This window comes from Sebastes umbrosus, chromosome 22 (genome assembly GCF_015220745.1).
Source record: "Sebastes umbrosus isolate fSebUmb1 chromosome 22, fSebUmb1.pri, whole genome shotgun sequence".
NCBI lineage: Eukaryota > Metazoa > Chordata > Actinopteri > Perciformes > Sebastidae > Sebastes > Sebastes umbrosus.
Genome location: NC_051290.1, coordinates 13,221,911 through 13,430,125, shown reverse-complemented (window position 1 = coordinate 13,430,125; position 208,215 = coordinate 13,221,911). Strand labels below are relative to the sequence as shown.

Below are 208,215 nucleotides of genomic sequence, written 5' to 3'. Positions count from 1 at the left end.
ACTAATTTACTTAAAAGTACAAAAGAATCAAAATATACTTAAAGGCCAGTATTCACTGTTCTTGTTGTCCTCTTTTTCTGTTAGTGTCTTTTATCTTACAATAGAATAATAAATAAATATACTTGAAGTACCAAAAGTAAAAGTACTCATTATACAGAACTGCCAGATTCAGAATACTTTAATAAGTAACATAAAAAGGAAAATACTCAAGTAAAGTACCTTAAAGTACCTTAAAATTGCACTTGAGTTAATGTAGGCTACTTAGTTACCTAGTAAGTTAATAACTTACTAATATCAAAATATACCACTAAAAGGCCAGTATTCACTGTTCTTGTCGTCCGCTTGTTCTGTTAGTGTCTTTTGTATAATAAATAAATAAAAAATACTTAAAGTACCAAAAGTAAAAGTACTCATTTGCCTCTGACCAAGTATAAAGCAACATAAAATGAAAATACTCAAGTAAGTACCTTAAAATTGTACTAAAGTCAGTACTTGGGTAAATGTACTTCATCGCATTTTCTAATTTATTTATTAGACAAAAGACAACACACTAACAGAACAAGAGGATGACAAGAACAGTGAATACTGGCCTTTTAGTAGTATATTTTGATGCTTAGTAAGTTAGTAATTTAAATAGACAACATTTACTCAAGTACTGTACGTAAGTACAATTTTGAGGTACTTAAGTATTTTCATTTTATGTTGCTTTATACTTTGTCAGAGGCAAATGAGTACTTTTACTTTTGGTACTTAAAGTATATTTTATTTATTTATTATTCTATTGCAAGACAAAAGACAATAACAGAACAAGAGGACAACAAGAACAGTGTATACTGGCCTTTTAATAGTATATTTTGATATTAGTAAGTTAGTAACTTACTAGGTAACTAAATAGCCTACATTTACTCAAGTACTTTTGGTACTTTAAGTGTATTTTATTTATTTATTATTCTATTGCAAGACAAAAGCATTCTATTGCAAGACAAAAGACAATAATAATAATAATAATAATAATAATAATAAATCTCTAAACACATTTCCTTGCTGTTAATTTCATTGTACCACTTATCAAAGGACTACCAGTATGATTATAACAGCTGTTTGATGTGCTTGATAATCTAATTAAACCCTATGTAACTCTATAATAAGTCACTCAGGAGACACAATGTGACTCTATTAAGCCCTGCCCTCCCCTCCTGTGACTCGTTTCCTTGGTAGTAAAGCAATAGAAACCAGAAGAACATAAAAGCCACAAGTCCATCAGCTGAGGAGCAGCAGAGGAACAGAGCAGAGCGACGTCAACACCAGAGGAAAACAGCTGCGTAAAGACGCACGAAGAGGAGCATTGTTGACTGTAATATCAAAGAGGAAGAACAATGAGAGGTGAATGCAATTAGACATTATTTGGGATCAAGTTGGGACACCAACCAGGAGGAGACACACACGTCTGGAGAAGGTGAGTCTCTGCAAAAACAGCTGAGGGCTTTTTCCTGATAATCCATGCTATTTTTTTAAGTTTAAAATGTGTTGTACAATGTTGATAATAGTGTTCTACTGTATGTCTTTATTTTATTTTTTTGTAATTTTATTCATTTATTTATTTAATCTATAAATTAATTGTAATTAATGTAAATGTTGTCATTCACTCAAACCTATTTCTCCCAAAGTCTAATGCATTAATACAATATTTACCTTTTATTTTGAAAATCTGTTGAAAATTAATTTATGCAATTGTGGAAATAAGTATATTTTTGTTCAAGCTACATTGTTATGATTCAAAACATATGACCCACTTATTAAAAAAAAAGAAAGAAAAAAGATGCATCACAAGGGACATTTTTTTCTTCTGTTTTGAGTACTTTTATTTTGATACTTTAAGTGCTAGTACTTTTGTGTTTACACTGTTAAGAATTCCCCAGTAAAATAACAGCAAAGAACTGGCAGCAGGGTTGCCTTTATATTACTGTAAAATTAACATTATTATACTGTCGCTGAAATTTACAGCTTTGTACTGTTAATGAAAAATACAGTTTGAACTGTTTTTTTAAATTAATTTCACAGTATTTTACAATTAATTTACTGTTTAAAGATACATTATATAGCTGTTTTTCACCTTTCTTTTACATCATCTTACTGATTTGTTTTAATGAACTATTTAGGTTGTATTTTTTACATACATTTTAATAAACATTATTTTTGCCTAGATGAATAGACTTAGGAATAGTCACACTAAATACAATTAAAGGCACTTGTTAGGAAAAAGGCTATAATAGACTTGTTGACACTTTTCCCAAAATGTCTGTCTATAGCTGGCTACAAGCACAGAATGCAAACCAGAACAACATGTGAGTGAAGAACCGAGCTAATTCACTGATTTTACAATCATGTACAATGTACAAGCCTCACATGTGCAGATCAGGTCCCAGAATTCAAGAAATACTGCATGAAACTGTTACTGATGATACTTTAGACAGTTGATCAGCAGTAAAGTGATGTTTTTTAAGAATGCATTATAGTTCAGTTAAAGTAATTTAACAGGTTTTCTTTTGTATTAACACTAAAGCACTGTTTTTAGCAATAACAGGTTAATACTGTTGAAATCCTGCTGTAAATTAACAGCTATTGTTTACAGTGTATACTTAAGTTTACAGCAGCCTATTTATCATATCTGTCATGTCAGCCCACTTGTTGTCTTTTAGCACTGTATGTAAAAGTGCCTTGAAATCAAATCAGGTGAAACTAGATTTAGCCTTTAATTAATATTTAAAAAGGAAGATGTAACAAGTCAAATTAGGCTTTTTTTCCCCCAACTACTGTTACAAAATACAGACATCCTGCAACCAGGTGATATCTAAACGCATCATTCAGGTATAATTCAAGCTCCTCATTATAATAAAAGGTTAGTTTCAGTGATAAATGACGAGCTGGATCATTTCACTTGAGAGGATTTTCCTGATCCAGGATGTAACCTTGAGTAACTCATGAAGGACTGTATTTATCAGCAGCTTTTTGGACCTTGCACTCTCTTTTGTGTAAGAGCCTCGCCTCTCAGTGTCTGTGGCACGCGTTTGATCACATGCAGGAAGACTCAATCTCCTATCCCTTCTTCTCCTTCACAGTCACTCCTTGGTGGACCCACGTGCTGCTGATCTGCTGTTGCTGCCTCAAGGTATCTGAACTTTTCAGTCTCCACATAAGATTTCACATTTGGTCTTTAATCCTCATTCTTCTCCCGCTGACTTACTTATTTAGCATCTTCTGTTTACTATCTACACACCTCATAGTCCTGTGTTTCTAAGCTCTATTTTATCTGAAGTCACTGTTCTTGGTTGTTTGATCAATCTATGTTGGCCTCTGCTCATCAAGAAATGCCCTGAAGTCATTTTGGTGATTTGAATGTGGAAAGTCACCCGGGTCTAAACATGATATGTATGGTTGAGGGAAAGAAAACTTACAGATAGTCTTGGAAATTACCGTGAAACAACAGTTACATCTGCACTTTCACAACCAAATATATGCTTTGGATGTCCTTTCACCCTTAAATCATCCAAAAAGGGTGTGTTGGCCTTAACGCAGCACGCAGCAACTCATTCAAAACTCCATTAAATTTAAGGCAGTTGATTTGTAAGTTTGTGTGTGCTGATCTGAATCTGTTAAATCACTTGAAACTAAGTTTATCAAATAAATGTAGTGAGTAAAAAGTATACTTGCCTCTGACATGTAGTTGAGTAGAAGTATAAAGTAGCATAAAATGAAAATACCACTAGTAAAATACCTCAAAATTGTACTTAAATACAGTACCTAGGTAAATGTACTTAGTTATTTTCCTCAATCAATTCAGCAGATCTCCAATTTGTCTTGAAAATCTTAATGTAATATCACTGCGGTCTTGGCCTTAACGCAGCACGCCCTCTCTCATTCAAAGCTCCATTAATAGTTCATCCAGTTTAGGGCAGTTAATTAGTAATTGTGTGTGCTTGTACATCAGATTGTGGCAAGAGTGACATTAACTTATTGAAGCCAGTCATGCAGAAAGGTGAATGAGCATCAAGCTCCATACATGCTGAGGATGATAAACTTTGGAAAACATGTGACCAGCCGCTGCGCTGACGCTCTCAAACTCCGCATGTGTGTGTCGGTGGATTGTTGGTCTTCTATGACGAGTCAAAATGTCTCGGTCGGTAATTCTTCCTCTAGCTAGTCTGGTTACTAGTGAAGAGCCGGTGTTTTCAGGCATGTGGCGTGTTTGCTCCTCTCCCTCCTCTCTCTGTCAATACACTCAACCTTAAAAGGCCATTTGCTGTGCGGCCCTAATGGCTCTCCAATCCACTAAACTGCCCTCAAATCCAACAACATGGTATTATGTGATTTTTGTTTGCATGTTTGTTCCCACATTAGCGCCCTTGGCATGTAAATAATGTTTTTGTTTGACTACATTTGGACAGGATTGGGACAACACAAGTATCTGCTGTATGTATGCCATGACAAATCCGTCTCCATGGTAACAGCATCACTGATGTGACCTGTGTTTCCTCCACAGATGGCAGGAGATGATCATAGATAACTGGGGGAGGGAAAAGTTGAAGTCTTCAGTCTCACCATCAAGGTCGAAAAACTCTCCAATTGTGACTGTTCAGAAAACAGTTTCACTGATTAATCAATAAACCACAAAAAAACACGAACAATGGCGTCCTACAGCCCCGCCCCGACACAAGAGGCGAACAATGGCGGCCCCCCGTCTTCGAAGCCTGAAAGCTCAGAGGAGTCCATGAAGCTGAAGAAGGAGATCTCCCTCCTGAACGGGGTCTGCCTGATCGTGGGGAACATGATCGGCTCGGGGATTTTCGTCTCGCCCAAGGGTGTCCTCATCCACAGCGCCTCCTACGGCCTCTCCCTGTTGGTGTGGACCATCGGAGGGATCTTCTCCGTGTTCGGGGCCCTGTGCTACGCCGAGCTGGGGACCACCATCACCAAGTCGGGGGCCTCCTACGCCTACATCCTGGAGGCCTTCGGGGGCTTCATGGCGTTCATCCGCCTGTGGACGTCGCTGCTGATCATAGAGCCGACCAGCCAGGCCGTCATAGCCATCACCTTCTCCAACTACATGGTGCAACCCATCTTCCCCACCTGTATCGCTCCGTACTTGGCCAACAGGATGCTGGCTGCCGCTTGTATATGTAAGTACACATCTGGAGTGGGTGCGACATTGAGAGAGTGAGTCAGTGTTTGAGGGACATGATGAGACAATGATAATGCTTGCCACAGTTTCCCGTCTAAAAGAGATCATGTGAGCTTTATAGACTAGAGAAGTGAAAAATGGTGACACCATTGCTGCAGTCAGCAGGTCTGCAGCATAAAGACGAGCTGAAAGAGGAACTGAGCAAAACCCTAAAACGTGTGCACTAATTAGGAAGAGCAAGGGAAAAAAGACATTTTACTCAATCTCAGATTTAGAAATCTTAGCATGATGTCTCGCACGTGACTTTTCTTTTGTTGTGGGAACAGCCAGACACTTTTCATAAGCGTAGAGGTAAACTTCGTATATGGATGAGGCCCAGATTGCCTAGGTAACTAGAACACAATGGCACTGAGAAAGAGCAAAGCTGACAAACTGAATCAATCTAACTAACAAGAAATTCACAAAAGTGCTCACCGAGGCAACCGAGCACAAAGAAATACCAACGCTCAGGCAACCGAGACAAGAAGCCAAACACACAGATAGCTTGTTAAGGTGATATCTCACAGACAAGCCCTGATAGTCAAGATAAAAAATATACATATTGTGCTAGTTTGCAATTAATATTACTCATTCGTCCACCCACCTATGGATGCATGAACATACACTTAAGTGCACGCACACACACACTTGTGCCATGCACCGATAAGCAGTGCTCAGAGGAGGAGAGGCTGATAGCTGTGAGGTAAAGTCCTGCAGTGAGACTCTGACCTGAGAGGCGAACGGGCTGCTGACAGCTCAGCACAGGAGCTTAAAACCAAACTGAACACATTTCCTGTCAGTGAGGGACTTTAACTCTCTGGGAAACTGTGGCCCTGTACCCCTGTTTTATGCTATTTTAGTTGAGACTAGGATAAGCTTCATACTGTTATTGTTAAAAGTTAATTTTTACATCCTATTTTTTCTTAGCTCTAGGCAGAACTTCTCATAAAAAATGTATGTTAGCTTTAACAAAAGTTGCCAAGACAATTTTAAAAAGATGATGAAAAGTTATGCATGATAAAAAATAAAATACAAAATTACAACTGCTACTAGATACTAAGTCAAAATTATAAGATAGTAAGTCAAAGTTTTAACGTAATTAATCAAACTTATTAAATCAAAATGTTGATTTACCATCTCATAATTTAAAATCTCATAATATTAACTCAAATTGTGACTCAAATTATTTTACTTATTGTGTCATAATTCTGATTTACCATCTCAAAATGTGGACTTTTTTAAATTTATTTTTGGCTTCAGCGTTGTTTAGTATCTCATAATTAGGGCTGAAACTTCCTACTTTCAAACTTATTTTCATTGTTGATTAATCTGTCGATTATTTTCTCTTTTAATCGATCAGTTGTTTGATCTATAAAATATTCAGTTTACTGTCATAGAGGAGTAAAGAAACCAGAAAATATTCACATTTAAGAAGCTGGAATCAGAGATTTTTGACTTTTTTTTCTTTCAAAATAGTTGGCGATTAATTTAATAGTTGACAACTAATCGATTATGTGTTGCGTTGCAGCTCTAGTCATAATCATGACTTAGTAAGTACAAATCTTGACTCACATACTGTTAAATGGTTAAATCCAGATGTTTACTCAATATCTCAAACTTTTGAATAGTAAGTAAAAGCTTGACTTTGTATCTAATGATTATCGACTTTTAACTTTTTATCTTTTTTTTTCTTGGTGGAAATGGGCTTCAACAAATCTCAGACATGTAACGTAGACACTGCATAGGACAGGAATACATTCAGTGATCTCAAATGTATCAGAAAAGCAGATTTGCTTCCTGGGTTTCTGAGACATCTGACACAGACATAAAACCTTTAACTTTTACAAAAAGTATTCATAAATAGAATCAAAATTTGTATCTGCAAGCAGTAAGAAAACACCTCCTCATTCACTCACTCAATAACATCATCAGCCATCATCCGGAGTCCTGGATGTCAGAGCTTCCCACCCGCACGTGAGTTCACAGTTAGTGAGCAGCTGAATTGAGTTTTTAAAGATCTCCATTTCACTTCACATCTGGACCATATTTGACCTCCACTACCAGTCAGCCGGCCTCCTACACCTGATCTCACACCTCCCACCCTTCTAACCTTTCACTGTCAACACACCACGCCTCTACTTCTGTGTGGCAAAGCCTCCCTCTCCATCGCTCATCGGACCTCCTGTTGGGAACAAGACCTGTTATGATCCTCTACCTGTCAAAGTGATGGAAGATGATAGTGTTATGATTCATCCCCTCACTGCGGAGGATGAAGGTGGTCAACGTGGAGGAGAGGGCGGTGATGTAACCCTGTTTTGGTCTCTGACGGAGGTCAGTGTGGAGCGATAAGTGTGAGTGGGAGCGCTTTGGCGTAGTGAAATATGTCCACTCAGCTGGTTTGCAGGCGAGTTTGTTTAATCAGCGCTTGTAGAGGATTTACACAAGAAGAAATCTTTTTAACTCGAGGTGGTTTTTCTTTTAAAGTGAGCTCCTGTACCTGTTTTGCCACGTTTATGAACTTGAAGGGATCAAATGCTGATAAGAAGCCAGAGAAAGATAAGTCACAGAAAGAAGCACGAAAACATGTTTCCCAAGAACGCCAATGCTGCTCAATGTGAAGGAGGGCAATAAGGAAAAAGTAGCACTTTTCCTATCAGTCACTCTTTGGGTCAAACGGTCACAAATCACCAACCTCAAGCAGAAATATACAAGGTCGTCAGATCAGCGGCGGTTTCGCAAACAATCTATTTAAGCTTTTAAAATTGGCCTGACTTCCACAACTGTACCTGTGTGCACTTGTGTGTGTGTGTGTGTGTGTGTGTGTGTGTGTGTGTGTGAGAGGTTGTATGTGCTGCACTCAGCTGTTTCCTCGTCTGGAAAACAACAGGCCAGTAAGCCTGAGTCAGCAGCAGCGTTTCCTTAAATCAGCCGCACTCTCACACGGAAACATGCTGGCACACACTCAAGTTTACAGAGCAAATGTCACCCACTGAGACTGTTAAAGGGTTTCTGTGTGTGTGTGTGTAATAAATCCTTATTTATGCATGTGTGTGTTTGGTTATTTCCACTTACCTTAGGTTTGCTGACCTTTGTGAACTGTGCCTATGTGAAGTATGGCACCCGGGTCCAGGACTTCTTCACCTACGCCAAAGTCATCGCTCTCATCGCCGTCATCATCACCGGCCTGGTGAAGATCGGACAAGGTCATTAACTCTTCTCTTTCATCTTAAATAAATAAGACTTTTATACATGACATCTGCGGTTTAAATGATGAGGTTAAGGTGATGCTTAATATTAAATGATTGTGTTGGTGTTTTCCAGGTCAAACACAGAACTTCGAGGGCATGTTTGAAGGCTCGTCTCAGGATCCGGGACACATTGCTCTGGCTCTGTACTCAGCTCTGTTCTCCTACTCGGGATGGGACACCCTTAACTTTGTCACAGAGGAGATCAAAGACCCAGAGAGGTGAGGATAATTCACTTTGATAGTACATTTCGTTCGTACCCCGTGTGAAACCAGAAGTCAATGTTGAATTAACTTAACTTCCGTACCTAAATTATGCTACTTCCGGAGCTATTTTAACCCAAACCACAGTCTTTTCCTAAACCTAACCACGTAGTTTTGTTGTCTAAACCTAACTAAGTTGTTTCCTGTGAAGACAAGTTTATTTTTATTTTTGTTTTAAACACTTGTTACAGTTAATCTCGTGGGATTATTCCTATAAAACCAAAGGAAACGCTTTCTTTCCAGTGCATTATGAAGCAACATAATGGATACAGGTTGCCAGTTCTGGTGTGATTTGATCAACACTTCTCCACGTCAATAAGAAACCACCACAGTCACATTGAAGGCATGTGTGTGTTTGAGCCTTTTGGTGTGATTCATACAGTTGATCAAATGAAGCAAGACTACACACGTGATTGGATCACAAGCCTCTCCCAAGAGTTCCCAGGCAGATTAAGTGACAAACACCCCCAACTAATCACAATCCCAATCCTCCCCTCGCCCACGGGGTCGATCTGCTCTTGACCCATGTACTGAAGCTCACACACTTCACGTTTAAGGCCTCTATATCTCATCTCTTTTGCTTCCCTCTGCTGTTTGTTCGTGTGAACTACAGGAATCTGCCCCTGGCCATCGCTATCTCCATGCCCATCGTCACCGTGATCTACATTCTCACCAACGTGGCTTACTACACCGTCCTCCCCATGAATGCAATCTTAGACAGTGACGCTGTGGCTGTGGTGAGTGCATATAATGCTCAATAAATCACTTTACTTTGGGTCTACATTCATCAAGTGCAGCCTTACATCATTTAATCTCTTTCCAGACGTTTGCAGACCAGGTGTTTGGTGTCATGAACTGGACTATTCCCTTAGCTGTGGCTCTTTCCTGCTTCGGAGGACTCAACGCCTCCATCCTGGCTTCCTCCAGGTGAGTTTGGACATTTGGATATTTTTTATTTTTTAAATGATTCGTCTACATAAAATTGTTATCAATAAACCCGTTAATCCCTTTGTTATCAGCACCCACTCATCACCGCTCTGTTGCATATTTCTGTGTCTCTAAAGGTTGTTCTTCGTGGGCTCCAGAGAGGGCCACCTGCCCGACTCCCTGTGCATGATCCACGTCCACCGCTACACTCCCGTCCCCGCCCTGCTCTTCAACGTCAGTCATCTTTTAGTTCCTGTTGTCACGTGGTTTCATTTAGCTGCCATGGACTCACTAACACATGTCTTGTTCGTCTCTGCAGGGCATCATGGCTCTGATATACCTGTGCGTAGAAGACGTCTTCAGGCTCATCAACTACTACAGCTTCAGCTACTGGTTCTTTGTCGGTCTGTCCATTTTGGGGCAACTGTATCTGCGCTGGAAGCAGCCGGACAGAAAGAGGCCACTAAAGGTAAGAAGCAGAACAAGAGATTATCTTTAGACATGTGCTATAGAAATACAGTTTAAATTTGACCATCGTCTCATGTCTTCCTCCCTCAGCTCAGTCTCTTCTTCCCCATCGTTTTCTGTCTGCTCACGGTCTTCCTGGTGGTGGTGCCGCTCTACAGTGACACCGTAAACTCCCTGATCGGCATCGGCATCGCCCTGTCAGGAGTGCCCGTTTACTTCCTCTGCTGCTACATGCCAGCCAGCAAGAGGCCAATGCGGCTACGGAGTCTCATTGGTAAGAGATCTGCAGGACTGTCTCATTGTTTTCATACATTAAAACCATCTCTGTTGGATTTTACAGCAGGGGTCTTTAAGTCAAATTACCTGACTGAGGTTTCACTCCTCTTGGACATTTTAAAAAACAATAAATTGGTGTTGTAGTGTAGATTTATCTCAAATATTTAAGGTAAGAGTCAGGCACCAGACAGGAGAATAAAAGGCGTGCTCCAATCTCCAAGGAAGCAATGAGCAATTCAAGGGGCAGTACAAAAATAGATAGTAAATTGGCTGAAGGTAGAAGATGCACTTTTACCTGAGGCAGGAGAAGCTGGAGGGTTGCAGATTTATCTTAGCTTGTGTAGGTCCAACAAAGACGAGGACGTTCCCAGTCACATCCAAGCAGGTCACAGCGATAGTTGAACAAGATCAGCACACTTACAGCAGCACTTCGTCGCCCAGGGAAGACCAGGAAACCCAGCCGGCTCTTGAGAAAAACTGCCACTCTGTTCACTTTTACATACATCACTATTTTTCCTTTTTGGAGCAGAAACTGGATTAAGCTTTCAGTTATCTCCTCCTTTAGCTACTCTCACTCCTCTATCTGTTCTCCTCCACACTGTCTCTGTTCCCCAGCTCACAGGTGTGTCTCATTTATTTCCTCACATTCATCTGTCAAGGTTGAAAAGGGCTATTCTGTACTTTTCTCCCCCTATTCCTGCTACAGTGAAATGCTGCTTAAGATTGTATTGTATTGAATGGCAGCTAACAGATGAGTTAGGAAGCAGCAACTCCACTAAAAGAAATACTAATAAATAATTACAGTAAAAATTAAAAAAGAAACTAAATTATATTAATTTGCAGGCCACATATAACAATAAAATTGCAGTTTTAAAGGGATGCATTAATATTGTTTAGCATTTACTGCATTAAATTAAACACAGTAAATCAAAAATTGGAAGTCAAGTATTTAATCCTTTAATGTTCCCACATGGGACAAAAACAATGGAAAACTTCTTTATTTATCTATTTATTTATTATTTATATTTATTTTAATTTCTTAGTCCCTTTTGGCACGAACAACAGAAATCTAAATATTTTTAACTGAGCTCACAATTATTTTAAATTAGGAGCATCTAACAAAACAGTCGAGATTTACAGTAAAAGTACCGTTAATCTGGATTTATTATACTGACAACAGGTTATAATCAGAAGACTTTGTTTCTTTGTTAATATTCCGATATTTTTTTTGTCTGTTTTCATATTATTTATTTTTCCTGGCCATGTTTTCCTAACTTAGTTTTGTTTTTTTGCAAGTAGTTAATTTTTAAAATATTATAATTGTTTTATTTTAATTCTTTTAAACATTTTTTGTCCATTGTTGTCTTTGGGCTTCATGACTCTGCTATGACTTGCTGATATTCCTATATTTTGTGAGGATGCATATGTATAGATATTATACCAGATTGTTCAGTCAGCCCTCTAAAAGTAAATAAAATAATTATTTATGAAAATGTCACCACAAACCGCAGTGCACCATGGGAATTGTTTCCCTGGCCAAACTAAAGTGCTAGAGATGGCTCAGCCAGGTTGCTATTTCTTCAACCAGATATCACAGCCACAGAATAATATGCTCGGACTCAACACTCAAGTCAACTTAAATTAAATGTGGTGCAGATGTTTACAGCTGGATTCAGTCTAATAACAGATGAACTTAACCTTTCTCCATCTCTTTCAGCTAAATGCGGCGTGCTGATTCAGAAGGTGTGCTACTCTGTCGTGACTGAAATGGACAAGGAAGAGTAGATGTTTGGTTTTATCAACACGCTGCCGGAGACTGACGAAGCACAAATGTAGAACCTGAACTCATCGTGGCCAGCCGCTGCCGCCACAAGGCCTCGCTGGACGGAACATTTGGGCTTGAGCTGGACCCAGCTCTCTGACCTGTCAATCATCACCCGGTGATCTCGTTAATGAATATGAAGGATGGCGCCCGGGTGCTTGTTGGCAAGATTTCACTCTAGAGACTTCAGAGAGAACATTTTAATGCACTCCTGAAGAAATCAACACCTCTTTCTATTACAGAACTGCATTAGTAGAGAATTATTTAATTCATATTTTTAATTTTACTGGAAGGTGGCAAATTATTATAGTTAAAAAGTGGACAGGAGAACTGACAGTAGAAACAGCCTTGGTATTATTATTATTATTAGTAGTAGTATTTTTATTATTATTATTAATAGTATTCGCACAAAGAAAATCAAAGAGGTTAGAATATAATAAACTTTATTATATAATATGCTCCCGTGTTCTCTAATGGAGGGAAAAAGTTCATAAAACGTTTTATACTGTCAGACGCGAGGTCTAGTAAAGGGCTATTTTTACACAAATTAACTCTTTTTTACTGCAGCGTCTGACTCAAACGGGCTGTGAAATGTAAAAAGTTTGGGACAGCTGAGCTGCAAAACACGTATTTATAATAAAATTACTTGTTGACAACATAAATCGACTTGTTTCTTTTTCTTTCTGCTTCAAAGATGTTTCTGAGGAAGTGGATTCAATCACAACAATATACACACCAAAGTGGTTGTTTTGAGGCAGATTTTAATTAGAATAATACATAATGACAATCCTTTCCCACACTGTCCTCTCTTCCATCCATAAATATGTACATAAATCATTATAATGTCTCATCTATCCAATAGTGTCCTTCCATGGCCTCGCCTTGTCACTACCTTGCTTGTCTTTAGCTGATGCTGCAGTCATGGGTGGGGGCTGCTGGAGGGGATTGTGAGTAAAAGTCTGCCTCAGTGGACCTGCAGAGAGAAATGAAGAGAAGACGTATAAACACGTCAGTACACAGAGGGTCTTTCTCATTTCCCGATTTTGTGCTTCCTCGTCTCCTCCGGTTTGTGACCCGGAAATCGGTCGCAGCGCTCCATCTTGAAGGGCATCCCAATTCCTACAATGTATCTCGAGGAGCGAGGGGGCTTGCCGGAGGAGCTGAGAGCGAGGAAACACTGGTGTATCCTTTACGGAAGTATTTTCAGCACTGCAACATATGAAAGAGGCTTGACACACAGCTGGAATAATCTCAAATCATGGCAGGATTCTACAACTGTAACTGTTCCTTTTGTATTCATAAGTTGATACAGCTGATGCAGCTGTGCCACGCGTCATATTTAACTGACGTTGCTTTAAAATGACGGCTCCAAGGGCAAAGATGTCTCGTTAAAGGCTTGTTGCCTCGACTCCTCTCTCCTCGTGTCTCTTCCTCGCCTCCTCCGCTCGCATCTCCCGTGGGCGGGGCTAAGACGCGAGGAGAGGAGGCGAGGCGAGGAAAGGAATCGAGGATGTACAAACTGGGAAATGAGAAGGAATAAACACAGTGTTCCCAGCAACTAATTGTTTTCTTTTCTTATCAATTCATCCACCAATTATTTTCTTAAATAATTTGTTCAAATGTCTTATTTAGTCTGGCCAACAGTCCAAAGCGTTTACTATCAGGAAGATAAAGAAAAACAGAAAACACTCATTTGAGAAGCAGGAACCAGTGAACTTTTACTAATTTGGCATAAGAAAAATGCTTTAACAATTAATCTGTCAAAATGACTAATTGAGTAATTATCATCAGTTCTAGTCTGAAGATTAAAAACAAAATGAAGTGCAACAAAACACCAGTAAGGTACTTACTGACTGCAGAGGCTGTGACAAATTCATTTTTGTAAAGTCTTCCAGGTTTCAGCCTGGACAAGTTTACATGCAAAGCTCCAAACACTCATATCAGAGTCCTTTATCACAGTTTTAAGGCCTTGTGGACTCAACAGCAGCACATCTGTAAATCTTCAAAATGTGCATCTGTCTCCAGAGCTGCAACCAGTGTTCACACAAGTACAAACTGAATATCCAGCTAGAAAGTATTTCTTAAGTTACCGTCAAATGTATGTATGTTTCAGGTAATGAATTATTAGTTTTATCACACTATTTGCTGGCTATCAGTCTCATAATCCCCATTAATACGCGTACAATTATTTTTCAGGTCTTATTAATGCAATACCTGGCTGTGGCCACAAGGGGGAGCACCGCTTCCATTTATACATCGAGACACCACAAAGTACACTGTACTACATTAGTCAATAATGGCCTTTTGATTAAGCAGTACATTCATTTGTTAGAGCTACTAATCCAACAGGTCCTTTTGAAATCCCAGTAGCTCAGTATTAAAGTGGTAGTTCAGGTGTTTTGTAGTGGGGTTGTATGAGGTACTTATGCACAGTCAGTGTATTACCTACAGTAGATGATGGTCGGCACGCCCCCAGTTTGGAGAAGCAGACAGGAGTTACCGCACGGAACCAAAGCAATGTACTGCTGTGGACGGAACCGGCAGCAAAATGTGTTTTAGACACCTAAAAGAAAGGCTCACCTAAAAAAAACAATATCCGTCTAAGTGTACGCTATATTTAGAATATTTTCACGGCTTTACCTTGCCGTCAGACAGCTAAACAGTCTGTTTCTGACGGGGGAACTGAAGCCGTTATCTATTCTCTTGCCAATGCAACCAGACTCCACTGAAAAAAACACGGGGAACACAGGGGTTGCTGGTCTATCGCTGCCTGGATCGGTTAGTTTGTATGTGTTATTGTGTGACTCCGGGCTTTGGCGAGAGCACAGATGGATACGACGGCTTTAGTTCCCCGTCAGAAAGGGCTGTCTGACGGCAAGGTAAACTTTAGAAAATACTCTAAATATAGCGTACACTTAAATGGATATTGATTTTTTTCTAGGTGGGCCTTTCTTTTAGGTGGCTAAAATAAATTTTGCTGCCGGCCCCGTCCACAGCAGTACTTTGTTTTGCTTCTGTGTGGTAACTCCTGTCTGCTTCTCCAAACTGGGGGCGTGCCGACCGTCATCTACTGTAGGTAATACACTGACTATGGATAAGTACCTCATACAACCCCACTACAAAACACCCGAACTATCCCTTTAATAAGAAACCTTTCTTTTTAGTAAGTCACGGAGTTATTATGCATACATACATACAGATAATATCAAATATGTTAGCCAACTATAACAGTTGTGATGCCACATGCCAATATGTTTTTCCACCTGTTCAATTTCCACTTCTTTTCATCCTTTATTCTCATTTAGAAACATCCCCAGCCGGCTGTTTTTCAGTGGCTGAAATAAAGTCAAACAAGGAATAAAAAGTCTGTCTATGTGGAGGTGAGACTGACCTTTAGCAGCGAGGTCCAGGTGATTTTTGATTCTTCGTTCTCTCTCTTCCAGCTGCTGGCCCAGCTGAGCGTTTTTCCAGCCTGGTGACCAAAACCACAGTTACAACACGGAATAATCAGCGTTGTAGTAAATCAAATCATAAATATCTCGGTAGTTTAACGTTACTACTAAAAAAACAATCCTTAAGACTTAATCTATTGGAAGCAAGTTTAGACACCTACCCTTCTTCACGGTTTCGATTAAGCCCTCATTTTGGGCGAGGTCGGAGGTCGGGTGTTTGATCCTCTCCGGGATCCTAAACCTCTCTCTGACTAAGGGGTGTCTTAGGAGGGCCACTTGACCCAAGGAGAAGCAGTTGGAGGTCAGCCAGTAGGTAAACACCGCCTGAGGTTTGAGGAAAAAAAGGATTTCAGACACCGAGGGGCAAATTCACAAAAGGACTGCGCAGTTTGTGCAGCCGCTAAACCTGTAGAAATAAGACAAAAAACATGTAATTCTCAAAGCACCCCTCACTGCACCGCCAAGCAAAAAGCATCTCTGTGCTTCTGTGCTCCTATTTAAATTAGATAATACAGTATATGCAGACATTTGGCGCCAAAATTGGCCCCTTTCTATGCGAATGAGCTCATTGAAAAAGCAGTCCAATTCACAAAGATCAGTGATAATAGACACATGCAGTTACAGTGGAATTATTAGCATCTTCAGAGAGTTAGTGGTAACAGAAGTGCATCATGGCAGCAGTGATTGTAGCCAGGTGAAGGCATCGTCATGCTCATTCAAACTCATTTATTTTGGGATGCAGTGACAGTTGTGTCATGAAAGATAAATGAATAAAGCTCCCCAAGATGTCATTTTTGAAAATACATGAGGAAAAAAAAGTGAGAAGATAGTGAATGAAAAATAAGGTTATTATATAAATGTATAAACAAATTATCTCTTCCCTCTCCCGACGCAAAAAAAGGGCAAATTCACTCCTGAAAAGTCTGCAGCAGCAGGTTTGAGATGCATTTCCTACCCTTTCAGTGTGATGTGATGTGAGGTTAAACCACTAGGAACAAAACCGGATGTGGGTGAATGGCAGACTGACCGTGGGGAAGTTGATAGTGAGGGGGAGGATGACAAGGGGCATGATCCTGAACACAGTCTTCATGGCTCGCAGGTTGGGGTTGTCGATACCGGACTCTGCGCCCAACTAAAAGAGACAAAGCGCCAGTGTGGGGGATTATTAAAGAAAAGCACGATTACATTCAACAGTTCAAAAACAAGATCATAACACCATCTAACACAAATCTGTCAACCCCAATGATAGTCCTGTTAGTCTCAAAGCGGGCTGTTTGTTTATTCTGGCTGGCATTGAAAGAGCATTGAAAAAAAATACAGATTCAGGGTTGATATCATTTTTACAGTTACTATCTTTCGTTGTGACAAGTTGTGTAGAAGCTGGCTGACCTCTAGGATGAAGAACATGGTTCCAGTGACAGCCAGAGGCAGGATATAAAAAGGGTCTGCTGCCGTCAGGTCTGTAAACCAGAGCAGGCCTCCCGTCTGCATGCTGGGCACCGGCAGATAGGACATCTTCCTCAGCGCGATGAAGAAAGAGACGAAGACTGGTGCCTGGAGGAACACACGGAGAAGTGATTAGTCCTGATCAGACATTAACTGTGAAAACAGCTGACAAACCTCTGGTCTTAATATGTATTTTAAATAGGGTATTATAGGGGGACCATGCAAAGGTTATGTTTATATTTGTTATTATTCTGTCTTTAAATGCTAGAATATAGGTTTATATACGACAGGTGATAGTACCACAAGGCAGTTTTTAGTGCGCATGCTCGTAAGATGCAGAACTTTTAGATTGAAATAAACTTTTAAAAGGTGAAACAACATGTTCACCGTGTGATTAGTGTCATGCAAGTCGCAATAGAACATGAAGTTGGTATTGTTTAATGTTTAAATGGACTTTCTCCTCAGCCTTTCTGCAAATATGTCACGCGATTACAGAGCTGCAGCAGATCCACCAGAGCAGCGTCAAGTGGTAATTTTAAGGTTCCACCTCATCACTTTCAAAAGAGCTACCAGATCCTGGTTAATTCAGCAACAAACCTGTACTCATGTCTAGCTTTTAAATGTTTTTTAATGTGTGCTTATTGTATCTCGCCGTATCCTGTCAAAACCTTTTTTTTTTTTTTTTTACCTCACTGTTTTAATCTCCTGCAGTAGTTTCAAAAAAAGCCCTTCTAGGGACGAGTGTTGCAAAATATCTTTCACTATAAACACTATGATACATTGCACAGGATATCTGTTTTCAGTTCGGCTATGTATTTTGTATCTGTACTTACCAAATAAACCATAAATATATAATAATAATAAATAATGGAGATGTAACTTTGGATAAGAATTACCTGCCGTGATCTATATCTTCAAATAAACAATCATTCAACGATTTTCCTTCGCCTGGACTTGTGAGTAAATTGAGTTTTCACAAGAAAGGAGGATTTAATTCAATGGAGAGTAATGCCTAATTTATACTTCAACAACGCACACCTCCTCAAAAATGTGACTACGTACACGCCACGCACCGCGGAAGTTTGATTGGACATCAGAGCCGGGTTGTTTTAAGAGGCTGCAATACCACCTTTTCATTTGGGTCTCTCTTTTTGTCCTTATTAATTCTCAGCATAGAAGCTCCTCTTCATCATCAAACTCTTCCACATTTTGTTTCCAGCCATGGAGTTGTGTTGGGCCGAACTTATATGGAACTGCTGAATCACGCCTATCAAATAAATCGAAGACTGCCCGACGAAGGATTTGAAAACCGTGGGTTCTTATCAAAAAAGAAATGACATGCTCCGTGTAATCTGCCGCAGTACTATACATGCCTGAGGTGCCCGCACAGAACACATAGGTGCACAGCCGCAGGAGTAGAAATCATGCATAAGTGGCTGTGGATGTGTTTATAGATCTGGTCGATGCTGGGTTGGATGCAAAGAACTTTTATGCATACAGAAGATCTACAATATACCAGTCACAAATGGATGTGGAAGTGTAACGTAAATTAGATTTTCAGAAAAGAATGGAAATGGAGGAAATGTTTTAGGTGCACAGAAGAACTACAAATGGAATGTTTCTTTCATCAGTGCATAAGAAATGTATTCATTGTTAAGTTGATCGTATTTTATTATCTTTTGTCTCCACGAAAGGCCAATGTATAGAAACACGGACATGAAAATGAATCCTGCTTTGATACATAAGATAGATACATATTTTGTTTTTTTTATCTTATTGGAAAGTGAATGTAACGGTGTCATAGCCAAGTGCGATATAAACAGAGAAACCAGTATGAAGAGAGAAACTGACCTGCACCATAGGGATTAGGAAGCCGCGGAGAGGATTTACATCGTGCTTCTTCTGGAACAAGTTCAGCTCAGAGTAGGCTCTGGCAACTGTAACATGCGAAACAACAGCTCACGACAAGTTCGATGAGGCACATAAACATCTAAATTGTGACTTTAAAGACAAATGCAATGAAGAAAGAAGAGCGAAACTTTACATTCAAATTTGTTTCCACTCTGTTTGGCCTCATTCATCCTGTTGGTGAGTTTGGTCATCTCGGGCATGACATTGTTCAGCTTGGCTGCCTCCCTCTGGCCCTTCACTATGACTGGAAACACAGCCAGACGAGCCAACACCGTTCCTACAAGAGAAGGAGGGATTAATAGAAACAGGAAGAAGAAAGAACGCAGGAAATACAGCAGCCAGAATGCCTGACTGTTGACGTATTGATTTATAGTTAGCGTTGCTTACCTACAACAATGGCCCCCCACCAGGGCAAACCAAGATCCACGTGCATGAACTCTAACAAGTTCTGGATCAGCCCCACTGGTGTATTGGCGGCCAATCCCAGCTCCGCTAAACTGGTTTCTGTAGCCGCGGCCTGTAGGACCTCCACTGCAGTCGGTGCAGCGTCAGCCATCTGCGAGAAAACAGCGGCGGGGTCAGCGGACAAAAGCTCAGGGGAGGAATCCAAGACTGGTGGAGGAGGAGGAGGAGGAGAGATGTCCAGTAGTGGTGCTGACATGGAAACGGTTTCAACTTGGATCTGAAAATATCGATGAAAATGGAATCACATCATTCGAGTTAGAAGGTAACCGAAGATAGATGGATGATTTAACTTCAGATGTAGTCTCCACCTGTTCAGTGATCGGGTGTGCGATGACGGGGTCAGCGTGCAGAGAGACGGGGGAGGACTGCAGGACTGGATCTGCCATGGTTCCATCCTCAGGTGGGATCTGGCAATATCATCGGAAACAAAAAGGTACAGGTGTAACGATTTATTCAAACAGCTGCTTAACTTTGATATTTCAGCACAGATTCGGCGCGTCATAAAATCTCACACAACAGCAGCTTTCACATTAGACTGATCACCTGTTTTCCCAACTCACCTGTGAGCTGTTGTGCCTGACTGCCACGGCGTTCACCCAGAGGAACTTCCCATGTTGTCTGCGGCCCAGCAGAGTCCTGGCGGCAGGGCTGCGACACTCAAACACTGTGTGCAGATGGGACTTCTGGAGTAACCGCTGTTTGTGAACCAGAGGGACAGAGTGTCAGCCAAGTACATGCTTTACACAATAAACTACAACCTGATGTCACATGTGAGGGATGTTTCTGTATCACACAGCATCGCATAGCTGTGAAACAGATTGGGTTCAGCTAAACTGGAACTTTCGGTGACCCTTCCTTTTACAGTCCCCTAATCACCAAGTATTTACCCAGTAAATACATGGTGCATAGTAGTGTATTATTGAGTAATCACCACTGATTAATAAGTAGGTAAATACAAAAAAAACACAGCTGAAATACTAAGAAAAGCCTTCACTATTACCAATTGAACTAAGTTCTTTGTTGGTAATAACTCAGATATAATTGCGTACTTTATAGGAAACTCGGCAACCAATTCTTCAAAACACCTCCTCTGTTACACCTTGTGTTTCCAAGAATTAGTTGACTAGTTTCCTAGAAAGTACGCAATTATATCTGAGTTATTACCAACGTAAACTGGTCACACATGCATAGAAGTTGAGTTGTTACTCCTACTCATACAATATTTAGTAATTAAGGGACTGTAAAAGGAAGGGTTATCGAACTTTCATGGGTATAAATCGCATCTGCTTTCTAAGTTGGACCTGTTCAGAGCAGAAACAAAGCAGAAACAAAAGATCCAGTCGATTAAGCGATTATGTGACAGAAATTATAAGCAAATATTTTGATAGCTAGCTAATCATTGAGGTCATTTGTTAACTAAAAATGATACATTATTTGGCTACAGTTTCTTAAATATGAGGACTTTCTTCTTTTCGCTGTTTAATATGATTGTACAAAATCTTTATGAGAATAAAAAAATAACACATACAATTACTACTTTATAATATTATAACTTAATTCTCGTAATATTATAACTTTATTCTCATAATATTACAACTTTATTCTCTTAATATTATGACTTTATTCTCATAATATTACGACTTTATTCTGGAAATATTACGACTTTATTCTGGAAATATTATGACTTTATTCTCGTAATATTACGACTTTATTCTCGAAATATTATTAATTTATTCTCGTAATATTACGACTTTATTCTCATAATATTAGGACTTTATTCTCGTAATATTATCAAATCAAATCAATTTATTTTTGTATAGCGTCAAATCACAACAGAAGTTATCTCAATTATGACTTTATTCTCATAATATTACGACTTTATTCTCGAAATATTATTAATTTATTCTCGCAATATTACGACTTTATTCTCGTAATAATATGACTTTATTCTCGTAATATTACGACTTTATTCTCGAAATATTACGACTTTATTCTCATAATATTACGACTTTATTCTGGAAATATTATGACTTTATTCTCGAAATATTATTACTTTATTCTCGTAATATTACGACTTTATTCTCGAAATATTACGACTTTATTCTCATAATATTACGACTTTATTCTGGAAATATTATGACTTTATTCTCATAATATTACGACTTTATTCTGGAAATATTATGAATTTATTCTCGCAATATTACGACTTTATTCTCATAATATTACGACTTTATTCTTGTAATATTACGACTTTATTCTCGTAATATTACGAATTTATTCTCGTAATATTGCGACTTTATTCTGGAAATATTACGACTTTATTCTGGAAATATTATGACTTTATTCTCGTAGTATTACGACTTTATTCTCATAATATTAGGACTTTAATCTCGTAATATTATGACTTTATTCTCGTAATATTACGACTTTATTCTCGAAATATTACGACTTTATTCTCATAATATTACGACTTTATTCTGGAAATATTATGACTTTATTCTTGAAATATTATGACTTTATTCTCGTAATATTACGACTTTATTCTCGAAATATTACGACTTTATTCTCATAATATTACGACTTTATTCTGGAAATATTATGACTTTATTCTCATAATATTGCGACTTTATTCTCGAAATATTACGACTTTATTCTCATAATATTACGACTTTATTCTGGAAATATTATGACTTTATTCTCGCAATATTACGACTTTATTCTCATAATATTACGACTTTATTCTCGTAATATTACGACTTTATTCTCGTAATATTACGACTTTATTCTCGTAATATTACGACTTTATTCTCGTAATATTACGAATTTATTCTTGTAATATTGCGACTTTATTCTGGAAATATTACGACTTTATTCTGGAAATATTATGACTTTATTCTCGTAGTATTACGACTTTATTCTCGTAATATTAGGACTTTAATCTCGTAATATTATGACTTTATTCTCGTAATATTACGACTTTATTCTCGTAATATTACGACTTTATTCTCGTAATATTGCGACTTTATTCTGGAAATATTATGACTTTATTCTCGTAATATTAGGACTTTATTCTCGTAATATTACGACTTTATTCTCGAAATATTACGACTTTATTCTCATAATATTACGACTTTATTCTGGAAATATTTTGACTTTATTCTCATAATATTGCGACTTTATTCTCGAAATATTACGACTTTATTCTCATAATATTACGACTTTATTCTGGAAATATTATGACTTTATTCTCGCAATATTACGACTTTATTCTCGTAATATTACGACTTTATTCTTGTAATATTACGACTTTATTCTCGTAATATTACGACTTTATTCTCGTAATATTACGAATTTATTCTCGTAATATTGCGACTTTATTCTGGAAATATTACGACTTTATTCTGGAAATATTATGACTTTATTCTCGTAGTATTACGACTTTATTCTCGTAATATTAGGACTTTAATCTCGTAATATTATGACTTTATTCTCGTAATATTACGACTTTATTCTCATAATATTACGACTTTATTCTCGTAATATTGCGACTTTATTCTGGAAATATTACGACTTTATTCTGGAAATATTATGACTTTATTCTCGTAATATTAGGACTTTAATCTCGTAATATTACGACTTTATTCTCGAAATATTACGACTTTATTCTCGAAATATTACGACTTTATTCTCGTAATATTATTACTTTATTCTTCAAATCTCAGATTTTTTTTTTTTCCTCAATACCCTAATACCCTACACACAATGATAAATAAAATGAAAATGTAAACAAAAAAACAGTTATTCATTCCATGTTTATAAATCCACAGGGAGCCACTGGAGAGGAGCTAAAGACACACATGGTTGCTGACCCCTGATCTAGACTAAACAACATGGTAGCTAGCTTAGATTTAAACCCTTAAGCCACAGCTGAACTAATAGTAGAACAATAGTAGAGCAACAGCCTCAGTACCTTTACTCCTGGATAAATGCTGTGGTAGCTAGGCTGTCACTGTCAAAGTCACACAGAAGGCATTGCACTCATAGCATAACATAGCATAGCATAGCATTAGCAGCAAGAAGTCAGAGTTTGTGTCTTTGTTTCAGCAGCAGGGATAAAGAACCAGATGTGAAACTGTAGAGGAGACCTACGTGCTTCCATATGTGTGAGATGGTGATGCTGCCTCGGCTCTGTTGTCCAGTCTGTATCAGGAAACATCTTGTTAGGCAACCAGGAGTCACCCAGCTCCTCATGGCAGCCATGTTGGAGCAAACCAACCTGCTACGGGAAGCGTGAGGAGTCAATCCTCCTGGCTGCACACTTCGCCTAAAGTTCTTCTTCTTTGGTGTTTATTGGCGGTTGGCAAACCAGCTTAGAGGTGCATTTACCGCCAACATCTGGACTACTGGATGATGGAGCAGGAGATTGTGCAGAAACAAAATTAAAAAAAATAAAACAAAAATACTACTACTTTACTGTAGGAATATACCTCTATTTTACTATATATTTCACAATGTAATTGTCTAAAACTACCAAATTCTCAGATTTAAAATATTTTGTGTCATTTCTAACTATGAAATAGTCTTTGGGCAGTGATGGTTTGCATATTGTAATTTATTGATATCAAGTCAACATAACATGGTAAGCTATATATCAGTGAAATGAAAACACATGGAATATCAATGCAAGGATTTCTTACTTTCACGCAACTTATCTGCAATCAATTATACATTACATGTAATACAATAAAGAAAGATCTGTTGTTGTTTCTTTCCTTTTCTGTGATTCAACTGACTCATGAGATCTTCACCTGCATATTACATATTATACAGCGAACCTGCCTGCATTTTAAGGGATCCCTTAAAATGTAAAATCATAGATCTTTCACCTTAATTAAAAATGGATTAAAGTGTTTTGAATGTGTAAATCCCCTTAAAATGTACAAAATACAGTAATACATACAGTTAACCACACCTTAATTTGTGTCTTAAAGAACCAGCTTTTTGCAATTAAGATGCAAATTTGAGGTTAATTCATGTCTACATTAATGGTGTATGTAAGATGGTTTTAATTGTTTATCTCCACAAGTTTAACCCTAAAAAAATATTTTAGTTTCTTCTGTCTTTTATTTTGAGACGATCCTACCTGTCCTCATAAGGGTTTATTTAAGGATTATCTGAACAATATGAGAGGTTTTTAAGAGAAACAATCCTATAAAATGTATTCCGTTTTTAGGAGGTAGGAACCTCCAAAAATGTACAAAATAACAATACGATCGCCTCCCTCTAATAATGGAAAAATAATAAAAATTCATCATTATTAAATGATGAATGATATTAAGATCCTGATTTAGATTTGCATTCACTTTAGCACCATTAAATTAGATGCAGCTTAGAGGGAGACCAAACCTGCTGTCCAGATATCACATGGATTCCTGTAAATGTGCCACAGACTTAAAGTGAAAATCAAATGTCAGTGCTATGAACAGTCACATAACACAGTCTATTATTAATTAATTAATTAATTAATTTCCTGGTACAAAGTGTCCTTTAAAAGTGTACATGATATGATCACAGGTGTGGTTAAACCAGAAGAACGAGGGGAAAATGTTGATAGGGCGGAGGCTTGCTGCTCGATCAGATATGGTCAGCCTCTCTCTGACTCACAGGTGTCTGAAGAGTATTTACATACGTAGGCAAAATTGTTGGTACCCTTCCGTTAAAGAAAGAAAAACCCACAATGGTCACTGAAATAACTTGAAACTGACAAAAGTAATAATAAATAAAAATTCACTGAAAATTAACTAATGAAAATCAGATATTGTTTTTGAATTATGGTTCAGCAGAATCATTTAAAAAAACAAACTAATGAAACTGGGCAGCACATTTCGCTCCAGAATGCCTTGATAGTCTTGAGATTTCATTGCACCCTGCACAGATTCAAGACACCCTGTGCCAGATGCAACAAAGCAGCCCCAGAACATAACCGAGCCTCCTCCATGTTTCACATTAGGTACAGTGTTCTTTTCTTTGGATGCTTCATTTTTGCGTCTGTGAACATAGAGCTGATGTGACTTGCCAAAAAGCTCCAGTTTTGTCTCATCTGTCCAAAGGACATTCTCCCAGAAGCTTTGTGGCTTGTCAATATGCATTTTGGAAAATTCCAGTCTCGCTTTTTTATGATTTGCGTCCTCCTCGGTCGTCTTCCATTAAGTCCACTTTGGCTCAAACAGTGACGGATGGTGCGATCTGACACTGATGTACCTTGACCTTGGAGTTCACCTCTAATCTCTTTGGAAGTTGTTCTGGGCTCTTTGGTTACCATTCGTATTATCCGTCTCTTCAATATGTCATCAATTTTCCTCTTGCGGCCACGTCCAGGGAGGTTGGCTACAGTCCCATGGACCTTAAACTTCTGAATAATATGTGCAACTGAAGTCACAGGAACATCAGGCTGCTTGGAGATGGTCTTATAGCCTTTACCTTTAACATGAAGGTCTATAATTGTCCTTCTAACCTCCCGAGACAACTCTCTCCTTAGCTTTCTGTGGTCCATGTTCAGTGTGGTACACACCATGATACCAAACAGCACAGTGACTACTTTTCACCCTTTAAATAGGCAGACTGACTGATTACAAGTTTGAAGACACCTGTGATGCTAATTACAGGACACACCTTAGTTTAACATGTCCCTATGGTCACATTATTTTACATCTTTTCTAGGGGTACCATAATTTTTGTCCAGGCCAGTTTCATCAGTTTGTTTTTTAAAATGATTCTGTTGAACCACAATTCAAAAGCAATATCTGATTTTCATTAGTTAATTTTCAGTGAATTTTTATTTATTATTACTTTTGTCAGTTTCAAGTTATTTCAGTGACCATTGTGGGTTTTTCTCTCTTTAACGGAAGGGTACCAACAATTTTGCCTACGTGTGTATATCTCAAAGATATATTTCCTGGTACAAAGTGTCCTTTAAAAGTGCACATGATATGATCACAGGTGTGGTTAAACCAGAAGAACAAGGGGAAAATGTTGATAGCCAGGTGAGGTGACTAATAATCGACTAATAATAGAAATGAATAAATAATAGGAACTTCTAAAAATGTACAAAATAACATTACGATCGCCTCCCTTTAATAATGGAAAAATAATAAAAAGTCATCATTGATGACTGATATTAAGATCCTGATTTAGATTTCATGAATCTGTAAGGTTTGTTTTGAAATCAGTTTATAGCTTTGAGTTTATAGCTTTAGCACCATTAAATCAGATGCAATTTAAAAGGAAACCAAACCTGCTGTCCAGATATCACGTGGATTCCTGTAAATGTGCCACAGACTGAAAGTGAAAATCAAATCTCAGTGCTCAGTCACATAACAGTCTTATCATCATGACTGACTCATTCAGAGCAGGGCGGAGGCTTGCTGCTCGATCAGATATGATCTTGTCATTTTACTGTTGTTATTTTTGTCTACGTTGCACACACAGCATCTATTGCATGTCTGTCCATAAGAGAGATCCGTCTTCTGTTGTCCTTCCTGAAATCTATTCCCTTTTCCCCAATAAAGGAGAAAAAATTGTCTTTTGTGACTTTGGAAACTTGACTTATACAGGAAAATGTATGGTAATCTCTCCTGCAATCAGAACTTATGACTTTCCACAAATACAGTGCTTTTTAATCAGCATCAGAGTCCTACGAATGACACTAATTACTACACTAGTTTGGTTCAAAGTGATAAACATAAAATCTAAAGCATCTATGACATTACTCAGTGAACACAGCAGCAATAGTTTACAAGTGTAGTGTGCAAAAGACCTAATTAATTTAAACGTAATTAATACTTAACAGTAGAATAAAAGTAAATATCTACACAAAGACTTCCTTTTGAATTTTTATTTCCTCACACAATCTGTTTTAAATCACATTAGATGTTACATTCAGTGTCATCTATTTATATATGTCTGAACAATTTAACAAGAACATTTTCAAAATAAAATGTAATAGGTCGATACATTTCTTCCACTGTTAAAAAAAAAAGACAAAACATGTTAGATAATTCGGGCTGTGAATATGATGATTTCAAAACGACTGAACATATATGTGCCTTGACATTTTTCATTACAAGTCAGTTTCCATTGCTATATTTTCTATTACAGACTGATGCAATTAATCTAAAACAACCCTCTCTCTCATTAAACCTCTAACATGTGCTGCTCTTCACACAGAAACAATCCTGTAGCAAACAGGAAGTGATGCATTTTACATTAAAAACCAGCAAAGGTATTGATGTCAAATAGACTAAACCAGACTCAACAAACAAAATAGTGCTACCAACAGACACAAACTCAAACAATATACATCACACTACTGTCTATAGAGCTCTCTGGCGAGTGCAATATTGCTAAGTATTAATAAGCATTCATAAAGAACTAAAAATATAAACTTGTGGATCACCACAATGACATGCAGTCTTGTCTCTCCTGGACAAAGTATGCATTTTGTTTTAATCCGACTCTGAAGTCTGGTCTGCATTTTTTCGGCTTTTCCGAAAACCAGAAAAACACCCAATAGTTTTGTTGCGTTTCTTTTTTTCCTTTCCGTTTTGTTTCAGAGGGGAAGAGCGACGCCACAAATGTCTTTTCTTCTCACCTCTTTTTTTCTCTGCATGTTTTTTCCCAACAGCTTGTTTTTGTGCATCAGACATTTCTTTGGTTCTGTGTTCCTGTGGCTTTGGTGAAGGTGAGTCATTCAGTTTTAAATTGCCAACACCCTCTGACAATTTGACCTTTGGGTCTGTTTTTGGATCTGATTTTCTTTTAACACTTCCTTCATTATATACCAAACTCGTAATGCCACCTTGTGAAGTTCCTGCTACAGTTTCTATTGTTATGTTCTTCGTGTCGCTGCTTGTTTGAACACCCTGACAGGTTTCCTCCTCAATTATCTTCACATGCAATGTTTTGGACTGCTTTGAACCATGTCTTCCTTCCATTGTCCACTTTTCAACACTGCCCCTGTTCTCTGTCACTCTGCTGCTTCCTGCTTGTCTAAAAGAAGAGTCCACTCTTCTTTGATGATGTTCATCATCTCCTTTCTTTTCCTGCTCTTTGGCTTGTTTCGCTGCATCTTTACGTGTTGAAACATGCTCTGATCTGTTCTGTCTAACATCATCTAATCTCTCTGATGTTCCTTTCCTTTGTGCATGTTTATCATCCTCTCTCTTTTGTTGCTCGTCTCCCTTCACATCCCTCGGTTGCTCATGTCTTTGATAAAACCTGCTACTAATTTCTCCTTTACACCTCTGATTATCTTTAGGCATGTTGTATTTACTACCACCACCATTGCGTTGAATGTTATCATAGTAGAGGTCAGTTATTTTGAAGAGCTTTCCTTTCCCTGATTTTCTGTCCTTGTCGACCTGATCATCTATTTCCATCCTCTCCCCATCTCCATGTTTGTCCACACTAACAGGTTTTAGGTCATTATCCTGTCCAACTTCCTGTTTACCCCCCAGATCTTCACACATGTTCGGTCTAACATCATGTAATCTTTCGTTTTCCTGATGCTCTGCATCCCTGTCGAGGTATTTTTCTGTTCCTCTCCTTTCCGGCTGTTCATTTCCATCCTCGTCTCTATTTCCATCCATTCTTTCCTCATCTTTCTGCATGCCAACATGAACCTGCTGAGGTAGCATGTTGCTGACTTCCTGTTTATACATCTGAGCGTGATATGACGTGTTTAGCATGTCTTCACCCTCCAGACCCTCCTGTGGTCTCCTCTGTCTAACATCATCTAGTCTTCCACTGTCACGGTCATCCCTCTCTTCAAAAAGAGTTTCTCTATATAAGGTTTCTCTCTTTTCTCCCTGGTCGTCAGCCTGTGCATTTCCTCCCATGTCTTCCTCATCATCCGACATTATATCCCCCTCATGTCTTTGTTTTTCTGCACGAGCATCTTGAGGATTATGCAAGTCATTTCTTATGCTGTGCCTGGCATAAACTCCACTGCCCTGATCCTCTACTTCATTATAGAGGTCAGATGATAGCCCACCTCCTCTAGACCCAACACTGACTATGTCTTTAATTCCTGTTTCTTCGTGTCGGTCGATGGAAACAGTCACTGTAGGTTCATCAACCACCTCTGCTGCCTCCTCAACCTCCTCTCTCTCTTTCCCCTTTATGACATCTGGACCCTGGTCATGGATATCATTGGTAGCTGGCGGGAATTCTTCAGGAGTAGACACCTCTCTGTCTTGAGTACAAGCACCTGCAGCACGCACTGGAAAGTAGGTATAAAATATATTCAGGCATCCAATTTGAAGCGTTCACACTAAACATCAGGAAGCATAATGAACATGTTTGCCATCTTACCTGTCTTTTTCCGGTAAAAAAGAAGATAAGCGCTGCTGGATCTAGTGAGAGAAATATGCAAAAGAGAGTAAGGTCATTTTCAAATACAGCTAAATGTATGGCCTGTGTTAGGGGCTTTCTGTTGTGCATGCTCACATGCATGCATCCCACAACTGACCCTGACCCACTAGAGCCCTGTCTCTGTCTCTGTCTCTATTCAGTCTCTATCCATTCATCCATTCGTACCCACCTCCTCACCCTTGGTTACACTGCACTTATTGCACCACAAACTTACGGGTGTGCGGGTGGGTGTAAATTCTCTGTGTATATTCTCTGTTATTTATTTTATAATTGTGTATGTATTCCCTATCTCATATTTATCGACCAATTGCTATTGTTGCTGTTATATTTATATGTTTATAAGGATGATTGTATTTAATTCATTATTGTTATTCAATTGATTGAGAGATCGATTGTTTATTATACAAGGATGAGAGAGTAACAAACAGGAACAAAGACTCTCACTGCCATCTCAATGTGTATGTGATCAATAAACTAAACTTGATATGTAGGAATTCATGCATGTGCACATGCAACAAGGGGTACTTCTAGCATATAGAACTCGGTGTGGATACATTCCATGGATATTGGGAGATACACGTATCTGTATATTATACTTGTTTTTATTATTTTTTTTCAGTGGTGGTGTAGGGTAAGTAGGAGTGTTATGGGGATTGGGTTGGGAAATACATAAGAGAAACAAATTGCAATTGTGGTTACAGCATGGTGTAATATAGTACTTTAAACATTCTTATGTGGTATATTCAACAAACTGAAAATAATAAATAAATAATCAATTGAGAAATAGTCGCAAACTCTGCCAACCAGTCAAGTTGCAGTTTACATCCATGTCTGTCTAAAATCATTGTATCATGTTAGACATTTTTTCATAATTAGAATATGACTTCTTGAGTTATGGCCAAAAATGTGTTTTGTGAGGTCAGAGTGACCTTTGACCTCAGACAGTTGGACGGATAACCCGAAAACATTATCCCTCCGGCCACGGCTGTCACCAGTGCGGAGGCATAAAAATGTGTGGTGGGGATGAAAAGAAGAACTAAAACTTACTTCTCAATGGTATCCACCTGGAATGGCTGGTATTCAAGCTGTTGATGAAAAGAATAACCAAACATAACACGATGAATCTGTTTGTGTTTTTTGCGCTGTAATATGTAACTGTCAACAACACGAGTTAAAGTGATCAGTCTTACCAATGTGACGCTGTCATCATTGAACTTATACCATCTCTCCTCCTCTTGAGGTTTGATTGTTGCATTGTAATGTCCACTTCTAAGATCTCCAAAATGTTCCACAACTGCGTACAGTTCATACGTCTGATTCTGATCCCCAGCAGAAAAGATGACAGACATTATTATCAGGAATGAAAAAGAAATGTGTCACGAATAAATAGTCAAATATACTGTATACATATGTACCGTTGGTATCTGTAGGGTGTAGGGAACATCCACAGTGCGGTTGATTTTGACATATCTCATGTAACTGTAGTCAAACTCAAACCTCTTCAGCAGCAGCATCAAAACCTCTGGATGACGCTTTATTACACATTTCTGAATGAAAAACACAGGTTGCCAACATGTATTATCATATTGTTATAATGCCCTTATAACATCATGAACTATTAATACTGTCATTGCAAAATCAGAGTTAAAGAGGACCTATTATGCTTTTTCTCTTTCTTTTAGTGTGTTATATAGTTTTCTGTGCATGTAAAAGGTCTGCAAAATTACAAAGCCCAAAGTCCACGCCAAAGGGAGTTACTCTCTCCCACAGAAACACTGCTCCTAAAACGCTTTGCTTGAAGTCCCGCCTTTTCTTCTGTAACGTGGTGATGTCACCAAGTAACATATTTGCATAATACCTGCCTAGCAGCTAGTTTGGCACACCCTCAAACAAAGCTAGTTAGAGCGGAGCTGGAGCAGAGTCTGAAGAGTTAGGTTTGGTTGACCAATCACAACAGAGTGGGCCAGCTGACCAATCAGAGCAGACTGGTCTTTTTGGGGGAGGGGGCAGGCAGGAGCTCAAACAGAGCATTTCAGACAGAGGGTGAAAAGAGGTCCTTCAGCACAGCCGGTTTAGCAAAGTAAAGTGTTTTTTGAACATCAAAGCATCTAAACTAGGGCTGTCAAAATTAATGACGTAATAACGCGTTAACACAAATTCGTTATAACGCCACTAATTTCTTTAATGCATTAACACAATCGATCTTTCAGAGTTGGGCGCAGTTTTAAATTTCGAGTGAAGATACTGGTATCATATACAACCAAAAAACCTAAGGAACCCATTGGTATCAACCATGTCATACTAGCTTGTCGTGAAGCAGGCTAAACAACATTCCAAACATGTGCCACATTTTGGCGAGGAAACTGTCATGGCATGGCAATCGAAAACTGTCATGGCCATTTTCAAAGGGGTCCCTTGACCTCTGACCTCAAGATATGTGAATGAAAATGGGTTCAATGGGTACCCACGAGTCTCACCTTTACAGACATGCCCACTTTATGATAATCACATGCAGTTTGGGTCAAGTCATAGTCAAGTCAGCACACTGACACACTGACAGCTGTTGTTGCCTGTTGGGCTGCAGTTTGCCATGTTATGATTTGAGCATATTGTTTTATGCTAAATGCAGTACTTGTGAGGGTTTCTGGACAATATTTGTCATTGTTTTGTGTTGTTAATTGATTTCCAATAATAAATATATACATGCATTTGAATAAAGCAATCATATTTGTCCACTTCCACGTTGATAAGAATATTAAAGCTACAGTAGGCAGTATATTTTTGGCATCATTGGGCAACAATTCCATAATAACCTTTCAGCATATTGTATTTCAACTGTTCTGAGAGATAACTAGACTTCTGCTCCTCCTCATGGCTCTGTTTTCAGGCTTTAGAAAATCTAGCCCATGACGGGAGACTTTGACCAATCACAGGTCCTTCATTGAGAGAGCGTTCCTATTGGCTGTGCTCCGGTCATGTGACTGGAACTTGGCGTTCCTTCACCAGATCTCAACATGGCAGCGGCGTCACAAACTTTGTCATTTTACAGCTAAACCGTGCACTACAAGATGATTCTGAAAACATATGAGGCGAGAAATAGGCATTAACGTAACATAATATTGATTCATATTTGATCAGCGCTGCGTAGTTTAACCGTTTGGTCGGAGTTCGCGAGTGATTGACAGCCGGCTCTCATAGACAGCAGATGGACAGCAGACCTCAGATCAGCTCTTACTGCTTGTTTTCCTCCAGTCTCTGAAATCTTGCAGATGCCTTTAGGAGCACCGGAGGACACAGAGGCACATGATTTTTTTCAGGTTACCTGTCTCATGCACTACTGTCACAATATAGCGTTTTATAAAAATAACTTTTTTTAATCATATTTGCTCCAATGTCGCCTACTTCAGCTTTAAATACTTGACAAATCTCCCTTTAAGGTACATTTTGAACAGAAAAAAAAGTGTAATTAATTTGCGATTAATCGTGATTAATCATGGACAATCATGTGATTAATTGCGAAAAAATATTTTAATCGATTGACAGCCTTAATGTAAACACGTTCTCGTAGAAACCTAAAATACAAGTATGCACCTGAAAATATCATAATTAATATTAATATGAATTAGTATATAATTACTTACAATAGTAGCATCAGACTTGTCATCACACGTTTCACAGTACATCTGGTTTTCTCCGCTGAAATCTGAAGCTCTGAAATACTCCTTAATACCATCCACCTGTTAAAAAGCAGTCATGTCATTTGCATCTCTGAAATAAGCCATCTTAACCAGCTTAATCAGTGTTCATATCTGTCTTCTCAAGGAGTTTTTGATGTATCACAAACATTCATGTTAATGGAACTTATGCTCGTCTGCAAATGGCATTTTTAGTTTACTAGATATTTCCTGGCAACAGAAAAATATGCGTCACAGTTTGCAGTTTCTTACCACGCTATAGTCTTCACTGTTAGAATCAACCAATGCAAGAGGAAGATGCCAAAATGCCCCGTCGGCTTCGGTCTCCACACGACATGTAGAACATTTGGTCTTGTGTGTCAACAGTCCGTGGAAAATCTGAAAGCACAAAAACAGAGACTGGTAAACAAGTATTTTACATTCAGAATCTCTTTGATATTGACGATGAATCTTTACCTGTGATGCCTCAGAACTGGTCAGACCTAAAATCTTCTCAAAGTACTCAGCAGCATCACGCTGTTCATACACTGAGGAGGGGAAGAGCAGAAATCAATGTGTATTTCTTCTACAAAATAAGGTGTAAAATGACCCTATATTATTTTCAGATACTACAATACTCCATGTAACCTTAACCCTTACCAAAAAGAAGTTTATTCAAGTGTGCTATTAGTATACTTCTTTTAAACTTAAAATAAGAGAGAATACTTTCAGTATACTTTGTATGTACTTATCAAAGATATACTTAACAAAAGTATACATAAGTATACTTGGCTCATACTGTCAAGTATGCAGAAAAGTCTAAGTATACTTGGCTTATACTGACAAGTATACAGAAAAGTCTAAGTATACTTGGCTTATACTGACAAGTATGCAGAAAAATCTAAGTATACTTGGCTTATACTAACAAGTATACAGAAAAATCTAAGTGTACTTGGCTTATACAAAGAACTATACAGAAAAGTCTAAGTATACTTGGCTTATACTGATAAGTAAACAGAAAAGTCTAAGTATACTTGACAAGTATGCAGAAAAGTCTAAGTATACTTGGCTTATAGGCCTACTTACTCTTAATACTTAATCTTTTGATCGAGACATACTTAAGAAAAGTCTAATTAAGCATTCTTGCCTTACAGGCCTAAAAGAAGGTATACTTGGCTTGTAATTGTGCTTACTTTTGGATAGAGTAGCCCATTAAACGTGTAATTTGTTGTTTTGTGTGCTATCATACTGTACCATTGTCGATGCCCAGCGTTTTGGTGATATTATAGGTGTATGCCGTACATCCTTTTAAGTCATCAAACAAGGACGCAAGATGTCGATCAATACACTTAGGGCCACAGGTTTCACAGGTGTGTCTACACAAAATTATGACATAGTGGACATGAGACATTCAAAGGTGCAGTGTAGCCACAATACATTTTAACTGCATTATATGGCATGAAGTTGGACTTTGTCACAAACCTTTCCACAGCCTCTCTGAAGTCTTCGGTCATGAACAGCACCTGCAGCACACTGTTCAGGTAGCATGTTGCCCCTTGGTTTAACAAGCCATAGTACTTACTGGCTGCTGGGAGGAGATGCATGTGAATTACAGAACTGTCTTCATACCATCACTGTATACAGCATGTGCAGTATATCTTACCTGGAGAAGACAACATGTTGTACAAATACTGTTGATCATTTTCAAAGAAATCCATTTTGATTCCTTTTAGACAAATCTATCAGTCCACTGCAACACTGTCAGCTGCAAAGGAGTTGACAATCAGTTTGTTGACAATAAATTGCACCTGTTTTGGAAACGAACACAAATGCAGAAACAACATGAGCCTACCTTCAGTTGTAAGATTCACACTTTCAAGACATTCCCGCAGCTTGTTGGACAACTTCTCTGTGTTTATTGTCGACGCACAGCATCTTCATCTCCTGTAAAGTACAACCCTCAGTGTACTTTCTCTTTCACTTCTCACACAAACCTGCAGGAATGCTGCATTCAGGGGGTGTCGGAAATGTTTTTTTATTAACAGACGACTCACATGACTGACAAGGAAATTCAATATTAGGCTATAGCACAAATGGCTCTTTTCTGATGTAGCTGTAAAATAAATCTCAAGCTACGAAAAAGCTTCTTCACTGTGTTCTCTCTCTCTGCTTTACAGGAGGACATGAACGCAGCATATGCAGCTGCTTGAGGCAACAAAATTATCATAAAGGGTGGAAAATGGCACATTTCCTATTTGTGGATCACATAGTAGATCTTTCAGCTTAATTAAGTGTAAAACACATTAAAATTTACAAAACAATACAGTTAACCACACCTTCATTTTTGTCTTAAAGGACCAAACTTTTCAATTAAGAGACAAATTTGAGGTTAATTCATGTCTACATTAATGGTGTATATAAGAGGGTTTTAATTGTTTATCTCCACAAGTTTAACCCTCAAATATTTTATTTTCTTCTGTCTTTTATTTTGATCCTACCTGTCCTCATAAGGTTTTATTTAAGGATTATCTGAACAATATGAGAGGTTTTTAATTATCATATAGGGTGGAAAAATGTCACATTTCCTATTTGTGGATCATATATACACCATTTCCATAGAGTTTTTTGCATATTACAAAATTCCTAATGGCACACCACATGTGTGTAGGGCTGCAACTAATAATTATTTTCATTGGAGATTAATTTGTCGATTATTTTCTCGATTAATCGATAAGTTGGTTGGTCTAAAATGTCATGTCTTCAAAATACATATATAAATGCCATATCCATAGAGCATTTTGCATATTACAAAATCCCTAAAGGCACACGACTAGGGCTGAAACTAACGGTTATTTTCATTGTCGATTATTTTCTTGATAAATCGATTAGTTGTTTGGTCTAAAATGTCAGAAAATGTTGATCAATGTTTCCCAAAGCCCGAGATGACGTGCTCAAATGTCTTGTTTTGTCCACAACTCAAAGATGTTCAGTTTACTGTCATAGAGGAGTAAAGAAACCAGAAAATATTCACATTTAAGAAGCTGGAATCAGAGAATTTTGACTTTATTTTCTTAAAAAATTACTCAAACCAATTTATCTATTATCAAAATAGTTGCCGATTAATTTAATAGTTGACAACTAAATGATTAATCATTGCAGCTCTGTAGTGATTTTTGATATTTGTAAAAATGTGTTTTACAGCCTATTGGTGATTCAGCCAGTATTTAATTATTCAACTTAATGTGATTTAAAATTAAACTCATAAGACAGTTTAAAGAACTGGTTTTACATATGAGATCATTTATGTTTCTTATTTTGTTGCAGGGACCCATGGTGGACTTTCTGTTCCTGTATTTGATGCCCTGTTGATGTGGCTTCAGTGTAGGCTTCCTAATATCTGCACACTTAATCAAAGATAAGGCATTAGACAGAACTTTTCTTTATTTTGAAACAGCTTTTTAAAACATGGGAATATTAAAAGGGTTACTGCAATAAAACAGCCCAGACAGTAAAAGCTTTAAAATGTGTAAACAGCAGCAGGAGGAGAGGAGGTCTCCGTCAAGCGGTGAGTCCTCCAGGAACCTTCACCACCATGTGGATGACGGACATGTGCTGGATCCCGTATTCAGACAGCAGCACGTCGTCAGCATCCAGATTCTTGTCTGTGAAGATCAGCCGCAGAACCTCCTGTCCTGTACACAAACAGAGAAAGACAGGAATTAGGCTGAATGGTAGTCACTCAAACCCAAACCAGATGTATCAGCTGTAGACTTTTCTATCAGATGTATTTTTTGGATATTGTCCTGAGATGAAATGTCTAGGAATCCAAAAATATATTATTTACAGTTTAGCCCTATGCAAACCTGAATGGGGATAAAATAATTAAATTGTGCAGCTCTTCTAGACTTTCTTAATGTTATCGGATCGAATTGATCAATTCTGTCGTAATAGTAGCGACCAAGTAGGCTACGGTGGAGCCAATGATGCACAAGCTAACTTGGCTGTGATTGGCCAGTGAGCTGGAGCACACACCTAGCACGCTCTCATGCACACCCGGATGACCTTTTTGGATGACGAATACACACTACCGCCACCTGCTGGTGTGGAGAGTTATTTCCTAACTGGCCGTCGGCTGTAGTCTTTGCGTTGTGTTCGAGTGCAACTTGTCGGCTAAAACAAAGGCAACGTGAGGCGACGCAACTGGGGGTCTTCATCGCCGCTAGTTCTTTGATGTCAGCTTGGTGTGTCTGGGCCTTTACGCTTTCCGCAACTGTTACAAAATGTGTTACAACCATCCTTGAACGCTGGGACGGTTGTAACAGTAGAGTTTGCAACCTGTACATATTTCATGAAACCACTTAAAGGGACTGTTTGTAACTTCTTACATGTATAAATCACCCGGGTCGGTGTCCCATGCGCTCGCGTGTGGCTACGCTGTTCAGACTCAGACTCCAACACAAACTACACGGAAGCACCAAAACCGCAAAGTTATATCTAGTGAAGCCCGTCTGTTAAACAGTGTTGGCCTCGGTCGGAGGACATGGGGGAGACTGTAGCTTTGGTCTCCAGGACCGGAGTCTCTGCTGTTCTCTGCTCCTCTGCTCCGCTGCCTGTTTGCCTTCACTCAGCTCGCTCCACCTCACGTGCATGCGCACTCACTACACACTGCAGAAGAGTTAGTTTAGCTCTGAGAATATCTAGTGAATGTACAGTTGACGTTTGTGCAGAAATAACTGCTGCAGCTCCTCCAGACCAACAGAGGTTTTCCGTGTCTTGTGAAGTGACGGGGCTCCGCAGCGAGAAACGTTATCGTCTCCGACCGGGTGCCGATGTCTCCCTCCGACCGCGGTCGGGAGGCTGAAGCAGGAAAAGCCAACACTAGGATCAGCAGTGATTCATGGAGAGACCTTCGTCTGGTCAGCTAACATTACTGCCAAGCAGGTGAAATATAGAGGGATATTGTGGTTTTAGCTGACGTGTGTCGCCTCACTGTTTTGAGCGATGCTCGTTCATGTCTATGTAGAGCGAGCACAAACGCGAGCCCATCGCTGACTTTCGTTGACTTAACAGCCACAGGTGTCGCTGTTAACAAGCATTTCTGATTCTTACAAACAGTCCCTTTAAATACATTGTTTCACGAGTTGACACATTGACGTTTATAATATAGCAAAATGGCTATTGCAAATGGTTCTTGATTTATTGGGAAAATTGCAAAAAGTGTTACAACTGTCCCTGGTCTCCCCTACTTTTCCTCTAGTAAACAATCTGAGTACTTCTTCCACCACTGCAAACCAGCTTTCAAGGATAAAGTTTAAAAAGTAGGTCACCCTAGGTTCATGGAAATAATCTGTGAATGTTCTGCTGACAGAAGAATAAACAACACCTAAACTAAAGGCTCTCTTACCTGCGTTCTCGGGAAGCTTCTCTGCTATCTTCTCCCTCAGCTGCAGCACCTTCATGCTCTTAAACTGCTCGTCTGTGTTGCACAGGTCGATCATCATCTTCTCCCCCCTCAGTCCGTGCACCACCACCTGGTAGATCTTTCCCATGTTTCTGCTGGTTTTGTGCGCTGCTTTCGGCTCAGCTGCTCAGAGGTAATAATGCAACTACAGGGTGTTGTTCAGGCTGACGTAAGAGAGGGACTGAGGATACTTTCACTTTCACTGACTATAAAAAAAACAACCAGAAAATTCAGTGGACTGTCAATTTATTAATTTTAGTGGAGGAATTTTACATCCATACAGCTGTTGTTGTTATTATGTTTTCAGACATTCCTATAATTACCATATGTCCTGATACATTGGTTAATGAAACCTTTCACTGTCTTAAAGTTTGCCAAGTCATCCCCCTGTTTATTTTTTATTTATTTTTATCATTTTAATGCAGTCTCTGAAACATGTAAATAATAAGAAAAAAGTGTCTACCATCCATACATCATTATATACAATTATTTTGTCTATCTCTGACTCTTTTCTTTTTCTTCATTTCTATAATGTTTATCTAAGTCTGTCTTTTGTCTTGACAATACATGAAGTCTAGGATGTCTGACTTTATACCATATATTTTCTCAATAAAGTTGTTGTCTTAATGACAACATATTAATAGTCAAAACAATATTTATTAACATTATCACAATAGTTAATAGTAGGGGTTTATTTTCAAATGACAAAAGAATGACCATGAATAAAGTCTGTCCACAGCATTAATTAGCTTAAATAAAAATATGTATATATATATTATGTGATTAAAATGGAAAGGGAATATTACAGGGGGAATTCATAGTCAGCCTGCATTCACGTGACTTCTTGTAACTGCCGAGGCTGAAACTGAAAGTTAAAAACTAAACAAAAACAAATCTTTGGTGGAGTCCGTGAAGGTGACACAGCAGCGGCTCATTACACTTTGTGCAGACGGAGAAGAGGTGAAACAAGATGACTACACAGGGTCAGCAGGAGAAAAGATACGACCCCGAAGACACGGGCCTGAAGTTTGTCAGCAGGCCGGATGATCTGGATCCACTACGTAAGCACTAAAAACGTATAGTGTCGCACTGTGCAACATGTTTCTGTGCTGTGTACATTGGTGATTAAGTCAATTAAAGAGCTTGCAATGCATTAAATTCTACTTTGTTACGTAATGACAGATGTGAGACATTATCTTGTTATTTTTTCTCTAAAGAAAAACATGTGGGATTATCCATGTTGGATGTGCATTATATGTGTCTGTGACGCTGAGTTCAATGTCCGCTCTTGTTGTTGTGCATCTCAGCCCCAGAGGAGGGAGATGAGTGTCTCCGAACAGAGATGTCCTGCGGTCATGCTGTCACCCCAGAGTCTCTCACTGGCTGGTGTCGCAGCCTGCTGGATCAGGTACTTTCCACCTTCTCATTTGCAGAACATAAAGGTGTGTCTCCTAAGAATGACTTCTCCCTCTGCATTTCACTACCAATAAGAATAAAGCCCATTTTATTTTAGCAGGCATCTAGTGGTGTGGTTGCAGGTTGCAACCAACTGGGTACCCCTCCGCTCACTCCTCCCTTTCCAAGACTGCAGTAACGTAAAGTGCAAAACCGTGGTAATGCCGTTAACCTCACTCAGAGGCCATCAGGGCCGGCTCTAGCCCTTTTGGTGTCCTAGGCAAAATTCAGATTTGGAGCCTGCCCCGCCGCCGCTGGAGGCCAACATCATACCTATATATTGGGCTTTCTTTTCCTCCTCCTCTTTTCTCTGTTTTCTTCCTAGCCCACCTGAAGGCATGGACCTTTTCATTATGAAGAAATAAAATGTGAAAATACTAGATAGCTGCACCTCTAGACATCTGTCCGCCTAGCGACCTTATGTCCTGACCCATACTCGGGCTGTTGTGATGCGCACGGCACGGTGTGCCCCCACAACCCTGCACAGCCACAGTGTGACGCTCAAGTGCGGCCCGACATGAAAAAGCGTGAGAAAGAGTTACAGGGGTGCAGAAAATAAGGAAGGGTGCCCACCAACATTTTTCTTTTTAATTAATTCATATTTTAGAGGGCGACCAGCGCCCCCCAGAAGATGGTGCCCTAGGCAACCGCCTATATGGCCAATGCCTTAAGGTATGGTAAGGCCATCCTTACCATAATAACACTACTTTGGGAACATAACCACAGTTTCACACTGATTATACACTAATGAAAACAGTTATGAATATTATATTCCATTTCTGCTAATAGATCCCCCAAAATGTTACACACTGTTCCTTTAAGAGATGGGAACAGGACATTTCTACAGTGTCCTCAGTGTGTAAGTGGGACTTTTTGTCCAGGCTGGATGAAGTCGATTTATTATTCTGTATTACGCATTGCAGTTTTCACCACATGTTGGACTGGCAATTTAGCATAATGTGTCTTTTTAATTTCAGGGCCAGTACAAATTTAAGTGCCCTGCTTTAAAGAACGGCACCTTGGAGAAGTGTGATGCAAAGTGGTCTTATAAAGAGGTGCGAAGGCACGCACTGCTGACAGACGAAGAGATGGAGTACTTTGAAGAGAACATCGCCCGTCTGGCTGCCACAGAATACTGTGAATACAAAACAGTGAGTGTCATGGTGTTGTCTCTTCCTTCAACTGATTTAATTATTAGTTCAGCAGATTGTTTCTTCAACATCCAGCAATCATGCAGATAATAGAAAAAAAAATATAAAGGAATATTTTGGGGAAAACACTTATTCACTGTCTTTTGGAGAGTTAGATGAGAAGTTTGATACCACAGTCATATTTGTAGCCTTTAGCTATAGCCAGCAGCTATGGAGGATGGAACCTGCCTAAAAAAATCAATCAATAAATAAATGACTCAATAGATCAATAAATAATAAATGCAGAACATTTTTTAAAAATAAATATAGCCATTAATTAATTGATATGTGACAAATTGATATTTCTGCATTAATTTCCTTCATTTATCTTTGTATTAATTACCTTATTTACTCCTGTTTAATTTTCCCTTTATGAATCTATTTTTATAATTTTTTTAATTAATTTGTTTATTTTTGCATTTATTTGTTTTATTTATTCATGCATTTATTTTTTATTTCTGCATTTATGTTTAATTTATTTTTATATGTATATATTTATTTCTGCACGATTTTCCCTATTCTTTTCACCCCTTATTTAGTTCCTCAAACTTATTTATTTCTGTATTATTTTCTTTTTACATTTCTTTATGCATTTCTGCCTCAAATCTGCCTACCAGCACCTTCTAAACCAGTTACTTGGTGAAGAAATAGTCTGGTACATAGAACAGCAGGAAAAAAACTAATTTTTACTCTTCAGGAGTAAACAAACAAGATATAACATGTTAATTGCTGAGCTTTAAAGGTGCAGGTAGGTAGATTTTCTTACCACTTTTACAGAACCAGGCTAGCTGTTTCCCCCTACTTTCAGTCTTTATGCTAAGCTAAGCTAGATGGGTGCTGGCTCCAGTTATGTACTTACCAGACAGATGTGAGAGTGATATACATTTCCTCATCTGTCAACAAGAAAGCCAATAAGATTTCCCGATTTCCCAAAATGTAGACCTTTTTCTTTAATGTCTCTCCCATCCTGTCCAACAGTGTCCTGGGTGTAAGACCTATCTGGAGAGAGCGGACCTGACTAACCTCAGCGTGCAGTGCATAGTCTGCACAGCAGACAAGAAGAAAGTCTACGAGTTCTGCTGGCAGTGTCTGAAGCAGTGGAAGGGTGCAGCTCGACGCTCTGACCGCTGCGACAACGACGGCTGTATCAACCACGACCTTGAGCTCCTCAAGAACTGCAAGACCACCGCCCTACCTGAGGTGAATGGAGTTGACGCCTGTCCCTCCATCCGGGTCTGTCCCACCTGTGGTCAGAGGGCGGCGCACGACAAAACTGGCTGCAAGAACATCATCTGTCCTCGCTGTCAGGTCGAGTTCTGCTTTGTGTGTCTGAAGCTCACTCCTGAGTGCCTGACGACGAGCTCTTACTACGACGCCTGCAGTGATGGTGTGGCTCCCAGACAGACCTCCATACCTGTGTGGCGCAGAAACTAAGAGCGAATCTGAACACATTCACTCATGATGTGGCTTACTGCCTTCTTCTGCCACACTATATTGTACTTTTCCTCTTGGATTTCATTCTACGCTTGTTTTTGCAACTGATGCCAAAAGTGTAGACATGTAGGCGTATCTGTTCATCTACATTGTGAGCCTTAAAATATCTGTTGTATTTTCTCATAATGTTGTATAATGCATGTTTGTAACGTTGCCACTGAAGGTTGCTTCTTTAAAATTAATCTCTGTTCATAATGAATCATTGATAACTGCATCACTTAATAAAGTTTCCCTTTACATGAGTGCAGAATGTCTATTTGATGTCTAACACAAACAAGTGCATGTATGTGAATACATTTCCTATAGAGGAGCTGTAGCACCCCCTATAGGTCAATCCCAAAATAACAGAACAATGATAACAAGTCTTAAGACTGAAAAAGTGGTTTAATATCCAACAAAGTCTCACACATTTACCAAAAAATTCATATTTTATAATATTTCTTAACATTTTAAAAGTCAAACAATTGACCCTTTGATCTAAATACATAATGACACATTTTAAAAGTTTCTTTAGGTCTTTCTAAGTCTGCTATTCGATGAGCTCACAGAAAATACTTCACATCATCAACACTCCTTTTTAAGACACTATGGCCCAATTCCAAACCACCCCTCCACCCTCTCCGTATGATAATGGTGTCTTTTGAACACTAGAAATGATTTATTAGGCTAAATGCATTTCAGACAGAGGGTGAAAAGAGGTCCTTCAGCACAGCCGGTTTAGCAAAGTAAAGCGTTTTTTGAACATCAAAGCATCTAAACTAGGGCTGTCAAAGTTAATGATATAATAACGCGTTAGCACAAATTCGTTATAACGCCACTAATTTCTTTAATGCATTTACACAATCGATCTTTCAGAGTTTGTAGTGGGCGCAGTTTTAAAGCCCGGGTGAAGATACTGGTATCATATGAAACTAAAAAACCTAAGGATCCCATTGGTATCAACCATGTCATACTAGCTTGTCGTGAAGCAGGCTAAACAACGCTCCAAACACGTGCCACATTTTGGCAAGGAAAAACTGTCATGGCCATTTTCAAAGGGGTCCCTTGACCTCTGAGCTCAAGATAAGTGAATGAAATGGGTTCTATGGGTACCCACGAGTCTCACCTTTACAGACATGCCCACTGTATGATAATCACATGCAGTTTGGGGCAAGTCATAGTCAAGTCAGCACACTGACACACTGACAGCTGTTGTTGCCTGTTGGGCTGCAGTTTGCCATGTTATGATTTGAGCATATTGTTTTATGCTAGATGCAGTACTTGTGAGGGTTTCTGGACAATATCTGTCATTGTTTTGTGTTGATAACTGATTTCCAATAATAAATATATACATGCATTTGAATAAAGCAATCATATTTGTCCACTTCCACGTTGATAAGAATATTAAAGCTACAGTAGGCAGTATATTTTTGGCATTATTGGGCAAGAATTCCATAATAACCTTTCAGCATATTGTAATTCAAGTGTTCTGAAGATAACTAGACTTCTGCTCCTCCTCATGGCTCTGTTTTCAGGCTTTAGAAAATCTAGCCCGTGACGGGAGACTTTGACCAATCACAGGTCATTTCATTGAGAGAGCCTTCCTATTGGCTGTGCTCCGGTCATGTGACTGGAACTTGGCGTTCCTTCACCAGATTTCACAATGGCGGCGGCGTCACAAACTTTCTCATGCACTACTTCTACTATTTCCCGTGCACTACAAGATGATTCTGAAAACATTTGAGGCGAGATATAGGCAATAATGTGACATAATATTGATTCATATTTGATCAGCGCTGCGTAGTTTAACCGTTTGGTCGGAGTTCGCGAGTGATTGACAGCCGGCTCTCATAGACGGCAGATGGACTCACAAGGAAATTCAATATCAGGCTATAGCACAAATGGCTCTTTAAATAAATCACAAGCTACGAAAAAGCTTCTTCTCTGTCTTCTCTCTTTGCTTTACAGGAGAACATGAACGCAGCATATGCAGCTGCTTGAGGCAACAAAATTATCATAAAGGGTGAAAAAATGGCACATTTCCTATTTGTGGATCATATATACACCATATCCATAGAGCTTTTTGCATATTACAAAACCCCTAATGGCACACCACATGTAGGGCTGCAACTAATAATTATTTTCATTGGAGATTCATTTGTCGATTATTTTATCGATTAATCGATAAGTTGGTTGGTCTAAAATGTCATGTCTTCAAAATACATATATAAATGCCATATCCATAGAGCATTTTGCATATTACAAAATCCCTAAAGGCACACGACTAGGGCTGAAACTAACGGTTATTTTCATTGTCGATTATTTTCTTGATAAATCGATTAGTTGTTTGGTCTAAAATGTCAGAAAATGTTGATCAATGTTTCCCAAAGCCCAAGATGACGTGCTCAAATGTCTTGTTTTGTCCACAACTAGAAGATATTCATTTAACTGCTATAGAGGTGTAAAGAAACCAGAAAATATTCACATTTAAGAAGCTGGAATCAGAGAATTTTGACTTTATTTTCTTAAAAAATTACTCAAACCGATTTATCTATTATCAAAATAGTTGGCGATTAATTTAATAGTTGACAACTAAATGATTAATCATTGCAGCTCTGTAGTGATTTTTGATATTTGTAAAAATGTGTTTTACAGCCTATTGCTGATTCAGCTAGTATTTAATTATTCAACTTAATGTGATTTAAAATTAAACTCATAAGACAGTTTAAAGAACTGGTTTTACATATGAGATCATTTATGTTTCTTATTTTGTTGCAGGGACCCATGGTGGACTTTCTGTTCCTGTATTTGATGCCCTGTTGATGTGGCTTCAGTGTAGGCTTCCTAATATCTGCACACTTAAACAAAGATGAAGTATTAGACAGAACTTTTCTTTATTTTGAAACAGCTTTTTAAAACATGGGAATATTAAAAGGGTTACTGCAATAAAACAGCCCAGACAGTAAAAGCTTTAAAATGTGTAAACAGCAGCAGGAGGAGAGGAGGTCTCCGTCAAGCGGTGAGTCCTCCAGGAACCTTCATCACCATGTGGAGGACGGACATGTGCTGGATCCCGTATTCAGACAGCAGCACGTCGTCAGCATCCAGATGCTTGTCTGTGAAGATCAGCCGCAGAGCATCCTGTCCTGTACACAAACAGAGAAAGACAGGAATTAGGCTGAATGGTAGTCACTCAAACCCAAACCAGATGTATCAGCTGTAGACTTTTCTATCAGATGTATTTTTGGGATATTGTCCTGAGATATTGTCCTGAGATGAAATGTCTAGGAAATGTCTAGGAGTCTAATAATGCAACTACAGGGTGTTGTTCAGGCTGATGTAAGAGAGGGACTGAGGATACTTTCACTTTCACTGTCTTGATACTATAAAAAAAACAAACAGAAAATTCAGTGGACTGTCAATTTATTAATTTTAGTGGAGGAATTTTACATCCATACAGCTGTTGTTATTATGTTTTCAGACATTCCTATAATTACCATATGTCCTGATACATTGGTTAATGAAACCTTTCACTGTCTTAAAGTTTGCCAAGTCATCCCCCTGTTTATTTTTTATTTATTTTTATCATTTTAATGCAGTCTCTGAAACATGTAAATAATAAGAAAAAAGTGTCTACCATCCATACATCATTATATACAATTGTTTTGTCTATCTCTGACTCTTTTCTTTTTCTTCATCTCTATAATGTTTATCTAAGTCTGTCTTTTGTCTTGACAATACATGAAGTCTAGGATGTCTGACTTTATACCATATATTTTCTCAATAAAGTTGTTGTCTTAATGACAACATATTAATAGTCAAAACAATATTTATTAACATTATCACAGTAGTTACAGTTTTTCTCAATTGTTTACACACAAATACTGGTACTTGACACACAATGACCACAACATGTAACTCATGCATCAACCCCCTGAACCAATTCTGCTAAACTACAAGCACAATTCCTGCTTTACACTCAAATTGCAGTTCTAAAACACACTTTTTTCAAAACACTACACACAATTCTCTGCATTTGGCACAATTTTCATGAAGAAAATCTCGTTTTCACAAGGAACACACTGTCTTTCAAAATTATAAAGTCAATTGCCCTACTATGCATACTGACTCATCACATGGGCAAACACCTGTCACACAGTGTTACAATTAGCAATCAGTTGATGCTTTTCATGGCTGGATTTGACATGCTAAGCGATATTTCCCCTGCTGCTTGGCCAGGGAAAACATTGCTTGTGATGTGGATGAGGTGCTGTGGCCAGACCGAAACAGAAGAGAGGATGCAGCATAGTTTTTTTTACTGTAACTGTATACAGTAAATTCCTCTGTTGTTTTGTATGTAGACCACTGTATGTGCAACTTTGTGTTGGTTGGGATGTACACTGTGTACATTGTTTTTGTGGGGAAAATAAAATATATTTGTTACCGTGTATTTGTGTGTTCTGAGTATAAAAACAATATTCTAAATTATTTTACAACACACTTATGTATGTACTGTCTGTAGTAAGTGTAACACTGAACAAAAAAAAGGCCTAAGTCATTATGATGAATGGAGAAGAAGTGTTTTCCATTCATCATAGTGTTTTACATTGAGCACATCAGTGTTCAACTGGTTCTTATAAATGTCTATTCATATGATGGTGTGTGTGTGTCATTTGAAAACAAAATACCATTTTGAGAAGAAATAACATTGTTTTGAATGTAAAGTTTCATTTTGCAGGAGAATTGAGGGGTTTTGCCCATTGTGTGTGTGTTTTTTGATTTGTGTGTAGAGTTCTGAGAGTATGAGGCATGCTTTCAGAAAATGTGTGTAAACAATCGAGAAAAACTGTAATAGTAATAAAACAATAATTTCGAGATTTTTGGGGTTTATTTTCAAATGACAAAAGAATGACCATGAATAAAGTCTGTCCACAGCATTAATTAGCTTAAATAACAATATATATATATTATGTGATTAAAATGGAAAGTGAATATTACAGGGGGAATTCATAGTCAGCCTGCATTCACGTGACTTCTTGTAACTGCCGAGGCTGAAACTGAAAGTTAAAAACTAAACACAAACAAATCTTTGGTGGAGTCCGTGAAGGTGACACAGCAGCGGCTCATTACACTTTGTGCAGACGGAGAAGAGGTGAAACAAGATGACTACACAGGGTCAGCAGGAGAAAAGATACGACCCCAAAGACACGACCCTGAAGTTTGTCAACAGGCCGGATGATCTGGATCCACTACGTAAGCACTAAAAACGTATAGTGTCGCACTGTGCAAGATGTTTCTGTGCTGTGTACATTGGTGATTAAGTCAATTAAAGAGCTTGCAATGCATTAAATTCTACTTTGTTATGTAATGACAGATGTGAGACATTATTTTGTTATTTTTTCTCTAAAAGAAAAACATGTGGGATTATCCATGTTGGATGTGCATTAGGGGTGTAAAGATATGTTTTTACAACGATACGATTTCCATGGTTCCGATACGATTCAGGACGATATTTGGCTCATCTAGAGCGATACGATACGATACGATACGATACGATTCAATGATTTGAAATCAATACAGTAACTTTTTTTTGCCAAAAATTCAGTCAGTGTGACTGTGAAATAAATAGCTGATACTGGACAGTGCAGGTCAGGATTCCTCAAAGTTTTTCTTGTAAGTGAATCAGGGATAAATTAATTATGGATATAAACAAGTAAACGATTAATGGCAAATACATACACCTTTTATTTGAAAATAATAAAAAGTACAACTGCAGGACCTGCTGATTCAGTTCTCAAGATACAAGGCAGTGCAATATTTAACAAAAAATATAATAAACCAACTTCTATTCAGGTTAAATGAACAGTGGTTCAACCCGCTGCTTCTGTCCTCATTTTCAGTATAAACATTAGAGCAATAATACAGAGATCAACCGCTGATAGTGATCAAACAGCTGATAGTGATCAAACAGCTGATAGTGACATTATTTTGTTATTTTTTCTCTAAAAGAAAAACATGTGGGATTATCCATGTTGGATGTGCATTATATGTGTCTGTGACGCTGAGTTCAATGTCCGCTCTTGTTGTTGTGCATCTCAGCCCCAGAGGAGGGAGATGAGTGTCTCCGAGCAGAGATGTCCTGCGGTCATGCCGTCACCCCAGAGTCTCTCACTGGCTGGTGTCGCAGCCTGCTGGATCAGGTACTTTCCACCTTCTCATTTGCAGAACATAAAGGTGTGTCTCCTAAGAATGACTTCTCCCTCTGCATTTCACTACCAATAAGAATAAAGCCCATTTTATTTTAGCAGGCATCTAGTGGTGTGGTTGCAAATTGCAACCAACGGGGTACCCCTCCGCTCACTCCTCCCTTTCCAAGACTGCGGTAACGTAAAGTGCAAAACCGTGGTAATGCCCTTAACCTCACTCAGAGGCCATCAGGGCCGGCTCTAGCCCTTTTGGTGTCCTAGGCGAAATTCAGATTTGGAGCCTGCCCCGCCGCCGCTGGAGGCCAACATCATACCTATATATTGGGCTTTCTTTTCCTCCTCCTCTTTTCTCTGTTTTCTTCCTAGCCCACCTGAAGGCATGGACCTTTTCATTATGAAGAAATAAAATGTGAAAATACTAGATAGCTGCACCTCTAGATATCTGTCCGCCTAGCGACCTTATGTCCTGACCCATACTCGGGCTGTTGTGATGCGCACGGCACGGTGTGCCCCCACAACCCTGCACAGCCACAGTGTGACGCTCAAGTGCGGCCCGATATGAAAAAGCGTGAGAAAGAGTTACAGGGGTGCAGAAAATAAGGAAGGGTGCCCACCAACATTTTTCTTTTTAATTAATTCATATTTTAGAGGGCGACCAGCGCCCCCCAGAAGATGGTGCCCTAGGCAACCGCCTATATGGCCTATGCCTTAAGGTATGGTAAGGCCATCCTTACCATAATAACACTACTTTGGGAACGTAACCACAGTTTCACACTGATTATACACTAATGAAAACAGTTATGAATATTATATTCCATTTCTGCTAATAGATCCCCCAAAATGTTACACACTGTTCCTTTAAGAGATGGGAACAGGACATTTCTACAGTGTCCTCAGTGTGTAAGTGGGACTTTTTGTCCAGGCTGGATGAAGTCGATTTATTATTCTGTATTACGCATTTCCCCCAACTCCCAGTTTTCACCACATGTTGGACTGGCAATTTAGCATAATGTGTCTTTTTAATTTCAGGGCCACCACAAATTTAAGTGCCCTGCTTTAAAGAACGGCACCTTGGAGAAGTGTGATGCAAAGTGGTCTTATCAAGAGGTGCGCAGGCTGGCAGTGCTGACAGCCAAAGAGATGGAGTACTTTGAAGAGAACATCGCCCGTCTGGCTGCCACAGAATACTGTGAATACAAAACAGTGAGTGTCATGGTGTTGTCTCTTCCTTCAACTGATTTAATTATTAGTTCAGCAGATTGTTTCTTCAACATCCAGCAATCATGCAGATAATAGAAAAAAAAAATGTAAAGGAATATTTTGGGGAAAACACTTATTCACTGTCTTTTGGAGAGTTAGATGAGAAGTTTGATACCACAGTCATATTTGTACCCTTTAGCTATAGCCAGCAGCTATGGAGGATGGAACCTGCCAAAATAAAAAATCCATCGATAAATAAAAGAATCAATAGATAAATAAATAATAAATGTAGGAAAAATAATATTAAAAATAAATGTAGCCATTAATTAATTGATAAAATGTGACAAATTGATATTTCTGTTTTAATTTCCTTCATTTTTTATCTTTGTATTAATTCCCTTATTTACCCCCGTTTCATTTTCCCTTTATGTATTTATTTTTTATAATTTTTAAAATGTATTTATTTATTCATGCATTTATTTATTTATTTTTGCATTTATGTTTTATATGTATATATTTATTTCTGCACGATTTTCCCTTTGCTTTTCACCCCTTATTTAGTTCCTCAAACTTATTTATTTCTGTATTATTTTCTTTTTACATTTCTTTATGCATTTCTGCCTCAAATCTGCCTACCAGCACCTTCTAAACCAGTTACGTGGTGAAGAAATAGTCTGGTACATAGAACAGCAGGAAAAAAACAGTATATTTTCATTTTTACTCTTCAGGAGTAAACAAACAAGATATAACATGTTAATTGCTGAGCTTTAAAGGTGCAGGTAGGTAGATTTTCTTACCATTTTTACAGAACCAGGCTAGCTGTTTCCCCCTACTTTCAGTCTTTATGCTAAGCTAAGCTAGATGGGTGCTGGCTCCAGTTATGTATTTACTGGACAGATGTGAGAGTGATGTACATTTCCTCACCTGCCAATAAGATTTCCAGATTTCCCAAAATGTAGACCTTTTTCTTTAATGTCTCTCCCATCCTGTCCAACAGTGTCCTGGGTGTAAAACCTATCTGGAGAGAGAGGACCTGAGTAACCTCAGCGTGCAGTGCATAGTCTGCACAGCAGACAACAAGAAAGTCTACGAGTTCTGTTGGCAGTGTCTGAAGCAGTGGAAGGGTGCAGCTCCACGCTCTGACCGCTGCGACAACGACGGCTGTATCAACCACGACCTCGAGCTCCTCAAGAACTGCAAGACCACCGCCCTACCTCAGGTGGAGGGAGTTGACGCCTGTCCCTCCATCCGGGCCTGTCCCACCTGTGGTCAGAGGGTGGAGCACGACAAAACTGGCTGCAAGAACATCATCTGTCCTCGCTGTCAGGTCGAGTTCTGCTTTGTGTGTCTGAAGCTCACTCCTGAGTGCCTGAAGACGAGCTCTTACTTCATCGCCTGCAGTGATGGTGTGGCTCCCAGACAAACCTCCATACCTGTGTGGCGCAGAAACTAAGAGCGAATCTGAACACATTCACTCATGATGTGGCTTACTGCCTTCTTCTGCCACACTATATTGTACTTTTCCTCTTGGATTTCATTCTACGCTTGTTTTTGCAACTGATGCCAAAAGTGTAGACATGTAGGCGTATATGTTCATCTACATTGTGAGCCTTAAAATATCTGTTGTATTTTCTCATAATGTTGTATAATGCATGTTTGTAACGTTGCCACTGAAGGTTGCTTCCTTAGAATTAATCTCTGTTCATAATGAATTATTGATAACTGCATCACTTAATAAAGTTTCCCTTTACATGAGTGCAGAATGTCTATTTGATGTCTAACCCAAACAAGTGCATGTATGTGAATACATTTCCTATAGAGGAGCTGTAGCACCCCCTATAGGTCAATCCCAAAATAACAACTGATAACAAGTCTTAAGACTGAAAAAGTGGTTTAATATCCAACAAAGTCTCACACATTTACCAAAAAATTAATATTTTATAATATTTCTTTACATTTTAAAAGTCAAACAATTGACCCTTTGATCTGCATACATAATGACACATTTTAAAAGTTTCTTTAGGTCTTTCTAAGTCTGCTATTCGATGAGCTCACATGATGTAACTCATATCAAACCCGATGCTCAGGAATTTCCAGCCTCACATGTGATGATAAATGATGTAGAAAGTGTTGCTGACAGACAGACTCTCTGACTTTAACTGTATCCTTAATAACAGTTAATGAGGGAAATAACATCATGAAAAGAAAAATCTTTCTTATAAATGCAGAAAGTTGTTTTAGGTCTGTTTGTCATGTTAAATAGCTCTTTCAGTGACTGGCTGCTTCAGCCGCGGTATGTGAAGCAGAGATACTGCAGGTCCTTCTGCTGCTGGAACACTTTACCATCAACATGGTCCGTTTGTTGTTCACACCTACAGTTAACACAGATTTGAACTAGATGGTGAATCAGAAGACAACTAAACTATACAACTTTTAATCTGTTATCTGTCTTCCCTCCGGTATGAAACTCCAGTGATGTTGACGTGTATCAGATCAGTCCGATCATCTGCAGCGTCCAATCAATAACTGATATCCAATAAGGGGGCGTGTCGGTCGGTGAGAGACTTCCGTGAAGGATGCTCTCATGTATCCTCGCTCACGGCTCCTCAGAGATCCCTTCTCGCTCCTCCGTGCAGAAATAAGAGCTTTGGGACGCTCTTCAAGATGGCGCACTAGAAAAACGTCCGGTTCAAGCGAGGATCGAGGAAATGACAAATAAGAGACTTGGGATGCACCCACAGTCTCTGCCCATCAAGCCATTTACCACCACCAGAAGCCGACTGCACTACACAAATCTAAACCAGGTCAAACAAGTTACAACGAGCCCCCAATTTGTTACAACCTGAAATGCTGGAGGTGACACAAGTTTCAGTCCACCTGACCCTTTCAAAGTACGCTGGATATACTACTGCTATATTTGATGGAATCAACCCTAATTCAACCATGTTTCTGTGAGAGTGAAAACAAACTTACATCAGCCAGAACATCTTTCACCCCTGAATGACTTCTTAGCAGAACTTCAGGATTGTGCTGCATTTGTTGTCCAGGGCCTCTCGTTACTTCAGGAGGAGACATCTGTCAAAAGATTAAAAAGGGAAAAAATACCTTAGTGAGAAGAAGAGAAAAGGCCATTCCTCCTCAACCACTGCAATGGCTGGAGAAAACACAGTTAAGGCCAACATTAAGGTAAACATCTGATCCCCCACTGCCCTCACCATCTCTCTCCTATGTCCTGCTGATGGTCTTGATAATTTCCAACTGCCCTTCGGATTGCTACTGGCATCATATCCCAGTTGAGCTGAAGTCTGCATGCCACAGTCTGCCGAGCTGCGAGGATGAACACAAAGAGAGGAGTCCTGAGTGCATTTGGGAGCTTCATGGTGCAAGAAGTGCTAGAGGACACAGGAACCAGTTCCAACAGGCCTTTTTCCGCAGAGGACATTTTGACATGTCACAGTAGGAAAATAACAGGTGTAAATAGTGAAATTAATGATGGCTGAATTCCATTTAGCTGCTTTGATTTCAGGTTCCTGTATTGTGCATGCTGGCTCCCTGTCACTCTCACTGGGACACTTGAATGGAACAGAGCCGTCGTTAGTGTTATTAGTAACACCTGTGCTTTTCCTACTACCACAAGTCAAAATGTCTGCAGTGAGAAAGGCATGTTGAACCGTTGCAAGTTCAACAAAACAGAGAACAACATTCTTCTTCCTCTTCTTCTTCTTCTTCTTCTAAACAATCCTGTGTTTATTAAGAAATGTATTACTCCTCTCTGGGTTTCCAACGCTTTTTCTCCATTTTTCCTATGACTAAAAAATGAATGCAAAAATAAATAAATTAATAAATAACACATGCAAAATAAATAAATATAATTGAAAAGTAATAAAAATGAATACATAAATAAATAAATAAATAAAAGGGAAAATTAAACAGAAGAGTAAATAAATGAGGTAATTAATACAAAGATATATAAATAATCTTCTTCTTCTTCTTCTTCTTCACCTTCTCCTTCTTTTTCTTCTCCTCTTCATCGTCCTCCTGCTTCTTCTTCTTAAAATGAACAAAATAAAAAAAATAAACAGGAGTACATATACATAGATATAAACAAATTCAATTAGAGGTCACAGGGAAAAAGATTCTATAATTTTCCAATAGTCCAATAATACTTTTTTTGTTTTGTGAATTGAAGAAATTGGCAAACAGAATAATGAAATGAATCCCATGTTCAAGAGCGCCATCATCTGGATTATCATGGTGACAGATAATATCCTTAAAGTTAAAGGAGAAGATGAAATTAGTGGCTTCAAAAAAGTGACACTCGACACACTCAAAATCTGTCCAATCTTTTGGAAAATAAGTGAGAAATAGTTTTTATGTCATGTTTACAGAAGGTACAATAATTATCAACGTGAGTAAACATAGCAATAAGATAATTAGCAGGGTATATTTTATGTAAAATTTTGAAATGTTCTTCCTAAACCTTGTTTGAAATACTGCCTTAGAATGAATCTCTGTTCATAGTTTATTAACTGCATCATTTAATAAAGGTCCCTTTACATAATGATGTCCAACCCAAACAGGTGTATTTCCTGTAGAGGAGCTGTAGCACCCCCCTATATACATAAATAACACCAAACAACAATAACAGTCTGGAAAGGTGGTTTAATAATCAACACAGTCACACAAATTACATATTTGTTTAATATTTCTTGACAACATGATGGTTTTCCGAGTCTGATATTCCATGAGCTCATACAAAATGCTTGTTAACACACTTTTAAAGTTTGTAATCTGATCTTCCCTAGGGTTGCTATAAATGGTGTTATCATAATAATAAACTGGCTCAAGGATCAAGGTTCAAGGCACACCCATCTTCTGTCTCTGTTCATACACACTCCAAAGAGCAGACGCATACAGCACATAACAATACAATTTAAATTAAATTATCCAGCACTAAACTCCCTTTTTGCGGCTTCTATCTATATGTCCTGGTTGTTTGCGATGTGGTTTTAGATGTATAAATGTTTCTACTACTACGTGTGTGAGTCCTTTTACAACGTATAAACTGCATGTCCTGTTTTATTGTTTTTGTTCTGATGTATTCTGTAACACCTTGGCCAGGGACAACATATGAAAAACAGACTTTTGGCTAATTCTGACATTTTGTATACCATGTGTATGTATTAATTTGCACTGTCCCTTCACAAATAACCTAAACTAAATCCATACATTTTTTTGGAAATGGGCTTAAAAGATGGGTCAATGATAACACAAAAAAAGGCTTGAACTGGCAATTACTGTAGGCTATATCATCACAGAGTCTTTTAAGTGCAGGGGTGAACATAAAAAAGGGAGGAGGGGGGCTCTTCCCTACGCAGGGTTAGGTGATTCTTTTTCCATTGAAGTGCAGCTCTGGTGTGTTATTAAAGTGTGTCCCAGAAGGGAACAGATATATCCAGAGTAGATTTTAAAAAGAGAGGAGCTGTTCTTTACTTCGGTTTTTGCCCCCTTTGTCACCCATTCCACCGTCTCCTTTCCCCGGTTCAAACGATCCTCCCGGGACATCATCGGTAGCTTGCAGGTTTTTTTCAGGAGTAGACACCTCTCTGTCCTGAGTACAAGCACCTGCAGCATGCACTGGAAAGTAGGTATAAAATAAATTCAGGCATCCAATTTGAAGCGTTCACACTAAACATCAGGAAGCATAATGAACATGTTTGCCATCTTACCCGTCTTTTTCCGGTAAAAAAGAAGATAAGCGCTGCTGGATCTAGTGAAAAGAAAATGCAAAAGAGAGTAAGGTCATTTTCAAATACAGCTAAATGTATGGCCTGTGTTAGGGGCTTTCTGTTATGCATGCTCATATGCATGCATATGTAGGAATGCATGCATGTGCACATGCAAAAAGGGGTACTTCTAGCATATATAAGTCGGTGTGGATACATTCCATGGATATTTGGAGATACACGTATCTGTATATTATACATGTGTTTATTGATTTTTTTCAGTGGTGGTGTAGGGTAAGTTGGAGTGTTTTGGGGATTGGGTTGGGAAATACATAAGAGAAACAAATATCAATTGTGGTTACAGCATGGTGTAATATAGTACTTGCTTATGTGGTATATTCAACAAACTGAAAATAATAAATAAATAATCAATTGAGAAATAATCGCAAACTCCGCCAACAAGTCAAGTTGCAGTTTACATCCATTTCTGTCCAAAATCATTTTATCCTGTTCGACATTTTTTCATAATTAGAATATGACTTCGAGTTATGGCCAAAAATGTGTTTGGTGAGGTCAGAGTGACCTTTGACCTCAGACAGTTGGACAGACGACCCGAAAACATTATCCCTCCGGCCACGGCTGTCACCAGCTCGGAGGCATAAAAATGTGTGGTGGGGATGAAAAGAAGAACTAAAACTTACTTCTCAATGTTATCCACCTGGAATGGCTGGTATCCAAGCTGTTGATGAAAAGAATAACCAAACATAATATGATGAATCTGTTTGTGTTTTTTTTGCACTGTAATATGTAACTGTCAACAACACGAGTTAAAGTGATCAGTCTTACCAATGTGACGCTGTCATCATTGAAGTTATACCATTTCTCCTCCTCCTGAGGTTTGATTGTTGCATTGTAATGTCCACCTCTAAGACCTCCAAAATGGTCCACAACTGCGTACAGTTCATACGTCTGATTCTGATCACCAGCAGAAAAGATGACAGACATTATTATCAGGAATGAAAAAGAAATGTGTCATGAATAAATAGTAAAATATACTGTGTATATATATATATATATATACCTCTGGTATCTGTAGGGTGCAGGGAACATCCACAGTGCGGTTGTTTTTGACATATCTCATGTAACTGTAGTCAAACTCAAACCTCTTCAGCAGCAGCATCAAAACCTCTGGATGATGCTTTATTACACATTTCTGAATGAAAAACACAGGACCCCAATATGTATTATATGTTGTTATAACACCATTAACTTGTTTTTGAAAGGCTAAACGCCCACAAATAGGCCTATGGATTGAGGCAGAATATTTTGTTAGATAAAAACATGTTGTGAATTTTGGAAATGATTCACAGCAGCACGCCTAGGTCCCAGCCTTTGCTTGCCGCTCGGCTCACATTGCAACCCGATACCAATGCCTATCCCTGCGGGTGCTGGGCCCACAGGGTGGCGGCTCCATAAGATAGCAAATCAGAACAATTTTTTCTCATTACTCACAATAGTTGCATCAGTTTTGGCATCACACTTGTCACAGTACATCTGGTTTTCTCCGCTGAAATCTGAAGTTCTGAAATACTCCTTAATACCATCCACCTGATAAAAAGCAATGAAATTAGCTCTGACAGATGTTTTTTAGAGAGATTTTTTATATATCACAAATATTCATATTAATTGAACTGATGAGATCTCTGACCAAAATGCTCATACGCAAATGGCATATTTAAACTGGAAAAACAAAGTTCAGAAACTTGTGTTTGGTGGATTATTTCTCTGTTGTTACAATGCTAATGGTCATTGTATTTTACATCGTTGGAAAGCCTGTTTATTTACCTTCGCAATGATGTTCAACTTGTAAGGATCATGATTTGTGGGATGAGCAGCACAGCTGATTATGTGGGTAGCGCCCAAGAAAGATTTGCCAAAATGCTCTGCCAATGGTAAACAGTGTATTCTCATAAGGCTACCAGGAAGCCTGCAATGACTGCCCTTCACCGTCAGGCCCGTTTGCGCTGGTGTCGACAACACAGACAATGGAACCTGAACATGTGGGGGAATGTCATGTTCAGTGATGAGTCCAGGTTCTGTCTGCGAAAGTTGGACGCCAGGGTCAAAGTATGGAGACGACGCGGAGAACGCTATGCTGATTGTAGCACCGATGGAGTAACAGCTTTTGGTGGGGGCAGTGTCATGGTGTGGGGTGGCATCTTCCTCACTGGCAAAACAAGGCTTGTCATCATTGAAGGCCATCTCAATGCAGGGAGATATCGGGATGAGATTCTGCAGCCAGTGGCGATCCCATACCTCCACAATCTGGGACTTAACTTTATCCTCCAAGATGACAATGCTCGCCCCCACAGAGCCAGGGTTATCACAGACTACCTCCACAATGTAGGAGTAGAGAGAATGGAACGGCCTGCCAAGAGTCCACACCTCAACCCAATTCAACACTTGTAGGATCAGCTTGGGCGTGCTGTACGTGTTAGAGTGACCAACACAACCTCGTTGGCTGACCTGCAACGAATCCTGGTTGAGGAATGGAACGCCATCCCACAGCAATGTGTGACCAGGTTGGTGACCAGCATGAGGAGGAGGTGCCAGGCTGTTGTGGCTGCGTATGGATCTTCCACCTGCTACTGAGGCTCCTGACATATTGTATTAAATGAATAAAGTGTAAAATAGCCAATATGTCTTGTTTGTTCCTTGTTACTGATAGAGAGTTCAATCATCCAGTCCACCAAACAACTCAAAACAAGAGTCAACACCAACAGGAGAACACACTGTTTACCATTGACGGAGCATTTTGGCAAATTTTTCTTGGGCGCTACCCACATAATCAGCTGTGCTGCTCATCCCACAAATGCATGATCCTTACAAGTGGGACATCATTGCGAAGGTAAATAAACAGGCTTTCCAACGATGTAAAATACAATGACCATTAGCATTGTAACAACAGAGAAATAATCCACCAAACACAAGTTTCCAAACTTTGTTTTTCCAGTATAGTTTACTAAATATCTCCTGGCAACATAAAAATGCTTTGAAATTTGCAGGTCATCAGTTTCTTACCACGCTATAGTCTTCACTGTTAGAATCATCCAATGCAAGAGGAAGATACCAAAATGCCCCGCCGGCTTCGGTCTCTTCACAACATGCAGAACATTTGGTCTTGTGTGTCGACTCTCCGTGGAAGATCTGAAAGCACAAAAACAGAGACTGGTAAACAAGTATTTTTCATACAGAATCTCTTTGATATTGACGATGAATCTTTACCTGTGATGCCTCAGGACTGGTCAGACCTAAAATCTTCTCAAAGTACTCAGCAGCATCACGCTGTTCACACACTGAGGAGGGGAAGAGCAGAAATCAATGTGTATTTTTTCAACAAATTAAGCGGGGAAATTACCATATTTTATACTTCTGCTCAACCTATCCTTTATGTGGATAATAAATCTGGATTATTAAAGGGGTTATTATGAGATATTCTCTATCTGTGGGGCTTCAATGACTGTATGTTAACACTTCTAGTGCACAGGATGCAGGTCCTGATATTATTTTCAGATACTACAGTACACCATGTAACCTCAATGTAATCTGTTGTTTTGTGTGCTATCATACTGTACCATTGTCGATGCCCAGCTTCTTGGTGATTTTATAGGTGTATTCCTTATGTCCTTTTAACTCATCAAACAAGGATGCAAGATGTGGATCAATACACTCAGTGCCACAGGTGTGCCTACACAAAATTAAGACATAGTGGACATGAGACATTCAAAGGTGCAGTGCAGCCACAATACATTTTGACTGCATTATGCCTGAAGTTGGACTTTGTAACAAACCTTTTCACAGCCTCTCTGAAGTCTTCGGTCATGAACAGCACCTGCAGCACACTGTTCAGGTAGCATGTTGCTCCTTGGTTTGACAAGCCATATTACTTACTGGCTGCTGGGAGGAGATTGTTAATTATGCAGGTAGATTTCATACTTTATATTACTGTGGATGATAAACCAGCATAACAGCATGTAGGCCTATATCTTCCCTGTGGAGGACGACTTTTTGGTTTGACCATTTCTAGATCGTTTCATTTTGATTCCTTTTTGACAGTTGTATCAGTCCACTGCTGCACTGTCAGCTGCAAAGGAGTTGACAATCAGTTACTGGCAATAAATGAATTGCATCTGTTTTGGAAACGAACAGAAACGCAGAGAAATATGACCATCATCCTACCTTCAGTTGTAAGATTCCCACTTTTAAGACATTTCCGCAGACAACAAGTTCTTCCCTCTGCTTATTATCGACACACACGAACAGTAACTTGTTACCTCTATGTCCTCTACAAGGGGAAAATGTTGATAGTGAGGTGAGGTGACTAATAATCGACTAATAATAGAAATGAATAAATAATAGGAACTTCTAAAAATGTACAAAATAACATTACGATCGCCTCCCTTTAATAATGGAAAAATAATAAAAAGTCATCATTGATGACTGATATTAAGATCCTGATTTAGATTTCATGAATCTGTAAGTTTTGTTTTGAAATCAGTTTATAGCTTTGAGTTTATATTTTTAGCATCATTAAATCAGATGCAATTGAAAAGGAAACCAAACCTGCTGTCCAGATATCACGTGGATTCCTGTAAATGTGCCACAGACTGAAAGTGAAAATCGAAACTCAGTGCTCAGTCACATAACACAGTCTTATCATCATGACTGCCTCATTCAGAGCAGGGCGGAGGCTTGCTGCTCGATCAGATATGATCTTATCATTTTACTGTTGTTATTTTACTCTACGCTGCACACACAGCATCTATTACAGGTCTGCCATCAGAACTTATGACTTTCCACAAATACAGTGCTTTTTAATCAGCATCAGAGTCCTACGAATGACACTAATTACTACAATAGTTTGGTTCAAAGTGATAAACATAAAATCTAAAGCATCTATGACATTACTCAGTGAACACAGCAGCAATAGTTTACAAGTGTAGTGTGCAAAAGGCCTAATTAATTTAAACGTAATTAGTACTTAACAGTAGAATAAAAGTAAATATCTACACAAAGACTTCCTTTTGAATTTTTATTTCCTCACACAATCTGTTTTAAATCACATTAGATGTTACATTCAGTGTCATCTGTTTATATATGTCTGAACAATTTAACAAGAACATTTTCATAATAAAATGTAATAGGTTGATACATTTCTTCAACTGTCTCAAAAAAAAAAGACAAAACATGTTCGATCATTCGGTCTGTGAATATCATGATTTCAAAACGACTAAACGTAAATGTGCCTTGACATTTTTCATATCAAGTCAATTTCCATTGCTATATTTTCTATTACAGACTGATGATATAAATCAGCACTTTAACCTAAAACAACCCTCTCTCTCATTAAACCTCTTACATTTGCTGCTCTTTACACAGAAACAATTCTGTGGCAAACAGGAAGTGATGCATTTTACATTTCCAAGATGAATGATGTTAAATAGACTAAACAAACAAAGTATGCATTTCGTCTTCATCCGACTCTGAAGTCTGGACTGCATTTCTTTTACAAAAAAAATAAAAACAGCCAGTAGTTTTTTTCTGATTGTTTTTTTTTCTTTCTGTTTTGCTTCAATTGGGTATTCTGCATTGTGCTATTCTTTTTCAATGCGTGTTTCATTTCAGCAGTCTGCTCTTGTGTGTCAGAGACTTTTCGCTTTTTTTCTGTATCTGAATGAATTGTACTGTTTGTTGCATTCTCCTCTTGTGCATTTGTAATGACTCTTTTGGTTCCACGTTTCTGTGGCTCTTGCGAAGGTGACTCACTCAGATTTAAATTGGTGAAATCCTCTGACAAAGTGTCCTGTTGTGATGTTTCCTCTCTTCTTCTAGAAGAGTCTGTTCTGTTTTGAATATGCTCATCTCCTTTATTTCCCTGCTCTTCGGCTTGTTTCTCCACACTGTCTTTATGTGTTGAATGTGTATCACAGATTTCCTGCTGTGGTCTATTCTGTCTAACACCATCTGATCTTCTCTTGTCCTGATCCTCTACACCTCGTTTTGTCTCTCTTTCTCTCATTTGTGCATCTTTATCATCTCCTCTCTTTTGTTCCTTGACTCCCTTATCCTCTCTCGGTTGCTCAGGTCTTTTATACCTGCTACTGCTTTCCTGTTCAAACCCCTCATCTTTTGGCATGTTCTGTTTACTATCGCCGACTCTCCTTTTGTCTTGAAACTCACGAGATGCCATCCCCCTTTCATTAGCTCCAGTTTTTCCTTCCTTGTCTACTTTATCATCTCTTTCCATCCTCCCCCCAGCTCCCTGTTTGTCCACATTAACAGGTTTAAGGCTATAATCTTGTCCAACTCCCTGTTTACCCACATCATGCATGTTCTGTCTAATATTGTCTGATCTTCTCTTGTCCTGATCCTCTACACCTCGTTTTGTCTCTCTTTCTCTCATTTGTGCATCTTTATCATCTCCTCTCTTTTGTTCCTTGACTCTCTTATCCTCTCTCGGTTGCTCAGGTCTTTTATACCTGCTACTGCTTTCCTGTTCAAACCCCTCATCTTTTGGCATGTTCTGTTTACTATCGCCGACTCTCCTTTTGTCTTGAAACTCACGAGATGCCATCCCCCTTTCATTAGCTCCAGTTTTTCCTTCCTTGTCTACTTTATCATCTCTTTCCATCCTCACCCCATCTCCCTGTTTGTCCACATTAACAGGTTTAAGGCTATAATCTTGTCCAACTCCCTGTTTACCCACATCATGCATGTTCTGTCTAATATTGTCTGATCTTCTCTTGTCCTGATCCTCTACACCTCGTTTTGTCTCTCTTTCTCTCATTTGTGCATCTTTATCATCTCCTTTCTTTTGTTCCTTGACTCCCTTATCCTCTCTCGGTTGCTCAGGTCTTTTATACCTGCTACTGCTTTCCTGTTCAAACCCCTCATCTTTTGGCATGTTCTGTTTACTATCGCCGACTCTCCTTTTGTCTTGAAACTCACGAGATGCCATCCCCCTTTCATTAGCTCCAGTTTTTCCTTCCTTGTCTACTTTATCATCTCTTTCCATCCTCCCCCCATCTCCCTGTCTGTCCACATTAACAGGTTTAAGGCTATAATCTTGTCCAACTTCCTGTTTACCCACATCATGCATGTTCTTTCTAATATTGTCTGATCTTCTCTTGTCCTGATCCTCTACACCTCGTTTTGTCTCTCTTTCTCTCATTTGTGCATCTTTATCATCTCCTCTCTTTTGTTCCTTGACTCCCTTATCCTCTCTCGGTTGCTCAGGTCTTTTATACCTGCTACTGCTTTCCTGTTCAAACCCCTCATCTTTTGGCATGTTCTGTTTACTATCGCCGACTCTCCTTTTGTCTTGAAACTCACGAGATGCCATCCCCCTTTCATTAGCTCCAGTTTTTCCTTCCTTGTCTACTTTATCATCTCTTTCCATCCTCCCCCCAGCTCCCTGTTTGTCCACATTAACAGGTTTAAGGCTATAACCTTGTCCAACTTCCTGTTTACCCACATCATGCATGTTCTTTCTAATATTGTCTGATCTTCTCTTGTCCTGATCCTCTACACCTCGTTTTGTCTCTCTTTCTCTCATTTGTGCATCTTTATCATCTCCTTTCTTTTGTTCCTTGACTCCCTTATCCTCTCTCGGTTGCTCAGGTCTTTTATACCTGCTACTGCTTTCCTGTTCAAACCCCTCATCTTTTGGCATGTTCTGTTTACTATCGCCGACTCTCCTTTTGTCTTGAAACTCACGAGATGCCATCCCCCTTTCATTAGCTCCAGTTTTTCCTTCCTTGTCTACTTTATCATCTCTTTCCATCCTCCCCCCATCTCCCTGTCTGTCCACATTAACAGGTTTAAGGCTATAATCTTGTCCAACTTCCTGTTTACCCACATCATGCATGTTCTTTCTAATATTGTCTGATCTTCTCTTGTCCTGATCCTCTACACCTCGTTTTGTCTCTCTTTCTCTCATTTGTGCATCTTTATCATCTCCTTTCTTTTGTTCCTTGACTCCCTTATCCTCTCTCGGTTGCTCAGGTCTTTTATACCTGCTACTGCTTTCCTGTTCAAACCCCTCATCTTTTGGCATGTTCTGTTTACTATCGCCGACTCTCCTTTTGTCTTGAAACTCACGAGATGCCATCCCCCTTTCATTAGCTCCAGTTTTTCCTTCCTTGTCTACTTTATCATCTCTTTCCATCCTCCCCCCATCTCCCTGTTTGTCCACATTAACAGGTTTAAGGCTATAACCTTGTCCAACTTCCTGTTTACCCACATCATGCATGTTCTTTCTAATATTGTCTGATCTTCTCTTGTCCTGATCCTTTACACCTCGTTTTGTCTCTCTTTCTCTCATTTGTGCATCTTTATCATCTCCTCTCTTTTGTTCCTTGACTCCCTTATCCTCTCTCGGTTGCTCAGGTCTTTTATACCTGCTACTGCTTTCCTGTTCAAACCCCTCATCTTTTGGCATGTTCTGTTTACTATCGCCGACTCTCCTTTTGTCTTGAAACTCACGAGATGCCATCCCCCTTTCATTAGCTCCAGTTTTTCCTTCCTTGTCTACTTTATCATCTCTTTCCATCCTCCCCCCAGCTCCCTGTTTGTCCACATTAACAGGTTTAAGGCTATAACCTTGTCCAACTTCCTGTTTACCCACATCATGCATGTTCTTTCTAATATTGTCTGATCTTCTCTTGTCCTGATCCTCTACACCTCGTTTTGTCTCTCTTTCTCTCATTTGTGCATCTTTATCATCTCCTTTCTTTTGTTCCTTGACTCCCTTATCCTCTCTCGGTTGCTCAGGTCTTTTATACCTGCTACTGCTTTCCTGTTCAAACCCCTCATCTTTTGGCATGTTCTGTTTGCTATCGCCGACTCTCCTTTTGTCTTGAAACTCATGAGATGCCATCCCCCTTTCATTAGCTCCAGTTTTTCCTTCCTTGTCTACTTTATCATCTCTTTCCATCCTCCCCCCAGCTCCCTGTTTGTCCACATTAACAGGTTTAAGGCTATAACCTTGTCCAACTTCCTGTTTACCCACATCATGCATGTTCTGTCTAATATTGTCTAATCCTTCATTGTCCTGATGCTCTGTATTCCTGCCAAGGTATTTTGTCTCTTCTCCAGTCTTTCCATCCTTGTCTGTCTTTCCATGCATCTCTCTCCTCTGTGCAGTGCTGCTCTCATCTTGTTTGCTCAGATGACCGTGTATTGCAGGCCTGTTACTGACTTCCAGTTTTAAACCATGACTAACATCTGGACTTTGTCTTCCACTGTCATTGTGCTGTTTTTCTGCATGAGCATCTTGACGATGACTCAAGTGATTCCTTTCCTCATTACGCCCCTGCTGATTGTATGGTATGCTCTGACTGGAATTAACTCCATTGTTCTGATCCTCTTTATTGAAGTCAGATGATAGCTCACCAACACATCCCAAGTCTGTAATTCCTGTTTTTTCATTTCTGGGGATGGAAACAGCAGTGTTATTACCCACTTGTGCTAGCCACTCAACCCTCTCTCTCTCTCTCTCATGGACATCATCGGTAGCTGGCAGGATTTCTTCAGGAGTAGACACCTCTTTGTCCTGAGTAAAAGCACCTGCAGCATGCACTGGAAAGTAGGTATAAAATAAATTCAGGTGTCCAATTTGAAGCCTCCACACTAAACATCAGGAAACATAATGAACATGTTTGCCATCTCACCTGTCTTTTTCCGGTAAAAAAGAAGATATGCGCTGCCGGATCTAGTGAAAAGAAAATGCAAAAGAGAGTAAGGTCATTTTCAAATACAGCTAAATGTATGGCCTGTGTTAGGGGCTTTCTGTTATGCATGCTCATATGCATGCATATGTAGGAATGCATGCGTGTGCACATGCAAAAAGGGGTACTTCTAGCATATATAAGTCGGTGTGGATACATTCCATAGATATTGGGAGATACACGTATCTGTATATTATATTTATTTTTATTGTTTTTTTTCAGTGGTGGTGTAGGGTAAGTAGGCGCGTTTTGGAGATTGGGTTGGGAAATACACAAGAGAAACAAATTGCAATTGTGGTTACATGGCATAAAAATGTGTGGTGGGGATGAAAAGAAGAACTAAAACTTACTTCTCAATGGTATCCACCTGGAATGGCTGGTATTTACGCTGTTTCTGAAAAGAATAACCAAACATAATATGATGAATCTGTTTGTGTTTTTTTTTGCACTGTAATATGTAACTGTCAACAACACGAGTTAAAGTGATCAGTCTTACCAATGTGACACTGTCATCATTGAACTTATACCATCTCTCCTCCTCCTGAGGTTTGATTGTTGCATTGTAATGTCCACCTCTAAGATCTCCAAAATGGTCCACAACCGCGTACAGTTCATACGTCTGATTCTGATCAGCAGCAGAAAAGATGACAGACATTATTATCATGAATGAAAAAGAAATGTGTCATGAATAAATAGTAAAATATACTGTGTATATATATATATATATATACCTCTGGTATCTGTAGGGTGCAGGGAACATCCACAGTGCGGTTGTTTTTGACATATCTCATGTAACTGTAGTCAAACTCAAACCTCTTCAGCAGCAGCATCAAAACCTCTGGATGACGCTTTATTACACATTTCTGAATGAAAAACACAGGACCCCAATATGTATTATATGTTGTTATAACACCATTAACTTGTTTTTGAAAGGCTAAACGCCCACAAATAGGCCTATGGATTGAGGAAGAATATTTTGTTAGATAAAAACATGTTGTGAATTTTGGAAATGATTCACAGCAGCACGCCTAGGTCCCAGCCTTTGCTTGCCGCTCGGCTCACATTGCAACCCGATACCAATTCCTATCCCTGCGGGTGCTGGGCCCACAGGGTGGCGGCTCCATAAGATAGCAAATCAGAACAATTTTTTCTCATTACTCACAATAGTTGCATCAGTTTTGGCATCACACTTGTCACAGTACATCTGGTTTTCTCCGCTGAAATCTGAAGTTCTGAAATACTCCTTAATACCATCCACCTGATAAAAAGCAATGAAATTAGCTCTGACAGATGTTTTTTAGAGAGATTTTTTATATATCACAAATATTCACGTTAATTGAACTGATGAGATCTCTGACCAAAATGCTCATACGCAAATGGCATATTTAGTTTACTAAATATCTCCTGGCAACATAAAAATGCTTTGAACTGTGCAGGTTGTCAGTTTCTTACCACGCTATAGTCTTCACTGTTAGAATCAACCAATGCAAGAGGAAGATACCAAAATGCCCCGCCGGCTTCGGTCTCTTCATGACATGTAGAACATTTGGTCTTGTGTGTCGACTGTCCGTGGAATATCTGAAAGCACAAAAACAGAGACTGGTAAACAAGTATTTTTCATACAGAATCTCTTTGATATTGACGATGAATCTTTACCTGTGATGCCTCAGGACTGGTCAGACCTAAAATCTTCTCAAAGTACTCAGCAGCATCACGCTGTTCATACACTGAGGAGGGGAAGAGCAGAAATCAATGTGTATTTTTTCAACAAATTAAGCGGGGAAATTACCATATTTTATACTTCTGCTCAACCTATCCTTTATGTGGATAATAAATCTGGATTATTAGAGGGGTTATTATGAGATATTCTCTATCTGTGGGGCTTCAACGACTGTATGTTAACACTTCTAGTGCACAGGATGCAGGTCCTGATATTATTTTCAGATACTACAGTACTCCATGTAACCTCAATGTAATCTGTTGTTTTGTGTGCTATCATACTGTACCATTGTCGATGCCCAGCTTCTTGGTGATTTTATAGGTGTATGCCGTACATCCTTTTAAGTCATCAAACAAGGATGCAAGATGTCGATCAATACACTTAGGGCCACAGGTTTCACAGGTGTGCCTACACAAAATTATGACATAGTGGACATGAGACATTCAAAGGTGCAGTGCAGCCACAATACATTTTAACTGCATTATGCCTGAAGTTGGACTTTGTAACAAACCTTTTCACAGCCTCTCTGAAGTCTTCGGTCATGAACAGCACCTGCAGCACACTGTTCAGGTAGCATGTTGCTCCTTGGTTTGACAAGCCATGGTACTTACTGGCTGCTGGGAGGAGATTGTTAATTATGCAGGTAGATTTCATACTTTATATTACTGTGGATGATAAACCAGCATAACAGCATGTAGGCCTATATCTTACCTTTGAAGGACGACTTTTTGGTTTGACCATTTCTAGATCGTTTCATTTTGATTCCTTTTTGACAGTTGTATCAGTCCACTGCTGCACTGTCAGCTGCAAAGGAGTTGACAATCAGTTACTGGCAATAAATGAATTGCATCTGTTTTGGAAACGAACAGAAACGCAGAGAAATTGGACCATCATCCTACCTTCAGTTGTAAGATTCCCACTTTTAAGACATTTCTGCAGACAACAAGTTCTTCCCTCTGCTTATTATCGACACACACGAACAGTAACTTGTTACCTCTATGTCCTCTACAATACAACCCTCGGTGTACTTTCTCTTTCACTTGTCATAAAGGAATGCTGCATTCAGGGTGGCTCGGAATTTTGTGAACAGGCGGCTCACACGACTACGACGGAGTATTAGGGCCACATTGAGGGGAAACAAATCTGAGACTTCGAGAATAAAGTCATTATATTACGAGAAAAAAGTCGTAATTTAATGAGAATGAAGTCATAATATAACGAGAAAAAAAGTCGTAATTTAATGAGAGTAAAGTCATAATATAACGAGAAAAAAGTCGTAATTTAATGAGAATAAAGTCATAATATTACGAGAAAAAAGTCGTAATTTAATGAGAATAAAGTCATACTATTTCAAGAAAAAAATGTCGTAATTTAATGAGAATAAAGTCATAATATTACAAGAAAAAAAGTCGTAATTTAATGAAAATAAAGTCATAATATTACGAGAAAAAAGTCGTAATTTAATGAGAATAAAGTCATATTACAAGAAAAAAAGTCGTAATTTAATGAAAATAAAGTCATAATATTACGAGAAAAAAGTCGTAATTTAATGAGAATAAAGTCATAATATAACGAGAAAAAAAGTCGTAATTTAATGAGAATAAAGTCATAATATAACGAGAAAAAAAGTCGTAATTTAATGAGAATAAAGTCATAATATTACGAGAAAAAAAGTCGTAATTTAATGAGAATAAAGTAATAATATTACCAGAAAAAAAGTCGTAATTTAATGAGAATAAAGTCATAATATTACAAGAAAAAAAGTCGTAATTTAATGAAAATAAAGTCATAATATTTCAAGAAAGAAAAGTCATAATATCACGAGAATAAAGTCATAATATTACGAAAAAAAGTCGTAATTTAATGAGAATAAAGTCATAATATTACGAGAAAAAAGTCGTTATTTAATGAGAATAAAGTCATAATATTACGAGAAAAAAGTCGTTATTTAATGAGAATAAAGTCATACTATTTCAAGAAAAAAGTAGTAAAAATAATTTCCTCCTCCACAAAAGAGCTATGCATTTTCCCCATCAGGTCCGTGTGGTTCTTTCGTCGAAATAAACGCAGTTTCTTGCACAATCTTTTCAAGGTCCTGATACTTGATAATGTGGTGCTGATGTGCCAAAAGATGAAGTATTTCCTTATCTGTGAAACCTTTATACCCCCTGGCTCATGGACTAATACTAAAATATAACTTCACAAGATGCTGCTCTATTTCCCCTCTAAAATAACAATGACAATTACTTATTCTCATAATATTACGACTTTTTTCTCTTAATATTAAGATTTTTTTTTGTTCATCAGTCTGCTAGGATAAACATTGTCATAAAACATCAGCTGGACATTTCAAATGTTATCAGCCCATTAAATGGCTGTTATCAGTTGTTATCACTACCATTATAATGCTTCAGATGGGGCAGTCTGCACCTACCCGTACGTTGTGTAATGGTCGCAGTTTTATTGTAGGCCTATATGCCAGTGATGGGATGTATAGGCTAACTAAGTAGCCTACTACATTTACTCAATCTACTGTACTTAACATTTATCTGGCACTTGTGCTATAATTACTAGTTACTTTTTACATTTAAAAAACATATGATATGATAAGATACAGTATATACTACTAATCTACCCAGTAGTAGAAGTAGTAGCTGAGTGTATAGTATATTAGTGATAAAAACTGAAAATTCTGTAATAATATAACACTATTCTACTTAATGAGCAGCCTACTTTTACTTTTGATAGACTATAAGTACATTTGGCAGATAATAGCCTACTAATGTATAACTTCACTGAAGTAACATTTTTTTACTATAATTCAAGACGTTTACTTGTAATGGATAGGCTTTTTTTTTTAAAGGTATTTCTACATTTACTTAGCCTAAGTAAAGGATGCAAGTACTTCTTCCACCATATAGGCTTAGGCCTTTTTAGGCATTTTCTGTATTTTAGATTTCTGGAATATATTGTGATATGAAGCCAACACATTAAATCCAAACCCAGGACTACTCCGAAATCTCCAGGAAGTATCCTAATCAAACCAAAAAAAAAGAAAATACAGATATCGCACTCACAAAAGAAATGGTAGACATATCAGTACACTAATGCCAAGTTTTCTCAGACAAATCTTGATTTTCTATTGTGGGACAGTCATGTCCGAAATGTGGGACACTGAAAAGTCTGTTGAAAGGCCTGAAAATCACCTTAATTAATGTAGGAAATAAGGCTAAATGTGCAATCCCATGTTCAGTAATTTTACCACTTACAATGTTATTGCTGTTAAAAAACCTAGGCTTATGTGTGGATGTTACATGGAGAATTGAACAACATCAAACAAACAATAAGACTATAAATAAATGACTTTATAAATAAAACTTTCCACAAATACAGTGCTTTTTAATCAGCATCAGAGTCCTACGAATGACACTAATTACTACAATAGTTTGGTTCAAAGTGATAAACATAAAATCTAAAGCATCTATGACATTACTCAGTGAACACAGCAGCAATAGTTTACAAGTGTAGTGTGCAAAAGGCCTAATTAATTTAAACGTAATTAGTACTAAACAGTAGAATAAAAGTAAATATCTACACAAAGACTTCCTTTTGAATTTTTATTTCCTCACACAATCTGTTTTAAATCACATTAGATGTTACATTCAGTGTCATCTGTTTATATATGTCTGAACAATTTAACAAGAACATTTTCAAAATAAAATGTAATAGGTCGATACATTTCTTCCACTGTTAAAAAAAAAGACAAAACATGTTAGATAATTCGGGCTGTGAATATGATGATTTCAAAACGACTGAACATATATGTGCCTTGACATTTTTCATTACAAGTCAGTTTCCATTGCTATATTTTCTATTACAGACTGATGCAATTAATCTAAAACAACCCTCTCTCTCATTAAACCTCTAACATGTGCTGCTCTTTACACAGAAACAATCCTGTAGCAAACAGGAAGTGATGCATTTTACATTAAAACCCAGCAAAGGTGTTGATGTCAAATAGACTAAACCAGACTCAACAAACAAAATAGTGCTACCAACAGACACAAACTCAAACAATATACATCACACTACTGTCTATAGAGCTCTCTGGCGAGTGCAATATTGTTAAGTATTAATAAGCATTCATAAAAAACTAAAAATATAAACTTATGGATCACCACAATGACATGCAGTCTTGTCTCTCCTGGACAAAGTATGCATTTCATTTTAATCCGACTCTGAAGTCTGGTCTGCATTTTTGGGGCTCTTCTGAAAAAAAGAAAAAACCCCAGTGGTTTTGTTGCGTTTCTGTTTTTCCTTTCTGTTTTGTTTCAGAGGAGAAGAGCGACGCCACAAACGTCTTTTCTTCTCACCTCTTTTTTTCTCTGCATGTTTTTTCCCAACAGCTTGTTTTTGTGCATCAGACATTTCTTTGGTTCTGTGTTCCTGTGGCTTTGGTGAAGGTGAGTCATTCAGTTTTAAATTGCCAACACCCTCTGACAATTTGACCTTTGGGTCTGTTTTTGGATCTGGTTTTCTTTTAACACTCCCTTCATTATATACCAAACTCGTAATGCCACCTTTTTTTTTTTTTTTAAAGTTATTTTTTGGGGTGATTTTTAAGTATTTATTGATAGGATAGTGGATAGAGTGTTGGAAAGGGGGAGAGAGAGAAATGACATGCGGAAAGGACCACAGGCCGGATTCGAACCCCGGTCCACCGCTGCTAGGACTGCTAGGAGGAAAAGAAAGAAAAAGAGAGAAAGAGAGAAGAAAACACAACTCTGTAGCTCTTATTTTCACCCACATGGTGTTTTGAAGTCTTTATACACCATAGTATTTTTGTTAAAGAATAAAAACATTATTTTTTGTGCTTTTCGGGGGGAACAATACATGTCCACTTGAGAGGCAGTTCGAATCTCGTCTCTGGCAGGGTCGAAGTTTATAATATGCAGTAAAAAATAGTTTGTGTTGCTCGTGTAAACTTGAAATGACTCAAGATATAATTTTAATGCAAGACTTGTGCGTTGCAACTAATACATTAATATTGAAAATCGTTCAGGTTTCCTTATACAGTCATATAACTGGTAGATTACTACAGATAACAAATATACAAAACATTATCATCATCCATGATGATGTTTTGCATTATTATTATTGCATACATCCTCCTTATGACTGATTAATGAACTGTTAGGCAAGATAGGTCAAAATGTTAGTAGAATAAATTATAATGTACTGGAGAATAGTTGAGCAATATTGGGATGGACTTGCTGTGTGTAATTAATTAAAAAAATAACCATAGGAATACACATGAATTGAGACAGTAATGATATTAAAGCTTTAACTTTATTGTCTTTGGGCCTGGAACATGTGAAACAACAAGAACAAATAATTTGAAGAAGATAATACTATTCTTAATGTTTGTCATTGGGTCTGATTCCCTGCAACATCAGACAGAATGATTTACAGCACACAGATTCACCAGAAACTCCTTCAGCTCAGACTCCAGCGGGGCCTCCGGCAGTGACCAGCCCACTGTAGATTGCTGGGCCCTCTGTCAACGTCCAGCAGGTTTTGCTACAGGGCCACAATTGTGCTTCCCTTATAAAGAAACATGAAAAGAACAACAGAGACTGAATATTTATTCACACAACAGGCTTATGTGAGTAATTAATGAAATGAAAACAGCAACATTGTCTTATTCTTTTTGGACTAAGCATGGTATTCCAAATTACAGATATTACTAACCTGCTGGTTGCTGAGAGTCATGGAGGTCTATGTCCTCAGTTCTACCAGGTGCTCTGCAAGGCTGTCAACCCGATCCATACCTGGCATACCATGCCCGTCCCTTAAACATACAATTTGTCATCAGTAAGCAAATAAACAGGATAAACTGCTGTGAAATTACACTACATGTAACATATAATGTCTTAATGTCCGTATGCTGTCTGTTGTATGTTCAATAGATTCGACCCAACTGTTACTATTGCTTTATTGTGAGGTTTATGTAAACATTACTTACCAACTGTATTTCTGCCACCTGAGACACCAGGTGAGGATTCAGACTGGACTGCAGGCTGAGCTTCTGCGGCAGAGGATGCAGGATGACTGACAGCCTGGAGAAGTCTAAACAGACATTGAAATAAAACTTATATGTAGAAACAATTTCACACATATGATAATTATGTTTCTTTTACCTTGAAAAACCTTGCAAACTGCAGTCATGTTTATATAACTTTAGTATGAACATTTAATATAACGTTTATGATCATATAATCATTAATCATGAACATTAATATAACACAGTAGTTATCTGACAGTTACCTGTCTGAGCTAAAAACAGTGATTGTGATAGTAAACTTTGTTTCACAACGTTAAGAAGCTAACACAGTAGCAGTCATACTGTATATGTATCTATAGCTTTAGTATTAACATAACGTTTATGATCATATAATCATTAATATAACACCACAGTTATCTTACCTGTCTGAGCTAAAAGAAGTGACTGTGGTAGTCTTAGTTTAACAACGCTGAGGAGCTCATACAGTAGGAGTAACGTTACCTCTATGTAACTGTAACTGTAAAACCAGCCGCCTAATGCCACCTTTTGAAGTTCCTGCTACAGTTTCTATCGTTATGGTCTTCGTCTCGCTGCTTGTTTGAACACCCCGATAGGTTTCTTCCTCATTTATCTTCCCATGCAATGTTTTGGACTGCTTTGAACCATGTCTTCCTTCCATTGTCCACTTTTCAACACTGCCCCTGTTCTCTGTCACTCTGCTGCTTCCTGTTTGTCTAAAAGAAGAGTCCGCTCTTCTTTGATGATGTTCATCATCTCCTTTCTTTTCCTGCTCTTTGGCTTGTTTCGCTGCATCTTTATGTGTTGAAACATGCTCTGATCTGTTCTGTCTAACATCATCTAATCTTCTGTTCTGGTACTGTTGTTGTCTCTCTGATGTTCCTTTCCTTTGTGCATGTTTATCATCCTCTCTCTTTTGTTGCTCGTCTCCCTTCACATCCCTCGGTCGCCCATGTCTTTGATAAAACCTGCTACTAATTTCTCCGTTACACCTCTGATTATCTTTAGGCATGTTGTCTTTACTATCACCACCACCATTTCCTCTCCCTGATTTTCTGTCCTTGTTGACCTGATCATCTATTTCCGTCCTCTCCCCATCTCCATGTGTGTCCACACTAACAGGTTTAAGGTCATAATCTTGTCCAACTTCCTGTTTACCCCACAGATCTTCACACATGTTCGGGCTAACATCATCTAGTCTTCCACTGTCACGGTCATCCCTCTCTTCAAAATGAGTTTCTCTAGATAAGGTTTCTCTCTTTTCTGCCTGGTCGTCAGCCTGTGCATTTCCTCCCATGTCTTCCTCATCATCCAACATTATATCCCCCTCATGTCTTTGTTTTTCTGCTCGAGCATCTTGGAGATTATGCAAGTCACTTCTTATGCTGTGCCTGGTATAAACTCCACTGTCCTGATCCTCTACTTCATTATAGATGTCAGATGATAGCCCACCTCCTCTAGACACAACACTAACTGTGTCTTTACTTCCTGTTTCTTCATGTCGGTCGATGGAAACAGTCACTGTAGGTTCATTACCCACCTCTGCTGCCTCCTCAACCTCCTCTCTCTCTCTCCTCTTTGTGACATCTGGACCCTGGTCATGGATATCATCGGTAGCTGGCGGGAATTCTTCAGGAGTAGACACCTCTCTGTCCTGAGTACAAGCACCTGCAGCACGCACTGGAAAGTAGGTATAAAATAAATTCAGGCATCCAATTTGAAGCGTTCACACTAAACATCAGGAAGCATAATGAGCATGTTTGCCATCTTACCTGTCTTTTTCCGGTAAAAAAGAAGATAAGCGCTGCTGGATCTAGTGAGAGAAATATGCAAAAGAGAGTAAGGTCATTTTCAAATACAGCTAAATGTATGGCCTGTGTTAGGGGCTTTCTGTTATGCATGCTCACATGCATGCATATGTAGGAATGCATGCATGTGCACATGCAAAAAGGGGTACTTCTAGCATATATAAGTCGGTGTGGATACATTCCATGGATATTTGGAGATACACGTATCTGTATATTATACATGTGTTTATTGATTTTTTTCAGTGGTGGTGTAGGGTAAGTAGGAGTGTTATGGGGATTGGGTTGGGAAATACATAAGAGAAACAAATATCAATTGTGGTTACAGCATGGTGTAATATAGTACTTGCTTATGTGGTATATTCAACAAACTGAAAATAATAAATAAATAATCAATTGAGAAATAATCGCAAACTCCGCCAACAAGTCAAGTTGCAGTTTACATCCATTTCTGTCCAAAATCATTTTATCCTGTTCGACATTTTTTCATAATTAGAATATGACTTCTTGAGTTATGGCCAAAAATGTGTTTGGTGAGGTCAGAGTGACCTTTGACCTCAGACAGTTGGACAGACGACCCGAAAACATTATCCCTCCGGCCACGGCTGTCACCAGCTCGGAGGCATAAAAATGTGTGGTGGGGATGAAAAGAAGAACTAAAACTTACTTCTCAATGTTATCCACCTGGAATGGCTGGTATCCAAGCTGTTGATGAAAAGAATAACCAAACATAATATGATGAATCTGTTTGTGTTTTTTTTGCACTGTAATATGTAACTGTCAACAACACGAGTTAAAGTGATCAGTCTTACCAATGTGACACTGCCATCATTGAAGTTATACCATCTCTCCTTCTCCTGAGGTTTGATTGTTGCATTGTAATGTCCACCTCTAAGATCTCCAAAATGGTCCACAACTGCGTACAGTTCATACGTCTGATTCTGATCACCAGCAGAAAATATGACAGACATTATTATCATGAATGAAAAAGAAATGTGTCATGAATAAATAGTAAAATATACTGTGTATATATATATATATATATATACCTCTGGTATCTGTAGGGTGCAGGGAACATCCACAGTGTGGTTGTTTTTGACATATCTCATGTAACTGTAGTCAAACTCAAACCTCTTCAGCAGCAGCATCAAAACCTCTGGATGACGCTTTATTACACATTTCTGAATGAAAAACACAGGTTGCCAACATGTATTATATGTTGTTATAACACCATTAACTTGTTTTTGAAAGGCTAAACGCCCACAAATAGGCCTATGGATTGAGGCAGAATATTTTGTTAGATAAAAACATGTTGTGAATTTTGGAAATGATTCACAGCAGCACGCCTAGGTCCCAGCCTTTGCTTGCCGCTCGGCTCACATTGCAACCCGATACCAATTCCTATCCCTGCGGGTGCTGGGCCCACAGGGTGGCGGCTCCATAAGATAGCAAATCAGAACAATTTTTTCTCATTACTCACAATAGTTGCATCAGTTTTGGCATCACACTTGTCACAGTACATCTGGTTTTCTCCGCTGAAATCTGAAGTTCTGAAATACTCCTTAATACCACTCACCTGATAAAAAGCAATGAAATTAGCTCTGACAGATGTTTTTTAGAGAGATTTTTTATATATCACAAATATTCATGTTAATTGAACTGATGAGATCTCTGACCAAAATGCTCATACGCAAATGGCATATTTAGTTTACTAAATATCTCCTGGCAACAGAAAAATGCTTTGAAATTTGCAGGTCGTCAGTTTCTTACCACGCTATAGTCTTCACTGTTAGAATCAACCAATGCAAGAGGAAGATACCAAAATGCCCCGCCGGCTTCGGTCTCTTCACAACATGCAGAACATTTGGTCTTGTGTGTCGACTCTCCGTGGAAGATCTGAAAGCACAAAAACAGATACTGGTAAACAAGTATTTTTCATACAGAATCTCTTTGATATTGACGATGAATCTTTACCTGTGATGCCTCAGGACTGGTCAGACCTAAAATCTTCTCAAAGTACTCAGCAGCATCACGCTGTTCATACACTGAGGAGGGGAAGAGCAGAAATCAATGTGTATTTCTTCTACAAAATAAGGGGTAAAATTACCATATTTTATACTTCTGCTCAACCTATCCTTTATGTGGATAATAAATCTGGATTATTAAAGGGGTTATTATGAGATATTCTCTATCTGTGGGGCTTCAATGACTGTATGTTAACACTTCTAGTGCGCAGGATGCAGGTCCTGATATTATTTTCAGATACTACAGTACTCCATGTAACCTCAATGTAATTTGTTGTTTTGTGTGCTATCATACTGTACCATTGTCAATGCCCAGCGTTTTGGTGATTTTATAGGTGTATGCCGTACATCCTTTTAAGTCATCAAACAAGGACGCAAGATGTCGATCAATACACTTAGGGCCACAGGTTCCACAGGTGTGCCTACACAAAATTATGACATAGTGGACATGAGACATTCAAAGGTGCACTGTAGCCACAATACATTTTGACTGCATTATATGCCTGAAGTTGGACTTTGTAACAAACCTTTCCACAGCCTCTCTGAAGTCTTCGGTCATGAACAGCACCTGCAGCACACTGTTCAGGTAGCATGTTGCTCCTTGGTTTAACAAGCCATAGTACTTACTGGCTGCTGGGAGGAGATGCATGTGAATTACAGAACTGTCTTCATACCATCACTGTATACAGCATGTACAGTGTATCAGTTTATTCTTCCTGAGTTTCACTTGTGCGATATTCCTCTCATGACATGCAAGGAAATAAAATACCTTGGCCATTTTCTCACTGATGATTGGAATGATGACAGAGATATCTATCTACAGTGCTGTAAACTATATGCTCAGGCAAATATGTTGCTTTGTAAGTTTTTTGTGTGAAACAGAAACTGGTGGAATCTACCTTTTTACCTGTTATTAACTATGTATATGTATTGTATATGAATGCTTCTGCTCATTGTCTTCGCATGCTGGATAGCGTGTATCACGGGTCACTGAGATTCATTACAAACTGTCGTTCTTTTACTCACCATTGTGTACTCTACTCTAAAGTGAATTGGTCATCCTTATGTGCTCGTCGCCTCAGTCATTGGTATGTGTTTATCTACAAAAGCATTCTGAGTTGCCTTCCGAAGTGTCTTCACTTTTAAAAAGGAAAACTGGAAGTCATAATCTTCGTTCTATGGACATTTTGTAATTTGTTGTTCCCAAAGTACGAACTGAATTGGGAAAGAAAGCTTTTAGGTATTCGGCACCTACTGCTTGGAATAATTTAAAATCTGATCTTCAACTTCAAAACGTAGTTACCTTGAATGAGTTTAAAGCTCTGGTGAAATCGCTGCAGTCCAGGTTGTCTGTGTGCAAGTGTTTTGAATGAGCAAGTTTTAATGTTGTTAATTTATGTGTTGTCTGTTACTTTTACTATAACTGTCTTGCTGCTTTCTTGGCCAGGTCTCCCTTGTAAAAGAGATCTTTGATCTCTCAATGGGACTAACCTGGTTAAATAAAGGACAATAAATGAATAAGTTCAGTATGTCTTCTGTAAATGTAAAATGTTCATTATTTAGACCTTTCTGCACGCCTTTGTATACAGCTCATCTTTAGTGTAGCTATAAGAAAAGTAGTATGCAAAGGCTCATAGTGGCTTAAAATGATGCTATGAGGTTGTTGCTTCGGGTTCCCAGATGGCATAGTGCCAGTCAACTGTTTGTGTCCTCTGGTATTCCCACATGTGAGGCACTTTCAAGACATTTGATGTATAATTTCACGTGTCGCTTGGATGAATCAGAGAACAGCGTCATAGAGGCTTTAACCAGCTCGAGCAAGAGCTGGGTTACGTTCGAAAAGTCAAATAATTATGTCCTAACGTCTTTTCCTTACCACTTTTCCTTGACCCCAATGGAAAACGTCATGAGGTCAAGGAAAGATGACAAGGAGAATTCAGAAGGACTTAGGAAAAGACAACCGTGGAGTTCAGAGAATCCGACTGCACTTTCACTAGGCTCCGTAATTATTATGCGACGGCGGTGGATGTTAGTGACGCGGGTCTGCCGTGGTGAAACTACGGGTGCATCCCAAAGCTCTTATTTGTTGTCTCCTCACTCCTCGATCCTCGCTTGAACCGGAAGTTGTTCTGGTGCGTCATCTTGAAGACCGTCCCAAAGCTGTTATTCCTGCACGGAGGAGCGAGGAGCTAGGATCGAGGATCGAGGAGGGATCACTGAGGAGCGATAAGCGAGGATACACGAGAGCAGCCTTCATGGAAGTCTTTTACTGACCGACACGCCCCCTTATTGGATATCAGTTACTGATTGGACGCTGCTGCCGATCAGACTGATCTGATAACTTTACCTCTCAACATCGCTGGAGTTTTATACCGGAGTGAAGACAGATTACAGATTAAACGTTTTATATTTTAGTTGTCTTCTGATTCACCATCTAGTTATAATCTGTGTTAACTGAAGCTCTGAACAGCAGCAGAAGGACCTGCAGTAGCTCTGCTTCACACACCGCCAGTTAAGCAGCCTGACACTGAGAGGGGTTTATAAAACCTGACAAACAAACATAAAATAACTTTCATTTATTAGAATGATTTGTCTTTTCATGATCTGTTATTTCCCCCGTTAACTTTTATTAATGATACTATTAAAGTCAGAGAGAGAAGGAGAGTCTGTCTGTCAGCAACAAACACCTTTTACATCATTTATCCTCATTTCCATTCAGTCACATGAGGCTGATAATTCCTGAACGTCGGGTTTGATATGAGTTACATCATTCACATTTCCCCTGAAACATTCAGCCTAATAAATAATGTCCAGTGTTCAAAAGACACCATACTCATATTCTGGGTTATTAAATAATGAACTCACAATCAGAATATCAATAAATACAGACACTAATAATGAATAAATAATATAAAGGTATTGTGCCAGTAGAGATGGTTCCTGGTCCTCTAAGCAGGACTCAGTCCACAGCAGAAATACAGACTGCTGGTTGTTATTCATGTGCAGGTGTTTGTTAAACAGGTAACAGGCTACAGAGAGAAACACTGCTGCTCTACCACTGATAACTGTGTGTCTTTATTAGTATTAGATCAGTTCAGACACAAACTCCATCTAAAGTCTATACAGCTGTTGAAGCCAACTGATCCAGATGTGATCAGCTGCTGCTGTCATCAGAAACGGATGTCACTTCACGTGACGTTTCAGAGGAAACGACCTCTCATGTCTCTTAAAACATATTTCCTCGTTTCCTCTCTCCTCGCATGGTTTCCTTGCGTCTCTCCATGCTTCCCTGGTGGGAGGGACTAAGACGCAAGGAAAAGATGCAAGTGAGGGAAACAGGGATGCAATTAAGAGCTTTGGGATGCACCTAGAGTATGAATTGAATGATGAATTTCTGTGGTCTTATCTTGTATGTTTTCTTTTTCTTTTCTGTTCTTTTATTGCTATGGACCCTCCTGTGTGTCTGAAATAAAGTTTGAATTTAATTTAATATATCTTACCTGGAGAGAACAACATGTTGTAGAAATACCGTAGACCATTTTCAAAGAAATCCATTTTGATTCCTTTTTGACAAATCTATCAGTCCACTGCAACACTGTCAGCTGCAAAGGAGTTGACAATCAGTTTGTTGACAATAAATCAATTGCACCTGTTTTGGAAACGAACACAAATGCAGAAACAACATGAGCCTACCTTCAGTTGTAAGATTCACACTTTCAAGACATTCCCGCAGCTTGTTGGACAACTTCTCTGTGTTTATTGTCGACGCACAGCATCTTCATCTCCTGTAAAGTACAACCCTCAGTGTACTTTCTCTTTCACTTCTCACACAAACCTGCAGGAATGCTGCATTCAGGGGGTGTCGGAAATGTTTTTTTATTAACAGACGGCTCACATGACTAACAAGGAAATTCAATATTAGGCTATAGCACAAATGGCTCTTTTCTGATGTAGCTGTAAAATAAATCTCAAGCTACGAAAAAGCTTCTTCACTGTGTTCTCTCTCTCTGCTTTACAGGAGGACATGAACGCAGCATATGCAGCTGCTTGAGGCAACAAAATTATCATAAAGGATGGAAAATGGCACATTTCCTATTTGTGAATCACATAGTAGATCTTTCAGCTTAATTAAGTGTAAAACACATTAAAATTTACAAAACAATACAGTTAACCACACCTTCATTTTTGTCTTAAAGGACCAGACTTTTCAATTAAGAGACAAATTTAAGGTTAATTCATGTCTACATTAATGGTGTATATAAGAGGGTTTTAATTGTTTATCTCCACAAGTTTAACCCTCAAATATTTTATTTTCTTCTGTCTTTTATTTTGATCCTACCTGTCCTCATAAGGGTTTATTTAAGGATTATCTGAACAATATGAGAGGTTTTTAAGAGAAACAATCCTATAAAATTGATTCAGTTTTTAGGAGGTAGGAACTTCTAAAAATGTACAAAATAGCATTACGATCGCCTCCCTCTAATAATGGAAAAAAAATAAAAATTCATCATTGATAAATGATGAATGATATTAAGATCCTGATTTAGATTTACATTCGCTTTAGCACCATTAAATTAGATGCAGCTTAGAAGGAGACCAAACCTGCTGTCCAGATATCACGTGGATTCCTGTAAATGTGCCACAGACTGAAAGTGAAAATCAAATCTCAGTGCTCAATCACATAACAGTCTTATCATCATGACTGACTCATTCAGAGCAGGGTGGAGGCTTGCTGCTCGATCAGATATGATCTTGTAATCTTGTCATTTTACTGTTGTTATTTTTGTCTACGTTGCACACACAGCATCTATTGCATGTCTGTCCATAAGAGAGATCCGTCTTCTGTTGTCCTTCCTGAAATCTATTCCCTTTTCCCCAATAAAGGAGAAAAAATTGTCTTTTGTGACTTTGGAAACTTGACTTATACAGGAAAATGTATGGTAATCTCTCCTGCCATCAGAACTTATGACTTTCCACAAATACAGTGCTTTTTAATCAGCATCAGAGTCCTACGAATGACACTAATTACTACAATAGTTTGGTTCAAAGTGATAAACATAAAATCTAAAGCATCTATGACATTACTCAGTGAACACAGCAGCAATAGTTTACAAGTGTAGTGTGCAAAAGACCTAATTAATTTAAACGTAATTAGTACTAAACAGTAGAATAAAAGTAAATATCTACACAAAGACTTCCTTTTGAATTTTTATTTCCTCACACAATCTGTTTTAAATCACATTAGATGTTACATTCAGTGTCATCTGTTTATATATGTCTGAACAATTTAACAAGAACATTTTCAAAATAAAATGTAATAGGTCGATACATTTCTTCAACTGTTAAAAAAAAAAGACAGAACATGTTTGATCATTCGGGCTGTGAATATGATGATTTCAAAACGACTGAACATATATGTGCCTTGACATTTTTCATTACAAGTCAGTTTCCATTGCTATATTTTCTATTACAGACTGATGCAATTAATCTAAAACAACCCTCTCTCTCATTAAACCTCTAACATGTGCTGCACGTTACAGAGAAACAATCCTGTAGCAAACAGGAAGTGATGCATTTTACATTAAAACCCAGCAAAGGTGTTGATGTCAAATAGACTAAACCAGACTCAACAAACAAAATAGTGCTACCAACAGACACAAACTCAAACAATATACATCACACTACTGTCTATAGAGCTCTCTGGCGAGTGCAATATTGCTAAGTATTAATAAGCATTCATAAAGAACTAAAAATATAAACTTGTGGATCACCACAATGACATGCAGTCTTGTCTCTCCTGGACAAAGTATGCATTTCATTTTAATCCGACTCTGAAGTCTGGTCTGCATTTTTTCGGCTTTTCCGAAAAAAAGAAAAAACCCCAGTGGTTTTGTTGCGTTTCTGTTTTTCCTTTCCGTTTTGTTTCAGAGGGGAAGAGCGACGCCACAAATGTCTTTTCTTCTCACCTCTTTTTTTCTCTGCATGTTTTTTCTCAACAGCTTGTTTTTGTGCATCAGACATTTCTTTGGTTCTGTGTTTCTGTGGCTTTGGTGAAGGTGAGTCATTCAGTTTTAAATTGCCAACACCCTCTGACAATTTGACCTTTGGGTCTGTTTTTGGATCTGATTTTCTTTTAACACTTCCTTCATTATATACTGAACTCGTAATGCCACCTTGTGAAGTTCCTGCTACAGTTTCTATTGTTATGTTCTTCGTCTCGCTGCTTGCTTGAACACCCTGATAGGTTTCTTCCTCAATTATCTTCACATGCAATGTTTTGGACTGCTTTGAACCATGTCTTCCTTCCATTGTCCACTTTTCAACACTGCCCCTGTTCTCTGTCACTCTGCTGCTTCCTGCTTGTCTAAAAGAAGAGTCCGCTCTTCTTCGATGATGTTCATCATCTCCTTTCTTTTCCTGCTCTTTGGCTTGTTTCGCTGCATCTTTATGTGTTGAAACATGGTCTGATCTGTTCTGTCTAACATCATCTAATCTCTCTGATGTTCCTGTCCTTTGTGCATGTTTATCATCCTCTCTCTTTTGTTGCTCGTCTCCCTTCACATCCCTCGGTTGCTCATGTCTTTGATAAAACCTGCTACTAATTTCTCCTTTACACCTCTGATTATCTTTAGGCATGTTGTATTTACTACCACCACCATTGCGTTGAATGTCATCATAGTAGAGCTCAGTTATTTTGAGGAGCTTTCCTCTCCCTGATTTTCTGTCCTTGTCAACCTGATCATCTATTTCCGTCCTCTCCCCATCTCCATGTTTGTCCACACTAACAGGTTTTAGGTCATAATCTTGTCCAACTTCCTGTTTACCCCCCAGATCTTCACACATGTTCGGTCTAACATCATGTAATCTTTCGTTGTCCTGATGCTCTGCATCCCTGTCGAGGTATTTTTCTGTTCCTCTCCTTTCCGGCTGTTCATTTCCATCCTCGTCTCTATTTCCATCCATTCTTTCCTCATCTTTCTGCATGCCAACATGAACCTGCTGAGGATGCATGTTGCTGACTTCATGTTTATACATCTGAGCGTGATATGACGTGTTGAGCATGTCTTCACCCTCCAGACCCTCCTGTGGTCTCCTGTGTCTAACATCATCTAGTCTTCCACTGTCACGGTCATCCCTCTCTTCAAAATGAGTTTCTCTAGATAAGGTTTCTCTCTTTTCTCCCTGGTCGTCAGCCTGTGCATTTCCTCCCATGTCTTCCTCATCATCCAACATCATATCCCCCTCATGTCTTTGTTTTTCTGCACGAGCATCTTGGAGATAATGCAAGTCATTTCTTATGCTGCGCCTGGCATAAACTCCATTGTCCTGATCCTCTACTACATTATAGAGGTCAGATGATAGCCCACCTCCTCTAGACCCAACACTAACTGTGTCTTTACTTCCTGTTTCTTCATGTCGGTCGATGGAAACAGTCACTGTAGGTTCATTACCCACCTCTGCTGCTTCCTCAACCTCCTCTCTCTCTCTCCTCTTTGTGACATCTGGACCCTGGTCATGGATATCATTGGTGGCTGGCGGGAATTCCTCAGGAGTAGACACCTCTCTGTCCTGAGTACAAGCACCTGCAGCACGCACTGGAAAGTAGGTATAAAATATATTCAGGCATCCAATTTGAAGCGTTCACACTAAACATCAGGAAGCATAATGAGCATGTTTGCCATCTTACCTGTCTTTTTCCGGTAAAAAAGAAGATATGCGCTGCCGGATCTAGTGAGAGAAATATGCAAAAGAGAGTAAGGTCATTTTCAAATACAGCTAAATGTATGGCCTGTGTTAGGGGCTTTCTGTTATGCATGCTCATATGCATGCATATGTAGGAATGCATGCATGTGCACATGCAAAAAGGGGTACTTCTAGCATATATAAGTCGGTGTGGATACATTCCATGGATATTTGGAGATACACGTATCTGTATATTATACATGTGTTTATTGATTTTTTTCAGTGGTGGTGTAGGGTAAGTAGGAGTGTTTTGGGGATTGGGTTGGGAAATACATAAGAGAAACAAATATCAATTGTGGTTACAGCATAGTGTAATATAGTACTTGCTTATGTGGTATATTCAACAAACTGAAAATAATAAATAAATAATCAATTGAGAAATAGTCGCAAACTCCGCCAACAAATCAAGTTGCAGTTTACATCCATTTCTGTCCAAAATCATTTTATCCTGTTCGACATTTTTTCATAATTAGAATATGACTTCTTGAGTTATGGCCAAAAATGTGTTTGGTGAGGTCAGAGTGACCTTTGACCTCAGACAGTTGGACAGACGACCCGAAAACATTATCCCTCCAGCCACGGCTGTCAATGTGAAAATGTCAAAATGTGTGGTGGGGATGAAAAGAAGAACTAAAACTTACTTCTCAATGTTATCCACCTGGAATGGCTGGTATTCAAGCTGTTGATGAAAAGAATAACCAAACATAATATGATGAATCTGTTTGTGTTTTTTTTGCGCTGTAATATGTAACTGTCAACAACACGAGTTAAAGTGATCAGTCTTACCAATGTGACGCTGTCATCATTGAACTTATACCATCTCTCCTCCTCCTGAGGTTTGATTGTTGCATTGTAATGTCCACCTCTAAGACCTCCAAAATGGTCCACAACCGCGTACAGTTCATACGTCTGATTCTGATCACCAGCAGAAAAGATGACAGACATTATTATCAGGAATGAAAAAGAAATGTGTCATCAATAAATAGTAAAATATACTGTGTATATATATATATATGTATACCTCTGGTATCTGTAGGGTGCAGGGAACATCCACAGTGCGGTTGTTTTTGACATATCTCATGTAACTGTAGTCAAACTCAAACCTCTTCAGCAGCAGCATCAAAACCTCTGGATGACGCTTTATTACACATTTCTGAATGAAAAACACAGGACCCCAATATGTATTATATGTTGTTATAACACCATTAACTTGTTTTTGAAAGGCTAAACGCCCACAAATAGGCCTATGGATTGAGGCAGAATATTTTGTTAGATAAAAACATGTTGTGAATTTTGGAAATGATTCACAGCAGCACGCCTAGGTCCCAGCCTTTGCTTGCCGCTCGGCTCACATTGCAACCCGATACCAATGCCTATCCCTGCGGGTGCTGGGCCCACAGGGTGGCGGCTCCACAAGATAGCAAATCAGAACAATTTTTTCTCATTACTCACAATAGTTGCATCAGTTTTGGCATCACACTTGTCACAGTACATCTGGTTTTCTCCGCTGAAATCTGAAGTTCTGAAATACTCCTTAATACCATCCACCTGATAAAAAGCAATGAAATTAGCTCTGACAGATGTTTTTTAGAGAGATTTTTTATATATCACAAATATTCATGTTAATTGAACTGATGAGATCTCTGACCAAAATGCTCATACGCAAATGGCATATTTAGTTTACTAAATATCTCCTGGCAACATAAAAATGCTTTGAAATGTGCAGGTTGTCAGTTTCTTACCACGCTATAGTCTTCACTGTTAGAATCAACCAATGCAAGAGGAAGATACCAAAATGCCCCGCCGGCTTCGGTCTCTTCACAACATGCAGAACATTTGGTCTTGTGTGTCGACTCTCCGTGGAATATCTGAAAGCACAAAAACAGAGACTGGTAAACAAGTATTTTTCATACAGAATCTCTTTGATATTGACGATGAATCTTTACCTGTGATGCCTCAGGACTGGTCAGACCTAAAATCTTCTCAAAGTACTCAGCAGCATCACGCTGTTCACACACTGAGGAGGGGAAGAGCAGAAATCAATGTGTATTTTTTCCAACAAATTAAGTGGGGAAATTACCATATTTTATACTTCTGCTCAACCTATCCTTTATGTGGATAATAAATCTGGATTATTAAAGGGGTTATTATGAGATATTCTCTATCTGTGGGGCTTCAACGACTGTATGTTAACACTTCTAGTGCACAGGATGCAGGTCCTGATATTATTTTCAGATACTACAGTACACCATGTAACCTCAATGTAATTTGTTGTTTTGTGTGCTATCATACTGTACCATTGTCGATGCCCAGCGTTTTGGTGATTTCATAGGTGTATGCCGTACATCCTTTTAAGTCATCAAACAAGGACGCAAGATGTCGATCAATACACTTAGGGCCACAGGTTTCACAGGTGTGCCTACACAAAATTATGACATAGTGGACATGAGACATTCAAAGGTGCAGTGCAGCCACAATACATTTTAACTGCATTATATGCCTAAAGTTGGACTTTGTAACAAACCTTTCCACAGCCTCTCTGAAGTCTTCGGTCATGAACAGCACCTGCAGCACACTGTTCAGGTAATCTGTTGCTCCTTGGTTTAACAAGCCATGGTACTTACTGGCTGCTGGGAGGAGATGCATGTGAATTACAGAACTGTCTTCATACCATCACTGTATACAGCATGTGCAGTATATCTTACCTGGAGAGGACAACATGTTGTAGAAATACCGTAGACCATTTTCAATGAAATCCATTTTGATTCCTTTTTGACAAATCTATCAGTCCACTGCAACACTGTCAGCTGCAAAGGAGTTGACAATCAGTTTGTTGACAATAAATCAATTGCACCTGTTTTGGAAACGAACACAAATACAGAAACAACATGAGCCTACCTTCAGTTGTAAGATTCACACTTTCAAGACATTCCCGCAGCTTGTTGGACAACTTCTCTGTGTTTATTGTCGACGCACAGCATCTTCATCTCCTGTAAAGTACAACCCTCAGTGTACTTTCTCTTTCATTTCTCACACAAACCTGCAGGAATGCTGCATTCAGGGGGTGTCGGAAATGTTTTTTTATTAACAGACGGCTCACATGACTGACAAGGAAATTCAATATTAGGCTATAGCACAAATGGCTCTTTTCTGATGTAGCTGTAAAATAAATCTCAAGCTACGAAAAAGCTTCTTCACTGTGTTCTCTCTCTCTCTGCTTTACAGGAGGACATGAACGCAGCATATGCAGCTGCTTGAGGCAACAAAATTATCATAAAGGATGGAAAATGGCACATTTCCTATTTGTGGATCACATAGTAGATCTTTCAGCTTAATTAAGTGTAAAACACATTAAAATTTACAAAACAATACAGTTAACCACACCTTCATTTTTGTCTTAAAGGACCAGACTTTTCAATTAAGAGACAAATTTGAGGTTAATTCATGTCTACATTAATGGTGTATATAAGAGGGTTTTAATTGTTTATCTCCACAAGTTTAACCCTCAAATATTTTATTTTCTTCTGTCTTTTATTTTGATCCTACCTGTCCTCATAAGGGTTTATTTAAGGATTATCTGAACAATATGAGAGGTTTTTAAGAGAAACAATCCTATAAAATTGATTCAGTTTTTAGGAGGTAGGAACTTCTAAAAATGTACAAAATAACATTACGATCGCCTCCCTCTAATAATGGAAAAAAAATAAAAATTCATCATTGATAAATGATGAATGATATTAAGATCCTGATTTAGATTTACATTCGCTTTAGCACCATTAAATTAGATGCAGCTTAGAAGGAGACCAAACCTGCTGTCCAGATATCACGTGGATTCCTGTAAATGTGCCACAGACTGAAAGTGAAAATCAAATGTCAGTGCTCAGTCACATAACAGTCTTATCATCATGACTGACTCATTCAGAACAGGGCGGAGGCTTGCTGCTCGATCAGATATGATCTTGTAATCTTGTCATTTTACTGTTGTTATTTTTGTCTACGTTGCACACACAGCATCTATTGCATGTCTGTCCATAAGAGAGATCCGTCTTCTGTTGTCCTTCCTGAAATCTATTCCCTTTTCCCCAATAAAGGAGAAAAAATTGTCTTTTGTGACTTTGGAAACTTGACTTATACAGGAAAATGTATGGTAATCTCTCCTGCCATCAGAACTTATGACTTTCCACAAATACAGTGCTTTTTAATCAGCATCAGAGTCCTACGAATGACACTAATTACTACAATAGTTTGGTTCAAAAGTGATAAACATAAAATCTAAAGCATCTATGACATTACAAGGTGAGCACAGCAGCAATAGTTTACAAGTGTAGTGTGCAAAAGACCTAATTAATTTAAACGTAATTAATACTAAACAGTAGAATAAAAGTAAATATCTACACAAAGACTTCCTTTTGAATTTTTATTTCCTCACACAATCTGTTTTAAATCACATTAGATGTTACATTCAGTGTCATCTGTTTATATATGTCTGAACAATTTAACAAGAACATTTTCAAAATAAAATGTAATAGGTCGATACATTTCTTCCACTGTTAAAAAAAAAAGACAAAACATGTTTGATCATTCGGGCTGTGAATATGATGATTTCAAAACGACTGAACATATATGTGCCTTGACATTTTTCATTACAAGTCAATTTCCATTGCTATATTTTCTATTACAGACTGATGCAATTAATCTAAAACAACCCTCTCTCGCATTAAACCTCTAACATGTGCTGCTCTTTACACAGAAACAATCCTGTAGCAAACAGGAAGTGATGCATTTTACATTAAAACCCAGCAAAGGTGTTGATGTCAAATAGACTAAACCAGACTCAACAAACAAAATAGTGCTACCAACAGACACAAACTCAAACAATATACATCACACTACTGTCTATAGAGCTCTCTGGCGAGTGCAATATTGCTAAGTATTAATAAGCATTCATAAAGAACTAAAAATATAAACTTGTGGATCACCACAATGACATGCAGTCTTGTCTCTCCTGGACAAAGTATGCATTTCGTTTTAATCCGACTCTGAAGTCTGGTCTGCATTTTTTCGGCTTTTCCGAAAAATAGGAAAAACCCCAGTGGTTTTGTTGCGTTTCTGTTTTTCCTTTCCGTTTTGTTTCAGAGGGGAAGAGCGACACCACCAATGTCTTTTCTTCTCACCTCTTTTTTTCTCTGCATGTTTTTTCCCAACAGCTTGTTTTTGTGCATCAGACATTTCTTTGGTTCTGTGTTTCTGTGGCTTTGGTGAAGGTGAGTCATTCAGTTTTAAATTGCCAACACCCTCTGCCAATTTGACCTTTGGGTCTGTTTTTGGATCTGATTTTCTTTTAACACTCCCTTCATTATATACCAAACTCGTAATGCCACCTTGTGAAGTTCCTGCTACAGTTTCTATTGTTATGTTCTTCGTCTCGCTGCTTGTTTGAACACCCTGATAGGTTTCCTCCTCAATTATCTTCACATGCAATGTTTTGGACTGCTTTGAACCATGTCTTCCTTCCATTGTCCACTTTTCAACACTGCCCCTGTTCTCTGTCACTCTGCTGCTTCCTGCTTGTCTAAAAGAAGAGTCCACTCTTCTTTGATGATGTTCATCATCTCCTTTCTTTTCCTGCTCTTTGGCTTGTTTCGCTGCATCTTTATGTGTTGAAACATGCTCTGATCTGTTCTGTCTAACATCATCTAATCTCTCTGATGTTCCTTTCCTTTGTGCATGTTTATCATCCTCTCTCTTTTGTTGCTCGTCTCCCTTCACATCCCTCGGTTGCTCATGTCTTTGATAAAACCTGCTACTAATTTCTCCTTTACACCTCTGATTATCTTTAGGCATGTTGTATTTACTACCACCACCATTGCGTTGAATGTCATCATAGTAGAGCTCAGTTATTTTGAGGAGCTTTCCTCTCCCTGATTTTCTGTCCTTGTCAACCTGATCATCTATTTCCGTCCTCTCCCCATCTCCATGTTTGTCCACACTAACAGGTTTTAGGTCATAATCTTGTCCAACTTCCTGTTTACCCCCCAGATCTTCACACATGTTCGGTCTAACATCATGTAATCTTTCGTTGTCCTGATGCTCTGCATCCCTGTCGAGGTATTTTTCTGTTCCTCTCCTTTCCGGCTGTTCATTTCCATCCTCGTCTCTATTTCCATCCATTCTTTCCTCATCTTTCTGCATGCCAACATGAACCTGCTGAGGATGCATGTTGCTGACTTCATGTTTATACATCTGAGCGTGATATGACGTGTTGAGCATGTCTTCACCCTCCAGACCCTCCTGTGGTCTCCTGTGTCTAACTCCATCTAGTCTTCCACTGTCACGGTCATCCCTCACTTCAAAATGAGTTTCTCTAGATAAGGTTTCTCTCTTTTCTCCCTGGTCGTCAGCCTGTGCATTTCCTCCCATGTCTTCCTCATCATCCGACATTATATCCCCCTCATGTCTTTGTTTTTCTGCACGAGCATCTTGGAGATAATGCAAGTCATTTCTTATGCTGTGCCTGGCATAAACTCCACTGTCCTGATCCTCTACTTCATTATAGAGGTCAGATGATAGCCTACCTCCTCTATACACAACACTGACTATGTCTTTAATTCCTGTTTCTTCATGTCGGTCAATGGGAACAGTCACTGTAGGTTTATTACCCACCTCTGCTGCTTCCTCAACCTCCTCTCTCTCTCTCCTCTTTATGACATCTGGACCCTGGTCATGGATATCATTGGTAGCTGGCGGGAATTCCTCAGGAGTAGACACCTCTCTGTCCTGAGTACAAGCACCTGCAGCACGCACTGGAAAGTAGGTATAAAATATATTCAGGCATCCAATTTGAAGCGTTCACACTAAACATCAGGAAGCATAATGAACATGTTTGCCATCTTACCTGTCTTTTTCCGGTAAAAAAGAAGATATGCGCTGCCGGATCTAGTGAGAGAAATATGCAAAAGAGAGTAAGGTCATTTTCAAATACAGCTAAATGTATGGCCTGTGTTAGGGGCTTTCTGTTGTGCATGCTCACATGCATGCATATGTAGGAATGCATGCATGTGCACATGCAAAAAGGGGTACTTCTAGCATATATAAGTCGGTGTGGATACATTCCATGGATATTTGGAGATACACGTATCTGTATATTATACATGTGTTTATTGATTTTTTTCAGTGGTGGTGTAGGGTAAGTAGGAGTTTTTTGGGGATTGGGTTGGGAAATACATAAGAGAAACAAATATCAATTGTGGTTACAGCATGGTGTAATATAGTACTTGCTTATGTGGTATATTCAACAAACTGAAAATAATAAATAAATAATCAATTGAGAAATAATCGCAAACTCCGCCAACAAATCAAGTTGCAGTTTACATTCATGTCTGTCCAAAATCATTTTATCCTGTTCGACATTTTTTCATAATTAGAATATGACTTCTCTGGCCAAAAATGTGTTTGGTGAGGTCAGAGTGACCTTTGACCTCAGACAGTTGGACAGACGACCCGAAAACATTATCCCTCCGGCCACGGCTGTCAATGTGAAAATGTCAAAATGTGTGGTGGGGATGAAAAGAAGAACTAAAACTTACTTCTCAATGTTATCCACCTGGAATGGCTGGTATTCAAGCTGTTGATGAAAAGAATAACCAAACATAATATGATGAATCTGTTTGTGTTTTTTTTGCACTGTAATATGTAACTGTCAACAACACGAGTTAAAGTGATCAGTCTTACCAATGTGACGCTGTCATCATTGAACTTATACCATCTCTCCTCCTCCTGAGGTTTGATTGTTGCATTGTAATGTCCACCTCTAAGATCTCCAAAATGGTCCACAACCGCGTACAGTTCATACGTCTGATTCTGATCACCAGCAGAAAAGATGACAGACATTATTATCAGGAATGAAAAAGAAATGTGTCACGAATAAATAGTAAAATATACTGTGTATATATATATATATATATATATACCTCTGGTATCTGTAGGGTGCAGGGAACATCCACAGTGTGGTTGTTTTTGACATATCTCATGTAACTGTAGTCAAACTCAAACCTCTTCAGCAGCAGCATCAAAACCTCTGGATGACGCTTTATTACACATTTCTGAATGAAAAACACAGGTTGCCAACATGTATTATATGTTGTTATAACACCATTAACTTGTTTTTGAAAGGCTAAACGCCCACAAATAGGCCTATGGATTGAGGCAGAATATTTTGTTAGATAAAAACATGTTGTGAATTTTGGAAATGATTCACAGCAGCACGCCTAGGTCCCAGCCTTTGCTTGCCGCTCGGCTCACATTGCAACCCGATACCAATGCCTATCCCTGCGGGTGCTGGGCCCACAGGGTGGCGGCTCCATAAGATAGCAAATCAGAACAATTTTTTCTCATTACTCACAATAGTTGCATCAGTTTTGGCATCACACTTGTCACAGTACATCTGGTTTTCTCCGCTGAAATCTGAAGTTCTGAAATACTCCTTAATACCATCCACCTGATAAAAAGCAATGAAATTAGCTCTGACAGATGTTTTTTAGAGAGATTTTTTATATATCACAAATATTCATGTTAATTGAACTGATGAGATCTCTGACCAAAATGCTCATACGCAAATGGCATATTTAGTTTACTAAATATCTCCTGGCAACATAAAAATGCTTTGAAATGTGCAGGTTGTCAGTTTCTTACCACGCTATAGTCTTCACTGTTAGAATCAACCAATGCAAGAGGAAGATACCAAAATGCCCCGCCGGCTTCGGTCTCTTCACAACATGCAGAACATTTGGTCTTGTGTGTCGACTGTCCGTGGAAGATCTGAAAGCACAAAAACAGAGACTGGTAAACAAGTATTTTTCATACAGAATCTCTTTGATATTGACGATGAATCTTTACCTGTGATGCCTCAGGACTGGTCAGACCTAAAATCTTCTCAAAGTACTCAGCAGCATCACGCTGTTCATACACTGAGGAGGGGAAGAGCAGAAATCAATGTGTATTTTTTCCAACAAATTAAGCGGGGAAATTACCATATTTTATACTTCTGCTCAACCTATCCTTTATGTGGATAATAAATCTGGATTATTAAAGGGGTTATTATGAGATATTCTCTATCTGTGGGGCTTCAACGACTGTATGTTAACACTTCTAGTGCACAGGATGCAGGTCCTGATATTATTTTCAGATACTACAGTACTCCATGTAACCTCAATGTAATCTGTTGTTTTGTGTGCTATCATACTGTACCATTGTCGATGCCCAGCGTTTTGGTGATTTTATAGGTGTATGCCGTACATCCTTTTAAGTCATCAAACAAGGACGCAAGATGTCGATCAATACACTTAGGGCCACAGGTTTCACAGGTGTGCCTACACAAAATTATGACATAGTGGACATGAGACATTCAAAGGTGCACTGTAGCCACAATACATTTTGACTGCATTATATGCCTAAAGTTGGACTTTGTCACAAACCTTTCCACAGCCTCTCTGAAGTCTTCAGTCATGAACAGCACCTGCAGCACACTGTTCAGGTAATCTGTTGCTCCTTGGTTTAACAAGCCATGGTACTTACTGGCTGCTGGGAGGAGATGCATGTGAATTACAGAACTGTCTTCATATCATCACTGTATACAGCATGTGCAGTATATCTTACCTGGAGAAGACAACATGTTGTAGAAATACTGTTGATCATTTTCAAAGAAATCCATTTTGATTCCTTTTAGACAAATCTATCAGTCCACTGCAACACTGTCAGCTGCAAAGGAGTTGACAATCAGTTTGTTGACAATAAATCAATTGCACCTGTTTTGGAAACGAACACAAATGCAGAAACAACATGAGCCTACCTTCAGTTGTAAGATTCACACTTTCAAGACATTCCCGCAGCTTGTTGGACAACTTCTCTGTGTTTATTGTCGACGCACAGCATCTTCATCTCCTGTAAAGTACAACCCTCAGTGTACTTTCTCTTTCACTTCTCACACAAACCTGCAGGAATGCTGCATTCAGGGGGTGTCGGAAATGTTTTTTTATTAACAGACGACTCACATGACTGACAAGGAAATTCAATATTAGTCTATAGCACAAATGGCTCTTTTCTGATGTAGCTGTAAAATAAATCTCAAGCTACGAAAAAGCTTCTTCACTGTGTTCTCTCTCTCTGCTTTACAGGAGGACATGAACGCAGCATATGCAGCTGCTTGAGGCAACAAAATTATCATAAAGGGTGGAAAATGGCACATTTCCTATTTGTGGATCACATAGTAGATCTTTCAGCTTAATTAAGTGTAAAACACATTAAAATTTACAAAACAATACAGTTAACCACACCTTCATTTTTGTCTTAAAGGACCAAACTTTTCAATTAAGAGACAAATTTGAGGTTAATTCATGTCTACATTAATGGTGTATATAAGAGGGTTTTAATTGTTTATCTCCACAAGTTTAACCCTCAAATATTTTATTTTCTTCTGTCTTTTATTTTGATCCTACCTGTCCTCATAAGGGTTTATTTAAGGATTATCTGAACAATATGAGAGGTTTTTAATTATCATATAGGGTGGAAAAATGTCACATTTCCTATTTGTGGATCATATATACACCATTTCCATAGAGTTTTTTGCATATTACAAAATTCCTAATGGCACACCACATGTGTGTAGGGCTGCAACTAATAATTATTTTCATTGGAGATTAATTTGTCGATTATTTTCTCGATTAATCGATAAGTTGGTTGGTCTAAAATGTCATGTCTTCAAAATACATATATAAATGCCATATCCATAGAGCATTTTGCATATTACAAAATCCCTAAAGGCACACGACTAGGGCTGAAACTAACGGTTATTTTCATTGTCGATTATTTTCTTGATAAATCGATTAGTTGTTTGGTCTAAAATGTCAGAAAATGTTGATCAATGTTTCCCAAAGCCCGAGATGACGTGCTCAAATGTCTTGTTTTGTCCACAACTCAAAGATGTTCAGTTTACTGTCATAGAGGAGTAAAGAAACCAGAAAATATTCACATTTAAGAAGCTGGAATCAGAGAATTTTGACTTTATTTTCTTAAAAAATTACTCAAACCAATTTATCTATTATCAAAATAGTTGGCGATTAATTTAATAGTTGACAACTAAATGATTAATCATTGCAGCTCTGTAGTGATTTTTGATATTTGTAAAAATGTGTTTTACAGCCTATTGCTGATATAGCCAGTATTTAATTATTCAACTTAATGTGATTTAAAATTAAACTCATAAGACAGTTTAAAGAACTGGTTTTACATATGAGATCATTTATGTTTCTTATTTTGTTGCAGGGACCCATGGTGGACTTTCTGTTCCTGTATTTGATGCCCTGTTGATGTGGCTTCAGTGTAGGCTTCCTAATATCTGCACACTTAAACAAAGATGAAGTATTAGACAGAACTTTTCTTTATTTTGAAACAGCTTTTTAAAACATGGGAATATTAAAAGGGTTACTGCAATAAAACAGCCCAGACAGTAAAAGCTTTAAAATGTGTAAACAGCAGCAGGAGGAGAGGAGGTCTCCGTCAAGCGGTGAGTCCTCCAGGAACCTTCACCACCATGTGGATGACGGACATGTGCTGGATCCCGTATTCAGACAGCAGCACGTCGTCAGCATCCAGATTCTTGTCTGTGAAGATCAGCCGCAGAACCTCCTGTCCTGTACACAAACAGAGAAAGACAGGAATTAGGCTGAATGGTAGTCACTCAAACCCAAACCAGATGTATCAGCTGTAGACTTTTCTATCAGATGTATTTTTTGGATATTGTCCTGAGATGAAATGTCTAGGAATCCAAAAATATATTATTTACAGTTTAGCCCTATGCAAACCTGAATGGGGATAAAATAATTAAATTGTGCAGCTCTTCTAGACTTTCTTAATGTTATCGGATCGAATTGATCAATTCTGTCGTAATAGTAGCGACCAAGTAGGCTACGGTGGAGCCAATGATGCACAAGCTAACTTGGCTGTGATTGGCCAGTGAGCTGGAGCACACACCTAGCACGCTCTCATGCACACCCGGATGACCTTTTTGGATGACGAATACACACTACCGCCACCTGCTGGTGTGGAGAGTTATTTCCTAACTGGCCGTCGGCTGTAGTCTTTGCGGTGTGTTCGAGTGCAACTTGTCGGCTAAAACAAAGGCAACGTGAGGCGACGCAACAGGGGGTCTTCATCGCCGCTAGTTCTTTGATGTCAGCTTGGTGTGTCTGGGCCTTTACGCTTTCCGCAACTGTTACAAAATGTGTTACAACCATCCTTGAACGCTGGGACGGTTGTAACAGTAGAGTTTGCAACCTGTACATATTTCATGAAACCACTTAAAGGGACTGTTTGTAACTTCTTACATGTATAAATCACCCGGGTCGGTGTCCCATGCGCTCGCGTGTGGCTACGCTGTTCAGACTCAGACTCCAACACAAACTACACGGAAGCATCAAAACCGCAAAGTTATATCTAGTGAAGCCCGTCTGTTAAACAGTGTTGGCCTCGGTCGGAGGACGTGGGGGAGACTGTAGCTTTGGTCTCCAGGACCGGAGTCTCTGCTGTTCTCTGCTCCTCTGCTCCGCTGCCTGTTTGCCTTCACTCAGCTCGCTCCACCTCACGTGCATGCGCACTCACTACACACTGCAGAAGAGTTAGTTTAGCTCTGAGAATATCTAGTGAATGTACAGTTGACGTTTGTGCAGAAATAACTGCTGCAGCTCCTCCAGACCAACAGAGGTTTTCCGTGTCTTGTGAAGTGACGGGGCTCTGCAGCGAGAAACGTTATCGTCTCTGACCGGGTGCCGGTGTCTCCCTCCGACCGTGGTCGGGAGGCTGAAGCAGGAAAAGCCAACACTAGGATCAGCAGTGATTCATGGAGAGACCTTCGTCTGGTCAGCTAACATTACTGCCAAGCAGGTGAAATATAGAGGGATATTGTGGTTTTAGCTGACGTGTGTCGCCTCACTGTTTTGAGCGATGCTCGTTCATGTCTATGTAGAGCGAGCACAAACGCGAGCCCATCGCTGACTTTCGTTGACTTAACAGCCACAGGTGTCGCTGTTAACAAGCATTTCTGATTCTTACAAACAGTCCCTTTAAATACATTGTTTCAGGAGTTGACACATTGACGTTTATAATATAGCAAAATGGCTATTGCAAATGGTTCTTGATTTATTGGGAAAATTGCAAAAAGTGTTACAACTGTCCCTGGTCTCCCCTACTTTTCCTCTAGTAAACAATCTGAGTACTTCTTCCACCACTGCAAACCAGCTTTCAAGGATAAAGTTTAAAAAGTAGGTCACCCTAGGTTCATGGAAATAATCTGTGAATGTTCTGCTGACAGAAGAATAAACAACACCTAAACTAAAGGCTCTCTTACCTGCGTTCTCGGGAAGCTTCTCTGCTATCTTCTCCCTCAGCTGCAGCACCTTCATGCTCTTAAACTGCTCGTCTGTGTTGCACAGGTCGATCATCATCTTCTCCCCCCTCAGTCCGTGCACCACCACCTGGTAGATCTTTCCCATGTTTCTGCTGGTTTTGTGCGCTGCTTTCGGCTCAGCTGCTCAGAGGTAATAATGCAACTACAGGGTGTTGTTCAGGCTGACGTAAGAGAGGGACTGAGGATACTTTCACTTTCACTGACTATAAAAAAAACAACCAGAAAATTCAGTGGACTGTCAATTTATTAATTTTAGTGGAGGAATTTTACATCCATACAGCTGTTGTTGTTATTATGTTTTCAGACATTCCTATAATTACCATATGTCCTGATACATTGGTTAATGAAACCTTTCACTGTTTTAAAGTTTGCCAAGTCATCCCCCTGTTTATTTTTTATATATTTTTATCATTTTAATGCAGTCTCTGAAACATGTAAATAATAAGAAAAATGTGTCTACCATCCATACATCATTATATACAATTGTTTTGTCTATCTCTGACTCTTTTCTTTTTCTTCATCTCTATAATGTTTATCTAAGTCTGTCTTTTGTCTTGACAATACATGAAGTCTAGGATGTCTGACTTTATACCATATATTTTCTCAATAAAGTTGTTGTCTTAATGACAACATATTAATAGTCAAAACAATATTTATTAACATTATCACAGTAGTTAATAGTAATAAAACAATAATTTCGAGATTTTTGGGGTTTATTTTCAAATGACCATGAATAAAGTCTGTCCACAGCATTAATTAGCTTAAATAAAAATATGTATATATATATTATGTGATTAAAATGGAAAGTGAATATTACAGGGGGAATTCATAGTCAGCCTGCAATCACGTGACTTCTTGTAACTGCCGAGGCTGAAACTGAAAGTTAAAAACTAAACAAAAACAAATCTTTGGTGGAGTCCGTGAAGGTGACACAGCAGCGGCTCATTACACTTTGTGCAGACGGAGAAGAGGTGAAACAAGATGACTACACAGGGTCAGCAGGAGAAAAGATACGACCCCGAAGACACGGGCCTGAAGTTTGTCAGCAGGCCGGATGATCTGGATCCACTACGTAAGCACTAAAAACGTATAGTGTCGCACTGTGCAACATGTTTCTGTGCTGTGTACATTGGTGATTAAGTCAATTAAAGAGCTTGCAATGCATTAAATTCTACTTTGTTACGTAATGACAGATGTGAGACATTATTTTGTTATTTTTTCTCTAAAGGAAGGCATATGGGATTATCCATGTTGGATGTGCATTATATGTGTCTGTGACGCTGAGTTCAATGTCCGCTCTTGTTGTTGTGCATCTCAGCCCCAGAGGAGGGAGATGAGTGTCTCCGAACAGAGATGTCCTGCGGTCATGCCGTCACCCCAGAGTCTCTCACTGGCTGGTGTCGCAGCCTGCTGGATCAGGTACTTTCCACCTTCTCATTTGCAGAACATAAAGGTGTGTCTCCTAAGAATGACTTCTCCCTCTGCATTTCACTACCAATAAGAATAAAGCCCATTTTGACAATTTATTTTAGCAGGCATCTAGTGGTGTGGTTGCAGGTTGCAACCAACGGGGTACCCCTCCGCTCACTCCTCCCTTTCCAAGACTGCGGTAACGTAAAGTGCAAAACCGTGGTAATGCCCTTAACCTCACTCAGAGGCCATCAGGGCCGGCTCTAGCCCTTTTGGTGTCCTAGGCAAAATTCAGATTTGGAGCCTGCCCCACTGCCGCTGGAGGCCAACATGATACCTATATATTGGGCTTTCTTTTCCTCCTCCTCTTTTCTCTGTTTTCTTCCTAGCCCACCTGAAGGCATGGACCTTTTCATTATGAAGAAATAAAATGTGAAAATACTAGATAGCTGCACCTCTAGACATCTGTCCGTCTAGCGACCTTATGTCCTGACCCATACTCGGGCTGTTGTGATGCGCACGGCACGGTGTGCCCCCACAACCCTGCACAGCCACAGTGTGACGCTCAAGTGCGTCCCGACATGAAAAAGCGTGAGAAAGAGTTACAGGGGTGCAGAAAATAAGGAAGGGTGCCCACCAACATTTTTCTTTTTAATTAATTCATATTTTAGAGGGCGACCAGCGCCCCCCAGAAGATGGTGCCCTAGGCAACCGCCTATATGGCCAATGCCTTAAGGTATGGTAAGGCCATCCTTACCATAATAACACTACTTTGGGAACATAACCACAGTTTCACACTGATTATACACTAATGAAAACAGTTATGAATATTATATTCCATTTCTGCTAATAGATCCCCCAAAATGTTACACACTGTTCCTTTAAGAGATGGGAACAGGACATTTCTACAGTGTCCTCAGTGTGTAAGTGGGACTTTTTGTCCAGGCTGGATGAAGTCGATTTATTATTCTGTATTACGCATTGCAGTTTTCACCACATGTTGGACTGGCAATTTAGCATAATGTGTCTTTTTAATTTCAGGGCCAGTACAAATTTAAGTGCCCTGCTTTAAAGAACGGCACCTTGGAGAAGTGTGATGCAAAGTGGTCTTATAAAGAGGTGCGAAGGCACGCACTGCTGACAGACGAAGAGATGGAGTACTTTGAAGAGAACATCGCCCGTCTGGCTGCCACAGAATACTGTGAATACAAAACAGTGAGTGTCATGGTGTTGTCTCTTCCTTCAACTGATTTAATTATTAGTTCAGCAGATTGTTTCTTCAACATCCAGCAATCATGCAGATAATAGAAAAAAAAATATAAAGGAATATTTTGGGGAAAACACTTATTCACTGTCTTTTGGAGAGTTAGATGAGAAGTTTGATACCACAGTCATATTTGTACCCTTTAGCTATAGCCAGCAGCTATGGAGGATGGAACCTGCCTAAAAAAATCAATCAATAAATAAATGACTCAATAGATCAATAAATAATAAATGCAGAACATTTTTTAAAAATAAATATAGCCATTAATTAATTGATATGTGACAAATTGATATTTCTGCATTAATTTCCTTCATTTATCTTTGTATTAATTACCTTATTTACTCCTGTTTAATTTTCCCTTTATGAATCTATTTTTATAATTTTTTTAATTAATTTGTTTATTTTTGCATTTATTTGTTTTATTTATTCATGCATTTATTTTTTATTTCTGCATTTATGTTTAATTTATTTTTATATGTATATATTTATTTCTGCACGATTTTCCCTATTCTTTTCACCCCTTATTTAGTTCCTCAAACTTATTTATTTCTGTATTATTTTCTTTTTACATTTCTTTATGCATTTCTGCCTCAAATCTGCCTACCAGCACCTTCTAAACCAGTTACTTGGTGAAGAAATAGTCTGGTACATAGAACAGCAGGAAAAAAAACTAATTTTTACTCTTCAGGAGTAAACAAACAAGATATAACATGTTAATTGCTGAGCTTTAAAGGTGCAGGTAGGTAGATTTTCTTACCACTTTTACAGAACCAGGCTAGCTGTTTCCCCCTACTTTCAGTCTTTATGCTAAGCTAAGCTAAATGGGTGCTGGCTCCAGTTATGTACTTACCAGACAGATGTGAGAGTGATATACATTTCCTCATCTGTCAACAAGAAAGCCAATAAGATTTCCCGATTTCCCAAAATGTAGACCATTTTCTTTAATGTCTCTCCCATCCTGTCCAACAGTGTCCTGGGTGTAAGACCTATCTGGAGAGAGCGGACCTGACTAACCTCAGCGTGCAGTGCATAGTCTGCACAGCAGACAAGAAGAAAGTCTACGAGTTCTGTTGGCAGTGTCTGAAGCAGTGGAAGGGTGCAGCTCGACGCTCTGACCGCTGCGACAACGACGGCTGTATCAACCACGACCTTGAGCTCCTCAAGAACTGCAAGACCACCGCCCTACCTGAGGTGAAGGGAGTTGACGCCTGTCCCTCCATCCGGGTCTGTCCCACCTGTGGTCAGAGGGCGGCGCACGACAAAACTGGCTGCAAGAACATCATCTGTCCTCGCTGTCAGGTCGAGTTCTGCTTTGTGTGTCTGAAGCTCACTCCTGAGTGCCTGACGACGAGCTCTTACTACGACGCCTGCAGTGATGGTGTGGCTCCCAGACAGACCTCCATACCTGTGTGGCGCAGAAACTAAGAGCGAATCTGAACACATTCACTCATGATGTGGCTTACTGCCTTCTTCTGCCACACTATATTATACTTTTCCTGTTGGATTTCATTCTACGCTTGTTTTTGCAACTGATGCCAAAAGTGTAGACATGTAGGCGTATCTGTTCATCTACATTGTGAGCCTTAAAATATCTGTTGTATTTTCTCATAATGTTGTATAATGCATGTTTGTAACGTTGCCACTGAAGGTTGCTTCTTTAAAATTAATCTCTGTTCATAATGAATCATTGATAACTGCATCACTTAATAAAGTTTCCCTTTACATGAGTGCAGAATGTCTATTTGATGTCTAACCCAAACAAGTGCATGTATGTGAATACATTTCCTATAGAGGAGCTGTAGCACCCCCTATAGGTCAATCCCAAAATAACAACAATGATAACAAGTCTTAAGACTGAAAAAGTGGTTTAATATCCAACAAAGTCTCACACATTTACCAAAAATTTCATATTTTATAATATTTCTTTACATTTTAAAAGTCAAACAATTGACCCTTTGATCTACATACATAATGACACATTTTAAAAGTTTCTTTAGGTCTTTCTAAGTCTGCTTTCCGATGAGCTCACAGAAAATACTTCACATCAACACTCCTTTTTAAGACACTATGGCCCAATTCCAAACCACCCCTCCACCCTCTCCCTATGATAATGGTGTCTTTTGAACACTAGAAATGATTTATTAGGCTAAATGCATTTCAGACAGAGGGTGAAAAGAGGTCCTGCAGCACAGCCGGTTTAGCAAAGTAAAGCGTTTTTTGAACATCAAAGCATCTAAACTAGGGCTGTCAAAGTTAATGATATAATAACGCGTTAACACAAATTCGTTATAACGCCACTAATTTCTTTAATGCATTTACACAATCGATCTTTCAGAGTTTGTAGTGGGCGCAGTTTTAAAGCTCGGGTGAAGATACTGGTATCATATGAAACTAAAAAACCTAAGGATCCCATTGGTATCAACCATGTCATACTAGCTTGTCGTGAAGCAGGCTAAACAACGCTCCAAACACGTGCCACATTTTGGCAAGGAAAAACTGTCATGGCCATTTTCAAAGGGGTCCCTTGACCTCTGAGCTCAAGATAAGTGAATGAAATGGGTTCTATGGGTACCCACGAGTCTCACCTTTACAGACATGCCCACTGTATGATAATCACATGCAGTTTGGGGCAAGTCATAGTCAAGTCAGCACACTGACACACTGACAGCTGTTGTTGCCTGTTGGGCTGCAGTTTGCCATGTTATGATTTGAGCATATTGTTTTATGCTAGATGCAGTACTTGTGAGGGTTTCTGGACAATATCTGTCATTGTTTTGTGTTGATAACTGATTTCCAATAATAAATATATACATGCATTTGAATAAAGCAATCATATTTGTCCACTTCCACGTTGATAAGAATATTAAAGCTACAGTAGGCAGTATATTTTTGGCATTATTGGGCAAGAATTCCATAATAACCTTTCAGCATATTGTAATTCAAGTGTTCTGAAGATAACTAGACTTCTGCACCTCCTCATGGCTCTGTTTTCAGGCTTTAGAAAATCTAGCCTGTGACAGGAGACTTTGACCAATCACAGGTCATTTCATTGAGAGAGCCTTCCTATTGGCTGTGCTCCGGTCATGTGACTGGAACTTGGCGTTCCTTCACCAGATTTCACAATGGCGGCGGCGTCACAAACTTTCTCATGCACTACTTCTACTACTTCCCGTGCACTACAAGATGATTCTGAAAACATTTGAGGCGAGATATAGGCAATAATGTGACATAATATTGATTCATATTTGATCAGCGCTGCCTAGTTTAACCGTTTGGTCGGAGTTCGCGAGTGATTGACAGCCGGCTCTCATAGACGGCAGATGGACTCACAAGGAAATTCAATATCAGGCTATAGCACAAATGGCTCTTTAAATAAATCACAAGCTACGAAAAAGCTTCTTCTCTGTCTTCTCTCTTTGCTTTACAGGAGGACATGAACGCAGCATATGCAGCTGCTTGAGGCAACAAAATTATCATAAAGGGTGAAAAAATGGCACATTTCCTATTTGTGGATCATATATACACCATATCCATAGAGCTTTTTGCATATTACAAAACCCCTAATGGCACACCACGTGTAGGGCTGCAACTAATAATTATTTTCATTGGAGATTCATTTGTCGATTATTTTATCGATTAATCGATAAGTCGGTTGGTCTAAAATGTCATGTCTTCAAAATACATATATAAATGCCATATCCATAGAGCATTTTGCATATTACAAAATCCCTAAAGGCACACGACTAGGGCTGAAACTAACGGTTATTTTCATTGTCGATTATTTTCTTGATAAATCGATTAGTTGTTTGGTCTAAAATGTCAGAAAATGTTGATCAATGTTTCCCAAAGCCCGAGATGACGTGCTCAAATGTCTTGTTTTGTCCACAACTAGAAGATATTCATTTAACTGCTATAGAGGTGTAAAGAAACCAGAAAATATTCACATTTAAGAAGCTGGAATCAGAGAATTTTGACTTTATTTTCTTAAAAAATTACTCAAACCGATTTATCTATTATCAAAATAGTTGGCGATTAATTTAATAGTTGACAACTAAATGATTAATCATTGCAACTCTGTAGTGATTTTTGATATTTGTAAAAATGTGTTTTACAGCCTATTGCTGATATAGCCAGTATTTAATTATTCAACTTAATGTGATTTAAAATTAAACTCATAAGACAGTTTAAAGAACTGGTTTCTGATTTAAAATTAAACTCATAAGACAGTTTAAAGAACTGGTTTCTGATTTAAAATTAAACTCATAAGACAGTTTAAAGAACTGGTTTTACATATGAGATCATTTATGTTTCTTATTTTGTTGCAGGGACCCATGGTGGACTTTCTGTTCCTGTATTTGATGCCCTGTTGATGTGGCTTCAGTGTAGGCTTCCTAATATCTGCACACTTAAACAAAGATGAAGTATTAGACAGAACTTTTCTTTATTTTGAAACAGCTTTTTAAAACATGGGAATATTAAAAGGGTTACTGCAATAAAACAGCCCAGACAGTAAAAGCTTTAAAATGTGTAAACAGCAGCAGGAGGAGAGGAGGTCTCCGTCAAGCGGTGAGTCCTCCAGGAACCTTCATCACCATGTGGAGGACGGACATGTGCTGGATCCCGTATTCAGACAGCAGCACGTCGTCAGCATCCAGATGCTTGTCTGTGAAGATCAGCCGCAGAGCATCCTGTCCTGTACACAAACAGAGAAAGACAGGAATTAGGCTGAATGGTAGTCACTCAAACCCAAACCAGATGTATCAGCTGTAGACTTTTCTATCAGATGTATTTTTGGGATATTGTCCTGAGATATTGTCCTGAGATGAAATGTCTAGGAAATGTCTAGGAGTCTAATAATGCAACTACAGGGTGTTGTTCAGGCTGATGTAAGAGAGGGACTGAGGATACTTTCACTTTCACTGTCTTGATACTATAAAAAAAACAACCAGAAAATTCAGTGGACTGTCAATTTATTAATTTTAGTGGAGAAATTTTACATCCGTACAGCTGTTGTTGTTATTATGTTTTCAGACATTCCTATAATTACCATATGTCCTGATACATTGGTTAATGAAACCTTTCACTGTCTTAAAGTTTGCCAAGTCATCCCCCTGTTTATTTTTTATTTATTTTTATCATTTTAATGCAGTCTCTGAAACATGTAAATAATAAGAAAAATGTGTCTACCATCCATACATCATTATATACAATTATTTTGTCTATCTCTGACTCTTTTCTTTTTCTTCATCTCTATAATGTTTATCTAAGTCTGTCTTTTGTCTTGACAATACATGAAGTCTAGGATGTCTGACTTTATACCATATATTTTCTCAATAAAGTTGTTATCTTAATGACAACATATTAATAGTCAAAACAATATTTATTAACATTATCACAGTAGTTACAGTTTTTCTCAATTGTTTACACACAAATACTGGTACTTGACACACAATGACCACAACATGTAACTCATGCACCAACCCCCTGAACCAATTCTGCTAAACTACAAGCACAATTCCTGCTTTACACTCAAATTGCAGTTCTAAAACACACTTTTTTCAAAACACTACACACAATTCTCTGCATTTGGCACAATTTTCATGAAGAAAATCTCGTTTTCACAAGGAACACACTGTCATTCAAAATTCTAAAGTCAATTGCCCTACTATGCACACTGACTCATCACATGGGCAAACACCTGTCACACAGTGTAACAATTAGCAATCAGTTGATGCTTTTCATGGCTGGATTTGACATGCTAAGCGATATTTTCCCCGCTGCTTGGCCAGGGAAAACATTGCTTGTGATGTGGATGAGGTGCTGTGGCCAGACCGAAACAGAAGAGAGGATGCAGCATAGTTTTTTTTACAGTAACTGTATACAGTAAATTCCTCTGTTGTTTTGTATGTAGACCACTGTATGTGCAACTTTGTGTTGGTTGGGATGTACACTGTGTACATTGTTTTTGTGGGGAAAATAAAATATATTTGTTACCGTGTATTTGTGTGTTCTGAGTATAAAAACAATATTCTAAAATATTTTACAACACACTTATGTATGTACTGTCTGTAGTAAGTGTAACACTGAACAAAAAAAAGGCCTAAGTCATCATGATGAATGGAGAAGAAGTGTTTTCCATTCATCATAGTGTTTTACATTGAGCACATCAGTGTTCAACTGGTTCTTATAAATGTCTATTCATATGATGGTGTGTGTGTGTCATTTGAAAACAAAATACCATTTTGAGAAGAAATAACATTGTTTTGAATGTAAAGTTTCATTTTGCAGGAGAATTGAGGGGTTTTGCCCATTGTGTGTGTGTTTTTTGATTTGTGTGTAGAGTTCTGAGAGTATGAGGCATGCTTTCAGAAAATGTGTGTAAACAATCGAGAAAAACTGTAATAGTAATAAAACAATAATTTCGAGATTTTTGGGGTTTATTTTCAAATGACAAAAGAATGACCATGAATAAAGTCTGTCCACAGCATTAATTAGCTTAAATAAAAATATATATATATATTATGTGATTAAAATGGAAAGTGAATATTACAGGGGGAATTCATAGTCAGCCTGCAATCACGTGACTTCTTGTAACTGCCGAGGCTGAAACTGAAAGTTAAAAACTAAACAAAAACAAATCTTTGGTGGAGTCCGTGAAGGTGACACAGCAGCGGCTCATTACACTTTGTGCAGACGGAGAAGAGGTGAAACAAGATGACTACACAGGGTCAGCAGGAGAAAAGATACGACCCCAAAGACACGACCCTGAAGTTTGTCAACAGGCCGGATGATCTGGATCCACTACGTAAGCACTAAAAACGTATAGTGTCGCACTGTGCAACATGTTTCTGTGCTGTGTACATTGGTGATTAAGTCAATTAAAGAGCTTGCAATGCATTAAATTCTACTTTGTTACGTAATGACAGATGTGAGACATTATTTTGTTATTTTTTCTCTAAAGGAAGGCATATGGGATTATCCATGTTGGATGTGCATTAGGGGTGTAAAGATGTGTTTTTACAACGATACGATTTCCATGGTTCCGATACGATTCAGGACGATATTTGGCTCATCTAGAGCGATACGATACGATACGATACGATACGATACGATACGATACGATACGATACGATTCAATGATTTGAAATCAATACAGTAACTTTTTTTTGCCAAAAATTCAGTCAGTGTGACTGTGAAATAAATAGCTGATACTGGACAGTGCAGGTCAGGATTCCTCAAAGTTTTTCTTGTAAGTGAATCAGGGATAAATTAATTATGGATATAAACAAGTAAACGATTAATGGCAAATACATACACCTTTCATTTGAAAATAATAAAAAGTACAACTGCAGGACCTGCTGATTCAGTTCTCAAGATACAAGGCAGTGCAATATTTAACAAAAAATATAATAAACCAACTTCTATTCAGGTTAAATGAACAGTGGTTCAACCTGCTGCTTCTGTCCTCATTTTCAGTATAAACAGTAGAGCAATAATACAAGATCAACCGCTGATAGTGATCAAACAGCTGATAGTGATCAAACAGCTGATAGTGACATTATTTTGTTATTTTTTCTCTAAAAGAAAAACATGTGGGATTATCCATGTTGGATGTGCATTATATGTGTCTGTGATGCTGAGTTCAATGTCCGCTCTTGTTGTTGTGCATCTCAGCCCCAGAGGAGGGAGATGAGTGTCTCCGAGCAGAGATGTCCTGCGGTCATGCCGTCACCCCAGAGTCTCTCACTGGCTGGTGTCGCAGCCTGCTGGATCAGGTACTTTCCACCTTCTCATTTGCAGAACATAAAGGTGTGTCTCCTAAGAATGACTTCTCCCTCTGCATTTCACTACCAATAAGAATAAAGCCCATTTTATTTTAGCAGGCATCTAGTGGTGTGGTTGCAAATTGCAACCAACGGGGTACCCCTCCGCTCACTCCTCCCTTTCCAAGACTGCAGTAACGTAAAGTGCAAAACCGTGGTAATGCCCTTAACCTCACTCAGAGGCCATCAGGGCCGGCTCTAGCCCTTTTGGTGTCCTAGGCGAAATTCAGATTTGGAGTCTGCCCCGCCGCCACTGGAGGCCAACATGATACCTATATATTGGGCTTTCTTTTCCTCCTCCTCTTTTCTCTGTTTTCTTCCTAGCCCACCTGAAGGCATGGACCTTTTCATTATGAAGAAATAAAATGTGAAAATACTAGATAGCTGCACCTCTAGACATCTTTCCGCCTAGCGACCTTATGTCCTGACCCATACTCGGGCTGTTGTGATGCGCACGGCACGGTGTGCCCCCACAACCCTGCACAGCCACAGTGTGACGCTCAAGTGTGGCCCGACATGAAAAAGCGTGAGAAAGAGTTACAGGGGTGCAGAAAATAAGGAAGGGTGCCCACCAACATTTTTCTTTTTAATTAATTCATATTTTAGAGGGCGACCAGCGCCCCCCAGAAGATGGTGCCCTAGGCAACCGCCTATATGGCCTATGCCTTAAGGTATGGTAAGGCCATCCTTACCATAATAACACTACTTTGGGAACGTAACCACAGTTTCACACTGATTATACACTAATGAAAACAGTTATGAATATTATATTCCATTTCTGCTAATAGATCCCCCAAAATGTTACACACTGTTCCTTTAAGAGATGGGAACAGGACATTTCTACAGTGTCCTCAGTGTGTAAGTGGGACTTTTTGTCCAGGCTGGATGAAGTCGATTTATTATTCTGTATTACGCATTTCCCCCAACTCCCAGATTTCACCACATGTTGGACTGGCAATTTAGCATAATGTGTCTTTTTAATTTCAGGGCCACCACAAATTTAAGTGCCCTGCTTTAAAGAACGGCACCTTGGAGAAGTGTGATGCAAAGTGGTCTTATCAAGAGGTGCGCAGGCTGGCAGTGCTGACAGCCAAAGAGATGGAGTACTTTGAAGAGAACATCGCCCGTCTGGCTGCCACAGAATACTGTGAATACAAAACAGTGAGTGTCATGGTGTTGTCTCTTCCTTCAACTGATTTAATTATTAGTTCAGCAGATTGTTTCTTCAACATCCAGCAATCATGCAGATAATAGAAAAAAAAAATGTAAAGGAATATTTTGGGGAAAACACTTATTCACTGGATGGAACCTGCCAAAATAAAAAATCCATCGATAAATAAAAGAATCAATAGATAAATAAATAATAAATGTAGGAAAAATAATATTAAAAATAAATGTAGCCATTAATTAATTGATAAAATGTGACAAATTGATATTTCTGTTTTAATTTCCTTCATTTTTTATCTTTGTATTAATTCCCTTATTTACCCCCGTTTCATTTTCCCTTTATGTATTTATTTTTTATAATTTTTAAAATGTATTTATTTATTCATGCATTTATTTATTTATTTTTGCATTTATGTTTTATATGTATATATTTATTTCTGCACGATTTTCCCTTTGCTTTTCACCCCTTATTTAGTTCCTCAAACTTATTTATTTCTGTATTATTTTCTTTTTACATTTCTTTATGCATTTCTGCCTCAAATCTGCCTACCAGCACCTTCTAAACCAGTTACGTGGTGAAGAAATAGTCTGGTACATAGAACAGCAGGAAAAAAACAGTATATTTTCATTTTTACTCTTCAGGAGTAAACAAACAAGATATAACATGTTAATTGCTGAGCTTTAAAGGTGCAGGTAGGTAGATTTTCTTACCATTTTTACAGAACCAGGCTAGCTGTTTCCCCCTACTTTCAGTCTTTATGCTAAGCTAAGCTAGATGGGTGCTGGCTCCAGTTATGTATTTACTGGACAGATGTGAGAGTGATGTACATTTCCTCATCTGTCAACAAGAAAGCCAATAAGATTTCCAGATTTCCCAAAATGTAGACCTTTTTCTTTAATGTCTCTCCCATCCTGTCCAACAGTGTCCTGGGTGTAAAACCTATCTGGAGAGAGAGGACCTGAGTAACCTCAGCGTGCAGTGCATAGTCTGCACAGCAGACAACAAGAAAGTCTACGAGTTCTGCTGGCAGTGTCTGAAGCAGTGGAAGGGTGCAGCTCCACGCTCTGACCGCTGCGACAACGACGGCTGTATCAACCACGACCTCGAGCTCCTCAAGAACTGCAAGACCACCGCCCTACCTCAGGTGGAGGGAGTTGACGCCTGTCCCTCCATCCGGGCCTGTCCCACCTGTGGTCAGAGGGTGGAGCACGACAAAACTGGCTGCAAGAACATCATCTGTCCTCGCTGTCAGGTCGAGTTCTGCTTTGTGTGTCTGAAGCTCACTCCTGAGTGCTTGAAGACGAGCTCTTACTTCATCGCCTGCAGTGATGGTGTGGCTCCCAGACAAACCTCCATACCTGTGTGGCGCAGAAACTAAGAGCGAATCTGAACACATTCACTCATGATGTGGCTTACTGCCTTCTTCTGCCACACTATATTGTACTTTTCCTCTTGGATTTCATTCTACGCTTGTTTTTGCAACTGATGCCAAAAGTGTAGACATGTAGGCGTATCTGTTCATCTACATTGTGAGCCTTAAAATATCTGTTGTATTTTCTCATAATGTTGTATAATGCATATTTGTAACGTTGCCACTGAAGGTTGCTTCCTTAGAATTAATCTCTGTTCATAATGAATTATTGATAACTGCATCACTTAATAAAGTTTCCCTTTACATGAATGCAGAATGTCTATTTGATGTCTAACACAAACAAGTGCATGTGTGTGAATACATTTCCTATAGAGGAGCTGTAGCACCCCCTATAGGTCAATCCCAAAATAACAACTGATAACAAGTCTTAAGACTGAAAAAGTGGTTTAATATCCAACAAAGTCTCACACATTTACCAAAAAATTAATATTTTATAATATTTCTTTACATTTTAAAAGTCAAACAATTGACCCTTTGATCTGCATACATAATGACACATTTTAAAAGTTTCTTTAGGTCTTTCTAAGTCTGCTATTCGATGAGCTCACATGATGTAACTCATATCAAACCCGATGCTCAGGAATTTTCAGCCTCACATGTGACGATAAACGATGTAGAAAGTGTTGCTGACAGACAGACTCTATGACTTTAACTGTATCCTTAATAACAGTTAATGGGGGAAATATCATCATGAAAAGAAAAATCTTTCTTATAAATGCAGAAAGTTGTTTTAGGTCTGTTTGTCATGTTAAATAGCTCTTTCAGTGACTGGCTGCTTCAGCCGCGTTGTGTGAAGCAGAGATACTGCAGGTCCTTCTGCTGCTGGAACACTTTACCATCAACATGGTCCGTTTGTTGTTCACACCTACAGTTAACACAGATTTGAACTAGATGGTGAATCAGAAGACAACTAAACTATACAACTTTTGATCTGTTATCTGTCTTCCCTCCGGTATGAAACTCCAGTGATGTTGACGTGTATCAGATCAGTCCGATCATCTGCAGCGTCCAATCAATAACTGATATCCAATAAGGGGGCGTGTCGGTCGGTGAGAGACTTCCGTGAAGGATGCTCTCATGTATCCTCGCTCACGGCTCCTCAGAGATCCCTTCTCGCTCCTCCGTGCAGAAATAAGAGCTTCGGGACGCTCTTCAAGATGGCGCACTAGAAAAACGTCCGGTTCAAGCGAGGATCGAGGAAATGACAAATAAGAGACTTGGGATGCACCCACAGTCTCTGCCCATCAAGCCATTTACCACCACCAGAAGCCGACTGCACTACACAAATCTAAACCAGGTCAAACAAGTTACAACGAGCCCCCAATTTGTTACAACCTGAAATGCTGGAGGTGACACAAGTTTCAGTCCACCTGACCCTTTCAAAGTACGCTGGATATACTACTGCTATATTTGATGGAATCAACCCTAATTCAACCATGTTTCTGTGAGAGTGAAAACAAACTTACATCAGCCAGAACATCTTTCACCCCTGAATGACAGTTGACTTCTTAGCAGAACTTCAGGATTGTGCTGCATTTGTTGTCCAGGGCCTCTCGTTACTTCAGGAGGAGACATCTGTCAAAAGATTAAAAAGGGAAAAAATACCTTAGTGAGAAGAAGAGAAAAGGCCATTCCTCCTCAACCACTGCAATGGCTGGAGAAAACACACTGTTAAGGTGAACATTAAGGTAAACATCTGATCCCCCACTGCCCTCACCATCTCTCTCCTATGTCCCGCTGATGGTGTTGATAATTTCCAACTGCCCTTCGGATTGCTACTGGCATCATATCCCAGTTAAGCTGAAGTCTGCATGCCACAGTCTGCCGAGCTGCGAGGATGAACACAAAGAGAGGAGTCCTGAGTGCATTTGGGAGCTTCATGGTGCAAGAAGTGCTAGAGGACACAGGAACCAGTTCCAACAGGCCTTTTTCCACAGAGGACATTTTGACATGTCACAGTAGGAAAATAACAGGTGTAAATAGTGAAATTAATGATGGCTGAATTCCATTTAGCTGCTTTGATTTCAGGTTCCTGTATTGTGCATGCTGGCTCCCTGTCACTCTCACTGGGACACTTGAATGGAACAGAGCCGTCGTTAATGTTATTAGTAACACCTGTGCTTTTCCTACTACCACAAGTCAAAATGTCTGCAGTGAGAAAGGCCTGTTGAACCGTTGCAAGTTCAACAAAACAGAGAACAACATTCTTCTTCCTCTTCTTCTTCTTCTTCTTCTTCTTCTAAACAATCCTGTGTTTATTAAGAAATGTATTACTCCTCTCTGGGTTTCCAACGCTTTTTCTCCATTTTTCCTATGACTAAAAAATGAATGCAAAAATAAATAAATTAATAAATAACACATGCAAAATAAATAAATATAATTGAAAAGTAATAAAAATGAATACATAAATAAATAAATAAATAAAAGGGAAAATTAAACAGAAGAGTAAATAAATGAGGTAATTAATACAAAGATATATAAATAATCTTCTTCTTCTTCTTCTTCTTCACCTTCTCCTTCTTTTTCTTCTCCTCTTCATCGTCCTCCTGCTTCTTCTTCTTAAAATGAACAAAATAAAAAAAATAAACAGGAGTACATATACATAGATATAAACAAATTCAATTAGAGGTCACAGGGAAAAAGATTCTATAATTTTCCAATAGTCCAATAATACTTTTTTTGTTTTGTGAATTGAAGAATTTGGCAAACAGAATAATGAAATGAATCCCATGTTCAAGAGCGCCATCATCTGGATTATCATGGTGACAGATAATATCCTTAAAGTTAAAGGAGAAGACGAAATTAGTGGCTTCAAAAAAATGACACTCGACACACTCAAAATCTGTCCAAACTTTTGGAAAATAAGTGAGAAATAGTTTTTATGTCATGTTTACAGAAGGTACAATAATTATCAACGTGAGTAAACATAGCAATAAGATAATTAGCAGGGTATATTTTATGTAAAATTTTGAAATGTTCTTCCTAAACCTTGTTTGAAATACTGCCTTAGAATGAATCTCTGTTCATAGTTTATTAACTGCATCATTTAATAAAGGTCCCTTTACATAATGATGTCCAACCCAAACAGGTGTATTTCCTGTAGAGAAGCTGTAGCACCCCCCTATATACATAAATAACACCAAACAACAATAACAGTCTGGAAAGGTGGTTTAATAATCAACACAGTCACACAAATTACATATTTGTCTAATATTTCTTGACAACATGATGGTTTTCCGAGTGTGATATTCCATGAGCTCATACAAAATGCTTGTTAACACACTTTTAAAGTTTGTAATCTGATCTTCCCTAGGGTTGCTATAAATGGTGTTATCATAATAATAAACTGGCTCAAGGATCAAGGTTCAAGGCACACCCATCTTCTGTCTCTGTTCATACACACTCCAAAGAGCAGACGCATACAGCACATAACAATACAATTTAAATTAAATTATCCAGCACTAAACTCCCTTTTTGCGGCTTCTATCTATTATGTCCTGGTTGTTTGCGATGTGGTTTTAGATGTATAAATGTTTCTACTACTACGTGTGTGAGTCCTTTTACAACGTATAAACTGCATGTCCTGTTTTATTGTTTTTGTTCTGATGTATTCTGTAACACCTTGGCCAGGGACAACATATGAAAAACAGACTTTTGGCTAATTCTGACATTTTGTATACCATGTGTATGTATTAATTTGCACTGTCCCTTCACAAATAACCTAAACTAAATCCATACATTTTTTGGGAAATGGGCTTAAAAGATGGGTCAGTGATAACACAAAAAAAGGCTTGAACTGGCAATTACTGTAGGCTATATCATCACAGAGTCTTTTAAGTGCAGGGGTGAACATAAAAAAGGGAGGAGGGGGGCTCTTCCCTACGCAGGGTTAGGTGATTCTTTTTCCATTGAAGTGCAGCTCTGGTGTGTTATTAAAGTGTGTCCCAGAAGGGAACAGATATATCCAGAGTAGATTTTAAAAAGAGAGGAGCTGTTCTTTACTTCGGTTTTTGCCCCCTTTGTCACCCATTCCACCGTCTCCTTTCCCCGGTTCAAACGATCCTCCCGGGACATCATCGGTAGCTTGCAGGTTTTTTTCAGGAGTAGACACCTCTCTGTCCTGAGTACAAGCACCTGCAGCATGCACTGGAAAGTAGGTATAAAATAAATTCAGGCATCCAATTTGAAGCGTTCACACTAAACATCAGGAAGCATAATGAACATGTTTGCCATCTTACCCGTCTTTTTCCGGTAAAAAAGAAGATAAGCGCTGCTGGATCTAGTGAGAGAAATATGCAAAAGAGAGTAAGGTCATTTTCAAATACAGCTAAATGTATGGCCTGTGTTAGGGGCTTTCTGTTATGCATGCTCATATGCATGCATATGTAGGAATGCATGCATGTGCACATGCAAAAAGGGGTACTTCTAGCATATATAAGTCGGTGTGGATACATTCCATGGATATTTGGAGATACACGTATCTGTATATTATACATGTGTTTATTGATTTTTTTCAGTGGTGGTGTAGGGTAAGTAGGAGTGTTTTGGGGATTGGGTTGGGAAATACATAAGAGAAACAAATATCAATTGTGGTTACAGCATGGTGTAATATAGTACTTGCTTATGTGGTATATTCAACAAACTGAAAATAATAAATAAATAATCAATTGAGAAATAATCGCAAACTCCGCCAACAAGTCAAGTTGCAGTTTACATCCATTTCTGTCCAAAATCATTTTATCCTGTTCGACATTTTTTCATAATTAGAATATGACTTCTTGAGTTATGGCCAAAAATGTGTTTGGTGAGGTCAGAGTGACCTTTGACCTCAGACAGTTGGACAGACGACCCGAAAACATTATCCCTCCGGCCACGGCTGTCACCAGCTCGGAGGCATAAAAATGTGTGGTGGGGATGAAAAGAAGAACTAAAACTTACTTCTCAATGGTATCCACCTGGAATGGCTGGTATTCAAGCTGTTGATGAAAAGAATAACCAAACATAATATGATGAATCTGTTTGTGTTTTTTTTGCGCTGTAATATGTAACTGTCAACAACACGAGTTAAAGTGATCAGTCTTACCAATGTGACGCTGTCATCATTGAACTTATACCATCTCTCCTCCTCCTGAGGTTTGATTGTTGCATTGTAATGTCCACTTCTAAGATCTCCAAAATGGTCCACAACTGCGTACAGTTCATACGTCTGATTCTGATCACCAGCAGAAAATATGACAGACATTATTATCAGGAATGAAAAAGAAATGTGTCATGAATAAATAGTAAAATATACTGTGTATATATATATATATATATACCTCTGGTATCTGTAGGGTGCAGGGAACATCCACAGTGCGGTTGTTTTTGACATATCTCATGTAACTGTAGTCAAACTCAAACCTCTTCAGCAGCAGCATCAAAACCTCTGGATGACGCTTTATTACACATTTCTGAATGAAAAACACAGGACCCCAATATGTATTATATGTTGTTATAACACCATTAACTTGTTTTTGAAAGGCTAAACGCCCACAAATAGGCCTATGGATTGAGGCAGAATATTTTGTTAGATAAAAACATGTTGTGAATTTTGGAAATGATTCACAGCAGCACTCCTCGGTCCCAGCCTTTGCTTGCCGCTCGGCTCACATTGCAACCCGATACCAATGCCTATCCCTGCGGGTGCTGGGCCCACAGGGTGGCGGCTCCATAAGATAGCAAATCAGAACAATTTTTTCTCATTACTCACAATAGTTGCATCAGTTTTGGCATCACACTTGTCACAGTACATCTGGTTTTCTCCGCTGAAATCTGAAGTTCTGAAATACTCCTTAATACCATCCACCTGATAAAAAGCAATGAAATTAGCTCTGACAGATGTTTTTTAGAGAGATTTTTTATATATCACAAATATTCATATTAATTGAACTGATGAGATCTCTGACCAAAATGCTCATACGCAAATGGCATATTTAAACTGGCAAAACAAAGTTTGGAAACTTGTGTTTGGTGGATTATTTCTCTGTTGTTACAATGCTAATGGTCATTGTATTTTACATCGTTGGAAAGCCTGTTTATTTACCTTCGCAATGATGTCCCACTTGTAAGGATCATGCATTTGTGGGATGAGCAGCACAGCTGATTATGTGGGTAGCGCCCAAGAAAAATTTGCCAAAATGCTCTGCCAATGGTAAACAGTGTATTCTCATAAGGCTACCAGGAAGCCTGCAATGACTGCCCTTCACCGTCAGGCCCGTTTGCGCTGGTGTCGACAACACAGACAATGGAACCTGAACATGTGGGGGAATGTCATGTTCAGTGATGAGTCCAGGTTCTGTCTGCGAAAGTTTGACGCCAGGGTCAAAGTATGGAGACGACGCGGAGAACACTATGCTGATTGTAGCACCGATGGAGTAACAGCTTTTGGTGGGGGCTGTGTCATGGTGTGGGGCGGCATCTTCCTCACTGGCAAAACAAGGCTTGTCATCATTGAAGGCCATCTCAATACATTGAGATATCAGGATGAGATTCTGCAGCCTGTGGCGATCCCATATCTCCACAATCTGGGACCTAACTTCATCCTCCAAGATGACAACGCTCGCCCCCACAGAGCCAGGGTTATCACAGACTACCTCCACAATGTGGGAGTAGAGAGAATGGAACGGCCTGCCAAGAGTCCACACCTCAACCCAATTCAACACTTGTAGGATCAGCTTGGGCGTGCTGTACGTGTTAGAGTGACCAACACAACCTCGTTGGCTGACCTGCAACGAATCCTGGTTGAGGAATGGAACGCCATCCCACAGTAACATGTGACCAGGTTGGTGACCAGCATGAGGAGGAGGTGCCAGGCTGTTGTGGCTGCGTATGGATCTTCCACCGCTACTGAGGCTCCTGACATATTGTATTAAATGAATAAAGTGTAAAATAGCCAATATGTCTTGTTTGTTCCTTGTTACTGATAGAGAGTTCAATCATCCAGTCCACCAAACAACTCAAAACAAGAGTCAACACCAACAGGAGAACACACTGTTTACCATTGACGGAGCATTTTGGCAAATTTTTCTTGGGCGCTACCCACATAATCAGCTGTGCTGCTCATCCCACAAATGCATGATCCTTACAAGTGGGACATCATTGCGAAGGTAAATAAACAGGCTTTCCAACGATGTAAAATACAATGACCATTAGCATTGTAACAACAGAGAAATAATCCACCAAACACAAGTTTCCAAACTTTGTTTTTCCAGTATAGTTTACTAAATATCTCCTGGCAACATAAAAATGCTTTGAAATTTGCAGGTCATCAGTTTCTTACCACGCTATAGTCTTCACTGTTAGAATCAACCAATGCAAAAGGAAGATACCAAAATGCCCTGCCGGCTTCGGTCTCTTCACAACATGCAGAACATTTGGTCTTGTGTGTCGACTCTCCGTGGAAGATCTGAAAGCACAAAAACAGAGACTGGTAAACAAGTATTTTTCATACAGAATCTCTTTGATATTGACGATGAATCTTTACCTGTGATGCCTCAGGACTGGTCAGACCTAAAATCTTCTCAAAGTACTCAGCAGCATCACGCTGTTCATACACTGAGGAGGGGAAGAGCAGAAATCAATGTGTATTTTTTCAACAAATTAAGCGGGGAAATTACCATATTTTATACTTCTGCTCAACCTATCCTTTATGTGGATAATAAATCTGGATTATTAAAGGGGTTATTATGAGATATTCTCTATCTGTGGGGCTTCAATGACTGTATGTTAACACTTCTAGTGCACAGGATGCAGGTCCTGATATTATTTTCAGATACTACAGTACACCATGTAACCTCAATGTAATCTGTTGTTTTGTGTGCTATCATACTGTACCATTGTCGATGCCCAGCTTCTTGGTGATTTTATAGGTGTATTCCTTATGTCCTTTTAACTCATCAAACAAGGATGCAAGATGTGGATCAATACACTCAGTGCCACAGGTGTGCCTACACAAAATTAAGACATAGTGGACATGAGACATTCAAAGGTGCAGTGCAGCCACAATACATTTTAACTGCATTATGCCTGAAGTTGGACTTTGTAACAAACCTTTTCACAGCCTCTCTGAAGTCTTCGGTCATGAACAGCACCTGCAGCACACTGTTCAGGTAGCATGTTGCTCCTTGGTTTGACAAGCCATAGTACTTACTGGCTGCTGGGAGGAGATTGTTAATTATGCAGGTAGATTTCATACTTTATATTACTGTGGATGATAAACCAGCATAACAGCATGTAGGCCTATATCTTACCTGTGGAGGACGACTTTTTGGTTTGACCATTTCTAGATCGTTTCATTTTGATTCCTTTTTGACAGTTGTATCAGTCCACTGCTGCACTGTCAGCTGCAAAGGAGTTGACAATCAGTTACTGGCAATAAATGAATTGCATCTGTTTTGGAAACGAACAGAAACGCAGAGAAATATGACCATCATCCTACCTTCAGTTGTAAGATTCCCACTTTTAAGACATTTCCGCAGACAACAAGTTCTTCCCTCTGCTTATTATCGACACACACGAACAGTAACTTGTTACCTCTATGTCCTCTACAAGGGGAAAATGTTGATAGTGAGGTGAGGTGACTAATAATCGACTAATAATAGAAATTAATAAATAATAGGAACTTCTAAAAATGTACAAAATAGCATTACGATCGCCTCCCTTTAATAATGGAAAAATAATAAAAAGTCATCATTGATGAATGATATTAAGATCCTGATTTAGATTTCATGAATCTGTAAGTTTTGTTTTGAAATCAGTTTATAGCTTTGAGTTTATATTTTTAGCATCATTAAATCAGATGCAATTGAAAAGGAAACCAAACCTGCTGTCCAGATATCACGTGGATTCCTGTAAATGTGCCACAGACTGAAAGTGAAAATCGAAACTCAGTGCTCAGTCACATAACACAGTCTTATCATCATGACTGACTCATTCAGAGCAGGGCGGAGGCTTGCTGCTCGATCAGATATGATCTTGTCATTTTACTGTTGTTATTTTACTCTACGCTGCACACACAGCATCTATTACAGGTCTGCCATCAGAACTTATGACTTTCCACAAATACAGTGCTTTTTAATCACCATCAGAGTCCTACGAATGACACTAATTACTACACTAGTTTGGTTCAAAGTGATAAACATAAAATCTAAAGCATCTATGACATTACTCAGTGAACACAGCAGCAATAGTTTACAAGTGTAGTGTGCAAAAGGCCTAATTAATTTAAGCATAATTAGTACTAAACAGTAGAATAAAAGTAAATATCTACACAAAGACTTCCTTTTGAATTTTTATTTCCTCACACAATCTGTTTTAAATCACATTAGATGTTACATTCAGTGTCATCTGTTTATATATGTCTGAACAATTTAACAAGAACATTTTCATAATAAAATGTAATAGGTTGATACATTTCTTCAACTGTCTCAAAAAAAAAAAGACAAAACATGTTCGATCATTCGGTCTGTGAATATCATGATTTCAAAACGACTAAACGTAAATGTGCCTTGACATTTTTCATATCAAGTCAATTTCCATTGCTATATTTTCTATTACAGACTGATGATATAAATCAGCACTTTAACCTAAAACAACCCTCTCTCTCATTAAACCTCTTACATTTGCTGCTCTTTACACAGAAACAATTCTGTGGCAAACAGGAAGTGATGCATTTTACATTTCCAAGATGAATGATGTTAAATAGACTAAACAAACAAAGTATGCATTTCGTCTTCATCCGACTCTGAAGTCTGGACTGCATTTCTTTTACAAAAAAAAGAAAAACAGCCAGGAGTTTTTTTCTGATTGTTTTTTTTCTTTCTGTTTTGCTTCAATTGGGTATTCTGCATTGTGCTATTCTTTTTCAATGCGTGTTTCATTTCAGCAGTCTGCTCTTGTGTGTCAGAGACTTTTCGCTTTTTTTCTGTATCTGAATGAATTGTACTGTTTGTTGCATTCTCCTCTTGTGCATTTGTAATGACTCTTTTGGTTCCACGTTTCTGTGGCTCTTGCGAAGGTGACTCACTCAGATTTAAATTGGCGAAATTCTCTGACAAAGTGTCCTGTTGTGATGTTTCCTCTCTTCTTCTAGAAGAGTCTGTTCTGTTTTGAATATGCTCATCTCCTTTATTTCCCTGCTCTTCAGCTTGTTTCTCCACACTGTCTTTATGTGTTGAATGTGTATCACAGATTTCCTGCTGTGGTCTATTCTGTCTAACACCATCTGATCTTCTCTTGTCCTGATCCTCTACACCTCGTTTTGTCTCTCTTTCTCTCATTTGTGCATCTTTATCATCTCCTCTCTTTTGTTCCTTGACTCCCTTATCCTCTCTCGGTTGCTCAGGTCTTTTATACCTGCTACTGCTTTCCTGTTCAAACCCCTCATCTTTTGGCATGTTCTGTTTACTATCGCCGACTCTCCTTTTGTCTTGAAACTCACGAGATGCCATCCCCCTTTCATTAGCTCCAGTTTTTCCTTCCTTGTCTACTTTATCATCTCTTTCCATCCTCCCCCCAGCTCCCTGTTTGTCCACATTAACAGGTTTAAGGCTATAATCTTGTCCAACTTCCTGTTTACCCACATCATGCATGTTCTGTCTAATATTGTCTGATCTTCTCTTGTCCTGATCCTCTACACCTCGTTTTGTCTCTCTTTCTCTCATTTGTGCATCTTTATCATCTCCTCTCTTTTGTTCCTTGACTCCCTTATCCTCTCTCGGTTGCTCAGGTCTTTTATACCTGCTACTGCTTTCCTGTTCAAACCCCTCATCTTTTGGCATGTTCTGTTTACTATCGCCGACTCTCCTTTTGTCTTGAAACTCACGAGATGCCATCCCCCTTTCATTAGCTCCAGTTTTTCCTTCCTTGTCTACTTTATCATCTCTTTCCATCCTCCCCCCAGCTCCCTGTTTGTCCACATTAACAGGTTTAAGGCTATAACCTTGTCCAACTTCCTGTTTACCCACATCATGCATGTTCTGTCTAATATTGTCTAATCCTTCATTGTCCTGATGCTCTGTATTCCTGCCAAGGTATTTTGTCTCTTCTCCAGTCTTTCCATCCTTGTCTGTCTTTCCATGCATCACTCTCCTCTGTGCAGTGCTGCTCTCATCTTGTTTGCTCAGATGACCGTGTATTGCAGGCCTGTTACTGACTTCCAGTTTTAAACCATGACTAACATCTGGACTAGCATCATTTTGTCTTCCACTGTCATTGTGCTGTTTTTCTGCATGAGCATCTTGACGATGACTCAAGTGATTCCTTTCCTCATTACGCCCCTGCTGATTGTATGGTATGCTCTGACTGGAATTAACTCCATTGTCCTGATCCTCTTTATTGAAGTCAGATGATAGCTCACCAACACATCCCAAGTCTGTAATTCCTGTTTTTTCATTTCTGGGGATGGAAACAGCAGTGTTATTACCCACTTGTGCTGGCCACTCAACCCTCTCTCTCTCTCTCTCATGGACATCATCGGTAGCTGGCAGGATTTCTTCAGGAGTAGACACCTCTTTGTCCTGAGTAAAAGCACCTGCAGCACGCACTGGAAAGTAGGTATAAAATAAATTCAGGTGTCCAATTTGAAGCCTCCACACTAAACATCAGGAAACATAATGAACATGTTTGCCATCTCACCTGTCTTTTTCCGGTAAAAAAGAAGATATGCGCTGCCGGATCTAGTGAAAAGAAAATGCAAAAGAGAGTAAGGTCATTTTCAAATACAGCTAAATGTATGGCCTGTGTTAGGGGCTTTCTGTTATGCATGCTCATATGCATGCATATGTAGGAATGCATGCGTGTGCACATGCAAAAAGGGGTACTTCTAGCATATATAAGTCGGTGTAGATACATTCCATAGATATTGGGAGATACACGTATCTGTATATTATATTTATTTTTATTGTTTTTTTTCAGTGGTGGTGTAGGGTAAGTAGGCGCGTTTTGGAGATTGGGTTGGGAAATACACAAGAGAAACAAATTGCAATTGTGGTTACATGGCATAAAAATGTGTGGTGGGGATGAAAAGAAGAACTAAAACTTACTTCTCAATGGTATCCACCTGGAATGGCTGGTATTTACGCTGTTTCTGAAAAGAATAACCAAACATAACATGATGAATCTGTTTGTGTTTTTTTTTGCGCTGTAATATGTAACTGTCAACAACACGAGTTAAAGTGATCAGTCTTACCAATGTGACACTGTCATCATTGAACTTATACCATCTCTCCTCCTCCTGAGGTTTGATTGTTACAGGTTTGATTGTTGCATTGTAATGTCCACCTCTAAGATCTCCAAAATGGTCCACAACCGCGTACAGTTCATACGTCTGATTCTGATCAGCAGCAGAAAAGATGACAGACATTATTATCAGGAATGAAAAAGAAATGTGTCATGAATAAATAGTAAAATATACTGTGTATATATATATATATATATATACCTCTGGTATCTGTAGGGTGCAGGGAACATCCACAGTGCGGTTGTTTTTGACATATCTCATGTAACTGTAGTCAAACTCAAACCTCTTCAGCAGCAGCATCAAAACCTCTGGATGACGCTTTATTACACATTTCTGAATGAAAAACACAGGACCCCAATATGTATTATATGTTGTTATAACACCATTAACTTGTTTTTGAAAGGCTAAATGCCCACAAATAGGCCTATGGATTGAGGCAGAATATTTTGTTAGATAAAAACATATTGTGAATTTTGGAAATGATTCACAGCAGCACGCCTAGGTCCCAGCCTTTGCTTGCCGCTCGGCTCACATTGCAACCCGATACCAATGCCTATCCCTGCGGGTGCTGGGCCCACAGGGTGGCGGCTCTATAAGATAGCAAATCAGAACAATTTTTTCTCATTACTCACAATAGTTGCATCAGTTTTGGCATCACACTTGTCACAGTACATCTGGTTTTCTCCGCTGAAATCTGAAGTTCTGAAATACTCCTTAATACCACTCACCTGATAAAAAGCAATGAAATTAGCTCTGACAGATGTTTTTTAGAGAGATTTTTTATATATCACAAATATTCATGTTAATTGAACTGATGAGATCTCTGACCAAAATGCTCATACGCAAATGGCATATTTAGTTTACTAAATATCTCCTGGCAACATAAAAATGCTTTGAAATGTGCAGGTTGTCAGTTTCTTACCACGCTATAGTCTTCACTGTTAGAATCAACCAATGCAAGAGGAAGATACCAAAATGCCCCGCCGGCTTCGGTCTCTTCACAACATGCAGAACATTTGGTCTTGTGTGTCGACTGTCCGTGGAATATCTGAAAGCACAAAAACAGAGACTGGTAAACAAGTATTTTTCATACAGAATCTCTTTGATATTGACGATGAATCTTTACCTGTGATGCCTCAGGACTGGTCAGACCTAAAATCTTCTCAAAGTACTCAGCAGCATCACGCTGTTCATACACTGAGGAGGGGAAGAGCAGAAATCAATGTGTATTTTTTCAACAAATTAAGCGGGGAAATTACCATATTTTATACTTCTGCTCAACCTATCCTTTATGTGGATAATAAATCTGGATTATTAAAGGGGTTATTATGAGATATTCTCTATCTGTGGGGCTTCAATGACTGTATGTTAACACTTCTAGTGCACAGGATGCAGGTCCTGATATTATTTTCAGATACTACAGTACTCCATGTAACCTCAATGTAATCTGTTGTTTTGTGTGCTATCATACTGTACCATTGTCGATGCCCAGCTTCTTGGTGATTTTATAGGTGTATGCCGTACATCCTTTTAAGTCATCAAACAAGGATGCAAGATGTCGATCAATACACTTAGGGCCACAGGTTTCACAGGTGTGCCTACACAAAATTATGACATAGTGGACATGAGACATTCAAAGGTGCAGTGCAGCCACAATACATTTTAACTGCATTATGCCTGAAGTTGGACTTTGTAACAAACCTTTTCACAGCCTCTCTGAAGTCTTCGGTCATGAACAGCACCTGCAGCACACTGTTCAGGTAGCATGTTGCTCCTTGGTTTGACAAGCCATAGTACTTACTGGCTGCTGGGAGGAGATTGTTAATTATGCAGGTAGATTTCATACTTTATATTACTGTGGATGATAAACCAGCATAACAGCATGTAGGCCTATATCTTACCTTTGAAGGACGACTTTTTGGTTTGACCATTTCTATATCGTTTCATTTTGATTCCTTTTTGACAGTTGTATCAGTCCACTGCTACACTGTCAGCTGCAAAGGAGTTGACAATCAGTTACTGGCAATAAATGAATTGCATCTGTTTTGGAAACGAACAGAAACGCAGAGAAATATGACCATCATCCTACCTTCAGTTGTAAGATTCCCACTTTTAAGACATTTCTGCAGACAACAAGTTCTTCCCTCTGCTTATTATCGACACACACGAACAGTAACTTGTTACCTCTATGTCCTCTACAATACAACCCTCGGTGTACTTTCTCTTTCACTTGTCATAAAGGAATGCTGCATTCAGGGTGGCTCGGAATTTTGTGAACAGGCGGCTCACACGACTACGACGGAGTATTAGGGCCACATTGAGGGGAAACAAATCTGAGACTTCGAGAATAAAGTCATTATATTACGAGAAAAAAGTCGTAATTTAATGAGAATGAAGTCATAATATAACGAGAAAAAAAGTCGTACTTTAATGAGAGTAAAGTCATAATATAACGAGAAAAAAGTCGTAATTTAATGAGAATAAAGTCATAATATTACGAGAAAAAAGTCGTAATTTAATGAGAATAAAGTCATACTATTTCAAGAAAAAAAGTCGTAATTTAATGAGAATAAAGTCATAATATAACGAGAAAAAAAGTCGTAATTTAATGAGAATAAAGTCATAATATAACGAGAAAAAAGTCGTAATTTAATGAGAATAAAGTCATAATATTACAAGAAAAAAAGTCGTACTTTAATGAGAGTAAAGTCATAATATAACGAGAAAAAAGTCGTAATTTAATGAGAATAAAGTCATAATATAACGAGAAAAAAGTCGTAATTTAATGAGAATAAAGTCATAATATTACGAGAAAAAAGTCGTAATTTAATGAGAATAAAGTCATACTATTTCAAGAAAAAAAGTCGTAATTTAATGAGAATAAAGTCATAATATAACGAGAAAAAAAGTCGTAATTTAATGAGAATAAAGTCATAATATAACGAGAAAAAAGTCGTAATTTAATGAGAATAAAGTCATAATATTACAAGAAAAAAAGTCGTAATTTAATGAAAATAAAGTCATAATATTACGAGAAAAAAGTCGTAATTTAATGAGAATAAAGTCATATTACAAGAAAAAAAGTCGTAATTTAATGAAAATAAAGTCATAATATTACGAGAAAAAAGTCGTAATTTAATGAGAATAAAGTCATAATATAACGAGAAAAAAAGTCGTAATTTAATGAGAATAAAGTCATAATATTACGAGAAAAAAAGTCGTAATTTAATGAGAATAAAGTAATAATATTACCAGAAAAAAAGTCGTAATTTAATGAGAATAAAGTCATAATATTACAAGAAAAAAAGTCGTAATTTAATGAAAATAAAGTCATAATATTTCAAGAAAGAAAAGTCATAATATCACGAGAATAAAGTCATAATATTACGAAAAAAAGTCGTAATTTAATGAGAATAAAGTCATAATATTACGAGAAAAAAGTCGTAATTTAATGAGAATAAAGTCATAATATTACGAGAAAAAAGTCGTTATTTAATGAGAATAAAGTCATACTATTTCAAGAAAAAAGTAGTAAAAATAATTTCCTCCTCCACAAAAGAGCTATGCATTTTCCCCATCAGGTCCGTGTGGTTCTTTCGTCGAAATAAACGCAGTTTCTTGCACAATCTTTTCAAGGTCCTGATACTTGATAATGTGGTGCTGATGTGCCAAAAGATGAAGTATTTCCTTATCTGTGAAACCTTTATACCCCCTGGCTCATGGACTAATACTAAAATATAACTTCACAAGATGCTGCTCTATTTCCCCTCTAAAATAACAATGACAATTACTTATTCTCATAATATTACGACTTTTTTCTCTTAATATTAAGATTTTTTTTTGTTCATCAGTCTGCTAGGATAAACATTGTCATAAAACATCAGCTGGACATTTCAAATGTTATCAGCCCATTAAATGGCTGTTATCAGTTGTTATCACTACCATTATAATGCTTCAGATGGGGCAGTCTGCACCTACCCGTACGTTGTGTAATGGTCGCAGTTTTATTGTAGGCCTATATGCCAGTGATGGGATGTATAGGCTAACTAAGTAGCCTACTACATTTACTCAATCTACTGTACTTAACATTTATCTGGCACTTGTGCTATAATTACTAGTTACTTTTTACATTTAAAAAACATATGATATGATAAGATACAGTATATACTACTAATCTACCCAGTAGTAGAAGTAGTAGCCGAGTGTATAGTATATTAGTGATAAAAACTGAAAATTCTGTAATAATATAACACTATTCTGCTTAATGAGCAGCCTACTTTTACTTTTGATAGACTATAAGTACATTTGGCTGATAATAGCCTACTAATGTATAACTTCACTGAAGTAACATTTTTTACTATAATTCAAGACGTTTACTTGTAATGGATAGGCTATTTTTTAAAGGTATTTCTACATTTACTTAGCCTAAGTAAAGGATGCAAGTACTTCTTCCACCATATAGGCTTAGGCCTTTTTAGGCATTTTTTGCATTTTAGATTTCTGGAATATATTGTGATATGAAGCCAACACATTAAATCCAAACCCAGGACTACTCCGAAATCTCCAGGAAGTATCCTAATCAAACCAAAAAAAAAGAAAATACAGATATCGCACTCACAAAAGAAATGGTAGACATATCAGTACTCTAATGCCAAGTTTTCTCAGACAAATCTTGATTTTCTATTGTGGGACAGTCATGTCCGAAATGTGGGACACTGAAAAGTCTGTTGAAAGGCCTGAAAATCACCTTAATTAATGTCGGAAATAAGGCTAAATGTGCAATCCCATGTTCAGTAATTTTACCACTTACAATGTTATTGCTGTTAAAAAACCTAGGCTTATGTGTGGATGTTACATGGAGAATCGAACAACATCAAACAAACAATAAGACTATAAATAAATGACTTTATAAATAAAACTTTCCACAAACACAGTGCTTTTTAATCAGCATCAGAGTCCTACGAATGACACTAATTACTACAATAGTTTGGTTCAAAGTGATAAACATAAAATCTAAAGCATCTATGACATTACTCAGTGAACACAGCAGCAATAGTTTACAAGTGTAGTGTGCAAAAAGCCTAATTAATTTAAACGTAATTAGTACTAAACAGTAGAATAAAAGTAAATATCTACACAAAGACTTCCTTTTGAATTTTTATTTCCTCACACAATCTGTTTTAAATCACATTAGATGTTACATTCAGTGTCATCTGTTTATATATGTCTGAACAATTTAACAAGAACATTTTCAAAATAAAATGTAATAGGTCGATACATTTCTTCCACTGTTAAAAAAAAAGACAAAACATGTTAGATAATTCGGGCTGTGAATATGATGATTTCAAAACGACTGAACATATATGTGCCTTGACATTTTTCATTACAAGTCAATTTCCATTGCTATATTTTCTATTACAGACTGATGCAATTAATCTAAAACAACCCTCTCTCTCATTAAACCTCTAACATGTGCTGCTCTTTACACAGAAACAATCCTGTAGCAAACAGGAAGTGATGCATTTTACGTTAAAAACCAGCAAAGGTGTTGATGTCAAATAGACTAAACCAGACTCAACAAACAAAATAGTGCTACCAACAGACACAAACTCAAACAATATACATCACACTACTGTCTATAGAGCTCTCTGGCGAGTGCAATATTGTTAAGTATTAATAAGCATTCATAAAAAACTAAAAATATAAACTTATGGATCACCACAATGACATGCAGTCTTGTCTCTCCTGGACAAAGTATGCATTTCATTTTAATCCGACTCTGAAGTCTGGTCTGCATTTTTGGGGCTTTTCTGAAAAAAAGAAAAAAAAACAGTGGTTTTGTTGCGTTTCTGTTTTTCCTTTCTGTTTTGTTTCAGAGGGGAAGAGCGACACCACAAACGTCTTTTCTTCTCACCTCTTTTTTTCTCTGCATGTTTTTTCTCAACAGCTTGTTTCTGTGCATCAGACATTTCTTTGGTTCTGTGTTTCTGTTGCTTTGGTGAAGGTGAGTCATTCAGTTTTAAATTGCCAACACCCTCTGACAATTTGACCTTTGGGTCTGCTTTTGGATCTGGTTTTCTTTTAACACTCCCTTCATTATATACTGAACTCTTAATGCCACCTTTTTTTTTTTTTTTAAAGTTATTTTTTGGGGTGATTTTTAAGTATTTATTGATAGGATAGTGGATAGAGTGTTGGAAAGGGGGAGAGAGAGAAATGACATGCAGAAAGGACCACAGGCCGGATTCGAACCCCGGTCCACCGCTGCTAGGACTGAGCCTTGGCGATACATGTGCGCTCGCTCTACCGACTCCGCAAAAGCTGGGGAACGATAGTCTGGATGGGCGGGGGAAGAAGGTGGAAAAAGGGGTAGAAAGGGGGGAGAGGAAAAGAAAGAAAAAGAGAGAAAGAGAGAAGAAAACACAACTCTGTAGCTCTTATTTTCACCCACATGGTGTTTTGAAGTCTTTATACACCATAGTATTTTTGTTAAAGAATAAAAACATTATTTTTTGTGCTTTTCGGGGGGAACAATACATGTCCACTTGAGAGGCAGTTCGAATCTCGTCTCTGGCAGGGTCGAAGTTTATAATATGCAGTAAAAAATAGTTTGTGTTGCTCGTGTAAACTTGAAATGACTCAAGATATAATTTTAATGCAAGACTTGTGCACTGCAACGAATACATTAATATTGAAAATCGTTCAGGTTTCCTTATACAGTCATATAACTGGTAGATTACTACAGATAACAAATATACAAAACATTATCATCATCCATGATGATGTTTTGCATTATTATTATTGCATACATCCTCCTTATGACTGATTAATGAACTGTTAGGCAAGATAGGTCAAAATGTTAGTAGAATAAATTATAATGTACTGGAGAATAGTTGAGCAATATTGGGATGGACTTGCTGTGTGTAATTAATTAAAAAAATAACCATAGGAATACACATGAATTGAGACAGTAATGATATTAAAGCTTTAACTTTATTGTCTTTGGGCCTGGAACACGTGAAACAACAAGAACAAATAATTTGAAGAAGATAATACTATTCTTAATGTTTGTCATTGGGTCTGATTCCCTGCAACATCAGACAATGATTTACAGCACACAGATTCACCAGAAACTCCTTCAGCTCAGACTCCAGCGGGGCCTCCGGCAGTGACCAGCCCACTGTAGATTGCTGGGCCCTCTGTCAACGTCCAGCAGGTTTTGCTACAGGGCCACAATTGTGCTTCCCTTATAAAGAAACATGAAAAGAACAACAGAGACTGAATATTTATTCACACAACAGGCTTATGTGAGTAATTAATGAAATGAAAACAGCAACATTGTCTTATTCTTTTTGGACTAAGCATGGTATTCCAAATTACAGATATTACTAACCTGCTGGTTGCTGAGAGTCATGGAGGTCTATGTCCTCAGTTCTACCAGGTGCTCTGCAAAGCTGTCAACCCGATCCATACCTGGCACACCATGCCCGTCCCCTAAACATACAATTTGTCATCAGTAAGCAAATAAACAGGATAAACTGCTGTGAAATTACACTACATGTAACATATAATGTCTTAATGTCCGTATGCTGTCTGTTGTATGTTCAATAGATTCGACCCAACTGTTACTATTGCTTTATTGTGAGGTTTATGTAAACATTACTTACCAACTGTATTTCTGCCACCTGAGACACCAGGTGAGGATTCAGACTGGACTGCAGGCTGAGCTTCTGCGGCAGAGGATGCAGGATGACTGACAGCCTGGAGAAGTCTAAACAGACATTGAAATAAAACTTATATGTAGAAACAATTTCACACATATGATAATTATGTTTCTTTTACCTTGAAAAACCTTGCAAACTACAGTCATGTTTATATAACTTTAGTATGAACATTTAATATAACGTTTATGATCATATAATCATTAATCATGAACATTAATATAACACAGTAGTTATCTGACAGTTACCTGTCTGAGCTAAAAACAGTGATTGTGATAGTAAACTTTGTTTCACAACATTAAGAAGCTAACACAGTAGCAGTCATACTGTATATGTATCTATAGCTTTAGTATTAACATAACGTTTATGATCATATAATCATTAATATAACACCACAGTTATCTTACCTGTCTGAGCTAAAAGAAGTGACTGTGGTAGTCTTAGTTTAACAACGCTGAGGAGCTCATACAGTAGGAGTAACGTTACCTCTATGTAACTGTAACTGTAAAACCAGCCGCCTAATGCCACCTTTTGAAGTTCCTGCTACAGTTTCTATCGTTATGGTCTTCGTCTCGCTGCTTGTTTGAACACCCCGATAGGTTTCTTCCTCATTTATCTTCCCATGCAATGTTTTGGACTGCTTTGAACCACGTCTTCCTTCCATTGTCCACTTTTCAACACTGCCCCTGTTCTCTGTCACTCTGCTGCTTCCTGTTTGTCTAAAAGAAGAGTCCGCTCTTCTTTGATGATGTTCATCATCTCCTTTCTTTTCCTGCTCTTTGGCTTGTTTCGCTGCATCTTTATGTGTTGAAACATGCTCTGATCTGTTCTGTCTAACATCATCTAATCTTCTGTTCTGGTACTGTTGTTGTCTCTCTGATGTTCCTTTCCTTTGTGCATGTTTATCATCCTCTCTCTTTTGTTGCTCGTCTCCCTTCACATCCCTCGGTCGCCCATGTCTTTGATAAAACCTGCTACTAATTTCTCCTTTACACCTCTGATTATCTTTAGGCATGTTGTCTTTACTATCACCACCACCATTTCCTCTCCCTGATTTTCTGTCCTTGTTGACCTGATCATCTATTTCCGTCCTCTCCCCATCTCCATGTGTGTCCACACTAACAGGTTTAAGGTCATAATCTTGTCCAACTTCCTGTTTACCCCACAGATCTTCACACATGTTCGGGCTAACATCATCTAGTCTTCCACTGTCACGGTCATCCCTCTCTTCAAAATGAGTTTCTCTAGATAAGGTTTCTCTCTTTTCTCCCTGGTCGTCAGCCTGTGCATTTCCTCCATTGTCTTCCTCATCATCCGACATTATATCCCCCTCATGTCTTTGTTTTTCTGCACGAGCATCTTGGAGATTATGCAAGTCACTTCTTATGCTGTGCCTGGCATAAACTCCACTGCCCTGATCCTCTACTACATTATAGATGTCAGATGATAGCCCACCTCCTCAAGACCCAACACTAACTGTGTCTTTACTTCCTGTTTCTTCATGTCGGTCAATGGAAACAGTCACTGTAGGTTCATCAACCACCTCTGCTGCCTCCTCAACCTCCTCTCTCTCTCTCCTCTTTATGACATCTGGACCCTGGTCATGGATATCATTGGTAGCTGGCGGGAATTCTTCAGGAGTAGACACCTCTCTGTCCTGAGTACAAGCACCTGCAGCACGCACTGGAAAGTAGGTATAAAATAAATTCAGGCATCCAATTTGAAGCGTTCACACTAAACATCAGGAAGCATAATGAGCATGTTTGCCATCTTACCTGTCTTTTTCCGGTAAAAAAGAAGATAAGCGCTGCTGGATCTAGTGAGAGAAATATGCAAAAGAGAGTAAGGTCATTTTCAAATACAGCTAAATGTATGGCCTGTGTTAGGGGCTTTCTGTTGTGCATGCTCACATGCATGCATATGTAGGAATGCATGCATGTGCACATGCAAAAAGGGGTACTTCTAGCATATATAAGTCAGTGTGGATACATTCCATGGATATTTGGAGATACACGTATCTGTATATTATACATGTGTTTATTGATTTTTTTCAGTGGTGGTGTAGGGTAAGTAGGAGTGTTTTGGGGATTGGGTTGGGAAATACATAAGAGAAACAAATATCAATTGTGGTTACAGCATGGTGTAATATAGTACTTGCTTATATGGTATATTCAACAAACTGAAAATAATAAATAAATAATCAATTGAGAAATAATCGCAAACTCCGCCAACAAGTCAAGTTGCATTTACATCCATTTCTGTCCAAAATCATTTTATCCTGTTCGACATTTTTTCATAATTAGAATATGACTTCTTGAGTTATGGCCAAAAATGTGTTTGGTGAGGTCAGAGTGACCTTTGACCTCAGACAGTTGGACAGACGACCCGAAAACATTATCCCTCCGGCCACGGCTGTCACCAGCTCGGAGGCATAAAAATGTGTGGTGGGGATGAAAAGAAGAACTAAAACTTACTTCTTAATGTTATCCACCTGGAATGGCTGGTATTCAAGCTGTTGATGAAAAGAATAACCAAACATAATATGATGAATCTGTTTGTGTTTTTTTTGCACTGTAATATGTAACTGTCAACAACACGAGTTAAAGTGATCAGTCTTACCACTGTGACGCTGTCATCATTGAACTTATACCATCTCTCCTCCTGAGGTTTGATTGTTACAGGTTTGATTGTTGCATTGTAATGTCCACCTCTAAGACCTCCAAAATGGTCCACAACCGCGTACAGTTCATACGTCTGATTCTGATCACCAGCAGAAAATATGACAGACATTATTATCAGGAATGAAAAAGAAATGTGTCATGAATAAATAGTAAAATATACTGTGTATATATATATATATATATACCTCTGGTATCTGTAGGGTGCAGGGAACATCCACAGTGTGGTTGTTTTTGACATATCTCATGTAACTGTAGTCAAACTCAAACCTCTTCAGCAGCAGCATCAAAACCTCTGGATGACGCTTTATTACACATTTCTGAATGAAAAACACAGGACCCCAATATGTATTATATGTTGTTATAACACCATTAACTTGTTTTTGAAAGGCTAAACGCCCACAAATAGGCCTATGGATTGAGGCAGAATATTTTGTTAGATAAAAACATGTTGTGAATTTTGGAAATGATTCACAGCAGCACGCCTAGGTCCCAGCCTTTGCTTGCCGCTCGGCTCACATTGCAACCCGATACCAATGCCTATCCCTGCAGGTGCTGGGCTTACAGGGTGGCGGCTCCATAAGATAGCAAATCAGAACAATTTTTTCTCATTACTCACAATAGTTGCATCAGTTTTGGCATCACACTTGTCACAGTACATCTGGTTTTCTCCGCTGAAATCTGAAGTTCTGAAATACTCCTTAATACCACTCACCTGATAAAAAGCAATGAAATTAGCTCTGACAGATGTTTTTTAGAGAGATTTTTTATATATCACAAATATTCATGTTAATTGAACTGATGAGATCTCTGACCAAAATGCTCATACGCAAATGGCATATTTAGTTTACTAAATATCTCCTGGCAACAGAAAAATGCTTTGAAATTTGCAGGTCGTCAGTTTCTTACCACGCTATAGTCTTCACTGTTAGAATCAACCAATGCAAGAGGAAGATACCAAAATGCCCCGCCGGCTTCGGTCTCTTCACAACATGCAGAACATTTGGTCTTGTGTGTCGACTCTCCGTGGAAGATCTGAAAGCACAAAAACAGATACTGGTAAACAAGTATTTTTCATACAGAATCTCTTTGATATTGACGATGAATCTTTACCTGTGATGCCTCAGGACTGGTCAGACCTAAAATCTTCTCAAAGTACTCAGCAGCATCACGCTGTTCATACACTGAGGAGGGGAAGAGCAGAAATCAATGTGTATTTCTTCTACAAAATAAGGGGTAAAATTACCATATTTTATACTTCTGCTCAACCTATCCTTTATGTGGATAATAAATCTGGATTATTAAAGGGGTTATTATGAGATATTCTCTATCTGTGGGGCTTCAATGACTGTATGTTAACACTTCTAGTGCACAGGATGCAGGTCCTGATATTATTTTCAGATACTACAGTACTCCATGTAACCTCAATGTAATTTGTTGTTTTATGTGCTATCATACTGTACCATTGTCGATGCCCAGGTGGTTGGTGATTTTATAGGTGTATGCCGTACATCCTTTTAAGTCATCAAACAAGGACGCAAGATGTCGATCAATACACTTAGGGCCACAGGTTTCACAGGTGTGCCTACACAAAATTAAGACTCAGTGGACATGAGACATTCAAAGGTGCACTGTAGCCACAATACATTTTGACTGCATTATATGCCTGAAGTTGGACTTTGTAACAAACCTTTTCACAGCCTCTCTGAAGTCTTCGGTCATGAACAGCACCTGCAGCACACTGTTCAGGTAGCATGTTGCTCCTTGGTTTAACAAGCCATAGTACTTACTGGCTGCTGGGAGGAGATGCATGTGAATTACAGAACTGTCTTCATACCATCACTGTATACAGCATGTACAGTGTATCAGTTTATTCTTCCTGAGTTTCACTTGTGCGATATTCCTCTCATGACATGCAAGGAAATAAAATACCTTGGCCATTTTCTCACTGATGATTGGAATGATGACAGAGATATCTATCTACAGTGCTGTAAACTATATGCTCAGGCAAATATGTTGCTTTGTAAGTTTTTTGTGTGAAACAGAAACTGGTGGAATCTACCTTTTTACCTGTTATTAACTATGTATATGTATTGTATATGAATGCTTCTGCTCATTGTCTTCGCATGCTGGATAGCGTGTATCACGGGTCACTGAGATTCATTACAAACTGTCGTTCTTTGACTCACCATTGTGTACTCTACTCTAAAGTGAATTGGTCATCCTTATGTGCTCGTCGCCTCAGTCATTGGTATGTGTTTATCTACAAAAGCATTCTGAGTTGCCTTCCGAAGTGTCTTCACTTTTAAAAAGGAAAACTGGAAGTCCTAATCTTCGTTCTATGGACATTTTGTAATTTGTTGTTCCCAAAGTACGAACTGAATTGGGAAAGAAAGCTTTTAGGTATTCGGCACCTACTGCTTGGAATAATTTAAAATCTGATCTTCAACTTCAAAACGTAGTTACCTTGAATGAGTTTAAAGCTCTGGTGAAATCGCTGCAGTCCAGGTTGTCTGTGTGCAAGTGGTTTGTATGAGCAAGTTTTAATGTTGTTAATTTATGTGTTGTCTGTTACTTTTACTATAACTGTCTTGCTGCTTTCTTGGCCAGGTCTCCCTTGTAAAAGAGATCTTTGATCTCTCAATGGGACTAACCTGGTTAAATAAAGGACAATAAATGAGTAAGTTCAGTATGTCTTCTGTAAATGTAAAATGTTCATTATTTAGACCTTTCTGCACGCCTTTGTATACAGCTCATCTTTAGTGTAGCTATAAGAAAAGTAGTATGCAAAGGCTCATAGTGGCTTAAAATGATGCTATGAGGTTGTTGCTTCGGGTTCCCAGATGGTATAGTGCCAGTCAACTGTTTGTGTCCTCTGGTATTCCCACATGTGAGGCACTTTCAAGACATTTGATGTATAATTTCACGTGTCGCTTGGATGAATCAGAGAACAGCGTCATAGAGGCTTTAACCAGCTCGAGCAAGAGCTGGGTTGCGTTCGAAAAGTCAAATAATTATGTCCTAACGTCTTTTCCTTACCACTTTTCCTTGACCCCAATGGAAAACGTCATGAGGTCAAGGAAAGATGACAAGGAGAATTCAGAAGGACTTAGGAAAAGACAACCGTGGAGTTCAGAGAATCCGACTGCACTTTCACTAGGCTCTGTAATTATTATGCGACGGCGGCGGATGTTAGTGACGCGGGTCTGCCGTGGTGAAACTACGGGTGCATCCCAAAGCTCTTATTTGTTGTCTCCTCACTCCTCGATCCTCGCTTGAACCGGAAGTTGTTCTGGTGCGTCATCTTGAAGACCGTCCCAAAGCTGTTATTCCTGCACGGAGGAGCGAGGAGCTAGGATCGAGGATCGAGGAGGGATCACTGAGGAGCGATAAGCGAGGATACACGAGAGCAGCCTTCATGGAAGTCTTTTACTGACCGACACGCCCCCTTATTGGATATCAGTTACTGATTGGACGCTGCTGCCGACCGGACTGATCTGATAACTTTACCTCTCAACATCGCTGGAGTTTCATACCGGAGTGAAGACAGATTACAGATTAAACGTTTTATATTTTAGTTGTCTTCTGATTCACCGTCTAGTTATAATCTGTGTTAACTGAAGCTCTAAACAGCAGCAGAAGGACCTGCAGTAGCTCTGCTTCACACACCGCCAGTGAAGCAGCCTGACACTGAGAGGGGTTTATAAAACCTGACAAACAAACATAAAATAACTTTCATTTATTAGAATGATTTTTCTTTTCATGATCTGTTATTTCCCCCGTTAACTTTTATTAATGATACTATTAAAGTCAGAGAGAGAAGGAGAGTCTGTCTGTCAGCAACAAACACCTTTTACATCATTTATCCTCATTTCCATTCAGTCACATGAGGCTGATAATTCCTGAATGTCGGGTTTGATATGAGTTGCATCATTTACATTTTCCCTGAAACATTCAGCCTAATAAATAATGTCCAGTGTTCAAAAGACACCACACTCATATTCTGGGTTATTAAATAATGAACTCACAATCAGAATATCAATAAATACAGACGCTAATAATGAATAAATAATATAAAGGTATTGTGCCAGTAGAGATGGTTCCTGGTCCTCTAAGCAGGACTCAGTCCACAGTAGAAATACAGACTGCTGGTTGTTATTCATGTGCAGGTGTTTGTTAAACAGGTAACAGGCTACAGAGAGAAACACTGCTGCTCTACCACTGATAACTGTGTGTCTTTATTAGTATTAGATCAGTTCAGACACAAACTCCATCTAAAGTCTATACAGCTGTTGAAGCCAACTGATCCAGATGTGATCAGCTGCTGCTGTCATCAGAACGGACGTCGCTTCAGGTGACGCTTCAGAGGAAACGACCTCTCATGTCTCTTAAAACATCTTTCCTCGTTTCCTCTCTCCTCGCATGGTTTCCTTGCGTCTCTCCATGCTTCCCTGGTGGGAGGGACTAAGACGCAAGGATGAGACGCAAGTGAGGGAAACGTGGAAGCAATTAAGAGCTTTGGGATGCACCTAGAGTATGAATTGAATGATGAATTTCTGTGGTCTTATCTTGTATGTTTTCTTTTTCTTTTCTGTTCTTTTATTGCTATGGACCCTCCTGTGTGTCTGAAATAAAGTTTGAATTTAATTTAATATATCTTACCTGGAGAGAACAACATGTTGTAGAGATACCGTAGACCATTTTCAATGAAATCCATTTTGATTCCTTTTTGACAAATCTATCAGTCCACTGCAACACTGTCAGCTGCAAAGGAGTTGACAATCAGTTTATTTGACAATAAATCAATTGCACCTGTTTTGGAAACGAACACAAATGCAGAAACAACATGAGCCTACCTTCAGTTGTAAGATTCACACTTTCAAGACATTCCCGCAGCTTGTTGGACAACTTCTCTGTGTTTATTGTCGACGCACAGCATCTTCATCTCCTGTAAAGTACAACCCTCAGTGTACTTTCTCTTTCACTTCTCACACAAACCTGCAGGAATGCTGCATTCAGGGGGTGTCGGAAATGTTTTTTTATTAACAGACGACTCACATGACTGACAAGGAAATTCAATATTAGTCTATAGCACAAATGGCTCTTTTCTGATGTAGCTGTAAAATAAATCTCAAGCTACGAAAAAGCTTCTTCACTGTGTTCTCTCTCTCTGCTTTACAGGAGGACATGAACGCAGCATATGCAGCTGCTTGAGGCAACAAAATTATCATAAAGGGTGGAAAATGGCACATTTCCTATTTGTGGATCACATAGTAGATCTTTCAGCTTAATTAAGTGTAAAACACATTAAAATTTACAAAACAATACAGTTAACCACACCTTCATTTTTGTCTTAAAGGACCAGACTTTTCAATTAAGAGACAAATTTGAGGTTAATTCATGTCTACATTAATGGTGTATATAAGAGGGTTTTAATTGTTTATCTCCACAAGTTTAACCCTCAAATATTTTATTTTCTTCTGTCTTTTATTTTGATCCTACTTGTCCTCATAAGGGTTTATTTAAGGATTATCTGAACAATATGAGAGGTTTTTAAGAGAAACAATCCTATAAAATTGATTCAGTTTTTAGGAGGTAGAAACTTCTAAAAATGTACAAAATAACATTACGATCGCCTCCCTCTAATAATGGAAAAAAAATAAAAATTCATCATTGATAAATGATGAATGATATTAAGATCCTGATTTAGATTTGCATTCGCTTTAGCACCATTAAATCAGATGCAGCTTAGAAGGAGACCAAACCTGCTGTCCAGATATCACGTGGATTCCTGTAAATGTGCCACAGACTGAAAGTGAAAATCAAATGTCAGTGCTCAGTCACATAACACAGTCTTATCATCATGACTGACTCATTCAGAGCAGGGCGGAGGCTTGCTGCTCGATCAGATATGATCTTGTAATCTTGTCATTTTACTGTTGTTATTTTTGTCTACGTTGCACACACAGCATCTATTGCATGTCTGTCCATAAGAGAGATCCGTCTTCTGTTGTCCTTCCTGAAATCTATCCCCTTTTCCCCAATAAAGGAGAAAAAATTGTCTTTTGTGATTTTGGAAACTTGACTTATACAGGAAAATGTATGGTAATCTCTCCTGCCATCAGAACTTATGACTTTCCACAAATACAGTGCTTTTTAATCAGCATCAGAGTCCTACGAATGACACTAATTACTACACTAGTTTGGTTCAAAGTGATAAACATAAAATCTAAAGCATCTATGACATTACTCAGTGAACACAGCAGCAATAGTTTACAAGTGTAGTGTGCAAAAGACCTAATTAATTTAAACGTAATTAGTACTAAACAGTAGAATAAAAGTAAATATCTACACAAAGACTTCCTTTTGAATTTTTATTTCCTCACACAATCTGTTTTAAATCACATTAGATGTTACATTCAGTGTCATCTGTTTATATATGTCTGAACAATTTAACAAGAACATTTTCAAAATAAAATGTAATAGGTCGATACATTTCTTCCACTGTTAAAAAAAAAAGACAAAACATGTTTGATCATTCGGGCTGTGAATATGATGATTTCAAAACGACTGAACATATATGTGCCTTGACATTTTTCATTACAAGTCAGTTTCCATTGCTATATTTTCTATTACAGACTGATGCAATTAATCTAAAACAACCCTCTCTCTCATTAAACCTCTAACATGTGCTGCTCTTCACACAGAAACAATCCTGTAGCAAACAGGAAGTGATGCATTTTACATTAAAACCCAGCAAAGGTGTTGATGTCAAATAGACTAAACCAGACTCAACAAACAAAATAGTGCTACCAACAGACACAAACTCAAACAATATACATCACACTACTGTCTATAGAGCTCTCTGGCGAGTGCAATATTGTTAAGTATTAATAAGCATTCATAAAAAACTAAAAATATAAACTCATGGATCACCACAATGACATGCAGTCTTGTCTCTCCTGGACAAAGTATGCATTTCATTTTAATCCGACTTTGAAGTCTGGTCTGCATTTTTGGGGCTTTTCTGAAAAAAAGAAAAAAAAACAGTGGTTTTGTTGCGTTTCTTTTTTTCCTTTCTGTTTTGTTTCAGAGGGGAAGAGCGACACCACCAATGTCTTTTCTTCTCACCTCTTTTTTTCTCTGCATGTTTTTTCCCAACAGCTTGTTTTTGTGGCTTTGGTGAAGGTGAGCCATTCAGTTTTAAATTGCCAACACCCTCTGACAATTTTTCCTTTGGTTCTGTTTTTGGATCTGATTTTGTTTTAACACTCCGTCCATTATATACTGAACTCTTAATGCCACCTTTTGAAGTTCCTGCTACAGTTTGTATCGTTATGGTCTTCGTCTCGCTGCTTGTTTGAACACCCCGATAGGTTTCCTCCTCAATTATCTTCACATGCAATGTTTTGAACTGCTTTGAACCACGTTTTCCTTCCATTGTCCACTTTTCAACACTGCCCCTGTTCTCTGTCACTCTGCTGCAACCACCTGCAGCACGCACTGGAAAGTAGGTATAAAATATATTCAGGTATTCAATTTGAAGCGTTCACACTGAACATCAGGAAGCATAATGAACATGTTTGCCATCTTACCTGTCTTTTTCCGGTAAAAAAGAAGATAAGCGCTGCCGGATCTAGTGAAAAGAAAATGCAAAAGAGAGTAAGGTCATTTTCAAATACAGCTAAATGTATGGCCTGTGTTAGGGGCTTTCTGTTGTGCATACTCACATGCATGCATATGTAGGAATGCATGCATGTGCACATGCAAAAAGGGGTACTTCTAGCATATATAAGTCGGTGTGGATACATTCCATAGATATTGGGAGATACACGTATCTGTATATTATATTTATTTTTATTGTTTTTTTTCAGTGGTGGTGTAGGGTAAGTAGGAGCGTTTTGGAGATTGGGTTGGGAAATACACAAGAGAAACAAATTGCAATTGTGGTTACATGGCATAAAAATGTGTGGTGGGGATGAAAAGAAGAAATAAAACTTACTTCTCAATGTTATCCACCTGGAATGGCTGGTATTTACGCTGTTTCTGAAAAGAATAACCAAACATAATATGATGAATCTGTTTGTGTTTTTTTTGCACTGTAGTACTGTATGTAACTTTCAACAACACTAGAGTTAAAGTGATCAGTCTTACCAATGTGACGCTGTCATCATTGAACTTATACCATCTCGCCTCCTCCTGAGGTTTGATTGTTACAGGTTTGATTGTTGCATTGTAATGTCCACCTCTAAGACCTCCAAAATGGTCCACAAACGCGTACAGTTCATACGTCTGATTCTGATCACCAGCAGAAAATATGACAGATATTATTATCATGAATGAAAAAGAAATGTGTCATGAATAAATAGTAAAATATACTGTGTATATACATATATATATATATATATACCTCTGGTATCTGTAGGGTGCAGGGAACATCCACAGTGCGGTTGTTTTTGACATATCTCATGTAACGGTACTCAAACTAAAACCTCTTCAGCAGCAGCATCAAAACCTCTGGATGATGCTTTATTACACATTTCTGAATGAAAAACACAGGACCCCAATATGTATTATATGTTGTTATAACACCATTAACTTGTTTTTGAAAGGCTAAATGCCCACAAATAGGCCTATGGATTGAGGCACAATATTTTGTTAGATAAAAACATGTTGTGAATTTTGGAAATGATTCACAGCAGCACGCCTAGGTCCCAGCCTTTGCTTGCCGCTCGGCTCACATTGCAACCCGATACCAATGCCTATCCCTGCGGGTGCTGGGCCCACAGGGTGGCGGCTCCATAAGATAGCAAATCAGAACAATTTTTTCTCATTACTCACAATAGTTGCATCAGTTTTGGCATCACACTTGTCACAGTACATCTGGTTTTCTCCGCTGAAATCTGAAGTTCTGAAATACTCCTTAATACCATCCACCTGATAAAAAGCAATGAAATTAGCTCTGACAGATGTTTTTTAGAGAGATTTTTTATATATCACAAATATTCACGTTAATTGAACTGATGAGATCTCTGACCAAAATGCTCATACGCAAATGGCATATTTAGTTTACTAAATATCTCCTGGCAACATAAAAATGCTTTGAAATGTGCAGGTCGTCAGTTTCTTACCACGCTATAGTCTTCACTATTAGAATCAACCAATGCAAGAGGAAGATACCAAAATGCCCCGCCGGCTTCGGTCTCTTCACAACATGCAGAACATTTGGTCTTGTGTGTCGACTGTCCGTGGAATATCTGAAAGCACAAAAACAGAGACTGGTAAACAAGTATTTTTCATACAGAATCTCTTTGATATTGACGATGAATCTTTACCTGTGATGCCTCAGGACTGGTCAGACCTAAAATCTTCTCAAAGTACTCAGCAGCATCACGCTGTTCATACACTGAGGAGGGGAAGAGCAGAAATCAATGTGTATTTTTTCAACAAATTAAGCGGGGAAATTACCATATTTTATACTTCTGCTCAACCTATCCTTAAGTGGATAATAAATCTGGATTATTAAAGGGGTTATTATGAGATATTCTCTATCTGTGGGGCTTCAATGACTGTATGTTAACACTTCTAGTGCACAGGATGCAGGTCCTGATATTATTTTCAGATACTACAGCAAATGTAATTTGTTGTTTTGTGTGCTATCATACTGTACCATTGTCGATGCCCAGCTTCTTGGTGATTTTATAGGTGTATTCCTTATGTCGTTTTAAGTCATCAAACAAGGATGCAAGATGTCGATCAATACACTTAGGGCCACAGGTTTCACAGGTGTGCCTACACAAAATTAAGACTCAGTGGACATGAGACATTCAAAGGTGCACTGTAGCCACAATACATTTTGACTGCATTATGCCTGAAGTTGGACTTTGTAACAAACCTTTTCACAGCCTCTCTGAAGTCTTCGGTCATGAACAGCACCTGCAGCACACTGTTCAGGTAGCATGTTGCTCCTTGGTTTGACAAGCCATAGTACTTACTGGCTGCTGGGAGGAGATTGTTAATTATGCAGGTAGATTTCATACTTTATATTACTGTGGATGATAAACCAGCATAACAGCATGTAGGCCTATATCTTACCTGTGGAGGACGACTTTTTGGTTTGACCATTTCTAAATCGATTCATTTTGATTCCTTTTTGACAGTTGTATCAGTCCACTGCTACACTGTCAGCTGCAAAGGAGTTGACAATCAGTTACTGGCAATAAATTAATTGCATCTGTTTTGGAAACGAACAGAAACGCAGAGAAATATGACCATCATCCTACCTTCAGTTGTAAGATTCCCACTTTTAAGACATTTCTGCAGACAACAAGTTCTTCCCTCTGCTTATTATCGACACACACGAACAGTAACTTGTTACCTCTATGTCCTCTACAATACAACCCTCGGTGTACTTTCTCTTTCACTTGTCATAAAGGAATTCTGCATTCAGGGTGGCTCGGAATTTTGTTAACAGGCGGCTCACATGACTACGACGGAGTATTAGGGCCACATTGAGGGGAAAAAAATCTGAGACTTCGAGAATAAAGTCATAATATTACGAGAAAAAAGTCGTAATTTAATGAGAATAAAGTCATAATATTACGAGAAAAAGTCGTAATTTAATGAGAATAAAGTCATAATATTTCAAGAAAAGAATTCGTAATTTAATGAAAATAAAGTCATAATATTACGAGAAAAAGTCGTAATTTAATGAGAATAAAATCTTAATATTACTAGTTACTTTTTACATTTAAAAAACATATGATATGATAAGATACAGTATATACTACTAATCTACCCAGTAGTAGAAGTAGTAGCCGAGTGTATAGTATATTAGTGATAAAAACTGAAAATTCTGTAATAATATAACACTATTCTACTTAATGAGCAGCCTACTTTTACTTTTGATAGACTATAAGTACATTTGGCAGATAATAGCCTACTAATGTATAACTTCACTTAAGTAACATTTTTTACTATAATTCAAGACGTTTACTTGTAATGGATAGGCTTTTTTTTAAAGGTATTTCTACATTTACTTAGCCTAAGTAAAGGATGCAAGTACTTCTTCCACCATATAGGCTTAGGCCTTTTTAGGCATTTTCTGCATTTTAGATTTCTGGAATATATTGTGATATGAAGCCAACACATTAAATCCAAACCCAGGACTACTCCGAAATCTCCAGGAAGTATCCTAATCAAACCCAAAAAAAAGAAAATACAGATATCACACTCACAAAAGAAATGGTAGACATATCAGTACTCTAATGCCACGTTTTCTCAGACAAATCTTGATTTTCTATTGTGGGACAGTCATGTCCGAAATGTGGGACACTGAAAAGTCTGTTGAAAGGCCTGAAAATCACCTTAATTAATGTAGGAAATAAGGCTAAATGTGCAATCCCATGTTCAGTAATTTTACCACTTACAATGTTATTGCTGTTGCAAAACCTAGGCTTATGTGTGGATGTTACATGGAGAATCGAACAACATCAAACAGACAATAAGACTATAAATGACAAATAATGAATAAAGACTATAATAGTTTTGAAGCATTTAGGCATGTTAGAAAGTTAAATATCACTGGTTTTATTGACTTATTTGTTTGAGGGAGACCTACACCAACTGGAGCTTAGGTTTCCCACTTTACGGAAACTCACCCTACTTAATCAAAGATGAGGCATTAGAAATACAGTACTTGCTTTTATTTCACAGCCTACGACAACAATCACTGAAATACAGGCTATAATCTCTAAAATGTGTAAAACAGTGTCTTCATGGGTTAATATAGAAGCAGCAGAGGCAGATCTGTCATGCGGTCAGTCCTCCAGGAAGTATCATCACCAGATAGAGGAAGGCCTTGTCCACGACTCCGTATCCAGACAGCAGCTTGCAGTCTTCATCCAGGCTCTTGTCTAAGTAGATCAGCCGTGTGTTCTCCCGTCCTACACACATACACACACACACAAACACACACAAACACAGATAACAGAATCATATTACTCAAACTGAAATATATCACTTAAAGGTACTTTTAAGTTTAAGTTCAAATATTGGCCTTGCAACAAGGCTATACACTATAGGATTGGGAATCTGTTTCTTCTCAGCTGATTGTAGGCCTGCACGTGGCTATGAAAAACAGTAGGCCTACCCCTTACAAAAAAGAAGTTTATTCAAGTATACTTTTGTTAAAACTTAAAATAGGAGAGTGTGCTTTCAGATTACTTTTTATGTACTGATCAGAGATGAATTTATACTTGGCTTATACCGACAAGTATACAGAAAAGATTTGGCTAAGTACTATAAGTTAACTTAAAGAAAACTTACAAGTATACTTGCAGTAAATACTACTAAACTAGTAGTTTAGTGAGAGTATTCTTTAAAGTGTACTTTCATGCAGTGGGCTACAATTATATAACTAGTATACTAACAGTATACCTATAAGTTCACTTGTAGTATGCGTCATATCATAGTTGTAGTACAAAATACAACTTGAACGTAAACTTGTTGTGTACTCAAAGTTTATTACTCTTACATTTAAAGTATACTTTTATAAACCAAAAAGTGGGCCAATTTAGTCCCAAGAAGTATTGAAGCACACTTACGAGTGTACTACTAGTACATTGATATTAGTATACTTATTACATAAAGTATACTTGGGATTATACTTGAGCTATATGTGGGACCCACAGTAATATTAGACATAGTGATGGACACCCCCCATTCTCATTCTCATGTATATGTTATGTATTGTTTTATTCTCATTCTCATGTATATGTTATGTATTGTTTTATTCTCATTCTCATGTATATGTTGTGTATTGTTTTATTCTCATTCTCATGTATATGTTGTGTATTGTTTTATTCTCATTCTCATGTATATGTTATGTATTGTTTTATTCTCATTCTCATGTATATGTTATGTATTGTTTTATTCTCATTCTCATGTATGTGTTATGTATTGTTTTATTCTCATTCTCATGTATATGTTATGTATTGTTTTATTCTCATTCTCATGTATATGTTATGTATTGTTTTATTCTCATTCTCATGTATATGTTATGTATTGTTTTATTCTCATTCTCATGTATATGTTATGTATTGTTTTATTCTCATTCTCATGTATATGCTATGTATTGTTTTATTCTCATTCTCATGTATATGCTATGTATTGTTTTATTCTCATTCTCATGTATATGTTATGTATTGTTTTATTCTCATTCTCATGTATATGTTATGTATTGTTTTATTCTCATTCTCATGTATATGTTATGTATTGTTTTATTCTCATTCTCATGTATATGTTATGTATTGTTTTATTCTCATTCTCATGTATGTGTTATGTATTGTTTTATTCTCATTCTCATGTATGTGTTATGTATTGTTTTATTCTCATTCTCATGTATATGTTATGTATTGTTTTATTCTCATTCTCATGTATATGTTGTGTATTGTTTTATTCTCATTCTCATGTATATGTTGTGTATTGTTTTATTCTCATTCTCATGTATATGTTATGTATTGTTTTATTCTCATTCTCATGTATATGTTATGTATTGTTTTATTCTCATTCTCATGTATATGTTATGTATTGTTTTATTCTCATTCTCATGTATATGTTATGTATTGTTTTATTCTCATTCTCATGTATGTGTTATGTATTGTTTTATTCTCATTCTCATGTATATGTTATGTATTGTTTTATTCTCATTCTCATGTATATGTTATGTATTGTTTTATTCTCATTCTCATGTATATGTTATGTATTGTTTTATTCTCATTCTCATGTATATGTTATGTATTGTTTTATTCTCATTCTCATGTATATGTTATGTATTGTTTTATTCTCATTCTCATGTATATGCTATGTATTGTTTTATTCTCATTCTCATGTATATGCTATGTATTGTTTTATTCTCATTCTCATGTATATGTTATGTATTGTTTTATTCTCATTCTCATGTATATGTTATGTATTGTTTTATTCTCATTCTCATGTATATGTTATGTATTGTTTTATTCTCATTCTCATGTATATGTTATGTATTGTTTTATTCTCATTCTCATGCATATGTTATGTATTGTTTTATTCTCATTCTCATGTATATGTTATGTATTGTTTTATTCTCATTCTCATGTATGTGTTATGTATTGTTTTATTCTCATTCTCATGTATATGTTATGTATTGTTTTATTCTCATTCTCATGTATATGTTATGTATTGTTTTATTCTCATTCTCATGTATATGCTATGTATTGTTTTATTCTCATTCTCATGTATATGTTATGTATTGTTTTATTCTCATTCTCATGTATATGCTATGTATTGTTTTATTCTCATTCTCATGTATATATTATGTATTATTTTATTCTCATTCTCATGTATATGTTATGTATTGTTTTATTCTCATTCTCATGTATATGTTATGTATTGTTTTATTTTTAATCTGATATGTGTATGTGCACTAGCAACTAATATTCTGGTAGGATTATCTGTGGTTATAAAGTGTAAAAGTCACAGAGGCACTTCGGGCAGCTAAGGGGTCCTTGGGTGAGATGCAGGAGCGCATATGCGTCTTTCAGCAGACGTATCGGCAGTATGTAGTCGCGCAAAGCTAATGTGCTGTGTTTCTGTGTTTCTGTGTTTCCAGAGAAGAAGTAAAGATTTATTTTAAACTCATGCACGCCTGGAAGTCACTTTGTGTCCAAGTGTGCAACATATACTTAAGTTTAGATCATCATTCTTTTTTGTAAGGTACTGGATAATAGGATAGAGTTCAAAATAGTGGTTTCATGGAAAACTAAAATTGAAAGCCTTTATTCAGCTCCTACGTCAGCTATCATCATATCATCATCATATCATTTCACAAGCAAGCTGTCTGCTATCAGATGGCAAATCAATTCTGGCTCTTACCTGCACCCACGGAAAGCCTCTTTGCTATCTTCTCCCTCAGCTGTCCCACTGTCGTTTGCTTAAAGCCCTCCTCGTTGTCGCTCACGTCAAGGGTCACAGTCTCTCCCTTAGGTCCCTTCACGATGACCTGGTAGATCTTTCCCATTTTTGCCCTGTTTTTTTAGAGTGCGAGTTGTTGCGTTGCTTTCGACTCTGCCTCTCAGATGTAATAATGCAACTTCAGGGTGATCAACGTGATATAACGGAAGGGAGGGACTGAGCACATACTTTCACTTTCTTCTTCATTTTCTTGATACTCGTTTGAAGTTGTTTTTGTCGACACTGCTGGAGTATTGGGTGATTTCCAGTTATCATTTCAGCATACTGTGAAGCTGAGTAAGGAACTGCATTCACACTGACACTGTTTTAGGCACTTTACCACTATACTGTCACCTTAGCTCTATATACTTTATACTTCCTATTTTACAAACTGTTTACACCTCTGTGTGTGTGTATATATTGATCGCACATTTTTTTTCTCTGTTCAAAAATGTACCTTAAAGGGAGATTTGTCAAGTATTAAATACTCTTATCAACATGGGAGTGGACAAATATACTTGCTTTATGAAAACATGTATATATTTATTATTGGGAATGAATTAACACAAAACAATGACAAATATTGTCCAGAAACTCTCACAGGTACTGCATTTAGCATACAAAATATGCTCAAATCATAACATGGCAAACTGCAGCCCAACATGCAACAACAGCTGTCAGTGTGTCAGTGTGCTGACTTGACTATGACTTGACCCAAACTGCATGTGATTATCATAAAGTGGGCATGTCTGTAAAGGGGAGACTCGTGGGTACCCATAGAACCCATTTTCATTCACATATCTGGAGGTCAGAGGTCAAGGGACCCGTTTGAAAATGGCCATGCCAGTTCTTCCTTGACAAAATTTAACATAAGTTTGGAGCGTTATTTAGCAACCTTCACAACAAGCTAGTATGACATGGTTGGTACCTTATTTCTAGTCTCATATGATGCCAGTATCTTCACTCTAGCTTTGACAGTCTAGCTCACTGAGCCCGCTACAACTTAAAAATGTTGTAGTTGTTTTTGTGGAACACACATGCACGTATAACCATCTGTAAGGTACATGACACATCATTTCCTTTATAATACGATACGATAATACTTTATTGTCAGACAGGTCTGAAATTTGTTTTGCATCACAGCAGCTCCATTTGCAACATCACAAAAAGGACAAAGACAAGAAACAAGGATACATACATTTAAACATTACAATCACAAATGACGATATTCAGGGCCCTTCAAGGTACATTTGATCTGGGATTATTAGGCTCCATATTTAGTTTTAGGATTTTAATAAACATTATTTTTTTGCCTAGATGAATAGACTTAGCAGGTTACAGACATAGGAATAGTCACACTAAATACAATTAAAGGCACTTGTTAGGAAAAAGGCTATAATAGACTTGTTGACACTTTTCCCAAAATGTCTGTCTATATCTGGCTACAAGCACAGAATGCAAACCATAACAACATGTGAGTGAAGAACAATAAAGCTAATTCACTGATTTTACAATTATGTACAATGTACAAGCCTCACATGTGCAGATCAGGTCCCAGAATTAAACAAATACTGCATGAAACTGTTACTGATGATACTTTACACAGCTGATCAACAGTAAAGTGATGTTTTTTAAGAATGCATTATAGTTCAGTTAAAAAACGGCCTATGAGCGTAATTTAACAGGGTTTTTTTTGTATTAACAGTAAAGCACTGTTTTTAGCAATAACAGGTTAATACTGTTGGAATCCTGCTGTAAAATAACAGAAATTGTTTACAGTTTAGGTTCAAGTTAATATTATTCACAGAGTATTGAGGTAAATATGATTCATTAGTGGTTGGACCATAGCATACTATGTCAAAATACAAAAACATACAAAAACAGAACAAGCAACAACTTATTTTACCATAAATAAATAGTAGCTTAATACATAAGACCATAAATCAAATTCTATTATAGACCCGCCATCCTGCATCCACGTGACTTCTTGTAACTGCCAGGGGGGAAACTGAAAGTAATAAAAGAAAAAAAGAAAAGTAAGGTGAAACAACAGCCAGCCAGCCTCAGACTCATTTGCTGAAGACCGAGAAGAAATTTGTCGACGGAGAACTGATCTGAACCAAAATGACTACACAGGGTCAGAAGAAAAGTTACGACCCCAAAGACAAAACTCTTAAGTTTGTCGACAGACCAGATGATCTGGAGTTCTTTGACGAAGGTAGGTGTGGTCCGTTTTCCTCCGTGTTGGATGTGCAGTGTGTGTCTAAGATTGAGATATTGTTTTTTTCGGCAGATGAGATTTACATATTAATTTGATTATTATCTTAGCAAAATATTATATACATAAAATGATAAGGCTTACAAGAATACCCTCCTTATTTTTAAAAATACTGATTTTAAAACACATTTGACTATGATTGATAACTTAACTCTAAAATTCTAAATTTACTAAAACTATTAAATTGTTTAGACATTTCAAATTTATTCCAATTGTTTAACAGACCCCGAATGTTTATTATTATTATTATTATTATTATTATTATTCATATCCTTTCCTTACATTTTATTTGTTGTATAATTTATTTATATATATATATATATTTTTTTTTTTTTTTTTTTTTTTTTACTGTAAAATATATTTGCAGAATTGTAATGAAAAGTTTGGTCATTTATATGAATTTATTGTATTGAACTTTTGAAATAAAGTATTATTAAAAAAAGAAATGTGCAGTGTATGCGACTGTGATGCTGAGTTCAATGTCTGCTCTTGTTGTTGTGCATCTCAGTTCCGTACAGTCCCCGAGCAGAGATTTCCTGTGGTCATGCCGTCACCCCAGACAATCTCACTCTATGGTGTTGCCGCCTGCTGAAAGAGGTACTTCCCACCATCTCATTTATAAAGCACAAAGGTGCGTTTCAACTCAATTTTAATAGAGTTAGGTTCCAGAATTACTTGTTCTTGTCTGAAAGGCATTTTAATAAGCTTACCATGTTTATTTTTTGGCACACAAAACACATTTGCTATGGACAAAGCATGTCATCAGAGTAAAACAGGAGAGCAAAATAGAAATAAAACAATTTAAGAATATGCTAAGAGCACAATGACAACACAATAACAGAATTGGTAAATCTAAATATACAGCCAAAACCACCGAAAGCATGACATGGTCTCATCTAATATATTTTATATCCGTTTATATATATTGTATTTTATTCCTATATTTTAATTTTTGCACTATATCATGTTTAGTCTTAGATTATTATTATTTTTTTTACTTGTGTAATTTTCTTTTTATACACATGTAGCATTGTTGGAGGGAGCCTGAGAATTAAAGATTTCATTGGCGACGACTGCTTCACTGTAATTGTTGTGCATATGACAAAGAACTTTGAACTAAATAAAGTAGGCTGCTGCTGAGAGCCACACACTGTAAGTCACTGTACCATAGTGAGCAATGGCCAGTTAACCCAGTAAGCAAGGACTTGGCATCATCTTGTAGCTTAACAAGAATGACACCCTGCTGTCAAGACAATACCAGCCAGGTTCTCCGCATCTTCAACTGACAATACATAATCTGTGCTTTTCATTTCAGGGCCAGTACAAATTTAAGTGCCCTGCTTCAAAGGACGGCACCGAGGGGAAGTGTAATAAAGAGTGGTCTTATCAAGAGGTGCACAGGCTGGCACTGCTGACAGCCGAAGAGAGGCAGTACTTTGAAGAGAACATCGCCCGTCTGGCTGCCACAGAATACTGTGAATTGAAAACAGTGAGTGATCCCAGTGTTTTATAGACTGGTTTGACCATGAGTTTAACAGATTGATGGATGTTGTAGAAACAAACAATCATGCAGATAATAAATATAATGTCAAGGAATAGTTTGGGTGAGGAAAAGAAGCGGAAAAATAAAAGAAAATAGTGATCTTTACTACAGAAGGTGTTAGACATATGACAGGAAGAGGGGGTTTGAGGTGTGGTCCTGCTCCTGAATTTCAGCTAAAACGATCTTCAAATACAAGAATGGTATCATTATTGTCATTCAAATATCTTCATGGAAGCCAATAAGCTTGTTTCCCAAAATATTGATCTATGGATTTTGAATGAGTCTCCCATCCTTTCCAACAGTGTCCCGGGTGTCAATCCTATGTGGAGAGAAAGGACCCGACTAACCTCAGCGTGCAGTGCGCAGTCTGCACAGCAGACAAGAAGAAAGTCTACGAGTTCTGTTGGCAGTGTCTGAAGCAGTGGAAGGGTGCAGCTCGATGCTCTGACCGCTGCGACAACGACGGCTGTATCAACCACGACCTCGAGCTCCTCAAGAACTGCAAGACCACCGACCTACCTAAGGTGAAGGGAGTTGACGCCTGTCCCTCCATCCGGGCTTGTCCCACCTGTGGTCAGAGGGTGGAGCATGACACAACTGGCTGCAAGAACATCACCTGTACTCGCTGTCGGGTTGTGTTCTGCTTTGTGTGTCTGAAGCTCACTCCTGAGTGCTTGAAGACGAGCTCTTACTTCATCGCCTGCAGTGATGGTGTGGCTCCCAGACAAACCTCCATACCTGTGTGGTGCAAAAACTAAGAGCGAATCTGAACACATTCACTCATGATGTGGCTTACTGCCTTCTTCTGCCACACTATATTATACTTTTCCTGTTGGATTTCATTCTACGCTTGTTTTTGCAACTGATGCCAAAAGTGTAGACATGTTCATCTACATTGTGAGCCTTAAAATATCTGTTGTATTTTCTCATAATGTTGTATAATGCATGTTTGTAACGTTGCCACTGAAGGTTGCTTCCTTAGAATTAATCTCTGTTCATAATTAATTATTGATAACTGCATCACTTAATAAAGTTTCCCTTTACATGAGTGCAGAATGTCTATTTGATGTCTAACACAAACAAGTGCATGTATGTGAATACATTTCCTATAGAGGAGCTGTAGCACCCCCATATAGGTCAATCCCAAAATAACAACAATGATAACAAGTCTTAAGACTGAAAAAGTGGTTTAATATCCAACAAAGTCTCACACATTTACCAAAAAATTAATATTTTATAATATTTCTTTACATTTTAAAAGTCAAACAATTGACCCTTTGATCTAAATACATAATGACACATTTTAAAAGTTTCTTTAGGTCTTTCTAAGTCTGTTATTTGACAAGCTCACAGAAAATACTTCACATCATCAACACTCCTTTTTAAGACACTATGGCCCAATTCCAAACCACCCCTCCACCCTCTCCCTATGATAATGGTGTCTTTTGAACACTAGAAATGATTTATTAGGCTAAATGTTTGAGGGGAAAATTTAAATGATGTAACTCATATGAAACCCGATGCTCAGGAATTTTCAGCCTCACATGTGACGATAAATGATGTAGAAAGTGTTGCTGACAGACAGACTCTCTGACTTAAACTGTATCCTTAATAACAGTTAATGGGGGAAATAACATCATGAAAAGAAAAATCTTTCTTATAAATGCAGAAAGTTGTTTTAGGTCTGTTTGTCATGTGTTAAATAGCTCTTTCAGTGACTGGCTGCTTCAGCAGGTGAGGTCCTTCTGCTGCTGGAACACATGTATCAGATCAGTCCGATCATCTGCAGCGTCCAATCAATAACTGATATCCAATAAGGGGGCGTGTCGGTCGGTAAGAGACTTCCGTGAAGGATGCTCTCATGTATCCTTGCTCACGGCTCCTCAGAGATCCCTTCTGGTGTGTTATTAAAGTGTGTCCCAGATGGGAACAGATATATCCAGAGTAGTTTTTAAAAAAAGAAGAGATTTTCCATACTTCGGTTTTTGCCCCCTTTGTCACCCATTCCACCGTCTCCTTCACCCAGTTCAAGTATTCTGCTTCCTCCTCCCGGTACTTTTACAACCATGCAAATGACTGACATGTGTTGGATTCCATATGCAGACAGCAGAGAGGAGTCCTCCTCCAGACTTTTGTCTATGAAGACCAGTCGTATGTTCGCTACAACACACACACAGACAGACAGAGAGAGAGAGATTAAAAACACTGACACTTCTCCAAAACAAATCAATATTTATAATTCTTATAAAATAATTGATTCTACCTGATTGACAGATGGGAAACCTCTCTTTTATCTTCTCCCTCAGCTGCAGCACTGTGATGCTCTTGAACTGCTCCTCAGTGTCACACAGGTCAATCTCCACCTTCACCCCTCTTAACCCACGCACGACAACTGTCACAACCATTTTTATGTTGTTCGTCTGTGATCTTCTCTTCACTCGGTGCAGATCAGTGTGTGGTGTTGTTCTGTTCCACCAGCACTTAAACCAACCAGCTGAAAAAAACACTTTCACTTTCATCCTTAAAATGAAAGAAATACACACCAGCTTTTCACTTGTCACTGTAATATCATAATTGAACTGTGATTTTACAGCACAGTAGTCTGATGTAGGTTAAGCAGTTTGCTGCTATAGAATTACTGTTTAAACTATACAAGTAATGTAACTCAGTGGCCAGTGTAATGTTTCTGGTTTATGTTGTCATGTGACAGTGTTTTGTTTTATCCACGAGGTGGTGCCCTTAGTTTATGGTTGTGTTGTGGGGTGCTTTTGTTGGGTTGTGTTGTAGTGGGTTTAAGCTCACTAGAGAATTCAATGAATACTTTGCTGTGTTGGAGTGTTATTTCCCCACTTTACAGCCAGTTTACTGTCAATTTACAATTTAAATAATAGATAAAAAGCTTTGCTTGACATGAATGCAGTATATCTAATTTATGTCTAACCCAAACAGGTGCATATATGTGAATACAAGTCTTGTACGATGGACAGGGTTAAACAACAGCTAAATAGTCGCCTAACACTGATCCACATGCAAAATAAAATTCAAAATACAAAGTCAATAAAGTTTGGGGAAGCTGAAAATAGCTGGAAAAAAATACTTCATCCTTAATATTAAAGAAATATACACTAGCCTTTCACTTAAAAGAAAACTTAAAAATATTTTCAAACAGTAAAAGTCCTGTATTCAAAATCAGAAAAAAAAAGTATCAAAAGTAAAAGTTCTTATTTTCATGTAGCTTGAAGTGGAGCTAATTTAAACTATTTTATTTAAACTGTTGGGTAGTTTGAAGACGCTGCACACCCATCCAAACCCAGAGGGGTTTCACTTACTGTGCCTAGTGGGTCCTTTGTTTCAGGCCTGTGATAGCAGCATGTTGCTGTGGAATTACAGTATGAAGTGTAAAAATAATACTAAAATAATGTTTAACTGTGTAGCCAGTAATTTACTGTAAATTTACACTTAAAATAATGCTGCATACATTTCATGTATGTTGGACAGTTAAACAACAGCATAATAATAAAATGTATCTGCATGTAATATAAAATTCTAAATATCAAACTTCATCAACATCATATTTTACATATAAACATAAGTGAGAAAATAAGTGAGAAATAGTTTTTATGTCATGTTTACAGAAGGTACAATAATTATCAACGTGAGTAAACATAGCAATAAGATAATTAGCAGGGTATATTTTATTAGATTTTGTAATCTGATCTTCCCCAGGGTTGCTATAAATGGTGTTATCATAATCATAAACTGGCTCAAGGATCAAGGTTCAAGGCACACCCATCTTCTGTCTCTGTTCATACACACTCCAAAGAGCAGACGCATACAGCACATAACAATACAATTTAAATTAAATTATCAAGCACTAAACTCCCTTTTTGCGGCTAAAATAATGTTTAACTGTGTAGCCAGTAATTTACTGTAAATTTACACTTAAAATAATGCTGCGTACATTTCATGTATGTTGGACAGAGTTAAACAACAGCATAATAATAAAATGTATCCGCATGTAATATAAAATTCTAAATATCAAACTTCATCAACATCATATTTTACATATAAACATGTAGCGTAGCTGAAAATTGGTCCGCTTTTGCCCATGTAGGTATAGAAGTGTAATAATTTACACACCTGTATGACCTTTCATGCAGAACAAAACCTGATGTAGAGTCAACTTTGCAGAAGACGAGCTGTAGTACCCTCTAGTAAATCTCAAAATAACACTGAACAATGACACTGGTGACAAGTTTTAATACTGGAAAAGTGGTTTAATATCCAATTAAGTCACACAAATGACATATTTTGTAACATGTATTGAAATATTAGGACTAAAACTACAGACCCTTTGACCTACATACACAATAATGACACATTGTTAAACATTTCTTTGGGTCTTTCTGAGTTTGTGCTTCACATTTTCCACACTCCTTGTTGACACACATTTCAGGGTACATTAGGCCAGTCTTTTGGCTCTTACATCAGTCTGATGCGAGTTAGTTAAGACTGACCTATCTTAAATTAGTCACAGATTACCTCCGAGTTAAGAGCCATGTTTCCATGGTAACAACTGCACTAACATTATTTATACCACTGGAGTTTTTTTTTTTTTATATTGTAATACTGAATTTTCCCAGTAAAAAATTCTTCCATACACAGGATTAGGATTGTTTTAACACTAAAATCACACCAGAGTGTCACTTGAGCAGACTGTATGGGGACTTGTGCTGCTGAAGTGCAGCTCTGGTGTGTTATTAAAGTGTGTCCCAGAAGGGAACAGATATATCCAGAGTAGTTTTTAAGGACAGATGCCCCTTTCAGGCCTTCCACCGTGTCCTTCACCCAGTTCAAGTCCTCCGGTTCCTCCCGGTCGTTCTACAACCGCGTGAATGACTGACATGTGTTTGATTCCATATGCAGACAGCAGAGAGGAGTCCTCATCCAGATATCTGCCTTGGAAGGTCAGTCGTAGCGTCTCTACAACACACACACAGACAGAGAGAGAGAGAGAGAGATTAAAAACACTAACACTTCTCCAAAACAAATCAACATTTATAATTCTTATAAAATAATTGATTCTACCTGGTTGACGGATGAGAAACCTCTCTTTTATCTTCTCCTTCAGCTGCAGCACTGTGATGCTCTTGAACTGCTCCTCAGTGTCACACAGGTTAATCACCATGTTTCCCCCCATTCCTAACCCAGTCACGACAACTTTCACAACCATTTTTATGTTGTTCGTCGGTGATCTTCTCTTCACTCGGTGCAGATCAGTGTGTGGTGTTGTTCTGTTCCACCAGCACTTAAACCAACCAGCTGAAAAAACACTTTCACTTTCATCCTTAAAATTAAAGAAATACACACCAGCTTTTCACTTGTCACTGTAATATCATAATTGAACTGTGATTTTACAGCACAGTAGGCTGATGTAGGTTGTTTCAGGCCTGTGATAGCAGCATGTTGCTGTGGAATTACAGTATAAAGTGTAAAAATAATGCTAAAATAATGTTTAACTGTGTAGCCAGTAATTTACTGTAAATTTACACTTAAAATAATGCTGCGTACATTTCATGTATGTTGGACAGAGTTAAACAACAGTATAATAATAAAATGTATCCACATGTAATATAAAATTCTAAATATCAAACTTCATTAACATCATATTTTACATATAAACATAAGTGAGAAAATAAGTGAGAAATAGTTTTTATGTCATGTTTACAGAAGGTACAATAATTATCAATGTGAGTAAACATAGCAATAAGATAATTAGCAGGGTATATTTTATTAGATTTTGTAATCTGATCTTCCCTAGGGTTGCTATAAATGGTGTTACCATAATCATAAACTGGCTCAAGGATCAAGGTTCAAGGCACACCCATCTTCTGTCTCTGTTCATACACACTCCAAAGAGCAGACGCATACAGCACATAACAATACAATTTAAATTAAATTATCAAGCACTAAACTCTCTTTTTGCGGCTTCTATCTATTATGTCCTGGTTGTTTGCGATGTGGTTTTAGATGTATAAATGTTTCTACTACTACGTGTGTGAGTCCTTTTACAACGTATAAACTGCATGTCCTGTTTTATTGTTTTTGTTCTGATGTATTCTGTAACACCTTGGCCAGGGACAACATATGAAAAACAGACTTTTGGCTAATTCTGACATTTTGTATACCATGTGTATGTATTAATTTGCACTGTCCCTTCACAAATAACCTAAACTAAATCCATACATTTTTTTGGAAATGGGCTTAAAAGATGGGTCAGTGATAACACAAAAAAAGGCTTGAACTGGCAATTACTGTAGGCTATATCATCACAGAGTCTTTTAAGTGCAGGGGTGAACATAAAAAAGGGAGGAGGGGGGCTCTTCCCTACGCAGGGTTAGGTGATTCTTTTTCCATTGAAGTGCAGCTCTGGTGTGTTATTAAAGTGTGTCCCAGAAGGGAACAGATATATCCAGAGTAGTTTTTAAAAAGAGAGGAGCTGTTCTTTACTTCGGTTTTTGCCCCCTTTGTCACCCATTCCACCGTCTCCTTTCCCCGGTTCAAACGATCCTCCCGGTACGTGTACAAGCGCGCAAATGTGTGACATGTGTTGGATTCCATATGCAGACAGTGGAGAGGAGTCCTTGTCCAGAACCAGAGACTTGTCCCTGAAGATCAGTCGCAGGCACTCTACAACACACACGCATGCACGCACGCACGCCCACACACACACACACACGCATACACACACACACACACACACACACACACACACGCACACACACACACACACACGCACACACACACACACACACACACACACACACACACACACACACACACAGGGAGTCAGAACACTGACAACACTTCTCCAAAACAAATCAACTTTTATAATTCTTATAAAATAATTTATTCTACCTCCTCGAAAGTCTTGGTAACCCCACCTCTCTGCTATCTTCTCCTTCAGCTGCAGCACTGTGATGCTCTTGAACTGCGAAACTGTGAAATTCCATATGCAGACAGCAGATAGTAGTCCTCACCCAGAGAGTGCTCACCCAGCTCTTTGCCTTGCCAGATCAGTCGTATCTCCTCTACAACACACACACACACACACACACACACACACACACACACGATTAAAAACACTGACAACACTTCTCCAAAACAAATCAACATTTATAATTCTTATAAAATAATTTATTCTACCTTCTGGAATGTCTCGGTAATCTAATCTCTCTATTATCTTCTCCCTCAGCTGCAGCAATGTGATGCTCTTGAACTGCTCCTCAGTGTCACACAGGTCAATCTCCATCTTTCCCCCTATTATCCCATGCACGACAGAAAAAAAGAATATCAAAAGTAAAAGTACTTATTTTCATGTAGCTTGAAGTGGAGCTAATTTAAACTATTTTATTTAAACTGTTGGGTAGTTTGAAGACGCTGCACACCCATCCAAACCCAGAGGGGTTTCACTTACTGTGCCTAGTGGGTCCTTTGTTTCAGGCCTGTGATAGCAGCATGTTGCTGTGGAATTACAGTATAAAGTGTAAAATAAGGCTACTCAGTAGCCAGTAATATACTGTAAATTTACACCTAAAATAATGCTGCATCTGTTAATAAAGTTTCCCTTTACATAATGCAGAATGTCCATTTGATGTCTAACTCTAACGGGTGCATTTCATACATTTCATGTACTGTATGTTGGACAGAGTTAAACAACAGCATAATATAAAATGTATCTGCATGTAATATAAAATTCTAAATATCAAACTTCATCAACATCATATTTTACATATAAACATGTAGTGTAGCTGAAAATTGGTCCGCTTTTGCCCATGTAGGTATAGAAGTGTAATAATTTACACACCTTGTATGACCTTTCATGCAGAACAAAACCTGATGTAGAGTCAACTTTGCAGAAGACGAGCTGTAGTACCCTCTAGTAAATCTCAAAATAACACTGAACAATGACACTGGTGACAAGTTTTAATACTGGAAAAGTGGTTTAATATCAAATTAAGTCACACAAATGACATATTTTGTAACATGTATTGAAATATTAGGACTAAAACTACAGACCCTTTGACCTACATACACAATAATGACACATCGTTAAACATTTCTTTGGGTCTTTCTGAGTTTGTGCTTCACATCTTCAACACTCCTTGTTGACACACATTTCAGGGTACATTAGGCCAGTCTTTTGGCTCTTACATCAGTCTGATGCGAGTTAGTTAACACTAACCTATCTTAAGTTAGTCACAGACTACCTCAGAGTTAAGAGCCATGTTTCCATGGTAACAACTGCACTGACATTATTTATACCACTGGAGGGTTTTTTTTTTTTTATATTGTCACACTGAATTTTCCCAGTAAAAAATTCTTCCATACACAGGATTAGGATTGTTTTAACACTAAAATCACACCAGAGTGTCACTTGAGCAGACTGTATAGGGACTTGTGCTGCTGAAGTGCAGCTCTGGTGTGTTATTAAAGTGTGTCCCAGAAGGGAACAGATATATCCAGAGTAGTTTTTAAAGACAGATGCCCCTTTCAGGCCTTCCACCGTCTCCTCTACCCGGTTCAAGTCCTCCGGTTCCTCCCGGTCGTTCTACAACCGCGTGAATGACTGACATGTGTTTGATTCCATATGCAGACAGCAGAGAGGAGTCCTCATCCAGATATCTGCCTTGGAAGGTCAGTCGTAGCGTCTCTACAACACACACACAGACAGAGAGAGAGAGAGAGAGATTAAAAACACTGACACTTCTCCAAAACAAATCAACATTTATAATTCTTATAAAATAATTGATTCTACCTGGTTGACGGATGAGAAACCTCTCTTTTATCTTCTCCTTCAGCTGCAGCACTGTGATGCTCTTGAACTGCTCCTCAGTGTCACACAGGTTAATCACCATGTTTCCCCCCACTCCTAACCCAGTCACGACAACTTTCACAACCATTTTTATGATGTTCGTCGGTGACCTTCTCTTCACTCGGTGCAGATCAGTGTGTGGTGTTGTTCTGTTCCACCAGCACTTAAACCAACCAGCTGAAAAAACACTTTCACTTTCATCCTTAAAATTAAAGAAATACACACCAGCTTTTCACTTGTCACTGTAATATCATAATTGAACTGTGATTTTACAGCACAGTAGGCTGATGTAGGTTGTTTCAGGCCTGTGATAGCAGCATGTTGCTGTGGAATTACAGTATGAAGTGTAAAAATAATGCTAAAATAATGTTTAACTGTGTAGCCAGTAATTTACTGTAAATTTACACTTAAAATAATGCTGCGTACATTTCATGTATGTTGGACAGAGTTAAACAACAGTATAATAATAAAATGTATCCACATATAATATAAAATTCTAAATATCAAACTTCATTAACATCATATTTTACATATAAACATAAGTGAGAAAATAAGTGAGAAATAGTTTTTATGTCATGTTTACAGAAGGTACAATAATTATCAATGTGAGTAAACATAGCAATAAGATAATTAGCAGGGTATATTTTATTAGATTTTGTAATCTGATCTTCCCTAGGGTTGCTATAAATGGTGTTACCATAATCATAAACTGGCTCAAGGATCAAGGTTCAAGGCACACACATCTTCTGTCTCTGTTCATACACACTCCAAAGAGCAGACGCATACAGCACATAACAATACAATTTAAATTAAATTATCAAGCACTAAACTCCCTTTTTGCGGCTTCTATCTATTATGTCCTGGTTGTTTGCGATGTGGTTTTAGATGTATAAATGTTTCTACTACTACGTGTGTGAGTCCTTTTACAACGTATAAACTGCATGTCCTGTTTTATTGTTTTTGTTCTGATGTATTCTGTAACACCTTGGCCAGGGACAACATATGAAAAACAGACTTTTGGCTAATTCTGACATTTTGTATACCATGTGTATGTATTAATTTGCACTGTCCCTTCACAAATAACCTAAACTAAATCCATACATTTTTTTGGAAATGGGCTTAAAAGATGGGTCAGTGATAACACAAAAAAAGGCTTGAACTGGCAATTACTGTAGGCTATATCATCACAGAGTCTTTTAAGTGCAGGGGTGAACATAAAAAAGGGAGGAGGGGGGCTCTTCCCTACGCAGGGTTAGGTGATTCTTTTTCCATTGAAGTGCAGCTCTGGTGTGTTATTAAAGTGTGTCCCAGAAGGGAACAGATATATCCAGAGTAGTTTTTAAAAAGAGAGGAGCTGTTCTTTACTTCGGTTTTTGCCCCCTTTGTCACCCATTCCACCGTCTCCTTTCCCCGGTTCAAACGATCCTCCCGGTACGTGTACAAGCGCGCAAATGTGTGACATGTGTTGGATTCCATATGCAGACAGTGGAGAGGAGTCCTTGTCCAGAACCAGAGACTTGTCCCTGAAGATCAGTCGCAGGCACTCTACAACACACACGCATGCACGCACGCACGCCCACACACACACACACGCATACACACACACACACACACACACACACACACACACACACACACACGCACACACACACACACACACGCACACACACACACACACACACACACACACACACACACACACAGGGAGTCAGAACACTGACAACACTTCTCCAAAACAAATCAACTTTTATAATTCTTATAAAATAATTTATTCTACCTCCTCGAAAGTCTTGGTAACCCCACCTCTCTGCTATCTTCTCCTTCAGCTGCAGCACTGTGATGCTCTTGAACTGCGAAACTGTGAAATTCCATATGCAGACAGCAGATAGTAGTCCTCACCCAGAGAGTGCTCACCCAGCTGTTTGCCTTGCCAGATCAGTCGTATCTCCTCTACAACACACACACACACACACACACACACACACACACACACGATTAAAAACACTGACAACACTTCTCCAAAACAAATCAACATTTATAATTCTTATAAAATAATTTATTCTACCTTCTGGAATGTCTCGGTAATCTAATCTCTCTATTATCTTCTCCCTCAGCTGCAGCAATGTGATGCTCTTGAACTGCTCCTCAGTGTCACACAGGTCAATCTCCATCTTTCCCCCTATTATCCCATGCACGACAGAAAAAAAGAATATCAAAAGTAAAAGTTCTTATTTTCATGTAGCTTGAAGTGGAGCTAATTTAAACTATTTTATTTAAACTGTTGGGTAGTTTGAAGACGCTGCACACCCATCCAAACCCAGAGGGGTTTCACTTACTGTGCCTAGTGGGTCCTTTGTTTCAGGCCTGTGATAGCAGCATGTTGCTGTGGAATTACAGTATGAAGTGTAAAAATAATGCTAAAATAATGTTTAACTGTGTAGCCAGTAATTTACTGTAAATTTACACTTAAAATAATGCTGCGTACATTTCATGTATGTTGGACAGAGTTAAACAACAGTATAATAATAAAATGTATCCACATGTAATATAAAATTCTAAATATCAAACTTCATCAACATCATATTTACATATAAACATGTAGCGTAGCTGAGAATTGGTCAGCTTTTGCCCTTGTAGGTATAGAAGTGTAATAATTTACACACCTGTATGACCTTTCATGCAGAACAAAACCTGATGTAGAGTCAACTTTGCAGAAGACGAGCTGTAGTACCCTCTAGTAAATCTCAAAATAACACTGAACAATGACACTGGTGACAAGTTTTAATACTGGAAAAGTGGTTTAATATCAAATTAAGTCACACAAATGACATATTTTGTAACATGTATTGAAATATTAGGACTAAAACTACAGACCCTTTGACCTACATACACAATAATGACACATTGTTAAACATTTCTTTGGGTCTTTCTGAGTTTGTGCTTCACATCTTCAACACTCCTTGTTGACACACATTTCAGGGTACATTAGGCCAGTCTTTTGGCTCTTACATCAGTCTGATGCGAGTTAGTTAACACTAACCTATCTTAAGTTAGTCACAGACTACCTCAGAGTTAAGAGCCATGTTTCCATGGTAACAACTGCACTGACATTATTTATACCACTGGAGGGTTTTTTTTTTTTATATTGTCACACTGAATTTTCCCAGTAAAAAATTCTTCCATACACAGGATTAGGATTGTTTTAACACTAAAATCACACCAGAGTGTCACTTGAGCAGACTGTATAGGGACTTGTGCTGCTGAAGTGCAGCTCTGGTGTGTTATTAAAGTGTGTCCCAGAAGGGAACAGATATATCCAGAGTAGTTTTTAAAGACAGATGCCCCTTTCAGGCCTTCCACCGTCTCCTCTACCCGGTTCAAGTCCTCCGGTTCCTCCCGGTCGTTCTACAACCGCGTGAATGACTGACATGTGTTTGATTCCATATGCAGACAGCAGAGAGGAGTCCTCATCCAGATATCTGCCTTGGAAGGTCAGTCGTAGCGTCTCTACAACACACACAGACAGAGAGAGAGAGAGAGAGATTAAAAACACTGACACTTCTTCAAAACAAATCAACATTTATAATTCTTATAAAATAATTTATTCTACCTGGTTGACGGATGAGAAACCTCTCTTTTATCTTCTCCTTCAGCTGCAGCACTGTGATGCTCTTGAACTGCTCCTCAGTGTCACACAGGTTAATCACCATGTTTCCCCCCACTCCTAACCCAGTCACGACAACTTTCACAACCATTTTTATGATGTTCGTCGGTGACCTTCTCTTCACTCGGTGCAGATCAGTGTGTGGTGTTGTTCTGTTCCACCAGCACTTAAACCAACCAGCTGAAAAAACACTTTCACTTTCATCCTTAAAATGAAAGAAATACACACCAGCTTTTCACTTGTCACTGTAATATCATAATTGAACTGTGATTTTACAGCACAGTAGGCTGATGTAGGTTGTTTCAGGCCTGTGATAGCAGCATGTTGCTGTGGAATTACAGTATAAAGTGTAAAAATAATGCTAAAATAATGTTTAACTGTGTAGCCAGTAATTTACTGTAAATTTACACTTAAAATAATGCTGCGTACATTTCATGTATGTTGGACAGAGTTAAACAACAGTATAATAATAAAATGTATCCACATGTAATATAAAATTCTAAATATCAAACTTCATTAACATCATATTTTACATATAAACATAAGTGAGAAAATAAGTGAGAAATAGTTTTTATGTCATGTTTACAGAAGGTACAATAATTATCAATGTGAGTAAACATAGCAATAAGATAATTAGCAGGGTATATTTTATTAGATTTTGTAATCTGATCTTCCCTAGGGTTGCTATAAATGGTGTTACCATAATCATAAACTGGCTCAAGGATCAAGGTTCAAGGCACACACATCTTCTGTCTCTGTTCATACACACTCCAAAGAGCAGACGCATACAGCACATAACAATACAATTTAAATTAAATTATCAAGCACTAAACTCCCTTTTTGCGGCTTCTATCTATTATGTCCTGGTTGTTTGCGATGTGGTTTTAGATGTATAAATGTTTCTACTACTACGTGTGTGAGTCCTTTTACAACGTATAAACTGCATGTCCTGTTTTATTGTTTTTGTTCTGATGTATTCTGTAACACCTTGGCCAGGGACAACATATGAAAAACAGACTTTTGGCTAATTCTGACATTTTGTATACCATGTGTATGTATTAATTTGCACTGTCCCTTCACAAATAACCTAAACTAAATCCATACATTTTTTTGGAAATGGGCTTAAAAGATGGGTCAGTGATAACACAAAAAAAGGCTTGAACTGGCAATTACTGTAGGCTATATCATCACAGAGTCTTTTAAGTGCAGGGGTGAACATAAAAAAGGGAGGAGGGGGGCTCTTCCCTACGCAGGGTTAGGTGATTCTTTTTCCATTGAAGTGCAGCTCTGGTGTGTTATTAAAGTGTGTCCCAGAAGGGAACAGATATATCCAGAGTAGATTTTAAAAAGAGAGGAGCTTTTCTTTACTTCGGTTTTTGCCCCCTTTGTCATCCATTCCACCGTCTCCTTTCCCCGGTTCAAACGATCCTCCCGGTACGTGTACAAGCGCGCAAATGTGTGACATGTGTTGGATTCCATATGCAGACAGTGGAGAGGAGTCCTTGTCCAGAACCAGAGACTTGTCCCTGAAGATCAGTCGCAGGCACTCTACAACACACACGCATGCACGCACGCACGCCCACACACACACACACGCATACACACACACACACACACACACACACACAGGGAGTCAGAACACTGACAACACTTCTCCAAAACAAATCAACTTTTATAATTCTTATAAAATAATTTATTCTACCTCCTCGAAAGTCTTGGTAACCCCACCTCTCTGCTATCTTCTCCTTCAGCTGCAGCACTGTGATGCTCTTGAACTGCGAAACTGTGAAAAACTGTGAAATTCCATATGCAGACAGCAGATAGTAGTCCTCACCCAGAGAGTGCTCACCCAGCTGTTTGCCTTGCCAGATCAGTCGTATCTCCTCTACAACACACACACACACACACACACACACACACACACACACGATTAAAAACACTGACAACACTTCTCCAAAACAAATCAACATTTATAATTCTTATAAAATAATTTATTCTACCTTCTGGAATGTCTCGGTAATCTAATCTCTCTATTATCTTCTCCCTCAGCTGCAGCAATGTGATGCTCTTGAACTGCTCCTCAGTGTCACACAGGTCAATCTCCATCTTTCCCCCTATTATCCCATGCACGACAGAAAAAAAGAATATCAAAAGTAAAAGTTCTTATTTTCATGTAGCTTGAAGTGGAGCTAATTTAAACTATTTTATTTAAACTGTTGGGTAGTTTGAAGACGCTGCACACCCATCCAAACCCAGAGGGGTTTCACTTACTGTGCCTAGTGGGTCCTTTGTTTCAGGCCTGTGATAGCAGCATGTTGCTGTGGAATTACAGTATGAAGTGTAAAAATAATGCTAAAATAATGTTTAACTGTGTAGCCAGTAATTTACTGTAAATTTACACTTAAAATAATGCTGCGTACATTTCATGTATGTTGGACAGAGTTAAACAACAGTATAATAATAAAATGTATCCACATGTAATATAAAATTCTAAATATCAAACTTCATCAACATCATATTTTACATATAAACATGTAGCGTAGCTGAGAATTGGTCAGCTTTTGCCCTTGTAGGTATAGAAGTGTAATAATTTACACACCTGTATGACCTTTCATGCAGAACAAAACCTGATGTAGAGTCAACTTTGCAGAAGACGAGCTGTAGTACCCTCTAGTAAATCTCAAAATAACACTGAACAATGACACTGGTGACAAGTTTTAATACTGGAAAAGTGGTTTAATATCAAATTAAGTCACACAAATGACATATTTTGTAACATGTATTGAAATATTAGGACTAAAACTACAGACCCTTTGACCTACATACACAATAATGACACATTGTTAAACATTTCTTTGGGTCTTTCTGAGTTTGTGCTTCACATCTTCAACACTCCTTGTTGACACACATTTCAGGGTACATTAGGCCAGTCTTTTGGCTCTTACATCAGTCTGATGCGAGTTAGTTAACACTAACCTATCTTAAGTTAGTCACAGACTACCTCAGAGTTAAGAGCCATGTTTCCATGGTAACAACTGCACTGACATTATTTATACCACTGGAGGGTTTTTTTTTTTTTATATTGTCACACTGAATTTTCCCAGTAAAAAATTCTTCCATACACAGGATTAGGATTGTTTTAACACTAAAATCACACCAGAGTGTCACTTGAGCAGACTGTATAGGGACTTGTGCTGCTGAAGTGCAGCTCTGGTGTGTTATTAAAGTGTGTCCCAGAAGGGAACAGATATATCCAGAGTAGTTTTTAAAGACAGATGCCCCTTTCAGGCCTTCCACCGTCTCCTCTACCCGGTTCAAGTCCTCCGGTTCCTCCCGGTCGTTCTACAACCGCGTGAATGACTGACATGTGTTTGATTCCATATGCAGACAGCAGAGAGGAGTCCTCATCCAGATATCTGCCTTGGAAGGTCAGTCGTAGCGTCTCTACAACACACACAGACAGAGAGAGAGAGAGAGAGATTAAAAACACTGACACTTCTTCAAAACAAATCAACATTTATAATTCTTATAAAATAATTTATTCTACCTGGTTGACGGATGAGAAACCTCTCTTTTATCTTCTCCTTCAGCTGCAGCACTGTGATGCTCTTGAACTGCTCCTCAGTGTCACACAGGTTAATCACCATGTTTCCCCCCACTCCTAACCCAGTCACGACAACTTTCACAACCATTTTTATGATGTTCGTCGGTGACCTTCTCTTCACTCGGTGCAGATCAGTGTGTGGTGTTGTTCTGTTCCACCAGCACTTAAACCAACCAGCTGAAAAAACACTTTCACTTTCATCCTTAAAATGAAAGAAATACACACCAGCTTTTCACTTGTCACTGTAATATCATAATTGAACTGTGATTTTACAGCACAGTAGGCTGATGTAGGTTGTTTCAGGCCTGTGATAGCAGCATGTTGCTGTGGAATTACAGTATAAAGTGTAAAAATAATGCTAAAATAATGTTTAACTGTGTAGCCAGTAATTTACTGTAAATTTACACTTAAAATAATGCTGCGTACATTTCATGTATGTTGGACAGAGTTAAACAACAGTATAATAATAAAATGTATCCACATGTAATATAAAATTCTAAATATCAAACTTCATTAACATCATATTTTACATATAAACATAAGTGAGAAAATAAGTGAGAAATAGTTTTTATGTCATGTTTACAGAAGGTACAATAATTATCAATGTGAGTAAACATAGCAATAAGATAATTAGCAGGGTATATTTTATTAGATTTTGTAATCTGATCTTCCCTAGGGTTGCTATAAATGGTGTTACCATAATCATAAACTGGCTCAAGGATCAAGGTTCAAGGCACACACATCTTCTGTCTCTGTTCATACACACTCCAAAGAGCAGACGCATACAGCACATAACAATACAATTTAAATTAAATTATCAAGCACTAAACTCCCTTTTTGCGGCTTCTATCTATTATGTCCTGGTTGTTTGCGATGTGGTTTTAGATGTATAAATGTTTCTACTACTACGTGTGTGAGTCCTTTTACAACGTATAAACTGCATGTCCTGTTTTATTGTTTTTGTTCTGATGTATTCTGTAACACCTTGGCCAGGGACAACATATGAAAAACAGACTTTTGGCTAATTCTGACATTTTGTATACCATGTGTATGTATTAATTTGCACTGTCCCTTCACAAATAACCTAAACTAAATCCATACATTTTTTTGGAAATGGGCTTAAAAGATGGGTCAATGATAACACAAAAAAAGGCTTGAACTGGCAATTACTGTAGGCTATATCATCACAGAGTCTTTTAAGTGCAGGGGTGAACATAAAAAAGGGAGGAGGGGGGCTCTTCCCTACGCAGGGTTAGGTGATTCTTTTTCCATTGAAGTGCAGCTCTGGTGTGTTATTAAAGTGTGTCCCAGAAGGGAACAGATATATCCAGAGTAGATTTTAAAAAGAGAGGAGCTGTTCTTTACTTCGGTTTTTGCCCCCTTTGTCATCCATTCCACCGTCTCCTTTCCCCGGTTCAAACGATCCTCCCGGTACGTGTACAAGCGCGCAAATGTGTGACATGTGTTGGATTCCATATGCAGACAGTGGAGAGGAGTCCTTGTCCAGAACCAGAGACTTGTCCCTGAAGATCAGTCGCAGGCACTCTACAACACACACGCACGCACGCACGCCCATACACACACACACACACACGCATACACACACACACACACACACACACACAGGGAGTCAGAACACTGACAACACTTCTCCAAAACAAATCAACTTTTATAATTCTTATAAAATAATTTATTCTACCTCCTCGAAAGTCTTGGTAACCCCACCTCTCTGCTATCTTCTCCTTCAGCTGCAGCACTGTGATGCTCTTGAACTGCGAAACTGTGAAAAACTGTGAAATTCCATATGCAGACAGCAGATAGTAGTCCTCACCCAGAGAGTGCTCACCCAGCTGTTTGCCTTGCCAGATCAGTCGTATCTCCTCTACAACACACACACACACACACACACACACACACACACACACACACACGATTAAAAACACTGACAACACTTCTCCAAAACAAATCAACATTTATAATTCTTATAAAATAATTTATTCTACCTTCTGGAATGTCTCGGTAATCTAATCTCTCTATTATCTTCTCCCTCAGCTGCAGCAATGTGATGCTCTTGAACTGCTCCTCAGTGTCACACAGGTCAATCTCCATCTTTCCCCCTATTATCCCATGCACGACAGAAAAAAAGAATATCAAAAGTAAAAGTTCTTATTTTCATGTAGCTTGAAGTGGAGCTAATTTAAACTATTTTATTTAAACTGTTGGGTAGTTTGAAGACGCTGCACACCCATCCAAACCCAGAGGGGTTTCACTTACTGTGCCTAGTGGGTCCTTTGTTTCAGGCCTGTGATAGCAGCATGTTGCTGTGGAATTACAGTATGAAGTGTAAAAATAATGCTAAAATAATGTTTAACTGTGTAGCCAGTAATTTACTGTAAATTTACACTTAAAATAATGCTGCGTACATTTCATGTATGTTGGACAGAGTTAAACAACAGTATAATAATAAAATGTATCCACATGTAATATAAAATTCTAAATATCAAACTTCATCAACATCATATTTTACATATAAACATGTAGCGTAGCTGAGAATTGGTCAGCTTTTGCCCTTGTAGGTATAGAAGTGTAATAATTTACACACCTGTATGACCTTTCATGCAGAACAAAACCTGATGTAGAGTCAACTTTGCAGAAGACGAGCTGTAGTACCCTCTAGTAAATCTCAAAATAACACTGAACAATGACACTGGTGACAAGTTTTAATACTGGAAAAGTGGTTTAATATCAAATTAAGTCACACAAATGACATATTTTGTAACATGTATTGAAATATTAGGACTAAAACTACAGACCCTTTGACCTACATACACAATAATGACACATTGTTAAACATTTCTTTGGGTCTTTCTGAGTTTGTGCTTCACATCTTCAACACTCCTTGTTGACACACATTTCAGGGTACATTAGGCCAGTCTTTTGGCTCTTACATCAGTCTGATGCGAGTTAGTTAACACTAACCTATCTTAAGTTAGTCACAGACTACCTCAGAGTTAAGAGCCATGTTTCCATGGTAACAACTGCACTGACATTATTTATACCACTGGAGGGTTTTTTTTTTTTATATTGTCACACTGAATTTTCCCAGTAAAAAATTCTTCCATACACAGGATTAGGATTGTTTTAACACTAAAATCACACCAGAGTGTCACTTGAGCAGACTGTATAGGGACTTGTGCTGCTGAAGTGCAGCTCTGGTGTGTTATTAAAGTGTGTCCCAGAAGGGAACAGATATATCCAGAGTAGTTTTTAAAGACAGATGCCCCTTTCAGGCCTTCCACCGTCTCCTCTACCCGGTTCAAGTCCTCCGGTTCCTCCCGGTCGTTCTACAACCGCGTGAATGACTGACATGTGTTTGATTCCATATGCAGACAGCAGAGAGGAGTCCTCATCCAGATATCTGCCTTGGAAGGTCAGTCGTAGCGTCTCTACAACACACACAGACAGAGAGAGAGAGAGAGAGATTAAAAACACTGACACTTCTTCAAAACAAATCAACATTTATAATTCTTATAAAATAATTTATTCTACCTGGTTGACGGATGAGAAACCTCTCTTTTATCTTCTCCTTCAGCTGCAGCACTGTGATGCTCTTGAACTGCTCCTCAGTGTCACACAGGTTAATCACCATGTTTCCCCCCACTCCTAACCCAGTCACGACAACTTTCACAACCATTTTTATGATGTTCGTCGGTGACCTTCTCTTCACTCGGTGCAGATCAGTGTGTGGTGTTGTTCTGTTCCACCAGCACTTAAACCAACCAGCTGAAAAAACACTTTCACTTTCATCCTTAAAATGAAAGAAATACACACCAGCTTTTCACTTGTCACTGTAATATCATAATTGAACTGTGATTTTACAGCACAGTAGGCTGATGTAGGTTGTTTCAGGCCTGTGATAGCAGCATGTTGCTGTGGAATTACAGTATAAAGTGTAAAAATAATGCTAAAATAATGTTTAACTGTGTAGCCAGTAATTTACTGTAAATTTACACTTAAAATAATGCTGCGTACATTTCATGTATGTTGGACAGAGTTAAACAACAGTATAATAATAAAATGTATCCACATGTAATATAAAATTCTAAATATCAAACTTCATTAACATCATATTTTACATATAAACATAAGTGAGAAAATAAGTGAGAAATAGTTTTTATGTCATGTTTACAGAAGGTACAATAATTATCAATGTGAGTAAACATAGCAATAAGATAATTAGCAGGGTATATTTTATTAGATTTTGTAATCTGATCTTCCCTAGGGTTGCTATAAATGGTGTTACCATAATCATAAACTGGCTCAAGGATCAAGGTTCAAGGCACACACATCTTCTGTCTCTGTTCATACACACTCCAAAGAGCAGACGCATACAGCACATAACAATACAATTTAAATTAAATTATCAAGCACTAAACTCCCTTTTTGCGGCTTCTATCTATTATGTCCTGGTTGTTTGCGATGTGGTTTTAGATGTATAAATGTTTCTACTACTACGTGTGTGAGTCCTTTTACAACGTATAAACTGCATGTCCTGTTTTATTGTTTTTGTTCTGATGTATTCTGTAACACCTTGGCCAGGGACAACATATGAAAAACAGACTTTTGGCTAATTCTGACATTTTGTATACCATGTGTATGTATTAATTTGCACTGTCCCTTCACAAATAACCTAAACTAAATCCATACATTTTTTTGGAAATGGGCTTAAAAGATGGGTCAGTGATAACACAAAAAAAGGCTTGAACTGGCAATTACTGTAGGCTATATCATCACAGAGTCTTTTAAGTGCAGGGGTGAACATAAAAAAGGGAGGAGGGGGGCTCTTCCCTACGCAGGGTTAGGTGATTCTTTTTCCATTGAAGTGCAGCTCTGGTGTGTTATTAAAGTGTGTCCCAGAAGGGAACAGATATATCCAGAGTAGATTTTAAAAAGAGAGGAGCTTTTCTTTACTTCGGTTTTTGCCCCCTTTGTCATCCATTCCACCGTCTCCTTTCCCCGGTTCAAACGATCCTCCCGGTACGTGTACAAGCGCGCAAATGTGTGACATGTGTTGGATTCCATATGCAGACAGTGGAGAGGAGTCCTTGTCCAGAACCAGAGACTTGTCCCTGAAGATCAGTCGCAGGCACTCTACAACACACACGCATGCACGCACGCACGCCCACACACACACACACGCATACACACACACACACACACACACACACACAGGGAGTCAGAACACTGACAACACTTCTCCAAAACAAATCAACTTTTATAATTCTTATAAAATAATTTATTCTACCTCCTCGAAAGTCTTGGTAACCCCACCTCTCTGCTATCTTCTCCTTCAGCTGCAGCACTGTGATGCTCTTGAACTGCGAAACTGTGAAAAACTGTGAAATTCCATATGCAGACAGCAGATAGTAGTCCTCACCCAGAGAGTGCTCACCCAGCTGTTTGCCTTGCCAGATCAGTCGTATCTCCTCTACAACACACACACACACACACACACACACACACACACACGATTAAAAACACTGACAACACTTCTCCAAAACAAATCAACATTTATAATTCTTATAAAATAATTTATTCTACCTTCTGGAATGTCTCGGTAATCTAATCTCTCTATTATCTTCTCCCTCAGCTGCAGCAATGTGATGCTCTTGAACTGCTCCTCAGTGTCACACAGGTCAATCTCCATCTTTCCCCCTATTATCCCATGCACGACAGAAAAAAAGAATATCAAAAGTAAAAGTTCTTATTTTCATGTAGCTTGAAGTGGAGCTAATTTAAACTATTTTATTTAAACTGTTGGGTAGTTTGAAGACGCTGCACACCCATCCAAACCCAGAGGGGTTTCACTTACTGTGCCTAGTGGGTCCTTTGTTTCAGGCCTGTGATAGCAGCATGTTGCTGTGGAATTACAGTATGAAGTGTAAAAATAATGCTAAAATAATGTTTAACTGTGTAGCCAGTAATTTACTGTAAATTTACACTTAAAATAATGCTGCGTACATTTCATGTATGTTGGACAGAGTTAAACAACAGTATAATAATAAAATGTATCCACATGTAATATAAAATTCTAAATATCAAACTTCATCAACATCATATTTTACATATAAACATGTAGCGTAGCTGAGAATTGGTCAGCTTTTGCCCTTGTAGGTATAGAAGTGTAATAATTTACACACCTGTATGACCTTTCATGCAGAACAAAACCTGATGTAGAGTCAACTTTGCAGAAGACGAGCTGTAGTACCCTCTAGTAAATCTCAAAATAACACTGAACAATGACACTGGTGACAAGTTTTAATACTGGAAAAGTGGTTTAATATCAAATTAAGTCACACAAATGACATATTTTGTAACATGTATTGAAATATTAGGACTAAAACTACAGACCCTTTGACCTACATACACAATAATGACACATTGTTAAACATTTCTTTGGGTCTTTCTGAGTTTGTGCTTCACATCTTCAACACTCCTTGTTGACACACATTTCAGGGTACATTAGGCCAGTCTTTTGGCTCTTACATCAGTCTGATGCGAGTTAGTTAACACTAACCTATCTTAAGTTAGTCACAGACTACCTCAGAGTTAAGAGCCATGTTTCCATGGTAACAACTGCACTGACATTATTTATACCACTGGAGGGTTTTTTTTTTTTATATTGTCACACTGAATTTTCCCAGTAAAAAATTCTTCCATACACAGGATTAGGATTGTTTTAACACTAAAATCACACCAGAGTGTCACTTGAGCAGACTGTATAGGGACTTGTGCTGCTGAAGTGCAGCTCTGGTGTGTTATTAAAGTGTGTCCCAGAAGGGAACAGATATATCCAGAGTAGTTTTTAAAGACAGATGCCCCTTTCAGGCCTTCCACCGTCTCCTCTACCCGGTTCAAGTCCTCCGGTTCCTCCCGGTCGTTCTACAACCGCGTGAATGACTGACATGTGTTTGATTCCATATGCAGACAGCAGAGAGGAGTCCTCATCCAGATATCTGCCTTGGAAGGTCAGTCGTAGCGTCTCTACAACACACACACAGACAGAGAGAGAGAGAGAGATTAAAAACACTAACACTTCTCCAAAACAAATCAACATTTATAATTCTTATAAAATAATTGATTCTACCTGGTTGACGGATGAGAAACCTCTCTTTTATCTTCTCCTTCAGCTGCAGCACTGTGATGCTCTTGAACTGCTCCTCAGTGTCACACAGGTTAATCACCATGTTTCCCCCCACTCCTAACCCAGTCACGACAACTTTCACAACCATTTTTATGATGTTCGTCGGTGACCTTCTCTTCACTCGGTGCAGATCAGTGTGTGGTGTTGTTCTGTTCCACCAGCACTTAAACCAACCAGCTGAAAAAACACTTTCACTTTCATCCTTAAAATTAAAGAAATACACACCAGCTTTTCACTTGTCACTGTAATATCATAATTGAACTGTGATTTTACAGCACAGTAGGCTGATGTAGGTTGTTTCAGGCCTGTGATAGCAGCATGTTGCTGTGGAATTACAGTATGAAGTGTAAAAATAATGCTAAAATAATGTTTAACTGTGTAGCCAGTAATTTACTGTAAATTTACACTTAAAATAATGCTGCGTACATTTCATGTATGTTGGACAGAGTTAAACAACAGTATAATAATAAAATGTATCCACATATAATATAAAATTCTAAATATCAAACTTCATTAACATCATATTTTACATATAAACATAAGTGAGAAAATAAGTGAGAAATAGTTTTTATGTCATGTTTACAGAAGGTACAATAATTATCAATGTGAGTAAACATAGCAATAAGATAATTAGCAGGGTATATTTTATTAGATTTTGTAATCTGATCTTCCCTAGGGTTGCTATAAATGGTGTTACCATAATCATAAACTGGCTCAAGGATCAAGGTTCAAGGCACACACATCTTCTGTCTCTGTTCATACACACTCCAAAGAGCAGACGCATACAGCACATAACAATACAATTTAAATTAAATTATCAAGCACTAAACTCCCTTTTTGCGGCTTCTATCTATTATGTCCTGGTTGTTTGCGATGTGGTTTTAGATGTATAAATGTTTCTACTACTACGTGTGTGAGTCCTTTTACAACGTATAAACTGCATGTCCTGTTTTATTGTTTTTGTTCTGATGTATTCTGTAACACCTTGGCCAGGGACAACATATGAAAAACAGACTTTTGGCTAATTCTGACATTTTGTATACCATGTGTATGTATTAATTTGCACTGTCCCTTCACAAATAACCTAAACTAAATCCATACATTTTTTTGGAAATGGGCTTAAAAGATGGGTCAGTGATAACACAAAAAAAGGCTTGAACTGGCAATTACTGTAGGCTATATCATCACAGAGTCTTTTAAGTGCAGGGGTGAACATAAAAAAGGGAGGAGGGGGGCTCTTCCCTACGCAGGGTTAGGTGATTCTTTTTCCATTGAAGTGCAGCTCTGGTGTGTTATTAAAGTGTGTCCCAGAAGGGAACAGATATATCCAGAGTAGTTTTTAAAAAGAGAGGAGCTGTTCTTTACTTCGGTTTTTGCCCCCTTTGTCACCCATTCCACCGTCTCCTTTCCCCGGTTCAAACGATCCTCCCGGTACGTGTACAAGCGCGCAAATGTGTGACATGTGTTGGATTCCATATGCAGACAGTGGAGAGGAGTCCTTGTCCAGAACCAGAGACTTGTCCCTGAAGATCAGTCGCAGGCACTCTACAACACACACGCATGCACGCACGCACGCCCACACACACACACACGCATACACACACACACACACACACACACACACACACACACACACACGCACACACACACACACACACGCACACACACACACACACACACACACACACACACACACACACAGGGAGTCAGAACACTGACAACACTTCTCCAAAACAAATCAACTTTTATAATTCTTATAAAATAATTTATTCTACCTCCTCGAAAGTCTTGGTAACCCCACCTCTCTGCTATCTTCTCCTTCAGCTGCAGCACTGTGATGCTCTTGAACTGCGAAACTGTGAAATTCCATATGCAGACAGCAGATAGTAGTCCTCACCCAGAGAGTGCTCACCCAGCTCTTTGCCTTGCCAGATCAGTCGTATCTCCTCTACAACACACACACACACACACACACACACACACACACACACGATTAAAAACACTGACAACACTTCTCCAAAACAAATCAACATTTATAATTCTTATAAAATAATTTATTCTACCTTCTGGAATGTCTCGGTAATCTAATCTCTCTATTATCTTCTCCCTCAGCTGCAGCAATGTGATGCTCTTGAACTGCTCCTCAGTGTCACACAGGTCAATCTCCATCTTTCCCCCTATTATCCCATGCACGACAGAAAAAAAGAATATCAAAAGTAAAAGTACTTATTTTCATGTAGCTTGAAGTGGAGCTAATTTAAACTATTTTATTTAAACTGTTGGGTAGTTTGAAGACGCTGCACACCCATCCAAACCCAGAGGGGTTTCACTTACTGTGCCTAGTGGGTCCTTTGTTTCAGGCCTGTGATAGCAGCATGTTGCTGTGGAATTACAGTATGAAGTGTAAAAATAATACTAAAATAATGTTTAACTGTGTAGCCAGTAATTTACTGTAAATTTACACTTAAAATAATGCTGCGTACATTTCATGTATGTTGGACAGAGTTAAACAACAGTATAATAATAAAATGTATCTGCATGTAATATAAAATTCTAAATATCAAACTTCATCAACATCATATTTTACATATAAACATGTAGCGTAGCTGAAAATTGGTCAGCTTTTGCCCTTGTAGGTATAGAAGTGTAATAATGTACACACCTGTATGACCTTTCATGCAGAACAAAACCTGATGTAGAGTCAACTTTGCAGAAGACGAGCTGTAGTACCCTCTAGTAAATCTCAAAATAACACTGAAAAATGACACTGATGACAAGTTTTAATACTGGAAAAGTGGTTTAATATCAAATTAAGTCACACAAATGACATATTTTGTAACATGTATTGAAATATTAGGACTAAAACTACAGACCCTTTGACCTACATACACAATAATGACACATCGTTAAACATTTCTTTGGGTCTTTCTGAGTTTGTGCTTCACATCTTCAACACTCCTTGTTGACACACATTGAAGGGTACATTAGGCCAGTCTTTTGGCTCTTACATCAGTCTGATGCGAGTTAGTTAACACTAACCTATCTTAAGTTAGTCACAGACTACCTCAGAGTTAAGAGCCATGTTTCCATGGTAACAACTGCACTGACATTATTTATACCACTGGAGGGTTTTTTTTTTTTATATTGTCACACTGAATTTTCCCAGTAAAAAATTCTTCCATACACAGGATTAGGATTGTTTTAACACTAAAATCACACCAGAGTGTCACTTGAGCAGACTATCAGGGGATTTGGGCTGCTGAAGTGCAGCTCTGGTGTGTTATTAAAGTGTGTCCCAGAAGGGAACAGATATATCCAGAGTAGTTTTTAAACACAGAAGTGAATTTCAGGCCTTCCACCGTCTCCTCTACCCGGTTCAAGTCCTCCGGTTCCTCCCGGTCGTTCTACAACCGCGTGAATGACTGACATGTGTTTGATTCCATATGCAGACAGCAGAGAGGAGTCCTCATCCAGATATCTGCCTTGGAAGGTCAGTCGTAGCGTCTCTACAACACACACACAGACAGAGAGAGAGAGAGAGATTAAAAACACTGACACTTCTCCAAAACAAATCAACATTTATAATTCTTATAAAATAATTTATTCTACCTGGTTGACGGATGAGAAACCTCTCTTTTATCTTCTCCTTCAGCTGCAGCACTGTGATGCTCTTGAACTGCTCCTCAGTGTCACACAGGTTAATCACCATGTTTCCCCCCACTCCTAACCCAGTCACGAGAACGTTCACAACCATTTTTATGTTGTTCGTCTGTGACCTTCTCTTCACTCGGTGCAGATCAGTGTGTGGTATTGTTCTGTTCCACCAACACTTAAACCAACCAGCTGAAAAAAACACTTTCACTTTCATCCTTAAAATGAAAGAAATACACACCAGCTTTTCACTTGTCACTGTAATATCATAATTGAACTGTGATTTTACAGCACAGTAGTCTGATGTAGGTTAAGCAGTTTGCTGCTATAGAATTACTGTTTAAACTATACAAGTAATGTAACTCAGTGGCCAGTGTAATGTTTCTGGTTTATGTTGTCATGTGACAGTGTTTTGTTTTATCCATGAGGGGGTGCCCTTAGTTTATGGTTGTGTTGTGGGGTGTTTTTGTTGGGTTGTGTTGTAGTGGGTTTGAGCTCACTAGGGAATTCAATGAATACTTTGCTGTGTTGGAGTGTTATTTCCCCACTTTACAGCCAGTTTACTGTCAATTTACAATTTAAATAATAGATAAAAAGCTTTGCTTGACATGAATGCAGTATATCTAATTTATGTCTAACCCAAACAGGTGCGTATATGTGAATACAAGTCTTGTACGATGGACAGGGTTAAACAACAGCTAAATAGTCGCCTAACACTGATCCACATGCAAAATAAAATTCAAAATACAAAGTCAATAAAGTTTGGGGAAGCTGAAAATAGCTGGAAAAAAATACTTCATCCTTAATATTAAAGAAATATACATTAGCCTTTCACTTAAAAGAAAACTTAAAAATATTTTCAAACAGTAAAAGTCCTGTATTCAAAATCAGAAAAAAAAAGTATCAAAAGTAAAAGTACTTATTTTCATGTAGCTTGAAGTGGAGCTAATTTAAACTATTTTATTTAAACTGTTGGGTAGTTTGAAGACGCTGCACACCCATCCAAACCCAGAGGGGTTTCACTTACTGTGCCTAGTGGGTCCTTTGTTTCAGGCCTGTGATAGCAGCATGTTGCTGTGGAATTACAGTATGAAGTGTAAAAATAATACTAAAATAATGTTTAACTGTGTAGCCAGTAATTTACTGTAAATTTACACTTAAAATAATGCTGCGTACATTTCATGTATGTTGGACAGAGTTAAACAACAGCATAATAATAAAATGTATCCACATATAATATAAAATTCTAAATATCAAACTTCATCAACATCATATTTTACATATAAACATGTAGCGTAGCTGAAAATTGGTCCGCTTTTGCCCATGTAGGTATAGAAGTGTAATAATTTACACACCTTGTATGACCTTTCATGCAGAACAAAACCTGATGTAGAGTCAACTTTGCAGAAGACGAGCTGTAGTACCCTCTAGTAAATCTCAAAATAACACTGAAAAATGACACTGGTGACAAGTTTTAATACTGGAGAAGTGGTTTAATATCAAATTAAGTCACACAAATGACATATTTTGTAACATGTATTGAAATATTAGGACTAAAACTACAGATCCTTTGACCTACATACACAATAATGACACATCGTCAAACATTTCTTTGGGTCTTTCTGAGTTTGTGCTTCACATCTTCAACACTCCTTGTTAACACACATTTCAGGGTACATTAGGCCAGTCTTTTGGCTCTTACATCAGTCTGATGCGAGTTAGTTAAGACTGACCTATCTTAAGTTAGTCACAGACTACCTCAGAGTTAAGAGCCATGTTTCAATGGTAACAATCATCACCCGCTGTCACTCTGCTACATGTCTGCACTGACAGTATTTATACCACTGGAGGTTTTTTTATAGTCACATTGAATTTTTAATTTTGTATGTTTTTAAGGGAACAGTGTGTAACATTTGGAGGGATCTATTAGCAGAAATGGAATATAATATTCATAACTTTGTCAGACCCCATGGTGTCACTTTTTCCAACGCACTAAACACGTGTTTAACGACCCTTTGGCGCCACTTTACGGTCGCAGTAAACACATGTTTAATGTTGTGAATTAAACAAAAACACTTGTTTAAGATTAGGTAACAAAACTACTTAGTTAGGTTCAGGAAAAAACAATATACTGTAGTTGGGCTTAAAACTCCTACGTTTTTACAATGAAAATGTGACTCGACGTTATAAACACGGGACACAGCTAATTGTAAAGTGGAATTGAAACGTAACGCATGGGACACAAACAGTGGTCTCCTGGATGAAGGCCTTGTGTTTGTTGGACCCATCCACCTCCACTCCCGCCCGCCCTGTGTATCTCTTTTGCTCTTTATAATTCGTCGCCACAGCACTTTCCCTGTACGTTTACTGTTGCTGTGGATGAGTTTACATTGCAGTTAATGGAAAGCCCAGCGCGAAAGGGTGCCTTGTGCGGCAGTATTGAACGCCAACGGCCGTGACAAAGCGTCGGTATTTGACGCCCTGGGAATGAGAACGGGCTGGCTATTGTGGTAAGGATGGCCTCTGAGCAAGGCCAACGGTGTTGCCACAGTTTTACACTCGGCGACTCAAGTTACCGCAGTCTTGGAAAGGAGTGGAGGGGTACTCAGTTGGTTGCAATCTGCAACCACACCTAGAGATGTGGCCAAAACCAGGCACTGACAACATTTCTCCAAAATAAATCGACATGTCATAAGTAGACTTAAGTATCAAGTGGCTATTTCAATCGTGAACGTGTGCAGGTTGCATGTATAGGCCCTAATCCAAAGTGACTTTACCTGGGATTGACGTGTAATCCCGGATCTTACACTGTGGTGCTCTTAAACTCATTGTCGCACAGCTTGATCGTTGTGAACTTCCCGTTTTGGTTTATGAAGACCTTCACAACCATTTCTGCGGTGTTCGTCTGTGAGCTTCACCCGCGGTCCGTGTTGCAGATTAGTGCTCACCCAACACAGTGGCCGAGTGGTTCCCAAACTGGGAGGCGCGGCGGGGCTAAATATAGATAATGATGCATGGTTGTGCGCCTGCCTTTATTTACAAAAGGGGCCCTGCAGAAAAAGTCATGAGTTGAAAAAACACTTTCATCCTGAAACTTGAAGAAAAATACACTAGCCTTTCACTTGCTGTAAAAATGACTGTATTGAACTGTGATTTTACAGTAAATATACACCGCAAAGTACTGTAATATTGCACCGTGTTGCTGTATAAACTGTAAAAGTAATGCAGCTCAGTAATTTACTTAATAGTTTTACTGACAAATGCATGATGTCCAGCCTATTTTATAGTGCATGTAGATGACTGAATTTCCTAAAACAGTGCCATTTATCCATCTGCAATCAAAACATCGCTGATCACAGTCACTAACCAACAGCGTCAAAAGAATAAATAAGCTATTCCAAGTGACAAATTCCTATCTTATCCTTATTATTTCTTCACTTCCATCGCTCTTTGTCTCTGCTCTTTGCAGCCTTTCTTCTCTCTCTAGTAGGACTTGCAGTTATTTCTCCCCTTTTTACAGTATGTGGGGTGTCCAGTTTGCAGCTGCTGTCTGCAGTCACAACATGCTGCATTTGCTCCTCGTCTCTCTTTAAATGGTTCGATTTTATGTATAGGTTTGGTGAATAGTTGCACCCAACGGGGTGCGATCTGAATTGACTCTGCATGTGTTCCGTCAGGTATGGATGTGTAGAAGTAGAGCAGCCATTGGAGGAAACATGAAATGCAGGTTTGACTGTATTTCTTGGAAGGCTATTCAAATTTGACTTCTGTGTATGCAAACTGGGTTTGTAACTGTCTCTGTCTGCTCCCGTGTCTGTTTGAAGAAACATCTCTTTGTGCGGCCTCACGCAGGCCACTCTCTGGTTTGGCTGTTTTTCCAGTTTCTTCCAAACCGTATCGTCGTCATGGCTCTTCTTTAATATATCGCCATTCAAGTTTCCTCCTCCGTTGCAGCTTCCATCCATCTGTTGACGATGAGGAACGAGGGCCTCTCCTCTCTGCGTCTCGACGTGTCTTCCTTCAGCATCTGCATCTGAAACTGCGGAGAGAGCCTCCTGGTCGCCTTCGTCAGTTTTTCCGGGATGTCTGCTCACTTTGAAGAGAAAATAAGGACTTATTACTGATAAAAAACTAAAAAACAGCAGAAGCGCACAGACCTACACCCTGTTTCATCTTCTTCCTTAAAAGGCACATCCATTATCTATTCATTTTTTTATATCACTCTGTAGTTTCCCAGTGGTGTTCCTTATGTATTCAAATCAGAACAGAAGTCTGTATGTTTTATTGGCAAAATGCTATTTTCCCTCTAAAAACTTTTTCCCACGTAACCTGACCTGGTTTCAGCATGACGACGCTGCTATATATATATATTTACACACACATCCTTATAGTCAGTGTATTAATGTTACATACTGTAACTTAGATGGTAGTCGGCTCCCAGTTTGGAGAAGCAGACAGGAGTACCGACACGGAACCTAAGCAATGTACTGCTGTGTGGACGCCACATTAGTTTGGATCCGAAAGTCACATAACCGATCGAGGCAGCGGTAGACCAGCAACTCCAGCGTTCTTGCAAGGTAAAATCACTGCTTTTGTGAATGAAGAGAGCAATATAACGGCTTCAGTTTCCCATCAGAAAGGGCTGTCTGATGGCAAGGTAAAGCGGTGAAATTATTCTAAATATAGTGTACAATTAAACGGATATCGATTTTTTTCACATTCACATTATTTATAACCTCATTGATTAGCATTTATATTCTAAATATAAATAAATATAAATTAAAAATGCAAACAGAGCCAAACAAAAATCAGTAAACCAAGAAGTAAATGCTGTGCATTTGCAAACTTACCCTTCCTGTACATGAGGAGGTAGGCTGTACAAGACCTCAAAGAGCTATTTCCAGCCACAAATAGTGGTGGCTTGACCTGCAGAATTGAATATAATTACAGTAAATTATCGTGTTGTTGAACATTAAACTGTGTGAGGATTTGTGAAACTGCATATAAAATAGAAATGAGCCTCCTTACCCGATTAACACTGTCATCATTGAAGTGATACCACATGTGAGTTTCAAAAGATTTGATTTGTGCAGTATAATGACCTCCTGTTAGATTACCAAAGTGGTGAACTAAAGCGTAGAGGTCATATTTGCATTCCTGCAGAGAGGGAAATAAAACAAAGTCATCACATTTAAGAAATGTTCACTCATAACAATTTGCTGCTGAAATAAGTATATTAAAAAAAACATACCCCCATGTGTAAAGTTTGGGGGACATCCACGTTGCAGTGAAGCTTGACGTAACACCTGAACTTGTAGTCAAAGCTGAATCTCTTCAGCAGGAGGGTCAAAATCTCTGGATTTTGTGTTATCTCACATCCCTAGACCACATCATGAAAACAACTGCATGAACACGAGAGAGTCGATGCTTAAAAGAACAGTGTGTAACATTTCAGGGAGCAGAAATGGAATATAATATTCATAACTATGTTTTAAAGGGACTGTTTGTAACTTCTTACATGTATAAATCACCCGGGTCGGTGTCCCATGCGCGCTCGCGTGTGGCTACGCTGTTCAGACTCAGACTCCAACACAAACTACACGGAAGCACCAAAACCGCAAAGTTATATCTAGTGAAGCCCGTCTTGCAAAACAGTGTTGGCCGCGGTCGGAGGACGCGGAGGAGACAGTAGCTTTGGTCTCCAGGGCCGGAGTCTCTGCTGTTCTCTGCTCGGCTGCCTGCTTGCCTTCACTCAGCTCGCTCCATCTCACGTGCATGCGCGCACACTACACACTGCAGAAGACTTCGTACCTCTGAGAATATCTAGTGAATGTACAGTGGACGTTTGTGCAGAAATAACTGCTGCAGCTCCTCCAGACCAACAGAGGTTTTCCGTGTCTTGTGAAGTGACGGGGCTCCGCTTTCGTTGACTTAACGGCCACAGGTGTCGCTGCTAACAAGCATTTCTGATTCTTACAAACAGTCCCTTTAAATAGTTTTCATTAGTGTATGAAACTAAGAATCGTTGTGTTTCCGTTAGCTTAGAATGAGTCCTTCATATCTACATAGGGAGCGGGTCCTCTTCAAGGAGTCCGCCCCGGTGCTTTGCCATGTTTCTACAGTAGCCCAGAACGGACAAACCAAACACTGGCTCTACGGAGAGCCTTTTGCGTTTTTACGTTACCTGAAGGCCACCGTAGTTCTCCGACACGCTTGTGAAACTGCGGTAACGTGAGCCGCAGAGCACAAAACCGTGGTACCGCCAGCCGCCGTTTGACTTCCGTTGCTCCTAAAGTAGTGTTATTACGGTAAGGATGGCCTCTGAGTGAGGCGAACAGCGTTACCGCGGTTTTGGAAAGGGAGCAGTGAGCGGAGGGGTACGCAGTTGGTTGCAATCTGATTAAACGAATATAAATTACCGCAGCCTGCTGGTGTGGAGAGTTAATTCCTCTCATGCAGGCGCAGAACGTCCGTGCTAACTGGCCGTCGGCTATAGTCTTTGCGGTGTGTTCAGGAGGAACTTGTCGGCAAAAACAAAGGCGACGTGAGACGCTAGTTCTCTGATGTCAGGTTGGTGTGTCCCCAGCTTAAATCAGGGGTCAGCACTTAGGATTCATTGTTCAATGGTGTGGATTCAGGCCTATATGTCATAATGTTTTATTTATTTTTGAGTATTTGATTTAATTTAAGCTTGTTTTAGGATTGTATCTGAATGCAGAAGTCCTTTTCCCACTAAAAAGTGAGAACTAATAGGCCTACAGCATTTTAATTAAAACTTGTTTAGCATAAAATGACTCAAAAATGGCAGTAGCCTGCTTTATGTATGGTTGAAAAGTAATGTTGTTGCTTTAGAAAGAGATGCAAAATATTGAGCATTATTAGACGTTACAAGCTCATATATTTATGGGATTTTACATAAGCCTTGTATATACATTGTTATCCATATAGGCTTTCGTAGAAAATATGTAAAATTGATGCAAACTAAAAAACAGGGAAAACTTGATCTAAAAGCATACTCACAAAGTTAGCATCTTGCTTTTTATCACACCGGTTGCAGAACATCTTGTTGTCCCCGCAGACTTTTTCTCGCTTGAAGAATGCCTTCAACCCTTTCTCCTGTAATCATAGTGTATTTTTTTTCATCATGCACGCATTGACAAATACATACAACTCTTATTCTCGTTAAAGGAAAGCATAGTACCACGCTGTAGGTTTGAGGATGCAAATCTTCCACCGCAAGTGGCAGAATCCAAAAGAAGTTCCTGGAATCGTTCGTCTCTCTACAGTTGAGGCACGTGGTCTTGTGATTCAGCTCTCCCTTGAATATCTAGACACAAAGACACATCACTGGTTCAATAAGTGCTATGTAGTTAGAGAGACAGCTAAAGGAATACTCTTTTTTTTGTATCAAATACTCTCCTCCTGTAGACTTGAACGCCCAAACCACCCCTGTAGCATAACGCACATCTCTAATCTGTTGATCCTTTATTAGTGGTGGAATGTAACTAAGTACATTTACTCAAGTACTGAACTTGTGTACAAATTTAAGGTAACTTTACCTGGGTATTTTCATTTCATGTCACTTTATATGTAACTCTACTTCACCACATTTCAGAAGGAAAGATTGTACTTTTCACTCCACTACATTAATGTGACAGTAGAGCTGCAACTAATGATTATTTTCAATGTTGATTAATCTGTCGATTATTGTCTCGATTTGTCCATAACTCAAAGATATTCAGTTTACTCTCATAGAGGAGTAAAGAAACCAGAAAATATTCACATTTAAGAAGCTGGAATCAGACAGTTTTGACTTTTTTTCTTAAAAAATTACTCAAACCGATTAATCGATTATCAAAATAGTTAACTCAATAGTTGACAACCAATCGATATATCGTTGCAGCTCTAAAACATTAAAAAAGCACTTTTCATGCATGGCAAAAAGATAAAAAAAACTATATAAAATAATTATGATGCACATTTCTCACTATTTTCTTACAGTTTATAAACCAAACAATTAATGGATTGATCAAGATAATAACCAGCAGATTAATTCATAACGAAAATAATCATTAGCTGCAGCCCTATATGAGATAGTTAACAAAATAAAAGAGTAAATACTGCCTTGACATGAATGCATGAGTAATTATAACCTAATGATATACTATATATACAAATCCTGCCCTATATATCCATACCTTAGCTGCCTTTAGACTGGTCAGACACAGGATCTTCTCCAAATATTCAGCAGCATCACGTTGCTTATACACTGAAAGCAGGAGTGAGGACAAAAAAACTATTATTAGTAACATTCAGTACTATATGCAGCCTCTCTGATTCTGCAGGATTTTATCACACAAGCACCTACAGCAACAGTGTGATGTCTCAAATCCAAACTCACCATCGGTGATCCCCAGCTTTTTTGTGACGTTATGTGTTTTAGTCATACTTTTCTGTAGATCAGCAAACAGTCTTCCCAGCTGTGGGTCAATGGTTGCTGAGTCTTTACTGCAGCATCTGTGGCAGAGCGAGAACAAAGCTCACTAATTAACACAAACAATATCTTGTTTGTTTCATCCACAAGCAAATCAAAATGTAAACATGACACTAGTGTTTAACAGAGGGTTATGTGGCAGACTCTTGGCTGGGACCATAAACTGCATATAAAGATAGACAACATGACAGCTCCCCAAAAGTGAAGCCAAAACATCTGGATCGCCCCCTGGTGGCTGGCTGCAGTATAGGTCATAAATCTCTTTCTATCCAAACTGCTATCGGGGTGCTATCGAAGCAGCTAGGTGGCTCACGCTAGCAAGCTGCGGCCGTGCTCGGCTCGTGATTGGCTCGGGCGGGACCTCGATCCCGCGGCTCCAGCCCGCCGATCACTACTGCGCAGACTCTGGCTCTAAATGACGTCAAAACGTCTCAAGTTGGCAGCTCTCGGGATATTTTGGCTTCATTTTTGTACAGGAAGGAACGAAGAAGTGGAGAATACTATAATATGTTATTTTCATGCTTTGGTTTTTCTTGATTAATGACCTTTTGGGGTGCTGGTTATACATTCGGACAGAGCCAGGCTAGCTGTTTCCCCCCGTTTCCAGTCTTTATGCTAAGCTAGGCTAACAAGCTGCTGGCTCCAGCTGCATATTAACTCACAGACATGGATCGATTTGAGGCGACCCAAAGAAAGCCGAGGTTACGAACCGTTTCACAGCCTCCCGGAAGTCTTCGGTCATGAAGAGCACCTGAAGCACGCTGTTCAGATAGCATGTCAGGCCTGGACTGTTCAGGCCATGGTAATCTAAAGACACAACAGTGACATCAGACACACAACTGCCACATTATCCTAAATCTCAGAGGAATAGGAGCCTCATGCTGTGTAGTTTCATTTCATGTCACTTACCGGAGATGGTGAAGCTGTCAAGTTTCTCTACGAACATTTGAACACGGTCACGATTCATACTGCTGTCTTTTGAATGAGAGCGTTGGGATTTTTGGATTACTGAAGTTGTTTTTCGGATGGATTCAGCCTGTTGAAGCACATGAGAGAAGTTAAGAGACGACAACAAGCAAGGACAACCTTAAAGGCCTTTTGGTGGCCTATTTTTTAAGTGTTGCATATTTTACACTCACTGCTTATAAACTAGAAAGGTAACAATGCAATCATTAACAACAATAGAACAACACTAAATAGTAAAAACAGCCAGAGGATAGCATTGCAGGACTGGTTTCAGAGGTTTTTGCATGTATTTTGATATGGTTTTGTTCGCTAATAATGATTTTAATGTTGATTAATCTGTCGATTGTTTTCTCGATTAGTTATTTGGTCTATAAAATGTCAGAAAATGGTGAAAAATGTGGATCAGTGTTTCCCAAAGGCCAAGATGACGTCCTCAAATGTCTGGATTTTTCCACAACTCAAAGATATTCAGTTTACTCTCATAGAGGAGTAAAGAAACCAGAAAATATTCACAATTTAAGAAGCTTGAATCAGAGAATTTTGACTTTTTTTCTTAAGAAATTACTCAAACCGATTAATCGATTATCAAAATAGTTAATTTAGTAGTCGACAACCAATCAATATATCGTTGCAGCTCTAAAACATTAAAAAAGCACTTTTCATGCATGGCAAAAAGATAAAAAAAACTATATAAAATAATTATGATGCACATTTCTCACTATTTTCTTACAGTTTATAAACCAAACAATTAATGGATTGATCAAGATAATAACCAGCAGATTAATTCATAATGAAAATAATCATTAGTTGCAGCCCTATATGAGATAGTTAACAAAATAAAAGAGTAAATACTGCCTAGACATGAATGCATGAGTAATTATAACCTAATGATATACTATATATACAAATCCTGCCCTGTATATCCCTACCTTGGCTGCTTCTAGACTGGTCAGACACAGGATCTTCTCCAAATATTCAGCAGCATCACGTTGCTCATACACTGAAAGCAAAGATGACGTCCTCAAATGTCTTGATTTGTCCACAACTCAAAGATATTCAGTTTACTGTCATAGAGGAGTAAAGAAACCAGAAAACATTCACATTTAAGAAGCTGGAATCAGAGAAATTTGACTTTTTTTCTTAAAAAATGACTCAAGAAGTGACCAGTGAACGCAGCACGGTGTGTTTGGGTGTTATGGAAACCCACCCAGCGCCTCCAAAATCGGTTTTAAACATGACAAGAGTAAGCTACAATAACCCACAGTAAAGTAATAACCACACCTACACTATAACCCATAATGTCCGATAACAGAAAGAGACTTTTCGTTTGGGTGTGTAGTGAAATGGGAGGGTAAAACATGTTGTGTGTGTGTTGTAATACTCACCGCGCAGCCTTGTCTGATCTACTTTCACTTTCGATTCCAGAGGGAGGTTGAAGGAGGAAGCTAGACAGAGGGAGAAAACGCACACAAAGTTTGAGACTCACAGCTGAAATCAAACCTACATTTACACCCTGGAGACTTTACACACAAAATCACAGGTTACTGAACTGAATCAGAGCGAAATCATCCTCCAGAAAACAAGAATAAAAGCGTCTTAAACAAACTGGTAAGACAACTTCCTGTTATAAATGTGCTGTTGATATGTGCCAGCTGAAAGTGTAAAATTAATCTGTGTATTTTGCAGTGAGTATAAACGGCTCACACTTTCTGAAAGTGAACTTACATGCATTATTACTTTACATATTTTAAAGTGTATTAAAAGTGTATATTTTGTTCCTATAAAAGAGACACTTTTCTACTAATAAGTGTGCAAAATGAACCTGTTTTAGGATAGGATAGGACTTTATTAATCACAGTGGGGAAATTGCAGTTGCACAGCAGCACAGATTCTAACAGAAGAAGTACATAAAATAAGAATAAGGCAGGGCATACAATAAATAAGAGTAAAAAAAAAAATAAAAAATACCTAAGCAATAGAACAGTAGTAAAAAGTTAAAGTTAAAAAAGGTAAATAAATATGTGCATTATAAATATTAGAAATGATATGCAGTAGCAGTAGTGCAAACATTATATTGTTTACTCGTTTTAAAAAGGTGTTTTTTCCTACTGTGTTTTACTGTAAATAAATGTGTGTGAACATAAAACCAGTTTGGAAATCCCCTGAGAGCTCAGCGTGGTAAAAATATGTTGATAAGATTTCAAACTACTAACTCAGTCAAATCTGAACACACACACATGATACACATATATTCTTAGATTCAGTGTGGCTTACACTTCTCAAAGATGTCTTTATCTGCGATGTACACCGACAATAAAAAAAAGTCCTCCACTCCAGAGCCTGCCTGAGAATCATCACATTTTTAAGTCTTTTCCAGTATAAAAGTGATCCAGTGATGGTTATCTGCACACTCATGAGTACTTTGCACACAGGAACTGCTCAAGTTGTATCCCACAGCTAACCAGTATAACTGACACACTGGCAACCTCATACTTCCTGTTTACATCTCTCAAAGCTCACAAATTATGGGAACTGTAGTTCCAAAACGTAAAGCATGATGATAGGCCCTTTTCAAAGCAGCAATTTATGACATGTAATTGCAGGGTAAACACATTAATTATGGCCCTGTTCCATTTAAATGTGCCCTGGTATTATACACACTGGCTCACTGGAATATGATCATGTTACACTATCAGTATATATGTATTTTTTATATTATTAAGGCTCATGATAGATATGATATTAAGTGTGTAAAATAGGATAAAATGTTAATTTAAATCATACTTTTTTCCACTTCTAGAAAAATCAAAATGAGCATTCGGGGAGAGGAACAGATGGAGAAGAGGTACGACCCTCTGGATACCACCCTGAAGTTTGTCAACAGGAGGGACGACTTGGATCCAGTCTGTGATGATGATGATGACTGTCTCAGAGCAGAGATGTCGTGCGGCCACGCTGTCACTCCTGACACTCTGACACAATGGTGTCGCAGCCAGCTGGAAGAGGTATCTCATGTCTAGAAAACACTTTAAATTTAAATTAAAGCAATCAGATCAAACTGGGAAGGAGACAGTGAGTATACAAAGACAGTTGGTAGCATCTTGTTTGTGTAACACCAGTGACAATAGTATAAAAGTACATTACAATTACTTTTATTATTTCACTGGCAATATCATAAGCTATCAACTGCAAGTAGTGTTCTTCTATGCTTACTCTGCCATCTACTGGCAAGACATTGTAACTCTGAACCAAATAACTAAAGTGTAATATTACTGTAAACAAAATGTTAAATTAAATGTAATATGGTATATTATTAAAAGGAACTGCACAGAAAATGTTTAGGCTTCTAATGAGCACAAATCAGCAGTGTAAAAAATTAAAAAAAAATGTCTGCAACACCTAATGTTTCCTAAAAAAGTGACAAAACTTTGTTGGAGTTCATCATTTAATTAAGAAAAGTGTATTTAAAGTTCTACAGTGTTTCTGATATTCCTTTTGTTTTCATTGTTGTTTTTTGCCTGTCTCTGTCCAGCACCTGAAAATAATTTTAAAAAGTGAAATCCTTCCTTTTCCCCTCTCGCCCCACAGACCTGAGAAAAAGTGAGTCTCTACCTGTTTTCTATCATCCTAAACTGCTTCTTCTCTTTGGTTTAAGGGTAATTATAAATTCAGATGCCCTGCGGTGGTGGAGGGGACCAAACTGTGCAATAAACTGTGGTCGTACCAAGAGGTGCGCAGACTGGCTGATTTGTCTGTTGAGGAAATGCAGCACTTTGAAGACACCATGGCTCGCCTGGCTGCTGCAGGATACTGTGAAATTCAACCAGTAAGTGGTTTTTGGTTGTTTTGAATGTTGAATATTTTTCAAATCTTCCTGTCCAATATTTCCCTGCATTGTTTTCCACATCAGTGCCCGCAGTGCAAAACGAGTGTAGAGAGGAAGGATCTCTCCAACCTGTGTGTCCAGTGCTTCATATGCACAGCCGACCAGAAGAAGGCCTACCAGTTCTGCTGGCAGTGTCAGAGAGCGTGGAAAGGTCCAGGTCCTCGATCTGACCGCTGCGACAACGACGGCTGCATCAACAGGGACCTGCAGCTTCTGCAGACATGCAAGACCATCAGTCTGCCCGCGGTGGAGGGGGTCACCGTCTGCCCCTCCGTCAGAGCCTGTCCCACATGCGGCATGAAGGTGGAACATAGTCGAGACAACTGCAAAAATATCAAATGCCCTCGCTGCCGCATGGAGTTCTGCTTCGTCTGCCTGAAACTGAAGCGTGAATGTTGTAAGACCAGTTCACCATACAAAATCTGTCCCAGTGGTGTGGCTCCTAGACAAACCTCTATCCCTGTGTTGCAGAGGAAATGAAAAAAAAAGATCCGTCTGTACATGATGAACAAGTCAACAATACAGGTTTAAATGTATTAATCCATTACTTTATAAACAAAATGTGACAAATACACATGCTGTAACTCCAAAAGACATGGAATATCTTTTTACTTGTGGCCCCTACTCTGCCTCTGATGAAAGTCTGATGTTTTATTGTACTGTGAATGCCAATTGATGTATTATACAGTATAATTATATCATATTATAATGTGTATTGAGCTATACTGATAATGTTACATCTACAAAATGAAACTTGTTGTTCAGGTGATCTAAATCGGCAAGGACTGGAGAGGGACACTCAAGTATCGAACATGAGGTAACCAGAATTAGGGACAGAGAGACAGATATTTCCACCAAAAAGGTACTTTATTTAGATAAACCTCCCCTTTAACATCATCAAATGGTGTATCTGCATTAAATACACAAACAGAGGGAGATGCATTACATTAACAGCAGTGCACATGCATTTACTCATTGTAATCATAATTACCAACTCAAAGCCAGAGAATATCTAAAAACAATATTCCAGTTAAACATGGGAATTTAGTCATAAAGTGAACAGACAAAGACATGGCATTATCAAAGTGATAAACCTTAATGAATGACTCACTTTAGACATACGAATGAAGAGGTCTGGCTGGTAGCAGGACAAACAGAGAACGGTTCTTTCTCCTCCCCTCTTAGTTATAAGAGCACTGATTGAGTGCAGATTGGGCCCCGGTGAGCCCTTGGCTCCTCTCTGAGCTCATCAGGGTTATGGTAGACATGAAACAATTTCTAACACTTCTTGGAAAAAGTTAATTTTGATTTCAGAATCTATTTAGAAACCTTATCATTACTCAATAAAATCATAGAAATCCACACATTCATGCTTTTTTCCTTTTTCTTTTCTCTATTACAACAACAATTACAACGAATAGTTGTGACATTCCCCAACACATTTTGAAAATCTTCCCCCCAGTTTTTCCTTTAGCTCAGTGCAGCAACACCTGGTCCAATGTAGTTGAAAAGGAAAATGGGAAATGTGGGAAACACAGCTTTTATCAAAATAAAAATGACATTTTAATCTTTTAAATGTTGGTTTATATTTCAAATTCATCCAAAGAAAGCTAATGTACATCAGTATCTTTAGAATGAGAAACTTTCAAACAAAATAAAATAAGTGAAACATTCTCTGATCATCATTGAAATTTACCACAACCTCACAGCTACAATATGTATGCACATGCATATACATTTGATTTTGTGCCCTTGGTTTTCGGGTGTGTGATTTATGACATTGAATCAATATATTGCAGTAGAATGTAATACGGAAAAATCATACACCTGTACTTTATTGATGGTCAACCATAACATTTTTATCTGGTTTAATAAATGGAAGACAATATTTATTAGGCAAAGTTGATTCTTAATTATCAAACAATTATACTCTTGATTATTTTGATATAAGGTTGCTAAGATGATGGTTTACATTTTTGAACCCATTTAAGCCAAAATAAGGGCCAACAGAGACATGTCCTTAAATAAAGGTTAGTTAACCTAAATAAAACCCAAAACCCAAAAAAATAACAACAACAATAAGATTACAACAACTAGGTAAATAACAATGTAAAACCGTGTTCTTAGATTCTCTCTGGGCAGAACCTGGTGGAAAAGTAAAACAGGAATTAATTTCTCCAGACAAACATGTAATATAACAGTAACAAAGTCTCAAAAACAGTTAATATCTAGTTCTGTCTGTCTAGGTTTGAGATAAGGCAGTTGGAGTCTCATATTTGTTAATGTTGAAGTTTGAACTCTCTGACTTTCTTTTGTGTTCTACCTTGTTGCTTTCCAGATCTCCAGCCTGATCTCCTTCCTTCCCGTCTGTTTCAGTCCGAGACACTGAGTATTTGAAGTAGAAGAAGAGTTATATATTCAGTAATTATCTGTATCACTATCAATTTCAGTAAGAACAAAATATTTTCCTTGACATAATTTACTCCCTGGAACAAGTCTAAATGTCTACACCCGAGTAATGTGCCTTTGGAAGAAGATACTTAAATATTCCTATGTTTTTATATTTGGCTTGTCAATTCATTTTTATTAGCCATGCTAGTGGCATGGCTCTGAATTGGTCTCACAGGGAATCTGAGACTGTGGCTTTGAAGCGAAGAAAAAAAAAATAGCAATGATCTGCTAATATTACAGTCATAGCCTAAAAGATTTATTCATGTATTTTTGTAATCCTACCTCTGTACATGAGCATATATACAGTCCCGGATCTGGTGAACAATAAATTTGAAGTTATTGTTTGCATAGAACAACAGAAAGATGACAGCACACAGTCAAAATTTCTGGATAATGCAATATACTGTATATCTCAGATTATTAAAATCAAATAAAATTGATTTTCTCAAACTTACTTGTAAGGCTTGTTTTGTGCAAATGGTTGTTCTTTAACCTGCACCATTCAACAAAAACAAATCAAACAATGTTAATGCATTTTCATTTAATGTCTGATCTTTCTTGAATGTATATCATGGAATAGATGAAGTAAAATCTGCCTCACCTTGTTGACGTGAGCGTCATTAAACTCATACCAGGTTTTGTCCTCATTTAACAGGATGGTGGCTGTGTAGTGTCCACCTCGTAGACTGCCCACGTGATTCACCATCCCATACAGTTTGTACTTGTTGTTCTACAATGAAGAACACGGTCACATATGTGAAGATACCTTTAAAGCAAACAAAAGGAACACCATTCAGAGTTACTTCCCCTTACCTTCCTCTGTAATGTACGCGGCACATCCACACAGCGGTCTGATTTGACATGTGACATGGTGTTGTAGTCAAAGTCAAATCTCTTGAGGAGTAGAGTCAAAATCTGAGGAAATTCCACCATCTCACATCCCTAAATAGCACAAGGAAGGTTATTAAACACTATCCTCTGATGTATTATCTCACTATCCTACATCATTTTCAGTTGAGCCCAGTATAAAATTTGGCCTGGAATACAGTTTATGTTCTTAAGGTCAAAACTCACAGTTTTTGCATTTGTTTTCTTTTTACATTTGTTGCAGTACACCATGTTGTCTCCACTGAATGATTTAGTCTGGAAAATACTTTCAAAGCTTTGTTTCTGTAGAAACACATGAAAATAAATAAAAAAATAGATTAGCATGCTCACAGCACATAAAAATACTAAACTACAACTCTGAATTTTGGATGCTTACCACGCTGTAGGTTGTATCATGGGTATCTTTTAGTGACAGTGGAAGAGTCCAGAATGGATTCGTCTCTTCATTGATGCTGTGGCCTTTGGAGCATTTTGTTGTGTATGTCAGCTGTCCTTGGAAAACCTTAGCATAAACATGTCTATCATCACACAGCTGTCTGATTTGTACAACTGTAAATAACATTGTAGATTTCACAAGTGCTCACCTTAGAGGCCTGTGGGTTGATCTTATGTAAAACCATCTCCAGGCATTCAGCAGCATCACGTTGTTCACGAACTGAAAAGGGATAGATTAAATTGTATCTAATATATAAATTTAAGCGAAACATTTTACTTAATTTACTACTATGTGACTTTGTTATTGATTGCCCCTTGATGTTTAAATGTTTTCATCTTATTTATGACTGTCCAGATTACCATTTGTAATCTCCAAACTCTTTGTGATGTCTTCTGTTCCACATGTATTTCTCTTCAGGCCTTCAAAGATGTTTCTCAGTTTATTATCCGTTTGTAAATGTGGATCCAACCTTTAGGGAGAAAGTAGTTTCTCAGTGAATAGTGACTGCTTACTCTGTCTTAATATGCTCACTGATGGAGTTTGAAATGCCAAATCACATTATAATATAATGTTTCCTCTTAATATGTTGTTTACATTTAGGTTGCTCTCCGTGTACTTATATTTTGTACAGATGAAAGCAGCTGTTTCAAACCTTTTATGGATCTCTGGTGTCATGAAGAGAACCTGCAGGACACTGTTGAGGTAATCCGTGGCTCCCTGATTACGCAGACCATGAAGTCTCTGTGGCCAATTCCCTTAATGCAAAGAAAGACACAGAGACATTACGTCATTACAAAATCTCCATTCAGTTATGGTTAATTGTTATTTAATTGGTAGCCTATCACTGGAGAAAAAAAAACGGGTCATATTTATGGCTCATCAATGTGCTTTCTTATTTACACAATGATTTGCCCATATATGGTAGTGACAGCAGACCATATCTTCATATAAGCAAAGACATCTAATTTTCACACTTACAGTAGGTTTCCAAATATGTTATTACAGGTTGTTGAAGCAAAAATACAGGTCTACCACTATACTTTATTTACATTAGAACTATATTGTCAACCAATGTACTTTGACTTGTACTCAGGTCTTCACATGATTAGTTACATATCAGAGAATATATAGGCCTAATACTTACTTGATCCCCGCTTTCTTTTCATTTGTGCAGCAGATACTGTACTGTACCTGATGTCAAACAAAAAATGAATTATTCTCACAATTGAACAACCGGTCCTTTATTGAGCAAAACCAAAATCTGAATGAATCAAACTTTAAAATAATATTCTAATAGATAAACTTGATTTATCCTTAGCTCTTTTAACAATAGAGTACTTTGATGTTTTATTTTATTTTTCTCTAAGATCAAAGGGAGCATCATCTTGTTTAATTTATTCAATTCTTACAAATTGTCAATTATGATTTTTTTGTGGGATGCTGGACTGAGTATTGTCTCGGTTTTTAGACTTTATAGACTTAGATTTTTATGTGTCTGTCTGTCAGACCTCCTGATGTGCTCACACTGAGCTTCTTAGAAGCTGTGGGTTTAAAGGAAGAGTAATTTATTCAGTAATAAATTCAGCAAAAATATGTTAATATTAAAGTGATAGCTTATGTTCTCACCTCCCCTGTTGCATTTCAGAGAGGTGAGCACTACCTGAAAAAAAACAACAGCAAATTCAAAGACCTAAGAAAATGATCCCTCTTTCGTGCATCAAGTTCAGCATTTGATTTTATACAAAAAATAATTTACTGTCAAAGATTTGGAAACATAAAACATTTGGTTGAAATAAATGAGGAAGGCGAACATTAAAATTGATAAATGATCGAAAGTCTTACTAATGTAGAATTCTTTTGTGGTGGCTGTTTAACATTAGGTCTAGAGGTGTGGTCTCTTATTATAATGCAAAAATCAAATATAATATAAATATTTAAAACTATACTTTATAGTGTTGGCCAACTTGTTGTTTCTTCCAACTTGTTGTTTATGCCTTCATTTTACACATATTTACCTATGCCTTTACATTTCTGCTTATCATTTAACACATTTTTCAGTTTTATGTCATGACCTGTTCCTCTGGCTGGTATGTTGTCTTTACAATATGATCCATTTTATCCACAATACACATTTTATGACTCCTCAATTTTCTGTTTACTATCCAGCAAAACAAATACAAAATAAAGAAATCATAAAAACAAACAAAACACCATTGTACAAACTCAAAACTTTCTTTAAACCTTAAATACCTTGTGTATTTGTAGATTTGGAGGTGCCGGTTGTTTAGCCTACTGTTTTCTGAAGATATGCTGAATATGAAGAAGAAAGCAAAAGAAAATGGAAACGTTTCATTGGAAAATAATTCTTATCTTGTGATAATAATCGAGTATCTATGAGAAAGACTATAGTCTAGGCCTATATAGAATTACGAGATGACATAGTTTCTACATAATTGCGATATAGAAAAGTTAATGACCTTTGATAAATGCAATACACTTCTGTAGCCTACTTAGGAAAGCACAAAATAAAGTCTGTATCTGCATAGTTGACAACAAATGGCATTCAAACTGTCTATTTAATGCTGTTTTGCAGTGAGCCAATAGAGATAGAAATGTAATGCTTACCCAGACTGGCGATCATGTAATGAAATCAGTAACGTTAGTGGAGGCTATAAAACACAAGTCTTACCTTCGTTTGTTTTACAGCTGCCAGCTGTCTGCCCTCCCACTTAGGAACATGATGATGATCATGATGTTATGAAACTAGAAAATAAGGTTCAGAAAGGGGGGGACATTTGTGCATAATGAGAATGTGACATGTGTACAGTCAAGGGCATACGTTTCGGGGTTTTTTTGGTTGTTTTTTTTTGAGGGGGGGCATATATTAAGCAGGTGGTCTGGAGGTCCACCCCCAGGAAATTGTGAGCGTCAAACACTTAATTTCCTGCATTCTGGTGAATTTTTTTGCACCAATTTCTGTCTTTTCTGCATTAACTTATAGTTGACATTTATTTATGTAAATGAAAACACACTTATAAACACATTTATACTGCATTCAAAAAACTGCATGGTTTTTAACCCAAACTGCATGTGATTATCATAAAGTGGGCATGTCTGTAAAGGGGAGACTCGTGGGTACCCAAAGAACCCATTTTCATTTACCTATCTTGAGGTCAGAGGTCAAGGGACCCCTTTGAAAATGGCCATGACAGTTGTTTGCTTGAGCAACCCTAAAAAGAGTCTAAAATCTATGAGCCAAAACTTTGATAACTTCAATCAACTTCATTGAATTGATCTTAAAAGTCTTCCCAACAGTTCTTACAGGTTTTTTTCTCTTGTTTTTCATTCTTGCTTTCTTTCTTTCTTAATGCCGTACGCCTTCCTTTTTTGTATTAGTCCTCTAGTGAAGTCAGTAAGTGTATCATTGTGCACTGTCACTGTGACCTTTCTGTATTGTGTTTGCATGATCTAATAGTGTGGTTGTCTCCCATAATCATTTAGCGTTAAATGGCTTAGGGTACAGCAGACAAGTAGACAAATTAAGAAATAAAACCCATGGATGCATTATAAGATAATGGGACCCTGGGCACAGACATGTGAAGGGCCCCTACCCCTCCTACATACAATAAGAACAAAAGCCACAGATTCAAAGAGATATCTTTTGGATCATTTTGCATCTCTTTGTGGTTGTTTTGTGTCTCTTTTTGGTTCATTTTGTGTCTCTTTTAGTCATTCTGTGTCTCTTTTTGGTTGTTTTGCAAATAAAAATTTGAACAATATCATACCACAAGAATTACTTCCTTCTTCCCACAATTTAAATATTTACATAGACAATTTCTACTTCAATATCAAAATTGTAGTTATTAACATGTCTTATGACATAGTATTTGAAACTCAATTATGAAACTAAATTATTGATATTTTAGCAGCAATGCAGAGCGTTGCAAAGAGGAGGAGTTACAAAAACCAGATAATATGAATAAATGTGGTAGAAATATTGGTGAAATGTATGTGTAACTGCTGACTCATGGTTAAGTCAGATTTGGATAACCAAAAGGAGCCACAGTGACCTTCATAACCTGTTGACGTGCAAAGAGGTTCAGGCTGTCTAGTCATAAATATAAAACTCTTGACTTCTTGATATGTGCAGGACATAAATGGTTATGGCTTGTATAAAAACAATAGAGATGAGATGAGTCATAAACACACCTAATTATGACCTTGTTTTTCCTGACAGTTTAGGATAGACGCTGACATGCACGCAGGATCGTATTCAGTAAGTGGGGGCTGCCCTGGATACGTGCATGCAAGTGACTGCTTACATGCACATTAATGTTTAGTAAGAACAACTGATATTTACTAGGATTTAAGATGATAATACAGCAGGATAAACAGTATGATCAATATAATAAGACATATCAACCTACAACAAGCTCAGCTGCTACTGACTCGGTCAAGACTGAAATCTTAAACGTGCTTTACATGTACAGGCTGATTACCACTTACACCTACTTTGTGCCCCCATGTTTGAAAAAACACTGCAGAAATGTCCTCTTGGATGTCCCTATGGTATAAAACATAACATAAGAACATAAAATAAAACAAGTGCCCTCTACGGTGTGCAAGAACACATGATAAAGTGCCCTCTAGCCTAGGCTAGGACAGTGGCAGACTCAGGCCAAAAGCCCAAAATAAAAAGGGCACCAGTTGTATGCAGTGGGTACCAGCACAGAGAAAGTTTTCTAGTAAGTAGAGCAGCCTATACGGCACTGCGTCGCATTTCCTCCACTGGAAGGGCACCCTGGGTGCAAAATCTGATGCAGTGCCATAGGCTGCCCTACATGGTAGAAAACTTGCTGCCGCTGCCCCTCAGATAGCCTGAGTCAGCAACTGCCTATGACCAGTTATGTTCAGTAGCTCCTCTAAACTTTCAGCTGAGGTGAAGGCAGTAGAAAACCACATATATGTTTCTCCTTCTAAATGACCATATTGTTCGTACCCTTGAAACATAACAGAACAGAATGCATCAAGCAACTGAACAGAAACCTCTGAAACCTGCATTACTGTCTTTAAGACTGGCTGTAGTAAGCTCAGTAATAAAGCCAGAGTGAAGATACGGGTATCATAAGAAAATATACTTGTAATGGAGTATTTTTACAGAGTGGTAATAGTACTTTTACTCGAGTAAAGCATCAGAATACTTCTTCCACCACTGCACAAAAAACAGATGATATGAATAAATGTGGTAGAAATATTGATGAAATGTATGTGTAACTGCTGACTCATGGTTAAGTCAGACTTGGATAACCAAAAGGAGCCACAGTGACCTTCATAACCTGTTGACGTGCGAAGAGGTTCAGGCTGTCTAGTCATAAATATAAAAATCTCGACTTCTTGATATGTGCAGGACATAAATGGTTATGGCTTGTATAAAAACAATAGAGATGAGATGAGTCATAAACACATCTAATTATGACCTTGTTTTTGCTGACAGTTTAGGATAGATGCTGACATGCACGCAGGATCGTATTCAGTAAGTGGGGGCTGCCCTGGATACGTGCATGCAAGTGACTGCTCACATGCACATTAATGTTTAGTAAGAACAACTGATATTTACTAGGATTTAAGATGATAATACAGCAGGATAAACAGTATGATCAATATAATAAGATATATCAACCTATAACAAGCTCAGCTGCTACTGACTCGGTCAAGACTGAAATCTTAAACGTGCTTTACATGTACAGGCTGATTACCACTTACACCTACTTTGTGCCCCCATGTTTGAAAAAACACTGCAGAAATGTCCTCTTGGATGTCCCTATGGTATAAAACATAACATAAGAACATAAAATAAAACAAGTGCCCTCTACGGTGTGCAAGAACACATGATAAAGTGCCCTCTAGCCTAGGCTAGGGCAGTGGCAGACTCAGGCCAAAAGCCCAAAATAAAAAGGGCACCAGTTGTATGCAGTGGGTACCAGCACAGAGAAAGTTTTCTAGTAAGTAGAGCAGCCTATACGGCACTGCGTCGCATTTCCTCCACTGGAAGGGCACCCTGGGTGCAAAATCTGATGCAGTGCCATAGGCTGCCCTACATGGTAGAAAACTTGCTGCCGCTGCCCCTCAGATAGCCTGAGTCAGCAACTGCCTATGACCAGTTATGTTCAGTAGCTCCTCTAAACTTTCAGCTGAGGTGAAGGCAGTAGAAAACCACATATATGTTTCTCCTTCTAAATGACCATATTGTTCGTACCCTTGAAACATAACAGAACAGAATGCATCAAGCAACTGAACAGAAACCTCTGAAACCTGCATTACTGTCTTTAAGACTGGCTGTAGTAAGCTCAGTAATAAAGCTAGAGTGAAGATACGGGTATTATAAGAAACTATACTTGTAATGGGGTATTTTTACCAAGTGATATTAGTACTTTTACTCAAGTAAAGCATCGGAATACTTCTTCCACCACTGCACAAAAAACAGATTATATGAAAAAGATGTAGTAGAAATATTGATGAAATGTATGTGGAACTGCTGAATCATGGTTAAGTCAGATTTGGATAACCAAAAGGAGTCACAGTGACCTTCATAACCTGTTGACGTGCAAAGAGGTTCAGGCTGTTTAGTCATAGATATAAAAATATTGATTTCTTGATATGTGCAGAAGATAACTGATTATGGCTTGTATTAAAACAATATAGATAAGATGAGCCATAAACACACCTAATTATGACCTTGTTTTTGCTGACAGTTTAGGATAGATGCTGACATGCTTGTACTGTGAATGCCAATTGATGTATTATACAGTATAATTATATCATATTATAATGTGTATTGAGCTATACTGATAATGTTACATCTACAAAATGAAACTTGTTGTTCAGGTGATCTAAATCAGCAAGGACTGGAGAGGGACACTCAAGTATCGAACATGAGGTAACCAGAATTAGGGACAGAAAGACAGATATTTCCACCAAAAAGGTACTTTATTTAGATAAACCTCCCCTTTAACATCATCAAATGGTGTATCTGCATTAAATACACAAACAGAGGGAGATGCATTACATTAACAGCAGTGCACATGCATTTACTCATTGTAATCATAATTACCAACTCAAAGCCAGAGAATATCTAAAAACAATATTCCAGTTAAACATGGGAATTTAGTCATAAAGTGAACAGACAAAGACATGGCATTATCAAAGTGATAAACCTTAATGAATGACTCACATTAGACATACGAATGAAGAGGTCTGGCTGGTAGCAGGACAAACAGAGAACGGTTCTTTCTCCTCCCCTCTTAGTTATAAGAGCACTGATTGAGTGCAGATTGGGCCCCGGTGAGCCCTTGGCTCCTCTCTGAGCTCATCAGGGTTATGGTAGACATGAAACAATTTCTAACACTTGTTCTTGGAAAAAGTTAATTTTGATTTCAGAATCTATTTAGAAACCTTATCATTACTCAATAAAATCATAGAAATCCACACATTCATGCTTTTTTCCTTTTTCTTTTCTCTATTACAACAACAATTACAACGAATAGTTGTGACATTCCCCAACACATTTTGAAAATCTTCCCCCCAGTTTTTCCTTTAGCTCAGTGCAGCAACACCTGGTCCAATGTAGTTGAAAAGGATAATGGGAAATGTGGGAAACACAGCTATTATCAAAATAAAAATGACATTTTAATCTTTTAAATGTTGGTTTATATTTCAAATTCATCCAAAGAAAGCTAATGTACATCACTATCTTTAGAATGAGAAACTTTCAAACAGAATAAAATAAGTGAAACATTCTCTGATCATCATTGAAATTTACCACAACCTCACAGCTACAATATGTATGCACATGCATATACATTTGATTTTGTGCCCTTGATTTTCGGGTGTGTGATTTATGACATTGAATCAATATATTGCAGTAGAATGTAATACTGAAAAATCATACACCTGTACTTTATTGATGGTCAACCATAACATTTGTATCTGGTTTAATAAATGGAAGACAATATTTATTAGGCAAAGTTGATTCTTAATTATCGAACAATTATACTCTTGATTATTTTGATATAAGGTTGCTAAGATGATGGTTTACATTTTTGAACCCATTTAAGCCAAAATAAGGGCCAACAGAGACATGTCCTTAAATAAAGGTTAGTTAACCTAAATAAAACCCAAAACCCAAAAAATTAACAACAACAATAAGATTACAACAACTAGGTAAATAACAATGTAAAACCGTGTTCTTAGATTCTCTCTGGGCAGAACCTGGTGGAAAAGTAAAACAGGAATTAATTTCTCCAGACAAACATGTAATACAACAGTAAAAAAGTCTCAAAAACAGTTAATATCTAGTTCTGTCTCTCTAGGTTTGAGATAAGGCAGTTGGAGTCTCATATTTGTTAATGTTGAAGTTTGAACTCTCTGACTTTCTTTTGTGTTCTACCTTGTTGCTTTCCAGATCTCCAGCCTGATCTCCTTCCTTCCCGTCTGTTTCAGTCCGAGACACTGAGTATTTGAAGTAGAAGAAGAGTTATATATTCAGTAATTATCTGTATCACTATCAATTTCAGTAAGAACAAAATATTTTCCTTGACATAATTTACTCCCTGGAACAAGTCTAAATGTCTACACCCGAGTAATGTGCCTTTGGAAGAAGATACTTAAATATTCCTATGTTTTTATATTTGGCTTGTCAATTCATTTTTATTAGCCATGCTAGTGGCATGGCTCTGAATTGGTCTCACAGGGAATCTGAGACTGTGGCTTTGAAGCGAAGAAAAAAAAAATAGCAATGATCTGCTAATATTACAGTCATAGCCTAAAAGATTTATTCATGTATTTTTGTAATCCTACCTCTGTACATGAGCATATATACAGTCCCGGATCTGGTGAACAATAAATTTGAAGTTATTGTTTGCATAGAACAACAGAAAGATGACAGCACACAGTCAAAATTTCTGGATAATGCAATATACTGTATATCTCAGATTATTAAAATCAAATAAAATTGATTTTCTCAAACATACGTGTAAGGTCTTCTGTCTGCAAATGGTTGTTCTTTAACCTGCACCATTCAACAAAAACAAATCAAACAATGTTAATGCATTTTCATTTAATGTCTGATCTTTCTTGAATGTATATCATGGAATAGATGAAGTAAAATCTGCCTCACCTTGTTGACGTGAGCGTCATCAAACTCATACCAGGTTTTGTCCTCATTGATCAGGATGGTGGCTGTGTAGTGTCCACCTCGTAGACTGCCCATGTGATTCACCATCCCATACAGTTTGTACTTCTCGTTCTACAATGAAGAACACGGTCACATATGTGAAGATACCTTTAAAGCAAACAAAAGGAACACCATTCAGAGTTACTTCCCCTTACCTTCCTCTGTAATGTACGCGGCACATCCACACAGCGGTCTGATTTGACATGTGACATGGTGTTGTAGTCAAAGTCAAATCTCTTGAGGAGTAGAGTCAAAATCTGAGGAAATTCCACCATCTCACATCCCTAAATAGCACAAGGAAGGTTATTAAACACTATCCTCTGATGTATTATCTCACTATCCTACATCATTTTCAGTTGAGCCCAGTATAAAATTTGGCCTGGAATACAGTTTATGTTCTTAAGGTCAAAACTCACAGTTTTTGCATTTGTTTTCTTTTTACATTTGTTGCAGTACACCATGTTGTCTCCACTGAATGATTTAGGCTGGAAAATACTTTCAAAGCTTTGTTCCTGTAGAAACACATGAAAATAAATAAAAAAATAGATTAGCATGCTCACAGCACATAAAAATACTAAACTACAACTCTGAATTTTGGATGCTTACCACGCTGTAGGCTGTATCATGGGTATCTTTTAGTGACAGTGGAAGAGTCCAGAATGGATTCGTCTCTTCATTGATGCTGTGGCCTTTGGAGCATTTTGTTGTGTATGTCAGCTGTCCTTGGAAAACCTTAGCATAAACATGTCTATCATCACACAGCTGTCTGATTTGTACAACTGTAAATAACATTGTAAATTTCACAAGTGCTCACCTTAGAGGCCTGTGGGTTGATCTTATGTAAAACCATCTCCAGGCATTCAGCAGCATCACGTTGTTCACGAACTGAAAAGGGATAGATTAAATTGTATCTAATATATAAATTTAAGCGAAACATTTTACTTAATTTACTACTATTTGACTTTGTTATTGATTGCCCCTTGATGTTTAAATGTTTTCATCTTATTTATGACTGTCCAGATTACCATTTGTAATCTCCAAACTCTTTGTGATGTCTTCTGTTCCACATGTATTTCTCTTTAGGCCTTTAAAGATGTTTCTCAGTTTATCATCCGTTGGTAAACCTGGAATCAACCTTTAGGGAGAAAGTAGTTTCTCAGTGAATAGTGACTGCTTACTCTGTCTTAATATGCTCACTGATGGAGTTTGAAATGCCAAATCACATTATAATATAATGTTTCCTCTTAATATGTTGTTTACATTTAGGTTGCTCTCCGTGTACTTATATTTTGTACAGATGAAAGCAGCTGTTTCAAACCTTTTATGGATCTCTGGTGTCATGAAGAGAA

At 38.2% G+C, this 208,215-nt stretch overlaps 19 protein-coding genes and 6 long non-coding RNA genes across 44 annotated transcripts; 7 read left to right on the top strand and 18 right to left on the bottom strand.

Annotated features, from left to right (window-relative positions):
• The first annotated feature begins 1,255 nt into the window (after window positions 1-1,255).
• Window positions 1,256-12,881, top strand: slc7a7 (solute carrier family 7 member 7). The gene is made up of 11 exons (XM_037758728.1): window positions 1,256-1,456; window positions 3,120-3,169; window positions 4,541-5,177; window positions 8,296-8,421; window positions 8,540-8,684; window positions 9,340-9,463; window positions 9,550-9,653; window positions 9,791-9,887; window positions 9,973-10,122; window positions 10,212-10,395; window positions 12,115-12,881. Exons 3-11 carry the CDS (start codon window positions 4,685-4,687, stop codon window positions 12,180-12,182), a joined length of 1,491 nt encoding a protein of 496 aa, XP_037614656.1. The 5' UTR covers window positions 1,256-1,456; window positions 3,120-3,169; window positions 4,541-4,684; the 3' UTR covers window positions 12,183-12,881.
• A 79-nt stretch (window positions 12,882-12,960) lies between these two features.
• On the bottom strand, window positions 12,961-23,820 carry oxa1l (OXA1L mitochondrial inner membrane protein). 2 transcript variants are annotated; one of them, XM_037758727.1, is made up of 11 exons: window positions 23,643-23,820; window positions 20,054-20,188; window positions 19,802-19,900; window positions 19,416-19,584; window positions 19,162-19,305; window positions 18,969-19,054; window positions 17,061-17,225; window positions 16,699-16,803; window positions 15,833-15,995; window positions 15,611-15,691; window positions 12,961-13,192 (listed from the first exon to the last, which is right to left on the bottom strand). In XM_037758727.1, the coding sequence occupies exons 1-11, from the start codon at window positions 23,751-23,753 to the stop codon at window positions 13,071-13,073; spliced, it is 1,380 nt and encodes a 459-aa protein (XP_037614655.1). In that variant the 5' UTR covers window positions 23,754-23,820; the 3' UTR covers window positions 12,961-13,070. The 2 variants fall into 2 exon arrangements, with proteins under 2 accessions (XP_037614655.1, XP_037614654.1); XM_037758726.1 differs by having other exon boundaries at window positions 19,416-19,710; window positions 23,643-23,819.
• A 3,552-nt stretch (window positions 23,821-27,372) lies between these two features.
• LOC119482027 (ubiquitin carboxyl-terminal hydrolase 47-like) lies at window positions 27,373-35,627 on the bottom strand. The gene is made up of 13 exons (XM_037759392.1): window positions 35,451-35,627; window positions 35,262-35,363; window positions 35,081-35,186; window positions 34,853-34,974; window positions 34,076-34,146; window positions 33,872-33,997; window positions 33,566-33,661; window positions 31,340-31,471; window positions 31,115-31,243; window positions 30,972-31,009; window positions 29,865-29,905; window positions 29,449-29,772; window positions 27,373-28,743 (listed from the first exon to the last, which is right to left on the bottom strand). The coding sequence occupies exons 2-13, from the start codon at window positions 35,314-35,316 to the stop codon at window positions 27,998-28,000; spliced, it is 1,986 nt and encodes a 661-aa protein (XP_037615320.1). The 5' UTR covers window positions 35,317-35,363; window positions 35,451-35,627; the 3' UTR covers window positions 27,373-27,997.
• A 1,393-nt stretch (window positions 35,628-37,020) lies between these two features.
• zgc:194655 (uncharacterized protein LOC794380 homolog) lies at window positions 37,021-39,239 on the bottom strand. Its single transcript, XM_037759405.1, has 2 exons — window positions 39,003-39,239; window positions 37,021-37,290 (listed from the first exon to the last, which is right to left on the bottom strand). Exons 1-2 carry the CDS (start codon window positions 39,145-39,147, stop codon window positions 37,157-37,159), a joined length of 279 nt encoding a protein of 92 aa, XP_037615333.1. The 5' UTR covers window positions 39,148-39,239; the 3' UTR covers window positions 37,021-37,156.
• A 655-nt stretch (window positions 39,240-39,894) lies between these two features.
• Window positions 39,895-43,441, top strand: LOC119482032. The gene is made up of 4 exons (XM_037759397.1): window positions 39,895-40,120; window positions 40,367-40,467; window positions 41,492-41,665; window positions 42,683-43,441. The coding sequence occupies exons 1-4, from the start codon at window positions 40,030-40,032 to the stop codon at window positions 43,136-43,138; spliced, it is 822 nt and encodes a 273-aa protein (XP_037615325.1). The 5' UTR covers window positions 39,895-40,029; the 3' UTR covers window positions 43,139-43,441.
• A 2,608-nt stretch (window positions 43,442-46,049) lies between these two features.
• On the bottom strand, window positions 46,050-50,579 carry LOC119482041. Its single transcript, XR_005205355.1, has 2 exons — window positions 50,454-50,579; window positions 46,050-46,323 (listed from the first exon to the last, which is right to left on the bottom strand). It is a non-coding gene; the product is annotated as an uncharacterized LOC119482041 (long non-coding RNA).
• LOC119482031 (probable E3 ubiquitin-protein ligase ARI5) lies at window positions 48,255-52,339 on the top strand. The gene is made up of 4 exons (XM_037759396.1): window positions 48,255-48,430; window positions 49,277-49,377; window positions 50,413-50,586; window positions 51,581-52,339. The coding sequence occupies exons 1-4, from the start codon at window positions 48,340-48,342 to the stop codon at window positions 52,034-52,036; spliced, it is 822 nt and encodes a 273-aa protein (XP_037615324.1). The 5' UTR covers window positions 48,255-48,339; the 3' UTR covers window positions 52,037-52,339.
• A 1,145-nt stretch (window positions 52,340-53,484) lies between these two features.
• Window positions 53,485-54,045, bottom strand: LOC119482040. Its single transcript, XR_005205354.1, has 2 exons — window positions 53,799-54,045; window positions 53,485-53,658 (listed from the first exon to the last, which is right to left on the bottom strand). It is a non-coding gene; the product is annotated as an uncharacterized LOC119482040 (long non-coding RNA).
• Window positions 54,046-55,225: 1,180 nt separating this feature from the next.
• On the bottom strand, window positions 55,226-81,580 carry LOC119482029 (ubiquitin carboxyl-terminal hydrolase 47-like). Its single transcript, XM_037759394.1, has 12 exons — window positions 81,422-81,580; window positions 81,229-81,330; window positions 68,329-68,434; window positions 68,104-68,225; window positions 67,754-67,824; window positions 59,391-59,516; window positions 57,822-57,917; window positions 57,391-57,522; window positions 57,156-57,284; window positions 57,011-57,048; window positions 56,313-56,353; window positions 55,226-56,220 (listed from the first exon to the last, which is right to left on the bottom strand). Exons 2-12 carry the CDS (start codon window positions 81,281-81,283, stop codon window positions 56,051-56,053), a joined length of 1,086 nt encoding a protein of 361 aa, XP_037615322.1. The 5' UTR covers window positions 81,284-81,330; window positions 81,422-81,580; the 3' UTR covers window positions 55,226-56,050.
• Window positions 74,653-87,482, bottom strand: LOC119482034 (ubiquitin carboxyl-terminal hydrolase 5-like). Its single transcript, XM_037759399.1, has 10 exons — window positions 87,418-87,482; window positions 87,214-87,339; window positions 86,924-87,019; window positions 86,493-86,624; window positions 86,258-86,386; window positions 86,113-86,150; window positions 85,416-85,456; window positions 85,007-85,323; window positions 84,172-84,179; window positions 74,653-74,841 (listed from the first exon to the last, which is right to left on the bottom strand). The coding sequence occupies exons 3-9, from the start codon at window positions 86,963-86,965 to the stop codon at window positions 84,174-84,176; spliced, it is 705 nt and encodes a 234-aa protein (XP_037615327.1). The 5' UTR covers window positions 86,966-87,019; window positions 87,214-87,339; window positions 87,418-87,482; the 3' UTR covers window positions 74,653-74,841; window positions 84,172-84,173.
• A 72-nt stretch (window positions 87,483-87,554) lies between these two features.
• LOC119482037 (ubiquitin carboxyl-terminal hydrolase 47-like) lies at window positions 87,555-88,748 on the bottom strand. Of its 2 annotated transcripts, none has more exons than XM_037759401.1 (4): window positions 88,370-88,748; window positions 88,177-88,278; window positions 87,996-88,101; window positions 87,555-87,890 (listed from the first exon to the last, which is right to left on the bottom strand). In XM_037759401.1, the coding sequence occupies exons 2-4, from the start codon at window positions 88,229-88,231 to the stop codon at window positions 87,758-87,760; spliced, it is 294 nt and encodes a 97-aa protein (XP_037615329.1). In that variant the 5' UTR covers window positions 88,232-88,278; window positions 88,370-88,748; the 3' UTR covers window positions 87,555-87,757. The 2 variants fall into 2 exon arrangements, with proteins under 2 accessions (XP_037615329.1, XP_037615330.1); XM_037759402.1 differs by having other exon boundaries at window positions 87,557-87,890; window positions 87,996-88,098; window positions 88,370-88,512.
• Window positions 88,749-89,874: 1,126 nt separating this feature from the next.
• On the bottom strand, window positions 89,875-91,914 carry LOC119482028. Its single transcript, XM_037759393.1, has 2 exons — window positions 91,613-91,914; window positions 89,875-91,579 (listed from the first exon to the last, which is right to left on the bottom strand). Exons 1-2 carry the CDS (start codon window positions 91,910-91,912, stop codon window positions 90,500-90,502), a joined length of 1,380 nt encoding a protein of 459 aa, XP_037615321.1. The 5' UTR covers window positions 91,913-91,914; the 3' UTR covers window positions 89,875-90,499.
• Window positions 91,915-96,884: 4,970 nt separating this feature from the next.
• On the bottom strand, window positions 96,885-99,108 carry LOC119482038 (NEDD8-like). Its single transcript, XM_037759403.1, has 2 exons — window positions 98,871-99,108; window positions 96,885-97,158 (listed from the first exon to the last, which is right to left on the bottom strand). The coding sequence occupies exons 1-2, from the start codon at window positions 99,013-99,015 to the stop codon at window positions 97,025-97,027; spliced, it is 279 nt and encodes a 92-aa protein (XP_037615331.1). The 5' UTR covers window positions 99,016-99,108; the 3' UTR covers window positions 96,885-97,024.
• A 678-nt stretch (window positions 99,109-99,786) lies between these two features.
• On the top strand, window positions 99,787-103,332 carry LOC119482033. Its single transcript, XM_037759398.1, has 4 exons — window positions 99,787-100,002; window positions 100,249-100,349; window positions 101,382-101,555; window positions 102,574-103,332. Exons 1-4 carry the CDS (start codon window positions 99,912-99,914, stop codon window positions 103,027-103,029), a joined length of 822 nt encoding a protein of 273 aa, XP_037615326.1. The 5' UTR covers window positions 99,787-99,911; the 3' UTR covers window positions 103,030-103,332.
• A 4,897-nt stretch (window positions 103,333-108,229) lies between these two features.
• LOC119482030 (probable E3 ubiquitin-protein ligase ARI5) lies at window positions 108,230-112,265 on the top strand. Its single transcript, XM_037759395.1, has 4 exons — window positions 108,230-108,409; window positions 109,279-109,379; window positions 110,415-110,588; window positions 111,518-112,265. The coding sequence occupies exons 1-4, from the start codon at window positions 108,319-108,321 to the stop codon at window positions 111,971-111,973; spliced, it is 822 nt and encodes a 273-aa protein (XP_037615323.1). The 5' UTR covers window positions 108,230-108,318; the 3' UTR covers window positions 111,974-112,265.
• A 3,508-nt stretch (window positions 112,266-115,773) lies between these two features.
• LOC119482024 (ubiquitin carboxyl-terminal hydrolase 47-like) lies at window positions 115,774-143,184 on the bottom strand. Of its 9 annotated transcripts, XM_037759387.1 has the most exons (15): window positions 139,560-139,723; window positions 139,366-139,467; window positions 136,394-136,499; window positions 136,167-136,288; window positions 135,817-135,887; window positions 135,613-135,738; window positions 135,323-135,418; window positions 134,892-135,023; window positions 134,645-134,785; window positions 134,500-134,537; window positions 133,801-133,841; window positions 133,569-133,708; window positions 131,972-132,075; window positions 131,698-131,798; window positions 131,407-131,550 (listed from the first exon to the last, which is right to left on the bottom strand). In XM_037759387.1, exons 2-13 carry the CDS (start codon window positions 139,418-139,420, stop codon window positions 132,010-132,012), a joined length of 1,134 nt encoding a protein of 377 aa, XP_037615315.1. In that variant the 5' UTR covers window positions 139,421-139,467; window positions 139,560-139,723; the 3' UTR covers window positions 131,407-131,550; window positions 131,698-131,798; window positions 131,972-132,009. The 9 variants fall into 9 exon arrangements, with proteins under 9 accessions (XP_037615317.1, XP_037615316.1, XP_037615318.1 ...); XM_037759383.1 differs by lacking the exons at window positions 131,407-131,550; window positions 131,698-131,798; window positions 131,972-132,075; window positions 133,569-133,708; window positions 133,801-133,841 and adding exons at window positions 121,343-122,436; window positions 122,557-122,677; window positions 123,062-123,608; window positions 123,701-123,741 and having other exon boundaries at window positions 139,560-139,717; XM_037759384.1 differs by lacking the exons at window positions 131,407-131,550; window positions 131,698-131,798; window positions 131,972-132,075; ... (1 more) ...; window positions 133,801-133,841; window positions 134,500-134,537 and adding exons at window positions 121,343-122,436; window positions 122,557-122,677; window positions 123,062-123,608; window positions 123,701-123,741; window positions 124,108-124,145 and having other exon boundaries at window positions 139,560-139,717.
• Window positions 120,002-120,350, bottom strand: LOC119482042. Its single transcript, XR_005205356.1, has 3 exons — window positions 120,316-120,350; window positions 120,116-120,221; window positions 120,002-120,012 (listed from the first exon to the last, which is right to left on the bottom strand). It is a non-coding gene; the product is annotated as an uncharacterized LOC119482042 (long non-coding RNA).
• On the bottom strand, window positions 143,178-145,272 carry LOC119482035 (ubiquitin carboxyl-terminal hydrolase 26-like). The gene is made up of 8 exons (XM_037759400.1): window positions 144,987-145,272; window positions 144,799-144,891; window positions 144,599-144,704; window positions 144,374-144,495; window positions 144,039-144,109; window positions 143,835-143,960; window positions 143,545-143,640; window positions 143,178-143,245 (listed from the first exon to the last, which is right to left on the bottom strand). Exons 2-8 carry the CDS (start codon window positions 144,842-144,844, stop codon window positions 143,189-143,191), a joined length of 624 nt encoding a protein of 207 aa, XP_037615328.1. The 5' UTR covers window positions 144,845-144,891; window positions 144,987-145,272; the 3' UTR covers window positions 143,178-143,188.
• Window positions 145,273-151,710: 6,438 nt separating this feature from the next.
• LOC119481241 (uncharacterized protein DDB_G0292642-like) lies at window positions 151,711-154,563 on the top strand. The gene is made up of 4 exons (XM_037758006.1): window positions 151,711-151,912; window positions 152,481-152,569; window positions 153,288-153,461; window positions 153,818-154,563. The coding sequence occupies exons 1-4, from the start codon at window positions 151,819-151,821 to the stop codon at window positions 154,271-154,273; spliced, it is 813 nt and encodes a 270-aa protein (XP_037613934.1). The 5' UTR covers window positions 151,711-151,818; the 3' UTR covers window positions 154,274-154,563.
• A 16,533-nt stretch (window positions 154,564-171,096) lies between these two features.
• Window positions 171,097-171,789, bottom strand: LOC119481550. Its single transcript, XR_005205220.1, has 2 exons — window positions 171,662-171,789; window positions 171,097-171,203 (listed from the first exon to the last, which is right to left on the bottom strand). It is a non-coding gene; the product is annotated as an uncharacterized LOC119481550 (long non-coding RNA).
• Window positions 171,790-183,635: 11,846 nt separating this feature from the next.
• Window positions 183,636-192,412, bottom strand: LOC119481546 (ubiquitin carboxyl-terminal hydrolase 47-like). Of its 8 annotated transcripts, none has more exons than XM_037758618.1 (13): window positions 192,248-192,412; window positions 191,359-191,418; window positions 190,903-191,037; window positions 189,917-190,043; window positions 189,718-189,814; window positions 188,915-189,030; window positions 188,712-188,782; window positions 187,715-187,840; window positions 187,534-187,629; window positions 185,765-185,893; window positions 185,542-185,670; window positions 185,364-185,439; window positions 183,636-184,606 (listed from the first exon to the last, which is right to left on the bottom strand). In XM_037758618.1, the coding sequence occupies exons 4-13, from the start codon at window positions 189,972-189,974 to the stop codon at window positions 183,948-183,950; spliced, it is 1,557 nt and encodes a 518-aa protein (XP_037614546.1). In that variant the 5' UTR covers window positions 189,975-190,043; window positions 190,903-191,037; window positions 191,359-191,418; window positions 192,248-192,412; the 3' UTR covers window positions 183,636-183,947. The 8 variants fall into 8 exon arrangements, with proteins under 8 accessions (XP_037614546.1, XP_037614548.1, XP_037614547.1 ...); XM_037758620.1 differs by having other exon boundaries at window positions 190,903-190,973; XM_037758619.1 differs by having other exon boundaries at window positions 191,359-191,385.
• On the top strand, window positions 191,356-195,223 carry LOC119481547 (E3 ubiquitin-protein ligase RNF19B-like). Of its 3 annotated transcripts, none has more exons than XM_037758627.1 (4): window positions 191,356-191,581; window positions 192,752-192,978; window positions 193,629-193,799; window positions 193,884-195,223. In XM_037758627.1, exons 2-4 carry the CDS (start codon window positions 192,784-192,786, stop codon window positions 194,337-194,339), a joined length of 822 nt encoding a protein of 273 aa, XP_037614555.1. In that variant the 5' UTR covers window positions 191,356-191,581; window positions 192,752-192,783; the 3' UTR covers window positions 194,340-195,223. The 3 variants fall into 3 exon arrangements, with proteins under 3 accessions (XP_037614555.1, XP_037614554.1, XP_037614556.1); XM_037758626.1 differs by having other exon boundaries at window positions 191,357-191,581; window positions 192,774-192,978; XM_037758628.1 differs by lacking the exon at window positions 191,356-191,581 and having other exon boundaries at window positions 192,907-193,045.
• Window positions 195,224-197,569: 2,346 nt separating this feature from the next.
• On the bottom strand, window positions 197,570-198,060 carry LOC119481486. The gene is made up of 3 exons (XR_005205202.1): window positions 197,994-198,060; window positions 197,783-197,853; window positions 197,570-197,700 (listed from the first exon to the last, which is right to left on the bottom strand). It is a non-coding gene; the product is annotated as an uncharacterized LOC119481486 (long non-coding RNA).
• Window positions 198,061-206,700: 8,640 nt separating this feature from the next.
• LOC119481293 (ubiquitin carboxyl-terminal hydrolase 47-like) lies at window positions 206,701-207,341 on the bottom strand. Its single transcript, XM_037758069.1, has 3 exons — window positions 207,283-207,341; window positions 207,022-207,150; window positions 206,701-206,938 (listed from the first exon to the last, which is right to left on the bottom strand). Exons 1-3 carry the CDS (start codon window positions 207,325-207,327, stop codon window positions 206,750-206,752), a joined length of 363 nt encoding a protein of 120 aa, XP_037613997.1. The 5' UTR covers window positions 207,328-207,341; the 3' UTR covers window positions 206,701-206,749.
• Window positions 207,342-207,477: 136 nt separating this feature from the next.
• On the bottom strand, window positions 207,478-208,012 carry LOC119481416. Its single transcript, XR_005205183.1, has 3 exons — window positions 207,892-208,012; window positions 207,681-207,751; window positions 207,478-207,598 (listed from the first exon to the last, which is right to left on the bottom strand). It is a non-coding gene; the product is annotated as an uncharacterized LOC119481416 (long non-coding RNA).
• Window positions 208,013-208,215: the final 203 nt, after the last annotated feature.

Bases quoted from the DNA above. Each gene is read 5' to 3' on its own strand.
- oxa1l (XM_037758726.1), bottom strand. From the start codon at position 23,753: ATGGCTGCCATGAGGAGCTGGGTGACTCCTGGTTGCCTAACAAGATGT. The intron at 19,901-20,053 runs GTGAGTTGGGAA...TGATATTGCCAG, and splicing joins TCAGGCACAACAGCTCACAG to ATCCCACCTGAGGATGGAAC. The intron at 13,193-15,610 runs GTCAGTCTCACC...TTCTCTCTGCAG, and splicing joins CCTGGACCTCGCTGCTAAAG to GTCCACTGAGGCAGACTTTT.
- LOC119481547 (XM_037758627.1), top strand. From the start codon at position 192,784: ATGAGCATTCGGGGAGAGGAACAGATGGAGAAGAGGTACGACCCTCTG. The intron at 192,979-193,628 runs GTATCTCATGTC...CTTTGGTTTAAG, and splicing joins GTCGCAGCCAGCTGGAAGAG to GGTAATTATAAATTCAGATG. The intron at 193,800-193,883 runs GTAAGTGGTTTT...TTTCCACATCAG, and splicing joins GATACTGTGAAATTCAACCA to TGCCCGCAGTGCAAAACGAG.
- LOC119481293 (XM_037758069.1), bottom strand. From the start codon at position 207,327: ATGGTGTACTGCAACAAATGTAAAAAGAAAACAAATGCAAAAACT. The intron at 207,151-207,282 runs GTGAGTTTTGAC...TGTGCTATTTAG, and splicing joins AGAAAACAAATGCAAAAACT to GGATGTGAGATGGTGGAATT. The intron at 206,939-207,021 runs GTAAGGGGAAGT...TCTTCATTGTAG, and splicing joins CGCGTACATTACAGAGGAAG to AACGAGAAGTACAAACTGTA.
- LOC119482030 (XM_037759395.1), top strand. From the start codon at position 108,319: ATGACTACACAGGGTCAGCAGGAGAAAAGATACGACCCCAAAGACACG. The intron at 108,410-109,278 runs GTAAGCACTAAA...TGTGCATCTCAG, and splicing joins GGATGATCTGGATCCACTAC to CCCCAGAGGAGGGAGATGAG. The intron at 110,589-111,517 runs GTGAGTGTCATG...CCTGTCCAACAG, and splicing joins AATACTGTGAATACAAAACA to TGTCCTGGGTGTAAAACCTA.
- LOC119482024 (XM_037759383.1), bottom strand. From the start codon at position 139,420: ATGGATTTCATTGAAAATGGTCTACGGTATCTCTACAACATGTTGTTC. The intron at 135,888-136,166 runs GTACAGTATGAT...TCCCCTCCTCAG, and splicing joins CCACCTGGGCATCGACAATG to TGTATGAACAGCGTGATGCT. The intron at 123,742-134,499 runs GTAAGTTTTAGT...TCTTTTCACTAG, and splicing joins CAGGTGGATAACATTAAGAA to ATCCGGCAGCGCATATCTTC.
- LOC119481546 (XM_037758618.1), bottom strand. From the start codon at position 189,974: ATGAATCGTGACCGTGTTCAAATGTTCGTAGAGAAACTTGACAGCTTC. The intron at 187,630-187,714 runs GTACTATGCTTT...CTATGATTACAG, and splicing joins ATCCTCAAACCTACAGCGTG to GAGAAAGGGTTGAAGGCATT. The intron at 185,671-185,764 runs GTATGTTTTTTT...CCCTCTCTGCAG, and splicing joins CCCAAACTTTACACATGGGG to GAATGCAAATATGACCTCTA.
- zgc:194655 (XM_037759405.1), bottom strand. From the start codon at position 39,147: ATGGGAAAGATCTACCAGGTGGTGGTGCACGGACTGAGGGGGGAGAAG. The intron at 37,291-39,002 runs GTAAGAGAGCCT...GTTTGTGTACAG, and splicing joins GAAGCTTCCCGAGAACGCAG to GACAGGAGGTTCTGCGGCTG.
- LOC119482027 (XM_037759392.1), bottom strand. From the start codon at position 35,316: ATGGATTTCTTTGAAAATGATCAACAGTATTTGTACAACATGTTGTCT. The intron at 31,010-31,114 runs GTAAGACTGATC...TTTCATCAACAG, and splicing joins ATGATGACAGCGTCACATTG to CTTGAATACCAGCCATTCCA. The intron at 28,744-29,448 runs ATGCTCGTGCAG...ATGAGCAACCGA, and splicing joins TGACTTGCATAATCCTCAAG to GGGATGTGAAGGGAGACGAG.
- LOC119482031 (XM_037759396.1), top strand. From the start codon at position 48,340: ATGACTACACAGGGTCAGCAGGAGAAAAGATACGACCCCAAAGACACG. The intron at 48,431-49,276 runs GTAAGCACTAAA...TGTGCATCTCAG, and splicing joins GGATGATCTGGATCCACTAC to CCCCAGAGGAGGGAGATGAG. The intron at 49,378-50,412 runs GTACTTTCCACC...TTTTAATTTCAG, and splicing joins GTCGCAGCCTGCTGGATCAG to GGCCACCACAAATTTAAGTG.
- LOC119481241 (XM_037758006.1), top strand. From the start codon at position 151,819: ATGACTACACAGGGTCAGAAGAAAAGTTACGACCCCAAAGACAAAACT. The intron at 152,570-153,287 runs GTACTTCCCACC...TTTTCATTTCAG, and splicing joins GTTGCCGCCTGCTGAAAGAG to GGCCAGTACAAATTTAAGTG. The intron at 153,462-153,817 runs GTGAGTGATCCC...CCTTTCCAACAG, and splicing joins AATACTGTGAATTGAAAACA to TGTCCCGGGTGTCAATCCTA.
- LOC119482029 (XM_037759394.1), bottom strand. From the start codon at position 81,283: ATGGATTTCTTTGAAAATGGTCTACGGTATTTCTACAACATGTTGTTC. The intron at 68,435-81,228 runs GTAAGATATATT...ATCTCCTCCCAG, and splicing joins CAACATGTTGTTCTCTCCAG to CAGCCAGTAAGTACCATGGC. The intron at 57,523-57,821 runs GTGAGTAATGAG...TTTTTCATTCAG, and splicing joins CCAAAACTGATGCAACTATT to AAATGTGTAATAAAGCATCA.
- LOC119482035 (XM_037759400.1), bottom strand. From the start codon at position 144,844: ATGAATCGATTTAGAAATGGTCAAACCAAAAAGTCGTCCTCCACAG. The intron at 143,961-144,038 runs GTAAAGATTCAT...TTGTGCTTTCAG, and splicing joins CCAGTCCTGAGGCATCACAG to ATATTCCACGGACAGTCGAC. The intron at 143,641-143,834 runs GTAAGAAACTGA...GCTTTTTATCAG, and splicing joins ATAGTGAAGACTATAGCGTG to GTGGATGGTATTAAGGAGTA.
- LOC119482034 (XM_037759399.1), bottom strand. From the start codon at position 86,965: ATGTACTGTGACAAGTGTGATGCCAAAACTGATGCAACTATT. The intron at 86,625-86,923 runs GTGAGTAATGAG...TTTTTCATTCAG, and splicing joins CCAAAACTGATGCAACTATT to AAATGTGTAATAAAGCGTCA. The intron at 86,151-86,257 runs GTAAGACTGATC...TTTCATCAACAG, and splicing joins ATGATGACAGCGTCACATTG to CTTGAATACCAGCCATTCCA.
- LOC119482033 (XM_037759398.1), top strand. From the start codon at position 99,912: ATGACTACACAGGGTCAGCAGGAGAAAAGATACGACCCCGAAGACACG. The intron at 100,003-100,248 runs GTAAGCACTAAA...TGTGCATCTCAG, and splicing joins GGATGATCTGGATCCACTAC to CCCCAGAGGAGGGAGATGAG. The intron at 101,556-102,573 runs GTGAGTGTCATG...CCTGTCCAACAG, and splicing joins AATACTGTGAATACAAAACA to TGTCCTGGGTGTAAGACCTA.
- LOC119482032 (XM_037759397.1), top strand. From the start codon at position 40,030: ATGACTACACAGGGTCAGCAGGAGAAAAGATACGACCCCGAAGACACG. The intron at 40,121-40,366 runs GTAAGCACTAAA...TGTGCATCTCAG, and splicing joins GGATGATCTGGATCCACTAC to CCCCAGAGGAGGGAGATGAG. The intron at 40,468-41,491 runs GTACTTTCCACC...TTTTAATTTCAG, and splicing joins GTCGCAGCCTGCTGGATCAG to GGCCAGTACAAATTTAAGTG.
- LOC119482037 (XM_037759401.1), bottom strand. From the start codon at position 88,231: ATGGATTTCATTGAAAATGGTCTACGGTATTTCTACAACATGTTGTCC. The intron at 88,102-88,176 runs GTAAGATATACT...ATCTCCTCCCAG, and splicing joins CAACATGTTGTCCTCTCCAG to CAGCCAGTAAGTACCATGGC. The intron at 87,891-87,995 runs GTTTGTTACAAA...AATTTTGTGTAG, and splicing joins TTCAGAGAGGCTGTGGAAAG to GCACACCTGTGAAACCTGTG.
- LOC119482028 (XM_037759393.1), bottom strand. From the start codon at position 91,912: ATGTCGGATGATGAGGAAGACATGGGAGGAAATGCACAGGCTGACGAC. The intron at 91,580-91,612 runs GAACAGCCGGAA...ACAGAAAAATAC, and splicing joins ATAGAGACGAGGATGGAAAT to CTCGACAGGGATGCAGAGCA.
- LOC119482038 (XM_037759403.1), bottom strand. From the start codon at position 99,015: ATGGGAAAGATCTACCAGGTGGTGGTGCACGGACTGAGGGGGGAGAAG. The intron at 97,159-98,870 runs GTAAGAGAGCCT...GTTTGTGTACAG, and splicing joins GAAGCTTCCCGAGAACGCAG to GACAGGAGGTTCTGCGGCTG.
- slc7a7 (XM_037758728.1), top strand. From the start codon at position 4,685: ATGGCGTCCTACAGCCCCGCCCCGACACAAGAGGCGAACAATGGCGGC. The intron at 9,654-9,790 runs GTGAGTTTGGAC...GTGTCTCTAAAG, and splicing joins TCCATCCTGGCTTCCTCCAG to GTTGTTCTTCGTGGGCTCCA. The intron at 10,123-10,211 runs GTAAGAAGCAGA...TTCCTCCCTCAG, and splicing joins ACAGAAAGAGGCCACTAAAG to CTCAGTCTCTTCTTCCCCAT.